Below are 288358 nucleotides of genomic sequence, written 5' to 3'. Positions count from 1 at the left end.
TCTCATACTTTACACTTGTGATGGTATTTTCAAAGGAGGCTAGAAGAATTAGGAACTCAAATCTGATTGAAATGCAAATGGGAGTTGGGAATCTAACTGCCCCTTTGAAAATTCCAGCCATGGTTAACAAGCACCTATTTCAAAAGAAAACGGCAAATAAGAAAAAGCTTACTGTAGCCTGGGAATGGCCAGTGCATAAAGAGAGAATGCATTCATTTGTTGGTGTTCAGGTTCTATCAGTCTCTTTGTCTTTTGTATAGACACAATTGCCTTATATAAGAAATGTCAGTTTGTGGATAAGTGAGATTTCTTGTTCAACAATGCCCAACAGCAATTTAAAAATAATAAGGGGAACTTACAACATTGGACTTCTCTGTTCAGGTAACTGCTGGCAGAGCCAATCACAAATGACAGAGACCCAGTTTCAAGAGCTCCTTAACTTATTATGAGTGCTATCCAATATTAACCAATAGCCTGAGGATTAGGCTACTCTCCTGTGATGTGGAAGACCCAGGTTCAAGACCTTGCCGTTTCTGATTTGGAGGAGGGGCTTGATTTTTCTACATCCCAGGTGAATGCCCTAATCGCTGGGCTATAGAGTCAGGTTTTCTTTCTCTCCTCTTGGAGTTGTTTTACTTTGTATAAATAATTCAATAATCAAGGACCCAGAGTGAAATTGAATCTAAAACCCAGTGGTTAGGAAAGTCACCTGTAATGTGGGTGGTTCAAGTCCCTACTCTCCCTGGCATAGAGCCGGGCCCTGAAGGTGAATGCCTTAGCCACTGAGCTATTGGCTATTTTGGGAGGCTTCTCTCTCCAGAAATTCCATCCTGGACCTGAGGAACCTTCCCAATGAAAGTTTAATAAAAAATTATACATTTTGACAAATTGCCATTTTCAAAACAAAAATGTTTAATTGAAAAATTCCTTGCAAGCTACATTTTAGTAGTAACTGACTTTTTTTAAAAGCTGCCCTCATATGGCAGATTGTAAATATAACATTAATTTGTTTAATGTAGCTAGATTCCTGGGAGCATCAACTGCTCAATGTTAATAAAGGAATAAAAATAGATTACTTTTGACCTTTGGGTCATCACTTGCCCCCTTATAAAGATGTCAGAGGAGGGGCTATCACAAGAAAGACAAGCTACACTGCACCAAAATTTCAAGTCTATATAAGAGACCCTAAACCAACCAAACAACGATTTTTTCCCCTTAGTTGGTTCCTCAAAATCAAGCTGCAGGGAGGAATCTCTCCAGATGTGGTACCTCTAGAGGTGCCACCAGCTAGTTCCCCCTACCTCACAGATGTATTAGGTGGCACAGAGGAAACATCTCCTCTTGTATTTTGCCCTCTTTTAGCCTGGTGCTGAAATAATGTATTACTTACACAAGGTACGTGGTCCAAGAAGAAACCTCCTTAGTGCAGTCAGATACATATCTATATGCTTGCCCCCCTTCGGTGATCTTTTCTGCCACTGGACTGAGACAGGGGAAACTGCCTTTGAGAACATAAGAATATCTTTGCTGCATCAGACCAATGGTTAGGGTGACTATACACCCCGTTTAGGCCGGGACAATCCCTTTTTCAAGCTCCGTCCCAGTCGTCCTGACTTTTTTGGCAAAACTGGGCATTTGTCCTGTTTGCTCTTGCCAACTGATCATCAGTTGGCAAGATCAAATGGGACAAATGCCTACTTTTGCCAAAAAAGTGCAGTTCAACCACTAGTTGGGTGTGGAGGAATGTGCAGTGGGGACAACGGTGACACCAGCCCCATGTGGGGGGGGGTGGGCAGCGATACCAGATTTGCATGGGGGGTGCCAGGATGTGGGTGAGCAGTTTGGGTCAGCCCTGTGCAGGGGGGAAGGGACGGAAGGGCAGGTGAGTGGCTCAGGCTAGCCCTCTGTGGTGTCCCATTTTCCCTTTGGGAAATATGGTCACCCTTCCAATTGTCCAACTAACCCAGTATCCTGTCTCCAACAGGGGCAGGTACCAGAGCTTCAGGGAATGTGTACAGAATAGGGCAATTGGAGTTATTCACCCATCTTCCCCTCCCAGCTTCTAGCAGTCAGATGTTTAGGGTTGCCCCAAGCATGGGGTTGCATCCCTGAGCATCTTGGCTAATAGCCATTGACGGATCTATCCTCCATGAACATATGTAGTTCTTTTTTGAACCCATTATGCTTCTGGCCATCACAACATCTGATGGCAATGAGTTCTGCAAGTTAACTATATGTTGTGTGAAAAAGTACTTCTTGTTTGTATTAAATCTGCTGGCTATTAATTTCATTGGGTGACCCCTGGTTTTTGTATTATGGGAAAGGATAAATAGACTCTTCTATTCACTTTTTCTATACCATTCATGATTTTATAGACCTTAATCATATCCCCCCCCCAGTTGTCTTTTTTCTAAGATAGAGAGCCCTAATCTTTTTAGTCTCTCCTAGTATGAAAGCCATTCCAGACCCTATATCATCTTTTTGACTAATGCTGTGCAATTAGCTGAAGTTTTCAGAGAACTATCCATGGTGACTCCAAGATCTCTTTCTTGAGTAGTAACAGCTGGAACACATCATTATATATGTTTAGTTGGGATTATTTTTTCAAATGTGCATTACTTTGTGTTTTTGAATGTTGCCTTTATTTACCATTTTATTTGCCTAGTCACCCAGTTTTGTGAGATTCCCTTGTAACTTTTTGCAGTCAGCTTTGGGATTAATTATCTTGAATGATTTTGTATCAGCTGCAAACTTTGTCACTTCAGTGTTCACTTCCTTTTCTAGATCACCAATTAATGTGTTGAACAGTACAGATCCTTGGGGGATCCCGTTGTTTACCTCTCTCCATTGTGAAAGTGGACCATCCATTCCTGCCCTTTGTTTCCTATCTTTTAACTAGTTACGGATCCATGAGAGGACCTTCCCTCTTATCCATTTAGTTTTCCTAAGAGTCTTTGGTGAAGGATCTTGTCACAGGCTTTCTGAAAATCCAAGTACACTATATCCACTGGATCACCTTATTCACATGCTTGTTGACACCCTAAAAGAGTTCTACTAGATTGGTAAGGCATGATGTGCCTTTCCAAGAGCCGTCTTCACTCTTCCCCAACACATCATGTTTAGCTATGTGTCTGATAGTTCTGTTCTTTTACTATAGTTTCTACCAATTTCCCCAGTAATGAAGTTAGGCTCACTGGCCTGTAATTGTCAATTACCTCTGGAGCCCTTTTAAAAAAAATGGCTAATTCCCTCTATTTCCCCCTCCCCCTCCTTCTTTCTTAGGTGACTTTCTATTCTGTAACAATGGCTTGAGGGCTAAGTGTCAGCTGGACACAATCCAGCCTGTAATTCCCTGGGTGTAGGCTGAGGAGAGAGGTACCACACCTGGTCATGCCTGCAACTCTCTCACCACTGCTGCCATAGTTGAAGACAGAGTATATAAATCCACTGAGTGATGGAAAAGAGCAGAAACTTAAAAATTTTCTACCATTTGAAAGATATTACCAGTTGGAAAAAAATTCACTATACTTAAAATGAGGAATAGTGCTAGAATTTGTAAAAAGCTCCACACTAGTAGGAACCTTTTAAAGTTTGGTAATTACATACCAGAGAAACAAGGTGGGTGCGATAATATCTTTTATTGGACCAACTTCTATATTGTACGCTGACTATCCACCTGCATTTCATAGAATCATAGAACATTAGGGTTGGAAGGGTCATCTAGTCCAACCCCCTACTCAAAGCAAGACCAACCCCAACTAAATCATCCCAGCCAGGACTATGTCAAGCCGGGCTTTAAAATCTTCCAAGGATGGATATTCCATCATCTCCCTAGGTAATCCATTCTAGTTCTTCACCACCCTCTAGTTAAAAAGTTTTTCCTAATATCGAGCCTTGACCTCCCCCCCTTCAACTTGTGATCATTGCTCCTTGTTCTGTCATCTACTACCATTGAGAACAGCCTACCTCCATCCTCTTTGGATTCCCCATCAGGTAATTGAAGGTGCTATCAAATACCCCATCATTCTTCTCTTCTGCAGACTAAATAAGTCCAGTTCCCTCAGTCGCTCTTTATAAGTCATGTGCCCCAGCCCCCTAATCATTTTTGTTGCCTTCCGCTGGACTCTCTCCAATTTGTCCACATCCTTTCTGCAGTGGGGGGCCCAAAACTGGACACAATACTCCAGATGTGGCCTTACCAGTGCTGAATAGAGGGGAATAATCACTGCCTTTAATCTACTGACAATGCTCCTACTAATGCAGTTCAATATGCTGTTAGCATTTTTGGTGAAAAGGGCACACTGTTGACTCATATTCAGCTTCTTGTCCACTAAAACCTCCAAATCCTTTTCTGCAAAACTGCTTCTTCTCTAGTTAGTCCCCAGCCTGTAGCAATGCATGGGATTCTTCCGTCTTAAGTGCAGGACTCTGCACTTGTCTTTGGCCCAAAGGAAATCTGATGATGATCAACAATCTTCCAATTTGTCTAGGTCACTCTGTATCCTATTCCTATCCTCCAACATATCTACCACTCCCCCCAGTTTAGTGTCATCTGTGAACTTGCTGAGGGTGTAATCCAATCCAACATTCATCATTAATGATTAAATGATTAAATGAGTAATAATTAATGATTAATGAAGATGCTGAACAAAACCAGCCCTCGGATCGACTACTGGGGCACTTCGCTTGATACTGGTTGCCAACTAGATATTGAGCAATTGATCACTACATGTTGAGCCTGATGAACTCCTGCTTTTTATCTACCTTGTAGTCCATTCATCCAACCCATACGTCTTTAACTTGCTGGCAAGAATACTGAGGGAGACCATATCAAAAGCTTTGCTAAAGTCAAGGTGTATCACATTCATTGCTTTTCCCACATCCACAGAGCCAGTCATCTCATCATAGGAAGCAATCAGGTTGGTCAAGCATGACTTACCCTTGGTGAATCCATGCTGACTGTTCCTGATCACCTTCCTCTCTTCCAAGTGCTTCAAAATGGATTCCTTGACGACCTGCCCCATGACTTTTCCTGGGACTGAGGTGAGGCTGACTGATCTGTAGTTCCCTGGATCCTCCTCCTTCCCCTTTTAAAAGATGGACATTATATTTGCCTTTTTCCAATTGTCCAGGACCTACCTTGATCATCACAAGTTTTCAAAGATAATGGCTAATGTTTCTGCAATTACATCAGCCAACTCCCTCAGCACCCTCAGATGAATTGCTTCTTGCCCCATGGACTTTTGCATGTACAGCTTTTCTAATAGCGCTTCACCTGTTATTTCACCACTGAGGGCTGCTCACCTCTTCTCCATACTGTGCTGTCTTGTGCAGTAATCTGGGAGCTGACCTTGTCTGTGAAGACCATGGCAAAAAAAAGCATTGAGTACTTCAGTGTTTTCACATCATTTGTCACTAGGTTGCCTCCTCCATTCAGTAAGGGACCCACATTTTTCCTGACCCCCTCCTTGTTGCTAACATACCTGTAGAAACCTTCTTCTTACCCTTTACATTCCTTGCTAGCTGCAACCCCAATTGTACTTTGGCCTTTCTTATTTCACTTCTGCATGCTTGAGCAATATTTTTATATCCTACCTAGACATCTGTCCAAGCTTCCACTTCTTGTAAGATTCCTTTTTGTGTTTAAGTTCACTGAATATTTCTCTGTTAAGTCAAGCTGGTCATCTGCCATATTTGCTATTCTTTCTGCACATCAGAATGGTTTGTTCCTGTGCCCTCAATAAGGTTTCTTTAAAATACCACCAGCTCTCCAGGATTCCGTTCCCCTCATATTAGCCTCCCAGGGGATCCTGCCAATCAGTTCCCTGAAGGAGTCAAAGTCTGCTTTTCTGAAGTCCAGGATCCAAATTCTGCTGCTCTCCTTCCTCCTTTTTTTCAGGATCCTGAACTTGACCATCTCCTGCCCAGGTTGCCATCCATTTCTACTTCCCCTACCAATTCTTCCCTGTTTGTGAGCAGCAGGTCAAGAGGAGTTCAGCCCCTAGTTGGTTCCTCTAGCACTTGCACCAGGAAGTTGTCCCCAGTACTCTTCAAAAAATTCCTGGATTGTCTGTGCACTGCTGTATTGTTCTTCCAGCAGATGTTAGGGTGATTGAAGTCCCCCAGGAGAACCAGGGCCAGTGATTTGGAAACTTCCATTAGTTGTCTGAAGAAAGCATCATCTACCTCATACTTCTGGTCAGAAGGTTTATAGCTCTGTATTTTTATTATTATTTATTTTACTGTAGCACTGAAGAGTCCCAGTCATGGACCAAGACTCCATACATGCCATACAAACATGGAACAGAACAACAAAAACAAAAAAAAAAAGCCCCAGAGAGTTTACAGTTTAAGTATATATGTAGCTGGGCTCCTGTGGAACCTCTGAGAGTCACTAAAACTACCTCCTCTTAATTCTTTTCATAATTCCTGTGGGAGAGTGGTGATGGAAATGCATCCTACCCTTCCTCATTCCCCTGGGTGCATTAGTCCTTGCAGAGGTAGGAGGAAGCAGTCTGCATATCACATTTTCTCTGTGGGTGAATCTAGCTCACTGTCCTTAGTTTGTAAAGCATCATGCCATTCTAGTAACAAAGGGGAAAACAGCTTATATAAATAATAAACATTTCAAAGGCAGTACAGGATATAATCAGACACCATAAGAAAACAGAGAAAAAATAATTCCTCTAATGCAAGAACAACTCTGGAGGTTTTATAAGGCACAAAGAAGAGATGAACTGGAAATTTGCACATACAGTATATTTGCCCAGACAATTGAACAAACTTTTACTTTACATTGCAAATCATTTCTAATATAGTAAAGAAATACAGGATTTCACAAATGTATATGAAACTCATCTGCCAAAATGTCATTGTAACATGGAGCAATAAATTAGTGCTGAGAGAGGAGATGAAAGAGAAATTATTATAATCTACAGTCTAAAGAAGGGTTTTTAATCCGCCTGTTTTACTGAAGGCACTGAAGGTCAGGCTGTTTCCCACATGTATCCAAAGAGCCTGTCTGCCCTACTTATTTGGCCCATTGCCATAATGCCTGAATGTCAGTCTCCCAAGTATTTAGAATTAGAAGTAACAATAATCTGATTTTTTTTAATTCTAGACCAGCATACAGGAAAAATAGCTTGACTAGACTTGGTGTGAAAACTTTACTGAGAGAAAGTCAAGTAAAAAAAATGTGCATTTCTTTCCTAGTGCACTGAGGTCTTTGGTCATTCTTATCTCTTGCTGGAGTGAGCTCCATTGTCTAGGTCCAACTTCTGTGAATATTTTGTCTCCAGCACTCAAATCTCCCCCCTAGTGACTGACAGTTGCATGGTTCCAGTGGAACACCAGTGTTTTGGAGAGAGACATTCTCCCAGGTAGCTAGGTCTGTTCCTGTGGAGAGTTTTGAAGTCCAGGATCTATCGCTGCTTTTTGGCCGCCCAGCTCTGGAGGCAGCACAGAAGTAAAGGTTGCAATATCGCAACCCCTCTACCATAGCCTTGCTACCCCCTTCTGGGTCAGGGGCCCCCACTCTGAGAAATGCTGAGTTTTAAGGGCTTTATGTTTATATTTTGTCATTTTGAAGTACATATTCATGCTTTGTTACAACACTGTGAAATTTAAGATTTAAATATCTGAAACTGTGAAATTCAAGATTTTTTAAAATGCTATGACCATGAAATTTACAAAAGTAAATGTGAATTTGGTATGCCCCTAGACATAATCTGTTAGCCAGTCAGAGATGGAAGCAGGCATTGTTTTGCTGCCATGTTTACTTGGGAATCCTATATTACCCAGAAGTCTAAAACATCTCTGTGACCCTAGCCACACCTGTATTCACATCCTACACACTACTGCAATAATATTTTTATAAAATATACCTCGTGAGGAATCATATGAAAGCTTAATAATATGCTGGTTGTTAATATCATTGTAAAATGCATGTGGTAATTTTTTATTTAAAATTATAAATTCCCTCTGTATAATGTTATTAGAAGATGTTTAAGACAAGACTGCCTAGCCTAGGGAAAGGTGATAAACAAAGGGATGTAGGTGTAGGGGTCCTAGGCAAAGGGACATGGGTTTAACTCAGTTTATATATTAGCTGTAAACAAAGCTCTCAGGGTTATCTTAAGCCTGAACTCGAGAGACAGAGAATTAACATGGCTCCTGCACACCAAAAAGACACAGAAGACCAAATCCCCAAAAGGAGAAGTCCTGTTATACAACCAATATCCATTTGCCAACACCCATATAAGTGATTTCCTCAGGCGTAAAGCCATAAGGGAGTAGAAAGTTGAGCCAATTCCCCTCATAAAAGATCTGGAGCATGGGGCACCATGGTAAATCCTAGACATAGTGTGACTGATTCTGTTGTTGTATTGGTTGAAAATGGGCTTTTGAAAGCAAAATCACAGGCCTGTAATAGCTAGGGCCTTAATCTAAAATAAAAAGAATGTCAAGACCGTACAAAAATGATAAACCAAATTGTATTGCTCCACTGCTTGGCACTCCACAGGAAAACCTGTTGTCATTTTGTTGAACCACAAAAGAAGAGAGCTTAACAGCAGGCCAGTGTTTTGAAAAAAAATTAATCTTCTTTATCTCTGTTGGAAGCAAGAAGTGTTGAGCTAGATAAATCACAATCTTCTATTTTAGGTTCTGAAAGCAAACTAGAAAGCATGTCTTTACAACTAATCTGGGCTCTAAAGCTAATGCTATTCAAAAGCACATTTGAAGCTAATAGAACTAAAAGTACAAACCAATGAGAAGCAAATCCTCATATTAACAAAATATAAAATATCTAAATCTTTTATGGCTTCTAAAAGAAAAAATAGAAAATTTCATCAACTAATGCAGTCCTAGAATGGTTCAGCATCACAGCCAGAAAAGAGTGAGATGATCCCATTATCTCTATGGAAAAATGTTTTCCCTAATATCTTAGAACCAAATCTTGTACAAACAAGGTCATGTTTATGCATTCTTCTGTGTTAGAACTTTGGTAAAACCAAGGAGATAGAGATTACGAGACGTGGTTAGACAAATTACCAGAGAAAAGCAAAATTAATATAATAGCTTGTGGCTGTTTGTGAGAATGTCGGGGCTATTACACAAGGGGGGGAGGGGAGAAAGAGCTGAGCATTTATTGTTAAGCAAGCCTAGCCAATAAAAAATATGTAATGCAGTATCCCACGTTACTCATAGGAAAAAGCTATACTTGGTGGCGGGAGGTCAAAATTGAGCTTTGAAAACTATGGGGCAAAAATATCTAAGAAGAACAGCCCTTAAAGTATCATCATAATAAGGGACCTTATAAGATATTATTTAAAAGAAAAAACATATATTTTTTAAAATCAACTCTTTGTTTGCTTAAGTGCCTGGAGCTGGATTTTCTGAAGTGCTGCGCACCCACAAAGAGAATGACAGTTTCAGCTCAACTCAGTGAAAGTTGCAGGTGGTCAGGGGGCCTGCACAGGAATAAAAATTTGATGGCTTTTGGAGGGGCATGTTCTGTGCTCACTGTCCCACCATGGCTCTGGAGGCTGGAGGAGTTCTGTGGCCCCACCGATTATTAGGGGGGCCCGTGCCCTGCTTTGCCCCCTCTTGTGCATACCCCTGCAGGAGATCATTACCTCAGGAAATCAGGCCCCTGGGGTGTAGTTGTTGCTATTGTATTTCTATTAATATTTCTTAAAGCAGATTCCCTAATATGACTCATGGAAGTATTAATATTTTAGGATGTTGGTATTATATTAATGATACTTAATTCTCTGTGACTTGTAAAAATATTAGTTATTAATATGTAAATATTATAATATAAGGAAAAGTCCTGAAAAGAATTAATTTTAGTTTAAATTAATAAGATTTTTGTGTAGTTCTGAGTATGACTAGATAATTACATGTACATTTTATTAGGTAAAAATATGTATATCCAAGTGGATAGATATGTAACTTTTTTAGGCTGAGATTTGCAAAAGAGCCAAAGTAAGTGAGGTGCTCAGATACATTGAACTTCAGTGGGACTTGGGCACCTAATTCTCTTATGATCTTTTGGAAAATCATCACTTAAAGAAAATCATTAGAATGAAGGCTAAAAACTTATGTCAAAGGCACAGGACCAGATTCCAATCCCCTGACTGAGCCATGTTTTATTCCATGAGAAGTTGGATCAGCTTCATTAGGACTGCTCATGCAACAAGGTATGACTCAGCATGAGTATGGTTGGCAGAACGGGCCATTTATTAATACAATCACTCCTCAATAAACCGAGAACAGATGTGACGTTTTTCACCAGAGCAGTGCCCATAAGAAATCATCAGAAATGCATCTCAAATGTTAAATATTCAAGTAACTGGGACTGAATTAATCTTCAGAGATATTCTGCTTTAAAATTTAAAATTTGCAAAATACACTTATACTATCATGTATATAATATACATAGATGTGTACAAATACCCCACATTTGTAGTATAAAATTATATATCAATTTTAATATATATTACACAATTTGAGAGAAAAACATTGCTTTTCTGATAACCTTAACCAATGGAAGACAATGAAAAATCTTACCAAAATTGGTAGGGATTTGTAGAAAAATGTGAGGTGAAAACTGAAAACTGTTTAGCAATTATCAACTGTTTCTAATACTATTATTTAAGGCAGTGGTTCTCAACCAGGGCAGTGGTTCTCAACCAGGGTATGCGTACCGCTGGGGATACACAGAGGTCTTCTAGGGCGTGCATCAACTCATCTAGATACTTTCGTAGTTTTTACAACAGGCTACATAAAAAGCACTAGCAAAGTCAGTACAAATTAAAATTTCATATAGACAAAATGAGAAAGTAAGCAGTTTTTCAGTAACAGTGTGCTATGACACTTTTATATTTTTATGTCTGATTTTGTAAGCAGGTAGTTTTTAAGTGAGGTGAAACTTGGGGTACTCAAGACAAATCAGACCCCTGAAAGGGGTACTGTAGTCTGGAAAGGTTGAGAGCCACTGATTTAAGATCTAGTTACATTCTTCTGTAAACTCCAGTTTCTCAGCTGCTTTTGCTAAGCAGTTTCATTACTAACCTTTTTCTTGCTAATGAATTAATAACCTTCCCTCTAGCAAAACAAGCAAACCTCCATAACATTCAACCTCAGGCCATACAATTAATGTAACATAATAAGTGTCTCTGGCCAATTTATATTTTGGCATGGTGCACTTTTTTAGGAGTAGCAATATAAATCTTCAACTTTACTGACAAAAGAAAGAATATTCTTGTTACTCTTTATGAACTCATAATTTGAGAGGATAAAATCCTTCTGATATTGAAATGCATATATCGCCTTGATTTCTATCCTATCCATCTATCATCATAAGACTTGATGTGATTTCATCACTCTTTCATAAAGCTGTGAAGAGATAATATATAATGAGTTTCTGCTAAATTATGCATACTGCTGATATTTTTCTTCAATGGAGTAATGACTGAATCAGTTTATTGGTTAGTTGTCAATAAAGAACTGTCAACAAAAAGTCAGACTTGGAATAAGTAGGACTCAGGTTTATGATATGTTATTTCAAGTTTGTTTCATACATCCACATGCTGAAGTGCAGCATTCCAGGAGCTTATCTTTCAAATTACTATTGGCTTGCAAGACTTTTTTTTTTACTTTTTGATGCTAATAACTATCACTCTGACACTATCACTTTATTGATTTTTATGGAATTTTATGACCTGTCATTAGAACAATGTATTGAGAAACTGATACTCATGAATTTTAATGCTTGCTAAAGATTACTACACTTGATGTAACCCTTTTCTAAGAATTTTTATGAGAAATAGGTTTCAGCAGCCAGACTTCAGGCTTCCAGAGACATTTCAGTGTTTTTTTCTAAACATATATCATTGCAGTTATCTCTGGAAATTTCTGCCCTCTCACATCACATTTTTTTGTGAAGGGTATGAAAAAATCAATAGTAAAAATACATAAATTCTGCTGCACCTCAGACAGTTAGTTTGCAATTCACTGCTACTTCTAGGAAACTAAGCTTTTCAGTTATGTGGGCATGAAATTTTCACTGACTGTTACACTCTCAGTAAAGTAAATATTTATGTGCTTAGTTATATCACACAGATTCATGGGGTGAAATATTGGCCCTGTTGAAGTCAATGGCATAAGTCCCTCTTATGGTTATTAAATGTATTGGATTTCCAGTTTGCATAATGGGAAGAAGATAAAGAGGAATTCTCAACTTCCTTTCTCCTTACCATTCATTATTTTAAATAACAAATACATAGTCTTAATTTCTTATCATACAAAAGTCTCTCCATGCCTGTAACTATTTTCATCTGGTAACATTTTCAAAAGCACCTATGTGATTTAGGAGCCTGTCATATTTCAAAAGGGACTTAGGCGTTTAAGGGTCCCAAGTGCCTATTTCACATGTGTAATTGGGATTTAGGCTCCTAAGTAACTTAGTCCCTTTTGAAAATTTTACCTGTCAGCTATCTCTGTACCTCTTCTATTTCTGCTATATCTTTCAATGAGATTAGTTGACCAGACATGAGCACACTATTCCAATGGAGAGTGTACCACTGATTTATTTAATATTTACACTATTATTCTCTATCCAGTTCTTTATACATATCCTAAAATTTATTTGCTCTTTTGACTGCCATGCACATTTCCAGATCACAGGTGTATTCACTGGGGATATATGACAGAAACAGAAGTGGCATGGGATGTAAATCACTTCAGTAACAGAAATTAAAAAAAAAAAAAAGAAAAATAAAAGAATATTTACTTAAAACAGAAAGGAGTTGGAATATTGGTGAAACCTAACTTGAGAGAGGCCCAAATCAAAACAGATCAAAAGACCCAAACTTTGGAAATATTTATATCCATAAGTACATAAGAATGGCCATACTGGGTCAGTCCAATGGTCCATCTAGCCTAGTATCCTGTCTTCTCACAGTGGCTAATGCCAGATATTTCAGAGGGAATAAACAGAACATGGCAATTATCAAGTGATCCATCCCCTGTCATCCACTCCCAGCTTCTGGCAGTCAGAGGCTTAGGACATCCAGAGCATGGGGTTGTGTCCTTGACCATCCTGGCTAATAGCCATCAAGGTATCTATCCTCCATGACTTTATCTAATTCTTTTTTGAACTCAATTATTATTATTATACAAAATTATAGTTTTGGCCTTGATAACATCTCCTGGCAATGAGCTCCACTGGTTGACTGTTTGCTATGTGAAGTAGTACTTCCTTTTAAACCTGCTACCTATTAATTTAATTGTGTGACCCCTGTTTTTTGTGTTGTATGAAAGGATAATTAGCACTTCCTTATTCACTGTCTCCACACCATTCATGATTTTATAGACCTCTATCATATCCCTCCTTAGTTGTCACTTTTCCAAGCTGAACATTAGCTTTCCTCCAGTCTCTTGTTATAGAAGCTGATTTTAAAAATGTGCAGTGAGTCCCTCTCTCTGTAATGGAATAAATCAAAACCTTGGATCTAAACAGCCCAGAAAATTTGGATCCAGATTTGAGTCAGTATTTGTAGCTTGGCCTGTGTGTTATCTGAACTGTGTTCTTAAAAATAAAGCAGAAGATTGCATTTTTCTTTCTTTTCTTTCTCTTCTTCAAACTTCACTGTTCTGCTTTTATGTCTTTTTCCCTCTTCCTCAAATTTTATGATGCAATTGCTAATTGCTTCACATCTCTCTGACATTTTGGTTTACATAGGTCAATTTGTAAAATGTCAGTTTTCTCCCTCTCTGAAAAAAGGGAAAGGAGATACAGATACACACTAAAGTTATCTGACAGCTGCTTTTAGTTGTCATTTTGCTTCTGTTTTGTGTTAAGAGCTGTTAAATGTTCATTTCACCTACTGTCTCTGTTTGTTAAATCAGGTCTGGCCAATCCACCCTCCCTGACATTGTTCATTTGATCAAAGTTATTTTAGAAAGAGTACTTTTATAAGCTGTATTGATTCTCTGCACAATGAGAGCATATTATGTTCTCCTTGTATTTCTTTAGGTATATTAATTAATTATGGAAATATCTATTTTAGGGTTTTACAGATCTCTCTGACTCCATAACAACTGTATTTTGAATAATTTTACATAGTTTTTATCTTGAAGTTTAGAATTTTTATATAATAATTATTTTTATTATAGTTTTTCACTTTTCTGAACTTTGGGGATACACGGACTTTGAGTTTGTGGAGAAATCGGATTGTGAAAATATTCCTTAAACCTAATATTCTTCAATACTTTTTGCTAATAAAAAAGGTTCCAGACAAATTTTAAGCTTTGAAAATACAGTACATATTTTGGAAACCCTTTTGTTCTGAGCATCAGAGAAGTGTCAATGCTGACTGGTACTTTCAGGTGCATTACATTCAAGACGCAGCACTGTGTTTCAAGGCTGATAATTTAGCACTTACTGTCTGTCAAGACAGAGATAACTAAGACTACATTTTATATTTGGGGAATTTTTGTTTTTGCCTTTGAATATACTGAACATTTGTTGGCCTAACTGGTCCCTTCGAGTCCTACACTTCTATGGTTCAAATTTCTGTGCAGTCCGAAAAAAAACTTAAGTTAATTTTTTAGTACATAAATTCAGGTGAGCTTAATATTCATTTTCTGGGAGCTTTGATGCTAGTGAAACTCACCCACACAAATGTTCATACTAAATTAATACAAGAGGGTTGCCAGTCAGCCAAAACAAGTTCTTTTATACATGCAAACAAAAATTAATGGGAAATGTGTTGATATTTGACCAGATTCATAGTAGCAACTGTTTTGAAGTATTTGTTGCTGCCCATGAAGGGGAATAGTTACAGTCAATGCACTGCCCATTTCTTGCCTATTAACATGCATAGATTCCAGATAATGTACTTAGTTTAAATGCCCTTTTCATATCAATAGGGCTATTCTAAATTGAGTAATAAATGGTGTTGCATGGGAGGCGATATACTTTTGACACCTAATATTCAGTTTAAATATAAAGTAACAATATAAGATCCTGCTCAAAGCAGGGGGTTGGACTAGATGACTTCCTGAGATACCTCCCAATCCTTCATAGAATTCATAGGTTCTATGAATATCAAAGCTTAGTCATGGCTCTACATTTTAGTTTTGATGAGCAAACTCTTTGGAGGAGAATTTGTGTCAAATATGGCTATGAGGCAGTGGACAGAATATCCATAATGTAAGTGTGGGTATGCCATGGGGTGTATGCACCCCATGCTGGCCCAGTAACCAAAGAGTTAATACAGGCTCTGCTGGTAACTGCTGATTGGCAGTCTCTCAGCAGCTGGGAGGGTAAAGGAGCTGGGAAGCAGAGCTGCAGGGTGGCTACCAGAGGAGTGAGCAGGTTGAAGAAAGGATCTCCTGTCAGCAAACTGCTAAAGAGCTGCCCAGGGACAACATGCCAGGAAGGGATGAATGGACCAACAGACTGAAGAGCCTGCAGAGGTCTGGGGGAAGGTAGGAAGGAGCTCAGGGCACTGTCAGAGTTGGCGAACCCTGTCCTGCTTGTCTCGCTTCAGGGCCCTGAGCTGGAACCCAGTGGAGTGGGTGGGCCTGGGTTCTCCTACCAACTCCCTGACAGACCTGAGAACAGATTTCTGGTCACCACAATAGATTGACAGCCTCGCTGAGCTGAGTGAGTTGGTGCCATGCCCTGCTTGTCCAAGAGGAGGCACTGTTGCACTGATGCACCAATTCACATGATGCATCTAGCCATACTGGAGAAGAGCTATTACTGAGTAAAACAGGGCTCAAGGTCTTTCCCTCAATGTACTTTTTATACAATAAACCTTTTGCTATTTTACATCTTTGGGTTTTCATTTTAAATCTCCATAATATATTTGCAGGTACTTTCAGTATTATATTTTTGTATATTGCTGCAATGAAGTCATTTAAATTAGTCGCATTACAACAGGCAGGATTTGACCCCTTATTTGTCTCTGTAAGATAGCAAAACATTTGTTTACATTCTGCAAGCTTTCTTTGCAACCAGTCAGACTGAAAAATGTTTGGGTTTTTTGTTTGCTTGTTTTTGCTAGTGTGATAGGTTAAATTCTACAGCAGCAGAAAGAACTGCCAGAAAAAGTATTGGTCATGCATGTCTGATAGTACCAATTCAATCTGATCTTTGATAATGATGCGTTGATTGTCATCTTATAATGACTTTACACCTGTCTATGGACCAGATCCCAAAATGGAGTGACTCCATTGACTTCAGTGAGCATTGGGTCAGTCCCCAATTCCATTATACTCAATGGAATCACTTCTGGTTTATACAGATATAAGTGAGAGGAGAATTAGCCTCAATGTGTTTAATTATTCTGCAAAAGTGGCTGCAGTAAAATACTCTAGTGGTCTCATAAATATTGGCAATTCCTTTTCCTTTCTTCTCTCTGTATCCATGGAGGCCCCTCTGGGCTCTGTTTTTGAAGCTCTCCTATTCTCTCTTTAAGACTCTCTCCAGATGATCTTAGTCCACTCATGTGGTTTCAATTACCATCTTTATGCTGACTCCTTGTAAAACTTCCTTTCCACACGTGACCTCTCTCCTTCCATCCAGTTCTGTATCTCAGCCTCTGTCTGTGACACCTTCTCCTGGATGGTTTGGATTCAGTTTAATAGTGAACTCCTGATCGTCCTTCTCTTGCACTCCCTGGGGCCCCTATTCTATCACTGAAAACACCACTCTACCCTACCCCTCAGGCCTATAGCTTGGATGGAAGGAGAAGAGGATCATTTTTCAACTTCTCCCTCTCCCCACATCAAGCCTGTGTGAAAATTCTACTGCTTCTGCCTCCACAGACTCTCTAAGCTGAGAATTTTTATGTCTGCCCAGACAGGTAAAAATTTTGTCCATGATCTTATCATTTCTTATTTTGATTAGTGCAACCTCCTCTCTGGCCTGCCTGCTAGCCATATTACTACTGCCAATATCATATTCTTTGTCTGTTGATCTGATCATGTAATCCCCCTTCAACCCAAATCATTCCACTGGTTCCCCTTTACCAGCGCAAAGAGGTAAAGCACTTTGTTCACCAACACATAACTGCATGTTTCTGTCCTCTTTAATCAACCTTTTCTCTTATTGCATTGTCCTCACCTCTTCTGCTCTGTCAATGACACCAGCCTGGATGCTCTGTACATCTGCTTCTCAGACAACTCTCTCTGCACTTCCTTCTGTGCCAAAGCTCTTCCCAAGCTGATGGTCAAGGCCACTATCTCCTTGTTCAAATCCCACCTTAAGACCACTTCTACCGCAAAGTCTAAATGAGTTTATACAGCTAAGACAATACCTGCAAAAGTAAATAAACTCCAAACCAAACTTTCTTTTTTCCATCATGCTCAGCACTAACCTTGCTAACTAATCATGTAATCTTGTGGATCTCCTGGTCCTCCATTTCCAAGCCCCTTCCTACTGTATTGTTACACCTTCATTATGCCACTTCTTAAAACCTAGTTGTGAGCTTCCTGGAACAAAGATTACACCTGTTTGTTTGGGGAGGCATGCTGCACAACTTTTGGATCTGTAGGAAGGTGCAGTGGCCTTCCTCAGAGCCTGGGCCCGAGGAAGGGCCGTGAGGACCAGAGCAAACAGTGAAAGGGCCGGCAGTCCAGTCTGCCTGGCAACCGGGGAGCCGGACAGGGATAGGTCCACCCGACCAGCCTATCTGGCAACAGAGGGGCGGAGCTTCCGCTGGGGCCAGGAGTACAACAGGCAGGCCCCGCAGCTCTGTGGAAGACAGGCGGACGCCGGAGGCAGACATGCTGTCCCGCCAGCTACAGCATAGGCCTGACCCCAGCCGGGCCCCTGCCCCGAGCGAGCGCCTCCCGCAGCAGAGGCGCCGGGAACGGCCCAGCCCACCGACACCTAAGGACTGGATAGGCCCCCCAGGGCCCTGTGACTGGACTGGGCCCCCAAACCCCAAGGACTGGACAGGGCCTCTGGGCCCTAGCAACTGGACCGAGGCCCCTGAGCCAGAGGGCTGGGAGATACCCTTGGAAACCAGCCCTGACCTGGAGGAGCTGCCTGATGCTGAAATCCTGGAGCCCTGTGACCTGGAGGAGTTGCCCTCTGCCGAGGAACCCCAGGAACGCTGTGACCTAGAGGAGCTGCCCTCTGCTGAGGAGCCCCTGCCTTGCCGCCGGTGGACGAAGAGGGACTGGTGAGCCTGCCGCAGGCCGTGTACCCTAGCGACCCTGAGGACCCGGAAGAGACAGGTACCTGGGGATATGGGGAGGAAGTGGCCCAGGGACAGCCATAGACAGTGGCTGAGACAGAGGCAAGACCCCGTCGGCGTGTTGCGGCGGGAGCCCCGCCGACTCAGTGGCAACGTTCTGGCCACTGCTAGGGCCCTGGGCTGGGACTGAGTGGAGACGGGTGGGCCTGCGTCCCCCTTCCCTAGCCACCCTGGGAGAATGCACTCTCCCCCTGCCGCTACTGACAGTGGACCCACTGCCCGCCTCGCCCTGCCTAAAGGCCGGGGCACTAGACTGCTTGCTTGCCCGCCCTGCCTAAGGGCCGGTGCAGTAGACTGCTTGCTTGCCCGCCATGCCGAAGGCCAGGGCAATCAACTACTTGCTCTCCTGCCTCGCCCTGCCTCAGGGCCTGAGGTGGCCGACTACTTGGCAGTCCACCCTGCCGGAGGGCCAGAACCAAGACTAGTACAGAGGCGCTAACTTTCCCCTTTTATGGAAGGTGCAGTGGCCTTCCTCAGAGCCTGGGCCCAAGGTAGGGCCATGAAGACCAAGCCGGACAAGACCCCGGCTTACAGATCTGTTAGAAATAAATAATAATCTGTGTATTTTAGGTACTTATATGGCCCCCATAATTTGGGTATCTAAGTGCCGCACAATCTTTAATGTGTTTATTATTCTCCCACCATCTCTGTAAGATAGGGAAGTTTTATTCTCCCTACTTTACCTATGGGGGACTAAGGCCCAGAAAGGCTAAGTGACTGCCTAAAGTCACACTGGAAGTCTGTGGCAGAACAGGGGCTGGAACCCACATATTTTATGTTCAAAATCAGTAGTCTAACCACTGCACCACCCTCCTAGCAAATTAATATGAATAATGGCTTCCTTAGGGTCTTTCTGTTGCTCTCACTAACATGGCTGCTCTTGTTAATAGCCTATCATTGCAGTTACATTTTAATGCATGTTAAACCCCAAGCCAAACACAGATAGTGATCAAATTATAGATTACTGGAACATACTTATTATGTCAGTGCTACAAACTGCATGGGAATCCATTCTCACAAATGATTTCATGAGGGTTTCAGTCCAAACAAATAATTCTATAAACATTAAATTCAGAGCAAAGATGAATAAGAAGGTAGACCATCTTCGAGTGCTTTTACACACCTGCTAACAAACAATCATTTAAAACCTGGTAGAAATATGGAGATAAAGTAGATAGCATCTAATTTGCATTCAGAAAAGATGAGAAGAAAACAAGGACCTTTCATCAGACTAGAGATGGAACTCTGATAACCAAGCCTTAGATCTCAGCATAGCCAGAATGTCAGAAAGGAGCTTTTCTTTGAATTAGTGGGAGGATAAGTGGTAACGTAGGACCCTAGGAGAATTGCTTTGGTATTTGTGTGTTTTTCTGAAATCTAAAAGTACAAAGAATGCAGTAGAACATTGTGCATGTTTTGTTGTTTGAAATGGCTAAGACTAGGGGAAGAACATATTTGTTAAATTCATTGTAGGTACCAAGTAGAGTGTGCCTGTCTCCTAAATGTTTCGTAAGCCTTAGATGAGCATTGGTTTAATGCTCAAACACAATGTAATGGAGAGGTTTTGTGTATGTTTTTCACCCATGACCTTGTGAAGATGGTTGTGATGTTCTGCAATTTGATAATGCTCCTTTAAGATGCTGGATCTCTGAGGAAAAATGAACAATAGAGATTTAGTGGAATTTTCCACAGCATGGGTGTTTCTGTCAATATAGCAAATACATGGCTGAACTTATAAGATGTGCTGAGCTTCAGCTCTTCAATGGGTTTGCTGCATTGCTCACTTTGAGCTGTTAAGAATTTTGCAGGGGAAAGTCAGATTTCACTAATAGTGTGGATGTTTATCTAGGGAAGTTTCTGCTGTCCCTTCCCTTTCCCCCAATCCTGCGTCTGTCAGTTCAGGGGGATCCAAGACTCCACATTGGTAGCCTGCAGGAATTGCTGCCACTGCTAGAGAAAATGAGGTCACAGCTATAAATGTCATTCCATTGTTATAAATATATCTGTACACATGTGTATTTAATAATCACATTATACATTGAACTGTCTTCATGAGGTCTGATTCAAAGGCCCCTGAAATCAATGGAAAGATTCCCATTGATTTCAGTGGGTTTTGGATCATGCCTATAGTGAGGTAATATAAGTGACCTAGATAGAAATAAGAAATAAGCATACATCCTTGCAATCCTTACTTATTTATACCACCATACATAAAAGTTGGTAAAGGAAGCAGTGTCTTTGTTATATTTTTGTAAACACTATTGTATATAACAGTTAAAAAATCGTATGTAACACCAAGCAATGGCAGGGGAATTTAAACGCTAATATTCAGGGTAAGCTGCAAAAATCAATAATAAAGAGCAGTTCAAGTGAAACATAGAGTTGTAAAGAGATGGAATTCATTGAAACTTGAGGTCAAAGGAGTTAGAACATGTAATTCAGTGTATTTTCATTAAAATGGAACTGAAGTCATTGAGCTGTATGTGAATAACCAAAAAGGAGAAGTAATGATGTTTAATGGGAGACTTGAAATGGTTTGGAAATTATTCTTTAAATGGTGTTTTGCTTTCTTGATGCTAGTTTAATTACAAATGAAATACTGAAAGCATAAAGATGACAGTGGTACATGGCTCACTTGCAAATGATTTCTGACAGTGTTCTAAACAAATGCTGAAGCTAGACAATGCCCTTTACATTTCTGTGCACTCTCCATCACTTGTTTGATGAGAGTTGTGACATTTCGGTTTAAATGTATTTGTACAAAAAGAGAACACTGAGATGAAACACTGTGTTCAGGAGTACTCGGTAGTCAATTTCAGGCAATCCAAAACCCATTAATAAGAGAATGGTCACATTGAAAGCAAACAGACACATCTTTCACACTTACTCTGCTAAATTTGGCTTGGATGGTGAAGAAACAATATCAGAACTGGGGAAAGAGAGAGACAACTTTAAAGCCCAATGGTCACAATTTTTAATGTGTAATGGAGAGGTTTTGTGTATGTTTTTCACCCATGACCTTGTGAAGATGGCTGTGGTATTCTGCAATTTGATAGTGCTCCTTAAGATGCTGGGTCTCTGAGGCAAAGAGAACAATAAAGGTTTAGTGGCCCCCACTTTGTCTAGCTTAAGTTCGTGTTTAATTTCTCGCTTTCATGAATAATAGATGTATTCACAAATTTGAAGAATAAAATGTTTTCTAAAATGTCTTACTTTTTTGTTTCCTTTTTAGTCCAAAAACTGCACTGATTAGAACTTTTGATCACAATTTTTAAAAGGAGCATTTATAAAAAGTCCAGGATTGCTCTGATTAATTTAATTTAGAGCTCAACCTCCCTTAGTTGAATTTCTTTAGTATTTCCTTTTGTTCCCTTCCCCCCCTCAATTTACAGTTGCTAAAGCTACTGAACCAAACAACTTTCAAAGATCCCTATTATTTGTAACACTGAGTTGCATGTGGTACTGGAACTGTGCCTTTAAAGGCTGAACTTCCCAGAAAGAGAGGCTGGGTGGAGCGTTTTGAAGCTCAGCCAGTTGGAACCAAATGCAGGATAAAGCAAATCTCTTACAAGCACCATAAGTGATCACTGAACACTACCTAGTACCAGGATTAAAAAAAGAACTAAAAACATTCTCCTGAGTGGAGGAATGGAGTACTTAGAGCCCCACCAGAGATGAAACTCTCAGGAAATGTGAAAAAAAATGGGCGAAGGTTTAAATAACGCTTCACTCTCTATTTGCAAACAATGGGTTTCAGCAAAAAGGAAGACGCTCAGAAGGTGGCTTTATTTCTGCCAATCACTGGTTCTGAAGCACTTGATATGTTTAATTGTCCTCAGTTAACTCAGGCAGAGGAGACTAACTATGAAATGGTATTACAGAAAATAGACTTCAGCAGTCTATAAAAACGAAATGTTTGTGAGATGTTTTTAAACAGAATACAAAAAAGGTGAAATCACAGATGAATTTCTGAGTGACCTAAAGCTGAAGAGCCAGTCTTGCAGTTTTGGAGCACTGAGTTACAGATAAAAGACTAGATCATGATCGAGATCTGAAACAAAAATCTCAGACTACTGGAAGACCCAGTATTAACACTTGTGTAATGAGGTGTTCATCTGGAAAGGAAAGGGTTAAAAGCAGCATAGGGAGGTTGCACAGGAAGCAGCCAATTGAAGAAAGGCTGCATGGAGCAGCCAATCAAGGCCCAGAGGGCTTACCTAAAAGGAGTTGCAGGGCCAGAGACAGTCAGTGTGCTGCAGGGAACCCAAGAAGAGACAACTCTGTTCTTAGTGGGCTGCAGGAAGGCAGCACCTTGGAAAGAATAGTTGCTGGGAGAAACTGGGAGAGCAAGAGCAAACTCCTGGCTGGTTGCTAGGACTTGTAGTCTCTAGGCTCTGCGAAGAGGGAGAAGAAGGTGCTGGGGCCATGTGGAAGTGGCCCAGAAATGGAAGCAGCATTGCAGAGAAGTTAAGGAGAGGCAGCAGGCAGCTGTTATCTACAGGGTCCCTGGGCCAGGACCCAGAGTAGTGGGCGGGTTTGAGTCTACCCCGCTTGCCACATGGATGGTGGAACGGTTGGAGGACCTGCTCATGAGGAGGACGCTGAGGTTCCTGGACTGAAGTGGATCTTCAGGCAGAGAAGGCAGCAGGAGAAGCACAACCAGGAGAAGGCAATGCCAGCTGACAGAGCTAATTCCCGAGACAGCCAACAGGAGGCGCTGTTCTGCTGAGTGAACTCTGCTTTGTCAAAGTGTAACGATTAGAATTTGCCAAGCAAAGGAAATCGCCCGGTCCAGACGAAGCTAACACAGGGTGGACACTGCTCTGACACTATGAGAATGATAGAGAATCAAAAATTCCAGAAGAAAAGAGACCTGAGTCAGAAAGGCAGGTGAAGCACAAAGTCAGAGTCCAGCAAGAACAGCAGCTGGACCTGTGCACAGTGTGGCAACCAACATAAACCAAGACAATGGCCAGCATATGGGAAAAATGCAATGGATTATATCACTTTGCAAGAGTTCGCAAGTGCCAGCAGAATGTTAACAGCTTGGACAAAGAGGATGATGACAGCACCACTAGCTCAGATTAATTTTGCTTAGGAACACTGGACTCTGTTATAACAGATGTTAACTGGACAATCTACCTGAAAGCAAATGGGATATTTTAATTTTATGTTAGATACTGGTACATAGAATTATAGAAATGTAGGGCTGGAAGGGACCTCTGAAGGTCATTGAATCCTCTCCCTCTCTCCCATGCTGAGGCAGGATAAAGTATAGCTAGATCATGCCTTACAGGTATTTGTCTAATCTGTTCTACAAACCTCCAATGATGGAAAGTCCACAACCTCCCTAGGTAATCTGTTCCAGTGCTTAATTATCCTTATGATTAGAAAGTTTTTCCTAATATCTAACCTGAAGCTCCCTTACTGTACTCTCAGTTGATTACTTCTTGTCCTACCTTGCATGGACATAGAGAACAATTGATCACAGTCCTCTTTATAACAACTTTTTACATAGGGATAACTGTTATTATGTCACCCCCCCGGCCCAGTTTCTCTTTAGCCTAAATATGCCTAATTCTTTCAGCCTTTCCTGATAGATTATCCTAAACCACTTATTTTTGTTGCTCTCCTCTGGACTCTCTCCAGTTTGTTCACATCATTTTTAGAGTGTGGTGCTCGAAACTGGAAAGAGAACTCCAGCTGAGACCCAGCTAGGCCTGAGTAGCGTGGAACAATTGCCACCCAGGTTTTATATATGACATTCCTTTTGATACATACCAGAATGACATTTGCCTTTTTTGTTGAATTATCAGACTGTTGACTCGTATTCAGTGTGTGATCCATAATAACTCCCAGATCATTTTTTGCAGTACTACTGCCTAGCCAACTACCCATTTTGTAGCTGTGCATCTGATTTTTCCTTCCTAAAAGTGTAGTACTTTGTACTTGTTTTTACCAAATTACATCTTGTTGAATTCAGACCAATTCTACAATTTATCAAGGTAATTTTGAATTCTAATCCTGTCCTCCAAAGTGCTTGCAACCCCTCCCAGTTACATGCTATCTGCATATTTTATAAATATACTCTCCAATCCATTATCTAAGTCATTAATGAAAATATTGAATAGTACTGGAACCAGGACAGACTGTTATTCATCATCTTATTATTCTCTAGGTTTGAAAAAATTCATTGTTTAATAATTTGTTCCAGTATCTTTTCAGGTCTGGAAGTTAGACTGACTGATCTATAATTCCCTAGGTCCTCTACCTCCCTCTTTTTAAAGATAGGAGCTAGGTTTGTCCTTCTCCAGTCCTCTGAGACTTAACCCATCCTCCATGAGTTCTCGAAGGCAATAGTTAATGGTTCAGAGATTGTTTTGGCTTGTTCATTAAATACTCTAGGATGAAATGAATCAGGCCCTGCTGGTTTGCATACATCAAACTTATTTCGGTATTCTTTAGCCTAATCTTTCTTTATTCTGGCTGAGATCCTTCTCTGTTACCAATAGTAATTGTGCTAACCATCTGGTTGCTATTAACCTTTTTAGTGATGACTGAAGAATAAAAGGCATAAAAGACTTCAGCCTTATATGGTCATCCATTATTTGCTCTCCTTCCTCATTAAGTAATGGACTTACAAAATGTAAGTCTTTTTTTACTTCTAATGTACTTATGGAACCTTTTATGTATGTCATTTACATTATTTGCAAGTTGTAACTCATTTTGTGTCTTTTCTGATTTTGTCTCTACATGTGTTAGTTTTTTATACTCATTCTTAGCAATTTATCTTTCTTTCCATAGAATCCAAGGTGTTTCCAGAGACAGTGTTGTTAGTGCTAAAAGAAAAGTCACAGTTAATAGATGGTAAATGGATAAAACTCAGGGCTTACAATGGTGAGCTTATCCCTACTAAAGGCATATGTGAACTAAAGTATGGATAAATAACAAATTTGAACAGATACCATTTTTAATGGTAGCAGGGAAAAGAGCACCCATTATTGGGCTGAAAGTGTGTCAGGCCCTTTGTCTCATCAAAAGGATGCACTCAGTGGAGGTGCAAGGGACCAAAAATCTGAGGAAGAGTTTGAGGACATCTTCAGGGGACAGGAAAAGCTCTTAATAGTGTACAAAATAGAACTGAAAGGCATGTTGCATATTCCAAAAATAAAGGCCAAGTCAAGTGAAAGAGCCTATGTTGGTGGCATAGGAAAAATTGGCCTTCTGGAGCAAAGCAAGCATAGATTTGTTTACACTGTCTGAAAAAACAATGTACTTGTCCTAGACTATTATTCTCGCTTCCCTGAGATTACGCTCTTACTAGAAGATACTGCAACTAAACAGGTGATTTTGCACATCAAACCTATTTTTTTTGCTCGACTTGATATACTTGACATGGTAACATCTGACAATGGGCCACAGTATAGTTGGCATGAATTTATCAGTTACCAGTGAAGTATGGCTTTTGACATGTAACAACTAGTCCTATTATCCCTAGTCCAAAAAAGGTGTCAAAATAATAAAGCACCTACAGAAAAAGATGACGTAGTCCGACTCAGATTTGTGGTCAGCACTGTTAAACTACAGAACGGCATGGGTCATCATCACCTGCTGACATTTTCTTCCACAGAAAACTGAAAACAAGATGCCTGCTCTACTAGAAACTGATGTCTGAGTCACTGGGGACTTGGGTAAGGTAGATGCATAAAGAGACAAATAAAGAAAAAAAATTGGCTTGGGGTCCCAGGAGCTATTACCACTTCATAAAAATTACGCTCTTTGTCTCTACAATGGGAAGCAATGGTTGCAAGCAGCAGTGGTGTCACAAGAATTTGCCCCATGATCACCTGAAGGTGCCAGCCAGATGCACACATACTATAGAGGAATTGGTGACACCTCCTCCAAAGATAAGGGGGACTGCATCTGTTGTTTTGCCCAGACAGTCTCAGACAACAGCCAATTAAGACAATAGAGCCCCAGGGCATGGAACAACCAGAACAGACTTGCCACCTCTCAACATCCCTAGTGCTGATGTTCCAGGCAAGCACTGCAAATCCAAGCAACAGTGCAGGGCACTTCAAAGACTAATTGAACATTGTCAGTAAGTTTAGTGATTAGGTTGGTTATAAGTACTTGTAACTGTGTTACATTAATGTTAAGTGCTATTAAAGTTTTGGCTTTAAAAGGAAGACATGGTATTGGGGACTGCATCTTTAAAGGCTGAGTTTCCCAGACTTGGCGAGGGGCTGTGAAGCTCTTTTGTTGTTATGCACAGCCATTTGGAACTGTACACAGAATAAAGCAGAGCTTTTGCAAGCATATTAAGCAGTGAGTGATCCCCACCCCACAGAACGGGAGGCACTGCATAACTATAAAGTATTATTGCGCATACTTGAGATGTGCGCAAGCCACAAGTGGGGATCTGAATAAGGACCTGAACTTCCTCAAAGTTCATTATGTTCTGGTCCAAGTTTTGGTTTGGGCCCACCTCTGACATGCACATACTGAGGTGAGAACTACCTCAGTGACACTTAAAAATATACATTGATTATTCCCTTCGCTTTCTTTAGTATATTGGTACTTGACTCCAATTTTACACAAAATTAATCCTATTGCAGTTTTAGGGATTATTAGATTTGGATACTTTAGTGTGTAATATCTCAATGAATTATCCTCAAATCAGTATTGTAAATTCAAAAATATAAACAATCTACATAATAAGATCCCAGGATTGTCACTCTGTCTGTGTCCCAGGATTGTCACTCTGAAACCCATAATGGCAGCTGAGTCAGTGTGAAGCAAAGGAAACAGCTAGAAGCATGGTTAAAGAGCTCTTTTTGTTTAGGATTTTACCAGGCTCAATCATCAGTGGACTTCATGATCTATCACCATTCCATTTTTAAATGCTCAGCCATTTTGAGGTTTTTTTTTTTTTTATAATTTACAGATTACACCAATATGATAGCACAGGCTTTCACTTAGTATTATATAGAAGAAATATATTTTAGGTCATATTTTTAAATGTACTGTTTTGTCAGAACAAAATTATTTTTAACAAAATGCATCTACTTTTGTACATTTAATACATTTTATGTGTAGTGTAGGTGTTGATTCAGTGTAGTTGTTTATAGGTAAAATTAGAGTAACACAGTAGAAATATTCTTATTTAATCTTATTATAACAACAAGAGCTTGTCAGATGAATTTTCAGTAAGCCCTGTAAGGTAACAGAGTATTGAAAAGTATTGAAAGAGACAATTACAGGTTCCAGACGTTCAGAGCTTAATAATAGGACAGCTAATATTATGAGCAAAACGATTTAACGGATCTGGGAATAGAACTCCCAACTTTTCCTGCTGTGTGTCCATGCAAATGCAATGAGGGATAATCCTTAAGATTCTAAATTTTATATAAGCTAGTCAACTGTATTACTTCAGTGGAAGCCAGTACAGTTGCATAAGAAGCCTATAATATTGGTTTCAAGTGTAATAGGATTCCTCCTGCCTCCAGCTAATTTGGCCTGGCCTTTCACTAGGGGTTCACAAAGTTCCAGGCAAAGTTTGTTCACTGGAGCATGTGCTCCAGTGAAAGACCACATTAGAGTTAAAGTGGCCTTCCAGCTGATATATGTTGCATTTAAAAAAACAACCCAGAAACAAATCTCTTCACTGGGGAATTTCTTGTTTCTGAGCTGCATGTATCTAAAATGCCAAAAATAAACTTTCAGCTTCTTTCTCTTATCTTCAGCCACATATGTGCTGCTGAAGGCAAAAGTTCAGAGGAGCAAAAAATTGAAAGGAAGTCCAATTTCCTGAGTGAAAAGTTCAGCACTACAAAGGTCTGCCAAGCACAGGACATTGTTCTTTGTCTTATCCAGAGCACATAGACCAGTTGTTATCATATCGTTGATAACAATATATGAACCTCATGAACCTGACAGTCACATCATTGCATGCACATCCTGTGTCTAAGTAAAAATGGGCATTTAGATGTAAGACTATTTTCCAGCTTCCACATGAGATTTTAGATATAAGAGAGAAGGAATTTTTAGAGAGGGTATGGATCCTTGCATGTCCCTTATAGGGAGTTCCAGAAGACTGGAAGAAAACTAATGTGCCAATTTTTAAAAAAGGGTATATGAGATGATGTGCATAATTATAGGCCTGTCAGTCTGACAGAGATCCTGGGCAAGATATTGTAGCAGCTGATAAGGGACTTGACTGATCAAGAATTAAAGGAGGGTAATGTAATTAATGCAAAACAACATGGGTTTATGAAAAACAGATTCTGTCAAACTAACTTGATACCTTTTCTTGATGATATTACATGTTTGGTTGATAAGGTAATAGTGTTGATGTAATGTACTTCGACTTCTATATACCATTTGACTTGGTACTGCATGGTATTTTCATTAACAGGAATGATATAAAAATAATCTGGATTAAATGGATTAAAACTGGTTATATGATAGATCTCAAACTGTAACTGTAAATAGGGAAGCATCATCAAACAGGTGTATGTCAGATGACTGAGACGAGGGATATCTAGCCTAGTGGTTAGAGCAAGCATCAGGCACCAAAGACTAGGATCAGAGCCAGAGTCTTTTGTCATAAACTGAAGCCAAGGCTCAAACCAGACAGCTGGAATTTAAGCGAGCAGTGTAGCAGGCAACGAAGGCGTCAAAGTGGGGGCAGGACCGAGGCAAGGCTGGCTGCAAGGCAGAAGCAGCAGGAACCAAGGTAACACAAGAACAGGCACACTGGTGGGCATGAGCACTGAGCAGTCAGTGAGCTGCTGCTGTTGGCTAAAGAGCCTGCCCGCTGGGCCTTCCAGCCTATGAGGGGCAAGGCCAAGCAGGCAGCCTGCTGCAGGTCAGCTGTACTGATGAGGCTGCCTGGAGATTGCTGCAGGCCCTGATCCCTGACATAGTGTTTCTAGAGAGGATTTAGGGCTGCTATCTCCAAGGTATAAACACTCTGGCCAATGGCCACCTTCTGCCCATCAACAAAAACTGGCCCCTGGCCACTGCTTCCTCCCTCCCCACCCCAACAAAAAGAAGTCTAGTGCAAATTGTACCTAATTATTACTAAAATGTTTCAGACAATCACTTTACGTACACACACACACAACCCCCCAATTTTATCATTTTTCTGCCCCCTAACATGGTGCCACAGGCTGGACCATGGGGTATGAATTGTAGAGCATGCTAACACATCCCAAATGAAAAAAAAACTAGCACATGTAAATCTTTTAACCAGCAAGGCACTACAAAACCCAGCCAGTTAAAAAGCAGCCAAGTGGCAACCTTAAGTGGGGTCCTGCAAGGATTGGTTCTTGGCCTTATGCTATTTTACATTTTTATCAGTGACATGGAAAAAAACATAAAATCATCAATGATGAAGTTTGCAGATGACCACAGTGTAGTGTGACTTTGGCACCTGGAATCCAGGATGGAGCAATGCTCTTGCACTACAGAATTTCCCCCTTCCCTCCCTTGTTTCTTTCCCATTGGTTCCTTCCAGGACTGGTACTCCTCCCTGAAGCATTCCTTGGGAGACAAAACAAGTGGAAGGGGTTCGAGAGATGGGTAGCTAGGGCTACAGGGGGTTAATCCCCCCCCCAGTCTGAGCCACCCATTGCCCATGTCCACAGTCCACCTCGACAGGCAAAGCCCTGCCTCTGGTAGCAACAGGGCCAGCTGCCCAGCTGCAGGATGAGCAGGGAGTCCCCAGAGCCTGTGAGTGAAGCTGGGGCTGGTGCCAGTGAAGGAAGGCATGAATGAGAGAGAAGGAGAGGAGAGGGAGAAGGGGCTGCAGAAGAGAGAGCCAGATACATCCACAGCCAGTGAGGGCACCAGCATTGCAGACAGTTCCCTATGCTCCTAACCCCCCCAATCTCCTCCATATCTCCACAACGTAGCCCCCAACCTACCCCTCGCTCACCCCACCTCACACAGCCTCCAAATAATTCTCCACCTAGCCTCATCTTAAACCCATCCAACTCCCTACTAATCCATCCCCAAATAAACATACTCTACCCCCTCAAATAAATCCAAATCCCACAAAACCTCCTCCTGGTACAGCCTCCATCCATTACACATCCCTGCCACACCAGCTCCCAACTCCCCAAATAATCCCATCCCATTATACATCATCCCCAAATAAATGCCCCCATGAAATATCATCTTGCCAAAACCCTCCCTCCACTCCCTGAACTCCACATCCCTTCTCCCTAACCTTCCGCTGCCATAGTTCACCATTCCTCGCATCCCATTGCCCAATAAACTCACCTTTTAAAACTTCTGCTACTCCTCAAGCCCCATACCCCCGCATCCCATTCGCAACTTCCATTGGACCTAAACTGCTTTCCTCCCCTCACCACCTGCAACTCCCTCTTCACTGTAATAGCATGCTAATTGTATTATACTATTCAGCCATTAGATGGCACTGTGCGTAACATAATTGATTTAAATTAATCTCGGCCATATCTGGCAGAGCATTAAAGGATCTTATAATGAACACATCTGGTGTGTATCTCATTAAGAAGGAACTCTGTAGCCAGTCCATATCTGGTACAGGAGTATGACATGGTGTGAGAAGTAAACTACAAACAGAAACAGAAGGAAAAAAGCAACAAAGGCTGCAGGATCTCATCAACACGTTACTCTTCAATGCCGCCGGGGAACTTGAGCTTTGACAAACTTTCAGAATGGACAGACTGTAAGCAGTATTTTGCAAGATTTTGCATTGCAAACAAGCTCCACAAAGAAGAGCACCACAGGTATCTTCTTTAATTTATGCTATGGGGAAGCACAGAGAGCATATCTTTAAATCCTTTGATTTACTGAAGACAGTCACAAAGATGATTATCATAGAATCATAGAAGATTAGGGTTTGCAGGGACCTCAAGAGGTCATCTAGTCCAATCCCCTGCACAACCTTAAGGAAGGGTTCTGGCTATATTTGATGTATACTTTATACATCAGAGAAATGTGGTTTATAAAAGAGCATGTTTCCTCTACAGAGTTCAAGAAGTAGGGGAAAATGTTAGCAGTTGTATAACAGCCGTGCATAGATTGGCTGAAAACTGTGATTTTGGAAATGCAAAACATAAAAATATCAGAGACAGGCTGGTTATTGGGTTAAGAGATAAAAAACCTTTCACAGACATTCCAATTAAAGAGTTCTAACCCTACACTCAGCTATTCAAATGACAAAGCAGCCTGAGTTGGAGAAACATCAAAACCAAGAGTAACTGGCCCAACTTGAAAAACAAAACATTAGCTTAGAAGCAGTAAAAATATGCAGTAGGACTATTAAAAGTCATTATCATAAAACATCACAAGCAAGGAGAGAGCATTCCCAGGCTAAAAGGGACAAATTCCAGCCTATATGCACAAGGTGTGGGAAAAGTCCTATCCCTAGAGATGATGCATGTCCAGCCAGAGGCAAATGGTGTAATAAATGTATGAAATATGGATATTCTGCAGTTGTTTGCTGCACCAAAGCAATCGGGGAGTTGACCGATATTACACACAATCAAGAGCCATTGTATCACTTGCGATGACACAGAGCCTGCCTGGAGAGTGAAACTGAATATTCATGGCAAGACTATTGACTTTAAAACTGGCTTAGGAGCAAACATCACAGTCATCTCAGAAGGAACTTACAATCACCTTGAACCCCTCCCAGAGCTGAAGTCACCTGACACAGCTGTGACTGTTCTTGGAGGTATTCTGAACTGTATGGGTCACTTCACCACAGAAACAACTTATAAAGACAAAAACTTTGCATTCAGAGTACATGTGGTCAAAAGATCAAAGACTAACAACCTTATCAGCTGCAGCTTGGCAACCATAATGGGCCTTGTGAGAAAGGTGAAAGAATGCAATGGATTTTTTGTACTGGATCTCCTTTAAAAAGTCCAATATTATAAATCAATTTAAGAGCCAATGCTGAACCATCCAAGGTCTCAGTGGTAGACCTTTGTACATTGTAAGAGACTAGCTGCAGATTTATGCAAATGCAGAGGACTTCATTACCTGGCCATCTTACACTATTTTTCCAGGTTCATAGAAACATAGAAGATTAGAGTTGGAAGGGACCTCGAGAGGTCATCTAATCCAAACCCCTGCTCAAAGCAGGACTAACCTCAGCTAAATCATCCCAGCCAGGGCTTTGTCAAGCCGCAGCTTAAAAACCTCTAAAGGTGGAGATTCCACCATCTTCCTAGGTAACCCATACCAGTGCTTCACCACCCTCCTAGTGAAATATACAACCTAGACCTCCCCCGCTGCAACTTGAGACCATTGCTCCTAGTTCTGTCATCTACTACCATTGAGAACAGCCTAGGTCCATCCTCCCTGGAACCCCCTTTCAGGTAGTTTAAGGCTGCTATCAAATCCCCCCTCATTCTTCTCTTTTGCAGACTAAACAAGCCTAGTTCCCTCAGTCTCTCCCCATAAGTCTTGTGCTCCAGCCCCTTAATCATTTTTGTTTTCCTCCGCTGTACTCTCTCCAACTTGTCCACATCCTTTTTGTAGTGGGGGGCCCAAAACTGGACACAATACTCCAAATGCGGCCCCACCAATGCCGAATAAATGGGAATAATCACTTCCCTCGATCTGCTGGCAATGCTCCTACTAATGCAGCCCAATATGCCATTAGCCTTCTTGGCAACCAGGGCACACTGCTGACTCATATCCAGCTCTTTATCCACTGTAGCCCCCAGGTCCTTTTCTGCAGAACTGCTGCCTAGCCCGCCAGTCCCCAGTATGTAGCTGTGCATGGGATTCTTCTGTCCTAAATGCAGGACTCTGCACTTGTCCTTGTTGAACCTCATCAGATTTCTTTTGGCCCAATTCTCTAATTTCTTTAGGTCACTCTGTATCCTATCCCTACCTTCCAGGGTATCTACCACTTCCCTTAGCATAGTGTCATCTGCAGACTTGCTGAAGGTGCAATCTACCCCATCCTCCAGATCATTAATGAAGATTTTGAACAAAACTGGCCTCAGGACTGACCCCTGTGGCATTCCGCTTGTTACCGGCTGCCAGCTAGACATCGAGCCATTGATCACTACCCATTGAGCCCAATGATCTAGCCAGCTCTCTCTCCATTTTATAGTCTATTCATCCAACTCATACTTCTTTAACTTGCTGGCAAGAATACTTATCAAATACATATCAAAAGCTTTGCAAAAGTCAAGGTATATCACATCCACTGCTTTCCCCACAGACTTCAGACTTTCCCCACATCCACAGACTTCAAAGACATAAAATGTTACAGTGTTATTGAGAAAGTGAAGTGCACTTTGGTATTCCAGAATAACTAGTGACAGAGAGCAGACCACAATCCTTCGCAGCGGAATTGAAGTAATTCCAAATGAATTAAGATTTTGATCATATTTCTAGCAGCCGACATTACCCACAAGTGAAAGGAGAGACAGAGAGAGAGCTATACAGATAGCCAAGAAAATCCTACAGCAGGAAGATCCATTCCTTGCACTTCTGAGTTACAGATCAATACCAATAACAGCTACTGGATATAGTCCAGCACAACTATGGGAAAACAACTCCGAACTATTGTTCTAATGTTGGAAAAGAATCTATCTCCAAAGTGGCCAGACATGAAGAGAGTAACCAAATCAGATAAAAAGGCTAAAAGAGCTTACAAACACTTTTAGAACAGATAACACTCAGTTAGAGAACTGTCAGATCTAGAACCGGGTGACCATGTTCATGTCCATCCTTTTTCTCCATCCAATTTGACAACTCCAGCTGTCATAAAGACAAAGGTTTCAGCTCCCAGATCATATGTGACCAAGACCGACAGTGGAGAGTTCAACAGAAACCATCAATGTATACAGTTTGTTCCTCAGAAAGAATGATCAGCAAAGCAAACTCTACAGATAGACAATGCAGAACAACAAGAAGAAAACTCAAGGATTTTGGACCGACCACAGCCAGTCGCTGCAACTAATGGACAGCCAGATTGACCCAGTTGTTGCATGTTCAGTTTGTGTAATTAGAAAACCAGTACAATTCAGAGACATTTAACAGACTGATACATACTGAACTTCAAACACAACATAGTAATATAAATATTGTAAATGGTAGGAGTGTAGCACTTCAAGGGGGAGCTGTAATGGAATACTAAACTGCATTATATAGTTCGGCCACTAGGGGGTATTGTGTATAACAGCTAACCTCAGCCGTACTGGCAGAGCACTGAAGGATCTTATGATAAGCACAGCTGGTGTGCACCTTGCTGAGAAGGAAGTTCTATAGTCAGTCTCTATCTGGTACAGGAACATGACATTCACCTCTGTGACCCCCACCCTCCCCACTCCACCAACTCTTACCTTCTACAGGGTCCTTCTGCTCATCCTAACATCCACGTCCATTTCCCCCTACAAATCAGCCCAAATGCCTTCAAGTCCTGGCTGGACCAACCACCTCTCCCTTCTTTAATTGCTCCAGTTCCCTATGGCTCACCCGGAACTCCTCATAGGGCCCATCACTCCTTTAGCCCTGGCATCAGCATCCTATCTTCATTTTGGAGTGTTACGGTAATGACCTTTCCTCCTCAACTCCCTCACTCCTTGTCTTCTTGGAGTAGTCAGATGGCTAGCCCTCATACCCTCCACCGCCATTCAGAGGATCCCGGTAGAGCAAATCTGAGAGCAGTGAGACCCAATGGGTCAGTGCAGGGAGCTATGCTCATCCCCATGGTTCCTGCTGCAGAGTGAGTGGGGGGCAGGCTTGATCTTCAGCCTAGAACCTCCTCTCTGAACTGGGCTGGGAGAGACACCCCCCCACACACACACACACACTGAAGAGACGGGCCTGACAGTTTTACTCAGCCCCCCACAATAATATTTTCACCAGCTGCCTGTGCTGAGAGGCAGACAGAACAGAATGTATGGGGCAGGTAAGAGGAAGGGCAGGGGGCAGAAGGAGGAGGGAGAGTGAGAGGATAGGGGGCAGGTGTGGGAAGGGGCAAAGGGGGTGTGTAAAATGGGGCATGGAGTGGAGAGAAGAGGGCAGATGGGAGGTGGGGTGTGGAGGGTGGGCTGGGGAGGAGCAGGATTCTGAGACTTCAAGCCTTCTCAAGCTGTGCACTTTCAAATTGAAACACACCAAATGGATACATTTTGAAGTGCCCAATTTCAGGTATCTTGAATGAAAGGCTTGATTTTCACAGGGTGAGTGCTCAGCACTTACTGAAAAATCAGATCTCATCAAGGCACCTCAAGCTGGACACCCAAAAACTGAGGCACTCAAAATCCCTCATCACTTTTGAAAATCTTGGCTCTCATGGACTTCAGTGGAGGTAAGATTGAGGTCACAGTGTGAGACTAATGTTTACTCTGATATTCTGTGTTTATTGCTGTGGATGATGAAGGTGCTCATATGTCATTATAAAAGGATTTCTTTTTCTTTTTTTCTATTACCTAATGTGTGTATTTTTTTCTTCCTACCTTTCCCCCCATACTAGTGATCATTATCCACATCTTTGTTGTGACTAGAACCTGAGAAGCAAACTTTTTCTTTTTCTGTAACTAACTGGGAGAAAATTTGTTTTGTGTATTGTGTATGTGTTTAACTTTTTTTTTTTTTTTTTACCCCAAACCCCTAAATCCATAAAAATTCACATAGCCAATACATTTGGAGATGTGTATTGAAAAAATGTTGAAATACTGGCAATGATGGTGGAGGAAGTATGTCTTGGATTCCGCTGGTGATGGGGGGCTAGCTTGTCTCCTCTCTAGAATCTTAGTGGCATCTGAGCATATAGCATGTAGAGTAGCATAGGATTTGCTATTTTAGTGCCCCTTCAAGGATGTGTTGGTCACTTAAAAGGATGCTGTCAATATGACTGTGTCCTGTTTGGATTTTTAATTCCTTTAATTTTGTAACAGGTTTTCTCTCCATCTCTTGATATTTATAAGGCTCTTTTCATATAATCTCCCTTGCTAGCCGACAATACAGAGAAACAGTGAAACTGACTATATTTAAAGTGCTGTCAAATGCACAAAGTGAATGTGCTACAAATGAAAATAATAGATACAAAACTATCAGATAGAACTGTGATTTTTACAAGGTTGCTACTATTTCTTTAAATTCTCCTAAACTCAGCAGGGTGTCAGGAGTTCTGGAGATACCACCAGCAGAAACCTAAGAATACTCTGATTTAAGCCACCCAGGATACAGAGAGGAGCTTGTAGAAATAAACAAAAAGAGAAGAATATTGTTAGAAATATATAACAAGGAGATTAAGTTTAGAAAAATACATTTTTGTTGTTAAGTAAACAAGTTGAAAAAAATAAAACTTGGTGTTTTTATTTTTCCTGGCAAAAATATTTTTTCAAATATTTATTTATAAGACTTATTTAGTTCAAACCAGCATGATTTCTCCTTTACTATGCATATTCACAAACTAATTAAATTTGCATGATAATTTGCATACCAAGCATTCTTCTTCTCCCTTGCAAAATCTTAGATCTTTAAATGGCTTAAACAGATAACTCACATATCAGTGAATAGTTGGCCAGCATAAGGGATGCTATTCACCTCTGTTGGCTCAAAGGGGTGCAAATTGCACTTGCCAGTATCAGTGGGAACCGCTATCCCTAGGAAGATCCACCTGTGGCCAGAGGACACCTGATATTTGTGTAACTCACATAAGCAATCATCGTGAAAGAGGGTTCTGTCTGCACTGCCAGCTGGCTAGGAGTCTTGCTGGCAGAAACTGCCCTGAGGACTGTACTGAATCAGCACATCCCCAAGCTTCCTTGGGTGTGTCCGGCTTCCTGGTTAGGACCATGCATTAGAGGACCACTTCCTCTCTGGAATGTACAGATGTGCACTCTGTCTTCCGGGGCACTAGAACAACTGCCTTAGCATAAAAGACTTTCATGTGTTAAATAAGCATTAGAATAAGGAGGTAAACTGTTTCCTGTGGGTGGGGCAATATCCCACATGCACCAGTGGTAGAGTCATTTAGTGAGATTCTGGTTCCAATTTTTAATGAAATTGAATGTAAGTGTAAAAGGAAGTGGTCAATACTACAACGTGCAAATATATCTGAATGACAGCATAACTCAAACTCCTTTTCTGGTGATCAGAGCCTAGCATGTCTTCCAGCATGTGCGTAGGTCATCCTCTTACAGTGCTCTTTAAAATATTAATTTACAAATTTGAAAAAGAGGAAACCAGAAAAAAACCCTGATTTTTGCTATAATATTTCTTGTGATCCTATTAATCTGGTGGAAGGTAAATCTAGTATGAAAAGATGATACCTTTTACCTGAGAGATTTAATTATATTCCGGCCAACAAGATCAAATAGTTTCATTTATCTCATATGAAAAAATAAATTATATTTCAAATCTTGAAAGCTGTGATGTTTTAGTAGTGCTTTTTTATTTGAAAATGATTGGCTTTTTCTCAACCTCTGAAGAATGGAGCTGTGATCCCAATAGTATATTAAATTACTTAAAAATTAACACTTTTTCGATAAAAGGTTTCATTTGTCCAAAACCAGTTTTAATTAACTGTTTGATCTAGTTATTCATCCCCTTTCCCTCTCTCTATCTATTTAAAATTGTTACTCTATTCATTCTTACATCATCTATAAAACTTGAGAAGCAATAGATATTGGTACCTTGAAATGTCAAGTCTTACAGGAATTACAAGCCATGTAACCCCAACTGACCCTTTAAAATTAGGTAACTGACATCAGAGATCTTAGTTTGAGATAACAGTGATAAGCAAGCAACTCACAATGTATGGCCTAGAAATACACCATTCTAAAACAGTTTCTTTTGCATCAGCTATTAGGCAGTTCTTCTTCAAGGGCTGCTCCCTGTGTATATTCACTATGGGTCTGCATGCACTCTGTGTGCCTGGGACAAGAAATGCTTCAACTGCAGTGTCCATTGGTCCATGCCTGAATCCTTTCTCTCCTTGTACTCCCAACCAAGGGTGTAAGGGGCTACACAGACAGACCATCTCTCCAGTGCCTTTACTCATGGTCCAGAATGGATGCCTTCTGTGGTATCCATAGCCTTGATCTGTAGTTACGTAAATAAACTGTAAATAGTTTGATATTTGGATTTAGATAGATAGTCATAGTACTAGTTGGGTAGATTAGGGTTCAGGGGTTCACCCCTTAATTCCCCCACCACTTGGGGACACCTATTGTGCCCAAAGTTCTAGTTTTCATAGCCTGCCTATTCTGTCCCCAGGTCTCCCCGGTGAGCAACCCACATGAAAGCTGCCTATACTGCCTCTGGGAAGCACACATCCCCTCAACCTGTGACATCTGCCACTACTTTCCCCCTTGTACCAGGCAGTCTCAGGAATTCAGACTCTGTAGACACTTTATGGGGGCATTCCATGAGGCCCCATTTAGACCCATGCCCCTACTGCTCCCCATCTACCCTATCTTAATTTCCATGTAGCACTCCTCCAGCATATGGGCCCTGCAGCTCTGAATCCTCCAGCAGGCACAGGAAGTCTACTAAATGGAGGCATGAAGATATGTCACGGGTAAATACTCTCACAAGAAAAGTAATAAATCACCTCACAGATCCTCCAAAAAGAGGGTTCCTCTGGCAATGCCAGAGACTCAGTGCCCTGGAACACATGCATCCAGAGCTCACAGGGAGTAGAGGCCAGTATTGATGGTACTGGAACAACCAGTGCTCCAAAACTGTGCACCGAATGGGCTGGACCAACCCCAACACTGCCCAGAGACAGAAGGGATTATTCTGCCTCCGCACCAGCCACACCAACCCAGCAGAAATCCGCTATTTCCAAGACAGCACTGTAGCTGTCCTCTGTTGAGACCTTGATACACTCTCCTTGAAGATCTGGCAATTTTCACAAATCAGGAATCTGTCATCATCTCAAACCCGATTCTACTGAGAGATGTCCGGACACAATCCACATGGCATTTGCAGGTCCTGAGCTCCAGCTGTGAGGTGGAGGCTCTGGCATCAAGGCTCTGGCACCAACTGTGTTATACACCAGTTTCTATCCCTGGGCAGTCAGGGCAGGATGCATTGGCTCCACCACTAAAGCCTGACAACTGCTACTCATCTGACCTTGTACCGACAGCCGGGCTAAGAGCTGTCAGCCCTCACAATGTGCACTATTGTCCAAGAGACCCATGACAATGGTCACCTCCCAGGAAGGAACCACAGTCCTCACAGGAGCACTTGGTTGAGGATGGACAGAGGGTACCATCGTGTCCACTGACAATGCTTTTATCAACCTCCTCAGATGAGGCAGTGACATCAGCTTCTTCCTTGTCACCAGATGATTAGAGGTAGTACCAGGACCTCCTGGGGAAGGATCGCTGAATCTCTTCAAATCCCACCAGAGTATTTTCAAGATCCTACCCACAAACTCCCCATCAACTAGACCATACTGCAGCAATTTGGCACACACACACGACACTTGTGGCTGGACCCAGAAGTGGAGTGAGAAGAAATACTTTGTTTCCCCCAAGAGAGTGGAATATTTGTTTTACCACCCTAATTGCAACTCCTTAGTGGTTCAGATGGTCATGGAGTGAAGCAGGCTGCCCCAGTCCCAGTCTACCCTTTCAGACAAAGACACCAAGAGACTAGATCTCTTCTTCTTCAGAAAGAACTCTTTATCAGCTATCCTATTATGGCCCATGGTGAATTACCAGGCACTGAGGTATAAGTGTGACTTCATGAATTACAACAAGCTGTTGGAATTTGCTAATAAGTTGCCTCAGGAATGTAGGCCCCAATTCCAGGCCACCTTGAATGAGGAAAAACTGGTCACAAGATTATCCCTCCAAGCATTTCTTGATGCAGTGGACACAATGTCATGCTCCATGGCCACCTCAGTTGTTATGAAACAGGCTTCAGGGCTGCAGGCCTTGTGTTCCCCAAGGAAGTCTAGGGGACAGTTGATGATTTCCCCTTCAAGAGTAAAAACCCTTTTAGGGAGAGGACAAATGAGTCACTGCACACTCTCAAGGACTCTCATGCTACCCTCTGCTTTTTGGGCATATATACCTGACACTTTGTAGGAAATATTCCAGGCCACCTGCTCTTAGATATCACTCATCACCGCAGACTTTTTTCCACCAAAAGAAAATGAGAGAAGCAAGCATACCACAACACTGCCCCCCATTCAGTTCCAGCCATCTACCAAGAAGGCATTTTGATGGGATGCTGAAGAGCTATCAGCCAGTCTCCATACCACCTGTTACCTTCAACTCCTTTGAGGGTCCCTGGCCTGTTTCCTCCCAATGTGGCACCTTATCACATCGGACAAATGGGTCTTGGATAGCATTTCAACCAACTACATGCTCATGTTCCTGCCTGCCCTCCCTATCAAAGCGTCCCTCCTTGTCTCTTTTCAGGGATCCCCGTCACACGAAGATTCTCAAAGTGGAGGCAAACTCCCTACCCCAACTGGGGGCAGTAGAGCCTGTGCCCCCTTCTGACAAGGGGAAGGGATTTTACTCAAGATACTTCCTCACATCCCAAAAGAAGAGGGGGATTGAGACCCATTTTGGACCTCAGACAGCGGAATGTTTTTATATATCATTCAGGATGACCTTCCTGGCCTTAATAATCCTTGAATGAATGTGACTGGTTTGTGGCCCTCAATCTGAAGGACATTTGGACATTCACCCAGCTCACAGGAGATTACTCTGCTTCATGGTGGGCTCAGAACAATTTCAATGCAGAGTGTTCCCCTTTGGCTTCACGACAGCCCTGAAGGTTTTTACAACAGTCCTCTCAGTGGTGACTGTGCACCCCTGCAGACAAGACAGCCCAGTATTTCCCTACCTGAATGACTGAACGTTAATGGGTCAGATGTAGCGGCAAGTACAAGCAGCAATCACCTCTGCATTCACACTATTTCATGCTTCGGGACATCAGGTAAATTCAGAAAAGTCCACTTCAACCTCCACACAAGGTATAGAATTTATTGAAGAGAATCTGATCATGTGTGTGATCAGACTTGATCAGGGACCTATTTACCTCAAGACCAGTTTCTTGCAATGAGGGACCACATCACCCAGCTTTGTGTCAGTCCTCAGATGATGGCCCAGTCCTGCGAGGCCACATGGCTCCATATACCTATGTCACTCCTTTCACAAGGCTGCACCCATGGTGCTTCCAGGTCTGGCTGAGGGCAGCCTACATTCGAAGCAGGGCTACTTGGACAAGAAGGTCTCACTCCCCCAGAACATGCTAATGTCACTCAGTTGGGAAGTCAGGCACAAGGTATGTGTTGGAGTACCCCCTTTTTCCCACATCACCTACAAAAACACTTATCATGGATGCCTCCCTACTGGGATGGGGAGTGCACCTAGATGACCAGACAGCTCAGAGTTCCTGGTCCCCCACAGGAATCTAGGTTGCATATCAATTTTCTTGCACTTCAGGCAGTTCACAAGGCATGCAAGACTTATTTGGTCCATGCATGTCCAGGTCTGATCAGACAATATGACCACTGTCTATTTGATAAGCAAATAGGGAGGAGTGAGATCTGCCCAACTCTGCAGACAGGCAGTCCAGCTCTGGAACTGGTGCATCTGGAGATACCTGTGGTCCACCCTGTTGAATGTTTTCTCCTGATTCAGGGACAGGAGAGCAAACAGGCCTCCCTGCACCCGAGCTCAAGGAGGTCCTGGACCAAATAAAGATTGTTGAAGATGGTATGGCCCGGAACGGTGTAGGTCTGGTTGGGATGGACCATGTCCAACAGCATGAACCCTAGCCACAGCAAGATGGCCTTTGCTATGATCTTATAGTCCATGCTGAGGAGCAAGGCGGGACACCAGTTCCTGAGGTCGCAGAGGTTCCCCTTCTTGGGCAGCAGGGTGAGCACAGCTCGCCTAAACGACGGGGAGCTCCCCATTCCCCAAGGACTTGGCCCAGATGATGGCGAGGTCTGGGCCAAGGATGTCCCAGAACACATGGTAAAACTCTATAGTCAGCCCATCCATGCCCAGGGATTTATTGGTGGGCATGAGATGGTGGGCTCCCAAGAGCTCAGCCAGAGTGAGAGGAAGCTCCAGTCGGTCCTGGTTGCCCACGTTGACTGACAGCAGTTCATCCCAGAGCACCTTGTGGGCATCGGCATCAGTTGGATCTGGGCCGAAAAGGCTGGCATAGAAGGCCCTAGCCCTCCCAAGCATCTCCACCGGATCGTGAGGGGGGTGCCATGCTCTGCCAAAAGGCAACTGACATACTTCTTGTCCTCCTTTTTCTCTAAGGTGTAGAAGAAGCAGGAGCCACAGTCCATCTCCCATAGGAGATGGATGTGGGATTGAACGCAGGAGCCCTGAGCCCAATGGCCTTCAAGGGCCCAGAGTTCCTCCTGCTTCTCTCGGCACGCTCCGCAGAGGGATGGATCCTCGGCACTGGTGGCCAGACGCCTCTCCAGCTCTAAGACCTCCCGTTCCAGCTGCTCTATCACTGCACCCCTCCTCTGGCTGGTCCCTTGAGTGTAGTCACAGCAGAAGAGCCAGGCGTGGACCTTCCCCACATCCTACCACCATCGCACCAAAAGAAAGGCGCGCCTCTGCCCTCTCCAGGCCAGCCAGAACTCCTGGAAGGATGCCACGAAGCCCACATGCTCTAGCAGATTGTTGTTAAAGTGCCAATAGGCTGGCCACGGCCCCTCTGACATGAGGGAGGCTGTCACGGTTTTAATACCTTGATTTTCTAAATTGTAATTTACATGGATTAAATAAATATTAGTGCTTAAACCTGTTGATCATTTGTGTGTTACATTAGTATACAATGTATCTAAAACTGCCTGTGTATTACCATCAACATCACTTTACTATGACTTAAATCACTATTGCCTTATAGTTTCATTAGAATAATGAGTAAGTAGATGGTGCTTTGAAATGGAAGTAACCACTGACTTGTGGCAAAGGCACTTATAATGATGACACAATCGTTTTTACATTTTCATTATATAATGCAGTCATCTCTAGAACAATAATAATACATTTTCTTTTTATGGTGCCTATCTGCTTTATGGTTCTTATCCACTGATTATAGTGTTCTGAGGCCTCACTAAATCTATGAAACCAGAAAACATAGTACAGATAGTTCCAGAGGGGTAGCCGTGTTAGTCTGTATACAGTAAAAACAACGAGAGTTCTGTGGCATTTTAAAGACTAACAAAGACTGCAAATATTAACTTTGTTAGTCTTTAAAGTGCCACAGAACTCTCGTTGTTTTTGCTATAGTACAGATAAAAGAGGACAAGATAAAATCTCATAAAATAATTAATAGTAAGTCACCACATCATGCCGCACAGCAAGACTGGATGTGTCACTGCTTTGCTTCTCTCCCTGTTTTGTTGTTTACAGTTCAGGATGCAGTTTCCCCCTGAATTTAATCACAGGCAACATGTGTGTTGTTCCTTGGAGGGAGGGGCAGGGAAAGGGAGAGAGAAGGAAACAAAGAGGAGGGTTGGGAGGAAATCAACTTTCAAATTTTGTTTAAGAAAGCCTGCCCCACCCGCTCTGCAGGGCTTTGCTGTCATGTTAAGGAATGGAAAACATTAAATGTGGTTAAACATATTTATATGCATACCATAGGCAGGGCTAGCATTAGCCGTAGCAAGCAAGGCAATTGTCCAGGGTCCCATGCCACAGGGAGCCCTGTGTGTGGGGGGGGGAGGGGGGAAGGGCGTGTTTCAGCTTCAGCCCTGTGCAATGGGGTTTGGGCTTCAGCTTCAGAAACATTGCAGGAATCCAATATGCGAGCAGGTAAGGGACGCAGGGTGGAGGCACTCCTTCGTTTCTCCCCTGGGCCCCAGAGAATCTAACGCCGTCCCTGACCATGGGCTTAATTCAGCCCTGATTTACGCTGGTTTACACTGCTGCAGCTAAGGACAGAGAGCCACTGGTTGCAGAAAACCTGTCTGGAAGGAGATTGCAATGGTGCCCCATAGGCAGCAGCTGAGGAGCAGATGTGGTCAAGGCACCTGGAAGATGGGGCACAGCTGAGTGCCAAAAGGGTTTGAACTGAGCACTATAACTTTTGCAGTAACTCCTGATCAGACAGGCAGATTCCCATTTTTCCATTTTCTGCTGAGACTTGCTTGGGTAAGGGAGCATTTATTCTATTCCACTTCAGGTCTCCAGTATGGGTGTAGAGGGGGTTCAGAATCCATGAGAAGTGCTGCAGTCTCGATGCAGGGCCAGTGGGTGGGAAACCACTGATGCGCCATCCCTTCATTTGGTGAGTTCTCCAAAACTGTCAAGGGAATGGGGGGAACAAGACTTCAATCTACTGAGGCTCTGGCTCCTTCTCTGTACATGCTCTTCCCTAGTGATGGCTTCTGAAGGTGTCCCTCACTTGAATTGGTGGCTTTTGTATACTTCTTCTCAGATCCTGCCTTCAGCCCATGGATGTACATGTAGAGGTGAGAGGGAGGGAACATGCAGCAGCTGCCAGCCCCAGAAGTGGGGTTTCTGAAGGTGAAAGGGTCCTTCCCTGATTCCCCTGTGCCTGTGCAGATGCTTACAGCTTTAGGAGCACAATCAACCTCTCCCCACAACCCACCCTGCTTGGATTGTGATCATTCTCATTACCCCAGATTCTTTCTCCTCCATTTTATGTGAAGTATGGTGGTCCTCAAAGTTGACAGCACTTCGCAGTACAGGAAAGCTGGTGACTAGCTACAGTGCTGTTGGGCAGATTAGAAATGCTTACATAGACAGAATGTAGGAACTGCACAGGGTTTGTTGTAGAACTGAGTAACGTTCTCTCACAGAACAAGCAACATGATTTGATAATGTACACCACAGTTCCAACAAGGTAACTGATTGTAGAAATACTACTGATTCCAAATCTGGATTGAAAAATGGAGACTTGATATGACGGCACATGCAGATTAACACATCTGCAGTTATCCGAATACTGTATGTGTGCTAATTTGAATATGCAGTCATTTCAGCTGAAGCACATATCTGAATGTGTATAATGTAAATATTCAGCCATGCATATAGCAGTATAATTTTTCTATTCCCTAGTGTGGCATGAATCTATATCTGTGCAGCACAACACCATAAAATGGTCATTGTCCTGCCATCCTCCATCTCCTCATATTGTCCACATACCATTTTGCTTCCTTTCTACACATCTGTGGAGTGTTCCGTGCTTTTCTTCTAAGAAGGATTCAGTTTAATCTCTCTCTGCCTCAATTTTCTAATCCTCTAGCTGGTTGCATCCTTTTCCACGACCTTTGTCTTTCTATTTAGAGCACAAATTCTTTGTGGAGAGAACTGTCGCTCACTGTGTGTGCAGTGGGCTTCTAGACATTACTGTAATGCAAATACTCATAATGATGATAAGTTTTTTGTGTCTGATCCCACAAAGCTGCTCGTTAGAGGAACACGGGAGATGGTAGGGAGATCTTTTGCGATTCAGAACAGCTGCAAATGTGAGAATGACCTGCTCTATAGAATCTTCTCTCAGAGACAGGAATGCAACATATTAATTAATTGCCAGATCATTGATAACTTTGAATTTTGCTAAAGCAATTCTATGGTGGTTGGTGAGCTGATGTCACTTGCTTTATTGTAAGAGCATATGCTCATTTTGCCCTTACTTTGTGCAACGAGGAGGAGCCCAGTTTGTCTCCTCCATCTGTTGGAAGGATTTCTATTCCCATTCTAGACCCTATGCACTGCTTATGGCACCACTGCAAGTCTTGGTGCAGGGGACATGCCAGGCACAGAAGGTCATGTTGGGGATGCAGTAGGTGAGGTTGTAATGCAGAATGCAGCAGGAGTTTCTGCTCTTGACTGAAGAGTAACACATAGTCCTCTGGGGACTACTATAAATTAGAGGCACAGCTCTAGTTTACTCTGGGGTGCACTTTTGCTCCTTGAACAGACCAGAATCATGAGGACAAACCCCTTTTCCTCAAGGTGCATCCCAGGAAGAGAGACAGCCCAAATTCTCAGCTGCTAGATCTTGCGTAACCTAGATTGTCAGCTCTTTGATGACCAGATTGTCTTTTTTTCTGGGCATCTGCTTAGTTATTATAATGAGCCCTGTCACAAGGTGGGTGGTTCTTTAAGAGGAATTGGGCCCCACCCTGTCCTCTGAGGAATCAGTTGCCTCCCAGCTGACTCTGTGATGCCAGGAATCAGATGATAGCTTAAAGATCACCTGGTCCTCAAAAGCCAGCAAGAGCTCAGTTGCTGAGAGGAGCTGTAGGGTGGTTCCTACAGCAGACCCTGTGTTAGGGAAAAGAATTCATCTTATATATGACTCTCAGGCAGTGGCTTGCAGAGTGTAATGCTGTCCGGAGCAGGCTCTGAAGAAGGGAGCCGAGAGGTTTGCCTTGCCTTGCCTTGCCTTCTAGGCAGATGGTCTGTGAAGTGTAATTCTGTAAGAAGTGGATAGGCCCCTGCAGGAGCCCCCAAGTAAGGAGAAGGGACATGACTGATGTGTTGAGCTTGTGCTATTTTGAAGAAATAAAGCTGAGTGCCTGTAAAGGGAGGGTCTGGAATCTTGTGGTAGATAGAGGATGTTCTTTGGAGCATGGGCCAATGAGTGAGCTCACAGGCTTATGTGCTCTGATTAGTCCCTAGACATTACAGCAAAACAAATAAAAACACGAGAAATAATAGAAGTGCACCAAAAAGTGGGAATAGAATTAATTCCTACTAATAGTACTAATTCCTACATATGCCCTATGGCAGAGGAATACCACTGTACCTAAGAGTACTTCAGCCCCTTCTGTTCACATGACCTTCTCCTCCCCTCCAACTGCCTGTGCAGCCTAAAACATCTCACATGTCTAAGACCAGCAGGAGTGGTAGTTTGAAAAACCATGTTTTAATGCTGTTCCCCTTTCTGGTGTTTGGGATGGAATGTGCCACCCCACACTGGGCCTGAAGGGGTTAAAGAGAACATGTATGTGCAATCAACCTCACCCACTACACCTGCACTAAGTGTCAAACCTGGAGGGAGGAGTTAAAAGGGCTGCACCTGGCTCAGTTAGACCCTGAGCAGGAAGGAAAGCAGAACTCTGACTCTCACTCAGTGAGAGGAGCCTGGCTGGAGACAGGGACCTGAAGTGGACGGCTGTCAGAGAGAGAGAGAGAAAGAGCGCCTCCCTGGAGGAAAGTGTCTCTGCAACAGGGAGCCTAAGGCAGTTGGGAAGATGTGGCAGGAATTAAGTCTGCCCAGGCTTTTGTGTGCTGGTGGAGGGGCTGGCAGGGAGCAGGAAGGCTCCAGGTGGTCAGTGCTGCCCTGTGAGAGAGGAGAGGAGAGGAGTGGAGAACACTCTCCTGCAGGAGAACCAGCTGGATAACAGAAAAGGCTCAGAAGCTCAGCAGTGAGCCTGTGGAAGAGATCTAACAGGAGTGGAGTTGATACCCTGTGATGCTGGGAAGAGGCTGAGGCAAAAGCCCGAGACAATGTAAGGTAGGAAGTGGTCTGGGAGGTAGCAAGGGTTCTGTATGGTTAGGCCTTGACTGCCTAGTCAAAGGTCCCTGAACTAGAACCCAGTGGAGAGGGAGGGCCTGGCTTCTCCGACCAGCCCACGAAGGAAGGTGGAGTGGAATATCGACCCTCCCTCAGCAAGAGGTTAGGGCTACTGAACTCCCCTGGTACCAGGATTAAGGAGAAGTGAGTCTCAGTTTGAACCAAGGGTCCAACATAAAGTTAAAGAATTGCTAGCTGTTGGACTATTGATTTACCCTGGAAGCAGTGAGGCTACAGGTGACCCAGCTGGAGGGATGAGTTATAAGAAGCAGCAGATAACTTCAGGGCTGGAATGGCGGTCTGCAGAGAGTGCTAAAGGAAAACTTGCTGCACCACATTTAGCCACCAGGGGATTGTGCTGGCCGGTGAGAGACATGCTTCTAGTGTTGTCTCATAAATAAGGGGCCTTGGTGTATAAGTTATGTCTCTTTCACTGCCTGGTATTGGGCTTTGGTAACAAACGTAGCTGTACTCACCTGTGGTTATTTGAGCTGGATACACAATCACTGAGCTATGCATACATCTGGAGTGTTTTACACTCAGAAAGAAGCCCTGGCATTTGTTTGAACATGCCATTATGGAATGCTTTTTTAAAAAAAAACATGGCTGGGAGATCCTTCCCAAGGTAGGTTTGAAAACATAGGATATGACATTACACTGACTTGCACTATCATGTCATGCATTGCAAAGCACATCTGCACAATTTCCTGGAGGCATAATGGTGGCCCTTCTAACATCTTTTTATATTTTGACAAATTGAAGGGACTTCAGGAAGTGCAATAGAAATTGTCAGAGTGCTGGAAAGGCTGACTTGAGCGAAAAAGCAGAAGTAGGGCTAGTTTCACTAAGAGAAGCCAGAGGGTGTGATAATGAATATTTGGAGGCTGTATATGGCAAGTATGAAGAGGAATTATTTAATGCATTACACTGTATATCTAGAAGTAATGGGAGGAAATCAAGAAATTGAAAATTGAGGCTGAATAATAGGAAAATCTTCTTGATAATGAGATGTGTAAGGGGATAAAATCGTAGTCCTATTGACTTTGGTGGGGCCAGGATTTCAGGATTGTAGAATATTCATACAATCAAAGGGGTTGAAGCCTCATCACTTCCTTTTTTAAAAAAAGAAATCTAGATTGGACAAAACCAGGAGAAACAAACAGTAGGAAACAATCATACATTGGTAGGGGAATTGACTAAATAACCTTTCCATCTTTCAATTATATGGGGTATTAGTGAGAGGCAGACACCTATCCGCAATTAGCTGGACAGCTCTTTTACTACTTCCAACTCAAACAACTTGTGGAGCTGCAGTGACTGGAAGCTGCAGAACAGGTTGTGTCCTAACATTTGTTTAGTTTTTGTTTGTTTTTTAACACTTTTACGTTGATTTTTTTTAGCCTGAGCTTTGTTACAGTTTAAGCTGCTCATGGCAGTATGGGCTGTGTGAAAAGCGCAATGACAAGGTTGCTGAGACAGCTGAAATGAAGTCAAATTAGATTTGAACAATTTGTGAGGCGAGAGCACTTAGAACCAAACCCAAAACCGATATATATTTTTTTATTTTCTGCAAGGGCCACTTGCAATGCAGAATGGAAAATGCAATAATAAAACTAGCATCTTGTACGTGGAGACAAAATCCTTTAATATCAGCAAGTACAACTAAAACACATTTCTTCTTTTGGATGGATGAAGGCTATAGATTGACTTAGTAGAGTCACTGCGGTAAGTTATAAATGATGAATAAAATGAAAAACCTCTGCGTGGGGGCCATTGAAAATAGACAGTATTGCACTATTTGCTGTAGTATTCAGCTCAGAGGCATCCGGAAAAGTCTGTCTATCCATTTACATTTGATATTATATTTGATATTACAATTTTTGTTTGCTTTCTTCATTTAGAAAAATGAAATTGTTTTCCCTTGGATCTACCTGTCTACTGCACTAGCTTTAGAGGCTGTGTGTGTGTTGAGAGCGGGTTTACAGCGAGAGAGAAAGAAACATCTTTGTACAAGGCCTGGGGCCATTAGGCACTACAACAATACAAATAATTATGAATAACAATCAAAACACCTTCACTCAAACCCAAATCACCCCTATCCCGACTCAAACATCCTTCACTCAATTTTACTTCTATACAACGTCAAGTGAAACTGGGATCATTGTCACTGATATCAAAGGAACGCGAGGTTAGGAAAGGTTGAGGTAGGTCTAACATAATATCCTTAACTGGGTACCCACTTGTGGCAGCTTTGTAGCTTAGTTTAGTTGATAACTGGAAGGTGCTTCCTGTTTTCAGAGTAACAACAACAGTTAAGGCTGAATAAACTCAGAGACTGAGGGACATATAGCAAATAAACTCTGAGGTTGAAGAACTTATTTGACCATGATATAGTGATAAATGAGTAAACAGGAATCACCTTTGAGTTGTTACTCTTATAGTGAACTTTTACATTAAATTTTCAAAATTGAAAAGAATAAACAACTCTTAAAAGGCTTCCATTGGGCCTAGCCCTGCAAGGTGCTGAGTGTCTGGGATAAATTGAAACATTTTCGCTCTTTCTCATTCCATCTCCTTTGTGATGTCACCTCCTCTCTCTTTCATCTCTATTCACCTTTCATGCCCTCCTCAAAAGGCTTTCCTCCCCAAAATAAGGGCAATGTTTCAAAAGTGAATGTGTTGGGGGGTGAGAGAAGAGGGGAGGGAAGGGGAAGGTTGGGATTCTCCTGATGTAAACAAAGTAATCACTGATAGGGCAGATACCGAGGCAAAAGCCCTGCTTTCCTGTGGAAAGAGAAGGGTGATGGGATGTGGGGGAGAGCTGAATGTCAATGGGAAACTCTTATGATTATTATTAGAAGGAGGGATCTGGAAGGAGGGAAATAAGCCAAAGGGGTTTTTTTATGCAGTTCGACAGTCTATTTTCTTTTTAGTGGGGGAAGAAATGCGTGTGGTGGTTTTTTTCCTATAAATATCAGAGGGTTCTTTACTTAAGCTGTCAAGGGGTGGAAAGCTGAAGTGGCAGCAAAATTGGGGCTCAGAACTTACCTCTAAAAAGCAATGTGTAAGTGAGGCTCAGTTGATATAATTCACACACCAACAAGCCAGCAAAATGTGTCAGAATCTTCTTACACTCTTCTATTAGTTGCCTTTTTTGGCCACATTTCTCTTTTCAGGCCCCAGCATGTGTTTTAATACCAGTTTGCTTATCTCGGTGGGCTACATTAAAAGTTTATGAGGTGGAGGGGAAAGAGGCATAGCAAGTTATTTGTTGGTGGCGGGTTTATAGTGGTATAATTATCTCCATCATCTGCAGTATAAGAACTAGGTATTATTATTATTATCGTAAGTGAGTCTAAGTTGCTATAAAAATGCATATTTAGGTGTGGAGAAGGCCAAATTGTACCCGTTTAGATTCACTCAAAACTTTTAGGCCTTGTCTACACATTAAACATTTTTCAATATAAATGAAAGTGTGACTTGAATAAGATAGTTATACCACTATAAACCCTCCTCCCCTGTGCGGACACTCTTATTTTGGAATAAGAGGGCTTTGTTTGGTTTATCTTATATTGCTTGGGAAGGAATTTAACCTACACATGGCGAGTTATTCTAGCTTAACAATACCTGTATAACTGGTAAAACTTGTCTGTATACACAAGGCCTTAGACATAGCTCAGAACTTGATTCATAGTCTTATCTATATCTGCACAGATGTTTAAAACATTATTTTCCACAGCAAGATAATACAACAGCATTTGGGAGATACCTATATATGTCTGAACTGGTTTCTGCCTTCTTGTCTCTCTCTGAAGTTATGCACAAAAACTACACTAAAAGAACATTAGGGTTGCAAAATCAAGTACTCAAAAGTTAGGAAAAGTCAGCATTAAGTTTGCCTGTGCAACCTTAAATGATTCCCCCCTCCATACATACGCATTATGATATAGTCTTAAATTTCATGATCACATGCTGTTTTTTCCACTGGACCCTGCATCGTTCAGTGCATAGGATGGATGTTGCTCACAGAATGAGCAGCTATTCAATATTGTCTTATCTTTACTGCATACTCTTCAAACCTGATCTCAATACAGAATTATTAACTTCCTCACAGGTTTTTCAGTGGCACTCATTACTATATTATTTGAGTGTTTCACAAACATCCATGATTTTATTTTCATATCACCTCTGTGAGATGAGGTGGTTTGTGATGGATTGTCCACTTTATACATTCAAAGTACAGCTTCCACTGACATTAGTTGCAATTATAAGTACTCAGCCCCAGAGTCCTATGTTGCGCACCCATAAAATCAGGACACAATTAGTGGCCACGTGTGTAAAATTTGGTTTGAATGACTTGCTCACATAGGAACTCTTAGGCAGGGGTGTAGACACTAGTTCTCTAGGGCAACGTTCAACTGCCTTCACCGTAAAACCATACTTTCTCTTCCTGCACTCCCTTGCTTCATTCACTACACACCTTCCAGCTTCCTCAACAAATGAGGAAGGGTTCCTATAGACAATAGCTTTCCTCACTACACAACCTTGAGTCAACACTAGAGCACTGTCCATCCTGTCCACTGAAGCAGGAGTCCTGTAGAAAAACTAGTATATGATCATGTAATTAAAGACTGTCTTATAATGCATACACATGAGGGTGCTGAATTGGGGTTCCACAGGCAACCTCAATTCTAGCATTAGCTAACTTTTGAGTGCTTGATTTGTTTGAAGTCAATGACTTTATATTAGTGTAAATGATAGAAGTATCAGGTCCAATGGCTTCCCTTGAGTGCCACATATGTCTGCTTAGAAAAGACATTTTACTACCATGCTGAAGGTTTCCCCCTCCCAAAGATAGAGTTTTACAGGGATAATTAGGAGGGGTTTTTTTTATGTCCGGTATAATTTCATGGGATCTCACTGAAGGAAGCAAGACATGATATATTTGAAGGAAGTTGAGAAATGTGAGCACATTACACCTCGGCTTTATGAGCCAGACATTAGACACATTTAAATTCCTTGTCATTGTGCCAGTTTTCTATTCTGCACTGATATCATTACAGTAAGGGGAATGAAAGACATGGGATCTTGCTTCAGTTAATATGAATCTGTATTATCAACAGGATGCCATATGGTGAAGAAGATTGTGGGTTAAAATAAGGGGAATTTATTTTTGTAATCTGATTACTGTAACATGTATGGTACCAAGAAAATACAATGACTCCTTAGCTATTTTTCAATATTCTATGTGAATATAAATATAAAAGAATATAAAATATGCTTCTTTTGTAGTTAACAAGAAAATAGCAAGCGTACATATGGCCCTAATAGCTAGGACATATGTTTAATAGGAAGAGTTCACATTTAGATGCCACAAAGGGTTCCTGAACAAATATTAAAGGATTCCTCTCACCATTGTAATAACTCAGCTGTCCCATGTAAGCATGGATGAAGAAAGAGTAAACAAATCATGATGTCTTGGCTTTCATGGTTTTATATTTTGTGAAATTGATGTAAGATGCCAGTTGGAGATGAAAACACTAATTCAATTATTGCCTTTTTTGACCTGAATGGCTAATCAAAGTCTATGTCACTGTGGGTTGTTGCACTTGGGAGGAGAAATTGAAGCTGGAGCCTGGTACTTTTTGATGCAATCTTGTTTCATTACAAAGGATGACAACGTCATGTTTTCCTGAACACACAAGGAACCAAACAGGAGTCAGTATCATTGCTCTCGGCACCAAAAACTTTTTCAGTCAGCACGCCCCAAAATCTCCTGACAGCCAGAGGAGAATGGCAGTTCCACCATTTTCCAATACTTCCCAGAATCTCCTCAGGAAGCAGTTCAAAATACCTTATGGCCAGCACCAATTCCAGTCCCAGAGTCAATAGCTGGCTGTCTTCTCAGGAACCAGTGAGATATGGAGTCTTTAATTTGGAGCCTAAGTGACACAGGCTCTAGGATGCAGCTATCACAGCAGACACCTGGGTCTTGTATTATTCAGCTTTTGCGTCCATAGGGCTGTCTCCGACTCCCTGTATTTATAACCTTTTCCCACTGAGCTCCAATCAGATCAGCACTCAAATAGTGGATGTGTGGAACTTTCTGGAATGCTTGTCCTCAATGGAAACCCTCTGCCCACCTTCAGATACAGCTATTGAGCATGCCCAGTAACTTCCACACATATCTCTTCTAGATGTTTCTTGGTCCTTCTCATGTGCAGACACAGAAGAGTCAACAAAAATCCATGCTCTTCCCCATTGCTTCTCTCCCTTTTTGACATTTATTTATATATATATAAAATATCAAATGCTATAGTATAGACATGTGGGTTACATTAGCTGTCTGCAAGGGCTGGTGCCATTTTCTGAGGCAGAGCTGACTGCAGCATGTTGACAGAGGAGGCACACACTATGTTCTCTTTCATGGAGATTTCACTCTTGTTCTTGTTTCTGTTGTTTGAAAGTACATGATTACTCTTTGTGTGGTTAGAAAACTGCCCCAGACTTGGTCTTTTATTATACTAAGGCACTTAAGAATTCCCTGCTGGATCTGTCTCCTTATAATGTATCTTATTCATATTACTGAAAGAAAAAAGTCCTATTTAGTGTTTTTTTTAATCTTACTTTTGTTTAAGGAGTAGACACTTGAAAATGTTTCAACCTGGCATGCAGGAGAATGTAGCAAAGTGGAACTCCATAGCTGTTACTTCCGATCCCTCACTGGAGCTTGTAGTTCTAGCATAATCAGATATGCAGATATTCTGAAGTGTGCCTTTGTTGTAACCAACTGCCTTGTAATTTAGATTTACAACTACAATGCTCTAGAAAAGGTTGTGAATTGTAATTACCTTTATAACACATGACTAAAATAGGTTGAGCAGCAGCTGGAGAAAACTATTGCATGGTTTTGAACAATAGTAAGCAAACTCCTCAAACCCTATGGGTTCACTGCTGATTTTTAGGAAAAAGTGCGTGTCTATTTTTGGCAGTACCTGCTAAGGAGCAGCAGAGATGCTGACCTCTCCTGTAATTTGCCTGACCTGTGTCCCCAGGTACTATTTCTATGATATTGGGCTACGTAGAGATCTATTCATTCTGTACTGTGCTAGCTAGTTTTAGTTGGAGATTTGAGTTTTATAAAGATGAAATCTTGCACAGCCAAATTCAGCTTCTTTCCACAACCTTGCATTACTCTGCATCTTCTCACTCATTAAGTTCCTGCTCATGAAAATCAATCAGCCTGAAGTTTACCAAGGTCTATCAGCAAAATTCTGTTTGGCCTAAATCCTCAACCGTATGCCCAGATGACTAGCTGATCTGGGCATCGGTTTACTTTGTGGAAACAAGGGGGGAGGAATCCTTCTCCATAAGCTATGGAGCAGCTGCTAATGCAGACTTGAAGCTGAAGTAGACACTATAACCACAATGTACGCTCTCCACAGGGAGAGGACAGAAATATCCACTTAGGACAACACACCGGTTGTGCTGGTGTGCAAGAGGCCATGATGGGAGAGAGTTCAAGGCCCCAAATGGATGTGTTCCTGTACAGTCCACCCCAAATCCTTCTTCCTGCCCTAGCGCAATGAAACTACTCCATTTCCACTGCTGAGGGCTCTCCACAGCTGAGGAGAAGAGGACAGGAATAGTCCCTATGGGCAAGACATTTTAAGCCTACATGCAAGATAGATTAAAAAATATCTGCTTCATGCATATGTTTAAGCTAAAGCTAAGTAACTTGAAGCATAATAATTAGAAAATTTCCATAGTTAAAATGCTACTGGTACAGTCTGAAAAATGCCAGTTTTCAATTATGACATGACAACTTTAGCTAACATTTGAAGTCTGAAATTCCAAAATTTCAGATGATGGAAATGGATAGGAATCAATAGCTAAAGTGACTGTTGAAATCATACTGGAATTAAAAGGGGGATGGGAAGAGAAGTGAAATGATGGTGAGAATGGATGATCTTCTGACATGCCAGAAATAGAAGCAAATATTTTATGCTATTTCAAAACTGGGAAATCACGCTTTCCCCTGGTATTAAGCATTCATTTCCAGCCATCGTGATTTGTGATATCAGATCGCACAACTGTCCATGATTCTTCAGCCAAGCAATGCTTCCTTGGCGCACATACAGGCCTAATGAGAGTAAGTGCTAGACCTTGAGTGAGTGTAATTTTGGTTGCTGTCATCAGGAAACAATTTTATAGGTCTGGTCTCTCTTCTTTCACAAAAAAAAAAAAAAAAAAAAAAAAAAGTTTATAATTCATATAACTATTTTAACTCCTTTTAAATAATGAATTTGCTTGATTTTCTTCAACTGTTTATTTTTCTCTTATGGCCAATGTTAGTCAGTACACAGTCCCTTTAAGTTCAATGAAAATGTCACAAATTTCCACTACTCCATAAATATATCAACATAGATTGTGGTACTCCCTGCTATGGTAATGCATGTGTCATGAAAACTGGCTTGTTCAAAAGACCACCCGGCGAAACACAAACGAGTCAACACAATGAGACTCCATATTGCTTTTAGCTTTTTATTTGAACTTCAGTGCCATCATTTTTAGCTTATGTGACTGAAGACACTCTTGATACTTGCTCTGATAGACTTGGTAGTTAGCTTGATTCAAGTAGTATGTTTTGATTTCAGAATATCTGTAGAATTCTTCATAAGATGGACCATATGGAGTTGTTGTTGCTGGTATAAGTTTATTTCTCCCAATGACAGATTTTTCCTAGATGGGGGAATACCTAACACAGGATTATCTAATTCAGATGGAGTAAATAACTGTACATTGTATTGTTTGCTTCCTTTTTCTTGCCCATTGCTATGACCATGTTAGCTACTACTTAAATCCTTGGACTGGCTTTCCCACCTTTACCTTGTCAAAATTAAGGTTTTTTTGTCCTAGCCTTCAAGGCCCTCCATTATTCTGCCTCTCTACTTAACTAGTCTTATCATGTTGTTTCCACTGTAGTCTGCCAGTGACCCCAAATTTAACTGCATGCTTGCCCACTCCCCTGCAAGCATTTTTGAATTTTCTTCTATGCTTCTTCCATAACCTTGGAATGCCGTCCTTGATGTGATCTGTAAACCTGCTACTTTCTTAAATTCCTTCCCAAATCTCGCCTTGTCTGCAGTGTTTTCAGGAAATCAGGCAACGTTTGGGTTGAGTCAGGTGGGGCATATCTATATTTATTAACAGATGTAATTACAAAATTAAAAAAAAAGACAAATGCTTATTAAATTGTGTATATTTAATTGTCCCCTTTTCTTCCCACTTCATATGCTGTTCATTATCTCAGATTATTGATCTAGGACTGTGCCTACTTGTGTTTTGTATAGTGCTTAGCACAATGGAACCCTGATCCTGATCAGGGCTTCCAGGTGCTGCCATAATAATGTAAATTAAAAGTACCTGACTCATCTGATTTTTGTATATACTCCTAAATCCCCAAATAGTTGATGCTGCCACTTCATGGATTAGGTATGTAAAGGGTAGTAGACAGGAGGGGGAGTAAGTGTGTTTGACAGATCTTTTAACAAAAACTGCAGTAATTGTATCCCTGCATAACATAGTGCCCTAGGTGCTCAGAAATTTTCTAATTTCAGCACATTGGCTCTGCTGATAGATGACCATGGAATTCAAGAACTGGGTTAACAGAGCATTTAAACTATTCGAATGTAGCAGTCAGCTGAACTGATGAAATGCATGGTAACATTCAGAACAGGTTATTACTGACTGATCACAATCTGAATGCAATATATTTTCGCATGGAGGGGATATGTGTGAGGTGAGCCAAATAGAGCTGGCATTTGTAAGATGGATGGTGCGGGAATAGTGGTTTAGGTTAATAACTACTTTCATTTTCTAAAATCAGGAATAACCTTGGAAAAAATGTTGTATTGCAGTAAGAGGCCAATTGCTTATTAGGTAGGGAGCATGTAAAGGTTACCAATGTAAGGTTTGTCCTTTCTGAGTTAATGTTGGCATGACTTGAGACCTGACTTGGACTGAAGGAAACAGCATGACCAATTGCTATATAACTAGTGTGACAAGTAAAGCTAAAGGAATATTTTGTAAGATATCTTTATTTTATTACTATTAAGCCAAATCTTGAAAACTCTTAACAACAAGGTTTGTCTTTGAAAGGTCAATGGAAAATTGCTCTACCCAGGAAGGAGCTCTGGGAGCTGGTACAGTAGTTATGCATTCTTATGTTAGAGAAGAGGTTACATAATTGGAATAGCAAACTCACTATAGATCTTCTCAACATTTAAAACAGAAAAAGAATAGATTTCAATAATGTCACTCTCAGACGTGTATGTAATTGTTTTTAAAAAACCAAAGAAACCCATTACAGTGTTTCCCAGTGTTATCTAATTGTCAATACCCCTGTGAGATATCTTAGCAGAATTATTGTTACAAGTAACAAACTAAGCCAGATAGGTTAAATGACCAAAGCCATAAAGTGAGTCTGAGATGTCCTTGCTCCCAGTCTTGGGATCTGGTATTTAAACTCTTTGTGCCTCTGCATCCTCATCAGGACATGGAGTTAATCTGTAGGACTCAGTCTTGCAAGGTACTGGGCACTCTCAGCAGCAGAGTACATACTCAAGTGACGAGCTTGTACTGCTACCCATGCTGCTGTGGCACTGCTGTGTTCAGTGTGCTGGCCTGGGTATGCCTACACGTACTGCAGTCACACCTCCTGAACGCAGTATAGACATACCCTAAGGAAACAACGGGATGGTTACAGAGCAAGAGACAGATGGTGTCGAGAAAAACTGAGATTCCAATACTTCTGGAAAGGAGAGGAACAATTACACAAATACCAAGGGAATATGACTCTTTCTTAAATACAAGGAAGTGCATTGCTAGTCTATATCAGGATACATTCTTCATTCGACACATATGGCTCAGTTTATATCCTAAAGTACTTTAATAGATTACTCTTCCAGTTAACAAGTTACAGTATGTTTCACCACTTGAGGCTAAAATGTTCAGAATGAATACAGTATATATAAAACAAAAGGGCATATTCACACAAGAAAAACCTGCATCTGTGCATACAAAATGAGTAGCTAGACAGCTAATTACTGGATTTGTATGCTATATTCAAATACTATTTGCATATGCAAAAAAGTGGATGTGTAAAATTACAGCACAGATTTTGATGTATGGTGAAAATTTCATGTCTAAGCCACATTTTCTGTCTCTTTGAAAATAGGACATAGGTTTCTAAGTCAGTTAAGTATTTTGAAAATTTTTACCTTTAGGTATCAGCTTCAATATGCAAATTTGTTTGATACTATTTTAATATCCACCCTTATCAAGACCTCTCAGTATATTTTGAATAATGTAAAGTTTAAATTAACATGTTGATAAATAAAGAAAATAATCAAATGAGCCAGATATTAGCTAGTGATGATATTTTATAATACATAGACATATTCTCCAAGAGTGGATACTATTCATGCAATATAAATAACTTGAATTTCTTAATTCAATCATTTTAAGCAAATTAAAATAGTCATTAACATTTCTTAAATGATATACCAGAAAGTCTGTCATCTGAATATGCATAAATGTTGATTATATCGATAAATTTACTGTGTAAGTTCTGGAGGGACTTGAGTTATTGACATACTGAAGTTGTTAGATAATATGGCAGTGGTAATGACATTATTTGCATACTTACGGTTTCTAATGAAGTTGTCACACAGATATTAGGAAATAATATATGCAGTGGTGTTGTAGCTGTATTGGTCCCAGGATATTAAAGAGACAAGATGGGTGAGGTAATATCTTTCATTGGACCAACATCTGTTGGTGAGAGAGAAACAAGCTTTCTAGTTTACACAGAGCTCTTCTTCAGTTGAGGTGGACTGACCTGAAGAAGAGCTCTGTGTAAGATAGAAAGCTTGTGTCTCTCTCCCACCAACAGATGTCGGTCCCATAAAAGATATTACTTCACCCACCTTGTCTCAGGATCTATGGCATTTTGCAGTAGATTTGGCCACAATTTGAATCGCTTTCCCAGTGTACCTGCATATGTTAGATTTATATTTAGCAGAGGCTCTACCAGTTTAAGAGAAGATTATGTGGCAAGGATTAAGAGAAACAGCCAACAAAACTCTGCAGTCTTGCAGAAAAATCATGTTTGTCTTGTTTACAGGCTTGAGTGGGGGAGAAAGATGGGGAACCTATCTGAGCAGGGGGAGAGAAGAATGACTCAGTCAGAACACTGCATGTGTGTGTTGTGCTGAGAGAAACAAAATTTGGGGACTGTGAGAAAAGACTCCTTCAGCTAGGGTGGAGTGATTTAAAGCAAAATGGCTGAACTCACCAACTTTAATAATTTAAATCCACAAGCATAAAACCTGGATTTAAATAATTGATTTTAATCCTGTTTTATATTTGTAGTTTTTAGTTATTTTCCTAAAGAGAGGTTCATTCTCTTTGTTTTATATAACCATTAAAGTGTGGATTTGCAGCTAACTATAGTCTTCACACTAAAGTACTCTTTTGGTACTTTTTTGGTAACTATGAAGATACATGTTTGTTTAAGCAATTGTATATCTTAACATAAACTTTTAAATTTTAAATATTTTAGTTTGTGAGAAAACGGTGAATGAAACATTTCTTATTTTACATGAGATTTATGTCAAGCTGCATTGAATGGAAATTGGAATTCAGTTAATATACACCAAAAACAGCATTTTAAAATTAATCTTCCCCTCACTTCTTTTTATTCATAGATTGGAAGAAGAAAACAAATTTCTGCTTTTTCAGCTCCAATTTAGATTCTCAATTTGATATGAACTAGTCCAAATTGAACACCTGCAAAAAAAGACTATAGCCATGAAAAACCTGGTTTAGCACTTCGACAAATCCTGCTTCCAATTTACTCTGGGAGCATAGTGTAGTAAAATCTCAGTCTGTGGGCAGATTGGTGACAGAAGGGTAAAGGTGATGTCATGTGATTTGTAAAAATCTATAGAATCATAATTTAATGGTGTCATCCTCTGTGGAGTAGGAGAGGGGATTCATTGTCCAGCTCCAGGTGCTCTGGTGGTGGAAGTTTTGATAACACAATGGTTTCTTAGCCAGTGACTTTTACTGCTTCAATTTTTCGAGTTTCTTTAAAACTTCAGTAGCAAATGTGCACTGCTTTCCTGGAACTTCTCATGGGTGGCATGGTGGATGGATGATTTATTAGATGCCCATGCCACAGCATCTTCCACTTCAGCAGTTAGGCATCTACCCTGGCACTTTGTGTTGAGACTACTGGAAATTAGTAGACTACATGAAAATTAGATGAAGTAAGTGTTTGATCCATTCACTTCTTCACTGCCTGGAATGTAAGGACTTGTCACGTGGGACATTACTGTGTGACACTCCAGGGTGTGAACCCACTGCACTCTAGCTTGCCATGCAGTAGCTTTGTGCATGGACACTGCTATAGTGCATTAAAAGTCCCAGAGCGCACTTTGGTTAGTAAGGCTATGTCTACACTGACAGCGGCAAATTCGCTGCCATCAGATCGACTGTGAAGACAGTGAAGACACACTCAATCAATTCGGAAGTCAATCGATTAAAACTACCTCCAGAAAAAGTGTAGTGCTGTGTTGATGGGTACACACTTCCCGTTGGCATAACAAAGTGGAAACGGCGTATAGAACAGAAGCTAGGAAATCGACATAAGTTATGCAAGCTATTCTATGTCAAAGAGCATACCGGGACTTCTAGTGCATTGTAGCAGTATCCACACAACTCATTACTGTACAGCAAGCCTGCGTAATATAGATTCGTATCCTGGCTAGCTGCACAGTAATATCCCATGTAGACAAGTCCTAACTCTTTCATAGATTCCAAGGCCAGAAGAGACCACTGTAATCATCTAGTCTGACCTCCTATATATGCTATAACATAGACCATAGAACATCCCCAAAATAATTCTTAGAGCCTATCTCTTCGGAAAACATATGATCTTGGTATTAAAAATTGTCAGTGATGAAGAATCCACCACAACAGTTGGTAAATTGTTCCAATTGTTAATTATCTCACTGTTAAAAATTTACTCCTTGTTTCCCATCTGAATTTGTCTAGCTTCACTTCCAGTCATTGGATTGTGTTACACATTTTGTCTGCTAGATTGAATAACCCATTATCAAATATTTATTCTCCATGTAGATACTTAGACTGAAATCAAGACACCACCTTAAACTTCTCTCTGTTAAGTTAAAGAGATGGAGCTTCTTAAATCTATAAGGCATGTTTTCTAATATTTTAATAATTCTTGTGGCTTTTTTCTGAACCTTCACCAATTAATCAACATTCTTCTTGAAATGTGAGCACCAGAATGGGACACATTATTCCAGCAGCGATCACACCAATGCCAAATAGAGAAGTAAAATAACCCCTGTAATCCTACTTGAAATTATCCGTTTATGCATTTAAGAGTTGCGTTAGCCCTTCTGGCAAGAGCTTAACACTGGAAACTCATGCTTAGCTGACTGTCCACTGTGACCTGTAAATCTTTTACAGAGTCACTGCTTCCCATAATAGAATCCCCCGTCCTGTAAGTATGGCCTACATTCCTTTTCCTAGATGTATATATTTAAATGCAGCCAATTTAATGTGTTTTGTTTGCTTTTGACCAGCTTACCAAATGATTCAGATTGCTCTGTATTGGTGACGTCTGTCTTTGTTGTTTTAGTGTTGGAATTTGTATCATCTGCAAACTTTATCGGGAATAGACAGGAGCAAAATTTTTGGAATTTCCATTCTACAGGAAATTCTGACACTTCAACATTTTGTTTTTGTTAAACTGGGACAAAACTGATTTTTTTCGCAGAATGGAAATTCTGAAACATTGCAAAATCTAAATGTTTAGTTTCAAAATTTTCAATGAAAATGAAACATTTTGACATTGTTTTATTTTTAGCAAAATCAGGACTGCTTCCACAGAAAATTCCAATTGTGCGGAAACTGCATTTTCCTTTGGAAAATCATTTGGATTAAAAAGTCCCAAACAGCTGTAATGTACAGTGCCTGACAGAAGACCAACTAAATTATCAGTTGTCAGTCATAACTTCCATACAAGTTATACTACTTTACCACTTGCATATAGTTTTCTATCAACTTATGCATCATGAGCCTGAATCTTCTTTTACTTACACCAGTTTTATCCTGGTGTAACTCAGTTGATTTCCTGATTTACAGCACAGTGAGATCACTATCAGGGCTGATGTGTATTTCACAGCCATTTACATTAGCACTGATTTTTAATGTGTTAATTATCATTGACAATGTAAACCCTAAACACACGTTCCACTCTACCTGTGGACCTGGAAAGTCACCAAACTGTAAAGAAGTGCTTGAAATCTAAATAGAAGTCAGACAGCATTTTAGAATTGCAGTACTGTAATTACCTAATTTATATGTAAAACATTTACCATCAAATTTATCTTTAAGATGCTACCTCCGCTTTCAGTGCTCTGCTTTCCTTATGTCCCTAAAAACGGCAGCTGATTCCTGTCTGTCTGAGAAGAAATCCGAAGATCAGATATTATTGCTTAAACATTCCCTAGTGTAGCTGTTCAAACCCTAGACTGTTCAAGTGATCTCTAACGTTGTAAAATGTATTTAGTCTTTGTATTGCTCTGCTGATCTGTAATTGTCTTTCTAGTCTCAGGGTTTTCAAACCTTCATTTGCTCTCAGTTCTGCATACTTATGAACATAATGTATATTTCAGTTTTATGTTTTATAGAAATTTGTAATTAGAGAAAAAAGATAAGTTTAGATATGTATATGCTAGGAATAGAAAATAAGATTAGAGCTCAGTATAGCATCTCTAATCTTATTTCCTTCCACTTCAAGCAAAAATTGCATTACCTTTTTTATATAGCTGGCTCACTAGAGCAAGCCTAGCTTTGTTTTCACATTGTAAGTAGTCAGTAATCTTATTTTTATTAAATTTTCAGAAATTATAGGCATGAACAGAAAATCCATGAGATTTGCAATAACAGCAAAGGATTTTGCTCGAAATAATTGTTATTTTCTTATGACTAGCAGCTAGAAAAAATAACTGAGAAAACTGGGCCTTCATTCAGTTTTTTGCTCAAAGTCAATTAAAAAAAAAAAACAAACCACATACCTAAAGATATCAGAGGTCAAATAATTAGCTAACTGCCAGCCCTAACGCATATATTACATTCTACCTAACTATTTACCATATGGGAAAACATCATGGCCCCTGATGTACTGATCATAACTTCCAAATATCCCATGTAAGAAGATTGCTACATGTGGGAAATTAAGTTTGTTTGCAGGTCTTTAAATGACACTTTAATTTCCTAATAATCTTGAACCCTAAGAAGACACTTCAAGGAAATCTATAAAATAATTAGATTCATGAAGTTTAAGGAGATAGGTGCTTCTCTTTCAGTGGTAAAGGCAGTTCTATTTTAAAAGGTGACTTTCTGAAAATGGCCTACTAGTGTTCCCAGTTCCATGTGTCACTGATTTCCATATCAAATTGGTTCCATATTTACTGAGTTTGTAAGTAAAAGAACTACCGCTGCAAACTGGCCCTATATTCTGGCAGTCAAGCTGGAGTTTTTTCCTTCTCGCACAGCATCACTGTAACAGAGGGTTTGCAAAACAAATTATGACCTCGGATACACCTAAATACTATCCCCTGCTCTTCAGATTATCTGTGCCACCTGTGCAAACCCACTTAACGCCAATGTAGTTAAATGTTCTGGCAAAGGGCATTGTTTCAAGGCAATGGAATTACACAGATGTAGTTGAGGATATTGTTTAGCTGGCAGATCCTCTATTGCTAGTGTAGATGTCAAACTTGGAAAGACTCAAGCAGAATGCAGGGTGAGTTTGCAGAGTTCTGACAATGAGGAGGGTGGCCACTGGATCAGTCTAATCATGGATCTGCTTGCCCTGTTTCTTCCACAGCATACACCATTCCCCCAAAACATATGAATGCTGGGGCGCAGGGAGTCCCCACAGAGCACTGGACCATGATGTGCAAGGTACATGGACCCTGTAGTGGGCTTCACTCTGGAGTCAGCAGGTCTATTGGTCTATCCCCAGCCAAACCAAGTCTCCAAGTCTTGGGACTGCTCTTCCAGGCTGTCCAGGGGTCTAGGCAGCCAAGGCACAGTTCATCTCCCCTCCCCTCAGGATCCTCTGGCATCTCTCAGCCAGCCCAGCGGGAGTAGGGAAGGGCCCTCCCTCTCTACCAGGTCCCAGGTCAGTGCCCAAGGGGAGAAAGGCAAGGAGTGTCAGTGACTTCTCGCTGCTAGTCCAGATCAGCCTCCTCTGGGATGCTTCCTACTTTCCCTGTTTTTCCTTCAGTTTGGGGCATGGCTGCAGCCTTCTGCATACACAGTTTCACTAATTCAGAGTGGCAGTGGGGGAAGAGAAGCTTCCCAGCTCATTCCCAGAGTCCATTTGTTCCCCCTGCTGAGGGGGAAAAGGGGCAGGCTCCCAGATGAGTCCCTGGTTTTTCCTCATGTAGATTTTTCTGCTTCAGCAGCTATCACCTGTCTGCCTTCTTGTAGCCAGTCTTTCTTTCACTCTTCCCCCAGCTTGACTGCCAGAGCTCCCCTTTTAGCAGGTCCTCCATAGGGAGTGTGCCCAGCAGCTGCTGAGAGGTGAGACTGCCTTAGCTCAATATTGTTCCACCACTACTTTAACCTTAGTGTGGAGCCTGTAAACTTTATCACAGACCCACTGTACAGGATCCCAGAATCCTACCTAGGATGCTAATTCCACTGCAGGTAGGCTCCTCTGTGGCCAATGACTATTAATTCCTAATAAATGTAAATCTCTTAGCTCTAAAATCTACATCCACAAAGCAAAAAGAACTATGGTAACAACGTGTGCATGTTATAAAATTATCTCATCATCTTTCTCTATTGTAAACCTCATTCTTCCAATACCACCACAAGCTCTTTGTTTATCCTTTGAAATGCTTGTCTGGTTTGGAATCCTTGGGACAGATTGTTGTCTGTAAAGTGCTTACATAGCTATGGCAATAATAATAAAGTACTGTAGATTATTTGACCAAATGGGGGAAAAATAAATAGGCACTGTAAAATGACCATTAAGCTATTAGATGTACGAAGGGATAGAAAATGGACTTCAAAGTGTTTGTGATTGCTCTGCCATCTACCAGGAATTCAGAACTGAGATAATCTCCCAAGAATCCATGATATATGGCAAATTTTTGCACACTGATGCACAACTAATGAGCATAGAACACAATGTTCTGTCTAAACTGTGTTACTGACTCCATAGAAGAGAAATACATTTCGGCTACTGTAGTTTCAAAATGAGAACCCTTCTAACATGTGCAGTCTTTAATCTGTGTAACTGTACATTGTAATTTGTCATAAATTCCACACTCTTGTTGTGTCAGATTTAAAAGGGCCTATCAAATATTTCCTCAGACAGCGCATAGTGTAGTGCTGCAAATCTGAGTAGCTTGACTTTAATGCAGAACTTGTGCATCGTGATTCAGGTTGAAGCTGAATCAAATACATGAAATTCCTCAGTTGGTGTGGAGGCTGACAGAGCAGATGGCTTTCAGACAAGCTTTTGACAGCATATCTTGAATCACTGTGGTGTTAATGTTTGTTTTATCAACATATGTGTTTTAATTTTTTTTTCTTTTTTTGCCCTCTCTTCTACTGTTAATCTGCTGCCTTTTCCCATTGGCTAGGAAAACAAAAGAATGTCTCTCAAGAGAGCTGGTGTCCATAGAACTGTTGAATGTGTGTACCAGAAGGTGTCACATCCAGAGCCCTTTTTTCAAGAGACTAAATGTGTCGAATTACTGCTGCTGACCTAAGGTCTGGCGGTCCAGGGCCATGCATCATCTCGGGGTCTCTGATGGTAATCAGTTTCTCAGTTTGTTGCAAGCCAATAACACTTCATGGATAACCAGGCGAGCAGTGCTGTTAAATTATATAGCCTGGCAGCGCAACCGCAAAGTGAAGGAGACTAAGTGCATCAAGTGCTGGAGTTGTCACACACATTTCTTTCCCTTTTATTTATTTATTTTGTTGTTGTTAAGTCGAACATCAGTAAGTTTAAAATCAGTTGGAAAGTACTGAAATATTGTAAGAGAGCAGGGACCATTTATAATATGTTGACATTGGGATCAGTGGTATACTCTCAGGAGGTGTTTCCAGTAATCAAGAGGAGGAGGCAGAGAAAAGGTGGCAGGAAATCAATTTTAAAATAAGCGGCAGAGGAGTGAAAGAAATCCCAGGGAAATTGCAAAAGCAGTAAAAGGTAAATAAATGGGGAATGAGCTGTAAAACAAATGCTGCAATGACAGGGGAATAATAAGATAAGATGACTCAGAAAAAAAATGAGATTATATAAATCTGCAAGCTATGCCATATTCACTATTGCAGTATTGGTAGCACTGTGTGTGTGTAAACAATTTTCCTAGCACTCCCATTGTTTCATTTTCATTTTCCAGTGATAGCCTATTCCTCCCTGTTCCTTTCTTTCATTCAGGGCTTGTTTTATGTCTGATTTTTATTTCTCTTGGGTTATACCTTGAGAGACACTGAGCACCTGCAACTTCCATTGATCTCAGTAGGATTTGTAGGTGCTCCCATGGAGCTGATCCAAAACTCAGTGAAGTCAATTGAAAGACTCACACTGACTTTAATGGGGCTTTTGTTTATGCCCAAGGTGCTCCACAGCTCTCAGAATATGACCCATTGTTTTAATAAAGTCAATGGAGCTGCACTGGTGTAACAGGCAGGAGACTTGCCTGTTTCCATATTTTAGTTCAAATATTTGTAGGTCGCTCTCTTTTCTCTTACTTGTGATCCCTCTATGTAATATCACATAACTCCTCTGTGGGCCAACACCATGAAGTGTTGCTGAGAGTGCCCAGTATCTTGCAAGACTGAGTCCTGTATGAATATCTTCTGAACAGTTCTCCCCCTTAGAAAGGTAAAGGGCAATGTGAAGAATGTAGGAGATACCTGTATTTTATATTAACATTATGTACCTCTGTCTTTGATTACTCTGGTGCTGTCTGCTACGTGGGTGTAAAGAGTTAACTCAGAGCATGTCTATGTGAAAAGGTAGTGTGCAACAAGCTGGGGTATAAATCTACAGCACTCTAGCCTGACTTGTACTAACTCTAACTACTGCTAAAGCAGTAGGTCCAAGTGCACTAAGGAACTTTTATTGCATGGTAGCAGGGCCCACTTGATGACTTAGTGAACAGCAGTCTAAGGACTGTAGACTTACACTCCAGTTTCCATGTACTAATGCTCCATATAGACTAGCCCTTGGTCCTGGTTGGTTTTTTGCACTTCTGCAGGACCCAAAGTCAATGACTGTAGATACTCCAACCACTGATGCTCAACAAACGATACAGGTGCCTTTCAAGGGTTAACCCTACCATGCTCTGATCATCAGGCTGGCTGGTAAACTCAAGGGCTGTGTGTGTGTAAAAACTCTGTAAAAATGACACGCAATGCTGTCACTTTAAAGCCTATGGTTTTTCCTGGTCTTGCTTGCAGGCTAGGGGACTGTGAAGGAAATGTGTGATCTAGATCTGTGAGCAGTCAGTCTAAGAGCCAGCTTAGACAAAAGTGGGTTGTTGTACCTCTATGCCAGTGTAAAAGGTGGGTGAATCATGGGATTCCATTGAGAGAAATGGAAGTGCTGGGCACATCACTTGAAAAGTGTATCTACAGAGAGACTGAGTGAGGAGTCAAGGGACTGTGACAGAACAATTTTGCCTATATCTGTCTCCCATTTCCCATCTATATTTATATAAATGTTTGAGACTCCTTACCTTATTCATTTCCCGGTAGGCTCTAGCTGTTCCTGATACAGTGATTCCTTTTCCAATTTCTGCTGGATCTTAATTTTCTTTCATGAAATGAAAAGTAAGCTTTTAACTAGAAAACCCATTGTGAGTTGTAACTGGTTAGAGGAAAAAGTCTTATATTTATTAGTTTAGTGTGGCAAAAGTTGGAGATGTACTTAGATAAAGAAACACAGATGAGAAAATTGTTGGTATTATTTTTTAAGCACTCATGATGTGCTCAGCTCTGTATATCACAAACTAAGGCCAGTTGCTGCAAAAGCTAAAGTACAAAAGTTTATTCGTATGAGTAGTTTATGCATGTGATTGGTTTGCAGGGTTGGAACTAAAAGAGTGCCAGAGTTTTTCCTGTTGACTACATTGGGAGAAGGATCTGGCCTTATGTGTCTACTCAAGGTCACACAGGAAGTCTGTAGCAGATCTAAAATACTTCATGGGGAACAATGTTGTTGTAGCCATGTTTGCTCCAGGATATTAGAGAGACAAGGTGGGTGAGGTAATATTTTCTATTGGACCAATTTCTGTTGGTGAGAGAGACAAACTATCAAACCAGTACTTGTAATTACTTATGATAAATAATCAGTTCCACCTTACTTTTTGCTGTGTTGCTGGAAGTACCATTCCCAGACCTGAAGAAGAGCTCGGAGTGGCTCGAAAGCCTGTCTGTCTCACCAATGGAAGTTGATTCAATAAAAGATATTACCTCACCCACCTTGTCTCTCTTCATGAACAGAAGTTTGATAGTGGTAGATTCTCCATCTTAACCATCCATGCACTTTAATATTAACTTGTATTGAGGTAATGTGATGAGATCTCATTCAAAATTGGGGCCCATAGCTTTAGCCCCTGTACCAACACACAGTGAAAGGCAGTCCCTGCTCTGAAGAGCTTCTAATTTAAATAGACAAGACAAAGGGTGGGAAGGGAAACAGGCACAGGGAGAGGTGGAATAACTTGTCCAGTCCACATAGCAGGTCAGTGATACAGCCATGAATAGAAGCCAGGTTTCCTGACTGCTATCCATTACAACATGCTGGTGCTCTTCCTTGGCTGTTAAATGGGGATAATACAATATGTATATAGTAGAACCTCAGAGTTATGAACACCTCGGGAATGGAGGTTGGTCATAACTCTGAAATGTTCGTAACTCTGAACAACACGTTATGGTTGTTCTTTCAACAGTTTATAACTGACCATTGACTTAGCACAGCTTTGAAACTTTACTATGGAGAAGAAAAATGCTGCTTTTAACCATCTTAATTTAAAAGAAACCAGCACAGAACCAATTTCCTTGCCTTGTCAAATCTTTTTGTTAAACATTCCCTTTATTTTTTTTTAGTACTTTGTTTAACACAGTACTGTACTGGATATGCTTTTTTTTGGGGGGGAGGGGAGGTCTCTGCTGCTGCCTCATTGCATACTTCCGGTTCCAAATGAGGCGTGTAGTTGACCAATCAGTTCATAGCTCTGGTGGTAGTCACTCTGAGGTTTTATGGTAATAAAATAAGTCCATCCTACTTTCCTTCAGCTGTATAGATGGGCAGATTGAGTGAGCCACAGAGGCCAAGAAAACGTATAAGAACTCAGTATCAGAGCTAAGAGTAGATTTCAGGAGTTTTATGCTCCTAGTCTTCTGCTCAGAACCCTACATCAATAATTTTTCACTGATTTGTAATTTGAGATCTAAAATTATCATTTACAAATATTTTTTGTACAATAACATAAGAAAGCTCAACTCAAGCAGTTGCTATAGTAGTGCTCCTAGACCTTCAGTGGTATGTGAGTTAATTTCTAGAGTGCTTTCCAGAGTGCTTTCCTCCCAACAGTTGCATAATTTGTGTATATTGAGGGATGTTTACAAATGGCCGTAAGTAGATTTTATTGCCAATTTCAGTACAGATTGAGGGAAGATGGGAAAGTATTAGACAGGAATGGGGGTGAGAGAGTGGGGTGTACGTGTGTGTGTGAAGGCACAACAGAATATAGAGAATACGAGCAAATTATTATGGAACAAGTTATTTCAGGGACTGTTCCGTTTAATATGTAACACAGAGTCAAATTGGCCATTCAAATAGTGTGTCACCAAGGGCCCAGTTCATCCTCCTCACAGATGTCTCAGGATATCTTCATTCCCAGATTAAAGTGAGCACTGTCTCTAGTATGCTGACATTCTTCAGAATAACATAAGGAATTCCTCCATAGAAGGCATTTGGTTCCCCGGGCATTCTAATAAGAGAGCCATATCTATAGCCATGCCAGTAATTACATTCCTTCACAAATGGCAAGATCTGACATGACATGGTATATTTTACATTGGTGTGTTTCAGGACATTTTGCAAATCTCCCCTCCCTACTTATCTGTTCTTGTTTCTTATCATATCATCCCATCTGCTCCACCTAGAATGCCAGCCTCTAATGCACGTTTTTATTTCTTCTCCCACAAACATCCCTTTATTTTCTTCCACACTGTTCCTAAATCCAATTAATTAATCCACAGCATCTCCCCTCCTTACAGTCATTCCTCAAAAGCCACCATAATGCCTAAAAGAAATTCAGCTAAAATTGGCTAGGTATATTATTCAGGCAGATGGAACTGACATTATTTATGTATTTATTCATAAGTTAAACATCTTTTAAGGATTTTGTAACCATCAAATAGTACATATACTTAACCTGTGGAAGCATGTGATCTCATTACCACAGTTGTCTTCCACCCTCCTCCCTCTTTCCTTTATTGTTTGCTACATGGACTTGTTGTGGTGCCCTTCCAGTTTTTTTTCCTGATAGATATAACGTTGTCTTTGGGTGAATTGGCTTAATTTTATTTAGAAATATTCCCATCCCACAAGTTGTACCTAATGTATTGGTTTCTCTAGCTTTTTGTCAAAACAGAATTAGTGAGCATAATTTGTGAGTGAGATGATTTAAGATCCTTACCTCATGAGAACTAGTTCATGATCACTCATGTATGCACTTCCATATCCAATAGCAGTCTTGGGGCTTCTGCATGTACAATATTGTTGTTTGACAAAAATCTGCTAATAGCTCAAAGAGAACTCTGGTTTAGGACTCTAAAGGTTGTTTAAGAAAAGAGCCAAAAATTCCCACTTAATTTAAAGTTTTGGTTGTGTTTCTATTTTACTTTTGTATTAGAAAAATCAAGATTTCTTTCAAGGAAAGAAAACAATGTGTTCTGCTTTTTCTAAATATCTTCTGATTTTTCTGTTCCATGATGAATTAGTTATGTTTTATGTACTTGATCCAAAACTCACTTAAGTCAATGGGAGACTTTCAAGTGACTTCAGTAGGATTTTGGATCAGGCCCAAATTAAATAAACCCTAAATCCATGCTTCAGCTTCCTTGATACAGACATCTGTGGAAGAATCCCACATGGATTTTACAAAAGTGACTCATCAGTGTGGTGTTATCATTTCGGTCAATATGCTCCCTGCAGTGAAGATTCACCTACGCTCTACACAGATGTCAAAATGAAGAGGTATTCATTTTCTATAGTAACAACTACATTTACTGTATGTAGAACCCTCAATATTATATACAATGTCTAGGTGTGATTCACAAACTGAGACGACATAAACCCTTTACATTTATCATCCCCTGTAAAGATAATTGTGAAAATGACTTAAAATTAGAAGATGAAGAATCTTAAGGAAAAGTAGATAATTGAAAACATGCCATCAAAAGGACCATTTGAACTCTAATGCAAGACTTTAACGGTGACCTCAGCAGTGTTGATGCAGATTAATTTTCAAAATGCATGGAATTGGTGACAGACAGATTTAATTGTTCTGTTGATATAATTTATGTAAAAGCATAGGAAGTCACTGTTGGTTTTGCATTAGAGTGCAAGTTTGATGACATCGGGGTATGTATTGCTTTTTCGTGTCTGCTGGAGATGGAAATGAAAGCTTTATGAAGTGTTGGAGTGTGATATTGTTAGCACTGCAAACAATATCAAGGTGGAGAGGTACTCAGAAATCTTTCCTTTAACTTATTTCCATTCTTTTAAGATTTTGGGTGGATGCAGTGTGTACTGCTACGACCTTATCTGCCACTAGATGTAGATTTTGTTTGCTAATTAATACCTGAATGAGATGAAGATAGTTTAGTTCACAAAGCGTTCAAAGAATAACTTACTATTTCAGGGGGAAAGCTGACTATAGATGACAGATGTCTATATCTATTTGACTATAGATGTCTTGAAAAGACCTGTGATCGTCCTGAAGTTTTCCCTTGAATCATTGATTCATTCTGTCACTAATTTGAATTTGAAACTCAACTGACTCCAGTGAAAGATTTGCACATGTAGAAATGACAGGATTGAGGTCTTAAGGATGCTCTACTTAAATGTGTATCATTAATATGCATATATCTGCATAGTTTTAAATGTTTTATATATATAAACTATCATATTGTTTCAATCTGAGCCCACTAGATTACGTGAGTTCTCATTTTGACTAATTGCATTGGCTATTTTCATACTGAACCGAAGTCCAAATTCTGCTCTTTGAGTGTAATCCCTCCAGAAGTGAGACAATCAGAAAACAGGAGATTTTTAGGTAAAAATTTTAGAAGTACCTGAGAGACTTAGGAGCTGATGTCTCATTGAAAGTCAATGGTACTGAGATGCTTTTGTACATTTTGTAGATCTTTCTTGTTGTTTAAAAGTTGCTATCAGTATGGGCCAAATGTCAGATGAACATCTATAAAATATGGCTTAGTCATGAAAATATCATTATTTGTTTTATAGCAATGCTCTGAGGCCCCAGTTGGAATTTGAGTCCCCTAGTGGTGGGCAGTATTCAAATATATGCAGTAGTAAAAAAACAGTCTCTTCCTTGAATATCTTACTGTCTAATGGCTTATTTTGTTTCTTTAGCTGAATGTGGGTAGGTGGAGTCAATGGGTTTCTGTGTGGGTGCAAGGACTTGTGGCACACATTTCTTTGTGGAATGGGGACTAATTTAACATAATATCTAATTTAAGACAAGAATGGTAAATCTAATTTATAAAATATAAACTTGAGGAGAGAGGGGCATAGAATAGCTCAGTCTTCTCAATTCCTACAATTAGGCAACTGCTTACTTTGTGTATGAGGGATATTAATATAAGCAGTGTGCACTGTAGCTATTGATCAACAAACTTGAAAAAGATTATGCTGCAAGCACAGTACTGTTTAGTAAAGCTTGATTTAGTTTTGTGAGTGGATGACCCACCATACAAATAGAGGTTCAAAACCTTTTTTTGTTCATATATCTATTTGTTGTTTATATTTTTGTGCTGTTTCCAGCTGCTTTTGAAAATGGATATTTTGTTTTACATTAATCCAGCCCAGATGAAATAAAGGAGTTAATAACTGACTCTGTAGATGCAGTGTCATGATAAAGATGAAGGCAAGCTAGCTTTGACAACACAATCAACAAAGACTCTGCATTCAGCTCTGAATCGATAAGGGCACCATTAGTGCCGTACAGGATGGTGAAATTCTGTACCGTATGTTCAAAAATTGCACAGTAGGACTATATTTTCCACAGATTGCGATGGAATAATACATCCATACTGACTTTGTGGAATATTTGTTGAGCATCTGGTGAATGAGGCAGGTGTTCTGTAAGCCAGCTTGGGGCCACTTCTACACATGACTGCATTTGAGACTGACTGGAATATGGTAGTCTACAGGCAACAGTTCTACTAACAAGGTTAAAAGGTGGCAGAGTAGGAACTGTGTCGAGCTTGTTTCAACTGAATGGTGCCCTTTGTTTCCTTTACAAATATGAAATAAAAAAATCTGAATGGGCAGACAGAATATATATGTACAGTAACCGATCTGTGGTGCCATTCGCTATATACTGCACAGTCACAATCTGCTCAGCCTAGGTGTGCACAGGAAAAAACACCAAGTACTGAAATGTCAAGATACTACCTAAATATTTTGAGTTTTTTAAAAATGCTTTTGGCTGTTCCTTTCCTGACCTAGTATCTGCACTCCCAAGCAGGTACAACTATAGGAATTCCTCCCTTTGCCTCTCTAGAAGAAACTAGGAAAAAAACCCTTGAATAAATAACAAAATAATCATTTTAATGGATTTTTTAAAAAGAACTTCTTAAAATGACTGAGTAGCTTTTTGTAGACATTAAACTTCATAGAAGCAAAGCTTCTTTTTTCACATTGAGATTCATAACATTTTCAGGGTATTATAGACTAATCTAGTAGCCATAGGAATGATTTTTGTGGTAGTTTACAAAGGTTTGTACTGTCTATTGGTGGTGTTTCCTCCAGTGGAGGTTTAAATGAGTTGTATGAAAACAAACCTGGGCAGCAATAGATGCTACTCAACACATAAAATACCTGTCCTACCTGTATGTAACTGCTGCATGGGTTCAGATACACCCAAACTAGTTTTGACTAGTGAATTTAGGTAGCATGACAATAAATATATTAGATGAAAATTTACTTGTACTATAAAAGTATTGTCTGGATTTTTTTTTTTTTAGCTTTTATCAGACTGAGAGAGCACCTGCTTTTTGTCAAAGTAGACTAGAATATTTTCTGAGTAGCATTAACTGAAATGCACGAAAATGAACACAAAAGAAAACATTCTTTCTGTTCCTAAATATTTTGGTTGGTTATATTAGATTCTCACAGAAAATATGCAAATTTTAAACTGTTTGTTCTCTCACAATCACTGATTGTGATATAACCCAATCTGTAGATAACTATGTGAATTGACCTCCCAGCATTTAAATGATCTAGTCAAAGCAGGGTTTGCTGCACTGGGGCAAGGGGAATAAAGTGGGACCCAGCTGGGACCACCACTCCCCCCATCACTCCCCTGAACCCAGAATTCTGCAGGGAAGATCCGCACCACCACATACACACTCTCTCTGTGGGCAATGGGGTCCAGGTTGTGCCTCCCTGCCATTTGGACATGGGGAGAAATTGTAGAGAAGAATCAGCTGGAGACTGGTAAGAGCAGAAGCAACCAAAGTAGGGACCTTTCTACAGGTTTGACTGAACTTTCTCTGCTCTTTGCTGCTTGGCTGTAAGCTCCTCTCCTCTCCTCTCTCTCTTCTCCTCAGCTTCACCCCATAGCTGCCCCTCTTCTCCCTGCCCAGTCCTCCTTACCCACCTTCCCTTCAGTGTCCCCGCTCCCAACCCTTTTCTGCTTATCTTATTCCCTTTAAATAAACCCACAAAATAAATATAATATATGGAACTAATGTGATATTTGCTGCCTTCACATTGTTCACTCTGCTTGTGTGTTGTACTCCTTCCCTCACCTGATGTCTGTCCTGTCTAATTAGATTATAAGAGGACATTTGAATTTAGGTATAGAAGTTTTTAATATTTTTAGTGAGTTAAAAAGAGCAGAGCGGAAAGCATAGGAGCATAGATTCAATAACCTTTACACATTGTTTCCCAATGAAGTTCAATCTAAACGATATTGACCAAATCTGCTCTTGCTCAGACAGTTTTTACACTGGTGTAACTCCATTGACTTCTGTGGAGATAGTCATGGAAATCAGGAATGCAACTGAGAGTAGAATCAGGTCCTGAGCTTATTATAAAGTTTTGAACTATATGAACATACTATAAAGTGTACCATACACCTATCAGCTGAAGTCTTTTATGTATTATGTAGTGGTCAGTTGGACAAAGTGACTATTATTTAGTTTTATCAGACTGACAGCCTGAATGCCACCATTTTTTGTCAAAGCAGAGTATACTGTTTTTTGAATAGCATCAACCAAAATAACTCCGCGTGAGACAGGAAAGCAGAGGAAAATGGCCTCTGTGATCACCCCTATTGTTGACTCAAGTAGACCCTGCAGTAAAGACATCAAAATCACCGCATTGTTACAAGTTGGCTATGTTTACCCAGCTAGCATAGTGGGGTGCTAATTTGATTTGAATAGGGGAAGAAGGGTTGTCTTTTGGTTAAATTACTGGCCTGGCAGTGATGAGCAATAAGTTCATTTCCCAGTTTTGCTGCAGACTTCCTGATGACTTTGGCAAGACACTATATCTTGATTTTTGTTAGTGCCGAAATGAAACTAGAGCTGGCTGGAAAATAGAATTTATCTTCTGTAAACATTTTTTTTCAAATTTTTGAAAAAAAAAAAACCATCCTGAATTGGGATGAAAAGTTAAATTAAGGGTTTGGTTTTTTTTTTAAATGATTTTTTGTTTTGTTTTTGCAGAAACTGCTTTTTCTGTCAAAACAGAGAAAATTCCCAGCCAGCTGTACTAAAAACCTATAGCTCCCATTGACTGTAATGGGAGCTGCAGTTATTCAGATCCTTTGAATATCTGGCTGTTAAGGTTAGATCCTTCCCTCCTTGGAGTCAATAGCAGAAGCTCTTTGGACATGATTCTTTTTGAGCCCAATCCTGCAAAGACTTAAGTACACAAATTTTACTCATATGATTAGTCCCATTGAAATCAGTGGGACATGTTACTTGTGAATAAAGTGAAGTAAAGTCTGCAGTGTCGCACTCTTAATCTTTATTTTGTACTGCACCAAACACACTGTGAACCTTTAACAAATAATAACCAACTTCAGTGTGAGCAAGAAATATCTGTGCCTCAGTTCCCCACCTGTAAAATGTGGATAATAGTATACTTCCTCATGGGCTGTTGAGGATAAATGTATTTAGTGTGTGTGGGGCACTCAGTTACTATGGTAATAGGGCTATATAAATAGATGCATAGATTGAGAGGTTGATGAGAAAGATGATCTTCATGGCAGTTTTTTGTATGGATTGGAGGAGACTGAGGTAACAGGTAGTGGGGCAGAGAGGAGGAGCATCCACTAGCTGAAAGGAGAGATGATCATGGCCTGGACGAGGGTCTTAGCAGGAGAAATGGAGAAGCTCTGTAGAAAGAATCAGCAGGATTTTGCAACAGTTAGCATCTCTTTCCTTCTCCCCAAGCCTCTGGGTATCACAGTAAGCCTGGGTGAGAGGGAGGATAGTGGAGTATCAACAATAATCCTGAAGATAGGAGAAAATAGTTGTAAAAACTAATTTTAGAGACATCCCCTAAATTGATGATGCCCAAAATTAAACCTATAGTCTGCTAACATTGTCTAATCTAATGGGGAATATCTAAAACTGAGCAAATTTTAATGGTTTTATTGCTTTGAGTCATGAGTGATAATTCCATTTTCCTCATCCTTCTTTCTTTTTGATCTTCAGGTCTGAACACACCTCAGATTCTCTGTTCTGATCCACTTCCTCAAATTGTCTGCAAAGTCAGCTCCTGTGCTTCCATCCCTGCAACTCCTGGTACAGGAATTATGTCAGGCAAGGAGTGGTGGGAATGGGAAATGGCTGGAATGAGAGGCAGTCTACAAATCCCCAGTTAGCATATGGTCCTTTAAGTTAACCATAGATCACTGAGACTAGTAGTTCCAAGGCTGTTTGTATTGGGCTTGAGGAAGGGAACTGGGCAAACATAACCAGCTGCCTGGGAGCCTCCCCCACATCTGACCTTCATACTCAAACTGTTTCTGAACTATTTTAGTTTCAACTTTTTTTGTGCTGTGATTATTAATCTCCTGTTGTTTTGATGCGAACACACGTCTCTTCAGATTTACTTGTAAACAAGTCTAGGTTCACTCAAAAGCTTTATGAAATTTAAACATCCTTTTGGTGAACTTGTTCCGAGTTTGTAATGGAACCAAAAGCCAGGCTAGTTTCCAATAGTTTCAGCTTCACTGTGGCAATCTTCCACAGTTCTAAATTATTGTCACCAAGAAATATTTTAAAACCTCTGTTATGGGACAGACACAGAAGTGGTACGTAAGCTCTCTGCAGTGGCTCTGTAACATCAGTTATCCAACAAGCAGTGAGTGGGGAGTTCATTGGCATTATCCTTAGGATTTAAGCTGCCACTGGTGATGTAGTAAAAGGCTGAGGAGAAGAAGAAACATCAATTTAGTAATATTTTCTTATTCCTTTCACTCATTTTGCTAATGGCTCCTTGCCATGCCTTCAGTTCAGCCCCTTCACACACCTTTCCTGACTCATTGACTATCAGCTGGTGGAAAAGGCCCCCATGTCCCAACACGTTATCAAGAGGGACACTGAGGTGCTTGTGGCACTAATGGCCAGTGCAATGCTGCTGGCATCAAAGGGTAGGGGATAGCCCGTTTCCGCAGCTGCCCAGTCCAATAGCTCCACAACCTGCTATTTTGCCACCACTGCACCCACTGACATCAGCCTGCGAAAAGCCCTTTACACCAGGTCCCAGAGATAGGCTCACAGACCTGGTCGTGCACCTCACACTGAGGTAGATGAAGAACATACCATAACAGGGTTCCTGCCTGCTTCAGACTTGCTTGCTGCCTTTACTGACACCAGCTAAGAGAGAGTTCATTACGATAAGGCTGCCTGCCAGCTTTGTGACCTGCCTGCTTTGGCTGCTGGCACTCATCCACACTGATATCAATCAGATGAGATTTATTCAGCCTCACGGATCTGCAAATCCATCAGAAGTACTCATATGTGAACACTGACTCATTTTGTCTTTTCTAATTATTTTTAGTCTTGTAGGGTTTTATACTGTTGTCCATCTCTGTAGTATTTGAGCAGATAGTATCTGGAAGTGGTCTGATTTAGCAAAAATGCTAATTATATTTGAGTGCTAGCTTAAGCCCTTATATCCTGGGAAGAGATTTAATGATGACCTTCACCAGCAAGGAAGTAAACCAAATGGATCCATGTTAACTTTTGCTGCATTAGGACATCAGAACTAATATTGTTCAGATGCAGGTCTTTTCTGGGCATTTTGCTGTTGCTGAATTTTTTAAATAGACAATAAAAGTAAATTCTGTTCTTGTTTACACCCCATGCAACCTGTATTGAAGCTAACAGGGTTGCAGGGGCGAAGTCATGGCTGAATTTGGCCAGAAGTCAATGACCACACATGAAACACATGGTCATGGGAAGAGGTCAGGATGCTTAAAGCTTTTCTGTGGCAGAGTAGGGGGCAGGGTTTGACCCCAGAGGTTCATTGGTGGAGGGGAGTGGCCAGAGGAGCTATTAATGCAGACCTGCCAGCTGCTTTCCACACAAAACAGGGGCATAGGATGTAGAGGTCACTGAGCCCGAGGGCTGGAGGAGTTGTATGTATGAAAAGTGCTGTATACATAAATAGTAATAATTATACCTAGCTCTTAAAGACCAATATACTGAATACTTGTTTAATACACTTCAGGCAGTTTGGGTTACATTTTATAAAATATTTCTCAGAATATGTTTGAGGATACAAATAGGAAAGTGCATATACAAATCATGTAGCTACACTCATTCAGCTACCTATTTTTACATTTATAATTGCCTGTTTGCATATACGTGTAAATTTTACGTTTGCAAATTAAGTGCCTATTTGAAAAAATATGGTTTATTTTCATGCTGCAATACTGAACAGTGAAATAAAATAAAACTGTGTCCCTCTTAATTGAAGTTGTTAGGGTAGAAAATAACATGCTAATTGAATTAAAGGTGAAATGGAAACCTTAGAAAAACAAAGGCAGTTGTAGTATTGCAAATTGCCATAAATAATACATTTTCTAATGTGCTTACTGAGCCAGTGGGTTTCACAACTATCATACCTTTAAAATAAGGAAAAGTTAATACTTTTAATATAGGTAGCTGACCAACAAAGGATAGAGTAGAAGTACAGGTACCATAAGTAGTGTGTGTGATTTAGATGCTTTGAAAAATAATTTCTTTAACAGTGAAAGCGACAGTGATGTGCTGATTCAATCATTGTAGCCTCTGGGAATGTTTGCCATGCCCCCTACCTGGCCAGCATTTGAGGCTTTGCCTGCTGCCTGTGGGCAGCTTGCTTCTCTGTGATTTCTGACCCCTCCTACCTGGCAGACTGTCTATCACAGGGGCTTACAGGCTGGCTTCTGGCACCAGATCCCATGGAATATGAACTGGGGTCCATTAACTAGCTAAGTGAACCATTAACTGTTTATGCAAGACTAAATATGAAAATAAGGCATTAGGGCTCTGAGTCTGTTGTGTAGTGTGGCAAAAATGAAAAGCACAGTTTTTGTTTGTTTCAATAAAATACCAGTCTAACGCTGTCTGCTATGGCTCCAGACTGTGAATGCCTGCATCAGGCAGACTGTCAGAAAACAGGGCAGACAGTGGTGTGGTCTATAATTAGATTTCACCAACCCAAAACCAAATGTGAACTACCAAAGTACTATAGTAGTCTTATAGTAGAGTCATAGACAGTCCCCCTAGACACTCCAGTCTATCTTGCCCCTCCAGTCAGGTTGCTGTGCTAGATCATACACCAAAGACAAAACTGCTAGCAAATTCTATAATAAGATAAAGATTTATTAGCTAAGAAAAGGAAATGAGAGTTGAGAGGTTAAAGCAGGTAAAATACATGAACAGGTGACTCACAGTCTATAATTCCAAATGGTAACAGAGCTATAGTAATCTGCCAGTTTCCCAAAAGTCTCTCAGGGCTACCCAGAATAACTCTGGGGATCTCCGTCTTCTCATTCAGTTATTTTACCCCGTTAGAATCCAAACAATCCAGAGTTGAAGGATCTTTCCTTGAATCCATACTTATATCTTCTCATGAAAATAAGATGATAGGGTCACTATTCACATGGGATCTTTGATGACAGAGTGAGGAATGCATTTTGACCTCCGTTCATCACATACAATGATTACTTGCTTTGAAATTAGCACTTTTCTGTTAGCTTTTCTCATTTGATGGATTATTTAGTTACAGGGGTATATACAGTGTAAATATTTGCTATTATGTTATAACAGACTAAAGATAAGTGAAAACAATGCAAGTAATCTCCCATTAGTTTTCATGAAGTTTAAATACCAACTACACTCTTATACATTTAACAATCACTTCGATTTATACTAATACACAAGTGAATTGACGTGGTTGTTCATTTGTAAGTGTTCAGTGAGGCCTGTGGCTTTGGGATGAGCTAGTACCTGGACTTCCAGCATCACAACCAGTGCCAGTGTATTTATGTGACACAGCACAGTTAGAAAAAGCTGTACATATGCTGTGTCTATTTCTTTCAATATAAAATTTTTGTTAGGTTTTTCCCCCTTTCAATAGAGATTTTTCAGATGTAGTCCTGATATATGAAGTGAAGTTTACATGATAACATGGGTAAGATTGCAGTTACACTTGGCTTGCATTCATGGTGACCAACTGGCTGAGGCTCTGATGATTTCCTCTTGAGAAGTCAGATAATTAAATTTTCTTCTTCCTTTAGTAAGTCAGTTAAAATAGACTTACTTGCGGCTCAGAATCTAGGCTTTGTCTTCAAATTTTTTTTCCAGCTATACCCATCTAAAGACCCACTTAATTTAATTATACACATTACATCTGAAAATGTTTTATGGCTTGACAAACGTATGCAGTTAGGAGTCTCTAAAGGTGTCTTCAGCTTTACTAGCTCTCCAAGCTTCCTAATTTTAAACTGTTGACATATTTATTGGCATATATCCTCTTGTTGGCAGGCCCACAAAAATTGCTGAACTAGAACAGATAGAATGATTCTTTCAATTCAGTTTCCTCTCTCTGACAGTAGCTGGTAGCAGATGTTTATTAGTAAAGCTTTACACCTTCTTCTGAAACAAGTGTGCTCATTAGTAAAGTTTTTTTCCTAATATAGGCAATTAGTGATAGTTTTATAGATTTTTACTCTTCTAATCTAGCTGCAGATATTATTATTCATTACAAGTATTTAATCCTTTTTGAGTTCCACTAAATTCTTTACCTCACTAACTTATGGCACTGAGTTCCACAGGTTAATCCTTTTGCCAAGCATAAGGATCCCTGTACAGGACAGCATTTAAGCATGTCCCACTGACATTAATAGTAAGGGGGCTTTAACATGTTTTAAGTCTCATTCCCGTTGACTTCAGTCAGACTTAAGCATGTGTTTAAGTGCTTTCTCGAATCAGGAAAGTTAAGACAAATTAATGAAAGGTGTGAATTTAAAGTGCATTAAACCTGGTGTGAATGATCTCATTCAGAAGTGAGGTGGTTTTAGTTTGCTTTAGCTTAATCCATTTGGATTAAGCTATAGTTAATTAAGGTCACTTTATTGCTTATTGGGAGTGTCAGTACAGCTGTTTAATGCCCTGTAACTTTACACCTTCCATTAATTTGTCTTAACTTTCTTGAGTGTCCCCACCTCAACATACTCTAAATCTGTGCATACGCATATCTCTCCCAAATGAGAAATCAATTAAATCTAAGGCTTCATCCGTACTAGCAAAATTTGGATTTATAATTCTCCACAGGTCCATCTGTATTCTGCCTACCCTATAGGTTCCACCATTACTGCCATCCATGCAGCTGCTATGGTGGTGAAATATGTTTCTAATCTCTACTAGTGTAAACAGGATCTAAGAGTCACCAGATAGTACTCTGACTGCTCAGAAGCAGGGACAAGAACATTTTGGTGGATGTGAGAGTCAGAATAGAGCCCAGCTCCTTCTCTTGGAGCTGTATTAGCTAGCAGTACTAACAGGAGCAGTAGCATGTTATTTTAGTGAGTAAAGTAAGCAGCTATGATCCGGAAAACATACAGGGAGCAAGTTGGGTTAGTAACATGGGACCATGTTACTTTTCTTGAATACTTGCACTTTAGAGGAGGGAGCAGTATTTGGTGGTTAAATGACTTATGGTTTCATACTATGCCTAGACGGTACTGGCTGAAACACCACTTCATCATTTTACATTGGCTGATGTAAACCCATTAGGCTGAGTTTATAGTAATAGGATGAAATCCAATCCCCAGTGTTCAGCCTGTGCTTGGGAAAGAGGGAGAATCTTTACCACCATGACCACAGAGAGGTTGCCAGAGGCTACTCCAGCTGGGTGCCCTCTGCTAGATGCAGAGCAGGAGCATCAGGGTAACAGCACATCCTCCAGCTCTAACCTACCTGTGCCATGATCATTGCTGTTCAGACCGTCCATGCTGCGCTGGAGGTGCACAACACCTGCCCCCCACTCCCATGCAATGGGACGACTCTCCTTCTGTTTTTGTCTTCAGAGATGGGGCCTCTTCCCTAGAGGAGAAGCACTATTTACCTGAAAGTGTCCTGACTAGTTTGTGTATTTTTTTAAAAATTCTTCTACAAGCTCCACACCAAAGGATATCTGTCCCAAAGCTCTCACTGCCATTGACATCTGTTGAAAAATACAAGAACATAGGAGACACAGCAAGTATTGCTATCATTAGGCTAAGTAGAGTCAGTGGGAAATATCTGGAAAAAACAGCAGTCCTGATTAACCATGTGGCAAATAAACAGATGGACAAATTCTCAGTTTGGGTCCCAGCTCTGGCAGTTTGGCAGTAAGAAAGCAGATGGCTACCCCCTGAGGACAGCTAAGGAGTACCCCGACAGAGGGACCCTGATGCAAGTGGCATGATGGTGGAGTGTAAGCTGTCTGCCTGATTCTCAGCCAGCTGCATGGTCCTTGTGGGGATGCTCTAGCTGGTGTCATTGTGTGCTGCCACCAAGATACTCTAAGTTATACTGGGTTGTTTCCGTCCTCACCTGGCCTAGGATTAGGGGAATTGAAAAGTGACTTCTCCCTATCCCATGCTGTCTTCACCTGGACTGAGTGTAAGATCAGCCCAGATGAGGGTCTGGCCCAGAGTGTACTGAACTATGTGAAGTGTTCTCACTATGTTAAGTTCCAAATATGGAGAGTCATGAGGAAGAGGCAAAAGGAAGACCAACTTTGGAGGATTTAAATGAAGAGGAAAGGGGCTAAGTGAATATATAATCAGGGCTGGAGGTGGAGCAAGTTTATAGAGTTTTGAAAAGCAGGAGGGCAATTGTGAATTAATCTGTAACCAGCTGGATGCCCCTGAAGGAATCTGAAGATAAGGGTGATACAGTCCTGAAGTAGGTGGCAGAGAATAATCTGGTTGCAGCGTTCTGGAACCCCTGAGGTTTAGCTAGTGGGGATTTAGGACCACCATAAAAGAAGAAAACATAATGCTCAAGACAAACAGAGATTAAGTCATGAAAAGTAAAGACTTTAGTAGAAGAGGAGGGAAACAAAGTTTGCATTTTGGCAACGTTCCAGGTACTGTGATAAGGTAGACAAAGGAGATAGGAGAGGAAAAAGTAAATTTGGGTCAGAATACATTGCAGCCAATATAGGCTTGGTGTAACTGAGATCAGAATCTGGCCTTTCATGCTTATTTTGTGTAATATGTTTCAGGAATTATGCTGTGCACAAAATAAAAATAAATTTTAAAAGTGAAACTGTCTTCTTGCTCCAAGCTTTACAATATTAATATTTCTTTAGATCTGTTTTCATGGACAGCTAAATTGCTAATCCATGCAGTAATAGTATCTATTTCTTAATGAGAAATACAACAGAGACTTCATATATGATTACAGAAAGGGAAGTTAACATGGGACCTGGGTGTGGTTGAGAGATAAGCCCATGGAGCCAAGGACATCTTTCAGATACATTTCTCGTCCCCGCATCCCCACAGTGCATCTCCTCACTACAAGAGGATGTAATGTTGCATCACCACATGATCTTGAGATAACCATTGTGGCCACCAAAATTGGTTAGCTTGAGCTATTATTTTGATGTACTTCATTTCCTGTTGTGAGGAGAAGGGTAAGAAAAAAGGTTTCGAGGAGAGGATAATTAGGTCTTCTGCTGAAGATTGTTTAATCTCAGGTATACATTGTTGTTGGTTTATAAGAAGTTTGATTTTTTTTTTTTTTACTTATACCAGCAGGCTAGCTCTCATTCACTGGATGTAGAAGTTATGAAGATTTGCTATTGTTAGAGCTGTAAATTATAGATTAGTCTCAAGTTAAGTGAGACCCCCTTAAAAAAAAAATGATGGGACATTGTTTTGATATCCTTTGTTTCAAGGCAAGCACTGTAATAGAATTTTTAGAAAGCAAAGAAACTATAGAAGCATTTTCCTCAAAGAAACCTCAAATCCAGGTTGTTGAAGTCACTTTCAGTGACTGACTGTCTTCTTTTAATAATTTTCAGAAGTCTGGTACGGTGCTGAGCAGAGAGTACAAAGCATGGTTGTGTTGTTCTGGCATCGCAATACCGCTCTTCCCTAAATGATGTGGGCCTCAGTCTTATTGCTTCCTTATTCAGTAAAGGTGAGAACGTAATAATATAAGAGTTCAGAATCCCCAAAGGATACAAATACCATTTTCTCCTAGCTTTCTAGATGGGAAGGACAATGTACTATGTCATCTTATTTGTGCAAGCTTTTTTCCCTGGATATAATTTGTACTCCCAAATAAATAAGATTTTTTTTCTGTAGATCTCTCCTAAATCCCCAGTTATGTGGAATACAGTCACTAACTAAACCCGACTTTTGTAAATATATTTCCTGCATCCTCAGTCTGTGAAAAAGGCTAAGCAAGGACAGAAAATTTCCTGTCGGTACTGTGTCTCTCTGAGGGATGTGGTGAGGTCCCTGTTGATACTGGACACTTAATGATCAGTGTGAATACCAGAGAGACACAGTACGCCCGATTTGCAGATCAATAAGGTTTAATGTGTAAGGTTTTCTATAGATACACTAGTTGAATACAAAGACTAAAATTAACTACAATATATCATGCTCCCTAAGCCTGGAGAGCTAAGCAGTAACTCAGAAGGCTGTATACAGGAACGTCTTTCTTCATGGTCCCCCGCCAGGGAGTCAGTGGCCTGTGGTCTGACCAGCAGCACTTCCACGGAGTCAGGTGTTGATGGAGAGTGCCTTTTTGTCTAAGTAATGACTTCTTATATACCCTTCCATAAACAGCTTTTGTTTAATTACCTCTCTATACATTATCATATATGCTAATTACCTACACTGGGTTTTGACGCTTGACTACATTCCATTCTCACCGTGATAACTGGGTCATCAAAACAACATCTGGTGATAGGAGGGGTGGTGTAAAAATATGCCCCTTGGCAATGAAACAGTGTACCCCCAGATGTTCAAGGATAACTTCTTGTTCCCATCACTGTTCACAACATCGTATTATGTTGTGATATCTTATAATTAAAACTAAATGGCACTTATCAAAATAAAAGAATAGTGTGCCCGGTAATGCAATCTCTTTGTTCTCTTAGAGACTAATTCCCAAACCTGTACTTTGCAATGAGTCTCCCAGTTATCAGTGCAAATTAATAAGGTCCTACTCTGTCAAGTGGATGTGGTAATGGCCACTATAGCTAAAGCGGAGTTCCAACTTGGGTGACCAGCTTCCTTCTTTTGTTGCTGATAGCTCTCAAACATCATTAGTTCAACCAAAACAGAATAAGTTTGTATCTAGAGTATAACATGGGTGTTTTTCTGTTTTTTTAAACAGAGGTCATTGTAAGGTATCTACAACTTAGAACCCATGAGAGTTCAAATCATTCTGATAAGCTTTTGAAAAACAATCACATTTTGAATGCATAATCAAACATCATGTGAATCTACTGAGCTTTCCCATTATTAATCGTTTTCTGACTTAGCAGTTCATTTGTGCCTGCTCTTTATTCCCTTAAGACACAGATAGTGTTTTCAGACATGTGTGCCTAGTACTGTTCAGGGAAGACAAGGAGGTGCCCTAACCAGGAGTGCCCATTAACCACAGCTAGAGCAGAAAAGAAGAGCATTACCCCTCCACATGGTGGGACCCCCATTATAGAATCATAGAATATTAGAGTTGGAAGGGACCTCAGGAGGTCATCTAGTCAAACCCCCTGCTCAAAGCAGGACTAACCTCAGCTATATCATCCCAGCCAGGGCTTTGTCAAGCCTCAGCTTAAAAACCTCTAAAGATGAAGATTCCACCACCTCCCTAGGTAACCCATTCCAGTGCTTCACCACCCTCTTAGTGAAAAACATTTTCCTAATATCCAACCTAGACCTCCCCCACTGCAACTTGAGACCATTGCTCCTCGTTCTGTCATCTACTACCACTGAGAACAGACTAGCTCCATCCTCCCTGGAACCCCCTTTCAGGTAATCAAATCTCACCTCATTCTTCTCTTTTGCAGAGTAAACAAGCCTAGTTCTCTCAGCCTCTCCTCATAAGTCATAGCTCCAGCCCCTTAATCATTTTTGTTTGCCCTCCACTGGACTCTTTCCAATTAGTTCACATCCTTTCTGTGTGTGTGTGTGTGGGGGGGGGAAGAACTGGATACAGTACTCTGGATATGGTCTTACCAGTGCCAAGTAGAGGGGAATAATCACTTCCCTTGATCTGCTGTCAGTGCTCCTACTAATGCAGCCCAATATGCCATTAGCCTTCTTGGTAATAAGGGCATATTGTTGACTCATATCCAGCTTCTTGTTCACTGTAACCCCCAGGTCCTTTTCTGCTGCCTATTCAGTCCCAGTCTGTAGCAGTGCATGAAATTCTTCCGTCCTAAGTGCAGAACCACACATGCTGACTTTGTTTTGCTAGTGGGTGCCCTGCCCTGACTCCAATCCCCTCCAATCCCAGAACTGTGGGAGGGAGGGGTCATGAGGGTGACAGGGCAGGATTGGGACCGTGGGGGAAGGGGAAGAGTTCATGGGTGGCAGGATCAGGAGGCAGCAGCCTGGGGCTTGAGGCACCCAATTTTCTAGCCAGGGGTCCCAAACCACCCCACCCCAGCCTTAGTCCTAACCTACCTAGGCTCTGTCTGGGACTTACCTGCTGCCTGGCAGCCTGGGTCAGGGGAAGCCTGCCTGCAAACTGCAGCCATGCTGAGGGAGGCACAAATTAATGTAGGTAGGAGGAGGGAAGGCTCTGTAGGTGGGGTTGCCCCAGCCTCCAGGTGAGCAGCAGGGGCTGATGGCGCTGTGTGATAACACCCAGAGCAGCAACTAGTCTAATCCTAACCCCTTAAACTGCTTTTTTGTTTGGTTTGTTAGGGGGGGGGGGGCATGGCTTGAGAGTTGGGCCCTCACCCCTGGCTGGGTGCCACCCTGAGGCTGCCAGAGGATGGAGCAAAGGCCCCAGCCCCCAGGGGTCTAGGGTCAGAATGACTCAGCCTTGCCCTGTGGGAGCACTGCCCAGGGAAAGAGCAATTCACAGCTGATTGATTTAACTTGATTAAATCAAATAGCTAATTGGTGGTCAGGCGGGTGGGGCAAGACAAACTGCAGCCACAGTCCATGGGTGAAATAGCTGATCAACGGACTCTGCCAACAGCTACTCACTGCTACCGTCCCAGTGGGTGCTGAGCACCCACTATTTTTTCCATAGGTGCTGGGGCCCCTGGACACCTCCAAAGTTGATGCCTATGTGCAGAACTCTGCACTTGTCCTTGTTGAACCTCATTAGATTTCTTTTGGTGCATTCCTCCAATTTGTCTAGGTCACTCTGTATCCTATTCCTACCCTCCAACGTATCTACCACTCCCCCTAGCTCAGTGTCATCAGCAAACATGCTGAGGATGCAATCCACCCCATCCTCCAGTTCATTAATGAAGATGTTCAACAAAACCGGCCCCAGGATTCAGCTTGTTACCGGCTGCCAACTAGACATTGAGCCAATGATCACTACCCAATGAGCCTGATGATCTAGCCAGCTTTCTATCCACTATTCATCCAACCTATACTTTTTTAACTTGCTGACAAGAATACTGTGGGAGACTATATCTGTAGGAAGCCACTGTGGCCTCCCATGGAGCCAGAGCCTGAGGAAGGACACGAGCGCTCTGATTGGCCTAACTCACGCCCTGCCCTGGAGTCTGCCCGGCAACAAGGGACCCGGGCTGTGATAGGACCACCCGGCCAGCCCAATTGGCAGCTGCGGGGCGGAGCCCCAACAGGAAGGGGAAGTACAAAAGCCTGGCCCCTGAGCTCAGTAGGGCCTAGACTGCTGCCAGAGGTAGGCATGCTGCCCTGCCACCAGAGGCCTAGGCCAGAGCCTAGCTGCTGCCGCCGTCGCTGAACCCCGGCCCCACCTGGGGATTGGATAGGGCCCTTGAGAAGCTGGACTAGGCAACCCGGCCAGGATGACTGGGCCGAGTTACCCCGACCCCGAGCCCAGGTCCGTGCTCTGGAACTGCCAGACTGGGCTGAGACCCCAGAGCAGCCTGAGTGGCGGGCACCCCTGGAGGCCGGGCCGGATTTGGAGGAACTGCGGGCCGCTGAGCTCCTCCCTGCAGCGGGGCAGGACTTGGAGGAGCTGCCCGAGGCTGAGCCGCTCCCAACATACAACGACCTTGAGGAGTGCCCCCTGAAGAGGAGCTTCCTGCCTTACCCCCGGTCGATATGGAAGGACTAACGGCGCTACCCCAGGTGGACTATCCTCGTGGCACGGAGGAGGCAGGTACTAGGGTCAGTGGGGAGAAGTAGCCCAGGGACAGCCACGGCCTGTGGCTGAAGCCACATTATAGTTGGTGTGTTGCGGCGGGAGCCCTGCTGATACAGTGGCAGCTGCTTCTGCCACTGCTAGGGCCCTGGGCTGGGATGCAGTGGAGATGGGTGGGCCTGCGTCCACCTCCCCTTTCCCTTTTCCCTAGCCACCCCAGGAGAATTGCTCTCCTGACCCCGCCTGAAGCCGTTGCCATCTCTGCTGACCCTGCCTAAGGGTTAGAGCACCTACTCCTTGCTCGCTCACCCTGCCTGAGGGCCTGAGCGATCCGCCTCTGCTCACCCTGCCTAGGGGTTGGAGCAATAGACTCCTTGTTCGCTCGCCCTGCCTGAGCGGTAGATTGAGTGCTCACCCTGCACACGGGTGACTTGATAAGACTGCTCACTCACCAAACGCGAGCTATTCCCCTGTCCGTAGGAAGCTGCTGTGGCCTCCCACGGAGCCGAAACGCTTACAGTATCAAAAGCTTTGCAAAAGTTAAGGTATATCACATCCATCCCCTTCCTCACATCCAGAGTCAGTCATCTCATCATAGAAGGCAATCAGGTTAATCAGGCATGACTTGCCCTTGGTGAATCCATGTTGACTGTTCCTGATCATAATCCTCTCCTCCAAGTGCCTCAAAATGGATTTCTTGAGGACCTGCTCCTTGATTTTTCCAGGGACTGATGTGGGGCTGACCGGATTGTAGTTCCTTGAATCCTCCTCCTTCCCTTTTTTGAAGATGGTCACTATATTTGCCTTTTTCCAATCATCCGGTACCTCCCCCAATCACCATGAGTTTTCAAAGATAATGGCCAATGCCTCTGCAATCACATCAGTTACCTCCCTCAGCATCCTCAGATGCATTGCATCTGGCCCCATGATCTTGTGTATGTCCAGATTTTCTAAATAGTCCTGGGTCTGTTTTTCGCCACTGAGGGCTGATCACCTCCTCCCCATACTGTGCTGCCCAGTGCAGTAGTCTGGGAGCTGAACTTATCTGTGAAGACAGAGGCGAAAAAAGCATTGCGTTCTTCAGCTTTTTCGACATCATCTGTCACCAGGTTGCCTCCCCCATTCCTAAGGGGCTCACACTTTCCCTGACCTTTTCCTTATTAACATACCTGTAGAAACCCTTATTTTTACCCTTCATGTCCATTGCTAGCTGCAACACCAATTGTACTTTGGCCTTTCTGATTTCACCCCTGCATGCTCAAGCAGTATTTTTATACTCCCTAGTCATTCTATTCTCTTCTCCCATTTTTGTAAGTGATCAGTTTTGTGTCTTGTTTTTCTTCTAGATAGGTGTCAATGGAGCTGTGTCATTTAGCACCAGCTGAGAACCCGGCCCAATATTTTCAGGGAAGTGAGTGAAAAATGAACAGCATAAGCAGTTGCATCTGACTAGTCATAGTAAGTTAAAATCAGTGTGGGCAGATAAAATAAAGCTCCAGAGTCAGAAAGAGGTGGCTGAAGAGATTCTTATTTTAGAAATAAAACTTAATAGCTCTTTGAGTAGTAGGATGTACAGAGGGAATTCAGAAAAACAAATGTAGTCCGTACCAAGGGGACTGGGAAAGAACCAAGGAATGTAAACTAGGAAGTGTAACCTCAGCAGTAGATGAGGTCCTACAGACCTTCATAAAAGATACCATAAACCAGTGAGGCTTTTCAGGTTAATCTTTTCTGACTGATCTGCTAGATTTGGTTAGGTGACAACTCAGCACACAAAGGGAAAGGGGGGGAAATGATGATGATGATGATGGGTAGCAAAGTTCAGAAAGTTTGGAGGTCTTTGGATATATACTCCATCCTGATACTAATTCCAGCTAACTAAACTTTCTCCCTCTTTCACACACTTTATCCTTTTCCTTCTCCTTTCAAGGAAATGGCTTGCCTCCAAATCCCCATCTTTCTATTTATAAAGTAAAACGTTACATCAAGATGAAATTTGAAATACTCTCAAACAACAATCAGAGCCCAAGCCCCACCCTTCAAAAGGGAGTTAGGTGCCTGACTCTGGGTCAGAGGGAGACACCTCCCTCCACTTGGGATTCACTGCCATTAACCTGCTCCTAGAATTAGGTGCCTAGGTCTGCTCTTTCTGGCAAAGAATGGTGATTGGGGGGAGGGGGTTCTGTGCCCCCTTATCCCAGTGGTTAAAATTCTCACTTGGGATGTGGGAGCCCTAGGTTCAAATCCCCCTTTCTGCCTGATTCAGAGCAGGGACTTGAACCCAGCTCTGCCATCTCCATGTGGGTGCCCTAACCACTAGGCTATAGAGTATTCTGAGGTGGATCTTTCCTGTTGAAGCTGTTCCACTTCCTATAAAATAAATACATATTCACTGAGCCAGAGCGAGTGTGAGAATGACTGTGGTTAGCACAATCACCTGAGAGACTCCGGTCCCAGTCTCTGCTCTGAGTGAATGCTCTTACCATTTGGATACAGTGTATAAGGGGGCCACCATCTCCTTCACTGGGTGTTTTTGCATAGGGTCCACTCTTGAAGGCAGCCTCTGAGCACATCTACAGGTCAGGCCCTCCAGCTGAAATGAAGGGAATGCCTAGTTGAGGATTCTGCCAGCACTTAGGCTCCAACAGTTTAGGTATTAGGCAGTTTTGTGCTTTCTCACCAGTGGGAATTTAGGTGCCTACAGGGTTAGGCAGTAGCTGAATGGGGGCTTGAGGATCTAATTTTTGGACTTAGATGCTTAAAAAGTGACATTTGGTCCCCTAGCTCCTTTGTGGATCTAGCCCCTAGTGTATTGGATCATAATGGGAAATGAATCTGAAAAGTAGTATTCTGCATTCTCTTTTTATCTTATTTACTGAGCAAGTGTGGGATGTGGTCATGGGAATTAAAACATTTTTTTGGCAATAATATGAAGGAGTTAAATCTACATATCTTTAAGAAGTAATTCATGAATTTTCTCTTGACTCTGCCAGTTACATAATTTTTATATTTTAAAATTGGCCAATCTTAAGGAAGTTTTAGGATTTCAATCATTTTTAAATTTTTAGGCTTTTTGTGGGTGGGGTTCTGCCATTATATAATCAATAGAAGATTAACCTTCGTGTCCCATGAGTAATTTATCCAGTGGAATTTAGTTCCAGTGATCAGCTGGACAGCCTCTTCTGATCATTACATCCAAGTGATTGCTAATGGACATGTGGAACACGGAGCTCACCAAATCAAATATTTGCATAAAGGCAAAATGTCCTCCTTATGGTGATAAGAGTGAACTCTAGTGTGATTATCAGGGCAGGACAATCAAATTATCATTGGGTCTGACAATCAGTCCCACAAGCTATTAAGTTTCATATATGCTGTGAAGCCACATTCAGAAAAATGCAAAATTACTTCCTGCCTGGAATATCCTGTCTGAAAATCACTTCCAGCCTGATCTTTACACCTTAAAATTGCACTTATCATTATAATCAAGAGAAAAGACATCAGCCTCAGCGTGAATGTTACAGATGCTATGAAAATAAGATTTAAGCCACCGAATAACTGTAAATAGTGATCGAAACAAATTCTCCCATACTTGTGGCACATTGTTATTCAAAAATCTTTCTCAGTGACTCATATATAGCTTTTTAGTTGTGATATATTGGATTTGAGCAGAGAAGTTGAAAAACCCTTAATATTTTTTAAATGCTTCAGTATGGTTCGAAACATTACACAATGCTTGCTCCTTGTTGTGCTTTCAAAGAATTCCCAGTACAATTTTAAAGCTTTTTTTGTTTTTTTCCTGGTGGCGAGAAAGTATAAGGAGGACAGTAAGTTTTTGGCTAAATTCACTTCACCCACTAACAGTGGAAGCCAGAGCAAGTGAGCACTGTGCAGGTGAGAGAAGTGATGTAAGTTACTGCAGAGTGCAGCTGCTGGGTCAGATCAGATTGTCAGCTGCAGTAGATCAGTGTAGCTGCAGCTTGAAGAAGTCAAACTCTTGAAGTCTATAAAGCTGCATAAATTTACACCAGCTGGCAATCTGTCCCCAAGTGTGCACTGTTCAGTAACGTACACCACTTCACTGTGCACAGTCTCCTGACAAAATCTGGTGAGCCCAGCTCCTTCAGAATTTCTGAGTGGAGCTTGAAAAAGTATCCCGCCCCCTTACCTCATCCTCATCTAAAGCCCTGCCCAGACTCCCCTCCAATCCTTTCCAAAGCATAGAAATAATCTGTGACTGCTGAGAAATTGTGGCTGCCTGTCTGTTATGAGTACCGTCTGCTATATCAATACGTTGTTTTCCAGTTGGCCTCTTCAGCGTGGGTTGTACAAGAGCTCCAGTTGTCAATCACATGGTTTCAGGAATCCTTGTATGTTGATTTCCTAATAATACTAGCATCCTGGTGCAAATAATGAACCTGATTCAGTTCTACTGAAGTCAATAGCAAATTTCTGTGAAATTGCAGCAACAGCACCAGACTTCTAAAAGAAATCACCAAAATGTCAGGTCTTCAGAGATGTTTCTGATTTCTTTATATAGCACAAGGAAATTTTGTAGGAAGAGTGCATAGCATATTGCTCTCAATGCCTGCCCTTATGTTTATCTTGTCCTGCATAGCAACTGTTGCTAGCGGGAGTGTGACTTAATCTCCCAACTAGAATGTGATTAAATATAACTGAACATGTGTAAAGTGTGCTTACATTTCTGTATAGCTAGCAAACTAATCCTTGGAATAACTTTGAGCTGCTTTTAATAGCTTCCTTGTGTAGTCTATATTATCTCGAAGTAAAAGGAGGCGGCACGGGTGATCTAGTGACAAAGGGATGGTGACTTCTATTAGAAGCATCTCAAAACTATAAATGTACCAGCCTGAACATCATTCTTTACACATGCATGTCAAAAACATAGGTCAAATCATGCCCTCCTGTGGAAACACACCTGGGGGATGGACAGGGGCCCAGGACCATGCCAGATGCACCTCACAGAATCTCCTGCATGTGGTCAGCTAAGAAGAGGATGGGCTTCAGGAGGTAGCAAGGAGAGAGGGACGCAGAAGAGGCAGAAGTGTGGCATCCCAATCTCATGGCTTGTCAGGATCCATCCAAGCAAACGCCCAGCTTGCAGAAGTTCATTTACTCAATGCAGTTTCCCTGGCAGCCAGGCTTCTCTAGAGGCAGGACTGCTTTTGGGTAGGAACCCACACACCAAAACAAACCACCCTCTCTTAGCCACAGGTGATGTGGTGCCTATATTAGGCATGAATATCCAAGTGAATATCAGTTGCTTAGTAGGGGAGAATGCTGTAAATGCTGACTCCAACCCACTGTTACCTGAAGCCATGACTCCCAAAACACTTCAGGACCCGATCCCCTGGTGTACCAACTGAGTGGCTTCTCAGGATCACAGGGATGGGGGGGCAAGTATCATTCCCTCCTCTCTGCAGAAGCAGAGGTCAGATACTGCAATAGACATTGAATAAATCACAAGATGAGCACTTATGCCAAATTACCTGCATACCTCAGGTGTGTTAGAAGTACAAGGCTGTAAGCCAGAAGTTTTAAACCTTTCATGAGTTGCTGTTATTCCTTTAAAACCTCATCGCTCAAGATACACTATTGATTTTATATTTCTCTGTACAATTATAGTAATAACTCCTGACCTGACACTTTACACTGCATAGGCTCTCAGTATAAAACTACAGCTGCAATGTACAATTTTTCTCTCTCTGTCCCACAAACAAATACAGGATATGGTTTATTTGCAAAATACGTGATGTTGGCATCTGATATTTGAACTTTGAAATTGGTCACCCAAGTCATTAGTGGTGTGACTACTCATATTCAACATCCAGTGCCTCTCTCGTCCTTTTTTTCTTTTCCTTTATGCCATTTTTCCTGGTCAGGGTCATGGCGGCAGCATGGAGAGTAGGGAGGACCAGACCTTCCTTTTTTCCGCAACAGGTTCCAGCTCCTCCTGGGGGATTCCCAAGTGTTCCCAGGCCAGCCAGGAAATATAAACCCTCCAGCATGTCCTGTGTCAGCCTGAGGGCCTCCTCCCAATGGGATGTGCCCGGTATAGTTCCAAGGAAGCCTGCCGGGGGCATCCTTATCAGGTGCCCAAACCACCTCAGCTGACTCCTCTAGATCCAGAAGAGTAGCGATTCTACTTTGAGGCTCTCCTGAATAGCCGAATCCCTCACCCTATCTCAGAGAGTCAGCCCAGCCACCCTGCGGGGAAACCTCATTTCTGCCCCTTGTACCCACAATATCATCCTTTTGGTCATTACCCAAAGTTCATGATGCTAGATTGACCTGTAAACTGAGAGCTTCAGCCAAAAACATAGCTCCCACTTCACCTCCACATATTGGTACAGCGCCCCATATCACTGCTGCGCTAATCTGCCAGTCAATCTCACGCACCTGCTTCAATCATTCATGAACAAAACCCTAAGATAATTAAACAGGATGCACAATTGGCAGAGTCCAATGCCCATCTTGAACAAACTTGACTTAAGGCCAAGAATGCGGACACAACACTCACTCTGGGAATAGAGGGACCAGATAGCACACAGCAGCGGCACCAGCACCTCATGCTCCCACAACACTTCCCACAGGGTATCTCAGGGAATGCGGTCATATGCATTTTCCAGGTCCACAAAACAAAAGTGCCTGTATTCAGTTGAATTATGCAAACCATATGGGCTACGTGGATTTATAAATATTTATACATCTAGAGCTGAAAAAATGGTCAAAGGGATTTTGATCAACCTTCTCTTTCCCCATTCTTCTCCCAAAAATGTCAACAAATTCCCAGAGAAATTTGATTTAGAACGTTTTGAGGAACAGCAAGTAAAGATTATATTGGAAGCTGAAATTTAGTCTTAATTATGTCTACAATAAAGCATACAAATGCCAGTGCACAGTGTATTACTGGCATTATATATGTAACATTATCTTCTAATAGGCTCTTATGCTTTCTGTCCTTTTTTAAAAATAGTCATGGTTATGCATAAAACAGTTTTAAAGGCTGATTGGTAACACCGAAATTAATATACTTTTTATAAATGTTTTATTCATATTTATGGCATGGTTCTCATCTTATACATTATGCTATAGAATACATTAGTGTAAAAGCTTAATGCTCATGATGATAGGACAAGACGTTACAAAGCAGGACTTCAAATTATAATCTGAATTTTTATGAAAAATAATTTTCTGTTAAATACACTTCTTTCCATTTCACGCTTTAATGATGTAGCCTCATTAACCCTTTGAATACATGAATAAAGTATTATAAGCATTTGAGAATCATATGACTTTGATGAGGTATTTTTTTAGAAAGGAATGGGTGGAATATTAATCAGGCCATATGTATGTTGCTCACTCTCTCTCTCTTGCCCCCCCTCTCTCTCTGTGTGTGTGTGTGTGTGTGTGTGTGTGTGTGTGTGTGTGTGTGTAAAGGCACAGAAGAAGTTATATATTCCATTCTGAAAGAAAGATATTTTCAATGAAATTTGTTTTAATTTAATATGAAAGATCCCCAGCAGAGAATGGGTCACTTTTAACAATACGGTTGCCACTCCATATTCTTAGAGGACAGACAAGGTCTATTGGATTTTCTAACCAGAATTTATTCGGTCAACCCCTGTTTAAAAAGAAATGCATGAGAAGATGTGAATATTGCTAAACAATGCATAGTAGTGATGGGCCAACCACAGAATAATCAGCTTGATTTGAGTGCTCTACAGTTTAGAAATGCTCCAGGAATCTTCCTTGAAACGTAGTCTAGAAATCTGCTTTTGAATATAATGAGAACAAGCTTTAGTAGGGATTTCTGGGACTTCCTCGTGCTTGCTGGGTTGATGATACTGTGAGAAATAGCTTGTTTTCGTGATAATTCAGCACTCTCGTTTCAGGCCAAATTCAGGAAACAGAGAGGGAAGAAAACAAAAGAAAGAGTTCAATTCTGAAAGTACTCTGCATGAACAATTGCACTGAAGTACTCTTGGGGACCCAGAGTGACACCTGCAGCATTAGCTTGGATAATCAATTAACTGTTTTCACATAAAAAATGGCTGAAATGAGGATAACTGTGTTTTGAGTTTGGTTTGAAAAGTGGTTCCCTTTGGTCAATGTGGCCATAAATGACTTCCTTGTTTCAGAAGACCCATACCACAGCTCCATCCCAGCAACCAGAGCACCATTCCTGATTCCTCATTTCCAGTCTCTTCTGACTATGCCTGTGACCCACTGCAGAGACTGAATTTCTGAAGTGCCTTTCTCCACTTCCTACTTGGAAAGTTACACTTTGGCTGCACTCACCAACATTCTTGTTGACGTCACCTATGGCCTCCGGGCTTGTGTATGCATGCGTTTGGTGTGAGGCATATGAGGGGGCAAACGTGTTCTAGGAGACGGAGCTGGCTGAGGCCTCCCACTTATTACTTTGCATGAGGCTGGCAATACCTAGGCCCAGCCCCAGTTTGATACATTCTTATTTTATTTGAAGCAGACCAACCATCCAAATGACACATTTTATAATATATTATTGTAGCTTGAGGGTGCTTCCTGTTTATAAGGTAATAATTCAGTCATCAGCTAATAGACTCTCAGCCTCCAAGTTTGTCTTAGACCTCGGTCTTAAAAACACATTATCATGTTTTTAAGTTTAAGCATATGAGTAGTTCCTTTGACTTTCTTGGGGCTACTCATGCGCATAAATGTAAGCACATGAATAAGCATTTGCAGGGCCAGGGAAGTAGGTTTTTTTTTTTTTGTTTTAGGTGGATAACAGCATATTTTTGAAGTGTGTTAGCATTTGTATACAGGCACTTTAAATATGAGTTTATTTTCTCAAGAATTCAATAATTTGTCTGAGTAAGTTAAATAACTCTTCTAAGCATCAGCTTAAAGCAACACTTCCTGATTTATTAAGTTTTGTAATACCAGATTAGACAAGCAGTAACATGAATTTATGAACAACTACAGTTCAATGTTTAATGAAGCTTGCTGGATTCCAGGATAAAATGACCTGATCACCACAGTAATAATTAAACAGACACAGTATTAAATGTGCTGTTCACAAAACTCCAGAGCTATTGATTAGGCACCATGCAAGACCATGAGACTTCCTTAACTTAAAATACTCACTTGTACTTTATTTAACAAATAATTTTTACTTCAAAAGTGAAAAGTATGAAAAGTGACATTTTATTAACTTCTATCACATTAAGGCCCTGATTGTTCTATTTCTTTATTATTTAAGAAAAATGTACACTGAAACTTCTTCTGGGTTGGCCTTGTATTACTGAGGTGAACAATTACTCTATGTATTATTCAGTGCTGAACTAATTGAATTTTGCATTACACAGTCCATAAAATACAAATGCCTTCTAGCACCTCTTTCAAAGCTTAATGGATATGTGTTTTTCAGGATTTTTTTTTTTTTTTTTACTTTGTGTGATAGCACAATTACTAAAATTACTCCAGTGAAGCAGCTTTTGCCAGCAGAATTATTAATAAGTTTGTAGTATTGGCTGTGTTCCCAATATAAAGGCCAAATTCACAAACTTACTTATAGCTAAAGCTTGTAGAAAGTTCTGTTTCATCTAAATCAAATTATTTGACTAGAAATGAAGTATTTTGTTTGCATTTTATTGTTTTGTTTTGTTCTAACATTGTCATTTTGTTTCTACTTAAATTTTTTTAAAATCTTATTTAACCTTTAATTTTAACACTATATTTATATGTTGTTTTAATATTTTCTGTTGCAGTATTATTGAAATATAACCTTTTGATAAAGCCATTTTGGTTTCGGAAAAGAAATATTTCAGAATTTTCATTCTGTGGTATACTTGGTAATTTTGACTTTTTGTCATGATTTGGAATAAAAGGAAAATTTGAAATGTCAGAATTTCCTGTGGGAGGGAAATTCCATTTTCTGACCAGCTCTGGTTACGGTCTCTTTACATCATGTGGCATAAGAGGCCTGTCAGAGGTAGGGAAGACTCTGTGTTTGAGGGAGGAAGGATGTGTGGCAGATGTCTACTCAGCAAAGCAATCCTCTTCTTTGTTAGGGTCCATGAAGGACGCCAAGCCAATGACAGAACCTAGAACTTTCTGGCAGCAATTTGAAGTTATGTTGGGGTCCTGGCCCTGAGAATTAGGAATTATCTTTCGATTTACAGGCTTTAAAAAAAGTCAGTTGGTTGTACACATTCTTCCCTTAATGGGCTATAAAATATTTGGACATTCCCATGGCATAATTATATGTACTGGGCCTTAAGATGATGCTCTCTATCTCAGAAGTAGTAAGCTGTTCTACATTTTGCTGTGCTGAAACATTTTATTGTTGGTTAAGAGGCATTCCAAGCCTACATTTTCAAAAGTTGTCTAATTTTGTGTGCCTCAGTTTTGGGGTGTTCTACTTGACGTACTTAGGTGCAGCCAAAATTTGAGACATTCAAAATAACTGGGCACTTATGAAACCATAAATATTAAATAATAGAAGTCCTAAAATGGCCAAGTAACCAAAATTGTAATCAGACTGGGTCTGAATAGGAACTTGGAATGGTTATCTCATTATAAGAAGTAATTGTTACTGTTCAATGTTCTCACCTTCTAATCAATGGTTGTGAATAGGCCTCGTCTACCCTAACTGAATTGACTTTGTTAGCACTTGCCCTCCCCATTGTTATGTTTCTTACCCTTGGATGTATATATATATATATACCTATCTGTGGTTTCCACTTCATGTATCTGACGAAGTGGGTTACAGCACATGGAAGCTTATGACCACAGAAATTTGTTAGTCTTTAAGGTGCTACAGGACTCTCGTTGATCAAAATTGTAATGAATATTATTACCCTTAATTGCTTTTGCTTTTAAAGATTGCATTTTTTTTGTTACTTCAGTTAAATGCCCACTGCCAGCATGACTGCTTCCTTGAATGCTGATCCTTAGTATCAAAATAAGCTAGCACTATAGCTCAATTTGCAGAATAGCTAATTATCCTAATATTCTCTTTCCTTCCTTCCCCAATAGGTAACAGACAGCAAACCCAATCTAAAGATACAAAAATGCAAATTTGAATGTGGATCTATTAAAAGCTGCTGTTTCCTGGGGAAGGCTGGTAAGTGTCTTCTATTGAAATGACTGAATTAGCTAATCAGATGACAGGATTTCGTATGAGCTGGGGAATATTATTAAGCATTTGTTTTCTTCAGCTCCTATAAATAAGATGTGATGAAATTCTATGTCTTCTGTGTCATTTTAATAGATAGTTAATTAGCTCTGCTCTCAAGTACAAAGAGGGAGAGTGTACTTTGATCTATTAAATTAGATTTTCAGTCATGTATAGCTCACGGTCCCAGCCGTATTTGCATCTGCCCTCTTGCTCACACTCTCTCATACACACAGATATAGTCTTCATATTTATACACACAATCACATTCATGAGCATCTGCATATACACTGACACATGAATGCAATTTCAGATGCTGCGATATGCATATGTATTTTAAAATATACACCAGCACCCCCCAACACACACACTGATGCACACATCCACACAGATATATGCTTGAACATGCAGATTGACTCTCACACTGGGCTCAGTGCAGCTCCCATTTTGACTGGATTTTTACAATTGACTTCTTAGGGACAAGCTTGGATCCATGCACTTCTAGGCTATGCCTACACTGTGAGCTAGGGGTGTGAGTTACCTGCTTGTGTACCATGCTTGCACTAGCTCGATGAGAGGTAGCATGAGCGTAAATAGCAGTATAGCTGTGGTAGCACAGTAATGGCAGCAGAGGCACAGCTTTGCTGTGCTCAGTATGTACCGCCTCAAACTGGTGGGTATGTACTTGGCAATGCTAAGTCATGCCTTCACTGCTGCTGTCTGTGCTACCACAGCTACGCTGCTATTTATATTCATGCTAACTTAAGAAGAGTTATTGCGAGCATGTGCATAAAAGCAGGGGACATCCATCCCTAGCTTGTAGGGTAAACATAGCATTAGTTGTGGGTGCACAGCATTTTTGAGAATCAGGCCAGTTTTAGAGAGGTGCCTAAAATATGAATTGTAATGACTAAGTTGAATCACCCAAGTTTGAAAATGTTGACTTAAATCCTTCTGTTGACATCAGTGGGAGATTTGCCTTTGACTTTGATAGCAATAGAATTGGGCCCTAAGTAATTTAAAAAAAAAATTCTTTGCAGACACACTGATGTTCTAGTTTATTGTACCATTCTCGTACTACAAACATGGCTGAGAGCTCTTTTTGTTCAGATGCATCTACTTTTTAAATTCTCAGCCATTTTGACTTTACAGATTACAACTGTGTGGTGTACAGCTAAAGTAAGGCATGTATCGAGGCCATGCCAACAGTCCTAGACCATTGGAATATCAGTGGTGACTCAGTCAATGAGCACCCTTACTTGACAGCTAATTTGCATGCAACAGTTTCAGTGGTTGCATGAGGGAGACTGCACAGATGGTGGATTACTTGGTCTAACTGCCACACCTGTGTGACAGCCTGAGGTTTCAGGTACTAGTGTTACTATAGTATAATATGAATGTAAGCTTTGGTAAATAATTGTACACATGTATGTTCTTCAAAGATGTACAAATAGAAAAAAAAGATGTTGTATACTAATACTCTAAATGTCAAGTAATTGTTTGATTATAAAAACATTTTTTAGTTATAAAACTATTTTATGAATTGTGCTGTGGTTAAAAGAAGCATAGTTATGCTGATACATTACAGCTTGTGATGTTCATTGTCAAGTGTCTGCTTTACTCATGATTTTTCTTAGCAAATACGGATCTGATGCACTGTCAGAATTGCTGTGTGATAAAAGTACAATGCCTAACGTATTAAAGCAAGAAGAGGTTTTGAGTGGTTTTTAACATTTTTATGGTAGTCTCTGAAGAGCAAAATCATGCAACACCTACATTTTCTTTGCAATGGAGAGCTGCATGAGATACCACAGTAGTCTGAGATTCATTGAATACTGAAGTAGTATATGGTGACAGCAAGAATATAAATCAGAAAGTAGAAAGTGTAGAAAATTTGATAAAGGAAGCAGAAGGACACAAGGAGAAATCGATGGTCGGCAGAGTTAATGACAATAAGAAGGAGTTTAAACATATTAGGAACCAAAAGAATCAGATCAATGATATTGGTCCATTACCAGATGGAAATGGTACAATTGTTAATTGTAGTGCAGAAAAGGCAGAAATGTTCAATAAATATATCTAGTCTGATGATAATGATGATGATAAAACATTTTCCATTCCAATAACTCAGGAGGATGTTAAACAGTAAATACTTAAGTTAGACATATTTAAATCAGCAGATCTAGATAATTTGCATTCAAGAGTTTTAAAAGACATGGCAGAGGAGCTTGCTGGATGATTAATATTGATTTTCAATAATATTTGGAACATTGGGGAAGTTCCAGAAGATTGGATGAAAGCTCACATTATGCCAATATTTAAAAATGGTAAACGGGACAACCCACTTATAGGCCTGTTAGACTGACATTGATCCTGGATAAAATAATGGAATGGTTGATACAGGACTTGATTGATAAAGAATTGAAGAAGGATAATACAATTAATGCCATTCAGTGTGGGGTTGTGGAAAATAGATCTGTCAAAGTAATTTGATTTTTTTTTAATGAGATTAGAAGTTTGGTTGATAAATGTAATACTGTTGATGTAACATTCCTAGACTTCTGGAAGGCATTTGACTTAGAAATGAACAACATTTGATTAAAAAAATTGTAATTATAAACAATTAATATGGCACATATTAAATGGATTAACACAGGCTAATGAGAGGTCTTAAAATGTAACTGTAAATAGGGAATCATCATCCAGGGGGTGTATTACTAGTCGTGTCCCATAGGGATTGGTTCTAGGCCCTATGCTATTTAACATTTTTACCTGTTATCTGGAAGAAAAAAATCCATAAAACAAAGAATGTAGACTGTATTTACTGGATTGGGCGGTGGGATGACTCTATCCTAGGAAGCAGTGACTCTGAAGAAGATCTGGGGGTCATCATGGATAATCAACTGAACATGAGCTCCCGGGGTGATGCTGTGGCCGAAAGGGCTAATGATGTATAAACCTCAGATGTATAAACCTCAGATGTATAAACAAAAGAATCTTGATTAGGGAGGTTATATTATTCTGTATATGGTACTGGTGCAGCCATGACTGGAATACTGTGTCCAGTTCTGGTCTCCACAATTCAAGAAGGATATTGATAAATGGTACAGGGTTCAGAGAAGAGCCACAAGGATAATTAAAGAATTGGCAGACATGCCTTATAGTGATAGACTCAAGGAGCTCAATCTATTTAGCTTAACATAAAAAAGGTTAAAGAATGACTTGATTACAGTTTATACGTACTTCTAGTTGGAACAAAAAGTTGATAATGGGCTTTTCAATGTAGCTGACAAAAGGTATAACAAGATCCAATGGTTAGAAGTTGAAGCTAGACAAATTCAGAGTGGAAATGAGGCATACGTTTTTAACAGTGAAGGTAATTAACCATTGGAAGAATTTACCAGTGATTGTGGTGGATTGTCAATCACTGGCAACTTTTAAATTAAGATTGGATGTTTTTCTAAAAGAGATGTTTTAGTTCAAACAGGAATTAATTCAGGGAAGGTCTATGGCCTATATTATATAGGAGTTCAGACTAGTGGTCACAGTGGTCCCTTTTGGCCTAAGAATCTGTGAATCTATGAAATCTGCAACTTCTATGCTGAGGTATGAGATGGTGACAGCAAGGCAGCCTGATCCAGAAATTTTACTGTAAGGAAGACAGATTAAGCTTAACTAACTCTACTGATAGTGCTGAATCCCTAAACAATTGCTACACCAGTGCTGGTTGAAAAACAAAATTTCTATTCCATGGGAAAATGTGAGATTTCAAAATTTTGTTTTGTCCAAAATTCAGAAGATAAGTCAATCTCAGAATTTTTGGAGAAATGAAATATTCCAACACATTTTATTAGGACCTTATCAAAATATTGTTTTTATTTGATTGTATTTACTTATTATATATTCTAAATTATAATGCAAATACAACATAATTGTGGAAATGATAAAGTAAAAACAAAATGTTTTGATAAGATTAAAATGAAATATTTTCACTCTATAGAAATAAAAATATTTCTATAATTTCTCCTGAAAATTTTTGACAAAGTGAGTACATTCCTGTGAAATGTGTTGATATAGTCAAATCAGCATTTTCTGATGAAAAACTGTTAATCTGAAAAATTTTGACTTGCTCTGTAGTATGCATTTATGTGAACTTTAGCCTTAACAGATGACTGGTCAGGATGGTGCAAAGCTACTTTGTGCTGGAGTTCAGGAAGGAATGCTGAAACTTCCTTCTCTGTGATCCAAGGAAGCCACAGGGTAGCCTGATGACATGACCCAACCACTGTAGCCATTTTATCTAATTATTTAGTCTGCAGTCTCATGTAGCTCAGCACTTCCACATTGGTTACATGATTTCTTCAATGAATTCTCCTAGATTCTTCTTAAACAATGCTGGTGGAATACATTCAGCTTCCTGTTTTGTTCTTCCACTATCTGCAACATTTCTCAGGTGTACAGTACAGTTGGAAAGACAATAGCATTGTACAAATCTCATTTCAAATGTATTAGATGTAACTTCTTACTCTTCCAGATTACAAAAGAGAGATTGATTCACTGGTTATACTGAATCTTGCCTTCACTTTTTCAGTGAGCTGGCCATTATCAGTTATTGTACTGCCAAGATAGATAAAGTTATCAGCTCTTTTGTACTCTTCTCCATCAATCACACATCCACCATTAACAGCATTCTCTCCTATCTTGGTCTTGTGTGAACTAATACGAAGTCCCACATTGGCACCTTCTGCTTTTATGCTCAGAAAGAGTCTTTTCATTCCATTTAAGTTGGGATCCAATATGGCCATATCATTTGAAAAATATAAGTCTTGCATCTTACCTTTTGCTCAAACAATACCAGTAGTGGCCATTGCTCTTTTCATCACAAAGTCTTTGACAATGCAGAATAGAAGGGGGGTAGTATGAAACCTTGTATTTCGCGAGTAACAATCTTAAACCATTCCATGTCTCGCTCTGTCCTGATATAGAATGCAGACTCATCATACAAAGTTTTTATCAAATTAACAATCTTTCCTGAAAGTCCATGGTGTCTCAGGATCTTCTAGAAGGCTTTTCTGTGAACACCATCAAATGGTTTTGTAAAATCAAAGAAGTTTAAAAAAAACTGCTGGTATTCTCAGCATTTCTCAATAAGCCTTCTTAAGGTGAAAATCTAGTCTGAACATGACCTGTCAGATTGAAATCCAGCACTATGCCATCCAAATAAATATCCACATAGGTTGCTAGTCAAGAGGCCAGATATTGTAAACGTGAGTATTAACTACAGAGAAGCATAAGCCACAAAATTCATATCTAGATTTCCAGCCACCAGTTTCAGGAATCTGGCTTGCTTCATTATACAAAGAGTAGGAATCTGGGTGCATATTGAGAGAGAAATATGAGCAGCAATCATCCAAGGTTCTGAGTCTAAGAGGATGAGGGGATATGCTATTGATGATCCAGCTGTCAGCCATACAGAGCTTCAAAAATAAAAAAGGAATGCTTTCATAGCTACAAAAGGTGATCTTTTAGCCCACTTTAATTAGGCTGAGTGCTGAACAGAAAGGCAGATCCATGGTAACAAATGTTTTACATGTATACATTTTGTCTCTCCAGAGGAGGACTCATTGGAATTGGGCAAAACATGCTTCCCAGTTTTGTATGAATAGGCCCTGAGGGCCCTGAAATGTATTTAATGGCCTTTTGCAGGGTGCTTAACATTTAAAGAGAAAAGAAGACGTAAATCTCTCTCACAGCAATGCTAAAACATACCTGTGAGCACCAAGGTGCTGCTACTCACTCAGAGGATGAAGTTCTGAAGCTAAAAACATTTTCCAGTAAATATGTGAATTTCCTCACAATGCAAAATAAATAGTAAATCTCATTTCTTAATAAGGAATTACATTTTTCTTCTGATAGATATAAGAGTTGTAGAACATTGTAGTTAAGCATTAGATGGAAAGAAATCAACTTTATTTCTTACTGTAATTTAATACTCTATGGCAGCTCGGTATAGATTTAAGTACAAACAGAATTTAGCATTCCAAATCATTCAGAGAGACAAGTAGATAAAATGGTCCTGAAATTGGAGAGACATACTTGTGGGGTGGAGACAGTGTTGCTAACAGTGAGTACAGTATTGACCACTGCAGTCTGCCACACAGTCTGTCAGTTGGCGTTGGTCCTGCTTTGAGCAGGGGATTGGATTAGATAACCTCCTGAGGTCCCTTCCAACCCTAATCTTTTATGAATCACTGCACAATGATATATGGAAGTACTAATATAAGCTAGAAAAAGTGCACAGAAAAGTAAACATACATTAAATGCACAGTACAAATTAATCCCTGGTGGAATTCCATTAACTTCAGTCGAGTAACGCTAGGGATGAATAGAGTGTATTGTGTGGACTCAAAATTGCAGGCTAATGGGTATGTTTTCAAAGCCATGTCATAGGACCCTATGACTTCTATAGACATTAGTAAGAGTGCAATAATTCCCATTCCACAGTCCATAAGTAGATCTTTTATTACTGTATTCTGTCTCAGTGAAGCTAATGCCAATACTTCAAAGGAAGACAGAAAAGCCATTATGCTGAATATGGAAATATTCAGTCTATTTACTTAAAATAAATGTGTGTATATATCTGTGTAACACACACTCACTCACTCTGCATAGGTGCTTTTCTTACCAACACCAGCTGGCAAGAGTCCCCAAGGGACTGTGCACCAACTGGGGATAACAAATATGTGGCTTGTTTCAGCTATGTTCCAGACATGCCCCCTCCACATTCACGCTAGGCCTGACTGATGCTGACGGACCTCCCCAGCAGAGGATGAGTAATTTGTCTGAGCATTCTCACTGAAGCTTACTGTTAGAAAAGTGTGTTTGTAAGTGTTTCCCCTCCACCAGATCTAAGATGGAGGATTATGCCACAGAAGACAGTAGGATACAGAGGACCCTATCTCCCAGGATTTCACATCACAGAACTCCTGGTAGGATATTGCATGAATTTTGGCCTCTCCATAAGAGGAATGCAATGGACTGTGAGGCCTTGCCTCCAGGAAAACACAGGGCTACTGGGAAATTTGAAAGGAGCAGTATCAAGTCCCATCAGATAGGTGAACGGGGATCTGTGAGTGTGTGGGAATCTTAAGAAATGTCTCAAAGAATCTTGTAGTCAGAGATAACAGCCTGTGCTGGTTTTGCTATGAATTGGGGCCTGGAGAAAGGGAAGAGTTGACTTAAACAAACTGACCAAAATGTAGGGAAAGTGTTGGGGGTTTTTTATTTGGTTCAAAGAAGGAAATGGGAGAAAGTTCAGGCTGGTTTGTTCTGTCTTAAAAGTTTCACCTGTTTTTACTAGAAAATTTTTCTAATGTCACTGGGACAGATTCTTTGGCCTGTCTTTTGATCCCTTTGCTTTGCTCCCTAGTTCAAAGGCTGAGGAGATTAGCCAGGAAACTGCAGTCATAACACAGGTGAATCTCCAACAGGCATGGTCAATCTCCACAACCCCTGGTATAGGGAGGTGTATTGAGGCGGCTAGTGGGCATAGCTGGGGCATTCTGTGTTCTAGTTCCTCCACCTCTACTGCACCCAGGTGGCCACAGCTGAGAATCTAGCTAACTATCTGTGCATGACTGGATCATGTTGTGTCTAGTTGTACTGCTGAGCTTTTAAAGAGATCCATTTGACTGGAAAAAAATTATGGACTAAATCCTGGTCCTACTTACATTAATGAACTTCTGTTGACTTCAGTGGAACATGAAGGTTCAGGTTTTGCCTGAAGTAGGAAGAAAATCATTTGGAAAGAACTGAGCTGTGGAGATGATTAAAAGAAAATCTTTTTGAGAAAGCAAGGAAAATACAACCCTGTCAAACAGCCTGCCCATGAGACTGCTTATCGTGGTGGGAACATTTTTATCAGTGCTAAATTAGACTTCTTCTGGAAAAATGGCCAACATGAAACTAAAAATATATTTGAGCCTCTGTCTCTCATTCACACAACATATGTCTTGATTTCTGTGTTTATGAAGATACTGCTAGAATTCACAGTCTCACTGGTTCATCTCTTTGTCTGTGAGGCTGATTTGTAAATTGAATGTCTGAACCACTTATGTTAGATTCAGAATGATCAAATGAACAAACTCCTGGAATCTTTCAAATAATGTCTTTGAATGTCCATGGGGTCCCAAATCCATTTGGAAATGAGGTAACCCCCTGTGTCTAACCCATGTTGGTTGAGTTAATTGAGTGGTGGGGTTATTGCTTTCCATCTTTAAACATCTGTACTCATGTTGATTAAATTTTTTAACAGAAAGAGAGCTAGTGAGCTTTCAGAATTGTTAAATATTATGGTGTCAGGAAGAACCTTCACAGGCAAAAAAGCATTCTGAAATCTCTCATTTATCAATATATGATGATATTTACTGTACTGCTGGTCAGCCTCTAGACAGATATCTAATTTGCACAGCTTATGTACAGCCTATCTGAAATATTTCTTGCCAATTCAGTGTAGACGGTTTTTCCCCAAGCATATTAATCCTAGTACAGACTTTTTCTACAAATGTTTTCCATTAAAATACCCACTTAGAAGTTATAATACATTTTATTTCAACTTCTTGATACTGAAAAAAGTTAGATATTTAGCACTTGGTATCTTTTAAAAACACTTCTCACCACGTCTAGCAAGGAACTCATAAATTCTATATTATCAGCTAATAACCTGAAAGAATTCCCATCAAAGTGCAGGATTTGTCTATTCCATTGACATTATAATGAAGACTAGTTACCATAGAGAGCATGTTGCATGTCGCAGTTGTATAGCAACTTGGAAGTAAAATGGAAAAAAAAAACCACTTTCAGGTAAGTAAAGGAAGATGATAACATTTTAAAAACAGACGCAAATGTACATTACTTCATGTGTTATACTACCACATCACTTCACATGGGAAACCCACTTTTTACCTTGTGCAATCCAAAGGATTTACTTACAGCTTTCCACAATGATGCAATGGAATATTTCTGAGCTGCTTCTTGAATCCCCTGATGCAATTTATGCAGATAGTAACCTTCATGGTGACTGACGAACAGGGAGCTGCTAAATACATCCATGCTGACAGTTGAAGTAGCAGACAGACCATTTAAATCAATGGAGACATGCTCACTAAAGACATTGGCAAATCTAGCCAAGTTGATTTATAAAAATTAAAAAGTAGACATTTTTAGTCCACTTTCTAATTGCAAAGCTTGAGTGAAGAAGTAGGGATGGCAAACCAGCAAGAACAAAATAACATAAATTTTTTGAAGTTTGAAAAACTTTGCTGTCCTCTTTCTTTTCCTGTCATGCCACCTCTACACTTCCTGGGTCTGGTTGGAACTGAATATAAAAATACTGAAATAGCATAAGAAGGTTTTTGCTGGTGTTTTCAGCTGAACTGTGAAAAAGATAGCAGAAGTTTTTTTTTTTTTTAAAAGCTTATTTTCATGAGATTTCCAGTGCAATAATGTAGACTAAAAGGATTCAGATAAGAATCCAATATTAAGGATGCTTATTAAAAACTAAAAATAAAGATTTGAATCAGTTGAAGTTCATTTGTGACTTCAACACAAAAACCATCATCACATAGCATCACCAACCATCAAATAGCACTAACTGGCATTCTTGTTGACAGTCTGTGCAGAGATACACATTTTAATAGGCTTGATGTCTGAGCCAAATTTTTCTCAGAATTGGGAGAAAAGTACTACAGTTTGGAAAACTTATTTGCCTGAGTTTTCCTTTTTTAAGTCTTTGTAGGTCTATTCACGTAAACCAACAAAATGGCTGTTATGGCCAAGTTGTTCTTTCTGCTGAATAAGCTGTTGAGCCATCACCTATCACTTTATGAAATGCAAAGCTGGATACAATTATAACCGGATAGAAATTTTCACTCCTCCCTTATCCTCACATAGATTGAAAGCAAAGAAACTTGGCATTTTGCAAATAGCTTATTGGAGAGGTAATTATACTACATGACTCAGAGAGGGAAAGAATTAAACTTACCTATTTATTTTTATTTAAGACTTTACTCCTACATTTACGAAAATACCCTTGAAACTGAACATGTTCTATTACAATTGGGCTTCAAGATACACAAAGTACAATTTATAACTGCTTTCTATGATAAGAACAATACTTTCATCTTCTCCATTAGCTCATGAAGGGCTAATTCTTCGAGTACTTGCTTATGTCGATTACATGTCAGGTGTGTGCGCTCTCATGTGCATGGCTGCCAGAAATTTTTGCCTTAACAGTATCTGTAGGGCTGGCTCTGGTGCCCTCTGGAGCTCCGCACTCATGCGGCGGTATATGAGGTGCCACCAGCCCTGCGCTCCTTCAGTTCCTGATGGTTGCAGAAGCTCCTTTCTCCCTTTACTCATTTTTTGCCTTTTATTAGACTGTTTTATATAGTTCTAGTTGGGTTGTTAACGGTTGAGTAAGTTAGAATTAGCGGTCCCTTTAGGGACGTTCGCCCAGGGATGGGGCATGCCCTGATCCCCAGGTTTCAAACCGTGTTCCGTATGTCACAAGTCCTTTCCATCGAGTGACCCTCATGATAGTTGCCTGCAATGTTTAGGAGAGACACACATTATGGTTAAGTGTAAAATTTGCAAGGGCTTCCAACTGCAGACTAAAAAGGATAGGGATATCTGTCACAAAGCCCTGTTGATGGACGTAGCGCTTGGACTGGCCTCTGACCCATCCTGCTCCAAATCGATGCTGAGCAGATCAGCATCGGTTTGCAGTGCCTCATTGGGACCGAGCCCTTCTCAGACTGTTCACCTTCGTTGGTGCTGAAGAAGTGGCAGATGAAGCAATTAGTGGACCAAGGGTGTTCCCCATGCCAAAGAAGGATAAGAAGGTAGAGTCAGGCAACATCAAAATGGGCCAAAAAGAAATATTATGTCCTGGCCAAGGGCTATGAATATTTGTTCTCGCGCCCCCTCCCCAACCCTCCCAGGATCCGTGGTCGTAGTTGTCATGAATGAGAGGGACAAGCAGGGTCAGACTAGCTCGACGCCTAAAAATAAGGACACAAAGAATCTGGACTTGTTTGGAAGAAAGATCTATTCCACAGCCAGTCTTCAACTGAGGATCTCTAATCAGTAGGTATTGCTGGGGAGATATAATTATAATATCTGGGACTCAGTTACTAAGTCCAGGACTCCCTGCCTCAGGAGATTGGGCAGGAGTTTGTGTCCATTGTAGAGGAGGGGAAGGCTATAGGTAGTGCCTCTTTCCAGTTGGCATTGGAAGGGCTGATTCAGGGGCTAGGTCAATGAACTCAGTGGCATCAATGCATCAGTGCTCCTGGTTGCAGTCCTCGGGTCTGTCCCAGGAGGTACAACAATCTGTGCAGTAAATCCCCTTCAAGGGCAACACCCTATTGTCCGAGCAAATGGACACTAGGCTTCATGGCCTGAAAGATTCTAGTGCCACCTTGCTTTCACTTGGGTTGTATACCCCCCAGGCTTTCTGAAGGCAGTTCTGTCCTCCACAGCCACCGCAAGTGGATCTGTTCACTTCCTGGCAGAACAGGAAGTGCCACCAGTTCTGCTCACTCCATGGGCTCTCCAAGGGTTCTCTATCCAACACCTTCCTGCTACCATGGAAAAGGGCACTGCTATATGCTTTCCCACCAATAAATTTGCATCACAAGGTTCATTTGAAGAACAAGAGGGACAAGGCAACAGTGATTCTGATTGCCTTCATGTGGCTGCGACAGCCCTGGTTCAGCACTTTGCTGGAGCTCTTAGCAGCACCCTCTTGGGAGCTTCCACTTTGGCTGGACTTCCTCTCCCAGGACCATGGCTGGTTGTTGCACCTGGACCTGGCATCCCTTTACTTAACAATGTGGCTACTGTGTGGCTGAGCATAGAAGAGCAAGCTTGCTTGATGCAAGTTCAGCTGGTCCTGATGGGCAGCAGAAAAACTTCCACCAGAGCAACATACCTGGCCAAATGGAAGAGATTTTCCTGTTGGGCATTGGATTGGAACCTGTCCCCCATTCAGACCTCAATACAGGACATATTGGACTACCTATTATACCTCAAGCAGCAAGGTTTAGCCCTCTCATCTCTGAAAGTCCACTTGGTGGCTATTTCAACTTTCCATCTCTGGTCTAAGGTAAATCAGTCTTTCCCCATAATATGGTGATCTGGTTCCTAAAAGGACTGGAGATCCTCAGGTCAGGGAACTAGCATCACCTTGGAACCTGAACTTAGTGATGTCAAAACTTACGTGTCCCCCTCTTTGAGCCATTAGCTTCCTATTCTCTCCTGGAAGGTCTCCTTCCTGGTGGCAGTTACCTCAGTGTGAAGGGTTTCCAAGATCAGGGCACTCACCTTGGAATCATCTTAAATGGTGTTCTGTAAGGACAAGGTCCAGCTGCATCCCCACCCAGCCTTCTTATCAAAGGTGGTATCTGTTCCACTATAACCAGGACATGTTCCTACTGGTGTTCTTCCCAAAACCGCACAATTTCAGTGAGGAATGTAGATTGAATACCCTGGATTTTAGATGAGCCTTGGCCTTCTATATCGAAAGGATTAAGTCTTTCCACAGGATGACCCAACTGTTTGTTACAGTAGTAGATAGGAGGAAAGGCCTGTCGGTCTCCTCCCAGAGGATCTCCTTATGTATAACTTCTTGCATTAAGTTCTGCTATAAGCAAGCGAAGATGCCTCCACCAGAAATTATAACAGCCTACTGTACCAGGACACAAGCCTCGTCAACAGCCTTCTTGGTGCTAGAGCTGATCCAAGCAGAGTCACAACCTGGTCTTCTGTCCATATGTTTGTGACGCATTATGCTATCACCTAGCAGTCATGGGACGATGCCAGTTTCACAGAGCAGTATTGCAAGTGACACATCTATGAACTCTGAGCCCACCTCCAGGGATACTGCTTATGAGTCATCTAACATGGAATTGACATGAGCAAGCACTTGAAGAAGAAAAAAGAGTTACTAACTTTTCGTAACTGTTGTTCTTTGAGATGTGTTACTCATGTCCATTTCATGATCCTCCCTCCATCCCTGCTGTCAGAATTGATGGCAAGAATGAACCAAGGGGGTGCAGGACGGTGGCGCTTCATATAGCGTAGCATGAGCGGTGGACTCTAGAAGGCGCCAGAGCCGGCCCTACAGATACTGCCAGGGCAAAAAATCTCCAGCAGCTATGCACGTGGGCGTGCACATACCTAACATGGAATGAACACAAGTAACACATCTTTAAGAACACAGTTATGTAAGGTTAGTAACCAATTTTTATGTACCCAAGACTCAATTACAGGTTCTTTGAGTCACTAATACAAGACTGTAATATTATTATTATGACCATGCACGGTGCAGATGACAACATAAGGTGCTAAGCAGTGGACAATCAGCCCATAAAACAGCATGGAGTTCAACCTGAGTAATTTGAAATTGTGTGTGTGCATGTGGGGACATTGTACCAGGAACTGGGGTATCTTCTGATATAATAGAAAGGCACACAAAAAAGTGCTCTTCAAGCATAAGTCCTATCTGATCAAGATGATTTAGCTATATCCAGAGAATAGATGGACTGCATCAGAGGCAGGAGACTTCCCCCATACCACTTCCAGTCTGGTGTTAGAATTTTAAGAGTGGCTCCTGTTGAACCTAGTCAGGCACAGCACCAAAACACCAGGGTCTTGAACTGAAAGTCCATGCATGCCAGGAACAAGAAGGTGGTTGTACTCCGAGGTTATGCATGGGTAAGGTTCAACGGGTGCGGGTCAATGAATCTGCCCAAAATCTGAAAACTTATTTTAAAGCATTGCCTGCAGCGGAGAGAGGAGTAGTTGAGGAACTGCCAGAGTGAAAGGCTCCAGCAGCAGGGAAAGGCTGCTTCCCCATTGCCAGAGCCTTTCCCTGACACATGTATCTACACACCGTTGTGTGGACACAGCCTGCTTTTTACTATGGCATGTAGCTACACACACCCTACATGCTGCCACAAGAGGTATGCAGTGTAGATGTAGCCTTAGAGATAATATAGACATGCAAGACAAAATCTAAACCAGTATGTGAGAAAATCAAAAATGTGAGAAACCTTTTGAGCACAATTCCAGATTTTATCACACTAAGTAAATCTGTGTATTCATATCTGAATATCTGTGATATCATGGCAGAATTTTCAGAAATCTTCACAATCCATCATTAACTATGAGCACTTAGCAGCTGACCTTCCAGTGATTTGCTGCACTCCTTCCATCTATCTCCTCGCTTGTTATCCCCCACTATGATGAGCTTCCACCAATCCCTCCACAATAATTTTCTAAAGGTTATTTCCATCTCTGCCCCTAATATGACCAAAGTACATAAGTTTTTGTCCATTGATTTTCAACATCGCTCTGTGCTTCTCTCCAGTAATATTTCTAACATAGGCATTCATCTTTTTTTCCATCCAGGAAATACATGAGAGTCTTCACCAGTACCGTATTTCAAAACTTCAGTGTTATGCTTGTCAGCAGTGTTAACTTCCTATGATCCATATCCATAAATCACTATGGAAAAATTTAGGCTATTCATCCATTGCACCTTCATACATTTGGAAATGCCATATTTTCCCCACATTTTCTTAAGGGACGACATATCTGGGTGAGTCATCCCTAGGTTTCTTCCAGTTTATTTGGAACAGACTCCTTGGTTGGCTACATATAAACATTGATAATTAAATTTATCTACTACCTCTATTAATTGTGATGGCTGCTTGCATCCTGTTACTGATCATGTCAGCATACATACATTTTGTTTTCCCCACATTCAGGGATAGTCCATATTCCTCACTAACAGTTTTTACAGATTCCAACATTTGTTGCATTGCATAGATGGTTGCAGCACAGAGTGTCATGTCATCAGTATATCTGAGGTCAGTTAAGAGGTATCCACCAATGGAAATGCCAGCTCCTTCCACATTGTTAAAACCTTCCAAGGCTTGTCTCATAATAATTTCTGCTTATATATTAAAGAGGCTAGGAGACAAAATACACCCTTGTCTCACACCCTGCCCAGTGGAAAACCAATTACTGTTGCCTACTGCTCTTCACACCATGGTCTATTGTTGGTGGCAGAGACTTGCAATGAGCTCAATGAGATGCTTTTGAATTCCCATGTCTGCCAGCATCCTCCAAAAACAGTGGTCAGATGGTATCAAATGCTTCTGAGTAGCCAATGAAGCACATGAACAATGAGTGACTGTACCTTGCTGTGTTTTCCAGTCATTTGCTGCATTTTTGCAGTTTGGTCACATATGCCTCAGTCCTCTCTAAAACCAATTTGTTGTGGGGATAGTTCTGATTCTATCCCACATTTCATGGATCCTGGGTTATGTAGAGCAGTACTTCACTTGTGCCCAATATCAGTGGAACGTTACAATAGTTGTTATGCTCTGTTGTGTCTTCCGTCTTTGGTAAAGGCAGAAAAATCCCCTTCATGCAGTCCTCCCAGCCAATTTTTAGACATCCATACATGATTACAAATTTTCCATATAAGATCAGTACCATGTTCGGCAATCACTTTAACAATTCTGCAAGCACATTATCTACTCCTGTTGCTTTCCCAGGCTTCATTTTCATAATAGCATGCACCACTTCCTCTACTCACAGGACTGATGGTTCCGGCTCTGTATTCTCTTTTCTTTTATGCTGTATTATGACTGGCTCAGGTTAGGCATACAGATTGGCACAGAATCTCCACCTGTGTTTAATATTATCATCTTCAGTGAGGAGTGTGGATTGCTTTGCCTTTGTTTTGCCATAATATTTCTCATAAGAGAAGGTAAAGAAGATGATTTCCCATTGCTGCCCCTCCAGTCTGTAGCTGTTGTTAGTTAAAACTTCCACTTTTTTATGGCATTTCCTCCATCGAGGGTCCCCACTACCCTTTTCAGGTGCTCATGCACTGAAAGGCATTGGCACTTCTTAAGGTTTGCCAAGTTATTTAACTGCCACTCTGTCCCCAGCATTGGCCAGTTGCAGGTGGCACGTGTACTGCCGTCATGGTAACAGGCTATGGCATATAAAACCTAATCTCATCTATTCTTTCAAATTCCAGAGGTATCAATATTTTCCATTAATTTTAGTACTTGGTTCAATTGCATGTCTGTTATAATGAATGTGAGCATTGAAAGGTATATTATGGGATCCAGCAGTCTCTTTACCTGTCATGATAATTGATAATATAGTCAATTCCCCATAGATTATGTCTGGATGTCAGCATTAATTCAGTGTTTACTGCTCAATGTGTGCCAATATTATCCTTTCTGCCAAGAAGCTCACAGTTTTAGGATTAACTCCAGGCATTCTGTAGTATTTGGACTCTTTCCTATTATACCAATATGGCTTTCCTACAGAAGGAAATCAAGAAGGCTGTGGTTCAGTTTATTTAGATTTTCTGAAAGAAAAAGATATACACAGAAACAGAACCTTTCCTTTGCATTTTCTTAGCATAAGACAAGAAAACCCTATTTCAGCTTAAAGGCATTTATCTTTTTGCTTGTCTATCTTAAAGACCTTTAACTAACTATGTATGAAATTCTGACACATGGTGCTTGTTCATTTATAAGCATACCCGCTTAAATATAGCTGTCAAATGAGGGGCCAGAAGGACTGAAGAGTGATTTTGGAAGCAGTTTTGCAGTCTGTTCATCCAAGCCATTACCTATAATAGCTGGGGAATTCTCAGGCACTGAATAACTTGAGCTTGTGTTGTAAATGCATGGGAGAGTCCTTGGTGAAAAGTTCTCATCAACGCTTGTATAGCCCAACATAAACAAAGTCATCTAGACATTGAGCTGTTGCTGCCCTGGAGTTAATTCAGCCCATTTTTTTTTGTAGAGATGCTAAGAAATTTTGAAATCCATGTATTTGCTTCTGCTTCTTTGATTTCTCCAGCAGTTTATAAATGCCCTTCTTTGAGAAAACAAATGCTTTTTTAGATAGTAGAAGTGCAGTAGATCTAATGAACTTAGACGTCAGTAAAACATTTGACAGGGTACCACATGGGAAATTATTAAATGAGTGAAGATGGGGATCAGAACAAGAACTGTAAAATGGATAAGGAACTGGCTAAAGGGAAGAAAGCAATGGGTTGTGTTGAAAGATGGATTATTGGACTGGAGGCAGGTTAGTAATAGAGTTTCTCAAGGATCAGTCTTGGGACCAATCTTATTCAATATTTTTATTAATAAACTTGGTACAAAAGGTAGGATTGTGCTAATGAAATTTGCTGATGATATGAAGTTGGGAGGCATCACCAATACAGAGGAGGATTGAAATATTACACGGTAAGATCTGGATGACCTTGAAGACTGATGTGTAAAAAATAGAATGAAATTCAATCGTACAAAGTGTAAATCATGAATTTAGCATCATGGGATCATTAGGATTGTAAGAATTTCTGCTATGAGGCGTGGGTTCATCACTGGAAGCAACAGAAAAGTCTTGAATGTATCATGATTAATCATGATACAAGTTAATCACGATTATGAGCCAACAAGGTGATGTGGCTGTGAAAAAGGCAAAAGTGATCCCAAAAGTGATCCCAGAATGTATCAGGCGAGGCATTTCCATTGTACAAGGCAAGTGTAAGACCTCATTTGGAATACTGTCTACAATTCTGGTCACCCATGTTCAAGAAAGATTAATTTAAATTGGAGCAGGTTTGGAAAAGAAACACTAGTATGATCAGGAGAATGGACAGCCTACCTTATGAGAAGAGCCTGGAAGAGCTTGGCATGTTTAGTCTACAAAAAAGAAGGCTGAGAGGGGATATGATTAGTCTATCAATAAATCAGGAGGGTAAACAACAGGGAGGGTGAAGAACTGTGTAAGCTAAAGGACACTGTTGGCATGAGAACAAATGGATATAAACTTGCCATGAACAAATTCAGGCTGGAAATTAGAAGGTGTCTAAAGCCTGGTCTACACTGCTGCAGGCAGTGGATGGGAGATATGGAAGCTACATAATGTAGCTTGCGTATCTCGCGTCGACTTACTTACATTGCCATCCTGCAGCATCTCCACTGCTCTGCGTTGACGGAAGACGCCCTTAGTCAATGCAGCCTTACTCTTTTTGCAGGGGTGGATTAATTGCGTCGACTGGATAGCACTTCCGGGATCGATTGAGTGGGTCTCCACAGCCCGCTCAATCAATCCCACTGCATTGATCTGTGCAGCCATGGCAGTGCAGCCCCTAACCATCAGAGGAGTGTTGTTCTGGAACAGCCTTCCAACAGGAGTTGTAGGGGCAAACAACTTAATTAGTTTTAAGATGGAGCTGGACAATTTTATGAGTGTGATTGTATGACAGAGTTGCTTATGATAGTAGGAGGCAGGGCTCAACAGCCGTAGGGCTCACTTCTGGTTTGTCTTATGTTCCTAAAAGCTCATGCTTCCAGGGTTTTAGCTAGCCACTTGCAGGGGTCAGGAAAGGAAAGGAAAGGATCTCCCTGCCACTCCTCATCACCACCAATGTATTTTAGGCTTTTTTATTCTCTTTTCTCTGAAGTATCAGGGAGACCAAGGTAGAGATGGAGACGGGGGCCAGAGGTCTGAGGTAGCACAGTGCATTCTCTGTGTGCTGGGTGGTTCTTGCTCACATGCTCAGGGTCTAACTGATTGCATATGTGGAATTGGGAAGAAATTTTTCTCCAGATCAAATTGGCAGAGACCTTGGGAATTTTTTGCCTTCTTCTGCAGCGTGTGATTCACTTGCCAGGATTATCTAGGTATATCTCACGTAATCATTTCCCTCACATTGCAGGGGCCTTGATACTGGTGCACCTTGGTCCCTCCTATTCTCTGCATGTGGCACATAATTAGTTTAGTCTCCTGTGGGCTATAATACTTTGATCTGATTTCAGTTGTTGGGTTTGGCGACCACATCCTAGGTGGTGTTGGTGGCCAGTGATTTACATGAGGTAAGACTAGATGATCTCCTCTGGCCTTAAACTCTATGACTTGTTAGTCCTGATGGAATTCAAAATAGATAATGATCTCTCTCTCTCTCTCTCTGTGTTCTGTTGTTCTTGCAGCCTGGTGCGCTTGTTCTATTAATATATATTTCTCCATTATAAGTCTTTGACAGTCAATCTGAAAATTATCTGATGGGATTACAAATTTGGCCTTATGCAAATCCTATTATGTGGATATTGATCCTTCTTCCTTGCCCCCCAGTGTCTCTTACCGTCCTTTCCTCCTCCCCGCAGTCACTTCCTTTTTGCATCACAGACCTCTTGATAATGCTCAATATCTGATGTCTGTCTTCTAATTCCTGTACTGCTTTAGCAACTGTCAGTTTATTATCCATGTATTAATTTACTTAATCAAGCTCACTAAATTTTATTTCCCGTAATGTTTCAGGATTCGGTTTTCCCAGCCGTTTGAAGAGTAGTAGTATTCTCACTAGGAATGTCTGCTTCTAGGAGTTGGCTGGGCTGCCTCCCCTCTCATTTTCTTCCAGCACTCGCTTAGTGCTGATTTTTGTGGTGAATCACCTATTTTCTGATAGGGACCTTTTTCCTTCTTCTATAATTATTTCTTGGGAAGCCAGTTAGATTTCTGGTAGGGCCTATGACAGTAATATGAAGGGGGGGCTGTACAGGAAGTGGGCTACTTGGAGCACTTCACAGGAACCTTTTGCAGCAGTGGGCTTGCTTTTCCATCATCAAGGACTTCCAGTTCCTCAGTCCCTCCCCACTCTGCTCGAGCTGTCTGGACTAATGAAAATCCCCACCTCTTCCAGGGCCATAAAAGTCGGAAACAAGCAGTTCTAACACAAGTCTAAACCTACGCAGTTCTATTCAATTACAAAGAGAGAGTGCATTAGAGTATATACAAAGAGAGAGAGAGCACCAAAATACCCTTATATAATGCAAAAATTGCTGAAAAATAAACACTAGAAAATAAAATTAATAAACCCCCCAAAAAAGAAGCCCTATTTATAGTCCTATGCCCTTCCCTAGCAGGCCTTATGGTTAGGCCTACTGTTCCCTTCAGCCTTGAGACCTAAAAGTGACAGAATGCCTTGATTCTGAATTGAACTAGGGTGCAGGGATATGATAGGCCCATGGCCTCTCTCAATGGGCCAACATGCCCTGTGACACTTCAGATATTTTTCTTTGCTTCTTTCCCTTTTGTAAATAGTAATACAGTACACTATCACTATTATAGTAGTTTTTTAAAATGGCTAACACCTTCAGATGTTATGCCCTCCGTCTCCCAGCTCCTGGTTTCTCCTGCTGCTGCTGTGCATTTTTGAGGGCTGTGGAGACAGGAGCACAGCAGTACTGGTGTGGTGGCATTGAGGTCTCAGTACTTCTTCTCACACTTTCTCCTTTCTTGTGTGTGGCAGCTGCTTGTGGTGACTCTGTCATATAACAGGACTATGGCAGCCCTGCAGCACCCCACTAGTGTTGGGAATGGAAAGTTTCTATGCTACTTCAAAATGAATTACTCAATATTATGCTCACTGGTTATTTAAGAATAAATACATATAAATACATTTAAATAAATACATTTGTGTGTGTGTGGTGGGGGAGGGGGGAGAAGAGGGTTCAGTGAACTAATCACCATGTGCACAGAGTAATAGATATAGAATACAGAAAGCTGAATAACTGTGAGGAGCATACACTGTACTGCCCATGTTTACAAACTCCATTAAATTCAACAATTTTATTGTGTGTGTGTGGTGGGGGAGGGGGGACAGTTACACCATGTGCTGAAAAGAAAGAATACAGAAAGCTGAATAACTTACATAAAAGACTTTTTTTTTCTTGCTGGATAGAAATTCTCATTGCATTTTAATCATCTTTTGTTGTTGGTGTCAAAAAGCTACAAATTGTTGGGGCTGTGGCTATTTATCATCCCTCTGGCTATTTTCCTCATTACCTGAATTCATTAAGAGGGAAAGAACCTCACTATGCTTTGAGTATTTCTTATCTCTGTACTTATCATACAAATCAGAACAGGAACAAAGCCAACTATTGTCTAAGTTTCTATATAAAATATGTTTGTGCTCACTGTTATGGAGTTTTATCCTTGTTGCCTTTGTAAGATATGGCAGAGCATATAAAGGAGTACCTGCATTGTCACCAAATTTCATCTACCCAGTTAGTTCCATGATTGCACTTTATGTGAACAGCTGATTGTAGTTCAAATATGTTACTATTTTTTAAAGTAAAATAATGAAATCCATGCTAGAAATATGAAGGCATTCTTTATACAGAAAGCAAGAGTGCCTTTTATGACCCTCTGTTCTATCTCCCATAATAGTTCATACTGTAAGTAGAGTACCAACAGTATTGCAGGGCCTAATCATGTAGAATATAATTTTCTTGATATTTGCATAAATATGCTGCCTACTTGCCTAAACTTTCATTATTTTCTTCATTTAAAAGCTACATGAAATCTTAGCCAAACATAATTAGTTTATACTGAATGTGATGCTGAAACTCTTCAGAATACACATGTAGAAAATTAAAATTGAGTTGCTCAGTGTAAAGGTAGCCACATTCCACGTTTTTGATTTGTAATCTCCTGACTTCTTTTGTTTTAGGTCTGAGTGTAGTACTTAGAAACGTGGTGGACAAATCTCATTGTTTAGACATGTTAACGATGATTACTGAACAAAATATGTGAACCCAGATATCTATATTTTTTTTCCTTTTTGACTGTCTTTACATAATCTATTAAATTAGCTATTCCATGTTTTACAGTTAGTAAATGTTGATCAAAGTGGTGTTTACATTATGATGAAAAATGCAATATGAGTAACCAGTTTTTCAAATGCGGTACATACTGAGTTGCTTCTTCTGTTGCTTTTTTCTTTTATTTACTTTGTAACATTCAACACTTTTTAATAAACATGAGGTACAGTAATTATAGGAATCCAAATCTTTTGTCTTTGGTTTGTAAAGCATTACAAGGTCATGGGACTTCCTTATGAATAATTAAGGCTATTCTGCCGATATAAGATAGTTGAAACTGGCTTTCTGCCCATATAGATCTGCCAGTGCACTAGAGTCCTGACCTGCAATACCTTTGTTATTCCTGACTGAGCCTCTTGTGAATAGGAACTGTCCATAATGCTAAATTGAGAGCTAGTTTCAGACAATCAAGCTCATTTCTGCCTGTGATCTTAGCTAAGACTTTGTCTCAGATCTTCAGAGATGAAAGGCTATTGTTATCCTAAGATTTCCATAAATATATTGTACCTCATTACAAAGTTCTCAGTTGTTAAACTACTTGTAATATAGAGTCAACTGTACTCTTACCCACCAACTACACTTCAGAGATTGAACTGAGCCGGCAACTTAAAACTTAATGTAACTTTAAAACAGTGAGCCAGATCGTCAGCTTGGGAAAATTGCTATAGCTCCATTGAAGGCAATAGGTCTACACTTAGTTACACCAGCTGTGAATCTGGTCCATTGATTAAAAAAACTTATCCTATATTTATTACATGGCTATTGTCCCAAGTATCTGCTAATATTTCTGCTTTATTAGCTGTCTGATACTTTGCCTTTTGAGAAACAAACATTAACCAGATCCAGAAATGGAAAGATGATCACCAAATTCCAGTTGTTTATTTATCTAGAGATGGATGAACAACTTTGTATGGTTTGTTTGGTTGTGTAGTGTTTTGTATTCAAGGATTAACAATCATAAAATCTTGTTAGAAATGCAATGGGCACTGTTGCTGGAAAACTCTTGGTATACTCTAATCAACATAATTTTTAGAAACAAATTTTAAAGAATCTTTGCAAATAACTAAGCAAAGTCATTCTGATTATTCCTTTGTAATAGAAAGGAAAGCATGATACTGTACACTCTACCTCTAGAGCCCTGCAGAGCTGTTCTGTGATCATCATAAATTATTTTAGATTGTTCCACTGGAAGAAAATTCTCATTTCCTCACGATTATTTACTTTTAGCTATTTAGATCCAGCTTTTAGTATTAATCACTGTTTCCAAAAAAGATAGAAGACATAACTCTGGTCTTAATGTTGAACCCTAACATAGAAGAATATGTAACAACTATAGAAATTTAAAAGGGAGTGTGATGGGATATCCACTCCACACAAGGCCTGGAAGGGTTAAGATGGCCAGGCTGTCCAACTAACTGCCCAGGCTGCACCTGGAGGAGGAACCAGGGAACATGGTATTGATTGGAAGCAGGCTCAGCTGGAGGGGCCTTTATAAGCCAGGAAGCTGGCAACCGAAGGGATGGCAGGAAAATAGGCTGCAGTCACTCCCTAGGAGAAGGGAGGTGTGTTAGAAGTTAGAGGCTAAATCCACAGTTACTCCCTGAGAGGAGGGAGGGGGGAGATTGGCGAATCCAGAGAGGGCGGGCGGAGAAGCCAGGAAGATAGGAGAGAAGGCTCAAAGACAAGCAGCAAGGAATAGGCGTGCAGACCTTGGCTGCTGACTGGAGGGCTCCTTAGCTGGAACTCAGAGTAGAGGGTGGGCCTGGGTTCCCCTACCAACTATCAAGGATAAGGCATAGACCAGGCAAGGGACAGTGGACTGCCTGAGACTGTTGTCCTGGAAAGACTTTGATACACCCCAGAAAGGGAATAAGTATGATGATCAGAGTCACAAAGAGGAGGCGGCTGCAGTTCCTGGAGCAAGAGAGTTCCACAGGATGATAGGATGACTGGAGTAACATCACCACAGGTGTGTGCAACACCTGGCCAGAGCTAATCCCCAGGGCGACTAGGAGGAGGTGCCACCTGCATGAGTGGACTCTATGAGCTAGGGATTATAGAAGAGTTGCTTCATCTGAATGAACTGAAAAATACAGATTGAAACATGCTTTTGGTAAAGTCAAGTCTGACTGGAGAAAAACACTGATTCTGAAAAGAACCAGTAGATATGAAAAATATGTAACACACATTAACCCTGTGCCAGTCTTTGTTCCTCCGTGATGGCTGGATCACATAAAAATGTTAAGATGTTGTTACTGCCTTTAAGCTAATCAACCTCGTTCATGAACTCAAACAGCAGTGGTCCATGACAGAAAGTTCATGGGTTCAGTTCTCACACAGGAGATGACCAGAGATGTCATTACTAATGCAAAATGCATGAAGCAATATTGTGGCATGAAAACAAAATGTTACATGATAGATTTTAAAAAAGAGAGAGATTCCATGAAAGTTTAATGTTTACAATAAAATGGGAAGTGTTAAAGCTCTTAAGTCTTCACTGGAAGGTCAGCCTGAATAGAGTTGATTTAATTGTAGCATAATTGTGCTGCTGTAATAGACTGAGTGATAAGCAATATTTCTTATTTAATTAAGTGCAATGGATGAGTGTTCATGACAGGGCTCAAGTGAATGTACTGTTAATTAATATCAAATTTAGTTTGTTTTGTCACAGAAGTTTAGGGCTAATAAATTTGGGTCAATCAGCAAATCTTCTTGAGTTAGTTGATAAGTACAGAAACTTTTCTTATTATTACTACCTTCATGTTCTGTCTGTAATACCTGTTACTAAAGAAAGAAAACTGAGGGATTTGACAGCCTCCCTTACTGATAAATTATGTCTAAGAAGAATAAAGGTCTTTATGTTATGACCTGATCCTGCATGCTGCTTAGCACCTTTAAATCCCATTGTCAGTGAGTGTTGTTGCACTCAGCATCTTGCAGGAATGGGATCAAGATATCCTGATGACAAGTGTAATCTTCTGTTAATGTTTGCAGTAAGGATTATAATAAAGCAATGTGGGCCAGACCCTTATCTGCACTCAGCTTCTATTGGACTTAACTTGTAGTCAATCGTGTCTTCCTGATTCTTGGGCTGGTTCTATACAAACTGTCTGTGACCCTAAGGGTCCAGCTGCTATTTGGGGATTGATGGATTGCAGGTGTTGTGGGAGCAGGAAGTGGTGGTATTGGAGACATGATGATTTTTTGCTCCTTCTGGAGCCAAAGTGGCGCAGTGCAGTGGAGTGGCTCAGAGATTCTGTCTCTGTGTTTTAATCATTATCCTAAATTATTATTCCTTTCATTTTGTTCTTCTTTTGAAGACCGCTCCTTTTCAAGATAGTGGTAGTTAAACAAATCTGATTGATGAAGCAATCAGTAATTACAACTTTTCTAGAAAATAGCCTTAACCCTACAAAAGAATATTTAGCATCTAAAGAGTTAGCAATAATGTATTCAGTGGCCTAGTCTCTTTCTCTGAGTAAATTAATGTCTTTCTGGGGTGTGATTCAATGATAACATGACAAGTGCAACAATGATAAGGTCATCTGGCCTCCATCTCCGCATTAATTAGTGTGGTATGGATTGACAAATAATTTGTGAAAGAAATCACAAGAATCATTTAATTAAGCTTATAATGACTATTGTAGTTTGCTCTAACAGTTTCCTCTTTTCAGCAGCATAAACAAATTAGTAATAGTATGTAAAGCATTATTTTCAATTTCAATTATTTTCAGTTTCCCTGGTGCTTCTCATTTGTAATGTTGGTCTCCTACTAATCAAATGCATTCAGAATACATGTTTTAAAATCTAGGTGTCTGGTGTCTGATTTCTGCACATAGTACATGTGCCTCTTTTTAATTCACACTTGCCAGCCAAAAGAGACAACTTCAGATTGCCCTAACTTGATATACTATGCAAAATGAATCACCTTGTTAAACATGAAGTTCCCCCTGTAAAGCAGCATCCCATTGATAATCGGGTTGCCTCCTTCAATGGATTTCCCCTGTCTGTGAGGCAAACCTGTCCTTCATTTGGCCCCAGTTCTGCAAAGTACTTAGGCATGTGCCTATTTGAGAGCATGTGAGTAATCAATCCCATTATGACTATTCTGGTGCTACTCACATGGTTAAATGCATGGTGATGCATGCATAAGTACCTTGCTGTAATTGGGGCTTTACTTCACAGAGCTGCAAAGTACACAAGACTCATTTTGAAGCAGTCTAGTATTTTAATGGCCTGTCCATCACAGATTCATATCAAACATTAAAAAGAAAGAGGAAAAAAAAAAAAAAGAAGAAAAAAAGACTTGCCACTTCCATTGGAACATAATGAATGGAAATGTCTAAAAGATCCACAGCAATGACATTAAATTCCACAAGCGACTCAGACAGGAGTTTACTACAGTGGAAACTACTTAAAACCTGATTATTCCCCATTTAATTAAAACACTAAAATATGGTACAGGATAGTCTAGTGATCCAGTGTATTGCACAGTCAACTTGAGACTCCAGTGCAATGCAAAATACTTGGATGTGAAGAAGAAAGAGAACAAGGGTTCAGATAAAGGGCAGCTTGCTGCTGAGAGTTCCCACTTGCCAGATCTATTGAGACAGCAGAACAGCAAAGCTTTCGAAAGAGCTGCGAGCTAAAGAATTCTTTTCATATGATGCCGCATCCTGTCAGATTTTTGGCACCAGAGTTTCCACCTTTTGGGGATGGAGATGAATTTTGCTCATCTTGGTTGTGAAAATCCAGAATGTACACTTGCTCTCATAGCTTCTACGTGTGCAGTGGTGAGAGCAAGAGACTGCACAGAAGAAGCAGATTTGGGAACATCAGGAATGGCAGCATCTCAGGCATCAGTTTGTCAGTGACAGTTCTGCTGCAATATTAAATGAAGTTAACCAAACCTGTTCCTGGCTCTCATGTCCAGAAAATATATCTGATGTGCCTATTTTTCTCTGTAAGTTCTTTATCAGATAGTTAAATGCCCAAATACTAGATATGCATCTGCAAATGCACAATGTTTTAGGGCCACTTATTGTACAGAGGTCCATTCCAGTTGGTTAGCTGGATGTTTTTGATGTTGTTACAGCTGTGTCCCAGTTCCAGTAGTGTCTAGCTGGGTCTTTATCACTTCACCATCCCCTCCCAAAAAAGGATCAATCTCTGTGCCCTGACATTCAGTGGGTGGGAGAAAAAGTTAATGGGAGGGGGAGAAAGAATGTGAAAAGATCATACAGATGTGCAAGATGAAAGGCGGCATGTCTCCCACCCATACCCCCAAGATCTGTCACATTAACAGCAGCTGTGCATATAACAGAAGTAACTGTTGGTGGCATCAGCCACAGGCCAGAGGAGAAGGGTAACTCTGTCCCCAGCCACTGCTGCCTCCACCACCTGGTGGGCTTCTGAGGTGGGGAGAGAAGAGAGAATCAATATCCTGGCCAGTGTAGCTGCAGAACTGCACTCTGCTTTGAGCATCTCTCATTCTACCTGATCTAATTTTACAGCAAGAAGAGTTCTTTAGTACAGAGGTCCATCTGCTTGAGACCAGACTGACATCCCTCAACCAGGGGAGCTGAAAGATTTCTCAGCTTCCCAGATGTTGATGGCTGCTGGTGGGAAATGAACTCTATGGTCCATCTGCCCCACCCCCCCCAGCCCCCAAGTCTAGGATGTATGGGAAGATCTCTGCAGGGCTGAGCCTGAAGGGGGAAAATGCTCTTTGTGCACCCCATGTAACTGGGAAAGAGCTGAAGAGGACCACGCAAAGAGGTACTTGATGCGTTGAGGGGATGGATGGGTCTGAGGGAAGTCGGGGCCAGGTTTAATGGATTGGTGGCAGTGTGAATAAATTTGATCCGATGGAACAGTGAAATAACTGGGAGAGATTTTTGACAGCAGGCAAAGTGGCAGTTAATGCGGCATCTCAATGAATGGAGGTTGTAGTAGGGTACCAAGCACAGAATCAGTGTGCCCACTCCTACCTCCCAATACCAGAGGCAGCTTACTGGGATGGCCAGCTCTCCTAACTAGCATTTTGGAGAGAGCACAGCTGTGGTCTCATCTCCTTCCTGAGTCTTTTAGGGTGTGGTGATCTCCCAGAGAAATAGGGAGGGAATTGTCCCTGCACTGCGCTTAGCACAGGCCTTTTGCCTGGCCTTTATGGAGGCTGTGGGGCAAAGGTTGGGGTGGCTTCTTGTGCCGTCTTCCAAATATGCATCTGCATAAGGACCTCGCAGGATGAGGCCCTCGGATGTTAATTTCAGGGAAAATTAAACATAGCCAGTTTTGTGACTTTCCTTTAAAGAAGGGAATTTTTTTTTTAAATTAATTCTTCTGAAAGAATGAGATGAACAAAGCATCAAGAAATGCTACCGAATGGGGATCTGGATGCAAAAATAATTGAAACAAACATACTTTTTCCTTTCTTGCTCTGTTATCCCCAGCATGCACAATTTCCTTTCACATCCAGTGAATAATTGGAAAACAGAAGACAACTTCAATGCTGTCTTAAGAGATCATGTGTAATAAATGTGAACCTTGTTTACAGTTATCATAGCGCCACAGGACTACAGTCTCTATAGATTTTAAAAGCATCATGCAGGGTTTTAGCCTCAGATCTCTTATTAAAGGTAATGGGAGTCAGCAGATGACACCAGCACATCACTTTTAACATTTTAATTAATAAATCTTCACTTTACTTACTGTAAATCACACACAAACCCAGTTTACAAGAACAACAATATACTGCAACAGGGATGAAATGTGTCTGTATTATTATAACACATCACCGTGTAACAATATAGCAATAAGCAGTAGCAGGGTGTGATTTTGAGGGTTATTTGTGTATGCATCAGCATATTGTAAAACATAAGACCAAGTGCCAGTGTTTTACTAATGCACACTCTGGCTTCATGTATTGCTGTTAGAGTATAAATCCATAATTTTGCATTTTATTTTTATGGAAAAAAAATTAAAACTAAATTTTTGGCAGTTTATAAACATATTTTTCAAGGTTGAATGGAGAGGACAATAAGGAGAAGATAATATAGTAGGGAAAATGTTTTTGTGGCATATGGAAGAATCAAATAGCCCACAATGGGATGTTTTTAATGAAACTGTTATTGAACACCAGACACGTGAGAGATCTAAACAGCAGTCTAACCAATTTAGAAGCCAGCGCACTGATCTGCACAATTCTCTAGCGACTCTCTTGCATAGCCATCTCCAGACTTATTAAAGAAATATTAATATTACACTGTTACTCTTCCAAGGAAGTTCCACCTACCAGTAGCACAATAGTTTGCATGAAACTCAGTTTGGTCTAGTTTTGTTAATATCAGCAAATTAGACCTGCAGTTGTTAGGCTAAAATATAGCATTGTGCAGGGAATTTATAGAACATAACCATTAAACACCTTTCATCTTCTCTGACAATATTTATTGCTCACTATTTTTTCTAAGCTTTCTGTTTTTTGTCAGGATCCCTGAACTTTTTGAACCCCTTGTTCTCCATAAATTTGCCAGCTCCTTTAACGGTAGCTAGTGGCACAATGGACCACCTTCAACTCACTTTATAATGGAAAAACTCAATTGTTTTAGGGAGTATTAAAAGGCTCACAATTTAAGGCTGGAACATCCCTTATCATGTGAATACTCCTGGGTGGGAAATTACATCAGAGTCCTTTTATACAGTTTTCCTCAGAACAGTCACTTAGCAGCCATTGGCCTTTCACTATAGAATCATAGAAGATTAGGAGGTCATTTACTCCAACCCCCTGCTCAAAGCAGGTCCAACCCCAACTAAATCATCCCACCCAGGTTTTTATCAAGCTGCACCTTAAAAACCTCTATCCCACAGATCTTCTGAGATCTGCCCAGAGATGGGGGACTATCAGAGACAGGCCCATCCACACAGATACACTGTCTTGGCAATAAGAAATCCTGCCTGCCATTCCAGCTACCTAGCAATGAAGTTCCATTGTATATCCACTGCTAGGGTTTCCCTGGAAGCTCCATTATGGTCAGGGGGATTTCCTAGGATTGAAGGATGCTGTGGGGAAAATAAGTGCAGCAAAAGGCTGCATTAAAATTTCAACAGATTTACTGCTGTTGGCTGCCATCTCCTTTCCTGACTGATGCCTTCTCTCTGGTCAGATCCCCAGAAGCATGGAGAGTCCTCTGCAAATCCTTACAAATCAAGGATGATGCCAGGTATTTCAGTGGTGTCTTAGAATCAGGTGGTTTATGCTATAGATGAATTCCTCAGAGGTTTTCCATATTAGTAAGAACTTTTTGGTTTGGATGTTGTCAAAGCTCAGTACTTTCCCCCTAATAATAATGTTGCATATTGTCCATGTTGTAGGTCCTTGGGCCAAATTCTGCTTTATTCAGAGTGTATCCATGGGAATTTTGCCTTGATAAAGGACTGAGTAAGGATTTCAGGTTTTGTCTCTAGGTTAAAGGTTAAATTTTCTTTGGATTGCAGCAAAATTTAACACTATTTGTCAGATATAAAATTTCTCAGGCAGGCCAGCTTTGTTATCCCCCTTTCCTTTCTTCATTTGAGGTTTTCTCCTCGCAGGTTGAATGTCAGGGACACTTCTGTAATAAACAGGGTACAATTAATTTAATGTAAACTGGGTGCAGTTGTTCACTTTTCCATCTTTTGAGTGTTGTGTTGAATGTGGTGATAGAGGAATTGACACAGCACAGATCACAAGCAATAACTTCATTGTCTACACAAACGCCTCTTGAAGACCATGTAAAAAGCAACTGATGTGAATAGCTCAAAGTAAATGCTTTGGTTACGCTGGTGACATTTTATGCAATAAAGAAGCCACACGGGATGGACTGTGACTTGATTAAACATTTACCAGCCATTTTCACTTTCAGTGTTCGCCAGTGTATTATTTTGGAAACATTTTCCTTTGAAGCACAGCAATTTTTTTTAAAGGGTGCATCTCTGCAACATTTCTGCTTCGGAATGAGGGTGGTACAAAGAGAGGTGCTAATGCAAAATTGCTAGTTGTTGTGCTAGAAATACCCCTTCCTCTCCTTTCTTTCAAACTCTATGATTACCCAGAGTTAAAGAGAGAAGTATGCAATGAATGGTTTATCAGTTGCTGGTATATAATTGCATAAAATACTGGTAATTGATACCAATGCAATGGTAGAGGCAGATGGTGTTGAATTGTAATAATGCAGTGCAAGAGAATTTCTTCCTTACTTGGTATTGTATTCTGCTCTGCCCGTGGAAGCTCCGCTATGCATCTCATCATGCACAGAGGATTACATTTTCATAAAGTACTTAACAGATCATTATGGCACTAATAAAATCACCCCAATAACTGATGGGGTGAGTTCAATGAGTTCACACTCTATGAGGAATAGTTAGATGGACATAGATGATCTATCTGAGCACCTGACCATCTTTAATGTATTTGATAAAGATATTGTGCATTGGAATACTCACCACCACTACCATCTAGTGGTGGAGAAGGAGCATGACAGGTTGACTTCCTCTGGGCATTCCACTTTCATACTACTGCTCTGCCTTGCAGAGGTTTGTCCTTTCAGTTAGTCAGCCCTCCAGCCTGGTTGTGTTTTCAAGTCCACTCTTTTCAGGGTTTGTGTAAAGAGTTCAATAATGAGGAGGTCTTCAGGATTAATCAAGGGATTCAGGGCTTCCCCCTTGGCTTGTGGTCTTGTGTTCTGGAATCTTCTATCTTCAGGGTCTTCCCCCAACTAGGTTTCCCACCAAGGAATAAACTTCTGTAGTTTTCCCTCTTCAGGGGTTGTTAGGGGATACTGGGCCCACCCTCTCCACCAGACTCTGATCCAGGGCCCAGTTGAGGAAGCTAAGCCCTGCACCTTGGAGCGCTATGCAATCCTACCAATCCCCTCGCTTCTCAAAGGGTAAAGTAAAAAACTAAACACAAAGATAGTCTCTAACCTTGAAGTTGTTGCAGATCCCTTCTTTATAGGCTCGGTCAGGTCAGCATCGCCAGGCCTCAGGCAGCAAGATATCTATTAGGCATGTGGCAATTCTCCAAAAAGGGTGATATTTTTGGAGTTTAATGTATCCATGACACACACCCACATCATATATCAGTTGAAAGCTTATTTTATGTACTTTTATATGAGGTATGGTGTGGAACTTTCAAGTGGTGCTATATGCCTGTAGGTGAGGTGAAATAATGGTCCCCAAAGTGAGAGTGTCATTTTTGCACAGTCCCAGAAACACTGCAATGTAACTGTGACTACAGTTTTTACTGTTTAAGTTAATTTCAACACCTTAATTTTGTGTTTATTGGTCAAAGCTACCAAACACAATGTATTACAGGATTTTTACTGGTTTTGCATGAGCAAGTATTTTTTTTCAGAAATGATTATGCTGTTTACCATGTGGCAAAAACAATGAATATCAGCATTTTGCAATATATTAACATGAAATGTTTTCACCTCACATATTCTTAATTGTCAAAATATCTCACAAGTGATTATAATAGTCTTCCATATTTTCAGATGAAATTTGCTGACCAGATCAATCTCATGCTGAAGGTTATGCACTAGTAGCAGTAGATTGTGTGCCTACAGTTTGTACTGAATAGAAAGACTCCAGGGAGGTTTGTTCATTCCAAATGGAATTATACCACTTTATGCTGGTGAAAATCTCATCCATGAAGAAGGTAATCATATAGACATCAATACAGAGACCAGTGATGGAAAGAACACCTTCCATTCCATGTCTAGAATTGTAATTCAGGAACAGTCTGTAAATAGTGCAGCATCACAAGAAATATCACTGAAGTGCGGGAAAGAAAAGTTACTTACTTTCCTGGACAATCAGAGTCTCTTATGCAGTGTGCAGCATTTGAAAAACCTAGAACATATCTAGAACCAACTTGTTATGAAAAGGTACTTCAGTACATAAAGTCTTGTCACCTACAAATGAATGCAGTGTGAGATCTCTCCTCATATCTTTTAAGAATACTACCTCATGATTTACAAATACCAAATGGCACTGATATTGTTCACACTAAGGTGTTTCCATTTTGGACTGGTTTCAACCACAAGCTTGCAACAAAGAGCATCTACACAGCAGTTGCATATGCACCTACTGTAGATGCAAAACCAGCTGACATAGACACAGTGTACACTACAATGCTGAAATGTAAGGAAATGTCCACGCAACATGATGTTCAGACCATGGATCAGCAGCTCTATGTTGTTGCTTAGCAAGTGGAATGGAGTCTCCCAAATGAACTTGGTACCAATGTGATTCACCATGGTGGTTTTCTAACCCTGTATAATTTTAATCCATGTATTGGGAAATTTTGGGGAGATGCAGGATTGTTAGACCTTCTTATTGATTCTGATGTGTATGCAGTTTGTACTGGAGATCAAATGCTTGCTGGTAAACAATTCAACTGTGCTTTACATGGCTTGAGTCTAGCATTTGAGGCTGTGAGTGCTCTGAAATTTTACTCATTTGTTAAATGGTTTGAGCAGGAAGGAGGTACTCATGTAGTTCCAGCATTTGTCTGGGAAATGTTGAGTGACTTTTCATTTTGTACCAGTATGCAGACTTTGATTCTGAAGACACTGAATCCTTACAACATATCATTAAAGAGCTTGATTATGCTGTAACTCAGCATATGCTACCTCTACTGGAGGAATTTCAGACACAGGGATATTCCTGGTCTCTTACATTCAAGTTCTGGGATCATTTTCTCCAGGTTATGAAGATACTATTCTAAATGTCCGTGCAGAGTGAGAGGGTGATTGGAGACTTCAACCACACACAGTGTGCCATGCTTCCATTCTTCTTTACTGCAGACGGGCCCAACTATGCCCGATGGATATCAATCTACAGTCTTGATATGTTAAATCTCCCTGAAGAAGAGCACTGTGCCTTTGTACTGGGGAATTTGCTGCGTGTCAGACTCCTAGTTCTTTCAGTGGAATTTGAAGTGACATGGAATTAGAGAAAACTGTCATCAAAGACCCAAAGGGCAGCAGTGGGATTGTAAGACTGAGAAGAAGCCAGCCCTGGTCAGTTGGACCCTCACAAGACATGTCCCGAGTGAATATACAAAAGGTATCAGAGAAAGAAGTGGCCAACAAGAAGCAATGAAGATGGAATCCACAAACAAGTCCTTGCCTCTGAACTGAAGAGGGATGAAGAATAGGTTACAGCTCTTACCAACCATGTCATCGACAATCTGACAAACCCATTTCATGCTGAATCACAAACAGAGGTGTCTATCAACGTATTTATTGGACTGCATGTAACATTAGATGTACAAGAGTTTCTACTGAAAATAGCAGATGTTGGTGAAGAACAAATGGAGAGGTTTGTAGTGGTTCCCTTAATTCTGATGGGACAGACAGTCAAGAAATTTGGCATCAAAACATTTGCTGACATGGCCAAGTAGACCAACTTTAAGTCTGCAAGGGAGAGACAATCACAGTAGCCATCAATTCAGAACTTCTCTTCTGCAAAGCCCTGAGCTACTCTGCTCCTCTTTTTAAGCTCCTTCTCCAGCCTTGTACAGGCTTTGCAGGTACAGTGGGGCAGGGCCACCTGGATCCAGTGCAGCTCTTTAACCCTTGCCTCTTCAGTGTGGAGTTTGCATACCCCATCACAGCTACATAAAGATATGTGTTATCTTTTTCAAGGACAAGCTACATTGAAAAAAGAATCCATAGTGCATGGAAAAGCAAGGATAGATTTTGTAGTTGACTTTAGATTTAAAAATACTGAGCTTTTTATTATGTAATAATGGTTATTACTTTGATTTGGAAAGGGTCTCCATATTATCAGTGTTGCAGATACTCCTGCTATTTCTTTTTTCATGTGCCTAATTGGCTAAAAGATCAGACTCATACCAGATAACACCATCCTTCCTGTTCTCATTGTGATTTGTATCAGTATCATATTTTTCAGGTATACTTTCTTTGTTTCTGTGGAACGTGGGGGAATGGTTTGCTTTAACAGTACACACTAAACAATGAGACATTAGTGCAGTGCCAAATGAAGCTGTAAAGATTTGCTTTGTATTTGCTGCTTTTTGGCTGATAACTTGTCCTCAGTGTGTGTTTTATTCCTTTGTGGCTTAGACTCTGAATAAAGGAACTTATCTTATGACAAATAATGTGCCTGTACATATCTATGTTGATCCTGATCTTGCCCAGTGGAATTTGATGTTTTGTAGTTCTGAGAACCAATGAATATAGACACTGGCTCCTTAACCCATGAAAGCTCAGAACAGAGGATTTTTCACAATAAACCTGTGAACTTTGGACTGTCATCTTAACTATTATTAGTCAGAATACAAGTTCTTATTCACACTTCACAAAATTTACTAAAAATAATAACTGTATACAAATGAACACAAAGATTACATTGAAATATAGTCAAAATTTTACCTAATTTTGCTTTTAGGTAAAATTTAAAACTTATCTCAGTCTCTAGGTGATGCTGATATTGGCCAAAATTGCTACTGTCTGAATGCTGTCTCGTGGCCTACATTATAAGAATTGGTTGCTGGTCTTATTCCAATGTTAGTGAGCTAATTTTCACATTCTAGAAATACCTTATTTAGATCATAGCTGACATTCATGGCAAAGAGCCAGGATGCCTGAATCGGCACAGAGACTGATCATTCTCATCATTAGAGATGATCACAATAGATCAAAGCTGTGCAGATGAATGGGGAAATGTGAGGAAACTTGGCGTAATGCCCTTTCTGTACCTGTTTTCTAACAAGTGCATTTTAGTTTCCAGTGCTATCAATTGGCAACTTTTCATGTACACTAAATTCACTTCAATAAACAAAAATATCTGTCTTTCCTTTATCTGTGTTACAACAGTTCCTTCTCTGGGAGTACTATAATCCTTGTTTAAATAAACAGTTGAGCTAAAAACAAGAGGCCACACCAGAGCTGTGTGCTCATTATAGCATGGGGTAGCAGGTGAGAGGAAGGGTGTGTGTGTGTATGTGTGTGTGCATGCACACACATTGAGGTCATCTTAAGCCAACTTTACACACTCTCAGTCATGGTCCATCCTGGTAGTAGACTTGTCCCTTTGTGCAATTTAGAGCAATCCCATAGTTGCTCTAAGTTTATGGTCAATGTTTGGGCATAAAAAGAGAAAGTCAAGACTGCAACATGCAGGCTACATTCCTTCCTCCACATATGCTGTCTTCCCTCATACAGAACTTCCTGAAAGTACTAAGTTCCCAGACACTACCCTATATATAAGCACACTATCAAACTATAATGCCCCCTATTGGGAAGCTATCTGTCATAATATCCTTTTTGTCACATTTGAGATAACAAAATTAAACAGGAATACTTTAACCTATTTACATAGTTAACATTTAATTACACTCCCTTAAAATATATCTCCTCATATAAGTGACTTAACACAATTTAGCACCAACATTTTTTAAAATATTAACTCTTAACTTGCTTGGCAGCTAAGGTAATTTCCTCTGGGCTTGGAAGGGTTGTTTTTTCACACCTTAGTATTGTACAAAGCCTTGTGTATACTTTGCAATTTGATATTGGAATGAATGTGAGTCTTTCTGTCTTTCTTATGATGACAGGAAACTGTCTGGCACTGTTCGTCTGGTGGTGTGGAGTTTAGAGAACCTGTTCCGATATCAATCAGTCTCTTGTCAGCCTATATTCCTTCCATGTCCTGCTGAGGAAGTCTCAGTGGAATGCATATTTCACTGTCCTCCATGTTCATGTCTTGTGTTTATACTGGGTGAATGTATTTGCAGTTTTGGTGAAATATGTTCTTGACCACTCCTACATTATATGAATTATGTTATCTGTTCAAAATGTCGCTTGCTTCCAAGTGCGTGATTTATCCCAAGGAAATAATCTGATCCTGACAGGGTCTCCTGATTGTAATTCTGGGAGTTGTATCGTTTGTCAGTCATAGAAGACTTTGAGTGTGTCTGTCTTCCTTTTTCTCTTTTACTCCCTGTAGTGATGCTGGGGCTAGAGGCACCAAGGAACGCATTTGTCTTGACATCAAGCATTGTACCAGGCTGCTATTAAAGCCTTTTATGGGAGTATATCTCCATTCAAGAATGGCTTGCCATAAGTTTGCTTTGTTTTTTGCAGCTTTTGTTAGTAGAGTCTTAGCAATTTTAACTGCTGATTTAGCTTTACCGTTTAACTGGCTGTGGTGTAGTGGTGATGTGACTAATTACCATTTCTGGGTAAATTGCACAAACTTACTGCATGTAAACTGGGGGTCTGTTGTCTGAAACTAGAGTTTGGGATACCATGCCTGCTGAAATGCTTAATCGTTTTATCTCTGATGGTCACTGCAGTAATGTCTGACAGTTTGTCTAGTTCTCAGAAGTCTAAAAAGCAGTCTGCAGTAAGGAGCTAGTTTGTGTGGTTTGCAGTGAAAAGGAACATTCCTACATTGCCCCCAAATCTGTTGGGAATGCTGTGTATTTTCACTGTCCCTTTTTGCTGCTTATCTTGCATTTCCCCACATGTATCACAACTGCTCACCGGGACTTGGTTAATTCATGGTGTCTCTGGCTTCCTGGAAATGTGCTTGTATTCCAAAATGGCTCTGATGTATTCCTGAGGGAATCTGGGTATTATGATTTGACTGCCTTTTTATATATGATGCTGTCTTAAAGGCTCATCTCATCTCAATAGTTCAGTATTCTTGAGAGGCAGGAGGGGCTTCTCTCTGGGTGTCTGGGCACCCTGGCAGAATGGTGGACATGAGCATTTGTAATTCTTTGGCTTGTACAGTTTGTTCTCAGATTCTTTCTAGTTCCTGCCTTAAACTGGTACATAACTGGCTTGGGTAATGCTTTCTCCCAGGTTGAGGATCTCATATTCTTGTTCAGTTGCACTATTTTCATGCTTAAAAGCTGATCTGGGTAAGAAGTACATTGTAGTGTATACCTAAGCACTGTAGTTTCAGTAGCATGTGCTGAAGGTATTTTGGGGCCACTAGCAGTGGCTTTTTAAAAATGCTCTTTAGTGATTTATGATAATTTTCTACTCAAATGGTTTCCTGTTCTTGAACATACTGGTCAAACTTTTCCCATGTGAACACTATTGCAAGACATTCTTTTTCTGTCTGGGTGTACCTTTGGTTGGTGGTGACTGTGATACAAAAGCTACTGACTATCCTTTTTGGAAAAGTGATCCGCAAGCTTCACTGGCATCACATTGTGTGGTTGCCTTTTCAGTCACATTGTAATATTTCAGAATGGGATAGTTGGTCACGAGCTCCTAGATACATGTGATGCTTGAATCATGTTGAGGTAGTCATATCCAGACTTTTATGTCCAATAGTTGCCTCACATATTTGCACACTTCTGAGAGGCTTGGGAGAAATTTTGTTAATATACAAATCCTTATAGCCTCTCGATTGATTTAATATTATTAGTATGGGATTCTACTGTATTGTTTTTATCTTTTCAAGGTTGGGTTGTAGCCCTTGGGCAGTCAATCATAATTTCATCTTGTTTTTTTTCAATTTTAGATTTACTTCCTTGGCTCTTTCTAACTCAAAGATGAGGTTATAGTCATGATCTGCCACAGCTTCCACCACACTGTCTCTATGTCAATACATTAGAATGTCACCGGCTAAGATGCTGATCCCTGTAAGTTCTGTTCTAATGTCTTGCTGGTGGCACTGATATTTTTCAACTGCAGGTTTGATCCAAGTGGCATTCTCAACCACCTGTATCTACCTTGTGGTGTCCAAAATATAGTGAGGTACCTACTTTCCTTATTTAGTAGCACTTGTTTTCTTTGGCATCAAGTACTGGGAATACTTCCTGGCTTTTCAATGGCTACCTTGCTGCTTATCCAATTTATGAGCTCAGTGACTTTAACAATAATGCTTTCCTTTTCCATTTGCTTTATTACTCTCATTGTTTTTTTTTTAATCATAGAGTCATAGAAATGTCGGATTGGAAGAGACCTTGAGAAGTCTCCTGTGCTGAGGCAGGACTAAGTAAACTTAGATCATCTCAAAAGAGTGTATGTCCAACTTGTTTTTAGAAACCTCCAATGATGCAGATTCCACAACCTCCCTTGGAAGTCTAGAACTTAACCACGCTTTTATTTAGAAAGATTTTTCTAATATGTAACCTAAATCTCCCTGGCTGCAGATGAAACCCATTATTTCTTGTCCTACCTTCAGCAGACATGGAGAAGAATTGATCACCATCCTCTTTTTTGGTAAATTGTATAGTCAATTGCTTGACTGCACTTTGGTGTGTTATAAAATATATTTAAAACACCAAATAACCAATATCAGTCAGGTTTATTAGTAAAAGTCAATAATAGTACGGTACAGGAAGGAAGGCTAAATACGATACTGCTTTCTGAGAAGCTGTCTTATACAGTATTGTTGAATTTACCTTACAATGAAAGCTTGTTTCCAAAGGTACACCACTAAAGCTATCCTCTTTAGACCCATGTGTCATCTGAGGCTAGATTTAACCAATCATCCTTCTACCTTGTTTTTATTATCTCTTTGTTCTGAACACATGCATTCTGGGCACCAAGGGGCATGAAGTCACCTGCTAGGTTTGTCCCAGGGAAGAACACTCATATATCAACCAATCCTCTATTTTGTCAAGCTCATTTTGAATTCTAAAGCTGTCTTACAAAGTGCTAGCAACCCCTTCCATCTTGGTGTCACCTGCAAATGTTATAAACATACTCTCCACTCTATTATCCAAGCCATTAATTAAAATATTGAATAGTATTGGACTAAGGACTAACCCTGAGGGACCCCACTAGATACTCCCTCCCAGTTTGACAGCAAACCATTGGAAACTATTCTTCGAGTGCAATCTTTCAACCAGTTGTGCACCTGCTTTATAGTAACTTTAGATAGGCCACATTTCCCTAGTTTGCTGATGAGAATGTCATGGCAGGGGGCTGTATCAAAAACCTTACTAAAATCAAGCTATATCACATCTACTGCTTCCCATCTATCCACTAGGCTGTCAAAGAAGAAAAATAGATTGGTTTGGCATGATTTCTTCTTGACATATCCATGCTGGCTTTTCCTTATAACCCTATTATCCTCTAGGTGCTTACAAACTGATTGTTTAACATTTTTGTCCAGTAACTTTCCAGGTATCGAACTTAAGCTCACTGGTGTATAATTCCCTAGGTTCTCATGTCCTTTTATTGAATAATGAGTACTCTGTGAGATAGATGCTGAATTGTTTCTTTTTTCAGGTATAATGTGCCTGGAAGACCTCCAGTCCTTCAAAAAGATCTTGGTAATCTTTTATCGGCTTTGCTGGAGGGATGCCACAATGCATTGTCTGCACTAGATATGATTTTTCTTTTTCATCTGTGTCTAGTGTATGAATAGTTTGTCCCAGGTTCAATGTTACTAGTTTCATGCACGCACTTGTTTTAACTGAAAGCAGTGCTTCTGTGTTGGTTGAGGTACCCAAAATTTCAACCTGTATACTTTTCCTTGATATTCTGCTTGTAACTTACATTGCCCTGCTGGTATTATAATTGTCCCATTGTATAATTTTAATTTTGCTTTGCTTGGTTGAAATTGGTTGCTTTCTCTCTTCATAACTAAGCATATTAACTGATGCCTCACTGTGTGTTTGGCATTCCTTTGCCTGTTTGTTTGTGTTTCTGTGTCAGGTGCTAGTTTGATCTTTACAAGCCATTCATGTGTGCTGTTTTGTACTGCATTAATGTCATACATAAACAAAATCTCATCTTCTGAGCGATTGTTTGCTTCCTCCATATAGTGTATTTTCTTTCTTTGTTTTTGGTGTCTGCAAACTTTGGCATAATGATTTCTCTTGACACAGTTATTGCATGAGAATCCATATGGGAGATGTTTTCCATTAACATGTTTTTCTCCATAGATCTTCCTTTACATTATATCCTCTGCTTTGTATTTGTGCATTTGCTTTTGCACAAATTTTGGTGTTTTTCCTTGTATTTTCATATTTTACCTGTGCTACTTGCTGGATTATCTGTGTTTCTACATTTATGCACTGTATTTGGATATGAGTTTGTTCACTAGCTTTACACATGGTATAGCCCTTGGTAGAATTTATGTGGGCTCTCTGACCATTATCATTTGAGCTCCTGCAACTTTTGTCCCTATTACTAATTTGCTAGTTAATCTTTTAAGAGTCGATAGTCATGTGTTTCAGCCATTTTCGTTTGGCAATATATTGATTTATTGTTTCTCCAGATTCTTGATTACACTTGTTTAAAAGATACCTTTTGTATTTGAAGTTTTGTGGGTTGAAAATGCTTTTGGAGCACTTGTAGAATTTCACATGAGTCCTTCTGGTCTGCTGCCAGCATATCCAGATGCTGTTAGAGCATGTTGCAGAATTAACCAAATACAGCTAATAGCGTGGCTGTTGTTACTTTGTTTTCCTTTTTATCCAGTCCTGTTGCAATTTCATAATTTTTCCACTGTAATCCAAAAATATCCATTTGCTAAACACATCCCCTTTCATGTCCATCTGCTTGGGGACAGGAATCTGATATGCTGACATAATTACTACTTTCTCTTTGGTATCTATTTGTCTGATTTGATTTTGTTTTTGCTACATGACTAGTTTCTGATTTCATGTATTTGCAAGAGCTACCTCATTTCTGACATCATGTTCAGAGTCCAAGCATAAAAAGAGAGAGAGCTAAGTCACTGCAACACTCAGGTTTTACTAAGTTTGTGCCTCTTACTGATGGGGGCCGGATAAGTTGGGTTCACAGCTGGTTTGCCCCGCTAGAGCCTCTCAAACAGCCATAGCACATGGGAGGAATAAGGCCTAGAAGATTTTCTTACCACGTTGAGGTAAAACCTTTCAGTGAGGAAATCATAGTATTGCTTTCTTAAATATTTTGCATGGGTTCCTAATTTCTTTCTTTTACATTTCAGGAAAAAAATAAAATGTTAAAGCCCAGATCTGGAGACTGAGGGCCAGACTCTAAGGCCCAGCACAGTTAAGTGCTGTGATAAGGTATACAAACCCCACACTGGAGAGCAGGGAGTTAAGTCACAGCTCTGGGACCAGGCGGCTCCACCCAGACACACCTGCAAAACCTACACAAGCTAGAGGCAGGGCTTTAAAAAGTGGAGCAGAGCAGTTCAGAAATGAGCAGTGAAAGGGAGCAGGTGACGGCTCTGAGGGAAAGTACTGTCCAGGAGCTCATTGCCTGGGAACTGACAACACAGACTATGCAAACCGACCAGGAAGAAGCAGGGGACTGTATGTTTAGGTCACAGACTTTGTTGGAGTGGTTTACTCTGGGAAGCAGAAGGAGACCAGGGTAGGAAGTGGTCTCAGGCAGGGGGCAGCGGTTTAATCCCCAAGGCGTTGGGTGTTACTGCCCACCATTGGGCCCTGGACTGGACCCCGGTGGAGAAGGCAGGCCCGGGCTCCCTATCCATTCCAAGAGGATAATACAAGACCCCTCTTCTCTGAGGAGAGGCACTCTGGAAAAGACTGACAGTTCAAGGACCATGCCCTCAAAGCTCCTGTGCTAAAGGGGAGGACTGGAAACCACTGAGGTGGGGAATGCTAAGGGATAAGACTGTGCTTCAATGGGGAGACATCCTTCCAACCACCACCTGACCACTAGGCAGCACTGTCGATAGTTGCACACCTTCTACAGGTGCCGATATACATTTTGAGGATCTGGGCTTGAATCTCTTTCAGCAGTATATCTGATATCAGAATCTGTCCCAAATTATGTAAATTATAGAAGTATACCTACTTAAAAGTCCAGAGTCCAGCTGAAATATTGCATCAGATATTATGAATATGGAATACTGCAAAGGCTGGCTGTAATGAGGTTATTCTGAGTACAACAGGTTATGAAATTGACATTTGAAAATGGAATAACCAGTCCTACATATCCCTTCTTGAAATGATTAATACTAGGATGTATAACTCTGCAGGACAGGAAAGTGTGTGACAAAATAACGATGATTGGAAAGAAAACAGTTTCCTTTGCAGACTTGTTAGAAAAAACAAGAATAGGGTAGAGGTGACATGTTTAATTAGCAGAAGAGGATTTTTTGGAAATGTCAAAAGCAGAATGTTAATGAAAGGCTAGTAAATGTTTACACATGCAAGGGAAGTCCAGGAATGCTTGATTATTGATGGATTTAAAGCATTCTGAAAGTAACTGAAGTAATAAAGAGCAAGGAATAGTAACTATACACTGAAGGTTGTATAAATAGCTATACATTTAGGATGTGAAATCAGCAAAATTAGAGGCTGTCAAAGACTTGGACCTTGAAAATGGACTCAGACTCATGAGTTAAACAAAATATAGACAGGTCCATATATGTACAAAATAATCTAATTTGAGGTTTTCATTAAATAGGATATAGGAATGAAATTACTGGATCATCAAATTTCCCAAAAATAGATTGAGGAGAAAGAACAGGAAAGGGACAATCTGTGTTTATCACTATGGTGCCAGCAGCAGAGCTAGAGCTCGGGCTGAGTTGGCTCTTCCATTTACAATCTAGATTTCAAGGTTTATTATGTAAGACATTTCAAACTGCAGCAGGCTGAAATCTGGCAGGCAACTTGTAAACTGGCAACAAGTTCTTAATGTAGATTAGGACCTGTTGGTGTTTTGAAATGAAGTGTGAAAAGTAGCTACTGATTATGCACAGTACATATTTTCCTGAAATATTTTTGTAAAATTAATAATTCTTCATTCTCTTGAATGCAGTTTATCTGTGAGATAATAAATTCATGTAATGCCAGTAATAAGTCTTTGAGGACCATGCTGTCATGATACATGTTATTGAGAAATATTCAAATAACCAATACTGACTAGCTGTCTCCAGTAATATATAAGCAATATATATATATATATATATATATATATATATATACATATACATATAAGTAATAGATAATCATTAGAAATATTTCACATATACAAACAGCCAAGTCAGTATTCTGGGAAAAGCAGGAACTGCTCGCTTCTGCTATCCCCTCATCATCATTGTAGCTTGTCACTCTAAAACCGCAGCCAAGACCTGGGGTTGTCACTTATCTCAGACAGTTCCTTGGGAACACAGGATGTTGACAGAGGGCACAGCATCGAGCAGGACTCTGACGGGACAAGGAGAAGGCAGGGCTCTAGGCCCCACTTCCCCTCTGCAATAGTCCTGACCAGTTCTTGACCATGATGGGTAGGAGAGCTGGCTGTGGGATGGAGCAATGTCTACTGCCTGAGGTGGCTGGCAGTCAGCATACTCCACAGAGCAGCCAGTTTTCTCTCCTCCTCTGGTACCACTGTAGTTGTCTGTTGTCGACTAAAATCCTCTGTCCCAGCTATTTCTATACCTGTCCTGTCAATGAAGTCCTCATTCTCCTGGATGCTACGCAGATGAGCCACTTCCTCCTGCCATTCTCTGACCTGCTTCCTGAGGGACTGAACCAACTGCTGCCACTCACTAGCTTTCATCAGTGGGGATACACAGGCCGCATTCCCAGCATCTAAAGACCAGGGCCTGGGTGGAAGCATCCAGGTTCAAGATGCCTGTCTGGTCTTGGGCTCCGCCGGTGCAGACAAAGGAAGAGCTAGCGGTGGCGTTGGCAGCATGCTGTTTTCCTTCCATTTGGGTTCTTCCTTATTGAGCACCTGAAAGTTAAGGAAAGTAAAAGAAACAATGCATAACCCTATCTCCCTGCCTTGCTCAGCTGGCAAACTCAGCTGGCTACCTTCCTTAGTCTCTCAGCTGCTTTTGTCTCACTGTTATCATTTCCTGTTGCTTCCCTGTTCTGCCCCTTCCAGCTTCCGGTGAACGCATTTTGCTAAGGTTCTGAAGGAGTTGTGGGATGTGACCTGTGAATTAATGCATGCCCCTTTTGTCTAGTAAAGGCAAGAGATGGAGTTGTTTTTCTTGATTACAAAATTCTGATCAAATTCTATACAGCCAAAGGCTGAAAGATTGAAATAAAAGGTTAAAAGATAGAAAAGAATAAAAACAAAGAAGGAAAGAAAATATATAATTTGATCAGATGTGTTCTACAGGACTCATCCTTTATCTCCAGTACCATAATGCAGGAGTACTTAACCTTTTTCTTTCTGAGCCGCCCCCCTCCTCCCCCACGCAACATGCTATAAAAACTCTAGAGCCCAGTGGGAGCCGGTGAGAGGGCTTCAGGACTCCTGGCTTCAGCCACTGGGTGTGTGGGGTGGGCCTTGGGGCTCTAGCCCTGCGGGGCTCTGGACTTCAACCACTAGGTGGCGGGAGAGGGGATTCTGCCCTGTGGGGTTAGGGGCGCCATTTAGGGAGGACGGGGGGAGGGGAGGCAGAAGACACCCCCCCTAATTTTCATAACAACAGCAGGGGGCGACACGGCTTGCTTCTCTTCTTCACTTCTCTCTCTTCTCACTTCTTCTCTTCTTCTTCACTTGCTCCTCTCCCCAGTCCCCTCAGTGGCGTATTCTTTACTCAGCCAATAAGAATGCAGAAGTATATTAGGCAAAGCGAATAGCAGGGTTGGGAACCTCTGCAGCACTTCTTCATTCCTGATTCCTGAACCAAACACGCTCTGCTTCATATGATCCACACATTTCCCAAATGTGGATGTTTGAACTCTGTAGTTTGTGTAATGTAACTGCACAAAGGTGGTCTTGCAATGAATATCCAAACCAGGAAGTAAGAGAAAGGCACAAGCAAATGGTGAAAGGGGGTTAAGATTCAGGTGGTAGGCCATTTGCTCAGATGAACCATGTCACCTATCACACGCCCTGTCTGGAAGGAGCTGCAGAACAATCAAAAGTGTAGTTAACATGGAATGACTGCATTGGTAGAACAATGAATATTCTCAAGCAATTGGCTAAGCTAAAGGAAGCTGGTTTCTCCCCAGGTTGCCTGCAAGGAGGGGGTGGCATTAGAACTGGCTTACAAAAACTCAGGGGAAGGCCAGGGAACACAAAGGGTTAGTATTATTATACAATGCACTGTTGAGACCTCATCTGGAATACTGTGCATAGTTCTGGTCTCTCATGTTTAAGAAAGATGAATTCAAACTGGAACAAGTACAGAGAAGGGCTGCTAGGATGACCTGGTGAATGGAAAACCAACCTTATGAGAGGAGCCTCAAAGAGCTTGGCTTGTTTCACCTGAACAAAAGGAGGCTGAGGGGAAATATGATTGCTTTATATAAATACATCAGAGGGATAAATATTAGGGAGGGGGAGGAAGTAAGTGCCAGTGTTGACACAATAACAAATGGTTATAAACTGGCCATTGATAATTTTAGGCTTGAAATTAGACAAAGGTTTCTTACCATCAGAGGAGTACAGTTCTGGAAGAGCCTTCCAAGGAGACTCGTGGGGGCAAAAAACCTAACTGGCTTCAAGACTGAGTTTGATAAGTTTATGGAGGGGATGAGGCTGCCTACAATGTAACCAAACTGCAACTGCTAGTAGCAAATATCAAAAACAGCTAGTGATGGGACACTAGATGGGAAAGGCTCTGAGTTACTACAGAGAATTCTTTCCCAGATGTCTGACAGGTGGGTCTTGCCCACATAGTCAGGGTCTAACTGATCACAATATTCAGGTTGGGAAGGAATTTTGCCCCAGGGCCAACTGGCAGAGATCCCGAGGGTTTTTCACCTTCTTCTGCAGCATGGGGCCTGGGTCACTTGCATGTTTAAATTAGTGTAAATGGTGGATCCTCTGTAACTTGAATCTTTAAATCATGATTTGAGGACTTCAGTAACTCAGTCAGAGGTTACAGGTCTATGACAGGAGCGGGTGGATGGGTGAGGTTCTGTGGCCTGTAATGTGCAGGAGGTCAGACTACATGATCATGATGGTCCCTTCCGTCTATGAGTCTACGCTTGACGGTCTGACCTGAACAAACTAAGGAGAGTTTGCTGCAGGAGTAGAGAGAGCAAACTTCAAAGCTGAGCAGGAGGAGAAGAGGTTCTTGGGAGAGGACCCTGAAAAGACTGACCAAAGCCCAAAGGACTTTGAGTGATGAGAACACTGGAGAAAGCATTAGTGCATGCAAGTTTTGGTTTTGCATAGATCAGCAAATCTCTATGCTTTCTCTATGGATAAAGTGTGTGTGTATGTATGTGTGTGTGTTTAAGAAATTATTTTGCAGAGCTTCCGAATTCCTTGCTGTAACTGTCACATGTTCCTGAAGAGTTAAACTGTAAACCGGAGAACCCATGAGGATGGGGCTCTGGGAAAGAGTGTGCTTAAGCTGCTGGGAAGATTTTGGGGATGGGAGAAGTTCAGTACTGGTCTTGGGGCAGCTGGACTTCTTGAGAAGGAAGTGCCAGACTGGAAGTCTGCATCCTGGGAGTGAGCTGAGAGGCCAGAGACAGCACCTGGATACTGCTCAGACTCAGCAGGGATAGAAGCATGCAGCATCCTGTTTGCATCCAAATGCAGCAGCCTGGCAAGTGTCCAGCAGGAGGAGCTCAACGGGTCTAGGAGAGCTTGTTAGCCCTAGCAGATCACTGAGAGGCACTTTGAAAAGTTTCCTTGCTTAAGGTTAGTTCTCCTCCAACTGAAATTCATGAGTTTTATTTGACTTCATTGGGAGTAGAACTGGGACCTTAATGAGCACATGTGCAGCTAACCATGTAAATGATGACCTAGAGCTGCCAGTGGAAAGAAAGAATGTGGATGGGAAGATGCTAAAGGATTGATAAAGATTATTTATGATAATTACATGACCAAATTACTTGTTCTTCAAATGGATTAAAAGGCAATGTTGGATATGCTTGTTGATACCATTACATTAAAGTGAGTATATCGTATACTGTGAATTATATTTCGTCAATATAGAAATCTGACCGAAAATTACATTATCTAACTGAGAAATGTAGCCTGTATTTATTGTTTTATAAACTCATCCCAGTTTAATTAAAATTCTAGATAGGAAATTTTAAATTTAAAAAATAGAGAAATCCCCATTTCCCCCCTCTTTTTCAAAGCAGTGAAAATGACAAGATAGGTGACGGTTTTCCTACCAGCTGTGGAACAACAGAAATAATAGTCAGGCAATAAATTGGAAATGCAAAGAAGGTCCATGGATCTGTTGCTTATAGATAAGGAAAATTAAGGGGAGGGTGTTTCAACAACAAGATATGAAAAAGAACCTTATTTTTGTGCTCCATGAGCATTAGCTTGTATCTCCTTGCTCAGCACACTGATGATTTATTGCAAAGAGCTCTCACCTAATCATGAAACCCACTCCTTTCCTACAAAATGGTAATGAAGATTTTAATCTTCCCTTGGTCATCTGTTTTTTGTTTTTGTTTTTGTTTTGTTTTGTTTGTTTTTTTGTATCTGCAGGAGCGGTATTCAACTAAAGCTCATCTTGACTTAAGTACATGGTAAGCTGTTTTTGGTTTGTTTTAACAGGTTTTCATTTAATTTAGGTTTAATTTAGTTCATTATGTCTGTGTGTGATGTTATAGGACATGGATTATTCTAAAGCAGCAATACATTAGAAGTACTGGAAGAGGAGCAGAAAGTAACAGCGTGGCATTTGACTGTGCTGTATGTATTGCGTGTTGCGTATTGCATGTTGACTGGTAAATCTTCACTCAGGACACACTCACATGGGATTCTTGCTGTGACTATTCACTTGAAATAACTCCTTTATTAGTTGTCGCATTAGTGATTAGTTCATTCTTTCATTTTGGACAGAAAAATACGGATTTTTGTGCTCTAACTGCATTATTGCAACCATTGTGCTTTGAAGATAATTGCGTGTGTTACACTAATAGTTATGCCCAGAGCCTGAGGAGTTTGGACATACTTCAGGGGTGGCACGCTTGGGCTGTGTCAAATACCTTGCAGGGTCACCATTGCACTTAGGTGCATTTTGGTTGTGTTAAGTACCGTGTAGCTCACCATTGCACATTGGCCAACTTAGAATGACATTGATGGTGTCCTTTGAAAAAGGCAAGTGTCAGAACGGGGGCAGCTGCAGGCACACTTATATTATGTGTCAGGCAGTTCAGGGAGGAAATCTACTGCCATGAGAGAGAATTCTTCCTGGAGCTCCCCATGTGACAGTACAATTCCACAGCGTGCAGCTGTATCTTACAGGTTCCCTAAGCCCTTAAAGTACATTGTCACTCGCACAGAGTTGGCACCCTCTTCCCCTTTCATCTCCCTAACACTGTGGTTCAGATCATGAGCTGCACTAGAAGCCACATTTACACACATGCTCACTCACCCTTCTAGCCTCCTGGTCCTAAGGTCATCCTGATATCAGCCTGGTCCCTGGTATAAGTTAGAGTAGGCTGCTCTAATTTACACATGGTATCCCACATCCCTTTCTCCTGGCCACATCCCTTGTGGTGGCAGTGAAAATCCTGCCATCTATAGACTTTACCATATTGGGTGCTTGGATCAATCAAAGCAGAGGCCAGGATCTGGCCCTATATTTCAATCACATTTTCTGTGTTTGCCACTAGAGCTGAAAGCTGATTAAGCACAAAATTGCCCATTATAAGCAGGGAGAAATATGAAAGTACCATAGAGAGGAAGGAAAAGAAACCCTCATAGCTGTTTGCTGGTTATTGTTGCTAAGTTACCCCTTTGGTACCTGCATGTTTATCATGTTTGTGGTTTTGTTCCATTGTCACATCAGGAGGAAAGATTCTGTTGTCATAACACACAAAAATTAATTTTAGAAAAAGATTAAAATGTAGTTTGTTGGATTTTCTACATCTTTCTTACAGAAAGATTGAATTCCTTTCTTTTGACAGTTTTCTCCATCAGTGGAGCTTCAGTAAGCCAGCTAGGTGCCAGTAGAAGTCAGTGAAATAGAAAATGTAGGACTGTTAATTCCCTCACCTTCTTCTCCCTCCCCCTGCCCCATGTGCAGGTGTGGCAATAAATACCTTATCTAACAAAATTAAGGGGGGGAGGCGGGGAAAGTTGTGCAATTTTTAGTCCTCTCTATAGGCCACAGTAAAACTGATCATTTTCACAGTAAAAATATTTTTGCATAGAAGCTGCTTCTGGTGAAAAAGTAAACGTATTTTTCCCTTGGAAATGTTTATCTGTACATTATCTCTGCGTTATACCTCAGATACTGTTATTACAAATAGCATTACTTTATTTTCAGAAGCAGAAATAAGTAAAAAGCTAGTATTCCTGCAATGAATGGAGCCACCTTCTAAAATTCCAGATGTTAAGTTTTCTGAAGCAACATGAATTTAGCCATGCTGCACATTATGTGTATGCTGTAGTACTGATGCTAATGTTCTCCAAGCTCCTGCAGTTGTTCCCTGTTTGCGTATACAAAAGATTTATATTTACCTGTTGGAGGAAGCAGCTACTTTCTAACCCATGCTCTGCTGCCTGGTACACAGCAAGGAGGTGGGGCTACCTGGAAGGAATTTTACTGCCTCAACAAGAGCTCCTGGAGGAGGCATTGGTCCCAAACACAGTATGTGAAAGGATGCAGGGAGAACGTGGCCACCGTTTTGTCAGGGTGCCTCCTGAACTCTCCTCGTGCAGGCAAGTTTTACTGCCTGTGCAGAAGGTGGGGTTCTGAGTGCATCTTTGCTGAGGGGTCTAGCAGAAGCAGTGGTGCTAGTTAGGTAGGAGGAGATTTTCAACGGGACAAGCAGGAGTGAGTTGCCCAGTGGAGGTTGCGTGCCAAATTGCCCTTTGTGCCTCTGAAAAATCTCCCCATTGTCCTGACATTTCCTGATATGCCGTTCTGCCAGGCATATTAAATATGGTACCCATGACATTGACCCACACCCCCAACACACATGCACATGCGCACACTATAACACACTTATACCACAACACCGTTAGCAAGGGATGGGAAAAGATAACTTATTTGTATTTTACCTCTCATCTTTTATATCTCCCCACGTTGCACACTGCCCATTCTTTCCTCCCCTGACTTGTCCTCCCATGCTTGACTTTATGCCCTTTTTATTTATTTATTTATTTATTTTTTTACACTACCACTCCTTATTATGCCAGGAAAACAACCATTTTTTATGTTCCAAGTGTCCTCATTCTCCACTTTTTATCCCTCCCCCCCCCCCCCCCATAGATCTCACTGTTTCTCACCTTTCTTTACACTGGTGATTCTGCTCCTGTTTCCCCTCCTCTCCTAATGTACTGCCTCAACCTCCATTTCAAAATATCAGTGTTTATAAGGTTGATTAGCCGTATATTATTTTAATGTGTGTGAAATCTCAACTCTGCTTTCCTGAGCTCCTTCTTTTGTCTTTCTTGTTCGCTGTTGGTCTAGTTTCGATTGTAAACTTCTGGGAGCAGGGACCATGTCTTCTTAAACTTTTGTTAGCCACCATTCTAAATAAAGGCACAGTACAAACATTTATTATGCTAATACTAACTTGCCCTACACCAGGCTTGCCATACAAAGGCAAATATTCTTGGAGTCATCTCACCACACTATTTATTAACTGGAAGTTAGGAGAAGAGGTTGCCATTGATGTGCAAGCATACACTAGTGGAGAAAATATCCATGCTGAGCCATGTTAATCCCTCCCAAGTGGAAAATTGCTCCACCACTGCTCTGTCTCATATATATTGATATTGATTTACTGATCAAAGTAAAGTGTGCTGTAGACTAAAGAAAATCCTATTATGTCATCCCAAAAGGTTCCTGATTTTTTATTTAGATCCTTGTCCTCCCTGATGCCTGGTTTGTATCACTTGTGAGGGTAAGGTAGGTGGAAAGCTGGCACAGCTGTTTAGTTGGGAAATTCCCCCAGCATATGCAAATCTCCAGGTGATATAGAACTAGTATAGCTGACTCTAGGCCATGCTTCTTTCTGGCTGAAGCAAGAGAGCATGTTGAAGGAAAGGAGTGTGACTGAAGCAAAGCTGTGCTCTGGTGATTCCCATCTGGTATAATGGCCCCTTTTACAGCTGCTAAAAGCCTGTGCAGTTAGGAGCAGCTCAGAATAACTAAAACTAAAGGTTTATTATAAAAAGAAAGAAACTATTAGAGAAATGTTAAAGGATTAAATCAATCAGACACACAATTGATTTGAAAGTCCATATATATGAGGTTTCCAATAGAATTGTGGAGTTTGCAGGCTTATATAGTCCCTCTGGTATACATCCAGTACCTGGATGGGTCTCAGTCCTTTGTTTCACAGCTTCAATTGGTTGTAGATGAATTGATCCAGAGGTAGGCTGAAGACTGAAGACAAAATGGATGTGGTGCAGCTGCCTTTTATGTCCTTTGGCCTTTGCCATGCTGCTTGTGGAAATTTACAGGAATAAGATGGAGTCCAGGGTCACATGAGTAAGTCCTGGTGACTCATCAGGTATATCCCTAGATTCTCCCCCTGCCCATTGTACCTGTGAGTTTCCTTAATGGGCCATTAAGCAGGCGCTTGTGGTGCAGCCATCCTGTCTGGGGTGTCACCCAGAAACACAGTACAATATGAAATATAGATATAAACATATCCATAACTTCCATTACACATATAACACATGAATATAAACATTATCATCTTACTTAGCACATTACAGCCTTTCCAACGGTACCTGACATGGCATATCTCACATGAATTACTATGATTTTGACATATTGATGTTAAACAACATAATAAATGCCTCCCCCAATCCAGCTAGCATGACACATGGTTCTAACCATTAAACCAAATTGCACCAGTTTCTCTTATCACCAAGCCATCTTGCACAGAATATCATATAAACGGCTGACAATAAAATGAACAAGTACAAATGATGAAAGGAGGAAAGGACTGTATTGTATTTGCATCAAGACAAGGCCATGAGCATATTTTGACTGTAAATTAAGGTTATTTCCATCCTTTGTAGCTTGATTGGATTATCTGGAGTCTACATTGTGTTTTGAATTACACATTTAGAGTATTCCAGATATCTCAGCTCTGCGTGCTGCATTAGAACAACAGAAGATCAAATGACAAGACTTGGTCTCATCTTCTTCATTCCCTTCATGAAAGAAAACACTAACAACTTCCCCCCATCCTCCCAACCAAGCCTCTCAGAGAACCTGAAAAGATTGTATCTGAACCACTGAAGACTATAGATATGAAATCCTTTTCAGGGGAAGCATATTTTGTGAACATTTACTTCAGAAATGAAATGCTAAAAGTAGAAATAAACAATGCATAAGCCACTCACACTAAATCATAAAACAAGGATGAATTGCACACATCATTTCACAAATTATAAAGATGGACATTAAGGGGAACTATAGAAAAAATTCTGCAAAGTATTCCTAACTAAAATGTCAAAAATGTCATCTTAGCTTTTCTGAAGGCTTCTGAAAAGTATTATACTTGCCAACTTCGTCATCTTATTTTGCTGTCACTGCATTTATCTGCTTTCTTACTTAAGTTAAGAGGCTTGTATTTATGTCCTTTCTGGTACTCAGATTCAGGATGACTGGAAAGTAGCAGGATCTCCTGGGGCTACAAGACATGGGGATCTCATGAGTGTTCCATTTATTTCAGTGTGTAATCCCATGAAATGTTTTTCCAGGTACCAGATATGTTCACTTCAGATCAGTGCTCAATAATATATAAAAAATAACTTGCACTACTTATTCGCAGGATGTGTAGTAGCAAAACAGAAAGACATAGTACTTGTTCTGCTCACCATTTGCTTCTATAAATTGTCCTTTCTGGGACACATGTTGTTTCATTTCCTAAGTTGTGGACAAGCATCCAAACTTTTGGGTGTTTGATGGCACAGAAACATTCTGAGGCTCATCCATTACTTCTCAGTTTTTACACCCAAGCAGCTGAAAAAGACCAGTGTAATATGGAGAACATGCATTTTTTATTTCATCAAAGAAGGAAACTCAGCACTTTTCATCGTGAGCAATATTCATTATCTTTGTCCAGCTACAGAAAATTTCTAAAAACTATAGCAAAAAATAAGAATCCCATCCAGTTTTTTCTCTAATGTAGATATGGAGCTCTTCACTAATAGGTTTGGTCCAGATTCTCAATCGTATTGAGGTATCTAACTCACATGGGCTTTTGTCTATGTGGTGTGGAAAATGATTTCCAGAACTGCTGGTAGATGGCTGCTGATCCTGATAACTATGAGATGGAAGATAACCTCCTCTAATGGTTGCAGAACTAATGTTAGACATATGGAAGATAGGCTTCACCGCTAGGGAAGAGTTAATATTCCATTTAGCTCAGTCGAATTGTGTGGTCATTGGGTATAAGGAAATGGCATGGGAATTCTAAAATTCCACTGTAGGCTGGGGTTCTTGCTTGCCTACCTGAATGCCAGCCACCTAAGAGAAAATTTTAATACTGGAGAAGCCATGGTTTTGCTGCTTAACAGTTTTGTTCTGGAGAAAAACAAACTAGAATGCAATCTAAAAGATACACTATCAACTTAAAGCAGGATCATGAGAGCACTGTCCCCAGCAAAATAGCAATTGTGGAGTGTGCAAGACTACATCAGTTTTGGGTGTGTTTTGTTTTTAATTGATGGTATATGGACTAGATTGAGGGCATTTCTCACCCATGTCCAAGCCAGGGTAATTCAACCCATAACTCTTGTGAATAGTAGCCTCCGGAGATATGGACAGATTGAAAGCAGGGAGCTCATTTATGCATAGCTCCCTGCTGCACAGTTTTTCAGAATATATGGGAGGCTGACCTTTCCTCCGGATAAGTCAGCCCACTGTGGAGCAAAAATCCATGACATTCCGGGGCTTGAGCAGCCCAGGACGTGCTGATCTAGCCGACTAAGCATACTGTGATAAAAATGCCAAACCAATACTGGAAAACCAAGCAACTGAGGTGGCCAGTCACGTGCTGCTGGCCAGTATAGTGATCTGTAGGAAAATCATTACAGCTAGAGTACTTTGGAGATATAGTTTAATATATCTTCAGAGTTTGCTCTTATTCATCTATTTTTCAGGAAGCCAAGGTTTACTAGCCTTCTTTTCCAGTTTCACTGAAAGAACAAGTTAATTATATATCACCATGTCATGACCTTGCCATGCAATATGATGATATGAAAAAATGTAATCATTTCATCACACAATATTATGGTAACATCTTATCTGCTTAAGATTATTTTCCAAGAAAAACACCTCAGTAACATCATAAAGATTCCACAAAAAGTGTAACAGGTGGCAACCTTAAAACTGGCTTTTTCTAATCTCCATTATATGAATTTCTTCTGTCACAAAAGCATGTTCTCTTGTGTGTGACATTTCAAATTTCATCATTCATTTAGTTCATTATATCTTCAAAGGAAGAAAAAAGGTGCATGGTCTTCTAACTGTGCCTATTTGCACTTTCTCTTACACAAGGTAACATCCTATGAAATTGAAAGGGAATACATTTACAAATGATAAAAGGAAATGTTTTTGAAGGTAATGTTTAATTTGGGTGTGGAACTCACGGCCATAAAACATCAGTGAGACCAACAGGTAAACAGGATTTATAAAAGGATTAAACAGTTCTGAATAATGTAGACATGCACAGTTAATTATGATAGGATAAAAAGAATAAGGGATATAAACTCCTCTGCTTCAGTCCCTAAATCAGCCATTAATGGACAGGAGTAGGGAGAAATTTCTCTTATGGGCATATTGTTCCAAAATGATATTTTAAGGGGATTCTTGCACCTTCCTCTCAAATGTCTGACTGGCCATTTTTGGAAATGATACTGGAAGATGGTACTGGCCTGATCATGCATTTCAATCCCTTGTTTCTAACTTTAAACTGTGCTGTGTTTGCATTAAGACAAAAAGATGAACATTTATATTTAGTCTACCAATTAGGGTTACTTGTGTCCTCATATATTGATTGCATTGTACAGAGTCTAGATTGTGTTTCAGATGATTACCTCAGAGCTTGTCTGTATTTTAAAGCTAATACATATTAAGGCAGGGTGTGCATTTAAAGTGTAATAGATGTTCCTGAATAACCTCCATCAGTAGACACTCTTATTCTGGAATAAAAGTACCTTGTTCTGGTTTAGCTTAATGGAGTTGTTCTGGCAGAATGTTATGTGTAGACAAGCCCTCAGTCTGGTAAAGATGATTTTTTGGCACACTGTGCTGCGTTAGAGCTGTAGAAGATGAGTGACAAAACCCACTGTTCAGGAAGCTGCTTTAAAAAATGGGCCAATGGCTATTCTCACATCCCTTCATAATGTCATTACCTGCTTGTACAATGCACATCTGTGTGTTCTGCCACTGCAGTAGATATCTGCTCATGTCTCTCTGTTCACAGATCTCTCCATCAACACGTCAACATGAGCTGCACCCTTCTACATTTACAAAACTTCTAGGGGTAGGCCAAGTGACCTTCTGGCCCTTATGATATTTTATGGGGTGATTAGCTTGCCTCTTATCCATCTGAATTCATGGGCCCAACAATAGGCCTATATGGCATGGATATTTTCCCCCCGGCTCATTCAAGAAGAATCTGGACTCACTGTCTCCTTTTTCAAACAGTAGGGATCACTGTCTCCTTTCTCAAACAGTAGGGATAAGTTGTTGAGGATGTATCCACTATGGCAAGAATTGGGATCTAGGAAATGTCACTGACAGCTTTAAACAGCTCTAAACTACAGCTCTGAGTAACAGAAACATAGTTTTCACAGAGTAAGTGTGCCACTGCTTCCTGTTTTGGTAAGGCTGCATTGTCCGCCGAGAGAGTCCTTAGTGGGATATCCGTCCATTCACTGTGTCTAGCACTGAAAGACAATGAGCTCTCCAATAAAACTCCTGCACTATGAGCATGTAGATGTTCTGTCCATGGGGAAGGAGATGTGTTGTGTGGTCCTCCTCCACTGGCATTCAGAAAGTCCTGGAATGTGTGAGAGACAGAAGACTAACTGATGCCCTGGCGTATCATGTGATCCCATGAAAGTACCCAGTGACTAAGATACCTTGTATTGCTATCTACAAGCAATGTGAGATTAAAAATTGGGCAGCAGTATCCCTCTCACTCTCTGCAGCTTCCCTCAGCTTGCATTTTTCATGGCTCTGGAAGAGAACTGCTCCCCCACCCTGCAAGCAGGGCTCCTGCTCCTTGAGTGGGCAGTTCCTTCAGGTTGGGGAACTGGGATGTGACCCCTGCACTGGTGTCCATCCCCACAAGCAGGAAGGGAGTCCCAAAACTTTTCCCTTCCCTCCAGATGTTGTATTTTCTGAAGGCAGAATCCACCTTGATTTTTTCCTAGTCCTGGTGTCATGGAGCTGGGATCCCAAAATAATTCTGAGCTGGTTTTGTTCCCAAGACTTTTACAGCACTGCCCATGTGTTTTCTTGTTCCAGGCATAGCTGTACAGCAACTGCTCCCTTGCAGCTCACCAGAGAGCAAGAGGCTTTTGAAAAGCCCAGACTTAACTTAAATAGGCAATGGGGGCAGGAGGGAGGAGAGGGGAGGTGACAAATGGCAGCCAGTCAGAGAACCAAAGGAAAGAGATTATGGGGGGGGACATGCGTCTCTCCCCCCTGCTCCCCAAAATTGATTTTGGTCTTCTCTCATTCCCTGCTGTCCAGTCAAAGGTCCACCCCTGCTGAAGGGGTGAGATGGTGTTTTCATAGCTGAATTCCAGAACTGGCTCCACTCTGCTAGCCCTGGAAGCAGGAGTCTGGGTTGGAGTCATGCCAGTGGGGCTGCAGACTATGTAATTATAAAAACACCAAAACAGGAACATATGTACACTTCAGTAAAAAAGAAAAAAAGGCCGAAGTTTTAGAGGTCCAGGATACTGGACTAGAGAGACAACTGTTGTCACCCACTATGGAAATTTCAATAGTGCTAATTGTTAGCAAAAAGATACATTGTAGTGTCAGACAGACCTCATGTAGCAAAAAAGAATCCTCTAAATGGGTTTATAAATAAATAGATCTTTGGATGTGTCTTAGCAACTTTTACAGTGCTGTGTGTACCTATGGCTTTCTCTATAATTAGATGCAAAAACTACGTTAAAAGTATGCTATTTAGGTTGCAAAGTCAGGCAATTGAAAGTTAGGAAATGCCAGATTTACAATTGTTCATGCGACCCTATTGTGTTCCCTTTGTGCATCCAGCCGGTGCCCTCAGTGAGCAAGGGGTACTGTGGAAAAACCAGTATATGGTCACAGAATTAAAAACTGTATCATCATGCATTTTGTACAAAGGGGCCAAGTTTAGGTTCCAAGCACCCTGATTGGCTGAAACAATTCTGTTCCATTTTAATATGTTATCCTGTGAGAGTTTTGCGCAAGTTAAATATGATCTTAATGTCAGTTGTAATGATAAATGAAAATATGTAATGTTAGGATAGTTTTGATTATATGCATACTTTATTTTACTGACGTACCAATATTCATATCTTGCTTGGAATTGATTTTGACTAGATAGAGCTTGAAAGCCTCCCAGATCTCTGGCAGAAATGGAAATCGAAACCAGCAATGGTTGTTGCTAAAAAGACTTGAGGTAGATAATTTGGAAGATCCTGACAGAAATATTATTTGCTAGAAAGAGAGACTTCTTCTAAAAATAGTGTAATATATAGTTAAAAAACTAATCCAAATTCTGAAAGCAGGTCAGGCTCCTAAATTCATATTTAGGCACCTAAATACACATGGCTTGATCTCTAGAGGTGCTGAGCACCTGCACCTCCAATTGAAAACTTATATTAAGATGCCCAAGTGTGGATTTAGAACCCTAACTAGGCTCCCAGCTTTTAATTTCTTCACCTCAATGCTTAATTAAGAAAGATATTTCAGTCTCTAAAGAGTTTTTTAATCCTATGCTGAAAGTTATCTGGAAGCAAATTTATTGAAGGAAAGGCAAGCCATTAAGGAACCAAATTAATTAGTCTTTTTGTTTATGAAATTTTCTAGGGATCTTTTTTAAATAAACGTTTTAGCATGCTGTTAAATAATAGATAGGATTGTGGTTTTGACTTATTTTCTTTATCAGTATTCACCTGAAACAAAACAGTGATAAGAGTTTATTATATGGTCTTCTACTAAATAGTAGATGGTGGAGGGAAATACTATACTACCTGGCTCAGATTAGGAAAAGAAAATGTGATTTGTTGAATTGGGCATGTAATGCCACAGCGATAGGTAGATTGACCTGTTAGTGGAAAGTCTGGTTTGGTTATTTAACCTCAATATAAAAAATACATGCATGAAAGTGTTAAAAATCACAAGGAAGGTCACCATTTTTACTCTGCTGATTATATCTCTTCATAGTGGTGCAACATTAACAATATATTGTATCACAAGAGAAGTTATAAGCATGTGATTTGTATTTTGTCTAGTACCTTTTTGGGGAAGTTTATCTACAAAAGTTACTTACATAAGGAGGTTAATTAAACCTCATTCTCCACATACATGTATTATTTTTGTGTTTCTTTTCAATAAATGAAAATAGAAAGCATGCAAAGATAAGGTAAAAGATCAGCTAGATGTCTGTTTCTTATCCCGTACATAAGAACGGCAAATTCCAATTAAATCTAATAGATCAATCAAATAGCATGTAAGAAAGCATTTATTCTCTGTAGTTATCCATTGTAACCAAAGGACAAAATTCATCTTCAGCTATGTAAGAACTATAGTATCAGATACAAGATAGAAACAGATGTATTAGAAATGTGTTAATGAATATTGTTCTGCTGACAAATAGGTTACTTATAGGCATCTTGATAACATTGCTTTTACCTAAATAAGTTTCTTTTCTATTAAAAATTAAATGTTGCCAATCTGTCTTGAGGTTAAAAATAGTGTAATCAGTTTTGCTTATTACAAGTGATCAGTTCAGCACAGTATACTAGCTCATTTATAATTTAAAAGTACAAAATACTGTGGCAGAAATACAAAAAGAAACATGAAAATGTTTCTGAGATGACCCTCATATCTTCAGAGAAATCTAGTTACTTTTGGATTGTGGCTATTCAAGCAGAAGCCATATAAATGTGTTATACAAACCACACCTTACTTGCTATGAGCATTGCAGTTTTTTCCCTTTTCATTCCCAGAAGTACTTTATCTCCTACCCAAAGGCAGAAATTCTTTGCCATTGGAAAAATTATGGAGTTAGGAAAGCTGGCTATATGGCACAAAAGTGCCATTGCAGAAAATACAATGTCTGAAAGCTCGTGCTTCAGGAAATATCACAATGTGGCTATTTGGTTCAGGGATGAACAAACATCCTGAAAAAAGTCCAATCTACATAGAAGATAGAAGTTCAGGAAGATATAATAATTACCCCTCTTCCCCCAAAATATACTATCATTTGATTATATTTACATCCAGTTAGTTTGTATCAAATTCCTTGCTGTTGTATATCTTTTGTTGTAAATTGAGAGACTTTCAAAGTGGTCTCTAAGGGACTTAGATATAAAACTGCTGTTAAAATTGATAAAATATATCTAAATCTCCTAGACTGCTTTGAAAAATCTCAAACTTCGTAATTATTTTGTATACTGTACTGTGATATTTTTACATATGGCAGTAAATGTTTACTTTTAAATAGTACCCAGTGAAGTTATGCCCCCAAATCCTCTCCTTGGATTATCATTATTTATTAATTTGCAGGAGCACCCAAAGTGCTCAACATTTTCCAAACCCTTAAGAAGGACGGTCCCTGCTCTGAGGAGCTAGCAATCTAAGGACAAACCTTTCAGAGATCAGGGGAAGGAGAATAATATTAGTCAATTTATATATTAATCAGCTTGATTCACTACAAGCAGCATGGCAGAAGTGGGGCTTTGTGGATGATCTCAAGAAGTTTGTACTATGCATAGGGAACAGCATGGAATAAGGGACAGAGGTGATTGTGTGAGAATCGGACACAAGAGTGGGCAAGGCTGGGAGCAGTGGTGGAACAGTGGGATCTGGAGGAAAAATGAAACTTGACCAAGGAGGATAATGAGAGAGGGTCAGAGTGACTTGGAGTTTTGAAGGCAGTGATAAGAAGCTTAAATTTTATATGGTAGTAGATTGGAAGCCAATGGAGGGATTCAAAGAGGGGAGCTGCAGTCAAACTGCCAGGCCAGCAAGGTGAGTTTAGCAGTAATATTTGTATAGGGTGAAGGGGGGTCAATGTGTGTGTTTGGGAGAATGTTATAGTAATCAAGGCGGGATAAAACACGGATCTGAATTAAAGATTTGGATGTGTGGATGGGGAGAAAAGGACTGATCTGGGAGATGTTGAGAAGGAAGAAGTGACAGGTTTTAGAAACAGATGTTCCATTTGTGAACCGTGAGAGTGGTTTCAGTAGAGTAGAAATGTTGAAGCCAGATTGGAAAGGAGCCAAGATGGAGATGGAGGAGAGCAAATCAGTGCATTGGTTGTATACTGCTGCACAGTTAAGGATATTCGAGATAAAAGAAAGGAGAGAGATGGGGCAGTAATTGGAAAGGGAGGTGGGGGCCAGGAATTATTTTTTGAGGATAGTGGAGGCCAGGACAGACTTATATTGAACAGCGGAGGAACAAGACGACAAAGAGATTGAGAAAGAAGGTTCATGGGGGGGGCAAGTACAGAGGTAATGCAAGTAGGGAGGTGAGAAGGGTTGGGATCACTGGAGGAAGGAGAGGGGGAGAGGTGGCAGGAGTCTTCAAGGTCAGTGATGAAGGACAAGGAGGAGAAGGGATTGCCAACTGTCTGTAAATTTATGGACAGTTAGTAAAAAAATGTACAATTTTAACACTGTTCATAAACTCATAAATAAATGAAAATGTCTGTGAAATTGGTTACAAATAAAACATTGTATTTGACATTGATTGTTGTCGTTCAGAATCACTTCTTGTATCATAAAACTACACTGACCATGACTTTATCAATTTCCTGTTTTCTCTTATTGCACACGTCCAGAGAACCTGATTGATCAATTAACTGCAGCTAAAATGATTGGGTAATTCCAAATTCCTGTATACAGAATATCACGAGTGAGTACCCACTTTTATGACATTATTGTATTGTTTATGGTATTTTTAGTGATGTTAGGAAAAAGTTTACTGTGTCAGCAAAAAAAAAAATCAGCTTCAGATCTTCATGTCAGTAAAAACTAAAATGCAAGGTTGGCAACCCTGATGACAAGGGAAATGTGAGGGAAGAGAGGCAATCTCAGTGGATTTCAGCAAAACTGACAACAGAAGTATGCTCTAACTATAGAAACAACCATTGCTTGATCTCTGAACTACAAATACCATTTGCCCCTACCTTTATGTACCCCTGGTTATGAAAGCATTGTGTGTTAGGTATTAATGGTGTAGGAGCTGCATGTGAATATTTAGTGTTTGATGCTGTGATAGTTTGGTGAATCTGTCTATGTACAACTTATGAATTCTGATTGATTTTATGAACTATATAAAACCTTAGACCTTTGTGTATTGTGGAAGGGCACCTCCTTCTCCTCAGCCTCAGTGTTTCTTCCTTGGATGGTCGGGGGCCTGGAGTAAATAATCTGACTCCAGAGGGTTTTTCTCTGCACTCTGGGTTATTTTTCCCTATTTACGTGATGAGCCTCAGGATAGATCTGACATTTTCTTAAGCAAAGCAAAAAATCCCCCCAAACTTACAACACAAGCAGAAATACTTTTCCCTGCTCCCTCTCTCGGGTGTTGCCTTACTACCCTGGCTCTTGGTTGAAGTAGCTGCTAACTTAGTTTCTTTCCCTATGGTGAGCAGGGGGGAGGCAGACAACCTTCCACTCAAGTGAAGCCTTTCCTTTCTGCTGCCACTGCCCTGTTGCAGCTTCTCATCTATCCTCTCCTCTCTTTCACCAGAAAAGAGATTTTTCAGAGTCAATGGCAGCCCTTAACTGACCTGAAAAAAGATTATCTCAGGTTAACTGGATAAATCTGAGATCATATGGTACAGAGACTTCACCATTCTAAGGCTGATCTATCTGCCCTACACTACTTCCTTATATCCATCAGGACTGACTTTGTCACAGTATTGAATCAGTCATTTGCTCGTGGGCCATGTCAAGTATCACAGGCCACACCATGTGTAGAAGCTGCTACAGGGCAATCAAAAGAGTAATTTACATGGAATGACTTTGCCTTGGTACAACAGTGAATATGCTAAAGAGATTGGTGAAGCTAAAGGAAACTGGTTTCTCCCCAACTTGTCAACAGAGAGTGGGGTGGTTTGGAGTAATGGAATTTTGTTCCAGGAGAACAAAAAGTTTGTCCGAAGTCCAAAGGGCCCTGAATGATGAGGGTACTGGAGAGAGGTTTTGTTATATTTGCATGGATCTGCAAGTCTCTGTGCTTTCTCTATTAATACAATGTGCACATGTTTTTAAAAGTCATTTTGCAAAGCCGCCAAGTTCTCTGCTGTAATTGTCACATGTCCCTGAAGGGTTAAACTGTAAACCAGAGTAGCCACGAGGACAGCGCTCTGGGAAAGTGCATGCTTAGTCTACATGGAAGACTTGGAGAAGTTCGTCATGGTTTTGAAATGATCCTGAGAGGCCAGAGTCAGTTACTGGATGCTGCTCAGACTCACTGGGTATGTCTACACTGTAGCTGGAAGCAAACCTCCCAGCCCGGGTAGACAGACTTGCACTAAGGGGCTCAAGCGAATGCACTAAAAACAACAATGTGGCTGTTGCGGCTCAGGCAGCAGTTCAGGCTCTCACACCCACCTGACTCTCCCCCCCCCAGTCTGAGCTCACATGGCTCCTGAGTCTTCACCTTCAACCTCTACAGCACTATTTTTAGCATGCTAATACAAGCCCTACTAGTTCCTGTCTGTTTACCTAGTCTGGGAGGCCTGCTCCCAGCTGCAGTGTAGACATGCCCAATGGTTTCAAAGCATCCAAATAGAGCAGCCTGATGGGTGAGGTGAAGTTCAATGAATCAGGTATTTGACATACGCATTTTGATTCTCACCTTTTTCTGCCAGAGTCCTCATGTATATTTGAATCCTCCTCTTTTCAGATTACCAGGGTATAGGATTAAAAAAATCAATTGTCCGTTGAAATATTCTCATAAAATGGATTTTTGGGCATCTCAGGACATTGTTAGATACACAATCTGTGTCTGAGGACAAAGATTGTAAGCCATCTTGTAGTAGAATTAAACTTCAAGTCAAAGAATATTGCACAAATCATTACACTCTGGAAAAAGGCATGCTATCATTTCTGATTCTCTACACTGGCTGTGAATAACAAGCTGTCCGATTCCATAAACTGACTGACAAAAAGACAATCACAAATCAATATCTGTTGTACAGTATCTGTGTACAATGTCCCACGCTCTAGTGAGAATCAACACAAGAAACAGGAAGGTACAATTGGACAGAACACTGAACCATGTTTCCTAAAATAATTATTCAGAAATTAGATCAACATCTATTTAAAATGATATACAAGTAACCTTGGACTAGAAAAAAATTTCAAACCAGGACAGAAACATAGGAGTTGCTATACGGCATCAGATCAGCGGTTCATCTAGTCTAGTATCCTGTCTCCAGCAATGGAGCATACCTGCTACTTCAGAAAAAGACGCAAGAAACCCTGCTGGAATCAATGATGCAGTAACCTGCTCATAGGAGATGTATCTTCTTAACCCCCATTAATCAGAGGTTGCCCTGGAGAATGAAGTTTTATATCCCCAACAAAACTCCTTGTTTTTTGGTTGTGCTTTTCCCCTCTGGTCTATTTGCTATTGCAACTCACAATGTTCTCGTAACCAAAATAAATGTCCTTTTATGCATACAACTTCTGCAAATAGGTGTTTAATAACCACATTTTTACTATTACCCATTGTCTCCACTAGGGCTAGTAAATAGTTAAATAATCCTAATTTGTCAATATCTTTGCTAATAAAACAACAAGTTTGGTTTGCTAAGAGTCATAAAGCCATGACATCTGTTCTTTGAGAGTATTCAGCAACTGCTAGGCATTCGTGAACATGTTCCTGAATCCCAATAATTTTACCAGAAATTAGTCACTGTTCATTATATTCCTTTTAAGAACCACTCATCCAATCAGGGAGTTTAAACACCAGACAATTTAGATGGCCATAACACTAATGCCAACAAAGAGTTTTGGAAGGGATTTAAAAACTTCATGCATCCCATGTAAACCAGCCTTTATTACGAACTAGGATGAGACCTTCATGGGGCAGATTATCCCACATCTGCCTATTGTGGGGTCTTTGCACCTTCTTCTGAAGCATCTGGAGCTGGCCACTGTCAGAGAATAGGATATTGGAGTAGATGGACTATGGAACTGTCCCAGTATGGCAATTCTTATGTACCACGGAATACATAAACTGTTTGATTTTTACTGTTTGTATAACCATAGTATGAATATCATGCAGTGACTACTTTGGTGAAATTGGAGGCAGCTCACTAGTAAACTCTAAGGGCTGGTTCACACTTACCTCACGATTTGGCGGCAGTCGACGGGAGTTACGCAAACTACGCAGAGTAGTTTGCGTAACTCCCATCGATTGCTCTGCTTTCCTTCTGCGCGCTGTTTACATTGCGCTGAGCTGACGGGAACAATGTTCCCGTCGGCTCAGTGCTACACTACTTGAGGGGGTGGACTTACTCAGTTCACTTCCTGATCGATTGAGTGGGTCTCTCTGACCGCTCAATCGATCCAGAAAGATCAACATGGTGGCGGCGAATTTGCTGCCGTCAGTATAAACATAGCCTAAATCCCAAAAGAAGCTAAATTCAGGATGAATATTACTTGCAGTTAATATTCTCACCTCTCTATCCTCCATTATTCTTTACATGAAATGTTCATATCTGACACTAGCTTAGATTCCCATGTAACCCCATATACTAACTAATCTAAAGTCACCTGCAGGGGACACAATGTCCTGGGAGTTTTCATATAATTCTCATCATGTGGGGAGAAAGCTGCATTTGCAGGTATGTTCTCACAATGACTTGAGTTCTCCTGTTACTATAATGTGCAAATCATGTTTGTTATTGTATCAAACCAAAGAGTAAACATTGGAGAAATGCAGGTTTTAATGAGCAACCGATGAGGGATGCAACTCAAGTTTCAGAGATTCAGAATACAAAGTACCCAAAAGTTCAGATGTTTATCTGCACCTTTCCTTTCTTCCTCCTTTCATCCTGTCTCATCCTTTCTGCCTTCTCCAATGGGATTGTCATCCAGCTGGCCGGCCTCCAATACATGTTTTCAGACTCAATTTTCCCTCTTCTGTGACCCCAAACAGAATGTTTTCTCCTCCTCTCTAGAATCCTTTCCTCTTTATAACCATCCTATGGCCTCCTTATCTCTTCCCTAGCTCTGTTTTTCCTCCAACACACACTCAGCAATCTCTGGTCCTTCTGGGCTGTACTGTAATGCACTACACAATTCAAACTCACTTCAGCATTTCCCCACCTATTTAGTCTCAAGGTACATTTCATCCTGTCTTTTCATCTCCAGTGAACAGTTGCATTCAGATTTTGCAGGAAGGGAAGGGATCTAGCATTCTGTTAAATATGCGACACAGCAGATGGGGAAGCTTCAATACATATACATAGAGATGTACAGCTGTCCAAGGGCCAAACACCATAGGCAGCCTGTCAGAATGTTGGTGGCAGTAGAAGGTAAAATGTTGGATAGGGTCCCAGTTAGGAATAAGGCTGAGGGTTGGTTCAAAATTAAGGACCATACTGCCTGTTGAACAAGAATCCTCAAGGGACTGGTAATGGGATATATAACTGAATACACATATTTGAGGGTATAAACAATAAAGATGGAGAAATACTGTGTGGTATGGTACAAAGGAGTATAAATAAGTTTAGTAGAATGAAACCAGATTTAGGCTGGGTATCAGAAAAAGTGTCCGACCAGTGAGATGTAGGAAGCTAAGACATATTCTTTAAAGGAACTATAGAGTCTGTCCAGGAACTATCATTTAAGACAGTTAAAACTTTACTAGACATAGCTACAAAAATTGTTTAGGGAATTATCTTGAAAGCTCTTTTCCATTTCTAATTTCTATAAAACTGACAAAGACTAGCAAATCAGTTAAAAATGATGTTGTATGATGTGTGGGCTTTTCCTATATGCATAGGGATCTCTGAGTCTCTGAAATGTTGTATCAGTTCAGGTAACATTTGTTTCTATTAGTGGAAGCCTAGGATGAAGGAATTGTTAGTTTAGCATAAACCTGCAGTTGTTGTGAGGTTCTGAGTATGTAAATTGCTGCTGATTCTTGCTAATGAATGTAATATGTTGGGGCCTGATCCAAAATTTATTGAAATCAATGGAAAGACTCCCTTTGGCATTAGGTTGGCAACTGTGAATATGTTTTGGTTTTTTTTGTTTTGTTTTTGTTTTTTTTATACAGAGGCATGGCTTGCCATCTCATACTCACCTTTTCTGCAGGAGATTGGGGGGAAAGAGAGAGAGAAAGCCATTAAGTTTATGGAAATGAAGTATCATTCACATAATATGCCACCAAGGTTAACACACACAGTAATCAAACAAGACATATCAAAGCTACACTGGCATCAGCAGATATATTTTCAAACACCGTTAGTCTCTGCAAACATACAAATGTGTCATTAGGAACTAAAGAAATCCTCATCAGCAATTTAGTTTTTTTTAAAAACCCACAAAAACCTCACAACACCTGCTAAGCTATTTACAATCATTAGCACCCAAGTTTCACTTGAAAAGGGGTGGGGCACCTGGGAAATTCAGTATGCAGAAAGGATCAAATCAGCCATGTTAGGCTGTTCTTTTCAAGTTTTGCTAATTTTGCTGAATAGTTTTTAACCTCACAATCATTTTTAATTTCTTATGTTTACCAAATAAATAAATAAATAAAAAGAGGGTGGGGGAAGCTCTTATGAAAGACCCAAACTGATGACTTAGGAAATAGTGAGGAGTTTGGTAAAATTCAATCCAAGCTTTCTTTATACCAATCACAAATAACGTGAAGTTAAGAACTAAATTGAGAAGCAAATGCAAGCACATATAGTGGCCTTTTTGCACCTCTCTCCCCACAGGTATTCAGAGTTGTGAAAAGTATTTACACCACCTGAAATATCAAGTTAACAGAAATGTTATTGAAAATGCCCAGTAACAAAAATTCCAGTTTCCAGTTACTTTTCAGTTTAATATGATTCAATATGGAGACTAGCAATGAACACTTTTTATTTTTGGTTCAGTGCATTATTTGGAGAAATAAACTGGTGATGAGTGTTAATCAAGAGAAAAGGTACGGCAGTGAATGAATCCTAAGGGTGATATTTTAAGGGACTCAGAACATCACAGCGCGTTGCCAGATCTCCTGGGAAATCATACAAGATCCTGTCAGATGTTATGATTTAGACTCAGATTCCATGGTGATATATGCAGTGTAAATGCATAAGTAGATAGGAACATTCCCAGTTTTTAAATGGATATCTGTATGTCCTTCACTTAAGTTTTTACTGGCTATTCTAATTGTTCTATTCAGCTCAAGACAGATTTCTGAGTTGTTGCCATTAATCCATCTGATCTACTAAGTCCACAAAAGGAGCTCAGTCACAAAGAGCAAGTGCTGTTTTAGAAGTCCCGTTTGCAGTGTCAGCACTTGCTTTGAATGAAAACTGATCTGAAAGGTGATAGCTGAACCAAGATTTGGTGGTAACACAAAGACTCTCTCTTGGGCAACGACCCAAATCAGTCACTTGACCACCTCCTGAAATGGAATACCTAATTAATAAAGAAGTGTATATGCTAAGGTATGCATTTTAAAGATTGTCACAGAATTACAGTGTGTATCTTTGCTTTGCAACAGGTTCCAGTCAAGAATGCTGTAAAGTAGCTTTAACCTGAACAAGTGACTGTTAAATAGACATATGTTACAGAACACTGCACATACGTCTGCCATAGCTAATAGTTTCATACTGCCTTTCATGTTCTAGTATAAACAGATATAAAATGAGACCAAGTGTTCAAGCATTTTGAACTGCACTCAGTTTGTACAGTATGTCAAAAGTGTAGGCATTTGTTAGAAGAGTTAGTCAGATAGGACTAATACCATTCATAGGGAAATAGGTAACAAGGATTACCAGTTATAGATCCATAGGGAAGGGGACTGGTGAATAGGCATGTAAGTAACTGACTAAAATTATTTTGTGAGCTAGGTTTGGATTGTTTTTCCTCAGTTGTGTTAGCAACAGTGGAGTTGATAACCAATTGGCACAAGTGAGGCCCTACTCTGAGGGACTCAGTCAAAAATCCGAACAAAGTCACCTTCCCAAGATGGTAATTGAGTATAAGGGCTATTTTCTATTGTGTTTTCTTTGGTGTATGGAGCCTGCTTTGCCTTTATCCACCATTTAGCTTGCTAACCTTAGAGGCACAGTTCCCTGAACAGTTCTCTGGTGTATGTTGGCAAGCAGCCTGTTCAGAAAGTTTGTTGTCAAGGAAACTCCATTTCTGACCCTGAGAAAGCCATCTAAGGTGTGATTTGAGCACATTCACACTATTTGATTTATGAAAGGGAAGTGGCCAGCTGGATGCTTTAGAAAAGGAGCTCACCTTATACCTAAATCACTGCATTGCCTAAAAGGACACGAAGGCACATACACTGTAACTAAAAAGGATGAACACTATAAGTGACTATTCATTATAAATGGATTTGTAGATCATTTTCTCTTGCTCTCTCTCATTTACCATATAGGGGGCACTGAAAGAAGCCTGGTATACTGACTAGGTGAGCCTTTGGGTAGGTAGTGTGAAACTGGGATCAGCAAGAAGGTGGCACCTCTAGATTCAGATATATACAAACTTTTCTAAAGAAGTTCAGCCTTTTTCTAATCAGAAACTAATAGTCAACTTCAATCCACAGGGGACTTCAAATGAATTCTGAATGGAGATTTACCTGTTAAATTAAATAGCAGACTTTCAGCTTTGGGCAGCAACGCTATTATAAAAGCTATATTGTCATTTGATTTATCAAGCACTTTGTGTTGTGTGCCATTGCAAACCCACAATCAAAAACATTTCAGATTAGTTCCAGTAAGCCCCTTAAGCTCTTGTTCTCATAAGGCTGACATTTTAATGTCATCTTGTAACAAAGTGAAATAGAATGCTGTGTCATTTCACTATTTAATGGAACTCAGGAAAGTCTGGTCAAAATGTTGTGTATACATAAAACTTCATTTAAAAACTAGTGAAGATTGCTCAATGACAACTGTGCCGTTTTCTGTCATTTATAAAACCCAAGCACTTAACAATGAGGAAATGAATTGTCAGGGAAATCATAAATCTTATACTGCCCAGATAATAAGCACATACGTTTCTTTGCTCTGTCAGTCCAGTTTCACATTACTATGAACATAAGAACAGTCAGACCAATGGTCCATCTAGCCCAGTATCCTGTCTTCCAACACTGGGCAGTGTCAGGTGCTTCAGAGCGAATGAACAGAACAGATGATCCATCAAGTGTCCCATCCACTGTCACTCATTCTTAGCTTCTGCCAAACAAGGCTAGAGACACTTTGGAGCATAGTTTTGCATCCCTGCCAATCCTGGCTATCGCCCCTTGATGGTTCTATCCTCCATTAACTTATCTAGTTCTTTTTTGACCCCTGTTATAGTCTTAGCCTTCACAACATCCTCTGGCAAGGAGTTCCACAAATCGACTGTGCGTTGTGTGAAGAAATACTTCCTTTTATTAGTTTTAAACCTGCTGCTTATTTTTCATTTTGTGACCCTGTAAGCGTGTTGTCTCCACAGTTGGCGAGTGAGTAGTCTTAGCAATCCACCTTTAGGCAGGGTGAGCACCCAGTCTACCACTCAGGCCCCCAATCTGGGGCGAGCGAACAAGGAGTCAATTGCTCCAACCCTTAGGCAGGGTGAGCAGCAGCTAATCGCTCAGGCCCTCAGTCAGGGCGAGCGAGCAAGGAGTCAGTTGCTCCAACCCTTAGGCAGGATGAGCAGTGAGCGAGGCAACGGCTTCCGGAGTGGTCAGGACAGAGATTCTCCTGGGGTGGCTAGGGAGAAGGGGAGGGGGACACAGGCCCACCGTCTCCACTGCATCCCAGCCCAGGGCCCTAGTAGTGGCAGAAGCGGCTGCCACTGTGTCGGCGGGGCTCCCGCCGCAACACACCGACTATATTGCAGCTTCAGCCACAGGCCGTGGCTGTCCCTGGGCTACTTCCTCCCCACTGACCCCAGTACCTGCCTCCTCCGTGCTGCGAGGATAGTCCACCTGGGGTAGCGCCGTCAGTCCCTCTTCGTCGACCGGGGGTAAGGCAGGGAGTTCCTCTTCAGGGGGCAGCTCCTCAAAGTCGTTGCAGGTTGGGAGAGGCTCGGCCTCTGGCAGCTCCTCCAAGTCCTGCCCCACCTCCGGGAGGGGCTCGGCGGCCGGCAGTTCCTCCAGATCCGGCCCGGCGGTGCCCGCCACTCGGGCTGCTCTGGGGTCTCGGCCCAGTCCGGGGGTTCCAGAGCACGGGCCCAGGCTCAGGATCGGGGTAGCTCGCCCCAGTCGTCCTGGCCGGGTTGCCTGGTCCAACTCCGTGAAGGCCCTATCCAGTCCCCAGGCGGGGCCGGGGTTCGTCAGCAGCTCGGCTCTGGCCTAGGCCTCTGCAGGCAGGGCCGCACGTCTGTCTCTGGCAGCAGTCTGGGGCCTACTGAGCTCAGGGGCCTGGCCTTTATACTTCCCCTTCCTGTCGGGGCTCTGCCCCGCTGCCACTGATTGGACTGGCTGAGTGGTCCTATCACGGCCTGGGTCCCTTGTTGCCGGGCAGACTCCGTGGCAGGACGTGAGGTGGTCCAATCAGGGCGCTCGCGCCCTTCCTCGGGCTCTTGCTCCGGGGGAGGCCACAGCAGCTTCCTACAGACCCCTAGTTCTTCTGTTATGAGAAGAAGTAAATAACACTTCCTTATTTACTTTCTCCACACCAGACATGACTTTATAAGCTCTATCATATCCCTCCTTAGTTGTCTCTTTTCTAAGCTGAAAAGTTCCAGTTTTATTAATTTCTCCTCATATGGAAGCTGATCCATACCCCTAATAATGTTGTTGCCCTTTTCTGTACCTTTTTCAATTCCAATATATCTTTTTTGAGATGGGTGACCAGATCTGCACGCAGTATTCAAGATGTGGGAGTACCATAAATTTATAGAGAGTCAATATGATATTTTCTGTCTTATTATCTATCCCTTTCCTCATGATTCCCAACATTCTGTTATCTTTCTTAACAGCTGCTGCACGCTGAGTGGATGTTTTCAGAGAACTATCCAAAATGACTCCAAGATTTCTTCCTTGAGTGGTAACAGCTAATTTATAGCCCATCATTTTATATGTGTAGTTGGGATTATGTTTTCCAATGTGCATTACTTTGCATTTATCAACATTGAACTTCATCTGCCATTTTGTTGCCCAATCACCCACTTTTATGAGATCCTTTTGTAATTCTTCACAGTCTTCCTTGGACTTAAGTATTTTGAGTAGTTTCGTATGACTCCACTGAAGCTCAAAGCTGGTGTAACAATGCAGAATCAAGTCCCATTTTACCACAACACAGATTGTTTGTGTGGTTTTTTATTTATTCTTTTTATTATCTGAATTTTAGTATCTTAATTTTATAATTTAAGTGATATTGTAATATGGGAAATATATTTTTCAGTTGACAATATTTATCATTTCAGGTATTTGTGTCGCAGGGTGTGTTGTCCATTTAAGGGTATGCCTGGGCTAGCACATCCCTGCTCTAATTTCTGTTCCTTTAAGGACAAGCATTTTGGAATGTGTAGTGCCCAGGGGTCAGGTGACTGTAGGCTGCTGCAAGGCATGCTGGAAGAAGTGCTAGGGAATAAAAAGCACAATCTTCACTTTGTGGAGGAGGAGAGATTAGAACTGTTGTGGAGTTATCCACCCAGGGAGCTGAGGAAGCACTCGAGCGGGGGGTGGGGCACGGAGGTAATGGAGAAGGTCTTTGAAGAAGCGGGATACAGAAGGATTTCTGATTTTACTTTAGAAGTATTGTTGAAGAATCTAGCATTGATTAAATAGAGGGAAGATGAAAGAAATCAGGGTAATGTACTCGTGTTCTGAAGAGTGGAACTGAGTGTGATCAAAGGAAAGCAAATAGTTAGGTCACTTGGTCAAGAGGTTCCTGATACACAGTCCCCCTAATATGAGCTTCTCATAACATTTTCAGATTCTTATAACTTTTTCGGTGCAGAGTAAGGAAATTTGGGGAGAGGGGAATCAGAGCAGTGTGGGGGGGTGTTGAAGCAGTGTTGGGGATGTGGGGTTAGGGAGGGGAGGGGGATTAGGAGGTGGAGGAGTTATGGGTAAATAAGAGGATAAGTGTTTAGGGCTTTGGTATTAAGTGATTGGCTGTTAGGGAGGAGAGAGGGATTGAAAAGACTTGGGCAAGGGAAGGGGGTAGGAATTTGGGTGAGAGGCTGGAAGAGGTGACAAAAGAGGTAGTGGGGAAGAGGGGGAAGTGGGGACACAGAGGGACGTTTTAGCCCCACATTCTCTCCTTCATTTTGAACTAGCTGCTCCCTCCCCTTTCCCCTTGTCCTGGCCAGGCCAGGCTGTCAGGTGGAGGTAACTCCCATTCACAGCCCCAACTCTCAGGGCAATAGCCTGGGGCTGGAGAGAGATGTGTCTCACATAAAGGGTCATCACCTCATTATAGCACATTATTGAGTGGACTTCGAACATAGGAAAACAGGATTTAGGACTGGAAGGAAGCTCTTGGGTCACTGAGTCCAGTCCCCTGGTATCGAAGGCAACCATATCATATAATCCCGTTCATAAATTTATCAAGATCCATATTATAACCAGTTAAGTTGTTTACCCCACTACTTCTACTGGTAGACTGTTACAGAACCTTACTCCTCTGGTAGTTAGAAACCTTCTAATTACCATGGAATGACATCTAAAGTCAAATCTGTGTACTACACTACGTAGGCACAATGAAATAAATTAAGAAGCAACAGCTATTTTGTGGCAAAGTTATTGGAAATTGTTTATAATATATCATAAATACCCAATACTACGTGTCATACCCTGCTAGTCTATATTATCATAAATGTTCAAATAGTTTGCATTTTTTGAGAGAGATTTAGTTCTGCAATACAAAGTACACCATTTAATATTAAAATGGAGGATCTCGGGAATCAAGGTGCAGATGGAGAGCTCTTTAATATCTTTGTTTTGGGCTGGGAAGAGTGTGTCCTTCAGTCTGCTCCTGAAAATTCCGATTTTTAAAAAAGTTCTGGCATTGTTCAGTTTGTCTTACCATCTTTTGAAAACATCCAGTCATGATCATCCACTAAAGTTTGCATGACCATGGAATGACAACCTTTCCTGTTGGCATGTTTTCTGATCTGAAGAGGTGGACATAGAATGAGTGCTGTATATTCCCAGCACAATACAGGAAGGCCAACTCTTCAAATACCTCAAAGATCTTGGGCACATCTGTCAGTTGAATCTCATGCATCTAATATCATCATGTATACTCTTTCCACAAAAGCAACTGCTGTATGAACTACCTTATACCAAGCTTGTGTCCCACTGGCCAGTAATTATCCAGAGTAGCTAGATTCCACAGTGTGATTGATGATTTCACACTAAGTGGAACTTGTATTCTAGTTTTTTGGAGCTGCAGTGAATGCAATAGTTCCTTCCAGATGTAGAGAAAAGTCTCTGTAAGCTGGTGGGTTATATCACCAGTCCAGGGAAGAACCAGGGCTGTGTCCAAGTCTGGTTAAGGCTCTTGCCTCAGGGCACAATTTATTCAAACACTAAGCTCCAAAGTAACACAAAACAAAATGATTCCCCTGACCACAGTAGGCTGCAGTCCCCAGTGGCCGTTCCCTTTGCCTCTCCTAGCCCCCAAAAGAAGACATGCTTCTTCCATCTATCCCCTACTGAGTCATGTGAGACGCAAGCAGGCTGCCAGCCCTTAATATATTCTGCTATGTTTCATCCTGTCATAGTCTCTTACCTCATCTTAGTTCTTTAGCCACTGTTTCTTGTCCAATGTACCAGGCACAAGGGGCAATGGTGTTGCATCACCAAGCTGTAGCATGAATTCTTGTAACAACTAGGGTTTGTCTACATCAGCAGTTCTCAACCAGGGGTATGCCTTCCAGCGGGTATGTCAACTCATCTAGATATTTGCCTAGTTTTATAACAGGCTACATGATAAGCACTAGTGAAGTCAGTACAAACTAATATTTAATTCAGAGAAAATGAGAAAGTAAGCAATTTTTCAATAGTAGTGTGCTGTGACACTTTTGTATTTTTATGTCTGATTTTGTAAGGAAGTAGCTTTTAATGAGGTGAAACTTGGGGCATGCAAGACAAAACAGACTCCTGAAAGGGATACAGTAGTCTGGAGAGGTTGAGATCCACTGTTCTACATGAACAATTAATTCACGGCAAACTGAGGGGTGAATCTACTCTGCACTAGCCTGCCACAAACTGTCCGTATGGACCCTGTTGATGTGCATTAACAGTTCTTAAATATGCTTTAATCTAGTCCTCTTTGAGGTGGGATGAACTGCTAATGCACATCTGCCAATGCATTCCCCCCACTCTGGCCCAATGAATATATAATTATTTATAGAAAATGGAACAATTCCAACAGGAGAGAATGAGAGACCAATTCTACAGCTTGCTGGATAGGGGCACTCACTTGGGTTGTGGGAGACCAATGTTCAAGTCTGTGGTCTGAAGTGGGCAAAGCACGTGACTGCCTTAATCATTGGGCTATTGGTTATTCTGGGTCATGTGCTTTGGGTTGTTGGGGGGTTTTTTTCCACAAAAATTTTCAAAAGGTATTGATTTCAAAATAAATGTTGAAACCTTGAAATATTTGGCTAAACAGAATTTTTGTTTTCTGGCAAGCCCTAACTGCAGGATTGGGATTTAAGTTTGTCTTAATAATAGAGCTGCTTTATTAGTACAGAGAAGCACATCTGTAACTGATAATTCACATAGGTTGTTTGCATTCTGGGAAATCCTTTAATGCTAACTATTACCTTTTGTAATGGATTTAGAAAATGCCATACTGGGAAAAATCAAAATATTGGGTATTTATTATTTTAGAAGTATCATTTAAAGTTTTAAGCTTCTTGTCTATGTTTAATGAAGCTTGTAAATAATAAGCGGCAATAGTTAATTTGTATTTAAAACAGACAGTAGGTGCACTGTAATCTGGTAATGAAATACTTAGTTAGAAAAATACTTCTGTAGTCGCATTCTTATGAAGCAATGACTAAATCCAGGAAGAAGTTTAGTTTATTGCAGGTTTGTATTCTCTAAAGATGTTCCAAAAGCTCTTTATAATTGTTTTTCCAATTAAATGTCAGTTTACATTTGTATAGGTATCAGTATAACTTGTGTATGGAGACACTATTGTTAAATTATGACTGAGAAATTATGAGAAACAGTGAGAAGGAATTATGAGAAGGTGGCTTGGGGAGAAATGAAGTTTCTTTGTAATAGTTTTAGGCTCATTAAAACATATGAAAAGTAAATGGATCTAAGTTTAATGTAGAATAGATTTTAAAGATTTTTCTAAGTTCTCTTATTAGTTATTAACACCTTTTACTTGATATGCTGGTAAAGCCATAATGTGAAGAATACTATGGCGATGGTTAAGTGTAAAGAGAAATATGACATCAGTAACTTTCTTGGCAACAAAATGTAATGTTGTAAACCCCAGATTATGACTATAGCCCAATGCATTATGCACTTCCATCACCACAGAAAATGTTGCTATGTTTTGCCCTGCAGAAACAGCAACCAAATACTGTCAATGTGAAATTCTTTTATTTTAGTATGAAGGAAATAGCAAAACTAAAAGTCTCCATGTGTGATCTAAACTTGAGCAATTCTTGATTTTGAAGTGCTTGATTATGCAATCTTAATGTTTGCTTAACATAGCTTTTAATATGGGATGCACTATTTTTGTAGTAGTTTTACATTAGAATGTGAACTACTGGAGCCAGATGTTCAACCAGTGTACATCAGCACAGATCTAGCAGTTTCAACAGAATTTTGGCTCTTTACAGTCACTGAGAATTTTGCCCATGTCGTCTTCTAGTAGTATCAAGCAGGTTATTAACACTCAAATATCATAATCCCCTCCTCATTTTCTAGCTATTCAAACAGCCTTCGATCTTGGTAGTTGCTCAGCATAATGTATAAGGAAACCACAATCTAATACCTAATGAAATGTGCATCCTTTGCAGTTCCTACTAGAGTTAAGGTGAAGATCATTTAATTGTCCTCTGTTGAGCACTGTAGCCATTCTGCAGTTAGAAAATGAAAAATAATGACTTATATATAGTGATAATCAATTATCTATATTGGCGATCTATATACACACTTGACTATTCTATTAAGATATAGAGCAGGAATGATTGATAAGCGCCACTACTAAATCCTATCTTTCTCACTGCATAATTCTACAGTGTAGAATCAAAATAAATGGCTAATTTCATTATTCCACCCATCAGCCACTGTTTGTTTCACCACTTTGAATGTCATCAGAGTTTAGACTGGATGAGGCCAAGAATGGCTTATATGTATACATAGCAACAGTGACTGCACAAGAAGTTGATGCTTCACTGTACAACCTGTCTGTCAAGGAGGAGTGCAGATAGATCTAACTTTGGAAAAACTATCCAAACCCAGGCGCTAAAAGTCTACTTTTTTTTCCCCATGGCTCAAAATAGCAGTCTGTTTTGTTTTGTTTTGTTTTGTTTATAGTATTATGAGGCCAAATCCCTCAATCCATCTTGGATTATATAACTACAAAAACAGTATTTTAGACAACTTTTTCTGCCTTCTGAGTAACTTTCCATGAAATCTGTCTCTGTCATACTTCTCACACTGAAGATGTCTGTTTAGCCACAGAACACCGGTACCAAATGAGCAATGGTAGTGCAATTATTCCATATGCTACCCAACCAAACATGTCACAACTCCCTATCTTTGGGAGTGAGATGATTGATTTGTTTCTCTCTATATTCAATTCTAAGCCTCTATGAGAAACTGCCAACAAGAATTCAGTCTAGCGTCAAATGTGGGTGATGACCGCTGAACTAGCTGAGGGTAAAACAGTTTGGGCCTAGTGATGCTTTGTGTCGTTGTGGCTCTTGCAACACACTGTTGTGACTTTGTAGATGCTGTGTTGTCTAATTCTTGTTAGCAGCTGGAACTGCATCCTGGCACACCTTAACTTCTAGTAACATTTTCTGGTTGCTCCCATTCTTGGTTGCATTCACTCCATTGAGCTATACGTGCAAGACTCTGTAATAGATTACTAGAACAAGCTATTTTGGGTGCCTCTTCAAACCAAACCAAACCTCCGGGTCTTGCCTCACACTGCTAGCAATTTGGCATGGATTGTAAAAGAAAGAGCTGGGATTAATTTTCTGATTTTCTACACATCATATATATAGAGAGAGAGTGCGTGAGTAGCATTATTTTCAATCCCTCTTCACATTCACATACATCCTCCAGTAAAGAACTGGTTGTTCCCAAATGTCACTGTTCACTTTTTTCAGACTCTCCAGTACTTACAGATACTGACACACTGTAAATGACTATGTACCTAAAGAGATTAGGTCATATTCAGTCTTTGCTGCAGAAGAAAGTTGTAATATCCTTGAGTACCAGCCCTGATGGGGCGTTCATGCAGCAGGACAGAATGTGGTATCTTTGCCACCTCCCCTCCCCTATAATTACAGTGGAGTAAAAGCAGCTTTTGGTTCTGATTTGAGGTTCAGTGGTGGAGACTGCAAATTCAACACACTGAATCAGCACAAACCCCAGCCATCCTAACTACATTGTCTCCCTAGCCAGCAGCACTGCTTGCTTTTTCAGTGGCAGAAGATGATGCAAATCTTCCAGGCATAGGAAGGTTGCAGCCACCTTGTAAACTGCAGGCTTCCCCCTTGGAGCCCTGTGTCATGTTTTGGGGTGCAATTCAGATCAGTGAGAGGTGGTTGCTACCTGCCCAGTAATCCTGGGTGCTATAAATGCTCTTGTGCTGTGGCTCACAGGCAGGACACCAACAGCCAGCAGACAAGCATGTAGGTCTTGGAGTGTCTGTGTGCTGTGCAGCACTGGTTCAGCGCCCTGACTGCAGCAGCCTGCTTACAACACAACAACCCCATCCTGGTCTCTACCAACTTGGATTACTACATGCAGGGTGATCCTAACATGTCCCCAGTCCAAAATTTTCCCCAAACCATCTCCTCTGAAGTGTCCAGCCCTCTCCTGGAGCACTCAGGTAATTAATAAAGTGTATTGCCTCCTAAAAGAGAGCTTATTACGCAGCTTATTACTTTAAGTAGAATTAACAATCACTTCAATTCCAGTGCAGCACAGGGTTTGTTTAGATTAAAATTAAAACAAGTTTATTAACAAAGAGAGGGAGGTTTTAAATGAGTTCAGATAGAAGGGATAAAGACAAAATGGTGACAAGCAAATAAAAGTAAAATCTGCCTGCTATTCGCTAAGACTTAACAATTGCAGCCTTGATTCAAGGTAGATTTCTTACCAATCTTTTTCTTTCCAGTTATGGTTGACTTTCTGTCAGTCAGGACCATCCAAAGAAGTACAAAGTGCTGGTTTCCCTTATCTTCCTAAGTGAAAGATCTTTATCTAAGCAGCTTTCTCCCCTATATTCAGTTTCCAGAGACTTCAACCCATGGTTGCCGGACTCCTCTTTCTCAGCTTGCAAGAGCTCTGGGCCCTCGAATCTATCCTCTGATGGAGCCAAAATGGCTTCTTCTCTCTCCTTATATCTTCCCAATCTTTACTATTTTGACCGCAGACCCAAGATGACCTCATACTATTCTTCCCTTCCTGTGGATTTCCCATCTCCCTGCTGATTCATATATAAATGAGGCTTCGGCTTCTGTTGTTTTTGGTCATGCCTTGCTTAACTTCAGTGGAGACAGGTAGATAGATGCCTTCCCTTCTGACTGGGAGAAAACCTGTTTCTTCCTTTGTTTAATCACAGACTTTAAAGCATAATAGCAGTGAGTATTCATATTTCCTCAAACAGTGTTAATACATATATATTACAATGGTATTAATCACCAGTATGTCATTAGCTTTCATAAAAGACCTTACTTCATGCACTGGTATAATACAGTAATATTGTATACAATCAGTTGATTCATTTGAGGTTCAGTCCCATCTTTTTATAGTCCAGTAAACTGCTGAAATGAATTCTCAGCTAATGTTCCTTTTCTCCTTCTAGGAAGAGACTCCATAGGTCTGGTGAAGACTTCATGCTGGTTCCCCGCACAGTGGTGATTGTTGAAATGTTACCTCCTCTCCTTGTTAGCTTGATGCCTTCGTTTACCTTTCATATAAATGAACCTCCATTGTCTCTGCCTGATGACCAGATCAGACAAACAAATACAGGTTCCTTTGCCTAAGCAGACTGTGCTTATGCATTTTAAGAACAAAATTCTCGCACATATCCATAACTCTTTGTACACACCTGTGCATATCTCATGCAAGAATATTTAATGATCAGTGAGTTAATAGGTTTCTAATGATATACTACATGCTATCTTTTGGGGATATTTCATGACAACAATGTTAGGGGTAGTGAATATGTCAGGCATGACAAGAATTGCTGACACAGCATAGTGAACAACCAATGGGCCTGTGTTTCACACCCTGCATCTTCAATTATGCCACCTTCTTCTCTCCCTCTAACCAAGAAGACAGTGACACTACTTGGCATTTCTATAGAGGTTTTCATCTTTAAAAGTATTTTACTGGCAGTAATTAATCCTAACATGTGAAGTAACAAAATTAATGAGATGATTGTTAGGCATTTACAGTTCTGAACTCTTGCAGGGTGCTGAATTGACCTGCAGTCCACTCACTAACATGAGCCTAACATCTTTGTAGAGCTGGGCAAATAATGGATTTTTTAGTTCACTGGCAATTCCAAAAAATTGGAAAACAATTAGTTCCAGTTGAATTAAACATTTCAACAAAATTGACCAATTTTTTTTTTGTTTTGATTGTGACCATCTGTAAACACATTTGATTTTTTTCAAAATAAAATTAAAGGAAAGTTTGATACAAAAGTCATTTTGAACATAAAAATTGCAGTGTTTCATTCTGAAACCGTCAAAATGAAATGTGTTGATATAAAAGAAGTATTGTTCGATGAAAACGATTTATTGAAACTAATATGAATTCTAAAAACTTTTTGGTGTTGCTGAATCTGCATTTTTCGCTGCAAATGTTTTGGCCACAAAATTTAACTCAATTCTATTTCTTTTTTGGCTTGGTTTTCCTTCCTCTGTTGTGTAGAGTATATATGCAGAAAGGCATCTGTTACCTGATGAATCTGTTAAAATACTTGCAAATTAAACACAGGTTTGAATGAGTCAAGTGGCATTATATAATTGTTAAAGCAGGGGATGGTGTATCAGGAAACACAGATTATGTTCCTGAACTGCTAGTGACTCCTTGAAACCTTTTATAAGGCCCTTAGGGACAAATCTTCCACGCAGCATTAACAGTGCCTCCGTTTCATGTTCATAATATATGTGCAGGATAATTAAAGATACCTAGACAATTAGCACTTTGGTTGTGCCTGCAATGTCAGGTGCAAAAATAGATGCCTTTGTTTACAAATCTCTCTTTTAAGCTTTTTTTTTTTTAACCCATTCATACTCTGTCTCAGTTTCTCCACACATGAAAGAGGAATATTGCTGCTATAGCATGTGATGTTTCGGTAATTATAGAAAACTATAGTGCTTTTATTTAAAATGGTGTGTATAGTGTGGGTCAATACCAACAATTCCCCTGCTCCCTCATGCCAGTTAGAGCACTGACCTCACATGGCGGCTGTTAGTTTTAATTTATCACCTAGAGGTCCGAGGATGAAGATGTTGAATAAGGCAAGTATGATTTTCTTCTGAAAAGCCAACAACAGGCAGCACTTGCAGCAGTTACGAGCTACTGTGTTATGATTAAGAGTAGTGTAAAGGTTCCAGAAATTAAATTCAAAGCCAGTCCATATAAAGAATTATATTTCTGTTCAGAAAATAAGAATGCTGTTATAGGGAAAACACAGATGGATTGTGTGTCACATAGTCTTTGTCATTCTTGGAAATATTACCTTTCAAAAGGCCTGGGAGTGCCTGCTGTACTCATGTAAAACTCCTATTAACTTTCCACAACTGAGTAAGAATTAGGACTGGGTCCTATGTCCTATGAACAATGTCATAACCGTTGGTGTTGCCAGATGATATTTCTGGAAGTACCAGGTTCAATCCTGGTGGTTTAAGAGATGGAGAATTTCTATCTCTGCAAAGTAGTCAGTTAATCAGAATGCTTGGGATGGGAAAACAGGTGCAGATAAAATAAATCCACTGTATAGTGTAGCTGTAGCTATTGCTAAAGATTATGCTAAATGTCAAATGCACAGAGTGTAAAAGCGACAAAGATTGTTCAATCTTAGTCACTTTGGTGAACAGTTTGTCCTTGAATTTGAAATGTGAGATTAAACTGAGATTAATCTTTGTGCTAAATTTGAACTAAATCAAATTTTATTTTTTTTGAAGTTCAAAAATATGGTCTGTGGGATTTTTTAAAATTATTATTTGTTTCTACTCCCCATTTCATGTGGCTTTTTACTAGCTGATAATTGATAAAATATCATGGGGCCCAAACAGGAGCACAGATGAGTCAGAAATCTCCCTCTCAACCATTGTTGGCCAGATTTTACCACTTTACTCAGTAAGCATTACAAGGAGTGATTAAGTCACAGAATCTGGCTCTGTGTTTTGTTAGTTTCTTTTTAACAGAATCCATTCAGCCTACTCTACCAAATGTTTATTGTTAAATTATGAAACAGCAACCCATGTCTACCAGTTTTGACTACCTGATAATTGGGAAATGTTTACTTTATTAGTGCACATATGAATACTTAATTTTATGTATTTATAACATTCTGTTACAGTAGATTACAATGCAATCAAGCAACCATATGCTACAGAAAATAACTACCACCCCTCAATTAACATTAATTTATTGCAGACACATTAACCGGTGCTGTGTTGAATTTTGAGTTGGGTAATTTAATTTTCACAAATTGCAGTTTGACATTTTTTATGGGTTCATATTGCTTCTAATGTGTTTTTATGCTTTAATGTGAATTTTAACTGCATGAAATTAAAAATGTTTTTACACAGTTAACCCAAATGATTCAAGAGTACATTTTTTTTTAAAAAGTTAAATAATGAATATGATTGATAAGTAAGGAGCTGCCTCTAGTTCTGATGTATTGGTAACTTCTTGAGTAGATTATTACAATTTTCATGGGTCATCAGTCCCAGAAATGTGGAGGATCAATCTGTGCTGATTTTAATGTTGATCCTATGCTTCCAGTTCTACATTTATTAGAAACTCTGCTTAATGCTGTTTCTAATTTGATACTTCTTTGGTGTATTTAGACTGTATATGGAGCTAACACTCTGATTGGCAGAAATTGGGAAGGCTTTCAAATAACAGTAGAAAAGAGTGGTGACAAAATGTAGTTCTTATTCATGGGTGGCGGGTGAAGCTTCCCCTTGGGGAGTCTCCTCTTCCACCCATGGCCCCACTCCCTCCTCTGCTCGGCCCCCTTTCTGTTTGCAGCATATATCTCTCCTCTCCTCCCTCCCCACTTGGTCTCCCTGCTGCCACTTGCCACATCTTTCCTCCCTTCTCTCCCTTTGGCCCAATTACTGCATAAGTGTCTCCTCTCTTCACCCCCTGGCTCCTCTACTGCCGCTTGCTGTGTCCCTCTTCTCCGCTCTGCCCCCTCCTCTCCTCCATACACCCCTTCCCCCAAAGACCCTGCCACTCACACTGTCTGTTTCTCCCCCGAGCTGAGCTTATTTATTATGAGCCATGTTGGTTCCTGGGGGGGCTAAGGAGGTGGTATTTGCTACTCAGCTTCCCAGGTTCATGAGTAATCTCCCTGTGGAGTTCCCTTATCAATATTCACTACTAGATAGCAGTATAGCAACATACGCAGTTGTAGTGTCTATTTATGCACATCTGGAGCCCTGTATAGATAATTAATATTAATACCTCACTCTTGCCTTTTTAAAAGTATCTAATACATTTCAAATTCAACAACAAACTGTTCAGCAAATTGACTAAGATTGAACAATCTTTGTCACTTTTACACTCTGTGCATTTGATATTTAGTATAATCTTTAGCTATAGCTACAGCTACACTATACAGTGGACTTATACCAGGGATAAATTTTGTGACACAACTGCTGGACATCATGTCTGGACAATTATTCAAGCAAAACATAGCACTTGTCTTGTTAAGCCATTTATTAACAAAGGTTTTGAACCATAGACAGGTATTATTAGTGTTTAAAATATTTATATTTTATTTATTATGATGAAATAATAAACTAGAGTTTATTGCCTTCCAACACCATATTGCAGGTGGTCAAAACTGTATTATTCCAATACTTCCAGCAGCAATTTATTTCAGTACTCACTCTTTTTTTCTGAATATGTTTACAGTACTTATCTTTACTTGAGGTATGCCCTTAGCTTCATAATTTTGTATATAGTTTTACTACTCTCTAGAATTCAGCACAGCACAGTATTCATTGTTAACCTTCAGTGGCACTGTGCTTTCATCCAGCTAAGAGAGAGAATCAGAACCTGTGCTGTATCTGATTTTTTCCCCATATACTATAATGGAATTGTGGCCTTTATTGGGTGATAAATTACTCATTTGACCTGCTCCTTAAGTCTCTTCTTCTCTTTGTTCCCACTCACATTGAAGTCAATGGGAATTTTCCTTTCAACTTTAGTGGTATCAGGATCATGCTCATTACATGCTAGGGTTACGTAAAGGGATGACATCTTTATTGCCATCTTGCCAAAATTTACTTATTTACTAGATGGCCCTGAGCATTTGATTATGGTGTGTAGCCACAGTAGTGCATTGTGAGCAGTGTGGAAGCATGCTGACCCAATCGGAGTTCTAGCTGGCACTGTATATGGCATGAGCACAATATCACTGGGAGCTACCATACTGGGAATACAAAGGGGAATGTGTCAGCTTGCTGTAACCTTGAAGAAGATGAAGCATCTTTTCCTCTGTACTGTGCTGAGGAGGGGAGAAGGCCATAGCCCAATATTTTTTCCTTCCCCCTTTGTAAAATCTAAAGCTGACAGCTGCATTAATCCTATTTGTCTACTTGAGGTGCCCTGTTCCTTTTCCTTTCATTACACAAACAAGTAGGGGCTAGGACCAATAGGTCTCTTAACTTCTTTGCTGAATCATGTACTCAGTAGCTTGAAATTCACGCCTCCAGCAGTGCCAGGCTTACCTTGCTATGTGCTGCTACTTAGTTTATTTGGACTGCTGGTGGGATATATGCACAATTTAGTACCTGTGGAATAATAAAGAACACTTTCCCCTTGTAATTAGGGCTGTCATCCATCTGGGTCTTACCAGACAGTCTGGTTTTTGGCTTCTGTGTCCAGGTAACACTTTTGAGTTGCCAGGTGCCTGGTTTTGTCTGGTTGAAAAAGGGATCTGGCAGTTTCTGGTCAGATATACTGACTGGACACCAAAAGTCTGGTTACTGCAGGGTGGAGGAAGGCACTGTGTCATTAACCTGCACCAGCCTCCGTTCAGCCTGGACCACCTCTTACTTGCAGGCAGGTTCCTTCTCAGTCTGCAGCAGCTCCCATCCCAGCCCAGGAGCTGAGGGAGCCCAGCTGGGGAGAGAGGGGAGGCAGGTGGAGACAATCCAGTGTGCGATAGGGCAGAGTCTTGGGGGATGAGGCAGAGCAGGGGCAGAGCCTGGGGGAAGAGGCAGAACAGGGCATGGGACAATCTGAGTCTCGTTACCACCAGTTAGAAAAATGGCAATCCTAATTTTCTATGCTGTATTAATTTTTACTTATTCTTTCTAGCTTTACCATCTCTAAATCAACTTGAAGTATTTCTTTTCTGTCCTTTAATAAACTCAAGACCATATGTGACATGTTGAAACACTTTTTGTTATAGCACAAGTTATAAAATAGTCTATTAAATCAGAAGGCACTTTTCATTGCATTCTGAATAACTCTGAAACATGGGGGGAAAGCAATTCAAACTATTCAATTGAACTGCTTTTTAATGCAGAGCTCTCAGTGTTTGACAATAGAGCATTCTGAAGAGATGTAGATTACTTTAGAAGCTAGGCCTGGGGTTTTCAAAAGAGCCATCAATAGGAATTGTGTGCTGAATTCCCTGAAGTTCTTTTGGAATCCAAGCCTGTTGTTGTTTTCTCTTTCAGTGGTTCAGTCAGATAGTTGAGTATTAGATGAAATGTAAAGTAAGGTAGACTTACTCCTTCCAGACAAGGAATTCATGAGGTTGGACAATCTGGAAGGAGTTCAGAGAGTTTTATCATCTATTCCTGGGCTTCCTGGGTTGTTATATTCCTCTCACAGGTAGGTTGCAATGAGGCAGCCGTCTTATTATAGCTTTGTGTTTTATTAGCTATCTACTTTCCCATTCAAGGTTATATGAGTGATGCAGTAGTTTTGAGGGATGTCGATAATCATAAGAATCTAATGGTATCTAAGGTAATGATGTATAATGTTGGGGAACTGTGTTACTACTTCTTAAATAATTGTACTTGCTAAGATAGATGTTAAAAGGATCGTACAGTAAAGCTATAGTCCTCAATGTTCGTTTTAGAATGCAGACTAATATTGGACAGGAAAATATGTGTCAAATCAGCAGTATTGGCAGGAAAAAACATTCTAGAGCTTGCTAGGCTTAGGCAAACTCAGTAGCAGCTTGGCTGACTTGAATGGCATTGTAAAATATAGCTGATTAATAGGGCTGCTGAGTTTTGATTTTACTTGATAAACACTGATGAAATACCCCCAGTTAAAAAAATGAAATTGGTATTTATTCAATAAACACTAGAAACAGTTACTTGTATCTAAGGGCTTGTCTACACAGAGCAGAGACTACAGAGATGAGATTTCCAAAGCTCACTAATGGGTTGCACATTAGCTGGTTCATGTAGACCCTGCTGGTGATCACCAAAGGTTCTCTCGTGGGCTTTAATGTAGTGCTGTTTTAAAAGGTACTACATTAAAGCATGGGCTAGGGAATATTACAAAGAGATTACTTATTATTGCTACTGTAAAGAGTAATGTATATTCTACAAAGAGAGAGCTCCCCCAAATCCTGATTTTTGGTAATCTATATAAAACTCAAAAATTGCTAAAAATAAACCCTGAAAAATTAAATTAATAAATCTCGTAAACCAGAAGCCCTACTGATTAGATACTGATATCTATGGGGAAGAGGTTTTTCTATTAGGCAAAGGGTCTAAACACCATTTATGTTCCACATAAACTCAGTGAAAGAATTAGAGGTTCATTAGCTGTCTTCAAAAATCTATTATAAATAACACTAAAAGTCACCACAAGAGCCAGGAGTTCTGAGATATCAGAAATGCTTAAACTCACTTTGTTGTTAAGAGACTTTGTAGCATGCAAGGTGAAACCCATCCCTGAGCAGAAGTCAAGCACAAGGGCTGCGTAGTAGATAAAGGTTTGTTTTACACGAGCAATTATTCCAGAATTGCTATGTGGATGTTCTTATTCTGGAATAAGAGTGCCTTATTCTGAATTAGTTTAATTTGCTTCCAGAGTGGATTAAACTAATTCAGAATCACAGTGTCCACACTCGGAGTTCATTCAGAATAGCTATTCCGCTTTAAATTCACACCTTACCTTCATTTGAATTAACTTCCCTATGTAGACAAGCAGTGTAGAACCCTTCCGCTGGCTGTCTAGGGGGTTAATTTCACTTAGAGCCCTCTGTCAGCGATCCATCTTGCATAGCATGCTATGTACTGTGTTAAAATAGTACAGGTAACTGTATGTGCAGTATAGTGGTGACTGTGCAGTGAGTTTTGCTGTCATCACCTAATAATGCAACATAAATAATACATTTAAATTGGGTCAACACAATTGTCATTTCCAACTGAAATAAGACATTTGATACCATTATCAGTACTATATCTCACATTGCGTGAGAAATTTCTTGTGTTAGCACCACTGAATGTTGAAAGTGTCAAAGTGATGTGTCAAAGATGCCATGGGAGCTATAACATTATTTTATTGTTCAGGCTTTATGTCTCTATGTTGTTTTAATGCCTTTTAAAATTTTTATTCTATTTCCTCTGAGTCTCTTTACTGCCTCATAGAGCTGTCTTGCTAAAGCTTTTTGGCACAGTAATATATGGAAATATAGATACTTTAATAAATGGAAGCAGCAGGTAGTAGTAGGGTTTTAGCAAGTAATGTGTCTAAACAACTTAGATTTTAAAAGACATGGATTGCCAAGTCCTTGTCTAGTGAAGTCTCAGTCTAGAGTGGGATCTTCCTCTATTGGGCACCGCAGGGAAACACAGGTGCATTCTGAAGCATCTAGAAAATACTAGAACAACCCAGTCCTCAGACATATCATGAAACAAGAGGTCGTGGGGGCCATTCTGTGCTGTGCTGGCAAGATGGCTCACAGACCCTCCATTTGACAGTTGATAGTCCAGACCCTCATACTCAATACACCACAGAGAAACAAAGGCAGGATTTTGTCCTTAATTGTGTAGGAGTTGTATGTAAACTAGGTGCACAGGGTGCATGTAAGGTGAATACTAAAGAAAAGCACAGTGTGAATGCTGAGTTCTGTAACCGTAAATAAAGAAGTAGCCTCATTTTACTTATCTTTATTTCTTTCTCTGTTATTTCATGTTTGAAATACATGGTTTGTTAAAATAAACAATAGCTGCCTATGCTAAAAATGGGAGAAGGGAGCCTATCCTGAATAACTAGCATATCAAAATCAGCATTAAAAAACATCATTACCAAAGTAGCATGTTACATTTTAAATATCCATGTCTTGTGGCCACTTATCCTGATACTAACCTTTCCCCACTCCTCTGTCTCCTATCTTTCTCCTTCCCAACTCTCTTACCTCTGACTTGATTTTGATCCTATTAATTTACTCATCTCACCTGCCCCCTGATCTGGACTCTGTGTCACAAATTGTTTGACCCTTTAAAGATAGTTGGGCACAGCCACACCTGTGCCAGATTTAATATTCGCCACTCTTAATAGTCCTGATCAGCTGGGCAATTTCTTTAAAAGAGCCAACAAGCCACAGTCTGAGAGAGGAAGCACAGGGAACAAGCTGGGCTCATATGGAAGGTCTTGAAGCAGGGTTTGGGAGGACTTCAGGGAGATAGCCTGGAAGTCAGCACTTTATCCCAAAGCAGAGAAACTCAAAGGTAGTCCAGGAAGGGCTGGGAAGTGAGCACAGAGAGTGGGCTGAAGAACTGAAGCAGAGCAGAATAACCTTTGTTTGGGAGTTTCCTTTGGGTTTGTTACTCCAAAAGGAGAGTGAACTTTGAGGGTGAACCCCTAGGGGAGACAGAAAACCCTAAGGAGGAGGAAACAGTTAGGGAGCACTTGCAGTGCTACACATGGCCATTGGGTACATGACAGAGTAGGCACATTCTGTAACACTCAGCCATAGTTTAAAACCAATATTCTGAACATATCAGCAAAATCAAAAGCTCTCCCCTCTCATCCTCACATTGCTGAGGTGTGGAGAATAGAATATCCACGTTATCCATGAATGTGAGGCACTGTCCTCTTTTGCAGATACTTTCATTAAAATGCATCATTGAAAAAAATAATCCTGCGTAATTTTTCTATCCCTAAATAAAGTCTGAGGAATTTTTTCAACTTTTCCCCCCCCTTGGATTACCTTTTCTTTAGTAATACCACAGAAAATTCTCTCTAACCACCAAAATGTTTGATACTTTTCCTCTTAACCTCTAAATAAAGAGTAGTTCATGGCCTAGTACAATGGAGGAATTAACCTTGGATCCCTGGATTTCTTTCTTGCATGTCAGGATCAAAAAGAAGCAACTAGAAACTTAGACACATGCAGATAAAACAGATTAATGGCAGTCTAACTTCAAATTCACTAGCAAGTGTAACTGTTAATATAGTGACTTGTTTGGCTGGAATTTAACAGATTGTGGTAACTGATTACATTCTTCCCAAAAGGAAACTCTGGGTCTTCTTTGTTATATTAGAGAGGGAAAGGCAATGATGCTCAAGAATCGGTCAGTGACCTATTGCCAGCTGCCAGTTGTGCTTTGTATAGTTGCAGAGCAATTTGTAACACACAATGCCAACCTGTTTCCTCAGTGGTTTCCTTTACGCTGCAAGTTCTGGTATTAAACAGTAATGTGGAAAAATGTAGCTGTTTCAGAAGAATAAAAATCAACTCAGTGGCATGATACAAAGGAGTGAGGGAGGGAGGGAAGCAGGAACTGGGAGGGTGATTATATGGTTTTTCTGACTTTTTTCTTTTGCATTACATTTTAGAGTAACATTTAGGTTTTTTTTTTTTTAATTAAAAACAGTAGGGTCTAATTTAAATCTGTGAATGAAAACAAACTTTTCCAAACCATTAAAGGTAGCATCAAGGGATTAGGAAATCAAGACTCTTTTTATGTCTGTAAGGACTATTAGGAAACAACGAACGTTGTCCAGATGCCTAGATGGAAAGGGAAGGTGTGGAATCATTGGTGATTGGAGAGTGGAGCGTGGCTAGTAAGTGGAATCAATGGACACTGGATGTTGAGAAAGGGCAATGTGTGCCATCATGGTTTGCTAAAATCCAGAAACTTTTGGAAGGTTGGCAGAGCATCCAATAATGTGGTTCCGTACAAATGTACTACTAAAATGGCTCTTCTCCGAACCATCTCAAATTTATCAACCTCCTTTTTGAATTGTGGACACCAAAACTGGACCCAGTATTCCAGTAGCTGTTGCACCAGTGATGAATACAAAGGCAAAATAACCTCCCTATTCCTTCTTGAGTTTCTCCTATTTATACCTCTCAGGATCGCATTAGTTCTTTTGGCTACCGTGTCACACTGGGAGATCATGTTTAGCTGATTAACCATCATGACCCCCAAATCTTTTTCAGTCACTTTTTCCCAGGATAGACTCTCCCATTCTGTGTGTATGGCCTACATTCTTTGTTCCTAGATGCATGCATTTACCTTTGGATATATTAAAGTGCATATTGTTTGTTTATACTCAGGTTACCAAGCAAATTGCTCTGTATGAGTGACCTGTACTCCATTATTTACCACCTGTCCAATCTTTGTCATCTGCAAACTTTATCAGTGATGATTCTATGCCACTTATGATAATGTTAGTGTAGGGCCAAGAACCGATCCTACTAGAAACACTCTGCTCAGTGATGATTTTTCTGTTTACAGTTACATTTTGAGACCTATCAGTTAGCTAGTTTTTTATCCATTGAATGTGCACCAGAATGTGTTTCTTTTGTATCGTTCTAGTTTTTTAATCAAAATGTCACAAGCCTTACAGAAGTCTAAGTATATTACATCCACACTATTACATTTATCACCCAAACTTGTAATCTCATCACAAAAGACATCAAGTTAGTTTGGCAGGATCTATTTTTCATAAACCCATGTTGATTGGCATTAATTATATTACCCTTCTTTAGTAAACCAGTCCCAGATCAACCACTCTATTAACTTGCCCGGGATGGATGTCAGGCTGACAGGCCTATAATTACCTAGGTTGTCCTGATAATTATCTGGGTCAGACTTGGTTAGTGAGGGGAAGGGAAGACCTGCCAAAAGAGCTCCTGAAGAGTCCTGAAGGAAGTGAATAAGAGCAAAGGAGATGGATTCCTGAGGTGGAGGGATCTCTCCAAGAGGGATTTTCCTCTTTGCTTCAACTCCCATGTGTGGGTCTTCTTTATCTCACATGCTACATCAGCACCTGCAGAGAGTAGAGTTAGGGATCTTTTCTTTCTCCCATCAGGAGAAAATGTGTTTCTAGCAACTTCATTGTATTCCTAGCTCGGGACTGTTGCAGACACTACCAGCAATCCAAACACAACATAATCTCTATACTTCATGTGTTTACTGCCTACTTTCAAAACCATATTTTTAATGGGTCAAAATTGGGGAAAACTAATGTATTCATCCTAATAATAATTGTATATTTAATTTATTACCTTTTGGGAGGCATACAGAAGCCTTCAGGGATGAAGATTTTTTATGCAAAACTTTATTAAAAGCAATAAAATCAAAGTACTTCAGATTACCTCTTTTCCTGCCCTACTTTTAGGGTGACCAGATAGCAAGCGTGAAAAATCAGGACATAAGGAGGTAATAGGCACCTATATAAGACAAAGCCCCAAATATTGTGACTGTTCCTATAAAATCAGGGCATCTGGTCATCCTACCTACTTTCATCCCTGCCAAGAATTTGTCTGGTCATAGTTGCTTCTCATAAACTTTTCCTGTCTACTGCTCCACCTCCTTTGTATAACTGAGAAGCTAAATGGTTCATTCTTTACAAATGGTCTTTCCTGGCATAGATGCTAGACTTACAAGGCCTACAGTTTTCTGCAGAAGATCTGTTTGCCTTATTGAAATTGGCACATCATCGGCCTTCTTCCGGCAACATCCTAGCACCCCACTGCCAATTCTTTACATAATTTGCTTAGTTTTCTAGGGATGTGTTCCATGTGGTCATGCTAATTTCTTTTCAGCAAAAATTTAATCTCTTTCAAAATGCTATACAGCCAAAGACAGAGATGAAGAAAATCTTTTCTAGACAAACGTATCTAGTGAATTCAGTTATGCTCTCAAGGCATATTGCTTTAAATGAACATTTAAATAAAGTTGAAAATCCCTCATTTTTATCTGTCAATCACTTAAGAGGTTGATTCTGATTTCATCCTTCAGCATATGAACCATTAGAAATTGACATAATCTTTGCATTGGCAATGTAACCCTTCCCCTTGGCAGAGCCAGCAGCAGCAAAGGGCCAGGTTTTATATCTAGGGGTCCCTGTCAATGATACAACACCAAACTGGCTGGAGCCCCCACCCAGTCACCTGGGAAATCACACACTATCCCCTGGGTGCCACAAAAGGCAATACTTCCCCTCTTGCAAGCACAAAGTCTGAGTGTAGAAAGCAAACCTTTTAATAACAGGAAGGAAGTAACACAGCACTGGTTTGGGAACCAGTGCAAAGAGAATTCATGAACTCAATTAGCCGAACCCATCCCAGAGTACAGGGGCGTGTCTTTCACCCCTTCCTTCTTGCTTTCCCCTGTACGGACTGTCGTAGTTGCAGTGTCCACCTCTCGGGTGGGGGCTCAGCCGGTCCCCTTCTGCAGGCTCCTGCCGGATGTGGGCTTGACCAGGCCCTCTCTGCTGCTGCCTCCTGCCGCCTCTGGGCCTTGCCAAGTCCCCGCTACTGGCTCCTGCCGTCTGCAGACTCCCGCTGTCTGCAGGCGCCGACCTCTCCCAGCTTCCACTGTCTGCAGGATCCTGCCATCTGCAGGCGCTGACCACTCCTGGCTCCCAGTCAAGGTTTCCCAGTTCCTCTAGTGATTTCAGGTCTTAGTAAATTTTAGCTTTCAGTTAATGGGAAAACCTTCTGCTGACATAGGAGCAATTTTAGCTCCTGCTTTTAGCAGAACAAAGGACTCCAAGAGGAATCATTAATTCTACCTTTTAACAGTGGAAGGAGATAGTCAATCCATGCCTGAGGGTAGCTCTTTGCCAGGGCTAGTGCAACCTTAACAGGAGACTTCTCACCCCCTCCCTGCTGCCCTTACAATGCTGAAAGATCCATCCGCCACCCTTGTTGGGCTCTGATGAAAAATTCTCTCTCATCTAAACAGAACAGGCTAAACACAGATCTGATGCCATTTGTTCATACAATCGAAGGACAACATTTCATTATCCCTGCAGTTAACACAAAAGTGATTTGTAACACAATATCAGACACATTTCCCATCATGCTCAGCACCTAGTGTACCTATGCACTAGGCTGAGTACTTAATTGTACTCAGGCAAATACAAAGCCTATGCAAATAAAGTGCCCCCCCCCCCTTTCTGCAGCTGAGCAGGGTGAGTGCCTCTCCCACTCTTATTACAGCAATATGAACAGCGAATTCCATGTACTGCATTTTCTACTGGGGTACTGTAGTTCTTCAAAAGCTTTCACTTGAATATGTCTGAAATGCTTAGTGCCCTAAGATCCTGAAAATGGTGTGAGGTACAACCAAAATATGTTAGCCCTGTGAAATAAATCCTTTTTATAATAATTTCTGAAGCTAGTATTTCATTTCATGCATATTTAATAAACACAATGTGCTATATCCTGAAGATATACCAGTTAGCACAAGCTAAGGATGTGGCCCAATATTTTCTATATCCTTAACGGAATAAACAAGACACACGAGCCTCTTAAATTGCTTATTTCAAATTGCAGTGAAAAGTTGTTTGCTCACCTATGATTTAATGTTGTTTTTTCTCCACTTACTCAGATATTCAAGTACAAAATCCTTCACTTACAAGAATGTCACATAGATTTGACACCATCTGGATTGGTAACTAAAGGTCTATAAAGCAGTAATTGGATTACATCAATCCATATGTAGTTTTCTCACCTTGACAAATACATTTTTAAAGACGTGACATAAAAAACAAATACAAGTTACTAATAACAGTTTAAAATATTTGGTTAGCTGTTTCAGAATAGTGCGTATCAGAGCACAGCAGAAGGAAAATTGCTTATACGGTAAGTGAGATAGGCCTGCTGCATTTTGTGGCATCCTTCCCACTGAAGTGAAAGACATGTCACAATCTGTTCTTTTTGATTGAGTCATGCTAGAGTTTAGTGACATATCAGAGCCAAAAACCAGCTTATGAGATGATTTTTGTTTCATAGAGAGGCATGCCACAAAATATTCCAACTCTAATGGCAGAACACTAGAGGAATATATAATACTGCTGGGCTACAGGTAACTTGTATTTGTAACAATCACAAATAGGGTATAATAAATAGAGATAATACATTTGTTATTTGTGCATATGAATTGCAGATGTACTGAGCAGGAACACAAACACATCTGGGACTAAAATTATTTTATTTTTAAGAGATGCTCAAACATAGAGGCAGCAAACAATAGACAAGATCCACTATGAGATACTCATACTATAAATGTCTGTTAAAGGCTAGGGGCTCAAATTCTGTCCTCATTTAACCTAGTTGAGGGAAATGAGATTGCACATGTGTAACTGAGGGGAGAAATTAGCTTAGGGGTTCCATTAACCACTTGGATAACTATAATTAATGGCCCAAAGCAACAGAAATCCTGAGTCATTTGCTGGAGTGGTGTAAGGCCTCTCTGAACCCACTTGCAGCATTTCACTCATCCAGCCTCTAAAACAGCTCTGCACTTAGCATTTCAAAAGAACATCATCATGATCCCAGATTTCCTGTGCCCTGGGCTTGGGTAACTGTTGCCACCACCAGACTTTTCACTTGGAAATTTTATGTCACGTCACCCTTCACTCTGCTCCCTTATTCCAATGACCCTATGCCCCAGATCAGGCTGCTTGCTGATAAATATATTAGTTGCTTTTCAAAGGCCATTGCAGGAAAATCCAGCCACCACAGCTCCACTCTAGAATTGGTTAGCAAACTCTTACTTTATTACTTACAAATAAACCCATGAATGAACTCAGCTATTGTTCATCTATATCCTCAACTTTACCCTCTCAGCCACAGGACAGTCTTATTACAGATCCTAGTTGAGACTTTCTTCTCAGAAGGTGCTGGGTCCTATAACCTCCAAAATTGGTCTCAATGCCACCTTCCCAGTAGCACATGCTCCTACAGATCCTGATGGACTGGTCTTTGATGTCCTAAGAGTCCATTCCTGGCACCTTCGCCCACATTCCAGAAAAATCCACCTCCAGCTGGCAAACTTCAACTTCATCAGTCTTTACCCAGCTGCTGGCATTTGAACAAACATTCCTAGCAACCAAGTGGGCCTTCGTAAAGTACTCAGATATTAAATCGCTGTCTCACGTCCAACCAAAGGTTTTGCTTCCCACAACCCTATCCACACAGTAAGCGACTCACCACATTACCTAACACTATCTACAACCACCACTAGTGCATATTCTTAATGAGTGCTAATCACAGTAAACCCTTGGAATGGGCAAAAGGAGGCTTTGACAGCCTCTCCCTAACCTAGGGTAGACCTAGGAAGACCCAAAGGTAGAGTTAGCCAGTTCTTTCCTATAAGGCTTAAAAATGGACTTTCATGAAAAGTGTCCCAAAAGAGAGAGAGAGAGAGTGGTATTCAGCACTACTCCCAGCTCCATGCTGAAATGCAGCCACAATCTTCCATTTATCTTGCATAGGAAAGAACCTGTTCTGAAGCTAACGGGTAAACCTGAAAGCTGTCCCAGAGCTCATGCCATTCTCATGTCATTAATATCACAGTATAGACTTAATTAGCAACCTCTACTGGATCATATGCCATAGGATTTGGTAATGAAATGGCTGTTAGGTCACAGCATAATATGTTTGTTATGCTATTTCTCCCCCATCCACTCTGCTGTTTCTGCCCCAAATTAATTGTTTATTTCTGAATTGATTGGTACTTGCTGAGGAGATCTCCTATAACTACCCTGGGAAAACCAGGTGCTGCAGGGCCATTAGCTGTTGGGTGTGGTACCCTTTGTCTGTGATTTAACCACATAGAGGCAATCAGAATCTCCTGACATTTTTCCAAGAATAGGGTTGTTACCCTTGGACTTTGCTGTGGGCTTGGTCAGTTTCAGTTTGCATGACTTTTGATGAAATCTACTGGCTAGCTCATTTGGTACAGTTTTGTGATCCTTGAATTTTGCTGTTTGTTTGTTTTGATGTGAGCTAGTTGGATGCTGCTTCAGTAATAAAACTCTCCTTTCCTCTTACTTTTCTTCTCCCTGCCTCCTTGGCTCAGATACCATGGCAGGCAATGAGAAAGCAGCTGCACTGACCATCACCTCAGTGGAGATACCTAATGCTGGAGACAGATAGCTGCTTAGGGATTCCCAGTAGCTGCAGCACTGTTAATCACCTGGCAAAAGCTCAGCATGCCGAAGAAGGCCAATATAATGGCACACTTTGCAGGCCACTTTAAGCTCTTTGTTTGCAGAAATCCATTTTGGATTCGGTCACCATCAGCAGGCATAGGCTGGGCCTTGACAAAAAAGTAAAACTAGATACTGATATCTAGGTATAGGTATAGGTTATATATTGAAAGCACAGGTTGAAAATTTCCCCATGCAGGTCTACTACAGAAATATATCAAAATGGAAGTTTTTTTTAACAACACCCAGTAAAAAACCTTATTTTTGGAGTAATTTGAGGATTGGATTCAAAGAAGGTTCAAAATCAAGTCCTAAGTGATACTAGTAGTTTATGTAGTCCCATTATTTATACAATGCTAGTGACAAAGTACCTGTTGCCAAAAAGGTTAACCCATTTTAATGTACATCCACATTTTTAAAAAATTTACTTTGCCTTTGTTCACAACAATATTTGTCATGCTGCCTAACGGATAAGAAAGTAACTTTTTTGCTTTTTGAAAATGGTAAAATTATAGTCCTTCAAAAAGCTGTGCGACTTGAATGTTGGCAAGTACATCCACATCCAACTAACTGACATCAATCTGGCAACAAGTTTTGATTCACTGACTGTTTTCTCTGAAAAATGTAGTTTTAAAACCATTATTATCTGAAAAGCAGATTTTCTGTTTAAGGTAACATATGAGGCAGTGGGAGAGAGACAAGGGTCATGTTTTTTCCCAACATTCTGCCATTTTTAGCAGGTAGTAGTCTAAGAACCATATCACTTTATAAAAGGGCAGAAGTTTGGCTGTACATCATACTACCAATTTCCTAAAAGCTCTGGAGTACCTGGCTGACATTCACTCTACTGATTAGATGTACTGGAACCAGGAACCCTGACTGCAAGAGGGTTTGAGATTATAATAATATTGACATCAAAGCCAGTGATTTATATGAAAAAGACTTCACTCTTCTAATCCCCCAAGTCAGCCAGACTATCTCATGTAATTTTTAATGATAGCATTAATGTATTTTAGTACAAATAAATTTTGAGGCATGCAGGACATTATTAAAAGTGAACTTGCAGAATATAGTAGTGTACATGTCCATAAAATGTAACCACAAATTTAGTGCAGAAGCCTGGTGTCAGATCATGGTCTCAACTGCTTATAAAGAAATAAGAATCCATTGCCAAAGAAACAGAATTTTTTTTATGTCTGTTTCTCAGTTGATTTACTCTATAAATGAATGACCATTGGTGGTGGTGTTATTTTTCATTTGGAGAATAAAGATGGTTAATTCTACCAAACTCTGAGTCCCTCTGCTTCTACAGCTGCTCCTAGTTACTTTTTCCATATGTAAAGAGCAAATGCATTTTTCAGTCTAGGTGACTTATATCACATTAAGGAAGACAAGGTATTTTTATTTGTATACTTTTAAAATGTGAAGACTTTATGAAAGAGAAAAATCACAGTGACTAATTCTGTAGTACTCTCTACCTGAACTAAGAAACAAAATGTTAGCTGCTTCACAGCTGCCCCTGCATCAGGCAGGTAAATGCCTCTGCTTTTAAATGTGCCTCTGCTTTTTAAATATTTAGAAAACAGAATAACATCTGCTTGATTACATAATTACATACTCCATGACTGTCCTTCCTCCCCCATAACACAGGACCTCCCACCATGTACACATCACCACTAAATGTAGGAATTACCACATTAGCTGAGACCAGTGGTCTATCTTGTCCACTGTCCTGTCTCCAGCAATGACCAGTTCCTACTAACTCACAGGAAGCTGCAAGAAATCCTGCAGTAGGCAGTTATGTAGTAGCCTGCTTCAGGGCAAATTTCTTTCTGAGGATCCTTATGGATGCTCAGGTCTATTTCCTGTTCCCATCATTACCTTGCCTGGGGACAGTTTGTATTCTTATCTAACTTCCATTGAGTCTTCTTTGAGATGCTAATAGGCACTTCTACAGATTCTTCAAGGAGCTATGCCCAGTAATGCGATTATCTTCTTTAATTCTAGAAAGGGTTTGCAAGAGGTCAGATGGTCTATAACACACTCTTCAGTGGAAGTGAGAGCCAGGATGTAGTCCACGTTGCCAATGGCTGAGTAATGAACCAATGGGAGATAGTGCTCTGTTGTTCTTTATATGGGGTACTGTGTGTTATCTGGATATGGCTGGATTTTACGCTAAAACCAAGTAAAACTCAGTGGCTGGTTCTAAACGCTTTTGTGAGATTTTCAGTTCTTCTAGCTCTGAAATGCTAAGTGAAACTTAAGGCTCCAAGCCTGTGTGTATCAAACACAGCAAAAGCTTTATTGAACTCAAAAAATCAATCAAAGTTTTCACAGGTCCATTTAGCAATGATGATTATAGGTTCTTTTCAGGCCAGCCACTAGAGAACAACATAATCAAACTTACAAGTAGGAGTGAATTCATTTATTAGAGGGAAGTGGTACACATACACTTGAACCAGTACATTAGACCATGGAGTGGAAGTATTTCAGGTCAAATAGAGGCATTTAGGATTGGATACCATATTCTGCTATATTTTACTATGGCAACTGAAGCGTAGAATGTTTTATGCCTTGTCTCTAGAAGCTGCTCTTACCATCCAGCAAGTGACATCAGTAAGGTGCCCATGGTGTTTTAGGAGGTATTAGGGAATGTATATATTGTTTTTCAGTTACTTTTTATGAAGAATTTTCAGTGATTGATTGAGAAATAATATTAAAGAATTAAAAATAGTGGCAAATCATCATAACTTTATAGAGATGGATTATTTGCCCAGTGCATCTGAATCATAAAATTAATAACAATATTTTAATTTACTTTACTTTAAGACCTTGATATGACAGTTTTGTCACCATTTGGTCAATTGATGGTGTATGTAATGCATTAGCTGGACTATGTAAGGAAGTACAAAACAGCTAGCTGTCCTCCAGCTATCAGTATCAGGTCATTAAAATATTTTAATATTTATTTTTCCTCTCTGATCTTGCTAATGTTTCTTGGCATACTTTTAGGATGAAAGTCATCAGTTTTAGAAAAATTATGAATTCCTGACCATATATAGTCATCCCTTTCTATTCAGAACAGATTGTTCAAGTTCCATGGGTTCCAAGTAGAAACCAATCAAGGTTTTGCTCTGGATCTGGATTACGCTGAAGTTAGATCTTAGAGTTTGGGTTTGAGGATGAATAAGGGATAATGTTTGGATTTGGATTTGAGTGCCAAAACCTAATGTGATTTTTGGGGGTTTATGTAACAGAGAATTTGAGATCTGTTCTCATGAGATTTCCATAAATATTACCTAAATTCTTTAAAATGCACTTGAGGTGTCAATGAAATCAGAATGAGAAAATAAGCCTCTTCCACATTTGGATGTGATGATAACAAAAACCAAAGTGGTGGGGCTAAACCTGGGCATTCCAATTTGTCTCTCTTCCCTTGCCTCTGAAATCTGAAGAGGTTCAAAGTCAGGTCTTTGTCTTTGGTTAATCTTGGTCTCACTCAGTTTGACTGAATTCTACTTAAGAGACTCTAAAATACCCCCAAATTGGCTGCTTCTATAAGAAGGAGCTTAAAATGTATTCATTCATGTTGTTGGTATTGGTTACTCTTCTCCTAAGAATACTGTAATATATCAAAAGGAAAGAGAGTACACTTAATTTGCTAGTAATAGAGCCATCTAAACATTTCTAATCTTAAAGTCAATAGCAAAACTATTTCACAATGTACTGTTTAGGCACCTAAGATTTAAACCTAACAAATAATGTGTTGTTTTCAGATCATTGCTGCTGCTGCAATAAAAGCTGACGACATTTACCTAACAATATGTCAAAGTTGTCTTAAGTGTTATATTCAGTGACCTGCCAAATGAATTTGGCATTATTGCTATTTGGTTCTCCAATGAAACTTAAGTTAAGCTTGTTAAATAAAAGTTTGGATGACTGGTTTCACCTATATCAGTCTATGTCATACAGTACAGATAAATTGGAGAGCATCTCTATTGCTTATTATTGAAGGAGAAAATGAACCCACCCATAGCAGTATTTATCACTGGATTTACTTACTATCACATTAATACACTTCATCAGGCCCATCGACAGCAATTCCAGGCCCCAGGGCAGAAAAGTCAATAGCACCCCTTGAAAGGAGTGGCTGAGGTCTGAGTGGGTTTCTGCTGGAAGTTTTTACTTATTTATTATGTGCCATGCAGGTTCCTGGGTGGCTGAAGAGGTGGTATCTGCTCCTCAGGTTCCCGGGTCCCTTGGAACCCGCCGGGGAGATTACTGACGAACACAGGAAGCTGAGTGGCAGATACCACCTCCTCAGCTGCCCAGGAACCTGCATGTTGCATAATAAATAAGCTCAGCTCAGGGGAGGGATGAAGAGAGCAAGTGGCAGGGACCTTGGAGGAGAGGGGGTGTGTAGAGGAGAGGAGTATATGTATCTATCATCCCATATGCCTGGGCCCCTTTTAAATTGCCAGGACCTTGTGCAATTGCCCCCGTTGCTCTCCCCCCCCCCATCAGCAGGCCTGCACTTCATGCTAGTACAAGAGCTCATTTTTATGAGGATAATTGTATACATAAAATAGAAATCAGATTTTGGTAACGTGATAACATAGCTTTTAAAAAGCATCTTCTTATAAACATAACAAAAGTAATTTTGAAAATATTGTATGTATACATAAACACTGCGGCATTATATACATATATATGATAACAATACCTTTGAGCTATCTATTCAGTTTGTCCTTTATATCTTAAAAGAGCCACTGATAATCATTTATAGGGGGAATCAATAATGAATTTGTGTTTACTTCAAAGAACTTACACTCCCATATAGTATCTCCTACTATTGAGGTCATCTGCCCTCCAAGGAAGAGATTTGTGTAGCAAAAAAGCTTGTTTTTTTCACCAATAGAAGTTGATCCAACAAAAGATATTACCACACCCACCTTGTCTCTCTGATTATTTAGCTGATCAACAGCCTTGAGATTCTTTTGGACTACTTGGGTGCCCAAATAGTTATGGTGACAAAATAAAGCCCACTTCTCTCTTTGACTGATACATACCGCAATGATGGGGATCAAGATAGATCAATAGAAAATAAACCATGTTTGTATAAAATAATAAATATCCACTTTTGATGACTATCAGTTTGAACATGGCAATGGTCTGTAGCCACAAACTCTCTCAATATAAAAAGGTAAGCAGGTAAGCAATTTATTTTGTCCATGAGTTGTACACTATGTCCAACTATTAAAGTTTGGGATGCGGAATCTGCAACAACTCCATTCATATTTAACATTTTTATCAATGACCTGGAAGAAAACATAAAATCATCACTGATTAAGATTGCAGATGACACAGATATTGGGGGAGTGGTAAATAACAAAGAGGACAGTTACCGATTCAGATCTATGTGGATTTCATGGTAAACCGGGCACAAACAAACAATATGCATTTTAATACAGCTAAATGTAAGTGTATGCATCTAGGAACAAAGAATATAGGCTATATTTACAGGATGGGGGACTCTATTCTGGAAAGCAGTGACTCTGAAAAAGATTTGGGAGTCGTGGTACTTAATCAGCTGAACATGAGCTCCCAGAGTAAAGCTGTGGCTAAAGAGCTAATGCAATCCTGGGATGCATAAACAGGGGAATCTTGAGTAGGAGTAGAGTGGTTATTTTACCTTTGTATTTGGAACTGGAAGTAATGCTATTCAGGACACAATAATCAACATAGAGGCATAGTGTGGTCAGTGTCCTATATTTCTGTTTAACAAACAGGACTGGTCTCCTGCAGGGGATTTGGAGGGCCGAATGAAGCCCTTGGCCAAATTCTCCTCCAGGTGTGGCTGCTGCTGGAATACTTTGTACAGTTCTGAGGCCCACAATTCAAAAAGGATATTGATAAATTGGAGAGAGTTCAAAGGAGAGCCACAAGAATGCTTAAAGGATTAGAAAGACAAGGTAGGTAAAGTAATACCTTTATGGGACCAAGTTCTGTTGGTGGAATGTACAAATGTTCAAACTACACAAAATTTTCCTCAGGTCTAGGGAAATAAATTAATGTATCTGAGGCAAACAGAAGTTGGGACAAACAGGTAAGTATAAGGGGTAACATGTTGTAAGAGGTCATTTGAGATGGAGTGAGCAATAAGAGTTAGATTCAGAGGGATAGCCGTGTTAGTCTGTATACAGCAAAAACAACGAGAGTCCTGTAGCACTTTAAAGACTAACAAATTTAATTTCTGCAGGCATAAGCTTTTGTGGGCTGTAACTCACTTCGTCCGAGGCAAGAAATAGAAATCAAATGGCAGGTATGTATATACATCCAAGTTTAAGGAACAACAGTGGGGAAGTAGTTGAGGCCATTCACAACCGTTGATTAGGAGGTGAGAATGTGTGAACAGAATTACTTCTTGTAATGAGATAACCATTCCAAGTCCCTGTTTAAACCCAGTTTGATTGTGTCAAGTTTGCAAATCAGTTCAAGCTCAGCAGTTTTTCTTTGAAGTCTGTTTTTGAAGTTTTTTTGTAAAAGTATGGCAACTTTCAAGTCATTTACAGAGTGCCCTGGGAGATTGAAGTGCTCTTCGACTGGTTTATGGATGTTTCTATTTTTTATGTCTGATTTGTGTCCATTTATTCTTTTGCATAGTGACAGTACATAAGGCAGATTGGCCAATATACATGGCAGAGGGACACTGCTGGCACATGATGGCATATATTACATTAGTAGATGTACAGGTGAATGAGTTCCTTATGGTGTGGCTGATGTGGTTAGGACCTGTGATGGTGTCACTAGAGTCGATGTGGGGGCAGAGCTGGCAACGGGGTTTGTTGCAGGGGTATGTACGTGAGTTAGTGTTCTTGTATGGTGTATGGTTGCTGGTGAGTATTTGCTTCAGGTTGGGGGGCTGTCTGTAAGCAAGGATAGGTCTGCCTCCCACAGCTTGAGCGAGTGAGGGGTCATCTGCTAGGATAGGTTGTAGATCCTTAATGATGTGTTGTAGAGATTTTAGTTGGGGGCTGTAGGTGATGGCCAGTGGTGTTCTGTTGTTTTCTTTGTTGGGTCTGTCCTGTTATGCAAAAGGGGTTTGAAGTGGGCCATCAAGGGTTAGCAGGCAGATGTGTAATACAGATTGTAATGAGCCAGGAAACCAGGGTCCCAGGTTAAATTTATTAATTTAAATTCCCAGGCTTGCATTTTGAAGGTGTTGTGCAGGTTTCCTTTGAGGATGAATATTGAAAGATCATTGAAAGATATGGAGTGATCACTTTGTGAAAAGTATTTGCCTAAGGGTGTGATGGTGTTTTTGTCTTTCATCCTTTTTCTCTGAGAGTTCATTGAAGGATAAGAAAACATGCCGTATAGTGATAGACTTAAGGAACTCACCCTATTTAGTTTAACACACAGAAGATTAAAGGGTAACTTGATTAGAGTCTATAAGTATCTACATGGGGAACAAATATTTAGTAATGGGCTCCTCAATCTAGCAGAGAAAGGTATAGCATGATTCAATAGCTGGTAGTTAAAGCTAGACAAATTCACATTGGATATAAACTGTGAGAGCAATTAACCATTGGAACAATTTACTAAGGGTTATGATGTGATGATCCATCACTTACAATTTTTAAACCAAGATCAGGTGTTTTTCTAAAAGATTTGCTCTAGGAATTATTTTGGGGAAGTTTATGTGGCTTGTGTAATACAGGATATCAGATTAGATTATCACAATGGTCCCTCCTGGTTTTGGAATATGTGACTATTTTAGTAAAATACCTTGATTATTTGAAAGTATTTCTTTAGAAATCCTCATTGCTTTATTCTTTGAAGGAGTCAGGGTTTCTTTTTATTCCAGTACCTAAAATAAAATTACTTCTGAAAGCTCCTTTTGTACTTCTTGGTTCTAAAAACTGGAACAGTCTCTTTCTCTTAATGCTTAATGCTTACTTAGCACTTTACATTTTCAAAGTACTGTGCAAATATTCATAAAATCATCTTCATGACACTTCTGTGATTTTAATACATGAGGAAAACAGACAAAGAAGTCAAGATCTAAGATAAAGATTTCCAAAAACTTAATGGAAGCTGCAAAGTGCTTCGCTCTCTTAAAATTCAGGGAACTTTTTAGGTGCCTAAATAAGGATTTAAGCACCCATCTTTAAAAATCTTGAGATAAATTTTCATGTCCACTAAGTTTTGGTGCCCAGTATGATAGTGAGATGTCTCAAGCTAGGTACAAAGGCACCACAAATTCCTTTCAATTTTTGGCTTTGAGCAAGTCATTAATGACCAGATTTTTAAAGATTAAGGGCTAGTCTACACTGAAAATTTACAGCAGCACACCTGTGTTGCTGTAAGAGTGTGTGTGTAGCCGCATTATGTTGACAGGAGAGAGCTCTCCCACCGACATAATAAAACCACTTAAATGAGTGGCAGTAACTATGTCGGTGGGAGAGCGGCTCCTGCTGACATTGCGCTGTCCACACTAGCGCTTATGCTGGCAAAATTTATGTCGCTCAGGAATGTGTTTTGCCAACATAAGTGCTAGTGTAGACAAAGCCTAAAAGACTCCTATTGGGGAGTTAAGTGCCTAGTTACTTTGGAAAACCCCACTAGCCTCCTGTGTGCATCATTAGATGCCTAAATACCTCTTAAAAATCTGGTCCTTGGTGGCAGACCCAATATTAACACTCAGGAATTCTTGACTCCGTGCCCTGAGCTCAATTCACTAGTTTGAAAAGTTTGAGTAAAATTATTACATTATAAAATTGTTTAAAATATGTGCAGTATGCATAAGAATGTTACTAATATGCATAATTTCTGTTTGCCTTCCATGTGTGATGTACTGTTCTTTGTCTGAAAAAATATTTACTTTGTTCTTGTAATATTGACACAGGATGCTGAAATGTTCTATAGCTATGTTCTTTGTTTCTGGAATTTACTTCTCAGGGCATGTCTACATGGCGATGCTCAGGAAAGTTGAGAGAAATCAACTAAGAGCTCAAGATCACTGTGCATAAATTAAAGCATGGTAAATTATTAATCAAAAAATGGAGTTTCTGCAAATTAAATGTTTACAAATAATTGTTTTACAAAAATATTCAGGTTTCCATAGAAAAAACAAAAATTGAGAGCTTTTTAAAATAAAACCTGAATTTTTTAAAATAAATTTTGACAAAAGAGAGTTTTAATTTTCATCAGTTTTTCATGGAGGAAGGGGGAAATCCCAACCAGCTCTATCTCTAACATTAATGGGAAGGATGCTATATTGATGCATGTTGGTCTCAACTCCCAGGGATACTGCTTGTATTAAGATATTTATAATAACTCAGCATGAGTTCTCCATTCTTGCTCCAGCCCATTTACTCTGAGGAAAAGGGCTGGAATGGTGTAAAGGTATTCTTAAAAAAAAAAAAAATTATCTGGATGGGAGAGAATTCTTCTGGTGCAGATTCTATAGAAGGCAGCTGTAAATCTGTCCTCCAAAGCCCCCTTGGAAAGCTCTGGTGTATGGGGTGGGAGGAGCCTGTCGGGGGCTGGGCACAGCATGCAGCACTACAGAATCCAGGCAGATTCTATGGGGTCCATAGAGCAGCCTGGGATGGGAATACTATTGTATTGTAACATAGACAGATCCCTAGGTCTGTTTGTATTACACTAGAGACCTCTTCAGCCCCTGAAACAGCCCAGGAGGGCGCAAAAGTGGCTTAAAGCCTTTATAGCCCCACACATTCCCTTGGACTGTGCTGAGTCTCTTAGGCCTGGTCTACACTGACAATGTAGGTTGACAAAATGCTGCTTCCATTGACCACATAAGGTATGTGGCATGTCAGTTCCACCTACCTAAATCGCAGTAAAATTTGACTTAATAAAGCCTATCAGCCTCCATGACCCAATGCAGCAGGAACTTTCCCCCTTTGTTTCACACACATGGAGCACACAGCAGGGAGAGATAACAGTTGGGATGTTGCATTCACTGAGGTCTAACCTAGTGAGCAAACCACGCCATCATGCCTTTAAGCGGCCAAATGCACATTCTGTCACCATTTAGCACTTGCTGAACCTATTATTGAAATGCTCCTTTTCGCTGTCTAGGTGCCCAGTGTAGGGCTTCATTAGCCAGGGGAGCAAGGGGTAGGCAGAATCCCCCAGGATCACTATTACCATTTCAACATTGCCAATATTTATGTTTTGGTCAGTGAAGAAAGTGCCCACTTGCATCTTTTTGAACAGACCTGAGTTCCTAAAGATGCACACGTCATGCATCTTTCCAGACCACCCCACACTGATGTCAGTGAAGCATCCCCTGTGATCCACAAGGGCCTGCAACACCATTGAGATGTATCCCTTTCAGTTTATGTACTCTATGGCAAGGTGCTCCGGTGCTAAGATAGGGATATGCATGCCATCCATCACGCCGACACAGTTTGGGAACCCCATTGCGGCAAACCCATACACTATGTCCTGCACATTTCGCAAAGTCACTACTCTTCTTAGCAGAAGTCCATTAATGGCCCTGCACACTTGTATCACAGCAACTCCCACGGTGGATTTACTGACTCTGAATTGATTCCCAACTGACTGGTAGCAGTCTGGAGTTGCTAGCTTCCACAGAGTGATGGCCACTCACTTCTCCACTGTCAGAGCAGGTCTCAAGTGAGTATTTATGCGTTTCAGGGCTGGGGACAGCTCTGCGTAAGGTTCAATGAAAGTGATCTTTCGCATACGAAAGTTCTGCAGCTACTGCTCACATCCCGCACCTTCATAATGATGCGATCCCACCAGTTAGTGCTTGTTTCCTGGGAACAGAAGCTGCATTTCACCGACTGAAGATAGTGTGTGACAGCATGCAGCAAACGAATTGTTTCATTCTACGGCTTGTAGCAGGGTGGCTTCAGTAACATCACAATTTTCTGTGCTGCAGCTCCTGTCTCAGCCTTGGAAATACTGCAGAATATGTCATGAGGTGTTTGTGATGCTCACAATGATAGTGCAAAGCTGAGTGGAGTCCATGCTTCTCTGGCAATGGCATGCACATGGCAGAGAGGTTTGGAAAAATGGCACGAAAAAACCTTAGTCTGTTTGTTTTGGACAAGAGGGGAGGAGAAAGGGAGCACATGACAACCCTCCCAAAAGGCCAAAACCCTCCCAAAAGGCCAAAAGGCACTGCAGGTAATTGCACTGTGGAATTGCTACCCAGAGTGCACTGTTTTGATTATCAATGCAAGCGTGGCTAGTGGGGACACAAACCCCCGATGCAATGCGCATGGTGTGGTCACGCTCCTCCGACTTGGTAAGCTCGGCGGGTGAAAGCTGACTGAAATTAAATCAACTTCACTCCACAGTGTAGACATTCCCTTAGAGGTGCAGCACAGAATTTCACTCACTGAGTTTTTCTGATCAAATGTATTCTAAATAACCTTTGTTTCATAGTACATTTTATGTTAAATGTGTACCATACAACTTGATGTTTTGGTGTTCTTCTCCTTGTTTATAAATTCTCAGACATGTCAGGGCAAGGAATGATGCTTTAGTTTAGAGGAGCCAACTATCAGTGACCATACTGACTAGTCCAGGAAGGAAGCATGCTCAGTCGCTCCATTGGGATGGCACGTGCAGTTTGCTCACATGTAGGAACTGTGGTGGGGGTGTCAAAGTGTTGTCTAGTCAGTCTTAGGAGTTCTGTGGCACTGGATCATGCCTAATGAGGACATAATCTTTGAAGATTTTAGCTCCTAAATTCAAAATCTCTGAGCATGTACAAACTGAGATTGTTCAAAGGTTATAGACTGGCAAAACTTCGTAGGATTTTTACAGGGATGATGAAAGGCACAAAGGCCATTGTGATGGTTCCAGGGACTGAGAGTCACCTTGTTACCCCCTGTCACTAGTGAGAGGGATTCTCCCTAACAACATTAGCCTTAACTATTCAAGCACTGTCTTCCAGGGTACTCCAGCCCAGTGTACCCTGAGTCTCCTTGAAGTATTCCCCTGTGATATCCAGCCCCTGACACTGGCAACTCACAGAAATCCCAGATCCTCTGTCCCCAAAAGAGCCATGTATTCCAGTTTACCAGTTTTACCTTGAACCACCTCTCCTGTATAAAGCATAGTACTTGTAATGAAGCAAAATAAGGTTTATTTAAGAAAGAATAGAGATTGCATTAGAGACAAGAGAGAGTGCTGAAAACAAATAGTTACAATAAAAAATAAAATCATAAAACACAAACTAGGGCCTACACTTATTAATAGTTACCTTTCCCATCTAATAAAGTAGGTTGCCCGCACTCCTAAAGTTCAGTCCGTGGCTTCACTGGAACCAGGATTCAATTTTTCATGAAATAGCCCTGCTCAGCAAGATTTCTCCTGTGAATGGGTCCAGAGTGCCTCTCCCCACTCTTTGCATTAAAACAGTCGCTTGTCTTTATTCACAGACCGGGCAATCCCCTGTCTGTTATAATGGTTCTTTTTTTACCTCTTTTTTTTACCTCTTTTTGACTGTTTGCAGTTGTCTTCGAGGGTTTTCCACTGACTGTTCTGCGATGGGGCAGCGGAAGACAATTGAGCCTTGCTTACATCACTGGCTAACCAGAGAAGAATGGCAACTCCCTCCTGCATGGATAGGTCATCAGTTAGTAATATTATTCCCTGGTAACTTCTCTGAACCTTCAGACCATACCGGCACAAACTTAAGAATAGTTATGTTATTCCTTAAATATTATGTATATACACCTCATGCCATAATTGTGAACATCAATAAGCTACAAGCTTTCAACAGAGAAATTACATGTTAACCTTTATGGACAAATATCCTGTAAGCAATGAATTTGATGTAGTGAGTCTGTCAGATCTGAGACAAGAATTGTTTGCAAAGGACAGGGAGCCTGGTTGCCAAGGGAGAAAATAGCTATTCATCACAGCCATCCTCCTGTCAAATTTCACGTCCTTCCTCCAATTGCATGGGGAATGCTCGTGCTTTTCAAGACCTTTGAAATGAATTTTTTTCTAGCCTCCTTGGAAATAGCTGAAAACTTGGCTGAAACTTTCCAAAAACATTCATCTTGAGGCAGACATCTTCCATAGAAAATGTCAGTCCAAATAGTAAAAGTTTGGCAAAGTTAAGCAACTGAAAAAAGGTCTTCAATAGGAAGTGCTGGGCAACCTTAATAATAAGTGGTGCTACCAGCCTTCCTATAATATATATAGGGCAATTGGCAATGACGGTTTCAATCTGGCTGCTTTGTGCTGCTTCATTGATACAAAGCAGCCATAAACTCATTTTAACCGTCTACTTAGGCTGGTTTACAGTGGCTTTGCACTAGCAGAGCACTTTAAAACTGCCACAGCCTACAAATATACAATGATTCCTGCAGAGTAGAGTAGATACTATATAAATGCTAACAGAAAAATCAGTAAATTGGGACATGATGCAGATACATTGCAGTATAAGATTTCAGGCAGTAATTTTTCACGATTTGCTGTGCTGTTTGAACACTGTGACAGGAAACAAACTATGGCAAAAGTGTCCTAATGAAAACCTTCAAGCTGCCAGGACATATTGTAATATAAAATTGGACATAACAAAAATGGATCTATACTACAGGTCCCAGGCAAATGAGGACATAAGTGTGGTTGGATATCAAGTGAAACAGCTATTTTTGTTGTAAATGAGACCTAGGGCTTGTCAACATAGCCCTGCAGTTCAGACTATAGGAGTGTGCCCTGTAACTCCCCATTACAGATGTTGCAAGCGTGAACTAAAAGGTATCTAGTTAGCATTAATGTTGTCCTGTTTAAAGAGGACTATGCAAATATGAACTAGGTACCTTTTAGTTTGCATCTGGAGCTTCCACATGGGGGAGTTACAGCACAGCACACTATTGCGTTCTGCAATTCACATCAGGACTGGTTGACATAGCCTATGTCTCAGTGGCACGGTTCCAATAAGCTTAAGGGAGAAACTGTCTGCTCATTACAGACAGGGTTATTTGTTCAAAGATGTATATAAAGTGAGTCATGGGGTAGCAGTCATGGACACATGGTTAGCAAAAATCAGCGAAATGGCTATCATTTGCCAGTAATATTAGGATATGACTATGCACGATCCTGTGTTTGAAGAATGAGGTGTTAGTTTCAAGAGAGAAACATGTAGAAAAGTTGTTGTAGCACTGCCAATTAGATTCTTGATTCCGATGAATCTGTGGTGCATATGTACATATGGACAACAAAGTTCCAGACACCAAATCTAAACTTTAATTAACATAATTATCTTCTCACTTAAATAAAACACCCAGGGACAAATTAGTTCCTAATGTAACTCCGCTGATGTATTTTGCAACTAAAGTGGGCTTTGTTATCCATTATTTGCACTTCTTGTATTCACTCTTCTTCCCCACAGTTACAAATGTCTACTAGCAATAATAGTAGAAAAAACAAAATTACAATATTTTTAAGGATTAGAACAGGCTGACTAGTTAATTTTTATTTTAACTTTTTTTGCACAATGGCAGTTTTGTTCATGTTGTTCAAGAGGTCATTTTTGTTGCTTGCAAAAATTTGAATAACTTCTGCCTGTTTGTGAAAATATTTACAAATCCCAAAAGTCTCACACTTCCCTCCATGATTACATCACCCGTTCAGGGTGCAGCAATAACACCGCATGACCAACGCAAAACACAAATAATGAAGAGTGATTTGTTGAAACAAGGTTTTTAAACAACTCATAGTCTGAAAATTATTTGTTCAGGTTATTTAGCAAATACTTATCATGAATATATTCAGATTTACTTTAACTCAGCTTGCAAACTATTTGCTGGCTAAAAAGATGGCTGAATTCTCAAATGTGTCTTTATTGAGTAGTTCTACTTCTGTGATGGAAAGACTCCCACTCACTTCAGTGGGCTTTGGTCACTTCTGTAATGTGTAACAAATACATTGACCAACTTTAAGTAGGATACAGTCTCAACTCCACTTTCTCTATTTTTGAAATTCAGTCAGGTATACAGTTATGTCCAAGTTCTTTGGAAATAGTTCCTTCTCAAGAGCTTCCTCTGAATCTTTGTTAGAGTACATAGTCTCTCTCTGGGTGAGTTGCTGTGTCTTGTAATACTTATATCCTAGGGTTATTTATTGCTCACCTGAAGGATTAGATGCCTGTAGCTGCTCCCTGCCAAGAACTGTAAGTCTTTCCTCCAGTATACAAGCAGTTCCCTTGCTCTCCTGCCAGGGCTTTACTGCTGTGCTGAAATAGGAAATACATCTCTGTATTTGGTGTCTTTGGTGTCTTTGGATCCAGGTTGCATTTTATCTGATCTGCTATAGGCTTTGGAAAGAAATTTTAGATTAGTAAATTAGGTTTTGACCCACCTTACTCTTCTTGCAATCTTCTCTGTCTGGAACCTGTCTTTCCCCACTTCCCCCAAACTCTCTCTCCCCACCCACCATGTTTACTCATTTGTCTGCACAAATGCATGTTTTATGCATGAACATTCTTTTTGAAATGGCAAGTAGGGTGTGACATTATAAAATGATATCAGTTTTATTATCAGTGTGGAAGAATTGACTATAGAAGAAATAATTATGTAACATTTGATAGAAAATATCTGGAATTTGAGTGTCAAGATCCCTCCTATGTGTTATGCTTGTCCTATGAAATCATTTGTCATCCTATGACCAATCATACTCCTTACTAGGAAGTTTCTGCACACTCAGCTATTGTTGCCATCCTCTTCCCACTTCAGTACTTCCCATCATAAGGCCCAGGGTGGTACTCAGAAACAAGGGGAGGTGATCCAAGTCTCATGTAGGCTGGAGGGAGGGAAATTCATGGCCCTATTGATGATGATCTTCAGAGTCCTGTTTGTTTACCTTTACCACAGAACCATCCATCATCTCTATCTTGAGTGCATAGTTTTTAAAAACAAAATCCTGTGGATATAAGTCCTGGATTCATAGATTCCAAGGCCAGAAAGGACCATTGTGATCATTGAATCTGATATTCTGTATAACACAGACCATAGAACGTCCCCAAAATAATTCTTAGATCATATTTTTTGGGGAAAAATCCAATCTTGATTTAAAAATTGTCAGTGATGAGAATTAACCATGACCCTTGTTAGCATAGAGATGTCTCAGTATATTACGTCAACACTATTACCTTTATCAACCAAATTTGTAATCTTATAAAAAAAAAGATGTCAAGTTAGTTTGGCAGCATCTATTTTTTACAAACCCACATTGATTGACATTAATTATATTACCTTCCTTTAATTCTTTATTAATGCAGTCCTGTATCACCTGCTCCATTCTCTTGACCAGAATCAATGTCAGGCTTAGAAGCCAATGATCATGCTGGTTGTTCTGTTTATCCTTTTTTAAAATTGGCACACCATTATCTTTCTTTCCCCAGTGCTCCAAGACTTATTGAAAATGAACACTGATTGTCTAACGAGCTCACCAGCCAGCCCTTATAAACTCTTAGATACAAATTTATCTAGACCTGTTGATTTAAAAATGTCTAACTTTAGTAGCTTTTGTTTAACATCCTCCAGAGTTACCAGTGGGATTAAAAGAGTGTTTCATTATCATGACTTCATCATCTGTTTTTTTCCAACTATTGAACAGAAGTATTTATTGAACATTTCTGTCTTTTCTACATTATTATTGATAAGTCTACCATTTCCATCTAGTAATGGACCAATACTGTTGCCAGGATTCTTTTTGTTCCTAATATATTTAAAAATCTCCTTATTGTCCTAAACTCTGCAAGCCATAGATTTCTCCTTGTGACTCTTTGCTTCCATTATCGATTTTCTACAATTCCTAATTTCTCATTTATATTCGTTACTATCAACTTCCCCTTTCCTCTGTTTGTTCTATCTTATTTTTAATATTTTTATGACTGCCTCTATTTGCCCTCTAAACCAGGTCAGTATTTTAAACAGTTAGTAAGTTGTTCTTAAACGATTCTCAACTATCATTCACATTTTTCTGATTACATTCTTCCCACCAGCTGATTTAGCTCATAATTATTTTCAGCTCTGTGAAACTGGCCCTATTAAAACAGCTACTTACTGGTCTGGACTTTATGTTGCTTGTACATTATATATGTGATCAAGTCGCTTGTACCAAAGCTACCATTAATTTTCCATTCTGTGATCAGTTCTTCTCTATCTCTTAGATAAGGTCTAATAAAGAATTCACTCGTGCTGGCTGCAACACTTTTTGGGTTACAAAATTGTCATCTGTAATATTTAGAAATGCCAAATTTTGTCCAATAAAATATATTACCTCACCCACTTTATCTCTCTAATATCCTGGGACCAACATGGCTACAGCAACACTGAAATTCTCCATATGTCACTCATATTGAAGTCCCTTATTATCATGCAGTTTTCCCCTCCTATATGATATAAATAGATGTGTAAGGAGGTGACCATCCTGTTCCCTGTTGTGATTTGGTGGTCTATAGCAGACTGACATTACCCAGGGTACAATCTGGACTGAAGGACTGCTGTGTCTCTTAAATTCTCCAACCTGGTGTTCCTGTCTCACTGCTTCACTGTGAGAGCAACCACCTCTGGTCTGCCCACATAGCCTCCAACATATAAGGGCTGGTCTACACTAGAGAGTTTTGTTGACAAAAGTTAGCTTTTGTCGAGAAAACAGTGGAGGTGTTCAAATTCAAATGCTTCTCCCACCAATGTAACTTCCTTGATATGCCAACATAATGAAACCATCTTAACGAGAGATGTAGGGCTAATGTTGACATTGATAGGATGAAGCAGGATCAATATAGACACTGCGTTCCCTTTCATCAGTAATTATTTGTCATCTTGTCAATTCCTGTGAAAAGCCTCAGGTGGTTGGACTCCGGCTCCCGGCTGCGAGTTGGGATGGTAGAAGCTGCAGGAAGCTGGACCCCAGCTCCCTGTGGGGAGGGGAGAAGCCCTGGATGGTTTTTCCACCCACACCCCACCGAGAGTGGGGGGGAGAAGCCAGGGTACCTGGATCCCACTACCCAGGAGCAAGAAGCCCCAGGCTGCTTCCCTCTGTGAACAGGGAGGGGGAAGGCCCCTGGTGGCTTCCCCTGGCTCCCAACAGGGAATGGGTGGGGACAAGCCCAAGGCTGGCTCCTGGTGGGGAACAAGGAGTGGGAGGGGGCAGCCCACCAGGAGCACAGGAGTCTGTACGACTCCTGGCAGGGAGCTGGTAGCCTAGTCTCTCAGCCTCTCACGCTGCCCCACTTAGGTTGGTGGAAGTGCTCCTGGTGAGGACTCACTCCACCAACCCAAGGGGGGTAGTGTGGACGTCAGCCACCGGAGTAAGTTGACCTATGTTAGGTCGACTAATTTATCCAGTGTAAACAAGGCCTAAATCACTCCTACCTATACTAATGTTCAGGAGACGGAAAATCTGTGTGGCCAGGAACCTTAAGTTGGTTCTCTGTCAAAATGTAGATCTTTTGCCCACTATCTCTTTCCTGTGGAAGAGTGGCTGCTTAATCAGGTGGTGGCCCATTTGATCTCATTGACACTGGCTGAGGTGTTGCCTAGCCTTTTGTCTCTGGGGAGCTTGTTTGTGACTGATCTACAGAACATGTTGGAACATGCCTTGGTAATATTATACAGTGGAATCTTATATCTTTAACAATGTTGCCACACATATTTTCGAAGGACAATAATGATCAGCATATCATAAGTTTTCAAATGATACCTTACACAGTAGGCTTTGTCCAAAATTTAACATAATATTGTAAAAGGATGAATACAGGAGTACAGACTGTTGCAAGCAGATACCAGCTGATCCCTCATTTTGTGCTTTATCTGTTAGGACATTGATCCATAAGCATTCAATAAAATTTTCTTCCGCGTTATCATTGACTCGGAAATAGGTAATGCCATTTTTGACAGAGAGTGCCAATCCCACTCTGCACACTCAATAGGTCCTAAATAGGTTATAACCATTGATTTTAATATTTCAGTTGTGCAAATCATCCCATCAGGTTTCAGTAAGACCAATTAGACAGAATTGCTCATTTATAAGCATACATTCAAATTCCTCTTGTTTGTTGCTATAGGTATATAGACAGATGTTTTCCCCCTTTGTGTGCTTTGGTTCCTTGATTAATTTTGTTCTCAACGTTTTGATATTTTGTGACTGAGGGCACATCTTTTCCCTCTTTTTACCCTTATCTTTTGCTATTAGTTTAACTCGTTCTGACCACTTTAGCTAGACTGACCCTGAGGAGACTGGGGTAGAGGCCAGCCAAACTATACAGCCTCCATTCCCCATAGAACGTGGACCAGTATTCCACAAACCCAAAACCAAACCTTACATCACTTACCTAACCAGTGGTTAACCTCCAGAATATTCTGCCTTCTGTCTTCCTTTACTCATGGTAATGGAAGCATCTCAGAGCAGATTGTATGGATATTCTTCTTCAGCATTCTTCTGAGTTCCAGTCATATACTGTCAGAAGTCATATCCTATTAAAATTTTGTTCCTGATGCTGCAGTTGATGGATGCACAGCAGCTCTGAATGCCATACAACCCCATAGGATTCACAATACAAAGCCCAACGCTCAGAAAAGATCTTTCTTTAGGTATTCTACTCCATTCAGATGGTATGTGTAATGTCTACACCTGGATCTGGTTTGTCATTTAACTTAAAATATAGATTTCTAAACCCATAGATTTTCTAAAACCATAGAGTATTTTTAATCTAAAATTGAAAATATATAGATGGAGACAAAGTTATACTGTGATGAATAGACAGTATGAGTCTCTCAACTCTGGAACCTGTTTCAGTATTTTATTTATGACTTAATTCAAACTCAGCTGTCTCATATGAGTTCTTAATAGATGTTTAACTCCATCACTAACCCTATTTCACCATGATTTGTGGTTTTTACTCACAAAATCTCCAAGATTGGAATATTAGCAGTTTTGCAGATCAGGGCAGAGATTCACAGACAGAACTTGGTGGAAGAATTTGTGAAATACATATCTGCACCATAGAGTTCTTAGCTTTAGCTGATGCTATCAGTCACTCACTTTTATAATCAGTAACCTTCGCCCCATAACTTTAGAAAAAATAGACACAAGTAGTGACTCTCCTGAGTATATTCATTTTACACTCTACCCACGTACTCATCTTTGAAATGTTCAGGGTTACTAGAACTGCTTGTGAAAAGTATATCTTCTTGATTTTTTTAAAACTTATTTTTAGACTCCTGGGTTTCTAGGAAACTGAAGATGTTAATATCTGTCTCTGTCTGCTAACCTTGACAGCTGATCCCTCTCGAATCGAAAGCTATCTTATCTCAATCATTCTTTCTTTTTCACAGACTATTAACTTGTTGTTTCAGGACAAGAAATCTGTAGTTAAATGAATAGATAATCACATGTGCCGGGATTTGGATTTTATCCCTGGGGTTCAAATAAAATTGAAAATCCCTTGGGAAGTATTTCCTCTTTAGATTGTATCTGATTTTTGATGGGAGTGTGTGACTGAAAGCACCCCTGTATTCACACACTACTATAATAATCTCAGTACAAAATATGCCTTATGAGGTACCATTTGAAAACTACCAACTCACTGGTCAATAATATAATGGTGAAATGCATGTAGCAACATTATATGTAAAGTTATGAATTTCCCCTGTATGATGATATTAGAACATGTTCAAAGCCACATAACCCTGACTAGACAAAAGTTGTTAAACAGGTCTATCCCAAACAAAGGAATGTGTGTTTACCTCAATTTACATATAAGTAGTAAACATGGTCCTTGAGACAGCAAGAGGGAGAAATGGCAGGAGACAAGGCAAATCTGCATTTCAGCATACACAGGGAAGAAGAAAGAACATGGCACCACCTTCACCACCAGACTCCATGTCGCCACCTTTACTGTTTGAATAAACTTTGTTTTGAGGGAAAATCCTGAGAAGAATCCTCTTCAAAGGGTGATTGGACTATAAAAATGAGGGGCAAAAACACCCAAGCTATCTCTTTCCCTATCTCTCTTCTTTTTTCTCTAAGAAGACAAAGGAACCAGCCCTTTGACTTTGGGAGAGATCATGACCTGAGAATTTGGTCAGAGATGTTGCTGGGAACCTCTGATAAGGATTTTTCCTTGAATAAAGTCTAGCTTGTTAAGTTTTAGCTACTAGAAAGTGTTTTATCTTTATTTCTCTTGTAACCATTTCTGAATTTAATGCCTTATACTTTTACTCACTTAAAATCTCTCTCTTTGTAGTTAAATAACCTTGTTTTTTAATCTAAACTAATCCACTGTTGCATTTAAACTGAACTTCTGGCTAACTTCTGTAAAAGTGGCAAAGTGTTGAATATTAATCCCTTACAGGGGCAATGGACATCTAATATCTGAACTGTCCAGGAGAGGGTTGGACAGTTCAGAACACATGTTTTTGGGAAAATTTGGAGTGTGTTGGGGTCATCCTGCTGGTTATATCCAAAGCTGGTAGAATCCAGAGTGTGTTGTTGACAGGCTGCTGGGGTTACAGTTGCTGGACCAGGTCTGTAGCTATATACAAACACTCAGGGTATGACCTGGATGCTGTTTGTGAGCAGCGCAGATTGGGAACTCCAACAACAAAGCATTGTGAGGCACCCAAGGTTGAAGGGCAGGTGATGACACAACCCCTCACTGGTCTGGATTGCACCCGGGAATGTGACAGAGTAGGATTTCATGGGATTAATATTACATTTTTCATTATGAATTTTGGTTCTTTTAAGGTTATGCTTTCTTTCTGTCCATTTATTAGCTTGCTGTAAATGAAAAGTCTTACTTTATTTCTTCCTGTGCCTTTCCTAGCTGTCACCATTTAAATTAATTTAGCTTTCAGTTATTTAAGACAGTGTAATTAACTATGCAGTTGCACTTTAAGACAGAACAAAAAGTCAATACATGTACGGCTCTTATCAATTTTATTATACTATATCTGCATGAGGAACACCCATTATGGAAGCAGAAATTGCAGGATGCAAGAAGTGAAACTGCAGTCACTGTGGTAATTCTGATGCAATCAGGAAGTACCAGAAACTCCAGACAAGGCTGTTTCTGTATGATTTGATTCTTGTATGATTGTATGATTTCCTGCCTGTATTATGATCAGTGGAACTGAATTCAGATGGCCCATGGTCCCTAGAGGGACTGTTATAAAGTGGACACCAGGGGAACAGGAAACACAGACACTTAAACTAGAAGCAACTCAGCCTCGTGGAAAAAGCATTGCAAAGAGTTTAATAAAATTCCACTTGTGCATTCAGCTTCACACTTTGCAAATGAAACTGTCCAGTTTTTACAGGTCCAAAAAGTGTTCTAATAATTGGATACAATTATTCTGAGTATTAACTGAACAATTCTGACCTGTTTGAAGTTTATCCATTATTAACATTCTGAAGTTCTTTGTAAACACTATTCTATCATTATAAGTAACAAAACAGTTAGCTTTACTAATACTGGACCAAATCCTTCAATTTGTATTCAAGCAAAAGTCCTGTTGACTTGAATGGGAGTCTTCTCTAAGGAGAAGTGAAGGATTTGACCAACAATACACTTTCAGTTTATAAATTCAAGGTAGTGGAATTAAAAACACATCATGTTAGCCTTTTCAAATGCTGGTGCAAAACTGGCACCAAAAAGCTTATTTAAGTAAAGCTTTGTTGGCTTATAATACAACATTGGGAAAATGTTTTATTCTTGAATTCTGAATTTCTGTCTGAATCCATCACTAGCACTCTTTGAAATTAAAACTACAGGGAGTCAGTCTGTTTGGAAAGTCATTTAATAACCCCAGTGCTTGCCGTCAGTTAAAGTATTTTGGTTGAAAAGAATTCTTTGATGATCAGATATCTCACTTGTATGTGTAATAGATATTCTGTGTGGGAAGGACGCCTTTCTCTATTGATACTCTGCTTTATTTGGCTTTTGATGCACAACTGAAAGGTAATGGAATTGTGTGGAAATAATTAAATGTTACAGTAGTAGTTAATGTATTCACTCTATCCTGAAGGACTTGAATCTGAAATATCTATTCCCTTTTATATTTAATGCAGAAAGCTTTACCAGTTCTTATAGACATAATGATTTGAGATACAACATGTAAACAATGTTTTGAAAGGTAGCACTTATCACGTCATTAATAAAATATACAACTGGAGGTTGGGGACTCTTTTAAAGTGATACCATAGGATTTTGCTAAATGTGAACTGCAGTTAGTCTTCATGGGAGATGTGCACTTAAATCTCCCTCCACTACTTTGAAGATATATTGCTAACTATTAAAGAGCTCAAAATCAAATGCTTTCTTAAAGGTAATGCAGCCATTTTGAGGCTAGGATGTGAATAGTGGAAGCTAACAAAAATTCATATAGGGCCTAATTCAAAGCCTGTGAAAGTCAATAGGAATCTATCTAACTTCCATGGGCTTTAACAGAATTGCTACCATTGTCTATAACCACACTGTGACGTTATCTAGATTAGGGGTGACCATTTATAATATTAATTAATACCAATATGACATAATTACAGTAATTTGTATGAGATAAGCCATGCTAGGTACCAATGGAAAGGTTATAATTTGCTAAATATGATAATATTGTTCATGTGCATGTATTGTCTTTGTACTGTAAGTTATGGCTATGTGTGCTATCTCTGTATTCAAACACTTGTGCGGTGCTACTGGGTTACACCCCCGAGTCAAATTAGTGTCAGCACTGATTACTCATCAAGGGCCATTACCTGTACAATGAGCCCAGAGAGAAGAGCCAGGATGGTACCTATGAGTCATCAGAACATGTAGGGACAGGCCTGTGGTCAGAGGGATGGCAAGTGCATTTCCCTGCCCATGTGCAGTGAGCTTGTGTTTGAAACAAGCCACATGGCAGACCAGAGACTGTAAAAGGCTGCTGCTGCTGCACCATCTCCATCTTGTTTTCACTCTTACTTCCTAGCTCTGGATCAACTCATCTACAAATGAAGCTGTAAAACAAAGGACTGAGACACATTCAGGTACTGGATGTACACCAGAGGAACCGTACAACCCTGCAAACTCCACAATTTTGCTGAGAATCTGACATATATGGACTTTAAAGTCATTGGTATGTATCTGATTGCTTTGATCATTTAACATCTCTCTTCTTATTTGTTTTTTTCCTTTTATAATAAACCTTTAGTTTTATTTACTAAAGGACTGGCTGGCAGCATGATATTTTGGGTAAGTTCCAAACTTATATTGATCTGGCAATGTGGCTGACCCTTCGGGGATCAGGAAAACATTTTGATAAAGGGAATAGAGTTTAAATAACTTATGTCTTTACTGGACCTAGTTGCTGATTGGGAGCCAGAGACTGAAATGCAATAAAGGGAACTGTGTATTTCTTGTTGTAGCATCTTGATAATCAATGTGAAAAATCAGGAGCACTGTTTGTGACTGGTCAGAAATCTAACTTCAGTGTTACCCACCAGTTCTGGGAGAATCTGCTCTCCTTTTGCAGCCTGCCCTGAGCTTGGCATTTTCAGGTGGGCTACCCTAGGCATGGATGGGTATGTGTTATTTTTGTTGAGTCAAATCAAACTGTGGGTGGATCTCAGTCAACAGAGAAGCAGTCTTGTTGTATGAATGTGTTCCAACAAAGCATCGGAAGCCTAAGACTGCTGACTCTTTTGTGAGATTAGCTGAGTCAAACTGGTGATAGGTAACACACGTGTAGCTTCTCACTTGATTGTCCACACATCTACAGTTGTGCAAACATAAGGCACAGCTGCCAATTTGTTTTTAACTCTTTCAAGAACCAAGTTGTGCTGTCGCACTGATTAATATTTTTTACATTTCTGAACACATAACGGTGGCATTAGAAATAATTCCATTGGGTAAATTGTGACTCCACTCCCTTCAATAATCAACAGGGGCAACACATCACTGACAACAAAATAGAGAATTAGCTTATCTATCTTTAATATGGACACTGGTCCATCAGAGTCATTGCTGCAGGAAAGTATCCAAGCAGGGGACCTTATATTTTAGGGTAATCCCAGACACTGTGAACACATCATTGCAGTTTATTTACATCCAGAATCCTTCCTTTCATACATAATCTTCAAATATTTTTCTCCATTGCTTCTCTAAAAAACAAATAAAAACTATTTTATTCAGAGCTATTGTGCATATATTAATTTCTAATTGTTAATCTGTTAAAACCCAAAGAAAAAACAAATGCTGAAGTCATGTATCAAACCTACCTTAATACTGGTTTTGTCTGTGTTTTACAAATTGAATTAGAGTAAATATGGCATTTTTGGCTTTTTCTCGCCTAGTGGACCACAACTGCAGGAACCATATTAAATCAGCTTTTGAAGAAATAATAAATATATCCAACTCAGGGGAAAATATAGCTAGCAAAAAATTGAATGAACTATATTTAATTAATAATATATCATTATTTACCTGCATATCTTTGGTGAAATTGGATGGCAACTTATGTTTTCTGAGTATTGTCTTCCTCTTTAGTTTGCACAAGCTACAAACTTCTTCAGTGAAGTTCCCATCATCTTCAACAATATCTGAGAAGTATGTTTTCACTACATTGGGCAACACTTTGGATATATCTTCACTGCGGTGGCAGCAGGGATCAATTCAGTGACATCGATTAAGTGGGTCTGTGTCTCTGGTCAGCTCAATTAAACCACTTCCCTGAAAGGAGTAAGGCTGAGTTGATGGGAGGGCGTCTCTTGTCAACGTAGTGCCGGAAAGACGCTGCGTTACATGAACATAAGTATGTCGACGAGTCAACTGTCCCATCAACCACTGCTGCCAGTGTAGACCAGCCCTTTATTTTCAGGCTCCATTACTGACTGAAGAGATATTCCAGGACTAAAGCAAACCAAGAAACTATTTACAACTCAACCGGAAATGAAACAGGATGTACAATTAATGATATAATGACTGGCAGTGGTGGTGGTAGGCAGATGCAGACTGAGGTTATGGCTACACTGCCGGCGACAAAGTCGCCACCATCAGATCGATTTCTCTGGATCAACTGAGCGGTCAGTGACGACCCGCTCAGTCGATCCAGAAATTGATGTACTAAGACCACCTTCACAAGTGGCATAGTGCTGCGTCGACGGGAATGCGGTTCCCGTCGAAGCAATGCAGTGAAGACAGCATGCAGAAGAGGAGCAGAGAAGTCGATGGGAGTTACGCAAGTTTTTTTCATAGCTTGCGTAACTCCCGTCGACTGCCGCCAAATCTCCAAGGTAAGTGTAGACAGGATCTAAACAATTGCTTAGTGTCCTATTTCCCAACAGCCCCTACAGCATGCCCAGTGGCTGGTAGGCATTTCCTACCCTGCCCTGCAGGGTATGCGCTATTGGGCTCATTGCAGGACACTGAGAGGTATGCATCTGCCTGCTCTGCACTCCTCCACTGATGCACTCCTCCGCGGGGCTGGACTGGGTCAGGGATTGAGTCTCCCCTCTGTCAGTTGCAAGGCCAACAGAAAAAAAAGTGGCAATTGGAACTCAGGACCTGATGCTCCCTGGCTGGGAGAGTGGGGATTTTGGGGGCTAACCAGAATCCAGGACAGTTGGGAGGGATGTGATTATTTAATAAACGTATTTTGAAAAAATACTTGCAGATTAAAAAGTTACTGAAGATTGAAGTACCTTGAAAATGTATTTAAATACAAATACTAAGTACAGAACATTTAAAGCACTTAAGTGCAAGCATGCAGAGGCTTTCAAAATATGTAGGTACGTACTTAGGTATATGGGAACATTGTTACTTTGCATCCTTACTCATGCTTCCCATTTTTTAACAATGCAGATTTGGAGATATCTCCTTGAGCTATATCTGTTTTGCAGATTGTGAAAAGCTGCTTTCTAGTGGCCCAATCAGAAGCAAACCTCAGTCAACATGTGAATATTGGATTATAAAAACACCTGTGCTGTCCAAAAAAACTCAAATCAAGGCTTTAATTAGGGTTAAATAATTAAGGCTGTCTCTTCAGACTTAATAGTAAATAACTGCTCATTTGGACTACTCTGAAATTTTGCATTACTTTGAGGAAGATTCCAAGGTTTATGACAGACTGTATTCTTTGGTAAAATATATTTTTAAAAAAATACAGCAGGGATGTATGTGACAACTTAAAGTTTGCAGTGTTTTCTTAAATATTTGTGGTGTAAATATATAACTTTGGAAGCTGGATATACACTCTCCAAAGTATTCATATGTCAAACCGGCTAGTATGCCATTATTCTCCTGATTTACTTTATTATTTGAGTGGTCCTTAGGGGCAGTGGATGAGTTTTGTGGAGTAATGTGTCTTTGTTTTTGTTTTGTTTTGTTGTTTTCCTTCAGTTTGCTGGAGCTCGTACTGGGTGGTGTACTGAGATCAGCTGACCCTAATTAGGGGGCAGGGCTTCCCTAATTAGGGGGCCTATAAAGGCAGCCACTCAATCAGGCAATGGCACAGGAACCAGCAAACAGAGATGAAAATGGAAGTTTGTAAGGGGAGTTTGGGAAGGGAGAGTGGGGTGTTTTGGTATTGTTGGGGTACTTGTTGGGGGTTGTTTTGGTGGGTTTTTGTGTTTTTGTGTGTCCCACTGACAGGAAGTAGTGGGAAAGGCTATGACAGATACAGAGGTGGTAATGATAGTCACTGAAGCAGTGGAAGAGACAATGAAGATGACTGAATGTGGAAACTGCGGGATGTACATGATCCTGGAGGGCATACCTCAAAAGAGCTTCATTTTTATGAAGTGCTGCCTCATAGAGCTGATGGAAGAGAAGATCTGAGGGTTGGAGATGCAGGTGGAAACTCTGGTTGATTTTAGAAGGGGGTTTAAGCAGATGATGGAGCAAATGAATGAGGAGGCTGAAGGGAAAAACTCAGGGGCTGTACTGTATGACTGGAGAATTGCTAACATAGTTCCTATTTTTAAGAAAGGGAAAATGTGATCTGGGTAACTACAGGCCTATTAGTTTGACCTCAGTAGTATGCAAGGTCCTGGAAAAAAATTTGAAAGAAAAAGTAGTTAAGGACATCAAGGTTAATGGTAATTGGGATAAAATACAACATGGCTTTACAAAAAGTAGATCGTGCCAGACCAACCTGATCTCCTTTTTGAGAAGATAGCATTTTTTAGACAAAGGGAATGCAGTGGATCTAATTTACCTAGATTTCAGTAAGGCATTTGATACGGTCCACATGGGGAATTATTAGTTAAATTGGAAAAGATGGGGATTAATATGAAAATTGAAAGGTGGATAAGAAACTGGTTAAAGGAGAGACTACAATGGGTCATAATGAAAGGCAAACTGTCAGACTGGAGGGAGGTTACTAGTGGAATTCCTCAGGGATCAGTCTTGGGACTAATCTTATTTAACCTTTTTATTACTGACCTTGGCACAAAAAGTGGGAATGTGCTAATAAAGTTTGTGGATGACACAAAGTTGGGAGGTATTGCCAATATAGAGAAGGATTGTGATATCATATAGGAAGATCTGGATCACCTTGTAAACTGGAGTAATAGAAATAGGATGAAATTCAATAGTGGAAAGTGCAAGGTCATGTATTTAAGCACGAATAACAAGAATTTATGCTATAAGCTGGGGATCGATCAGTTGGAAGTAACAGAGGAGGAGAAGGACCTCACAAGTTGAGTATGAGCCGCCACTGTGATGTGGCCATGAAATAAGCTAATGCGGTCCTTGGATGCATCAGACGAGGTATTTCCAGTAGAGATAGGGAGGTTGACAAGGAGCTGGTGAGAACTCTTCTAGAATACTGTATGCAGTTCTGTTCCCCCATGTTTAAGAAAGATGAATTCAAACTGGAAGAGGTGCAGAGAAGGGCTACTAGAATGATCTGCGGAATGGAAAACCTGCTTTATGAGAGGAGACTCAAAGAGCTTGACTTGCTTAGAAGGTTGAGGGGAGATATGATTGCTCTCTATAAATACATCAGAGGGATAAATACAAGGAAGGGAGAGGAATTATTTAAGTTCAGTGGCAATGTGGACACAAGAACTAATTGATATAAACTGGCCATCAGGAAGTTTAGACTTGAAATTAGATTCAGGTTTCTAACCATCAAAGGAGTGAAGTTCTGGAATAGGCTTCCAAGGGGAGCAGTGGGGGAAAAATACCTGTCTGGCTTCAAAACTGAGCTTAATAAATTTATGGAGGGGATGGTATGATGGGACAGTTTGACAACTGACTGATCTTTGACTACTGGTGGTAAATATGCCAATGGCCTGTGAAGGGATGTTAGATGGGGTGGGTTCTGAGTTATTATAGAGAATTATTTATTGGGTGTCTGGCTGGTGAGTCTTGCCCACATGCTCAGGGTTTAACTGATCACCATATTTGGGGTTGGGATGGAATTTCCCCCAGGGCAAATTGGCAATGACTCTGGGGTTTTTTCACCTTCCTCTGTAGCATGAGGAATGGCTCACTTGCTGGTGGATTCTTTGTACCTTAAAGTCTTTAAACCATGTTTTGAGGACTTTAATAACTCATTCAGCGGTTAGAGGTTTATTACATGAGTGGGTGGCTGAGGTTCTGTGGCCTGCATTGTGCAGGAGGTCAGATTAGATGATCATATTGGTTCCTTCTGACCTATGAGTCTCTGAGTCTATTATTCCTTTACAGTGTCAAATTAATAGCCCTGTAAAAGGAAGTCCTTTATTTATCCACAGAACAAGTACAGACACAGTCACTGCTAGAAGGAGTTCCCTATACTTCTTCAATATTTGTCTTAAGTTAAACTTGACTGGAATATCCAGAGAGAAATTTTCAAAGATTTTCAAACTTTTTGGCATCTCGCCTGAGAATGCCTGTTAGTTCCATGTGTGATGGTGAGTTATGATTAAGCTACCAATATATTTCATTTAGACCACTGCATAGCTGTTATCTGGGGTTGATGAGTCCTTTGTTCCATTACCAATTATTTCATCCATCCAGTCCCCAAAATATTGTCAGTATTTGCAGGGTTAACCAAAAGGAATAATTGAGAAACCTTTAGTAACATTGCAACTTTCATCTCACTTCCTTTCTAGCCTTTTTTCTCATCTCTTCCTCCAGCTTTCTTTTTGTATCCCTTTTTTCTTAATTTCTTCAGTGTGTCAATTTCAGTGTAGATCCAGTTTATCTCTGTGGAAATAATTGAACTTGGGAAATTTCACCGGTTATGTTTTGAATATCTATTACATTTTATATGGGGTATAGTATAGATATACAAAGTATTTATATAGAACTCAATATGTATCCAGCAAATACTCTGTTTAAACTATAGCTTTGATGAAGTCAGAAATATGCAGTACACAAGGGTTGAAATCCTGGCCTGCAGGGAGTCAATAGCAAAACTCCGATTGACTTTGGGAGCCAGGATTTTACTCAAGGCATACCTACATTTACAGATTAATTATACCATGTCAAAAATTAGGTATTTAAAGTATAAAAGATTGAGAGATGTTGGTTATACAATTTCATGTCCTGAGGGTGAACCTCAAAAGTTTGTCTGGTTTACAAAATCAGTGAAAAATTCGGATGCATTATTCAAATTTCACCAAATTCTAGAACCTGCAAAAGTGAACTGGAGTTCTCATGTCAATAAGCTTTTGTATAACACTGCAACTTCTAGGGTATTTGCTGGATACATATTTAGTTCTATATAAAAACTTTGTATATCTATACTATACTATGTCTATTAATATGGGCCCCTACCACTGAAGTATCTGAATGCCTCCCATGTATTTATGCACACAATACCCATATGAGGTAGGAAGCTGTTATCACCATTTACCTTTGGGAAGCTGAGGGACAGAGAGAGTGTGACTGTTCTTGTGCTAAACAGGATGTCTATGACAGACATAGGAACTGAACATCGCTCTTCTGACTCCTTCTTCAGTCCCTTAACCTCAAGACCATCTCTGTTGCCCTTTTACTTCCACTCTCCTCCAGAAATATGACGAAAACCTCCTTTCCTGTAACGTTTCAGCACTTTTAATTAGAGACCCAGCTGGAATCTGAGGTGCAAAGGTATTTTTAAAAATGTAAAGCAAAAGAGTACATCTGAACCATAAAGCTTTGGTTATATTTTGATTCTAGAAATGGACAAAATTTTAGGGACATTCTTTTTTTTTAATGAATTGTCTCATCCCTAATTTCCATATCTATTCATTTCTTAGTTATGCAGCTACACTGCATCAGTAAATAGCGTAGAAACAATTTTCCCTGTCAAAATAATCTCTGTTTAGATTTAGTAGGAAACCTTGAAGACCTCAGTTGGTGACAGTTGAATTACCAGCAGCTAAATTCCACTTAATGAATTTTCTTTGATATTAACAGCTAAATTTCTTCCTCCTTTTGACCTGGAGATTTTTTTTCATTGTTATGAAGATAGAAACATTTACTGTGTATAGTAAGTGAACTCAAAGGCAAGACTCGGTTTTGAAATTTACTGAAATTAAAGCAGAGCTAAAACAAATTAATAATACAAAGAACCAGAACATCTGGTTCCAGTCTAGTCTCCTGTTCTTTCCCCAGATTTTTTTAATAAAGTATGTAACGGGGAAAAGAAAGTCAATGATTACAGAAATATAGAAGTAATATCCATAGACTTAACCATACAGAAATGATGAAGACTTAAGAATACACTAATATTTAATTGAGGATTTATTACCTAAACAATTAAGCATACTGTGATTTTTCCCCTCTGTAATGGTATATGGCTGTATTACCCCAATCCCTCACTCCTGGAGCCTGTCTTGCACTTGCCTTGCTGTGTGAACCACCCACTCCTGAGTCAGTTCACTCATAGCCTTCTGCAAGTAAGCAGCTCCTATGTTAGTGAGTGAATGCTTTTGGTCAGCTGCTCATGGAATTCTGCAATAGAATGATCCCCAGTCGATATCTCCAGTCACAGATGCAACCCTAGGAACTGCCATTTTACAGAGTTCAATGCTTCCTATTGGACTCTGCAAGCTCATAGGTTAGTTAATTCATCAATGAAATTGATAAGCACCAGCTCTGTCACTCTAAATGAAGTCTCTAAACACACTCCAACCACATGCACTGCTTTAGATAAACAATTAAGTTTATTAAGTACAGAAAGATTTTAAGTGATTATAAGCCAGAATAATACGAGTCAGATTTGATCAGGAAGAAATAAAAAGGCAAATTGCATTCTAAACTAAACTTAACACTTCAGTAGCCTTACAGTCTTTGATGGTTCTTACCCCAGGCTGGTTGGGACCCAACCAGGCTCCCCCCCTGTGGGCAGTTTGTTTTGATGTTGTCTTGTAGGTGGATTGTGAGGGAGCGCTCCAGAGACAAAAACGCCTCTGACTTTAACATGTTTCCTCATCACTTCCTGGGGTCAGATGACTGGCTGTGTCTGGCATAATTTCCTCCATTTGAGTCAAATGAGTGTGGCCTTCTCAGATGCTTAGGCCAGTCCATTATTCCTGTATGCAAGTCTCAGCAAAGCATGAAATCTCACTCTGCCTTGTGTTTGCCTGGATCTATTCAAACCACGTGAGAGACACATTTGAGGAATATTACATAGTGAAGTTTCATAGCCATGCATCTGACATTGCAAGAAGCATAGTATCATAACAATAATGTTCAGTATGTCATGAGCATTTCAAAAACACCTTACATGACATACTTTGCATTAAACAATACACAGTTACACTATGAGGGTACACATGAATGATTCACAAATCACGCCATAAGGCTATACATGGGATACAGCATGTCACATATACACAGAATGTTATCATCAGTATATTTATAAATAGTAACTAAATATTTAAGTGTGCATATCATGTGTCCTTTAGGAAGATGGTCAGCTTTTTTGTGGGTATATGCAAGATATTTACAAAATAAAAGCCAAATATGAAGTCTTTTATGGGCTGTGGTATGAAGCTAGACAACTTTTTTATGGGCACAGTCTTGTTCTTATAACAAAGGAAAAAAATGCCAGTATTTAAAACAGCTAACTATTTGATTGTGCCTGATGTCAAAATGATAATTTATGCCCACAAATGACTGAGTGAAAATGGTGCTGGTTGAGGCCTCTTTCCAACTTTGGCCCTCTACTTGAATTCAGATCTTTTTACCAGCTATAAAGAGAGCAAGTTTTTAAGATTAAGTTATAACATGGAAATAATAAGTGATTAATGTAAATAAAACCAAGGGACTTTTCTGATTCACTTCATGCTCTGAAGCCATGAATTTACCATTTCACTCCTTGAACAAAACTATACTTCCTTGTAAACTGATTATTTCCTTCCCTGAATTCCAAATCTCCAGGTTCCATTTCAAAATTTGTATTTGGCCCCATTTCCTCAATTCCCATAAAAACATACATTTGTTTTTACTAGAAATGATTGAATTTGTGGCAGATGGGTCTGGGAACACAATTGTAAATATTTCATTCTGACTAGGGTTCTGGTTTAACTTGTCTGAATTCCAGCCCACTGGTGTTTGTGAATTTGCAAACCTTGAGAATAGCTGTGGCTTTTTCAGTCACACAATTAATATATTAGACATATATTCAGGCCAGTACTCCGGAGGCTCCACCCCAAGACTATATGTATGGCAGGACTTTGTCATAGAGCACTGTGGAAGTAGGAGAGTTAGACAGGCCGTTGACTCAGTGGGCAAAGCTAGACACGCCATTGTGTGTAGGGACAAAGTTCTAAGCCTAGACACCAAACATAAACATCTGACGCTTCAGAAATAATTAGAATTGTCAATTCATTTGTGATAGTCGGTGAAAGTATTTGATTACCAAATATGTTTGCAAAAACTAGAACCAGACCATTATTGATTTTGCAAAGCCAAACCGTCCCCAAATTTGCAAAATGTATCCAGCTAAAACTATTTGATTTAGCTTTAGTTTCTATGAAACCCTCATTTTGAAAATAGGTTGGATTTCCCTGATGTTTCAGTTGTTGGCTGCATGTGTGCTCTCCCAGTGTGTTTGCTATCCCAGCTGTATGCAGATAACTGAGACACCAAACCACAATTGGATTATCCAATAAGACCAAAGATCCATGTCAGTAATGAAGGCACCCAGTTAGGTTTATTATAGACAAAGCATGGTCCTACTATCCAGCAGACTCTATAGGACCACCTGCATTGTTGCATGCTTGTTACAGTGGAACAGCTCAATAAACGGCAGGAGTTTCTGTTGCGTATTGCCCCTCTGACTTGTGTAGTTGCCACCCTCTGACATGGTAAAATACCACTCTTTACCTTGTACTAGATGGTTTGGTCAAAACATCTTTATCCATCATATTGTCATTCTGAGGGGTCAGTAAGTCCTCATTATCTTTGGGGTATTGGGATATTCTTGTACCTTTCTGGAATGTGCTTACGTGAGTGCTCTCTATCTAGTGCTTCTTTAGGAATGTGTGTATTTGCAATATCAGCTCTGTTCTTTCTAGTTACTGTGAGTCTGCCAGCATTCACAGAATGCCTTCTGCTAACTTTGCTTTATAACAGCAGGGCTTGACTATTACTTTAGCTCAGGCCTAACCTATAACCTGGCCTGTTATACTAGACCTCATGTCTTGGGCTCTCATTTTGTACTACAGCTGCACAAGATTGGTGTTTAACCTGTGTGTGTGTATATATATGCATATTCAAGAGACAAATGGTTCTATTGCTGCAGAATCAAATTCAAGTAATCTGACACACTTAAATGTAAAAGTTGTTTGATTTGACCAATATACTGTTTGGGTCCAGTGTATACTGGAAGTTCTGTGGCTGCAGAATTTGCCATGGGATTCACTCCTGGCTGCAGAAACTAAAGCTTTCATTTTAAAAAAAGAAAAGTGATATCCTGGCTCCAGTGAAGTAAATGTCAAAAAACAAACAAAAAACCATTGGCTTCAATGGGACCAGGATTTTTCACCCTGTTTCTAGCCTTAAGGCTACAAATTAAAAACATTAAAAATGCAAATGAAGTGTAAATTGATCTATTGATATATTCATGATTTTGCAGCCAACCTGAAACACAGAAGTGTAAACTGCCTACATTGAGCTCAATATAGTGTTAAGTAAAACTGAAAGAAAACAGTTTCAAAGGCAACATTGTTGACTATTCAGCTGATGATTTTAGCAGAAACATCAAGCTAATGTGCTAATCCCAAACAACTTCCCTTTTCTCCCCAGATATCCCCTGCTATCACCTCCCCAGCTGCCAAAATTGACAGTTTCCTCCCAACAGCTTCTGTGATGCAGTTAGCCATTGTCAGTATACAAATCTGCAGCTTTATTGAAAACTGAATGGTGGGGACAGCATGAAATGAATTGAATGAATATCAATGTAGGTAACACAGGCTACTGTACTGAAGGTATTTTGATATTTAATTACATGAAAAAAATAGTTTATCTGTAGTTGTCACAGAATTTCCACCAGTGTGCTCTGCAGAATGCAGGGACCTTACTTCAGAGTTTAGGTCCAACTTGCCATTGTGCACCTGGTTGTACACAATGATTGTAGCCAATGGTTGTAGCCTAGAAACAAAAGGCATTTTCAACTAAGGAATGAAGTGATTTAAAGAGAAATTTAGCTTCTCTCTACAATACTTTGCATGCCTTGTTTTCTGCAACATTAATAGCATCTGTTTTATTTTAACCAAATAATTTCTATTTGTTGTTTTGGATGCATATGTATCCAACAGCCAGTGTGTGAATAAATGCATCTTAATCCAATGCAACAATGAATAAACAGCCACACTTTCAGTGTAACAATTGTTCAACAGTCATACTTACCCTGTCCTAAATCAGGAAGTGTGAGTGTGCATTTATTTCACTGAAACCTCAGACTGTGACTCTGAAATATAATTTTTCTTTTCACTTCAGAACTGTATACACATAAGAATTTGTAACTGCAATTCCATAACTTAGACGTGAAATATTCTGTCTTGAATAAGAAGTTCTGTAACCAGACACTCATTGAGACTAGTTTCCATGGAAACAAGATGGGGGAACTTTAGTTTTATCCCATATGTCTTCTCTTTTATTTGTACTGAAGCAAAACTATCTCCTATAGCAGTCACTCTGTGGTCGGTTAAACTTTTTTCTATGTATGCTTAGTTTATGAACACACATCTGTAAAGGTCAAATTCATTCCTGTGCAGAAGACCAGGTTTGTGCACCACTTAAGGCCACAAAATACAGCTAATGGAGAATTAATTGATATACCTTCCTTGAACTGTCTGTCTATATAGAGATATGTTTCACCCTATTAGAATACATATGCAGACTTAAAATTAAAACACACATGTGAAAACAATGTAATCTGAAAATATGTTTTCTCTATTTACCTACCGAGATGTGAGTCCAAGTTTCAGTATTTCTCCTGACACAATTGATATAATTGAAATGGTTCCAAGCCTAGCTGCACCTCTGCAGCTGTCCCCTTTCTGGCCTCTGAGGGTATGTCTAAACTGCAATTAAATACCTGTGAAGGGCAGTGGCTTGTGTCAAATGACTCAGGCTTGTGGGGCTTGGGCTATGGGACTGGGCCCCATGAAGTGGGAGGCTCTCAGAGCCTGGGACTCAGCCCAACCCCAAATGCCTACACAGCAATTTTTAGCCTGAGTCAGCTAATCTGGGCCAGCTGCAGCCATGCCATGAGTCTTTTATTCCAGTGTAGACATATCCTGAGTACACCCCCTCAAGTTTTAGAGCTCAAGCTCTTGCCTATCCCAGTGTTGGCCCTAGGCCATGGCACTCTGTGTATCATTTGTTCTTACTCTGCAAGTCTGACCAAATTCAAGTGCCTGCAATTCTTCCCTTTGGGTGTCTAACCAATGATACACAGTGATCAGACAACCTTCTTAAAACCAAAGTATTGTTTATTTTAGCAATAGGAACAAAACTTAGGCGGGGGGATTGGATTTTAAAACAGTCTACAAACATCTTAAAGGCTTGCCATTTCCTGATGATGACCTAGACAGGCCTAACTTCTTCAGACACCCCACTGTCTCAAGTCTGGTTCTCCCAGATAACTACCCCATTCTCTTGAAAGAATATTCCTTTTTAAACCTTTTGATTTCTTGTTCTTTTGATTCCTTGTATTCCTAGGCCTTTTCCTGATCTGACATTGTCTCTTAACAACCCTCAAGTGTTCACTGAGAAGTGACTTCTCTTGAGCCATGCTTTTTCTTTTTGTTTGTTTTTTGCCTGACAGCCCCTATTAAACTATATCAATAGTCACAGTAAATAGCTCAAAACTAGATAAACATTCATTATTCATCAATTATTACAGAGCAACTCCAAATCCATCACAATCACAAATTCAATAAAATGCAGAAGAAAGTCTCAATTTTAGATCTCACCCGAAATATTGTAAGGTTAGCAGCACAGTAGCACTTAACACCACTGGTTCTGTATGATGTCTAAAGGAAAAATGTTGCCTACTCAATCACCATAATTAGAGATGGGTCAAAAATTTCCTGTAGAAGTGTTTTGAAATTTCAAAGTTGTTTCCATTTTACAGGGTTCAAAATGGACTTTTTTCAAAACAGCTTTTTTTTTTTTTACTGGAAAACTTAGTAAATAAAATTTCAGTAAAGATTGATTCAAATGTCACAGGAAATCCCAAGTATCAATATTTGTGTTTTGTTTTGTTTTTAATAAAAGAGGCCATTTTTTTCAAGGGGAAAAAAAAGCCTTTGTTTAAAAAAGTCATCCAGTTCTAAAAAATGCCATTTCTTGCAGCACCTAGATTTTTCTTGGAGGTCTTACCTAACACTAAGCGCTGATCAAGACTGGCACCACTTAAAGATTTATTTTAATCTCAGGTAAAGGTAGTGTGTCTGCAAGGACCTGCAATCACTATGTGACGGGGTGTTCAGCCCCACACCAGCTTTGAAAGGGTTAATGAGATCAAGATGGGGGCCAATTAACTTGATAGGCCTCACCTAAGGGGAATTAGACTGGATAAATGATCACTGATTGGGATGGGAATAAAGCTCAGCTGAGAAGGAACAGGCAGGGCAAAAATTAAATCAGGAAGTTGGCTTTGGAGAGGAAAAGGAGGAAACCAGGGGGAGATTCAAAACTCTGGTCCTGAGCAACGGGTGTACCCAGAGGAGTGTAGAATAAAAAGGCCTCATAAAGGCAAAATAGGTGCAGTCCAGGGAAACAGCTGCAAGGTTTGGGACTATGCAGACCTTGGCTGTAGAGTCCCTGGGCTGAAACCCAAAGTAGTGAGGAGGCCCAGGTTCCCTTACCAGTCTCTGGGGAAGTGGCCCAGACCAGGCAGTGGAGCAAAAGAGTGCTCAGGATTTTATTCTGTCAGGAGGGGAAAACACACAGTGATCTGGCCAGAGGGCCAAGCCATGAGGGGAGAGCACCCTGACTTGCACAGAGAGAGAGAGAGAGAGAGAGGTGGCAGGTCTTGCAAATGTCTGACATCCCCTTCTGCAGCTCCTGTAAAGAGCTAATCCTTAGAACAGCCAGGAGGAGGTGCCTCCCCCAATGGTGAGCGAACTCCGTGACACATTACTAAAACATATTAATGCAGAATTTTTAACATCACTTATGTTTTTTACACAGTCAACTGATCAAGGGTGTTTCAAACCTTCCAAATTCAATTTAAATTGGTTAGCAAATTTTTAATTTCGTCTAGTTCCCCAAGACTTGAAGTTCAAAAAACTCTAGAGTTAAATGAACTAGGTTAAATTTTACAGTGAACTGGCAGACAAACTTGGGTAAGTGCACCTGAACTTGCATAGGATATGCAGGTTCACAGAAAAAAACGGTAACATGAGGACTACTTTCCATGCTGGAAATGCCAGGTGACTGGCTTCCTCCATGTGGTGATTAACCTTAAATACTCTTTCAAATGCTAAATTCACCAGCAAGCAGGAGGGCTGATATTTTTTCTTTAAATACACCTGAGTTCTGTATGCAGCAAATGCATGTGCAATTGTATAGCTACACTTGTATAAGCAATTATGATTATACAAGCAAATAGCTAGTTAAGTAACCAGTTGTGTGTCTTGCATACATAATTTTAGTAATTGTATAAGCAAATTAAGGCATGCAGTTTTGGCTCCAGCAAAATGTACAAGTTTGATTCAAAATGTTTGTAGATACCCAGGAAAAGTAATAAACTACGTGGAAAGCTTTGGAACATTCATAATAATGAAAAAGGTTCTAACCCAGTGATTACTCATAGCTAAAGATTGAGCCTGAACTGAAGCTGATTTTTAGTTGGGATGGGATTTAGTCAAGGAATCTTTATTTGCATCTGGATACAAGCTTGCCAAAATTTGAAGGGACATTGGATCGAGTGTTCTAGTTAAGGTCCATTTCTAATTTTCATAGTATTCTTGCAGTTGAAGTTGAAAAGTTTAACATATTAGCTATACTCTAATATACAAACAAAAAGCCCTAAGAAACATAATACTTGAACTTCTCAACATCTTTTGTAAAGAAATAACCAGCCTAACAAGGATAACCCACAAGGAAATATTGCATTTGAGATCTTGGGAACACTTCCACTTTTAAAAAACGGTTTACATCTTTTTCTCCTTTTCTTTACCTTCCCACACCCTCAGGAGTGCAGGGCATCCACCAGTTTCTGCCTCTTTTTTTTCTTTTTTTCTCTGTTTTATGCTGGTCTGTTCAGGCTTTTGAGTGTCATGATGGATTTAGCTTATTTCCCTATTATTCTCTGTAGTATTTCTGTAGGTCACCCTCCTTTTCTCCTTTTAGCTGGTGTCCATGCTATTCCTTGATGTAGCACTTGTGTTTGTGGCATCCTTACAGTGTGTCCTAAGTATGTCCATCATCATCATCTTGCTACATTTTCTGCTTTAAGTTGGTGTACTCCACTTATATTATAATAAACTTTTTCCAATGGACTGTGAAAATCTTCCTCAATCATTTAGTTTTCAATGAGTTATCAATTGCTGTTGTGGCTTTCCATGACTCTGTTCCGTAGAGAAGGACAGACATGATTCTGCTTCTAAAAATTCATATATTTGTATCAGTGCTGGTCATACTACTTTTCCAAATCTTTTCAAGTTTATGACAATTGTTTGCTGCTTTTGTTATTCGTTGCTTCACATGTAGCATGGTGTCACCATCATTGCACATCTCACTCCCCAGACAAGTAAAATGAATGACTGACTTCTTCTAGTAATTCTCTGTCTACTCTGAAAGCTGCTGTTGGAACATTGCCAGCCATATGTTTTGTCTTTCCTTTGATGAACAAACCAACTTTTTTTGCTGTGTCTGCCAAAAGCTGAGTCTTTTTCTCCTATTACATGATTTACATAAGGGGGTAGGCATGCATGAGGTGGGGTGTGCGTGCCAACAGGAATTCTGGGCCCCAGGACAGAACTGTCCTGCCCTGCCTCTTCCACCCAAGTCACTGCTCTGCCTCCTTCCCTACTTGCTGCCATGTCCCTTCCCCCTTCCTCGGTCCCCCTCCATGCTCACTCTTCCGCCAGGCAGCGAGTGACAGCTGGAGGGACTGAGAGGGGGAGAAGGGAGGCAGTGAGCAGTGGCGGAGGGCGAGTGAGGGAGAAGAGGAGGGGACGCACTTGGTGAGTGCCAGTGGGGAGGGGACACATGGCTGTGGGGAGACCAAGCTGGAAAGGTGGATTTGGAGGTTTGGAAGAAAGAAGGCAGGCCAACCAGGGTGGTGGGCTGGTGGGGAGGGACGTGGTGGTGAGCAGAATGGGGGTAGGGCCTGGGCTGGACTGTGGGCGGGAGTCACAGGTGGAAGAGGTGGGACGGAGAACCAGCCTTCCTGAGGGGACATGTTCACCCTGCCACCCACGGCTCAGGTCCCCTTTAAAATCTCTGGGCACCTGGGCATTTGCGTCCCCCCCCCCCACCGTCAGTATGTGTGGGTGTGCGTGTGTGACAGAGAGAGAGACACACCTACAGTATGTTATTTCAGTTAAACTGGACAGAAATTGAGAACCAGACTGAATTCCAATATAGATTGTGTATGGCTAATCTAGAACGTTCCTCCCTCTAAACAGCTTTAGGAGGGCAAGCCCCATTGACTTCATAGTGCAAACCCTGATGAAGGAATGTAGCCTGGTTGAAATACTTCAGCTTTTTTGGCTTGTGGAAGTTAACTGTAGTTGAAGGTGGTTCTGGTTGCAAATATAGATATGGGCTATGTCTCATCAATGTTGTGTTTGAGCTTGTAGTGTTCACAGTAAGGGTAATAGTGAGCCATGGATTTGTCTCTTGCAGCACAGGTGAATGAGGAGAGTGCAACTTCTTAACAGAAAAATATCTTTGTAAAATCTGAAATTCTAACAACAATTAGGTAACTAATTAAGGAAGCAAGTAGAAAACATTTCATTTCAGCAATTTAGTGCTATAAATGGGAAGAGAGTAAAGAACTAGCAATGTGTAAAAATCTGAGATTTTTAAAATTTAAATTAACCTCCCACAATCCCTCAAATTCATGATTCATATCCATCCTGGTTTTACAACCCAAAGCATCAGTGGAGAGAGGTTCATTTCCTGCATGCTGCGTAGCTCAATTCTGTGAGAGGGTGGGACATAAGAAGGCCCAGGCTAGCAATGTGTTGCTATCCAGTTCTTCCTTTCCTTCCCCTGAAGTCATTAGGCTACACATTGGTTCTCCTCCCACATTGCAGTCCTACAGGCAACTGCTCTCTATCATGTTTCTACCCTGTGTCCAGATTGGCCTTGCAAGTGAGGTACTGGCCTCTTCATTAGGGCTGTTGGGATATGGACAGACAAACTGCTCCACCTCATACTTGTCTATTTAAAAACCTATTTTAAATCGACTCAGGAACAACCAATATTTTACCTCACAATGATCCAATGTTCAATTTCAGTGAAGGAGTCTGACTTTGATTTTCTAATGCACTGAAGTTACAGCATAATTGCAAAAGGAAAAAGTATCCTGCTGGGTCTAATTAATGGAAGTGTGTGTGTGGAAGGGGGTGTTAAACTATTCCACTGCTTGGATCAGCTTTAACTTTCTATGTACCAACCCACTATTCCTCTCCTCTTTCCAGTCCCCCTTTAAAATCCTTTGCTTTGCAAGTCTTTCTGAATTAATCTCCTCACCGCAATGTAGCTGCACTTTCTGTAAGTATCTGTAAGTAATATTCCAATGGTGGAATAGTCTTCACAATACAGCTTCATTCCCATATGATAGATGTGTCCTGAGGCATTATTCTTGGCTATTCGTGAAAGCCTCTGCTTGTGGTTCCTTACATGCCACCAGAAAACGGTGCCTGCATTCTCCTCTGCAAAAGGAGCAGCTACAGCAATATTTTTAAAAGTTTAAAAACCCAATGACTAGGAAATTCCTTTCAATCAGGTTCATAAACTGGGACAGTGACCATGGGAAAAGTACCCCTCAAAGATGTTCCTGGATGGATACCTTTGAGTGAGTAAGAGTAATTCTTAATCTGGTGGTTTTAATTAGTCCAAAAAGTGTTATCACTTGTTTATTAATGGATTAATAACTACTACTTCTACAGCCCATGTTAAGCATATAAGCAAATTCTGTTGGGCCCAATCTTGTTCTCATAGTGAATCAAAGTAAATGGCTGTTGATGGACTCTTTCAGCTGAAGCTTGGGAGTACTGAAACTGTTGTAACATCAAGTAGTGAGTGATTCAGTTTTATTGGTACTACAGTAGTCTTGTGGTTTCATTAGCCTGCTCCCTCCATCTGTAGAGGGAAATAACAGTGGATCTACCAACCTGGCACACAAGAGCCTGGTCAGCAGTGGGTCTTTGCAGAGCGAGGCTCCAAGACTTTGCATCGGATGAAAGACCTCCCTGGACAGCAGGTTCAGTTTTACTGTGTCGGGTTCCCTCCATCCATAGTGGAGGCACAGAATTTGTTCTTTTAATAGTTCAAGATCAGTTTATTTTTCCAAAAAAAAAATCACAAAAAAAAGCCCTTGTTCACTTTTCAGTATTTACAATGTGGTATTCAAAGCTGAAGGACATTCTTTGCCATTCAGTTGTTGGATTATAATAGAACTGTATTGCAAAAACATTTTGGCAACTTCCCCTTCTTGACAATCTCTGAATGATCACACTGGGCCATACCCTGAACCCATTGATGCCAAAGCAATACTCCCATTGACTTTAGTTGGTGAAACATCAGGCCCCAGATATTGTTAATAATATTTCTATTGCATAGTTTAAATGGTGGATTTCATCCTAAGAAAGAAGATAGGAATGACTTATGTCAAATGAGTTGCACTTTTAAAAAGTGATTTGTTTATTAGTGATTGTGACCTGCAAGCGAAAGACTTACATAGAAAAGCATGCTTTTTAAATAACTCATTAAATCCCTAATGCAACAAAGCACTTAAGCATGTAAGCAGTCCCATAGATTTCAAGGGGGCCTTTTCATACAGAAATTAAGCATGTGCTCAAGTGCTTTACTGGAAAGGGGTTTGTATGTGTAAAGTGACAGAAAATAAAGTACATGCAAAACTTTGAAGAATTTGTGAGTTTGTTTTGAGGATTTTTGAGATACATTAGTACATCTGCAATTTCTTTGTAGCTTCTTAGAACTGGCAAACATTTCATACCTGCAGCTCATGAGTATTTATAGTAGGTTCTGCAAAATGCACAACCAATTATTTTGTTTTCAGAAAGTCAAATCCTACAGAGCACTGACACAAAAGCATTCAGCATTTCAGTGTGAACTCCAGCCTACAGTACATAGACCAAATATTAGAGATCAGCAAAATTATTAATTTGATAAGAGTCTAGTGAACAAGATGAAAATAGAAATTTTACAAGACAGAACCAGGAACATCACATTCCTGTTAGCTCATTTTCTTAATACAGCTGTGTAAATCAGGTATAAACCTAGTACATGAGGCTGAAATCCTCTTATTTAAACTGGTATAATTCCATTCAACTCAGTGAATGCACTCCTGATTTACAAGATAAATTAACAGAATCAGCACCTTTACAATTGCAGGTGAAACACAGTCAGAGAGATGTCAGTCAGTCAATATACAACACCAGAAAGTGGGATGGCAAAAGGGAGTTTTGTAATTTTGTTGTGTTCACAGGAGTGCAATACTATTCAATGGAGTTTACTCTACAAGCCAGGAAAAGGAGGAATTATAAATGGCCGGAGCTGTACAGTGTTACAATGAAATCACCTACATAAAACTAAGTATGACTGCAGTGTACTTTTTATGGATCTAGGCATTAAATCCAATGAGAGAATGAAACTAATGAAGAATGCAATGACTCACCTGTTAAATAGAGCATCTTGCTTTGAGATGTTTTAGGAACCGCAGTGTTATTTATGGGTGAGATTTTCCGAAGCACTCTGCAGTGTCCTAATTCTGCTCCCACTGAAGTCTATGCAACAGAAAGGGCTTTTTCCCCAAAGATCTTGCATTCTAAATAGAGCAGACAGGAAAGGGAGGTGGGTTTTCCCATGTCCAGTGGCTTCTGTGTGGAGTCTATAGGTTAAGAATGATACCTATAGAGGCCTAAATGATTTGGGACCTGTTTACTGCTTCTTACCATATTATCTTGCCATGGTTGAGATTGGATGATGTGCTCAAGTTGATGTCCCCTCACTATGAGAGAGAGCGAGTTTCCAACAAGTTATTCTCTGAGGATCCTTTGGCCTTAGAATTCACAACCTGGTCCAAAACAATCTGAGCATGACCTTCCATGGATACCACAAAACCCATTTTAGTGGCCATGTAGTGTGGGTAAGACTTTGCATTTTTGGACTTTGCTTGAATGTGAGGGATGGGAGGTTTAAGTTGTACAATGTGTGCTGACATTTGATTGTGATAAGAAGTTGGAGAAATATGATACAGCTTCAGCTTTGTAATTAATTAAAAACACAATATAAAAAGAACATTGAGTGTCTGAAGCTTCAAACGGATGTTTGTGTTACATTTTATTTGGTTTTAAATACATTTAAATTAGGTAATGAATTGATTATATTATATGGACGCTTCTGATTACGTACTGGTAGAAAAATTATTTTACAAGTATGTTTGTTTAGGGTTATCATGAAAATTCAAAGCAAGAAAGGTATAAAAATACTGACTAAATTTGCTTTGGTCATTTCTTTATTTGTTTGTTTTCCTTAACTTTTCTTGGATCTTTCCATCTGCTTTGGGAATATTTGGAGCAATTTTTGGTACAACAAATATGTTTCATGAGCAAATACAGTTATACTGAAAATGCGTGTATTGCACTAATATATTAATTGCTGGGATATGAACTGCTAATGAAATCAGGTGCACAAACCTGCATCCTAGGTTGTGGTTGGGCAAGATTATGTGGGAAGTATGTGACAAAGTGCTGGGTTGAGAGGCCTAGAGAAACATTGGTCTTTAGGCAACATGGAGGCTTGAATTGGAAGGAAAATTATGTTGTGGTGGGGTACAGAATGGGAATGTGGTAGAGCTGAGAGAAATTTTTTTAAGTGGTTTTCTAACAAAAAATACTCTTTTCACAAAAGACTTCTGTGCAGATTTTTTTTTTAACTTTTACCTCAAGAAGATTGAAATAATGTCTCACTGGCTGCCTGTCTGAAACAAAGCTCTTGCCGATTTTGCTTTCTGCCAGTGAAACTGACAAAAACTTTCCCAGAGGATTGCTGAGGCATAGTGCCCTAACTCTCTGCCCGTCAGCTTCCCGGCCATCTTTGGGAACGGGAAAGGTAGAAAGCCCCAGTACTCAGCCTGCCTGCCTCCTCTCTCCAGTTCCTGGAGCTAGTAGAGAGGCTGAGTGGCTGGGATTGCTGCTTCCTGTAGCTGGGCTGGAAGGCTTTTGTCAGTGTTTCATGGGAAGGTATTTCCATTTTCCACCCAGCTCTAGAATGCAGTCACATACTATTACGTATTGTTATGAAGGTAGGATAGGATCTGGGTAGTTTGGATGCTAAAGTTTCCTGAATTTGTTTTAATAGGTTTTTAAGGACAGAAGGTCCTATGATAATCTATTCGTTCTTCCTCTAGAACATAGAGCATAGAATTGAATCACTTTATTCCTGCATTGAGGTAATTTCCTAGGGACAGGTCAGAGCACAACAAGGAATTATACAGTCTTTCTCCCACCAATGTCCTTGGATGAGTCTCCCCCTATGTTCTGTATAGGCATCGTGGGGCATGGGGATTCAGGAGGAGGAAAGCAGAGGGATATACAAGTCGGGGAGTGAGTGAGTGGAGTGGAGACTTGGCTTCACCCCTTTGGGCCAATGTGGGGAGTGGGAGAGGATAAGCAATCTGCTGCAGAAAAGGGAAAATAGCAGTAACTACTCTGTGGGAACAAGGGGTCATAGTTGCTGTGTCCTGGGCTGCTCTTGAGGCATGCAGCAATGGCACTCCTTACTTTGGGCTAGAGATAAAAGAAGAATCTAGCTTCTAAAGTTTTAAATCATAGAGCTGATAGGGAAAAGTATTTGAGCAACCTTATCTGTAAGTTAACATAACATATTGTACGTCTATAATCATAAATCCTGCTGTCTTCTTCGCATGCAAAGATCCAGTACTTGTCTACATGGAGGGAGGGGGGTGAGGATTTAAACCGGATTAAATTTATTAATAAAGTTTGAAAATGTTTGCATACACTTGGCACAATTCCTTGTAGCGCATTAACTTTGCCTTTATTGAGAACTCTGGAATCTCTTTCAAAGTGTGTTAAGTTTAATGCAAATTGAGTACATTTGGTCTCTTGTTCATGTGCATGTAATGCAGCTATGCACTCCTTTGGCAGCCCTCCAACTGCTATCCAATATTGCTTCTGCCAGGAAGCAGCCTCTGCCCTCCCAGCAGGAAGTTTCAGCACTGACTGAGGCTGGGAGCATGTGGCAGGCAGGCAGGCTGGCAAGCGGAGAGGAGGTCAATGGACTGTAATCCTATTCTGTGTTTCCTTGCAGAATAAAACCTTGTTCCTGGTGGTTGGTCTGATGTGAATACACACTGACACACAACACAGAGGAGCTTCAGGCCCAGTTTCCCAGAGCTGTGTAACAAAGTCACTAGGCAGACTTTCCCTATCTTGAACACCCTCATGCTGGGCTAGTAGACAGGAGGGGTTATGTAAGTATCAATCTTTATAGCATAATAAATTGTACTGCTGTGCTAGCTTCTGTTCCAGATGCCCCATGGATGCAGCCATTTTAGATAGATATGGGTCTTTCCAAGTCTCCAGCCCCTGCCTCCCCTCCTTCCTCAGCCCTAGGGTGACCATATTTCTCAAAGGGAAAATGAAACACTGCGTGGGGACTAGACAGAGTCCTACCCCCCACATGGGGCTGGCATTGTTGCTCATTTGAGCCTTGCCTCTCCCCCACCCAAATCTTGCCTCCCCCCATGTGGGGTTGGCTTTGCTGCTCAGTCACCTGCATGTTCTTCTTCACCACTTTGACCCATTTGCTTTTGCCAAAAGTTGGGAAAGCCAGGACAGGGCTTAAGAAGGGGACTGTCTGCATTTTCACCATGTCTGCCGGGGGATAAAGCAGCCCCTAAGACTGAGAAATTGCTCTACTTTGGTGTGAACGTTCCACAGGATAGCTGCAAGATCGTTCTTCCCCCTAGTCTACCTCACAACTTCCTTCTGCTCCTGAAGCACTTCTGGGGGGAATCAGCCCTTCTAGAGGGGAACTTCACAGGGTGTCTTTCTGGTCTGCCCTTTGCCTGTTTGAATAAGGCCATTCTTTGCCTCATACTCAGCCACCTCAGGATAACATCATCCAAAGTCAGGACAGCCTGAAGAAGATGCTACCCCCTCATTCCCGCAGCTAATCCCTCCAATACCATATAAGCACCTCCAAGACATGCCAAAGCTGCAAAGACACACCAGGAGCATAATTCCCAACCCCCCATCACCTCCAAGGCACAATGGCAAACCCAAACATCATATACTGCACAGCCAAAAATCCCAGTCCAGCCCTCCTCATCTGCACACCACTTACCATCTCTGAGGCTCTCCCAAGACTAGGAAGAATCTCAGGGAGGCGAAACTAGAAATAGCCTCTCTGCGATATGAGTAATAACTCCTCCCCCCCTCCCCCCCACACACACATTTCCTTAAACACCTGAAAATAGTGGAGATTCTACTTAAAGTTGGAGAGGGGAAAAGAATGGAGTTATCCAGAAAGTTTGTTGGAGTGGCCAGAGACAGCATCAAGTGGCCAGGGTGAGTGTTGCCATGGCAAGAGACACTATGGAGGAGAAGGACATGGAGATACAGAGGCAACTCTTGGAGCCAGAATGCTCTGTTGCTGCAAATGCTGTTGTTAGGTGCTCTAAACCAGGACCCAGCCATGTTCTGCAACCCCTGGACGATACAGGATGCTGAAAACACCAATATCTTCTCCCCACAGTGCTCCCAGAAACCATTCCCTTCACAGACCCAAGCTCAGGGCAGTGAGCACCTGGGAGCCTAGCTCTTCCGAGCCATCTCATGCCCCTGATAACTTTGATCCACAACACCAGAAGCCCAAGAACAGGAGGCAAGACAGATACTCATCTGTTGGAATTGGAGACTGCTCCTCCACCACCATTGTTGTGTTCAGACCTCCACTGCACAGTGTCACTTTAAAGTTTTGTTGTTGTTTTAAAGGTTTATTTCTGGTGGTTATATAATAGATTCATAAGGAATTACTGATGGATTTTACACAGAAAATACATAAAATCTGTGAGTCAGTTTTACAAAAGCATGAAGGCACATCCACTACACATAAGAGTGCACTGCTAACAATCCATTCCCCACCCTAACCCCAGGTTAACAGATGGATGTACAGCTGCACATTTTCTGGCTTCAGACTCTGAGTAAAAGCAAAAGGCATCTCTGACAACAATATTGCTCTGGTTGTTTCTATTCTCTAATGGACGCTTTGCTGGATGCTCAAACTGCTGAGCAAGTCTCTGCATCTAAGCATCCTGCCGAGCTTTAAGGCTTTCTCCCTTCCTCACAAATATTGTGTAAAATAAAATATGCAGCTATAATCTTAGGCAAGTTTTTCTTTCTGCAGCCTTCAACCTGTTACATAAATAGTGCCATCTTCCTTTCAAATGGCCACTGTCATTCTGCAGCTATTGAGGCGACAATTAAACAGTTCCTGCCTTCTGTCCAAGTGGCCTGTGAACGGCTTACTTAACCAGGGTAGTAGCAAAGAAGAATTTGGATCTCACCCCATTAATATCCACAGTGATCTTGGGAGCAAACTGTTCATTATTCATTAAAGTAAATAGTGCTGAGTTCCAAAACATCCTAGTATTGTAGACCTTTCCATACCGTCCTGCATTTATATCTGTAAACTTGCCACAATGGTCAACCAGCTCTTGGAGCACCAGAGAGAAATAGGCCTTTCAGTTTATAAGTTCTGAGTCCTGATTGTTGTTGGTGGGCAAATAGGCATATAGGTCCTATTAATTGCCAAAATACAATTTGGGAACCCCAAATCTGCAAAGCCAACAATAACATCCTGATCATTGCTAAGCTTTATATCCCAGTGCAACAATGCCTACATCTGTATGACGACGACCCCAAGAGTCCATCTCTCTATGCCAATTGGACCAGTAGCATTCAGAGTGGGCCAGCTTCCACAAGGCAATGGCAACCCACTTGACAGCTTTGGGGCACAGCATGTTAGTATGCTGCTGCTCCAGAGCTAGTGTAGTACATCTTAAAGTTGCCTTCAGCATTTTGAAATTTTCACCGATTTTGGTCGTACCAGATCTGTAGAATGGTCCTTTTCCCGTCAATCGTTGCTAGTTTCCCAAGGCCAGAAATGGGGTTGCAGATGTGAAGCTGCTCCAGGAATAGCTCCTCTGGTAGAAGTTGCTTGGTATTGTCCTCTTCTTCCTCCTTCGCTACTGGAGGAGCCAATGCTGCCGCCACATCAGCTACTTTTTGGTGAAGAGGTGAAGGCCAAAACCTAAGCCACCTGGTGTCAAGAGCTGAACTACAGCCCAAGCAGCCACATGGTTGCCAGCACGTTACACAAAGTATTGGGCCCATGCTGGCTGACAGCAATTTGAAAATGGTACTAGCCTGCCCAGAAACGAAGCATGGGAGGGAGAGAATGGAATCATGGGATTTTTTTTTTTTTTAAATTTGAAACCACCTGGCTTCTGCTATGCATCCTTGCCAAAGGGGGCACTCACCACTAGGGCGCCTCCTCTTGGCGTGTCTGGAGATTAGCTTCTTTCAGGTGTTGTGCCCCCCCTCTGGTGATCTCCACCCACCATCCTCTTTCACCCTGTGGCCCCTCTCGCTCCAGAAGAATCGGTTTCCTTTTTGTGACTTGGCCCTTCTACTAGGTCACTGTGATCCTCCCCTTCTAGGGTATCAAATTATTTTGGGGGCAAACTGTCCCAGGCAGTCTGTTTCCCACTGCCTAGCCTGTGCCACATTCCCAGTGGTGGGTAGGGGAACCCAGGCCCGTCCTCTACTCTTGATTCCAGCTCAAGACCCTGTCTTCAGTTGCTAAGGTCCACACTATCCTATTCCTTACTGCTTTTTCCCCTGAGCCTTTCCTACCTTTATGGCTTTCCCCACTCTCTGGATTTGCCAGCCGCACACCTCCCTTCTTCCAGGGAGTGACTGCAGACTGTAGAGATATGCTTGTAGAAGATTGTGATTTAGAGATGCTCCCTAGCATGGGACAGTGTTCTGGGAAATGGGATATGTGCCCTACATCAGATCTAACATGGCTGCTCCCAGCTTCACACCTGGGAATCACTCGTGTCTGTGTTATTAAAGTTCTATTCCTTACTCATTCAATAGTGTGGTCTTTGATGAACCCTCAGGATCGTTACATGATGTTAGCAGTGCTGAATGAGTTTGGAAACTACAAGGATTTGGAGGAAAACTCCTGCCTTTGCAACTGAAAACAGACAAACACGGAATCTCTGAAAACAAAGACAGAGGAAGCTTTCCTCAAGTAAGTAAAAGCTCTAAGAATGGATGTTTTACGACCACCTTCCACTCTGCAAATGTCAGGCAATGTTGCAGAGAACTAGATAAAGTTTAAGCAGTGATTTTTGTTCTATTTGTCTGCCGTTGGGGCGCAGAACAAAGATGAAAACCTAAAATCATCTATATTTTACATGTTGCTGGGGAGGAGGCACTGGATGTTTATAGTAACTTTGAGTTTCAGGAAGGTGAAAGCATGAATTTAAATATAATACTGACTAAATCTGAGGAATAATTCATGCCAGAAAGGAATGTGACTTTTGAGCTACATAGATTTTTTTTACATGCACGCAAAAACTGGATGACACCATAGAGCAACATGACACAGAATTAAGGAAACTCAGTAAAACTTGTAACTTTGGAGGCTTGACAGCATCTCTGATCACAGACAGACTCATTTGTGGCATTACAGAAAATGTGTTGAGAGAGAGATTGCTTAGAGCGGGGGAGTTATGTAGGGCCGCTGAAATGGTAAAAACACAAGTAAAATGGCTGAATTCACCAGAAGAGGTTATTCATGCACTGAGGGAAAGCAGCATATAACCAGAGTGGCTCAAATCACAATGTGGAACCAACCCCTGCTAAAGGGAAGTCTGAGTCTAGACAGTCATGTAACAAGTGTGGATCACAGCGTGGCCCCAAACAGTGTCTTGCATATGGGAAACTCTGTCATAACTGTTGGAAACAATCATTTTGCAAACTGCTGCAGATCCCAAAGGCAGAAAAATCAAGTGCATTTAGTTACTGACTATGTGACTGAGAAGTTCTTTGTAGATGTACTGGGATCAAGCAAGCCTAATGAGAGGGAGTGGATACTGCCTCTGACAGTGAATAGAACCGTCATTCCACTGAAACTGGACACCAGAGCACAGGTTAATATTCTATCTGCACGAGATTGAGAGACTGAAAATAAGACCTAAGCTGGGACTGACAAACATAAAAGTAACTGGGTATTCTTGAACAAATCTACCAAAGCAGGGATGATGTTTCGCTAGCGTTAACCATAAAAACACCATATACAGACTCCCTTTCATTGTAGTGTCATGAGAGGTGACACCAATTTTGGGCCTGGCTGCATGTGAGAAACTCAGTCTGGTAAAAAGGGTGCTCTCACTACAAGATTATACTGTACTTGACTATGAGGCACTCTTTCAGGAATATCAGGACCTGTTCCAGGGATTGGTCGTTTGCAGGGTGAACATATAATCCGGATAAACAAGCAGTTATTCATCCTTTTAAAAAGGTGCCATTTGCACTCTGTGATACACTCAAGGCTGAGCTTGCAAAGATGGAAGCAATGCACGTAATACAAAAAATAGAGGAGCTAACAGAATAAGTGAGCTCCCTAGTCATTGTGGGGAAAAAAGCACCAGCTTGCTACACATATTAGATCACAGGGACTTCAACAATGCTATGCAAAGAGAACATTTCAAACCACCAACCAGAGAAGAGATTATGGCTCAGTTTGCAAATGCTCAATATTTCAGTAAATTGGATGCATCCTTAGGGTTTTGGCAGCTAAAATTAATGGAGGAAATCTCAAAATTATGCACATTTAACACTCCATTCGGAAGGTACAGATTTTTACGCTTACCCTTCGGTATAGCTTCAGCACCAGAGATATACCACAAAACCATACACGTTCTATGAACATATTAGTGGTGTGGACATCTCCATGGATGACATCATCATCTGGGGCTCAACGAAAGAGGAGCATGATCATTGACTTCAGCAAGTGCTGGATGCAACTAGGGCTGCAAACCTCAAACTAAATAGGGACAAATGTGTCTTAGGAGTTAGAGAACTGACTTTTGTAGGGGACATTATTTCCATGAAGGTGTGACACCTGATAAGAAGAAGATTTCAGCCATTGAAATGATGCCACGTCCCCAATCAAAGCAAGATGTCCAATGATTCCTGGGAATGGTTAATTATCTTGTAAAATTCATACCTAATCTTTCTGCCAAAGCAGTGGCTTTGAGACAACTCCTAGAGGACAAAAATGAATGGTGTTGGTGTGCTGCACAGGAGGAATCATGGGAAGGTTTAAAACAACGCCTGATACAAGAGCCATCATTGAAATTCTATGCACCAGGAAGGCCTATTAAGATTTCAGCGGATTCATCACAGTCTGGGTTGGGTGCAGTGATTTTACAGAAGCATGAGGATTGCTGGTAAGCAATGGCATATGCATCCAAATCACTGACTAACACAGAAACTAGATATGCATAGATTGAGAAGGAGCTTTTAGGAATCTTGTTTGCCTGTGAGAGATTCAATCAGTATATTTATGGACAGACAGTGGAAGTTGAAATGGACCACAAGCCTCTGATTGCATTATTTAGCAAACCACTAAATGACTGTACCTTAAGGATTCAAAGAATGATGATAAAGTTGCAGAAGTATAATTTGCTGGTGACCTACATGCTGATAAATTTATGTTCACAGCAGATGCACTTTCCAGAGCACTGGCGCCATGGTACCCGAGAAGACACTGGAGACAGAGGTGCAAGACTACGTAGATATGATTGTGAGATCGATTCCCATAGCTAACAGGAGACTGCAACAAATAAGAGAGGAGACAGAAAAAGATGAATCATTGGGAATCCTTAAAGAAGTAATAATTAAAGGGTGGCCTGAAGTAATAAGCAGTTGCTGTCTAAGTATAAGAAACTATTGGAACTGCAGACATGAACTGACCGTGATAGATGGGGTGATTTTCAAGGGCGATAAGGTCATAATTCCGCTGAGCCTCTGAAAAGAAATGCTACAGAAGATCCACGCGGGTCATTTAGGCATTGAGAAGTGCAAAGAACAAGCCATGAAAGGCGCTACATTGGCCGCAGATCAATCACGACATCACTAAAGTGGTAAGAAACTGCTTTTCATGCTTGAAATACAAGCCATGTCAACAGGCAGAGCCACTGAGACTCCATCCTGTTCCACAAAGGCCTTATAAGAAGGTAGGAGCTGATTTATTTACCTGGCATTCAAACACTTAATAGTCACTGATTATTACTATCTGTATTCAGAAACTTGCATACTGCACAGTAGTAATAGTAAGTCAGTAATCACTGGCATGAAAGGAATTTTTTCCAGACATGGAATTCCAGATGAAGTCTTCAGCAATAATGGGCCACAATTTTCCAGCGCAGAGTTTAGGCAATTTGCCTCTGATTGGGATTTTCATCATGAAACCTCCAGTCCAAATTACGCCAATCAAATGGACTGGTGGAAAGGTCTATACAGACTGTAAAGAACCTGATGAAAAAGACTTTTGGCAGTAGGGGTGATATGTATATAGCATTGTTGATCTACAGATGTACACCCCTGGAGAATGGCTTTTCTCCAGCACAACTGTTAATGAGAAAAAGGATCAAATCTAATTTACCTATTACTGAAAACTTGCTGTGATCTCAGAACAATGCCACTGTTTGGATGGCGAAAGAAAATGAGAAATGGAAGCAGAAATATTATTTTGACAGAAGGGCCCGTGATCTCCCATCTCTTAACCCAGGTGATAGAGTGTGTCTGAGAAATCACCTCTCTAATGGTTGGGGCCAAAAGGGTACCATTAAAGAACAGCTGCATCCATGGTCTTATGTGGTCCAGACAGACCAAGGGGACGCATTTCGTCATAATAAATGGGATCTACGAGTTTTCCCAGAGAGTTCCAACACCATGAAAGATTCCAGCATATCTCCTCTGACTGATCCGGTATCATCAACTCATGGTGAAGAAACTGTTAGGGAATGAGAGAACTCAGACTTGAATGAAGAGCTGGTACTGAGAAGATCCAATTGGATGATCAAATGTCCAGAAAGACTCATAGAGACTTGCTAAGGTATGTGAGGAAACTGGGTGGTAAAGACTCACTTGAGAGTAATGTGCTAGTAACTTCTCCTCTCTAGGTAGTTGACACATTGAGTTTCTGGAATTGTATAATGCATGTGTTATTAGATAGCTGTTGTGGTGTTAGATGTTAGTGTGTTATGTGGTGTTAGATGTTAGTGCATGCATCATTATATAATTTTGTATTTGTATCTAAGGGTTAACTTGTTTTTTCTTAGAAGGGAAGATGTAGAGAGATGCTTGTAGAAGATTGTGATTTAGAGACACTCCCTAGCATGGGGCAGTGTTGTGTGAATTGGAAGATGTGCCCTACATCAGATCTAACATGGCTGCTCCCAGCTGCACACCTGGGAATCACTCCTGTCTGTGTTGTTAAAGTTCTATTCCTTATTCATTCAATAGTGTGGTCTTTAATGAACCCTCAAGATCATTACACAGGCTACGTCCCTGCAGCCCCCTTTCTGCTCTCAGCTCCTGGGCTTTATACAGGGCCTGCCTGTTCCTGTTTGGCTGAGCCTCATCTAATTATTTCCTGCACAGTAGCTTTTCCTCCAGGTGCAGCCTGGGCAGTTAATTAGCCCAGCTAGCCACCTTAACCCCTTGTGTGTTATGGACACCCCATCAAAATCCCATAATGCACCCTGAGAAAAATCCCTGAATGCACAATGCTCATCAGCAAAGGATCATGGAATACCCTGGAGATTGCTATGCATTTAGTATGCAGCTAGCCCTCTCCCCTTCCACCACCCAATGATGCACATTGAAAGAGAGCATAGCTATCCCACGTGTATGCTATTAAAGCAGCTTGAATGTTGCATGTCAATTAACACACGTCAACTCAATGCAGATTATGAGTAGACCCTGTGTCTAGACAAATTCCAGATGCTATATAGAGTGGTGCAGAATTTTTCCTTTTGTTAAATCAAAACAAAACATAGTAGATAATTTAACAACTAAAAATACTCGGCTGAAGTTACAAAAGGTGTGTGTGATGGAAATTCTGTATCACTCAACTTTTTTTCTGGTGCTATTCATTATTCGCAAATCAGGACTCCACTGTTTACAGCTTCTGGGCTTCACTACAAACCTTCACTGCTGCCAGATGGCAATCTGTATATGCTCTACTGCACTGGCAAACATAAATTATTATTACACAGATCCTAGAAAAACATGCAAAAAATTCCTTAGGCAAAATAATATTAAAGACAAACCTCCAATACAAAATAACGAACGCTTTTCTTGAGTATTTTAAGTTGAAGCACAAAATAGGTGAGTATTATGCTGTTCTATGTACTATTACATATCCAAAAGTATGTTAAAAACATTAGATTAGGAAATGTCAGCCTTAATTCAGAACCCTTGTGAGTATGCATTATGACACTGTCTTTAATTGTCTGATCACATACTATCTTTTCCACAAGACCCGTGCCTCATTCAGTGCACAGGATGCACAGTATTTTTAAAAAATAAAAAATTACTTCTGTACCCTATATTACCCCCCCATTGGTAATCAGCAGGGTTTTTCTCTTTAGACTCATTACATAGTGCTGCATCAATGAGCTAGCAGACTAACAAGTGGTAGTAGAAGGCTGTTACCTTCCATGTAGATCTGCCACTAAAGAGAGGTAGAGAAACACCCACCTTACTAGTGGGTTTCTGGGAACCAGTGGGTTCTCCCCAGCCCCAGGGAGTTCAGCAGTCAATCAGTCATGTGACTTGGCCCTCTGTCTTAGCCCCAAATCCCACAGCTCCAAACCAAATGTCACCGAGGTATTGCCTGGTGGCCAGAATGGCCTGACCACCACAGGAAGTGGGAAAGCGGGGGAAAAGACACTAGAGAGAATGCAGTAGTACTTATAAAAGGGGAGTATCCATTTTCAATTTAGCATCTATATCCAAAGTCTTTAGCCCTGTTTCCCCATAGTGCTCTTATATCTCAGGCAAGTTCAAAGTCTTAGGGAGGCAGGCCCCAGCCTGTGCCCAGCTCTCCCCAAACTCAGTATTGTTTTTTTCCCCCAAAGGTGATTGGATCTCCTTCTGCTCCTTTCCAGAGCTGTTTGATGCCTTGGCATGACTCTATAAAATACTGCTGGGAATGCAGAAGGAGGCAGTTATCAGACTACATCACACTCCTCTTTGAATCAACTTCCTGTCCCTTACTGAATCATATGCAATTTTATCATCTACAAAATTTACTTAATCTTGCCCCAATTTCCATCCATGATCTCATTTCCCACTAATCCACCTCTTACTTTGTATGGTCTTTCCACAGCTTTTGCTTTACTCCTCTGCTTTTTCCCTACTCTTGGCTTTATGCCTTCTGTCATGCCTCCTCCTGCACCCAAAAAGTCTCCCTGTCCTTCTCTACCAAGCACATACTCTTCCTTTTTCAAATCCCTTTAATAAAGCCCATTCTTTCAAGCAATATCTTAAATTTAATAGACTGTAAGTACCCAATCCTTCTGAGAAAAGAGAACATAAACATAACCAGATAATGAGTTTAAGAGGACAAATCTGCTTCCCCTCAAACCCTAAAAGGCCTCACTTCCTTTTAGTGTGTCCATTTTTGTATAGTTTGGTAGATACAAAGAATATAAGGTGGATTTACAGTGCGTGGGTTGTGGTCACTATAAGCTATCTGATATATTGGTTCTCATACCATGCTCATCATTGTAGTATCCAGTAGTGCATTGAGAAATGTGAGAACACATCTATCATGTGGTGTTTATTCTTTCCTCCTCTGCCCAGGTGCAGAAGCATGTGTAGCGGAATATGATATTTTGGTAGTGTTGGGAGACAAATTTTTCTTTTTTGTTTTTGTTTATTTTTAAATTAATTTACCTGTTGTAGACAATAGTGTACCTAGACAAATTGGAGGATTGGGCCAAAAGATATCTGATGAGCTTCATCAAGGACAAGTGTAGAGTCCTGCACTTAGGACGGAAGACTCTCATGCACTGCTACAGATTAGGGACCAACTGGCTAGGCAGCAGTTTGGCAGAAAAGGACCTGGGGGTTACAGTGAACAAGAAGCTGGATGTGAGTCAACGATGTACCCTTATTGCCAAAAAGGCTAATAGGAGCACTGCCAGCAGATCAAGGGAAGTGATTATTCCCCTCAATTTGGCACTGGTGAGGCCTCATTTGGAGTACTATGTCCAGTTTTGAGCTCCCCACTACATAAAGGATGTGGACAAATTGGAACAAGTCCAGCGGAGGGCAACAAAAATGATTAAGGGGCTGGAGAACATGACTTATGAGGAGAGGCTGAGGGAACTAGGCGTGTTTGACCTGCAGAAAAGAAGAATGAGGGGGCATTTGCTAGCAGCCTTTAACTATCTGAAAGGGGGTTCCAGGGAGGATGGAACTAGACTGTTTTCAGTGGTAGTGGATGGCAAAACAAGGAGCAATGGTCTTAAGTTGCAGTGGGGAAGGTCCAGGTTGGACATTAGGAAAAGCTTTTTCACTAGGAGACTGGTGAAGTCCTAGAATGGGTTACCTTGGGAGGTGATAGAATCTCCATCCTTAGAGGTTTTTAAGGTGTGGCTTGACAAATCCCTGGCTGAGATGATTTAGTTGGGGTTGGTCCTGCTTTGAGCAGGGGGTTGGACTAGATGACCATCTGAGGTCCCTTCCAACCCCAATCATCTATGTTTCTATGTTGTGTTTTGTTAGAGAAAAGATCAAAGAATTGTACCTTGCACTTGTAGTGGAAAGTGGTGAGGTTTATGATGGTCTTTATTTCCTGGGAGAAATGACGGTCTTTATTTCCTCAGGGTCCAGTCCATGTCCCACTTTACTTTTATCATTCAGCATTTCATTGTGCCAGAGGAGTGAAGTTGCTGACCATGGTCTTCATCCTAAAGCTTTAGGTGATGTTTTAGATATCCTGGGACCAGGCTGTGTATCACTTTGAAGATAAGGACCTGAAACTTTATTACACTTCCTTCTTACAAAATTTGAAAGACTGGAGGATATATCTGATATGAACATAGTTTTAGAATAAACAGAGCCTCATTAGAGTAGATTCCATTTTTTTTCTTTCTGTTTTGCTTTCCACCTCCTAATTTACATGGAATTCTAAGTATAGTATATGTGAAACACTTCAATAACTATCTTATTTTACTTTTACTGATTCAATTCCTATATTCAATGTTTGGCATCAGTAACCAACCTGACTTCATAAGTCTTTTGTCACAGATCATATCTATGTTTATAGGTGCTTTTCTTATCAGGATTTATTTCCATAGGCTATTAATTAGAAAAGGAAATTACATCCCCTGTCTCTTAAAGAATAATAATTAGTTTTAACACTGATCATTCAGAACACTGATAAAGAAATCAATCATCATTAAATAAATTGATCAAGAATATAATTATTGTTCTATAGGCTGAATACATGATCATTCATATAAACTTATTTTGGTTCATAAGTAAAAGGCGTTTAGTGACTTCTTCTAACAATACAGATCTTTTAAAAAATATTCTGCCACCTTTTCTCAAGTTAGATAATACCCCACTTTGTGAGTGGTCCCACTGAAACCAACAAGAGTATGGTAAAACTCAGTGTAATTAAGGTAGGCAAAAATCTGGACCATAGAAAGTAGGCACCAGTTCATATTATTAATAAAGGACTGATAAAGAGTATGAACATTACTACATGTTTCTATCAGTGTCATAGTAGCATTGTGACTTACCACTTCTTTGCAATGGCAAAGAGATTTTTGATGCTTCTAAAACACCTTTCATATTGAGGACTTGCAGTTTGCAATTGTTAACTAACAAAGCCTGACAGTATCCTTGTGAGGTAGGTTAGTAAATTAATCCACATTTTAGAGAAGGGGAAACTGAGACAAGGAGTGATATGGCCAGATTTACTTGGGAAATTTAAAATAACAGTTTAAGGTACTATACAGTAATGTTCACTGTCAAAAACCACGCACGCGCACACTCACAGAGGAACATGCAAGTTAGCCATTTTCATCTGCAGCTTTTCAGGAGCTGGAGCAATTATGTTATTTTTCATATGCATATCTGACAATTTTATATTTGTGCCTAAATCAGCGATGTTAAGTGTACAAGTTTGTTACAACTGGATTCCCCCTTCTGTATTGATTAAACCAAACACAAGGATGCAGTGTACTAGCTTTCCTTGATATGTAAGTAACTTAGCTTTCTCTGTTTAGAGGAACAATAACATTTAAAAAAAATTATAATGCAAATACTGATCTTCAAAATCTCTTCTCTAACTGGAGTTGTAGCAAATTGTTCTACTCCAAAAATAGAGCTTAATGAGAGCAACAGGATGGCAGATGGAATTCAACATAGGCAACCTTTCAGTTACCAGGGGAAAGAGAACAATAAGATCCATAATGTTGCAGGCACCTCTGATATAATACAGTTATGACACAGAATTCCCTCAAGCCTCCCTTTCATAGATAAGTGTATCAGTGGTACAGAACATGGCTTCCTGTCCAGTGCAAAAATGTCAAGTGTCAGGCCTCAGATGAAGTGAGAAGCCTAGTGTTCACTCTTCAGCCTAATAGAAATGCTAGCGCCAACAGAGATAAGAAATGAAAGGTTAAATGACTGATTTGCATTTTTGTTAAACAAGAACTAAGTCTGCATAAAAATGAAGATAATACATTTAACACTACAAGGACATGGAAATGGATTAAGATACAGCTGAGTGCTCCACACAGAGAGAGCATTACAGAAAATTTATATGAAACTGATTAAAACAAACTCAATCGAAAATCATGACAATGTCACAAATAGTCATTATGTAACTAAAAGCAAAATGACTTTCATACCTGTAGTTGTCAGCCATGGGGAGGGGAGGGGAAGGAAAAGAGAATGGGCATAAAGTACCTGAAATATTGGAATTTATATACTTTTACTACCCTAAAATGAGCACATATATTGCTCTAATATTACTTAGTATTAATATTACTAGTCTGCAAAGCAGTAAATGATCCTGAGAGAGGTCTAGCCTTTCGAGTGCATGCAGCTGATGAAAAGCTTTTCCCCCCTCTGATTGCACATAGCCTATGTGAACTTGTTGGTTAAATTCTTTGCAAAACTGGTCTTAATGTTCAAATATCTGCCACTTCAACATTAAGACACATAAGTGATCCTATGAAAGATTTAGGAACAATGCACATGAGCTACCATTGTTATTCAGCACAGTTGCCAAAGGGTTCCCTAATAATCCATAACTCATGTTCCAAGATGATCGTTAAGAATTTCTTAACAATATGCTGCAAAAATTAGACCTGAGGGTTTCTGAACATTTAGAAGTAATACACACTTTTATTTGTGTTCAGCTACTGTATAATTTATCCTCTGAATTTTGAAAGGAAAATGTTAAAATGTAAGTAACTTGCATGGGGGGACCAGTTTAAATTTTAATTTCTGCTAATCAAACAATGGATTCATAGACTGATTTGATTTAAAGTCCTTACATGTTTATCGAGCTGAAAATCTGCTTATTTTCTAGCAATTACAGCTGCTTTGTTACAACAGAGTGACAAGTTGAAATGAACAATTGAAGATACAGTAAACATACCATTTTACAATCTCCATTCCTAATAAATACTGAATTGAATGACATTTTGTTCAGTCATTTTTATTACACAGGGGAATTACACATGGGTAATCTGGAAACTAATTTGATGTTTGTGGTAGCCTCTGCCAGCAACCTGAAGAAGAAAATGGTTCTTCAAAGACCTAGAAAGCTCAGAAGGGGCAATTCAATAAAACATATTGAGCTTCCACAAGCTTATATCTGATCTTATCCCAGGTGTCAAACCTGAACCTCAATATATTTGATAAACAGCATTAACTTTCTTTTGTGTGTATAGAAAGGAAATTGATAACAAACATGGCCGATCTGAAAAGCTATCCTCTGTGTAGCTAGTAGCATTGCAATCTACCTTAGCGGCTGCCTCCTCATACCAGCAGCATCCCAGACATTGTCAGCATAGGGAGTGACAGCAACTGGTGACCTTCTCCACCTGATTGGGACTTCTGTCAGCCTCTCCACTCATGAAAGAATGGGTTTATAGAGAGGGGTGGTCTAATACTTTCATTGTATAGACCTCATCCTACCGAGGATGTCTTGTAGATCCCCTACTCTCCCATTTGCCCTGGTGTAGATCATACTGTCTTTTGTTCTGCTTCTAATTTCCCCTTTACATCTGTGTAACACAAAGGAACTCACCATTTCTCCAAGATGTGGGAACCACTGATGTCCGGTGACCTGTACACTTTACTGAGGGTCACTAATTGAGCTTTCAAATCTGGCAGCTGCCTCTCTTTGATGGCCACATATATATGATGGCCAAGAAGGTAAAGCAATATAATTGAGAGCCGGACAGAGGTGAGTGATATTGAATTCTGAGACTACATCCTTCAGCTTCCGGTACAGTAGACATCAGGTGAAGGCATGATGAGAACAGTATTTGTTCTGTCCTGTTGATTTCAGTGGGACTCAAGGTAGTAAACCTAAGCATGTGTGTACGATTTTTAGAGAATTGAGACTTAAAAACTTCCCTGAGAGCAAAGTAAGGTCATTCCTGGGAGCTTTTGGAAATCCCACCCTCTGCCTCTCACCACAAGACATATAAATCCTGTCAAATGCTATATTTGGAGAACACCAAATTGAAGTGCTCCATAAAAAAGAAAAGCAGAGTTGTTCAGTGAGACAAAATTCTAAAAAATAAATTTTCTTTGTCAAAGCAAAGGTAAAATTGCTATAGAAGAACAGAACAAAAGAATGTAATATGTAGCAAGTGATGAATCAGATACTCTCAACTCTGAAATGAGGATCTAGTCTCTAGATATTCAGGCATGTTATCACCTGTAAGCCCAAGAAGCTACTCCTGCTTTTCAGATGTCTGACTAGGACTCTTACCAAACAGACTTGGTAACCCACCTGCTCGCTGTGTCTTAAAACGTCTTCCTAATTAATCCAAAAGCATAAGAAGTAGTTAGCTCTTCCCAGGTCATTCTTTCATTCTCCTTCACTCTTGAATTTAAGAGTAGTCTGAAAAAGACATAGATCTCATGACTGATTCTTCATTGAAATATGTTTTATCTATGAATGATTGACCATGAAATAACCTACTTACTTGAGAACCAGCTGCTACCAAAAGTATTCAACATAGTCAAGTTAGCAGACCTACTGATACCTAGAAAAATGTGACTCAAATTATCGAAAAAATAATTGCCTATGTTTATACACAGTGTGAATGAGGTTTGTGTATCCCAAGAAAAATCATCTGCTATACAAATGATTACAAACATGCACTAATCACCATGTAATAAATTACGAACAATGGAGCTAAAGCCTGATGCTTTACTAAACTTAATTCAGAGTTTTATCACTGAACTCAGAGCATTCATATATTTTTTAGGCCAGAAGGAACCACATTTTAAGCACATAGTCTGACTTCCTGCATCATGCAATAGGACTTCCCTGAATTACTTTAGGCTTTGAGTCTATTCATTGTGGTTGAACTAGAGTAAGAAAAACATCTGTTCTTGCTTTAAAGATATCCAGTGAAAGAGAATCTCCCAGAACTCATAATAAATTACTCTAATGGTTAATTCCCCTCCCTGTTAAAAAAAAAAAAAAAAAAAAGTGCCTTAATTCTAGTCTGAATTTGTCTATCTTAAACTTTCAACCACTGAATTGTTATATCTTTGTCTGCTAGACAGTTCCCCAGGTAACTGTACCTCTGAATCCTTGGCCTCCTTGAGGATACACCACTTAGGTCTCAGGCCTCAAGCCATCACCTTCTTGGGGGGGAGTCCTGCACCTCTCTCCCTCCTGACTTGGGCCTTAGGCTGCAGAATTCTGGAACTTACTATGATTATCTCAGCAGGTCTGACTCTAGTTCAGCACCTGAGTCCTGCTCTCTCAGAATCAATGTCAGGGTTAACTAGTGACCAGCCAGCTTTGAAAAAAGCAAGGTGCTGTTTATTCATCATTTATAGAGAAAACAGACCTCAAAAACAATAAATATTTTCAAGTGTATTTTACCAGACAGTCACTCATCCTCCACATATGGACCCTGATATCGTCAAAATACCTCAGGCTCTTCCTGCAAGGCCTGCCTATCTTGGTCATAGAATCATGTCAGTTCTTGGATTTGTGTGTGCGTGCGCGAGCGACCGACCTCTCTCTCTCTTTCCTAAATCTGGGCTGTCTCTTTATACAGTTTGCAGATCTTAGTTTGCCAGGCCTGTTGAACCAGGTTAGACCAGAATATAATACAGAAGTGAAACTTCTATAGATTTGTTACCTGCATGAGGGATTTGCATTAATTTCCCTGCAGAAAGCATATTTTAGCTCACACATTGAGCCAGAAATACAATCACTAGTTACCCATAAAGATACACATAATACTTCTAAAGTTGATACAATAGTCTTTTAATATTCCATGTGCCCACAGCATCTGTCACATCTCAATATAAAGGTCTTGGAATATTCCATGTTTCCATAGCATTGCATACGTTGCACCCACCATCAAATTTCTGTTCCTCTTATAGGTACGTATAGATTGTAATCAAGTCCCCCTTTAACCTTCTCGTTGACAAGCCAAATAGATTGAGCTTCTTGAATCTCTCACTATTCCATCTGCTACTTCTACAATTCTCAAATGGCTGGGAAAGATTAAACTCTAGATGTGGTGGGTCTGTTTTATTCATAGGAACCATTGTGATGTTTACTAAATGAAGTTTTGCAGAGCTACATATGGGGTATCCGCTCACGCTAGTGTGCTAAAAATAGCAGTGTGGCTACAGGAGCATAGGTAGTTGCTCAGGCTAGCTGCCTGACTATGTACTCATGATCTTGAGTGGAATTGTACCCAGTTGACTAGTCCAAGCTGCCACATTGCTCCTATTAGCGTGCTAACTTGAACAGAGTTAGTACCTGTATATCTACCTGACCTGAGAATTATAACTCACATCTGAAGTGTAAATGTAACATGGATAGGTAGGTATTATCAACCATGTCTTTCAGATGTCGAAATGAAGATGGTTTAAGTGATTTGCCTGAGAGTTAATGTAATCTAATGGATTAGTCCTTGAAGTCAGGAGATCTGTTTCTAGTCCAGCTTCTGACATTGACTCTGTCATCTGGACCAAATTACTTGACGTCTTTGTGCCTTACTTTCCTCAACTGTACCATAGGGATTATTATATTATTTCATGGGGCCAAACTAAATAATATTTAAGAAATGTTATAAAACATGTTTGCTGTGTGGAAATGTAATAAAGAATGTTTGTGAAAATGAACTGTAGGCACAAAATGCTTCAGTGGCTCTGGTTTCTAGTCATACATTCATCTGAATAATCAAATACCAAGATCTCTGAAAATTGAAAGGTCGCCTGAACTGATTATTTTTATGTTATTCCACCTAAAGACATAATCTCACTGAAAGGCAAAAACTATTGCTGACTGTGGACACAGGCAACCTCATCAGCCATTCCACTATCACAGAGAAGTATAATAAGTTTAACCTTTATCAGTACACTCAAACATATCGATAGTGGCAAGTAAAGTAAATTAATGCCTTAAAAATATGACTTCCTGCTCGAAGCAGCCCTCAAGAAACTACCTGTGAACTCTTTATGAATAATATATTCAGTTACCAAGATGGCTTTCTTCCATTTTAGGATGTTTTGTCTAAGAATCTGGGAAAAAATTCTGCCCAATTCACAAAGAGTACAAATTGTGTATTTTGCCCAAACTTTTCTCTTATAAAAGACATGGGGTCTTTTTCAGGTAAAAGGTCTTTCCCTTGTTGTGGAGAACAAAATATGATGCTTGAGCCCAGTATGTGCAAGCCAGAAGAAAACACACAAAAATAGCTGACTTAAGTGATGGTCTCCTATCTTTTGCCAGGAGACTCTTATACTTCCTAGTGACGAGTATGGGCCTTCTAGCTAGTGGACTGCATGCCATAGTTGATTTTTCTCAACTACAGCTCCTAATATATTAGTGGAATCTTTAATTGGTTTAATTTAATCTCTCTCTCTATCTCTTTCATATTTTAAAACAATTTTTGAGCGGGTCTGGATCATCCTCATGCAGTTTAATTTTTTAAAGTAAGCGGAAAAGTTGAGATGATATTTTGAATGTTAAAATACAGTTTTACCTGAATGTTCATCACCATCCTGAGTCACATTTTTTTTATTGTTGCCCCTTTTTGACCCGAGTGGCTAGTCAATGTGGAGGCCCTGGGGTTGTTGAAGTTGGGAGTAGAAATTGGTGACAGTCAGATATTTTCTTTGATGCAGTTTTGTTTATTATCAAAGAATTACAGAGTCCAATTACAGAGTCTCTGAACGCAGAAGGAATAAAATAGTAGGAAACAGCTTCTTTTGCTCACAGCACTCTCGTCCACCTGCACCTTTGACCCAAAAACCACTCCCCAGATTCTTCCACTGTCAGACACCATGCTTTCAGCAGCTGCTTCTGTCTGTCTCCATCTCCCCCAGTTTTGGTTCTGCCTTCCCCCATTCCCTCTCTTTCTCTGTCATTCAGCAAAATCCCTCTGTCCATTCAATCCAAAATCCTGGGTGGGTTCAAAACCCTCTTTGGTTTTAGGTGTGTGTGTGGGATGTTCAGATTAACTCATCCTGACAGTTATCTTAATTGAAAGGGGTGTTCACATCCACTCTCAAAGACGTTTGTGATCCAAGCAGTCATCTGTACCACTCAGCATAACATTATTTGTATCTCTATTTGTATCACAACTGACATATAAAGTCTCCATGACCATCCTGTAACCCATCAAGCAGTGTGTGGATTACATATGCATATGCATGATCACAGGCACTAAACTTTGTGGTTAGCTTCTGAGACTTTCCAAACCTTTGTAAATCAATTTTAAACATGCATTGCTACTATTTTAAACCTGCTGCTCAAAATTCCAGCTCACTCTGATGGTTAGAAAGTAAATGAAATTTAGGAAACTGAAAAGGTTCAGACTCATTTAATCAGTATTTTTATGCTTGCTGGATTTAATAGAAGCAACAAATATAAAGATACCATAAACAGTGCTTTACAAATGTTGAATGCTATAGGTAAGGCTGACAACTTATCAAACTTGTCCACTACTCACAAGTTATCTGTTTTACTCTTTTGATTGCCCATCGCTATCAAAAACAAGTCTCATTGCAGCAGCAATAGCAACTGTCAGTGGGTTGAAATAATCATGGTTGACAGGCTCAATTGGTTTGAGCAAGTCAAGCAGTTCTTTCATTGGCCCCATGTTCATATATTTATTTGTATTCATTTTTTTTTATGTTTAACACTGCATAAATTGAACCTAGGAAACACAACAGCCTGTGCAGAAGAAGTGCTTGTCCACAAGCAGGCCTTAGCCTTTGACATCAGTGCACATCTCAGAGTATGTCTACACTAGAAATGCTACATCAGCCGATATAGCGCGTCTGGTGAAGATGCTGTATGTCGATGGGATGCTCTCCCATTGGCATCACTCCACCTCTGTGAGAGCCGGAAGGACTTCAGGTGACATAGCACTGGTGTGGACAGCACTTAGGTCATTGTAACATACATTCTTTTTCACATTCCTGAGCGATGTAAGTTAGATTGACTTAAGCGGTAGTGCAGACCTGCTTTCATTATAGAATTCAGGGACAAGGGAAGAGAGAGAGAGAGAGAGAGAGAGACCAATTAAGAGCAGGCTTGAGAAGCAGCTACAAGATCATCTAATTAAAATTAATATGCTAAACCTGGCGCCATCTGGATTCAGGCCAGGATATGGGGTGGAAACAGCTTCAATGACACTGATAGATGGTAGGCAGACATCATCCATTTTTCATCATCCTGGACTTCTTTGCAGCATTTGACACTGTCAGTCATGAGAGAATAGTAATACCTGCTTCTTAAATAACACATTTTCATCTGTCAAACTGCTTTGCAAAGATGATCAATATCATTAACCTCCTTTACAGATGGGGAAAGTGAGGCACCGAGAGACAAAAATGCCCAAGATCACTCAGTATACTAATGGTAGAGCCAGGAATAGAACCCAGCTCTCTTGAATCCCAGTCCAGCCCACTAGTCAGTGGGTAACACTGTCTCAGCTGAGATGGCATGGGCCCAGGGGAATATGCTAAAATGATTAGTCTTTTTCTGAGGGGTGAACCCAAAGAGCACTTGCATAGGCTGACAGGAATAAATGCTCTCTCTGGTCCTCTAGAAAATCAACATGCAGTCACTAGATGAAATGGTCAGATGACATGGACTCAAGTGCCAGCCATATGCTGATGACACATAGCTTTACTCCACCTGTATCGCATACAATCAGACCACTACTATTAAGATAGCCCAGTCCTTGGACAAGATCAGCTCATGGATGAAGAACAACTGGTTGAAGCTGAACCCATAGATGATAGAACACATGCTGGCAGGTGGAGGAAAGCACTTTGACAAGTTCATAGCCTCCTTTGTTTGGAGGTGCACACCCACAACTGGTCAATTCAGTCCTTAAATTAGCAGTGCTCCTGGATTCTGGGGTTTTGGTAAAAAAAAAGGTTTAGGTAACAGTTTGATTTTATTTTTTTTAAATTGCACAAAAATGGAAAATTAATCTATTTTGAGCCATGTGAAATGATGACAACTGACCAAATAAATTTGTTAGTCTTTAAGGTGCCACAGGACTCTCGCTGTTTTAATGACAACTTTGAAATTTCAATTTTTTTGTGATTAAAAAATATTCAACCAGCTCTACATATGACAATTGAAGTCAGTGACTGACTACACATGAACTGTTTTGGGGGAAGTGAGAAGAAGATTCCCTCAGATGATGCTTCCCCTCTCCCCCCACCTTCTCATAGTGGGGAGAAGGGAGAAAAGATCTCTTTGCCAGGGAAGGATAGCTACTTATCTTCACTTTTGAAGCCCTTCATGACCTAACCTCACTCTACCTATCATTTTTCATTCACTATAAAAAAAATCAACTCCTGCCCTCGATCATCATGATGTCAGCCTCCATTGCCCAACATTTTAAATAATGTTAAATTTTCATTAGTCTCCTTGAAATCTCTTCTGAAAACTCTCCTCTGTCATAATGCCTACCAAAAAAAATCAACAATGGTTAGGCAGTGTTCTCTGCACACCAGCAGCCTATTTTCTCATTGTTTCTTTATACTTCCCTATCTGTTTTATACTTAGATCATAACCTCTTTGGGACAGGAGCTGGCTTTTTGTTCTGTGTTTGACTGTGAAGTCACAGTCCATGACTGGGGCTCCTAGATGCTATGATAACCCAAATTAATAATATAGAAAAATAAGATACCAGCTTACCCAGCCCTTTCCTAAAGGCCAATAGAAGGAGGCTGTGGAGGAGAGAAGTGACATCTGAAGGTTTCTGATAGTTCCCTCCTCTGCCTTCCCTGTGTATCAGACCAGCAGGTACATGTAGGTGTACAGGGCTGATATAAATACTGACAATCTCCTGAATAGATTTGACCCAGCATTTAGCCAATGCTAAATTCCTGAAGGCTGGGGATCTTGTACCTCTTCTATGATGCACTATGGTCATGGGATTCCCATGTTGCACCTCAGCAGTTCAACGATAGGTCAGACTACAAATGCATTGTGAGAGATGTAGTCCTGCCTGGGAGCCTGGCCCATAGGAGGGAATGGGGTCCTGAGGCACCCACTCTAAACTGCTATCTATCTAAGATACTGATGGCCCCGATCATCATGGTATCTGAATGTCTCACAATCTTTACTGCATTTATCATCACAACACCCCTGTGACATAAGGAAGTGCTATTATCCCCATTTAACAGATGGGAACTCCAGGACAAAGGCCCGGATCCACAAAAATATTCAGGCATCTAACTTTCATTGATATCAAGGAACAGTAGGAGCCTAAATACCTTGTAGATCTGTGCTCAGGAGATTAAGGATCAGATTTTCAAAGCTTTTAGATGCCTAAAGATGCAACGAGGCACCAAATATGACTTTCAAAAGTTCACTTTTTTGTGGGGAGGGGATGTTGCAGGAGAGGGTTACTATACTTATTGTACATTTCCTGCTGTAACAAATTGTTCAGATACATGCAGATGCAGTAAATTCAGCTAAGTAATATGCATGTAGCAGAGGGAACAGAACTCAAGATTTTCTTCTCCTCTTGCACTTGAATTCAAGTACTGATTTTGGAGAAATCACAATGCCCTCTGAAAAAAATCATTTTGATGAAAAATTCACAACCAGCTCTAACAGATACATCATGTTAAATAGGCAGAAGGACTAGTGATATGCATAGAAATTTGATTACGTATTGCATACCTGAACACTATTAGGGAAGTAAGTATAAGTTATTTGCTTTTGTTGTGTTGCATTTATAGTCATTTACAATTTTTCATCTGGTGTTCAATTCCCCTTTTCACCCAGATACAATCCCTAGAGAATTACATATCCTAGAAACCTGAAAATGTTCTGAAAAGTAATGGATGGTGTCAACCTACAAATATTATTCCAGCAACCCAACAGGGTTTTTGCACAGCTGCAATTTTGGTATTAGTCATTTCAATTTTTAACTTTGAATTAGGCAATTTTTTCCAAGGTGTTTTTTTTTAAACAAACATCGTCTCTAGTGTTTGTACTTGATGCATCATCTTAATGATGAACAATCCTTTGTTTTGGTAGTCAACGTGCTCCACATCATCTTTTCGCCATCAAAGGCAGCAGTTTTCTAAAGACCAAAGATAAAAACTGTTCCAAGTAAACTTACCCCTGTATATTTATTAATTTTACAAAAAAAAACCCAAGTATTTCCTGTTTAAAAACTTGTCTGCATTCGTCTGGAATATTAGAAAGGAGATGGCAAACCAATAAAGGAACTTCAAGAAGTCATTTCAGTACAACTCTTGAAACAGAAGAGCTATCTAGGGACTGGAGAAAAACTGAATCGACAGCAATATTTTTTACAAAGGAACAAGAAAATAAAACCTATATGTCAAGATTCTGTAGTCACTTTACAGAGAGACAGGGCAGACATAACTCTGTGACAGATACTAGAATAAAGTATATTGATCAAAGACAGACAGTTGTGGATTAGTTGTGGAGGACAGGGGTATTATTGTAGAGCTCCAGGAAGAATCACTTCCACATCAGTTAGCTGCAAACTACAAAGCATCTTCAACAGAGTTTCATAGGCTAGTGCACCAGTCCTACAATTGGATCCATGTGGACTAACCTATGTGCAGCATTCCATTGACTTCCAGAAAGATCCACCTAGAGTGACCAGATGTCCCCATTGTATAGGGACAGTCCCAAAATTTGAGGTGTTAGCTTATATAGGCATCTATTACAACCCCTTCCACCCCCACACACACATGCCATGTCCCATTTTTTCAAACTTGCTTTAAATTCTGGTCATCCTAGATCCACCCATGTGGCTTCAATTGCAGAATCAGTGTTCTATAGCTGCACAAATTTAGTTAGTCTTGTAGGGAAGGTCCATTGAAAATAAGATATTCACAATTGTTCTGGCAGTGTCTTTGGCACTCCCTCCACCCCAGGACACTAGACTATCACCCTTGTTCTTTTGGAAGCCTTGAGTAGGCTGTGTCTTACAGGGCATGTCTACACTGCAGTGTATGCTCAGGTTTCAAACTCTGGCTCAAGCCTAACCCCCCTTCCATCTACACTCAGACTCAGGATCCCAGGTCCCAATGAAGGTGGAGGGTCTGAGCCCAAGTCAAGATGGGACCCAGGGCTCAAGCCCTATTACTCTGCAATGTAGACACTGGACTCATGCTCTGGGAGTCTGCCAAAAGTATCCCACAATCCATGTGTCTACTTTCTTCATCCTCTGGATAATCAAGTTTGCTAGACAGGCAAGTTTTCCCACACAGCAGAGGGCTAGTGCAGCTGCATTTCTGGGAAGGTGCTAGGAAATCTGGGGTCTGGGTGCATGATGCAGTGTAGCTGCTGGAGCCCCACACAAGAACCCAGGATTCAACAATTCCTAACTTGGGGTTACAAATAAGCCTGGATGCTCACACCCTAGCCTGACAAACCCAGGATCTGCTGACTTAAGTGTTGCTAACCCAGAGGATATGTCTACACTGCAATAAAACATCTATGGCTGGCCTGGGTGAGTTGACTCAGGCTTGCATGATTCGGGCTGCAGAGCTGTAAAATTGTAGTGTGGACATTCAGATTCAGGATGGAGTCCGAGCTCTGGGCCCCTCCCCCTCTTGCAAGGTCTCAGAGCCCAGTCTCCAACTTCAACCCAAACATCTACACTGCAATTTTCCAGCCCCATGAGCCTGAGGCAACTGACCTGTGCCAGCTGTGGGTGTTTTATTGCAGTGTAGATGTACCGATAGAGCCTTTGTAGTTTATTCTAGCGTCAGTACACAGACACTGGCACTACAACTCAGAGCAGGTACTTCAGTCTCACCAACTTGCATGTTAGAACGTTCATTGAGGGTGAAGAGGTAGGTCTAAGTCTACAGGCTTCCAGTGGGACTTAGACTCCTAAATCATTTGGGTCATTTTGCAGATATCACCTATTGACATCAAGCATTCTTACACATATGGCTAAAGTTAAGCATGTGCTTAAGTACTTTGGTGACTCAGGGCTTTAATTCAAGTTCTAGAGGCCTGCTTTTTTGGAAAAGAAAATCTTGAGTTCTGTTCTTCCCACTACATGTGTATTGTTTAGCTGAATTCATTATATCTGTACATATTAGAAGAAGGATTTGCTATAGCAGGAGGTGTACAATAAGTATAGCAATCCCATTCCCGTAGGCTGCAGGAGACCCAGGTTCAAATCCTGATCCACCAGAAATATCCTGTGTGATGCAGGGAAAGTCACTAATGGCCATCTTTTTAAAAGTATTTACACACCTTAGGTACCTATCTGCATTCTTGTGGGATTTTGAAAAGCCCACTTTTGAAAATCCAACTAGGCACCTATTTGCATCTTTATGTGTATAAATATCTTTGAAAATATGGCCTGTAAGGTACAGATTCACAAAGAGGCTATCTGTAAAGTTGTGATAATAGCACTTACTTACCTCAAAGGGATGTTATGATGAACATAACTACAAAAGAGATTGTGAGGTACTTAGATACTATGCTTTGGACTATGATTTTGCCATGGAGATCATGGAAATTGTGAATTTGAATAAAATCCATGAAATCTTGGAAAGGGCTGTAAAAACACATTTGATTAGGCCTCCTCTCCCCCTCCCCCCCAACCAACTGGGTTTCTGACCTGGCTCATGGGGTCCAGCATCACTTGGGTTTGACCCATCTGCCCCTCTGTAGGTGGAGACTGAGATGTAGGTGGAGCAAACCTGAGTGGTACTATGACCCAGTGCACCAGGTTACAATGCCTAGAGTGGAGAGTCAGGCCCAGACCTGCAAGACAGGAGCCATCACAAGGGGGAAGGGTGGGGTGGACTTGTTGTCAACACCATCCCCACGACTCACTCTTCAGCATCCCTGTTCTTGTGCATATTGCTACAGGGAAAATTACATTATTCTGTGACCTTTCTGTGACTGACCATTTTCTTCCCACACCTCTGCTATGAAATTGAATAAAAATTTCCAGGCCAATTGTAGCCTTAGCTATGGTGATGAGGGCCAGTCACAGTGCCTCCTACATGGTCTGTTTTCAGGTTTGCCACTGTTTCATTTTGCCCCCACTTGGGATCCTCAATACCTTTCCCACAGGCTTTCATGTATCAAGTAACACCCTCATGGGGGAGTCCAGATTTATTAATAAATGTCATGAGGAAACTCAAGAATTCCACCCAGCCGTCCTAGCTGGCTCACAACCCTTGGTGCAGGTTTCTTAGCCTACTCCCCACTGGGGCTTTCCTCAAGCAGACTTGCTCTCCACACTTCAGCCTTCCTCACGGACTCCTGCTCCCTGCAGGCTTACCTCCCCTCTACCTGAGAGCTAGAGAAAGTCACTCTGTGTAGAACAACTCATCATGCTCATTCGAGTCTCTCTCTGCTCTCTATCAAGCAGCAGTTCCCAGAGCTTCTTTCCTGGAGTCATTCCTTCACTCTCCAAAGATGTCTTATCTCTATCCCAGAAAGCCAGATTTAGCCACCTGACCTCATCAGCCTGCCATGTGATTTTGCTCATTTTCTCCACCTGGGTAGACAAGCTGTGTGTATCAGAAGTGGACCAGTCACCCTCTGACAGGGCCATCCATATAAGAGGTTTCAGAGCCCATTGAAGAAGAGGTGGCATTTCTTTATTTTTTAATTTGATAGGTAATGCATTAATTTTTCACATAACAATTTGTTCATTTTTTGTTGATGTTCCTGCTGCAGATAACCTATTTTTCAATGAATATCGCATAAATATTTGATGCTTTTTCCAATAAATGTTTAAGACAGGACTGAGGGATTGACGCTACTTCTTAATTAGCAGGAATGGTCTATTATAGACATCAAGCCAGGAACCATAGCAGGTTCAAATAATTTGATTGCTTCATCCAAAGAGGTAATTAGCAAAATTACTATAGCACATTTCAATTATTTTCATAACTGGTAAGAGAAGGTGGCTAACGCAGATGATTCAAGTGATTGTTTTGCACTTTTGCAGAGAAAGATTTATTAAACTACTTGATCACACACATTTGTAGTGCACTTATGGGTCTCGATTCTCCACTCACTGGCACTGGTATAAATCAGGAGTAACTCCACTGAAGTCAACGGAGCTAGAGCAGTTTTACATCTGCATAAAGTAAGCTATATAGCAGCTAAAACCCTGACCCTGCATTGTGGTTTGTATGAGTGGAATACTGTGTCCATTGAAGTCAGTAGTGTTCCTTAAAGCCACAGTCATGCTGTGGAGATAATGCAGAATCGGGGTTACATTGTGTCCCTGTCATTTATTTTAGTGTAATGCCTATGATGTCAGAAGGATCTTTCTGATCTGTGGGGACTTTAAAAAATGTTTTGTCTTCTTCAAGGAGAGAGAGACTATATTTATCAAGAAATGTATTTCAATCAGACATTAAATTAGATATAGATCCTAGCAAATTTAGTTAAGCTTCACCTTATTTATTCACTTACTTCAATTTCTGTATAGAGCAATAAAAGAGCATCCATCCCTAGCTCTAGGTGGACTTGACAATGTATGCTCTATGTTTTTCAAAGGAAATGATCAGATAACAGATTAAAATATAAAATAGAATTGAATTTACTCCAGCATTCATTTTAGTTAGGCTTTTATAGTTCCGCACGACAACCTACAGTTCTTTTAGACATTTAATCAGCACTTGCCTTTGTCAACATGTCATATTCATTTATTTCTTACAATGAAATGCGAGACTGATTCATAGATTCCAAGGCCAGAAGGGACCACTGTGATCATCTCGTCTGATCTCCTGTATAATACAGATCATGGAACTTCTCCAAAATAATTCCTAGAGCATAGCTTTTAGAGAAACATTCAATTTTGCTTTAAAAATTGACAGTGATGGAGAATTTACCATGATCCTTGGTAAATTTTTCCGACGGTTAATTACTCTCACCATTAAAAATATATGTCTTATTTCCAATCTGAATTTGTCTAGATTCAACCTCCAGCCACTGGATTGTGTTATACCTGTCTCTGCTAGATTGAAGAGCCTATTATTAAATATTTGCTCCCCAGGCAAGTACTCAGACTGTAATCAAGTCATCCCTTAATCTTCTCTATGTTAAGCTAAATAGACAAACCCAAGGAGCTCACTCTATATGGAATGTTTTCTAATCCTTTAAGCATTTTCATGGCTCTTCTCTGAACCTTCTCCAATTTATCAACATCGTTCTTAAATACTGAGCACCAGAACTGAATGCTGTATTCCAGCAGTGGTCACACCAGTGCCAAATATAGAGGTAAAATAACCTCTCTAGTCCTACTTAAAATTCACTTGTTTATGCATCCAAGGATCACATTAGCCCTTGTGGCCACAGCGTCACACTGGGCATCATGTTCAGATGATTATCCATCACCAATCCCAAATCTTTTTTCAGAGGCACTTCTTCCCAGGATACAGTCCCACATTCTGTAAGTATGGACTATATTCTTTGTTCCTAGATGTATACATTTACATTTAGCCATACTAAAATGTCATTTGCTGGCACCCAGTTTCCAAGTGATCCAGATTACTCTGTAGCAGGGACCTGTCCTCTTCATTATTTAACCACTCCCCCAATTTCTGGGTCATCTGCAAACTTTATCAATGATGAATTTGTGTTTTCTTCAAGGTCATTAATAAAAAGGTTACATAGTACAGGATCAAAAACTGATCTCTGTGAGACCCCACAAATATATCCTAAATATACTCTTTAGATCAGTGATAGACCTCAATGGATCAGGAGCCAAATTAACGTTCAATATTACCCAAAAGAGTTACAGTAGTGTGAATTCATTGTTTCCTTTACTATACATATTGTTGGTTATTTTGACCAAGTATTATTTTATCAACTATAATTGATTAATAAAAGTAAAAGCATCCTGAATGGTTAATAACTTAGATTAGTTGATAATTAAATCACATAGTGTTTTAATAATATAATGTGTTGCAAAGAGCCACAGGAGACACATTAAAGAACCATTTGCGGCTCCCAAGCCTCTGTCTGAATATCACTGCTTTAGATGATGAGTCCCTGTTTATAGTTACATTTTGAGATCTAGCACTTAGCCAGCTTTTAATCTATTTATTGTGTTAATTTTATTTCTTTCTAATTTTTTAATCAAAATTGCATATCGTACTGTCATGACTGTACCATTGCCTTACAGAAGTCTAAGTATATACATCATCACTAATAACTTTATCAAACTTGTAGGCTCATCCAAAAAAAAGAGAAGATATTATCAAGTTAGTTTGACAGGAGCTATTTTCCATAAACCCATGTTGACTGGCATTAATTATATTACTCTTCTTTAATTCTTTGTTAAACAAGTCCTATTTCAGCCGCTCCATTATCTTATCCAGGATCAATGACAGACTGACAGACCTATGTTACCTGGATCATCCCATTTTCCCTTTTTAAATATTGGCATAACGTTAGCTTTCTTCTTGTCTTCTGCAACTTCCCTGGTGTTTCAAGACACATTGAAAATCAACAGTGATGGTCCAGCAAGCTCCCCAGCCAGCTGTTTTAAAATTATTTGGTTCAAATTAGCCAGACCTGCTGATTTTAAAATGTCTAATTTTAGTAACTGCTGTTTAATATTCTCCTGAGCTATTAGTGAAATAGAAAGTGTGTTATCATATAATATAACTACATTATGTGTTTTTCCCCCTCAAATAGAGAACAGAACTATTTATAGAACACTTCTGCCTTTTCTGCATCATTATTGACAATTCTACCAAATCATTGTTAGGATTCTTTTTATTCCTAATATATTTTTAAAACTTCCTTCTTACTGTCCTTAAATCTGCTGACCATAGATTTTTCCTTGTGTTCCTTTGCTTCCCTTATCAATTTTCTACAATTCCTAACTTCTGATTTATATTCCTTACTACCAACTTCCTTTCTTCCATTTGTTTTATATATAACTGCCTTCATTTCCCCGCTAAACCAGGTCAGTTCTTTTATCAAATTAATTTAATTATTAAACAATGAACCAACCGATACAATGAAGAAGCTGTAATGTGCTGAAATCTCTACATGACATGAGAGCTCACCAAAATTACTAAAATCTGCTAAAATGCAACTTGGAAGAAAACTGTGTTAAAATAAGTTTCAGGGTAGAAATGCAACTTTTGTTGGATTAATTTATATGAGGCCTGATCCAATGCACAAATGATGTCAATGGGAGTCTTTTCACTGACTTCAAGTGTAGTTCATGTTTACGTGCCTCAGATGTCCGACTAAACCCCTCAGAGTTTAGATGGAATTTCAGATGGTTTGATGTTGGATAGCTGCAAGACTCTTCTTTGCAATGAGAGCACAACACTAATAAAATGGAGCCTACGTGGGGAATTAAGTCACATTTTAATAGGAGTTAAATATTGTTTCTGAGATGTTAACATAATAATTATTGACCTAGTGTGTGTCAGTCAAGTTTAATTACTTTCTCTTTTAATTGTACGAGAAGAAACTATATGTAAGCTAACTTGCTCATGGAATTGTAATTTAGCATCTTTCATGAAAAGGTTAAATTGCCTATTGCCTGAATTCACAGAAAAAGAATTAAACACTATAACAAGAATGGATAATAACTTTCACTTTTGTCCCTCCCGTGACTTGATGCAGCGCTCAAAGCATGTGCTGCCTATCAGTCGCTGGAGTTTTTGCCCAGCTTGAGCAGGAAAATATCTGCATGTTAACCACCATATTTCCTCTGCCACCTTCTCTCCCCAAAGACTTTTCTAAAAGTTTTGCATTAGAGTGATGGACCAACCATAAACTTTCCACTACAAAGAATTCTCACATTAAAGCACATTAATGTTCTGGTCTTCCTTAAAGGATACATTAGGACTTTAGAAGAGACGAGTGAGAGCTTAGTTCCTCTCATTAAAATCAAGTAATTAGTTAATTATATGTAAGAATAAATGAAGAGGTAAAGCGTTTTCTTTTTAAATGTTGACCATTTTATTTCAGAATTCAGGTAATAAACTGTAGTACTGTATAACTCTGTGGCTCTCCTTTATGGGTATCAGGGCCATATGAGCAGATCAGGAAAATCTTTTGAGCAGTCCTTAGATTTTTTTTCTTAAATCAACCACTTGAAAGATGTTTCATATGCCCATTTATGCTGATTGTTATTTTCCCCCACATTACTTTGATCCACACAGAAATCACTCTGCTTTCAGCTAGCTCCATACCAGGAATGTCATTTCAGAAAAATTTGGGGCTGGGGCTGGGGAAGTTGTCAACAGGTAGAATATTATATGTGATTATATTATAGCCTGCAAAGTCTGAGGGGTGCAAAAAGTGGAAGACATAATGGGACATATAGATCTATGAAAAATAATGAAAATAACTTTGACCTTTGTTGTGTGTATATGCAGTCTTTAATTCCATGATCATGTACTATTTTTTCCACCGGATCCCAGCCTCATTCAATGCTGTTTATACTAGTGCAAAGTGGAAATAAAATGCTACCCCCAGTGTAAATGGAGAATTATGATTTGATGGTGCTGTAAGCTAGCTTTGCACACATGTATATGAGTGCATAAGATGCAAAGTAGTGGAGATTCTTGCCCATTGTTTTGAAAGGACTCAATTTTCTACTAAAAGGGAAAATAACCAAGGCCTGATCCAAAACTCATTGAAGTCAGGGAGTGTCTTTCCTGTGACTTCAATAGGATTTGGATCAGGCCCCAAGGAAATAATTACTAATGTAGAAAATGTTCTGTTGTCATCTTTGAGGACTCATTACAGGAGAGTAATGTTGTATTCCTTTTGAAAAACAGAGTAGTCCTCTATAGTAAAGTGAAGCAGGTCTCTTGCTTTGGAATTATTGGGGAGAAATCAATCCCAGACTAAGATCAAAGACTTTATCTTTCTCAGTAATTAACAGTCATTTCCAATAATTGCTGGGATTTCCTTGCTCAAAAGGTGGCAGCACACAACCTACATCACCTGGGAGCCCCTGTTATTATCTGAATCTTTCTCTATCGGAGGTACTTAAAGAAATTAGTACTGTTTTCATTTTTATTCTATATGACTTTAAAACAGATATCATATTTTTAATATCTATTGTAGTTAAACTCTGGTGAAACAGGCCTGAAACACATGTATTGTATTTGAAGAGTTTATAGAAAGAAATTTATGTCCCGATCTTGCAATCAACTCTCAGTGCAAGGATCTGTCCACATGCCTGTAGATCAGCGAGTTGTGTTAAAAATAATGTATAGATATCTTTAAGGTCCTGAAAACTAGATGTGTAGGAATAATACTTGAGGTCTGCATTCAACAAAGTGGGAAGCTGTGCTTAATAATGTCTCTATTTTTCTTTTTATTTCAAATAAACAGCTTACTTGTTTACTCTGCAAATGAAAAAAAAAGGTCCTAATCTTCCTAGTTGTTTGCCTGCAAAATTTCCACAGCCAGTGGAACATTACCTATGTTCGTTCTGCTCCAAGCATTTGTTTTTCATTATTCAAAAAGGAAAATGCTATTTTTCATTAGTAATCTATAATTAGATTGCCCTTTCAGCAGCAAAACCGTGGGTGGGGGATTGCAAAACTCCCATCAGGTGGAATTAGGCAGGAGTCAAGGCTTCCCATCACTGTAGATATGGGCAGAAACAGGTGCACCCTCTACCTTGATGCACAAGACAACTGCTTTTTCATATGCAGAGTAGGGCCCAGGACTATCCTGCCCCGCCCTGTCCTGCCCTGCCTCGCTCCTTCTCCACCTGCACCAAGATGAGGAGGAATCATGCTGCCATTGGCTCACTTACTTTGAAGCTGCTCAGTAGCAGCCACAAAGGAGACTGCCCACAGAATATGTTTGCAGCATTTTAAAAAATGGGTTCCTTTGAAAATATTCCACCTTTGCCCATGATAATCTCTGTGTGCTGGGGTGAGGGACTGGGAAATCTGTTCATTTTTCCCATTTGAACAAAAATGCTTTCTCCTCACCACTTGGCAACCAAAGTCAATTTAGGCTGAATTTTGCAGGAAATATTTATATTCTGCCCCTGAAAAACAAACTAAATCTTCTGATAACAAACTGTAGTGATCAGCTTGTGTCATTTGGAACAAGAGCAGGGGGGAGGGGAAATCAGGCACTTTTAGGGGAACCTGAGGATATCTTCCCCCAAGAATTGTTTTTTAAAATATTATTCATTTGGTGACCTTGTGATCTATTACAATGGTAAAAGATTTGCTCTTCAGAAAGCATTTTCATGAGCCTAAGGGCTTAGTCATAACTGAGAGGAATGGTTTAGCTGTAATCATAGAGGCAGTGACTTCATCAGAGGTTGAGAAATCAGTCCAGCCAGATTAATCTGATGGCTGAAGTTTTTATAAGATGCTATCACAGGGTGTACAGGGCCCTTTAAAGGGGACCTGGTCCAGCCCACCTGTGCCTCATTAACAGCTTCTCATGGGGCCTTGTAGAGGGCAGCTGGTCCCTCTAAAGAGACAGAAGGGAAGAGGGACCTATGGCAAAGTGAAGCTGTAGAGAGTTAGAAGGCTCCAGGAAGTAAAGGCGTCTAGCCAGGTAGGTTTGGCTGCTACAAACAAAGGAAGAGCTGATAGTGGCTGAGGGGAAAGGAGGATTCTATTTTGGGAGAAGCATTGAGCCCCAGGACAGTCTTGTTTGTAATTGCATAGAAATAAATTAGGTCCAGAAGGGGAATGCTGCTAGCGCTCTGCTCAGGTGGTGTTTATTTAAGGAACCCTGAAGAAGTTAAACTCAAGAGGGTTCTGCAGAGTCACTCTAGGTCATGAGGGAGAGCTTGGGTGGCAGCTGCTCTGTTACAGAGCTCCATGCAGCCCATTGGTGTTCTGATGGCTGCATGGAAATCCACAGGAAGGGGCTGTGGTTCCATGTTCTTCCACCTTAGCCTTACTTCAAAATTTGTGAAGGGAAGACCCTGCAGCTACCATAAAGTCCTAGAAGAGGAACTGTGTTAAGGAGATACATGCCCCTCACACCCTTCTACATACATCCTTTTTGCTGAGCTGGGGGCAGTTTCACCTGCATAGAGACTGCTTGCCCAGACAGGGGGGGAAGTCAAAGCTGGTCTGCTTTATAGTAAACACCTAATTTATGAAGATGGGCAGAAAATATTAAGTGACTTGAAATCAAGAAGGAACAGAAAGAAATGAGCTTGCAGTAAAGGCCAGGGAGGGGCTTGATGCATTCTTTCATCCATTTGCATGAACATGCCATATGCTCCATAGCAACATAAAATAGTCAGATTGCAGATATAAAAGTACAGAGATGTACAGGTGGAACCACAGATTCAAAGAGCTTGATTCCCTTGCACCTTGTGTAGTCATTTACATCTGTACAAAGTGTGATTGCATTTTACACCCTGTATTAAGTGAGCAGAGAATTCTAATTAATTTAGGAGCATTTACTGCCCTGGTTGCACCTGCACTAATGATGCCACAAGATGTGAGGCATGGGAGACTCAGGTACTAATTGTTTCCCTTGAGTGAGTTGGGAAGTGGCCCTTTATGTTAGCAAGAAACTCTAAAGTACAAAAAAGGGACAGTCTTTCTTCTTGCAGGCCCCTTTTTATTTGCTCTCTTCCATTGTTCTGTGTAGTCCCCCTATCCCCCATTGTTTTGCTGCCTTCCACTCAATAGTTCCTTTGGTTTAGTGAAGTTTTATTTGAATCAAAAGCTTGAAATATTTAATCTTGGCACAATATAGGCAAAACCCTCCCATGTCAAAATCCTTTTCTGTTGTACTTAAGTGCCCCTGTGGCTGATGTTTAGAATGTGTTGATGGCTCTAGTCAGAGCTGCATCCAGCTGTTTCTCAAAGGAAATATCACGGTAATGTGGACCCTCTAAGCCCAGTACCAAAATGAACAAGAGATCCTGCAGGATCTCCTTGCCCCCAAAATAATACATCAAAGGAGGTTTGCTCAGCAGGTGGGTTTTTTGTAAACTCTCCTGCTTTGCTCAGTGCGTAACCACATGTGCTGTTTGTTCTGATTCCGTTTATGAGATTTATATTAGCTACACAACTCCCCAAGCATAGCCAGAGCATAGAAATAATAGGGTTTCTTCTGAGGAGCTTCTGCTAATAAGTGAAAATACCACCCAGGTATCTGTTGTTAGTGCTATGAAGAAAAATAATTAGAGGATCAGTTTATTTTTAACTAAAAAGGAGAAAATAATTTAGCAGAAAAATAGGAACATTTAAAATCCTATTTTATACAGTTTGGAAAAAAAAAACTTGCCAGACAAATGCTGTGTACAAAACCCCATCTATTATAAATATAACTGTGGGTGTGCCTGGGTTCTATCTAACAGGTGGAAAAAGACATGGGACCTGACTCCCTACAGCCTCATGCCTTGCCTACACCTGTGTGGTGAGTGTAAAACAGTCCATCAGTGTTGGGGGTGAGAGAGGTTTGATTTGGTAGCGTTGTTGCATCCCCTTGGCATAGGTGTGTAGATAACTACACAACAGGTAGGGCAATGGAGAATCACTGCCTACCTGTGAGAGCTCACAGATCAATATATGCTGATAACATGAGCAGAAGAGACCATTCTAAATGACAACTATATTAGGTGGCAAAAGCAGGCGAGAAGGACAAGCCCTTGTGGGGAGTTTTGTTTTGAACGGCTGATATTAGCGTTGAGTGGTGCTTAAGTTGTCATAATTCACCTTTCAGGATTTTAGAAAAGTCCTCTGATTTCAGTTACCATCCTCTAAAGAATGGGAAGGAGCAGTTAGAGCACCAGAGTGGGAGTCAGGACATACCTATCTATAAATGGAGATAATCCTGATTATCTGCTGTTCTTCACAAGCTGGAGAGGGAATATGTTTAGAGGCACTTGCATGAGATCCAAAATATTGTTAAGGAAACTATAAAAGAGCCCCAAAAGAGGCTCAGAGGCTATGATATGTGACAAAGAAAGAAGTGCCTACCATGATTTCTCTGACACATAATGAGTTGCAAAGCAAACAAGTCTAGGGCTCAGGAAGTGTTATCCAAAGTAGATGAACCTCCTGAATCTACCTACATTAGGGTGGAAGTCTCTGGAGGACAGCCAGATAGCTGGTACTCCATGCTTCTGGTCAGGTCAGAAATATCATAAGACTAGCTAAACTCCACGGGGTAGGTTTGGATCCAGGGATTCAATACTGAGCCCTTTAATTCTTCAAAGTCTCAAAGGGGTTCAGATTTGAGAATTAAATACAAATGATTAAGGGGAATAGAGAATGCAGTGCATTCTGGCAGTTGTTTTAATTTTAACACAAAATATGCTTTCATGAGTTATTTAAGCCAAGTTATTTAAGAGTGAAGAAATCCTCACACTGCCATTTTATTTCCAAGTATTGGCTCTGTTGCTTCAGACCAGGAAAGGATTTCAGTGCCAATTAAACACACCAGCCATTTTTCAAACGACCGTTAAACATTAGACATCAGATTACAAACTTTGGGGGCAGAACATTTTTCAAACCTGACTTTAAAAAAAAAAAAAAAAAAAAAAAAAAGCTTCTGGGCTGAGACTTTATATTCCAAATCAGCTAAAAGGAAATGTGGATGGATGGACCCTAAAGTGTAGGAGTTTACAAAGGAAGTGCTGACCCAAGTTTAACTATAGTGGTGTGAATAATGCTACTCTAATATAGCATTACCATATGTATTATAACTCTGCAGCCATACATTTTCTTGAAGAGAAAAAAAACAGCTGCAGTACTAAAACTTTTAATCTTCTCAAAATTACAAGGCAGAAAAATACTTCAGCCTCAGAAGCTGGGTATCACAAAAGGAATGCTTATTGAGACTGTCATTATGATAAACTATTAACTCCTTTTTGCCAACTGGAGCTTTTAAACCAAAGACTTGGTTTTAACCTCCACTATGTAACTGCGCATTTCTTTCTGTCTTCGAAGTTCCACCAATCCCCTTATACACATTAACAAATTTTCTAAGGTATACCATGATAGGAGATGGTGCTGCTAGTTCATGAACTGAGAGAGGCAGCCTCTTATATTATGTCTACACTGCAATTAAAAACCTATGGCTGGCCCATGCCAGCTGGCTTGGCCTTATGGTGTTCAGGCTAAGGGGCTGTTTAATTGTGGTGTTGACATTTTGGCTTGGGCTGGAGCCCAGGCTCTAGGACCCTGTGAAGTGGGAGGGTCCCAGAACTCAGGCTGCAGCCTGAGTCTGGATGTCTACACCTTAGCCTCTGCCTCATGAGCCCAAACCAGCTGCAGGTTTTTAATTGCAGGGTAGCCATAACATTTGCTGCTCAACAGTGAATATTTTGTCTATGAGTGAGATACAGGAATGAAAAGGTTTGATAAGAGAAGAAAACATAAAAAGCCCAATGGTGATTGGCCCTGCACAGGTCTGTATTGATTGGGAAAGAGTAGGTGAAGTAGCTGTTTCCCTCATCTTGCGTCCCTGCAAGTAGCATGGTCCAGCCAAAGTCTTGATGGGAGGTGCTGGGTAGGACCACTGGAAGAGCTGACCTTCCTAAAGATGGCAGGAATGGAGATGTGGTCCTGCCCTCGCTTGGCACCAGCCAATAGAGATGCTCTGGTGTTGGGAGAGAGCATGCTATACCCTTTCAAAGGGAGGCCGATCAGCCTTAGTAGAATGAAAATACTTAGCACATATAGCACTTCACAGGCCTGATTCTCCTCTCATTTACCCTGGTGTGAATCAGGAGTAACTACTGATGTTAATTGAGTTAACATTGGTGAAAAACTGGTGCAAGTGAGAGAATGAGCCCCTACATTTCAAAGCTCTTGCAAACACTCTGCCAGCTACACCAGTACATTCTGATGGCTTTGTGCTGCTCCAGTGATGCAAGTAGTCGTAAAGCCAACCTAACTGACCAGTTAAATCATTTCTATTGCTAATTTGCATTATAGAGCTGCACAGAGCAACCAGAGTGTACTTGTGAACCTAGTCCATTAATTGTGTGACAATAATTAGTTAATATGACAAAATCAATTCATGAATATGAACAGGACACTGACACTGCCTGTTCTATACCCCATTTTATGCCTGTCAACCTTGGCACCTTTGTTCCAAATTGACCTGGAAATGAACCTCAAACCCTCAATAATGTTGTTCTCGTCATGCATCTTGAAGTACTGCATGTTAAAATGGCATAGCTTGATGAAAAATCTCACAAAAGATATATAATTGACCTATACCAACACTGTAATATCTGATTTGCCAAAAATAAAAATCTTGATGGATAAGTATTACTGCTGATGTAAAGACTCTTTTTAATGTTTTCAACTGGTAGATTCCATACATTTTTATTCCCTTGTACATGCACATTTCTATCCTTTATCTTTCAACACCAGCAGCCAAAGCCCATTGGTAGTGGTTATCAATGGCTGTTCTGCAGGCTTTCCTACAGCAAAAATGTACTGTATTTCATTAACTGGCAACCTGATGGGTTTTGAATGCACAACAAAAAGACTTTCAAATACCATCTTCTGTTTATTTCTTCTGCTCACTGGGAGCTGTTCTGAAAGTGACACCCCATTTACAAAGTATTGGGACCCTAAGTTGACTGCTTTTAACAATATCCCTCTCTGTCCTCAAGATCTGTGAACTCATTTTGCTTTAAATCTCATGTAAGACCCAGAGGTTTATGGTCAGTACAGTGCATGGGAAATAATTGGCTACTTCAAACTTTATTGACATCTATTGAGTGGCATGGCATTCCTTTTAGCTATTGTTATATACTAGTCGCAGACTATATTTGCCTATCTTGAGAATTTTGATGAATAGGCTTATGAGTTTTTAGAATAAACTTACTGCTATTTGAATAGTATGTTAACTCTCTTTATTAGAATGTGTGCTAATGAAAGATCAAAATACATAGGCCAACAAAGGCCTAGGTGAAAGATGAGGCTCAAAATGTAACACTTCAAAATGGATTGTAGTGTCATCTCATTTTTGAGTTACTTATTTTGTAAGGGGCATGTGGGGGCTGAGTTGACTGAGTGAGAGTAGTTTTGTCATAGAGATTGATAGAGCAAGACTTTTCTCAAATAGGAGATAAATATCCTGCATGAAGATGCGAGGGGGAAGAATACCATGTAGGAAGCTTAAGGTTGTAAAATAGTGGTTTTATTTATTATTTATTATTTTATTATTTATTATTTATTATTATTTATTATTTCTCATTTATAAGTTTTCAGGCCTAATTCTCCTCTTACATCAGGTTGATATTGTTGGAACTCTTCTGACTTTGGTGAAATTATTCCTGATTTACACTAGTGTAAATGAGAGCAGAATGATATCCAAAGTTTCTAACAAACTGTTCACATGAACAAATACACAATACTGGGGAGATAGACAAAAAAAAAAAAATTAGTACATGTGCTTAGTGCATGTCTTTCTTTTGGTCCCCAGACTGAGGAGTTCTGGAGCCTAGTGCTGAACAGCATAATCGGTGAGAGACCTGGTCAGCTCTGGACTCAGAACTAAGAATAGAGTGTTCATCTAGAGAAGCAGAAATACTTGTGAGTTACTCTTCATAGAAAGTTTGAGGGGAAAATCCTGCCTCACTGTTGAATCCTGGCAACACCGCAGCCACACTGGTTATTAAAATTAAAAAAGATGGGGATTTTAAATCTCTACCACTGCTGTTCTTGGATGACAGTGGTTGACTTTATTTCCTTTGATTTTTATAAGTCGTGGTGTGTATATATAACCCACAGGATTACTCACAACTTAAAGGGTAGAACATTGGCAATTTCTGCTCTAATATTGGAAACTTTAGAGTTTAATTAATCAGCCATAGTGGCTATACTGCCCGTTGGTGTCTGCTGTCAGATATGCTGTATAATACAGGTACGTTAACTATCTGGTAGTTAAGCTGTAATTACAGGACAGTTGTAATTTTTTTTGCATGTCATTACCACTAATTCATATAACTGGAAATTGTACTCCATGGTTGAATTATACAAAGTAATACATGGTACTCAATATACCGGCACTGCATAGTGTATTCATATTGCCCTCTGACACTGCACACTATGGTACCAGGCTTCCTGGAGTAGCTGTCAACCAAGGTTGCAGAGAGTCTTCCAAGAGAGAAGTTGTGGCCATGGAAAACAGCTATTACCTCCATGTTGCATAGGGACCTCTAGAATTCTAGTGCATTTATGGATGAGATGGGATTGTGGTCAGGGCAGCTGGAAGGTGTCCTGATTCAGCACAGCTTCCGGTGTTAGAACTCCAGGTGTTGTCAGGTGAAAAGATAAGTTGCTTTCCAAAAAGTCAAGCAGGGTGGTGGTGGAAATGGTGGCTTCCCTCCCTTGGAGTGATTCTGCCCTGGGGCACCGTGAGCCTCACAGATGCATAGATGTGTGGTTTGCATCTATCCCCATGTCTTATAAGCAAGTTGTATAGCGCAAAGAATGTCCAGCGTAAGAGCATGTGACTCTTTCATAGGAGACTGACTCTAAATAGTACCCATTTTATTTCCATGAGATGAGGATCTCTTTGAGAGAGATGGGTATGGGGAAAGATTGGGGTGCTTTAATAACCCAATAAAACAGTGGGTAAGTAAAGGGCAAATGCATATTCTCCACTTCTGCGACTTTTACACTGGTGTGGTCAGAATCTGTCTCCTGTCTGCTACACTAGTGTAGTTCTGGAGCAGCTCCAAGGTCTTTGGTGGAATTACTTTGGACTTTGATATAGGAGAAGTCAGAATTTTGACTGTTGATAAAGAACAATACGATACAATACAATAGAAGCAAGCCAAATAACCTTTTGAGTAGGTTGCATTTCAACTGAGTTTTGTGAATACCAAACTATCTATCGCTAAGTGCTTTATTTCTTATACATTTTAATTTGCATGATCTAGACTGGCACACATGGTGATTTTAGTGGAATTCTTTAAAACTCTGCTTCCTTCCCAGACCTGAAGAAGATCTCCGTGTCAGCTCAAAAGCTTGTACCCTTGACCAACAAAAGTGGGTCCAATAAAAGATATTATCTCATCCACTCTGTCTCTTTAAACTGCCAGTTCTGACTGTTAGCTTCATCATTTGCACCAGTGGTGAAATTGTTAACATGTATTCTGAATAATGGTGCATAATAGTTGATTAAAATGTCAAACAGTACATCCAGAATTCCCTTATGTCTCATTTAAATGTAGCCTCTAGATAGTTCTAAAGCTCAGACCTGCACTTCAATAAAGAGTCTAATTTATTATGTGCCTCTTAAGCTCCCTAATCTTGTTTAATTAATTATGATTATGATCTGAAGTACATATAGGCAACACTTTTTGACTTGTTCTTGAAGATATTATGATTTGTGTCACTGTGCCATGAAAGCCTCCTTCATCCACTCAATCATATTGGTCTGTTTACATTGTGTGAAAATGTTTTCCTTTTCTCAAGGTTACTGAAAACTGGTCACAGCCTCTTCCTTGGAGGGGGCAGGGAAAAAGTCAAATACAAAGTTAGAAAAAAATCACCAACTTTCTTGGTAGACAGGATGCTTTAGTTTAATGTCTTAGCTGGTGTTTTACTTTTGCGATTGAATGTGATGCTCATGAAAGTAAAGATTAAATAGCACTGGTTTGAGATGCTCACAGGAAACCTTTCTTTTCGTATATTAATTGGCCCAGTATTGTTGTCCTGTGCCTCTTTTGCATCTACTTAGATTTAAATCTGGGCAAGTAATAAAGAAAACTTCTCCTCAAGCATGTAATGGAATTCTAAGTTTAATTCTATTTGACCATGTTCTCAGCCTGGAATGTCTCTTCTATAAATACTGGTTTGAGTGCAGACATAATCTCTTGCCCTCTGGATATATCTCTGTGCTGAACAGGGATGTTTATGTAGCCTTGCAGACAAACGAGTTTAATATGTTGGTTATAAAGTCCTAACTGGAATAGGTCCAGTCTACCAATCTGAGGGATCATCTCCTCTCCTGTTCCATACTGCCAAGGCTGTGGTCAAAGAGGTTGCTCGAGCTCGATCCCCCTCCTTGTAAAAGGCAGGAGGTTCTCTGTGAGGGCTCCAGGACTGTGGAACTTGTTCCAACCCCTTGGTCCAAGAGGATAGTCACCAAATTCAGACTCAGTCCTGCTGCAGAAGACATCTGTTTGAGAAGGTTTTTGGAGAAAGCTGGAGATGTGTGATCTCTTGGTGCCAACTGGCAGTGGGCATATAGGGTTTTACAGGGATCCCCTCGATCAGATATATACATAATAGTTCACTGAAGGGTGGTATGTGAAATCTTGACTGAGAGCCAGTAGCATTCTGGTCATTTTCATAATTATGAAATGTCTGTAATTGATAATATTTAAGGAGTTATGTATTCATACTAAAAATTATGCTTTTGAGGTCTCGGAGTTAAGGCAGGTCACTAGGAGGTGACATAACTCTTGCCTGATGGGAACATTCCTGGGGTAGCAGACACCTGTCTGGCCATTTGTGTACTGAATGCTTCATAACTGTAGGCCTGTTTGTTTCAGCCTATAGACTTCCTCTTTTTTGTAGATTTTTTTTTTCTATCTTATTTAGCCTGTGGCTCGGTATACAAACAGCAGGGGGATGATCTGCTTTTGAAGAAAGACAAAGGCTTGTTTGAGTATATCTAGGGGTGTAAAGAAATACGTGGAATCCAATGTACTCCCCTCTGAGGCAAGCTAACAGCATGTCTGTCTCATGAAAGGAGGATCATAGGCAGCCTGGCTGTAAGATGCTGCAAGGATTTTGAGTGGGCAATATTCTACAAGACATGAGTATCTTGTTAGTTAAGACTAGGCTTCAAAATGCATGTAATGACT

This window comes from Emydura macquarii, unplaced genomic scaffold, assembly GCF_026122565.2.
Source record: "Emydura macquarii macquarii isolate MOO-44397 ecotype Brisbane River unplaced genomic scaffold, CSIRO-AGI_Emac_v2 contig_2897, whole genome shotgun sequence".
Classification (NCBI taxonomy): domain Eukaryota; kingdom Metazoa; phylum Chordata; order Testudines; family Chelidae; genus Emydura; species Emydura macquarii.
The sequence above is the reverse complement of the archived record's forward strand: the minus strand, read 5'-3'. Positions refer to the sequence as shown.